The sequence below is a fragment of the Macrotis lagotis genome, chromosome 7 (assembly GCF_037893015.1).
Source record: "Macrotis lagotis isolate mMagLag1 chromosome 7, bilby.v1.9.chrom.fasta, whole genome shotgun sequence".
NCBI lineage: Eukaryota > Metazoa > Chordata > Mammalia > Peramelemorphia > Peramelidae > Macrotis > Macrotis lagotis.
In genome coordinates, this window is record NC_133664.1 from 221,681,973 (window position 1) to 221,890,107 (window position 208,135).

The 208,135-nt window shown below is 38.3% G+C and overlaps 2 protein-coding genes across 2 annotated transcripts; one reads left to right on the plus strand and one right to left on the minus strand.

The window, feature by feature from the left end:
• Positions 1–24,597: 24,597 nt before the first annotated feature.
• On the plus strand, positions 24,598–207,217 carry CACNA2D4 (calcium voltage-gated channel auxiliary subunit alpha2delta 4). Its single transcript, XM_074195336.1, has 39 exons — positions 24,598–24,666; positions 31,115–31,140; positions 37,156–37,237; positions 42,288–42,404; positions 47,614–47,673; positions 48,820–48,982; positions 60,751–60,882; positions 66,903–66,963; positions 67,832–67,982; positions 70,915–70,989; positions 73,430–73,519; positions 73,644–73,757; positions 74,185–74,263; positions 76,046–76,179; positions 79,248–79,325; positions 79,922–80,002; positions 80,171–80,245; positions 83,201–83,287; positions 85,031–85,102; positions 92,433–92,494; positions 93,451–93,518; positions 101,943–101,988; positions 102,080–102,177; positions 105,188–105,281; positions 106,885–106,980; positions 111,216–111,343; positions 116,209–116,271; positions 156,972–157,033; positions 160,008–160,052; positions 160,328–160,390; positions 174,412–174,482; positions 176,433–176,508; positions 186,837–186,889; positions 187,426–187,481; positions 189,957–189,977; positions 201,507–201,624; positions 202,349–202,461; positions 202,780–202,862; positions 206,559–207,217. The coding sequence occupies exons 1-39, from the start codon at positions 24,598–24,600 to the stop codon at positions 206,649–206,651; spliced, it is 3,255 nt and encodes a 1,084-aa protein (XP_074051437.1). The 3' UTR covers positions 206,652–207,217.
• LRTM2 (leucine rich repeats and transmembrane domains 2) lies at positions 122,748–133,221 on the minus strand. The gene is made up of 4 exons (XM_074195201.1): positions 133,140–133,221; positions 131,960–132,105; positions 126,472–127,062; positions 122,748–123,587 (listed from the first exon to the last, which is right to left on the minus strand). Exons 2-4 carry the CDS (start codon positions 132,024–132,026, stop codon positions 123,136–123,138), a joined length of 1,110 nt encoding a protein of 369 aa, XP_074051302.1. The 5' UTR covers positions 132,027–132,105; positions 133,140–133,221; the 3' UTR covers positions 122,748–123,135.
• Positions 207,218–208,135: the final 918 nt, after the last annotated feature.

Genomic DNA, 208,135 nt, shown 5'->3' on the forward strand with positions numbered 1-208,135 from the left:
ATTGGCATGGAGATAAGATGTGGGTAAGAAAACGTGGAAGGTCACACGTGGATAGTGAGTGGCAGAGCTGGGATTCAGATCCAGATCCTCTGCCTCTAAATGTAGTCTTCCTTCCACTCCATTCTGATCTCTTTGGCAGAGAAAACAGTAATAAGTTTCTTTTGTCTGTTGTCCATGATCACCCCCATTCATACAGAACTTTCTCTCCTTTGAAAATCCTCTTTTCTTTGATAGAAATATTTAGAACTTTTTTTCATAAATTTCCTTGCCAATCTCAGCTCTTTTCTGAGATTTAGCACTCTTGACCCTATACTCTAGGACTTTGCTACACTTTTTGTATTCATCCTTTTTTATATGTCCTTGTTTCTATCTTGTGTTTTTTATTATTGTTTTGACAGAATAGTCACTTCCAACTAAAGAACCCATCCTCACCCCTCACAATAGTACTTCCTTTAAAAACCAAGCAAAGCCTCTACTTTGTTTACCTTATCTTAACAGGAAGGAGGGAACACCAGTCATCTGGAACCAAACCTGTCCATTATATTTTACCTAAATTCTATTGTCTTTTCATTTTGTCTCCAATTATATTATTGTAGTTACTTTATTATATTTTTTAACTCTGCTTTCTTCATTGTATGTAAGTTTGTATAAAATTTCCCATATTTCTCTGAATTAATACTCATTATTGTTAGTACACTGAAATAATTATAAATTATATTTATACACCACTCTTGTTCAACCATTTCTCAGTTGTTTGGCATCTAATTTGTTTCCAATTTTTCATCATTACAAATTTTTTTGTAATTACATCATTTTCCAAATTTTTCATCATTACAAATAGTACTGTCATGAATTTTTTTGTTGTTTTTGCAAGGCAATGAATGGGGTTAAGTGACTTGTCCAAAGTCACACAGGTAATTATTAAGTGTCTGAGATCAGATTTGAACTCGGGTCCTTCCCACTCCAGGGCCAGTGCTGTATCCAGTGTACCACCTAGCTACCTTTTTTCATGAATATTTAGTACATATGGGACCTTTATTTCTGTCATCAATTTTCTTGAAGTATAAACTCAGGAGTAAGATCATTAAATGAAACTATATGAATGGATTAGTAATATTTCTTGCATTATTCTAAATTATTTTCCCAAATAGTCCAATTTTCAGTTCCACCAGTAGTATATTATTGTGCTTGTTTTTCCAAAGCATCTCTCCTCTTAACTATATACCCACCTCCTTGCCAGATTGATATTTGGATGATAGATATCTAAGTATCTTAATTTGCATTTCTCATTTTTCATATGATTATTGATAGTTTGCATTTCTTTTTAAAACTGTGTGGGACAAATGCCACTTAAATAAATTTTGGAGCTCTCTCAAGGTATGAAAAGAAAGCTTTATTCCTTTCTTGAGGAGTGGCCACAATCAATTAGAAAGATTGAGGCAAAATCGAAAGGTCCAACAGTCACATTTATCCTAACAGCATCCCCCCCCCCCCACTGACCCACACCCTCATTAATGAGGAATGTGGAACTCAAAAACTACCCTAGGGAAAAGAGCATAAAATTCAAACTGAAACCAGATTATCTCTTTAGCCCTAGGAATTGAATGATTCTCCAGACATCAACAGATAAGGTGAGGTCAGTTGACTCTTCACCAATATCCCAGAAGTTTGCTTTGTCAAGGGAGGAGGGACACATAGTTAACCAAATTCAATCTGTAATATTTTACTGAAGAAATCTCAGACTTTATCCCACTCAAAACTTAATTCATATCATCTTATTATTTATCTATTAAGCCTGCTCCTGACACTTGTAACCTTGGATCATCAATCAATCAATAATTAACAAGTATTTATTAAATATCTGTTATATGCCAGGTACAATGAGTACAATAATTTCGATTCACAAAAAGTATTTTAAAGGAGAAGAAAGCATAAATATGAAGTGAACTCCTGATCTCTTCCAGACTTCTCCATTTCTGTTGAAAGGTAGTCCCTGGTACATAGTAAATTACTTACTGGGTACTTGTTGAGTTTGTGTTGTCTCTAGAGTATCCACTTTGAAATGTTCAGGTGTTAATTTGTGATGCAATTTGTGAAGCTCAAGAGATACTGAAACTAGATATGTATGAGCCATGGTATAGAGATGATCATTAAACTTGTGGAATTTTATATGGTCACCAAGAGAATATAAAAAGAGGGATCTGGGGGAGAGCCTTGAGGAACACCTACAGTTAGGAGATGTGATGTGGATGATGAATCAACAAGAGACTAAGAAGAAATGGTTAGATAGGTAGAAGGAGAACTAGTAGAGAGCAGTAACATGAAAGACCAGAGAAGAGAACATCCAAAAGGAAAGATCAAGGAATGTCTCTAGAATATCTAGCCCAAGACATCCAAGAGGATTTTTGTAGTTCAGAAAATTAACTAGAGCTAGATATACAGATCTGGAAATCATCTGCATAGAGTTGATAATTAAACCCATAGGAGATAATCAAGTGAGATAATAAAAATATAAAAAGAGAAGGAAGATGCGTAGGACAGCACCTTGGCAAATACATTAGTGGACAGGATATGAAGAGTCAGTAAAGGGGTATGAGGAGAGGGCAGGAAAAAGGAGAAAGCAAATTAAGGAAAACCTGTAGAGGAGAAAGTAGCCAGAAGGAAATTAAGTGTCAGATGCTGAAGAAGGCAAGAGGGGTCCAGATTGAGAAAAGGTTGTAAGGGGCGGCTAGGTGGCACAGTGGATAGAACACTGGCCCTGGAGTCAGGAGTACCTAAGTTCAAATCTGGCCTCAGACACTTAATAATTACCTAACTGTGTAGCCTTGGGCAAGCCACTTAACTCCATTTGCCTTGCAAAAACCTAAAAAAGAAAAAGAAAAGGTTGTAAGATTTGACAAGATATCCTGGTGACTTTGAAGAGGTTACTTTAAATTGAATTACAAGGGTTTAGAAAAGATGAAGAAGAGGAGCCACCCATCAAGTTAGTTTTCTAGAAGAATTCAGTCTCTTAGAGAAGGAGAGAGGTTAAAACAATGATTGGGTCTAGTAAAGTTTTTTTAAGGGTGGGGGAAACCTAGTTATGTTTGTAGGTACCTTCCTCTGAGACTTGAGAGCAGAGGAAATAGCTGAGTGATATAAAAGGAGGAGCTCTCCAAGAATGGTCCTAAATTTTTGAATGAAGCTTGAGGTGATATCTTCATATGAGAGGGTAGGTTACTGTGGGAGGCTTGAGGAAAAATAAAAAGGAACAGCTGATAATTTCCCCCATTTTTTTTAGCAGCTGGTACAATAGTAGTAAAGGATGCAGGTGGAAGATTAATCCAAGGCTGGGACTTGGAAAAATGTTATTAGTGATTGGATGTGAGATGAAATCAAAGGTGAAGGACAATAAAACTGACTAGATTCACTAAAGGGAAGGAAGAATAATGGAGATAAGTGAAGGCATGATGGCCTGGGACACAAATGAGGGGTGGAAGAAATGGAGGTCACAATGAGGAGAAATAATGTTTTAAGGGTCCCTCCCAACTCTATAAATATGTCATTTCTCTATAGATTTTGGATGTCAGAATTTTGTCAGAGATGCAAAAATATTTTTCCTAATCCAACATTTTCTTTATATTCTAGAGAATTGATTTTGTTTGTATGAAAGCTTTCTAATTTTATGTAATTGAAATTTTCTACTTTTGTCTTTTATAATGTCCCTTCTTTCTTATTTTGGTTATGAATCTTCTCCCTAACCATAGTTGTAAAAGATATGATCTCCATTCTTTAATTTCTTTTATACTATGACCTTTTATACTTAAATCAATTATCTATTTGTAATTTATTAAGATGTTGATCTAAACCTATTTTTCATTTTTCCCAGCAGTTTTTGGTCAAATAAAAAGTCCATCTCTGATAGTTTGTCTGTTAGGGTTTCTCAAATGCTGGGTTGCCTTGCTGATTTGCTTCCACATATTGTTTATCTAGTCTGTTCAACTGATGTACTTCTCTATTTTTAAGCCAGTTCTAAATAATTTTTATTGTAACTACTTTGTAATATAATTTTAGGATCTGATAATGATAGACTCCCTAAATTCCTCCTTTTCCCATTATTTATGTTTAAAGTATTGATTTTTTGTCCCCCCCATTTAAATTTGATAATTTTATCAGATTCTGTAAATTATCCATTTCAGTAGTGTAAAATTGTGCCTCTGTAAATCAATTAGGTAATATCTTTATTTTTATTATACTAGTGCAGCTCAGATATGAACACTGTAAATGTCTCTCATTTCAATAAAAACTGTTTCACAGGACTATGCTAATCCCTTTCCCAATTAACCTTGAAAGATGTGTGTTGGAGATTTGTCAACTGACTTTGGTCAAAGTCCTTCAGACCCACCTCAAGACCATTTCCTCCTACAGCCAGACATCCTTCCATCTTCTTCCAGGGACTATTAGTCAACCTCTAGAAATTAATATTTTTTTATACAGCTGCTACTTCCCCCTGGAAAATAGCAAAGCGTTTTATATACATTAAACAATATAGTGGCTTGGGAAAATATGTTTAAGATAAAGGAGGAAAAGTTAATAAAGGACAGATTTCCCTGCTATGCTTCCCTTCTCAATTCTTTCACTTGCCTTTTCTTAATATACAGCTTCCCAAGGTCATGTCTAACTGTCCAGTGGTCTTCTTCGCAAGAGTCCTATCTTTGGGTTGTATGACCCTAATGTCCTGGTACTGTGGTACCCAGAAGCACTCAAAATCTCTTCAAAGCAAGTGTGGGCATGCACAATACATACACACATCACACACTACACACACCCTTCCATGCTCACTTTTTTAGCTGGGTCCCTACTTACACTCCCTCCAGAAGTAACTTCCTAATGTCTCACTATCTCATCTACCAAAGGCTAAATCTGCATTCTGGGCAAGCCTAGTTGACCTTGGAACCTCTGAAAGAGGAGATGGGAGTAGTCAAGTGGCTGCTCCTTATGGCTGTCTACAAAGGAGCATGGTCAAGTAGAAAGACTCCAGTAGAGTTGTCAGTCTGGTTACATGATTCTAAAAATGAATGCAAGACTACATTAAGTGTGTCACTCTTCCAGCAAGTAAACATTTAACAAATCTAGGAAGGAAGAGGGCACAATCCTATCCATGGACAAAAACTAACTCTGGCCCATATGGCTTACCTAGAGACCCTGGTATTAAATTAAGTGAATAGAAATTTGCCTCCCATCCCCCTTTCTCACTTGTCTGCTACAAACTTCAAAGTGAGGAAGGAGAGAGCCAGCAGCCTAGTTTCACTATCTGAATGGACATGAAGCCATGAGCACATGGGCTTGTTGTTACCTCTGTCCCTATTGTGTCTATTCTTTGCTATCTCGTATGAAGAAGGCAGCTAGGTAATGCAATGGTTAGTTCACCAGCCCTGGAGTCAGGAGGACCTGAGTTTGAATCTGGTCTCAGACACTTAATAATTACCTATCTGTGGGACCTTGGGCAAGTCACTTAACCCTGATTGCCTCACATATGGGGCCATATCCAGTTGTCCTGATTCATATCTGACCACTGGACCCAGATGACTCCAGGGGTTATCCTGGAGTGAGGCATTCACGTCATGGTCTTCAAGAATGAAGGACAAGGGACTTCTGGCCAAGATGGCGGAGAGAAGACAGGCACAGTTCTAAAGTCTCCTGATCTTTCCCCATCTATCATATGAAACAAACCTCTTAAAAGAAATCCGAAGCCAGGAGAAAGAACATCTACCTCAGCATTTGTCTCCCTCAGCAGCACTGGATGAATTCAGGTGGGTGGGTCTGGGCTCAGAGGGAATCAGCCCCAATCAACCAGATTAGCAGCTGAATTGGAGCCAAGAATCAGAGGACCCGAGAGCCGGACCTGCTGGATGAGCGGTGGGGCTAGACCATGGGGGCTTGACTCAGCTAGGGAGCAGAGGCAACACTGACCCTCTGGAGCTTACCAACAAGACTGGGGGGGAGAGTTCCGGTGCAGGATAGCCGGGGACACACCACCCCTGGGCTCCTCTGGTCTGAGGAATTCTGAATCCATGCCTCCATTGCAGCTGAGGCCACTTCCCAGGAACAATTGCAGGCTACTTCTGCCTCAGGCACAGGTGGATGAGCAGAAGAACCAGCCCAGCTGACAATGGGGGTGGGAGGGCATGACCTCAGGCCAGGGCAAAGCCCACCATTGAAGGCAAAAGGATTCATTAGCTCCAAATCCTCCCTTCAAGCTAAGGGAGGAGGCCTAAAAATCAAGGTCATAGACACTCCAGAGAAAGCAACCAGCACCTCATACTGGCCAGCCAGAGAAATTGCACTCAGTGAGTAAAGCCTTTAGCAATCCCAAGCCCCTGTGAACCAGCCCCTCCCCAACTCAAGGTCTCAGCAAAATGAAGAAGGGTAAGTGGAAAGGTGGATCCATAGAAAAATTCTTGGAAAGGAAAGACCGTAACTCAGAGAGACATAAAACCTCTGAGGAGAATATGGCCTGGTCTTCAACACAGAAAGACTTCCTTGAAGAAATAAGGAAGGAGTTTAAAAATCAACTGCAAAATTTGGGAGAGACAATATCTTGCAACAAAAAAAAATCCTTAAAAAATACAATTGGACAAATACAAAATGAGAATAAATCTCTCAGATTCTCAATTGGGCAAATGCAAAAAGAAAATAATTCTCTCAAAACCTCAATTGGTCGAATGGAAAGCTCTTTCAAAAGTACAATGGACCAATTGGAAAAAGGAGTTGCAAAAGGTTAATGAAGAAAACTCCTCTCTAAATAAAAGAATGGAGTCTGCAGAAACTAATGACTCCATGACACAGCAAGAGCCAGTTAAACAAAACCAAAAAATAGAAAAAAATAGAAGAAAATGTAAAATACCTTGTCAGCAAAACCACTGACCTTGAGAATAGATCGAGGAGGGGCAATTTGAAAATTATTGGACTTCCTGAAAACATTGAGAAAAAAAGCCTGGACTTAATAGTACAGGATCTAGTGATGGAAAACTGCCCTGATATCATGGAACCAGAGGGCAAAGTAATTCTTGAAAGAATACATCCATCCCCTCCAGAAAAAGATCCTAAAATGAAAACACCAAGGAATGTTGTGGCCAAATTCCAGAACTATCAAATAAAATAGAAAATCCTGCAAGCAGCCAGAAAGAAACAATTTAAATATCAAGGAGACACAGTAAGGATTATGCTGGACCTGGCTGCATCAACATTAAGGGGTCCAAGGGCCTGGAACAAGATATTTTAAAGAGCAAGGGAGCTTGGAACGCAGGCAAGAATCCACTATCCCACAAAGCTGAGCCTTTTCTTCCAGGGAAAAAGATGGACATTTAACGAAATGGAAGAATGCCAAAACTTCCTGATGAAAAGACCAGAGCTAAATAGAAAATTTGGACATCAAACAGGAGGTTCAAGAGACACATGAAAAGATTAAAAAAAAAAGGGAGGGTGGTAAAAGAAAAAAAACTTAAGCAGTAAGTTGAAACTGGCTATATTCTAGCATGGGGGAAAAGATTCTCATAAATCTTGAGAACTGTAACTCTAACAGAGAGAATATACCTAGCCAGAGGTGATGGACATTCATGACCTATACATGAGACTGCTATCCCATCGAGTGTAACTGGCTTTAACCCCACTTGGGAGAAAGACTAATAAGTCTCAAGAATGTAAACTCTATTAGACAGATTGTACTTAGCTAGAAGTGACAGATACTCAGAATTTTCTATGACTCGGAATGATAAAAAAAACACTACCTACTTAAAAAGAGGGTCAGGAAGGAGACATGAGGAGGGAGGGGATTGAATGGGGAAAATCTCATTACACTAAGAAGTACAAAATACCTATGGTAATAGAGGGGAAGAAGGGAGGAGATGAGAAACACCTGAATCTTCTCATCAGACTTGGCTTAAAGTCAACTTATACATACTTAGTTAACTTAAAAAACATCTAACATTTCAAGGGTTAAAAGGGGAAAAGGGGAGGGGGGGACAGAGAAAGGGAGGGGGGAGAAAAAGGGGGAGATAACAAAAGGAAGTAAAGGGAAAGGGGGAAAGAAAGGGGAGAGGGTGATATAGGAGGGCAAACACACTGAAGGGGGTGGTATTCAGAAACAAAATACTGGGGATTATGGATGGGGAATGGGGGAAATACAGAGGGAAGAAAATATGGAGGGCAATAAAGATTAGTAATCATAACCTTGAATGTGAATGGGATGAACGCTCCCTTAAAAATGTAAGCAAATAGCAGAGTGGATTAAAAACCAGAATCCGACAATATGCTGCTTACAAGAAACTAATTTGAAGCAGAGAGATACATATATAGTAAAGGTAAAAGGTTGGAGCAAAATATATTTTGCTTCTGCTGAAGTAAAAAAAAGCAAGAGGTAGCAATCCTTATCTCAGAAAAAGCAGCAGCAAAAATAGCATTAAAAGAGATAAGGAAGGAAACTTTATCCTCCTAAAAGGTATCATAGATAATAAAGCTATTTCAGTATTGAATATATGCACCCAATGGGACAGCATCCAAATTCTTGGAGGAGAAGCTGAAAGAACTGCAGGAAGACATAGACAGCAAAACTCTAGTAGGAGACCTCAGCCTCCTGCTCTCAGATCTAGATAAATCGAATCATAAACAATAAAGAAGTTAAGGAGGTAAATAAATTGTTAGAAAAACTAGATATGGTAGACTTATGGAGGAAATTGAATGGGGATAGAAAGGAATATACCTTTTTCTCTGCAGTACATGGAACTTATACAAAAATTGACCATGTACTAGGACTGCAGAAAGGCAGAAATAGTGAATACATCTTTCTCAGATCACAATGCAATAAAAGTCATATGCAATATTGGCCCAAGGAGATATAGACCCAGAACGAAATGGAAACTGAATAACCTCATTTTAAAGAATGAGTGGACCAAAAAACAAATTATAGAAAGAACCATTTTATCCTAAGATAATGATAATAATGAAACAACATACCAAAACCTATGGGATTCACTCAAAGCAGCTCTCAGGGGGCATATTGTAGCTTTAAATGCTTACATGAAGAAAATGGAGAAAGAGGAAATCAATGAACTAAACATACAACTAAAAAAATTAAAGAACAAATTAAAAATCCCCAATTAAATATCAAACTAGAAATTCTAAAAATTAAAGGAGAAATTAATAAAATTGAAAGCAAAAAATCTATTGAATTGATAAAGCCAAAAGTTGTTATTATGAAAAAACAAATAAAATTGATAAACCTCTGGTAAATTTGATTTTAAAAAAGAAAGAAGAAAATCAAATTGCTAGTATCATAAATTAAAAAGGTGAACTCACCAATGAGGAGGAAATTAAAGTAATCAAAATTATTTTGCCCAACTCTATGCCAATAAATTTGATAATCTAAGTAAAATGGATGAATATTTACAAAAATATAAGTTGCCCAGGTTAAATGAAGAGGAGATTAAATACCTAAACAACCCTATCTCAGAAAAAGAAATTCAACAAGCCATTAGTGAACTCCCCAAGAAAAAATCTCCAGGGCCTGATGGATTCACAAGTGAATTCTACCAAACATTTAAGGAACAATTGGTTCCAATTCTATATAAACTCTTTGGAAAAATAGGGAAAGATGGAACTCTGCCTAACTCTTTCTATGAAACCAATATGGTGCTGTTACCTAAACCAGGAAGAGTTAAAACAGAGAAAGACCATTATAGACCTAACTCCCTGATGAATATAGATGCAAAAATTGTAAATAAAATCTTAGCAAAATGATTACAAGTTATCACTAGGATAATATATTATGATCAAGTAGGATTTATCCCAGGAATGCAAGGTTAGTTCAATATTAGGAAAACTGTTAGTATACTCAATTATATCAACAACACACCTATCAGAAATCATATGATCATATCAATAGATGCTGAAAAAGCTTTTGACAAAATACAACATCCATTCCTACTAAAAACACTAGAGAGTGTAGGAATAAATGGACAGTTCCTTAGAATAATTAACAGTATCTATCTGAAACCATCAACAAGCATTATACTCAATGGGGAGAGGCTAGAGGCATTCCCAATAAGATCAGGGGTGAAACAAGCATGCCCATTATCACCACTACTATACAATATTATATTAGAAATGTTAGCTTCAGCAATTAGAGAAGAAAAAGAAATTGAAGGAATTAGAACTAGGAAGGAAGAGACAAAACTCTCTTTGCAAGTGACATGATGGTCTACCTAGGGAATCCCAAGAAATCATCCAAAAAACTACTGGAAACAATTAGCTATTTTAGCAAAGTTGCAGGTTATAAAATAAACCCTCATAAATCCTCAACTTTTCTATATATGTCTAGCAAGATACAGCAGGAAGAGCTGGAAAGAGAAATCCCTTTCAAAGTAACCTCAGACAATATAAAATAACCTGGGAGTCTATTTGCCAAGACAGACTCAGAAACTTATTGAAAACAATATAAAACACTTCTCACACAAATTAAATTAGATTTAAATATCTGGGCAAATATCAACTGCTCATGGATAGGTAGAGCTAATATAATAAAAATGACAATTCTACCAAAATGAAACTACCTGTTTAGTGCCCTACCAATCAAAATTCCAAAAAACTACTTTAATGAGTTAGAACAAATTGTAAATAAATTCATATGGAGAAATAAAAACTCAAGAATTTCCAGGAGCTTGATGAAAAAAAAAGTGCAAAAGAAGGTGGCTTAGCCCTACCTGATCTAAAATTATATTAAAGCATCAGTCATCAAAACTGTTTGGTACTGGTTAAGAAATAGAGTGGTGGACCAGTGGAATAGACTAGATGCAAAAGCAGGAGCCAATTATAGTAATCCGCTGTTTGATAAACCCAAAGAGTCCAGCTATTGGGATTAAAAACTCCCTCTTTGATAAAAACTGCTGGGATAATTGGAAGTTAGTATGGACCAACACCTCACACCCTTTACCACTATACGATCCAAATGGTTACAGGACATTGACATAAAAAAACAATACTATAAGGAAATTAGAAGATCAAGGACTAGTCTACCTGTCAGATCTATGGAAAGGGGAGCAGTTTATGGCTAAGGAAGAGTTGGAGAACATCACCAAAAACCAACTAGATGATTTCAATTACATTAAATTAAAAAGCTTTTGCACAGATAAAACCACTGTAACCCAGATCAAAAGAAATGTAGTAAATTGGGAAACAATCTTTACAACTAATGATTCTGACAAAGGACTCATTTCTAAAATATACAGACAACTGAATCATATTTTTAAAACAAAAAGCCATTCCCCAATGGACAAATGATCAAAGGATATGCAAAGGCAATTTACAGATGAGATCAAAGCAATCCATAGCCATATGAAAAATTGCTCTAAATCATTAATTATTGGAGAAATGCAAATTAAAACTTCTCTGAGGTACCACCTCACACCTCTCATATTGGCCAATATGGCCAGAAAAGATAATGATCATTGTTGGAAGGATTGTGGGAAATCTGGGACACTGTTACACTGTTGGAGCTGTGAACTCATTCAACCTTTCTGGAGAGCTATTTGGAACTATGCCCAAAGGGCAACAAAACTTGTGCATACCCTTTGACCCAGCAATACCACTACTGGGTCTGTACCCTGAAGAGATGATGAAAAAGGGTAAAAACATCACTTGTACAAAAATATTTATAGCAGCCCTGTTTGTGGTGGCAAAGAATTGGAAATCAAGTAAATGTCCTCCAATTGGGGAATGGCTTAGCAAACTGTGGTATATGTATGTCATGGAACACTATTGTTCTATTAGAAACCAGGAGGGATGGGGTTTCAGGGAAGTCTGGAGGGATTTGCATGCACTGATGCTGAGTGAGATGAGCAGAACCAGAAAAACACTGTACACCCTAACAGCAACATGGGGGTGATGTTCAACCTTGAAGGACTCACTCATTCCATCAGTGCAACAATTGGGAACAATTTTGGGTTGTCTGCAAAGGAGAGCGCCATCTGTATCCAGATTAAGAACTGTGAAGTTTGAACAAAGTTCAAGGACTGTTCCCTTTAATTTAGAAAAAAAAACAGATGTCTTATTGTCTGATCTTGTTACCTCTTAGACTTCTTGTCTCTTCCTTAAGGATATGATTTCTCTCTCATCACATTCATTTTGGATCAATGTACAACATGGGAACAAAATAAAGACTGACAGATTGCTTTCCATGGGTGAGTGGGGGGAGGGAAGTAAGATTGGGGGAAAATTGTAAAACTCAAATAATATCTTTAATAAAAAAAAATTAAAAAAATAACAATAGCCCAAGCTATTAAGCTATTAAAGTGTATGCCTCCAGTCAGACTTTTGGAATGCTCTGAATTTTTTGGACATGGCCAGAATGGAACATGGTTGCTTGAACATGCATGTTTGTTACCAAGGTCCTTTTTTTCATTGGGTTAATAAAATAGATTTTCTGTTCATTGATTTTAAAAATTTAATAAAATGTGCTTTCTAGTAGAAAAAAAAGAATGAAGGCCAAACATTATATCATTATCTGGTTTTGATCTAATCACTGCATCAGTTCATACCACCTCAGATTTTTTCTTATTAAAGATTTCTTAGGGTGTGATAATGTGCCATTCCGTTCATATATCACAGCTTTTTCAGCCAGTCAATTAATGGATGCCCCCTTTGCTTCCAGTTCTTTTCAATTTTAATACCCATCCCTTCAATATCAGTAAGATTTTTTTTATTATTGACCTTCAACACCTATTCCTTGAAGCCCGCCTGTTTCCCTGTTGAGGTTAAAGTATGTCTGCACCAAATTCTTTGTGTGTGTATGTGTGTGTGTGTGTGTGTGTGTGTGTGTGTGTGTGTGTGTGTGTTTGTGTTGTTCAGTCCTTCTTTGTCTGGTTCAGATAAATTCATTTGTTATCTGCTCCCCAAACTTTTTCCTTCCATTTTTATACTCTTCACATATGTTGTAAATGAATAAAAAGAAAAACCTGCTAGAGTGAGAGAAAATTGTACATTTTATTCATGAACCTTGAAAGATACACCTTACAAGGTACGGATACCTCACTACTAGGCATGAGGCACGAATTAGTCTTCAAAGTCAGGTAATTTTTGGTCTTCAGAGACTCTTTCCCCTCCCTCTTGGATGTTCATAGGCTCTCAGAGTTTGAGTTACAATCTAAAAGGTCCACCCATTCCATGATATACCCCTAATATGATTCCCCCCCACATCATATGATGCATGATATGCTAATGAACCCCAATCATCACAGGGGGTATGTGGGTTAATATTCAATTACCTCATTGAACAAACTCAGCATTAGTCCAACATCTCTAGGTCACTCTTGACAGGTTGAGAACAGGTTTGGGGTTTGGTATCCCTGGAATGGGATTAGGAAAACTCTTCCAGTCTTGTGATTGGCTGGTCCATTCCCCCTTTGTAATGGATTCCCTAAGGGCACCCCTCCACACCCTGTGAAGACCAACACCCTACATTTCTCACACATATATTCAAATTATGAGAAATGACAAGTTCCACTCTTTTTTCCTCCTGCATACTGCCCCTCCATTCTCCTTCACATTTTAATGTTCTCAAAATAACACTAATCCATCCCCAGATCCTCTTTTTTCTTAGGATACCTTTCAAAGTCATTAAGGTTCTGAAAAGACACTTGTTCCTTCTTTCTCTATTAAAATGTTAGTACTCCTTTAATTGTTCCATAAATTTACCTTTCAGGGTTTCTCTGGACTTGTGTGTATGTAATTCAAAGTTCCTCAGATCTGTTTTTTTCATCCAAAAAAATGCTTGAAAATCCTCTATTCCATTAAAAATAAACTCGGAAAGAATAATTCTACAGTAAGTACAAAGAGAATTTCCAATAAAAGAATGGATTAGCCACGAGAAACCATATGTGTGGATGAAAAAAAATGTAGCAAGAGAATTTTTCAGTAGTACTTTTGAGGGGAAAAAAATAGAAGAATAAAGATAGTTTAAAATAGAAGGCAGAAAAAAAGACTCAAATAGTACATACCTTGAAAAAATAGACTGAAGTAAAGAGAACTCAGTGATTCAATAAAACAACCAAAAATTTAGAATAAAACCAAAAATAACCCTGAAATAATATAGAAGAACATGACACCAGCTAGGTGGCTCAGTGGATAGACTGCTGGCTCTGTCTTCATGAAGATTTTAAGTTCAAATCCATCTTCAAGCATCAGCTTTTTGATCCTGGGCAAGTCATTTAACCTCTGTGCACCTTAATCTACTAAAAAAGGAAATGGCAAACCACTCACAAACCAAGAAAATATCATAATCAGGAGTGATTATATCACTGAACAACAAAAGTTTTATCAAAGACAAGTAAACCTAGAAAATAGGATGATAGATAACTTAGCAAATTCCATGAAAAACATAAATAAAAAGCCTAGATAACATGTTTGAAATAAATTTTAAAACTGCCCAGAACTAACAGAACCAGAAGGCAAAGGGAAAACAAAAAAGGATAGCTTCCTGAACAAAGTCCCGGTTTGAAGATATCCAGATATGCCATAGCCACATTCTAGGCTTGGAAGTCAAAGTAAAAAGTATGGTAAGCAGCTGTGGGGAAAGGACATAAACTACTAAGTAATGGCAATTAGTATCATGTGGGGCTCAATCACAGCTATTAAAAGGCATGAAATCTTGTAACATGAAATACCAGGAGGCAAAAGAAAAAAAGTTTACATCCAAGAATTCTTTATTCTGAAAATGTGAGTATATTCATGTAGGAAAAAGAATGAATTTTAAACAAAATGGACTTTCAAAATATATTTAATGTTTAAAAAAGCAGCACTGAGTAGAAGTTTTTAAATGCAAACAAAGGAGGCAAGAGAACCTAGAAATGTAATTATACTTGAGCATTTTTGTTTGTCCTTCATTTTTGAAGAGGGCCATGATGACATTAGGGAGCTGATGCCATGACCTGCCATTAGGAAAGAATTAAATAATGATCATGATCATTCTAAAAAGGGGAGGAGGGATACATGTCCACTATCATTTAGGGTCATGAAGGAAAAAAAGAAATTCAGAGCCTAGATGGGATTTTATAATGTTTTGTTGGTTTTTAGAAAGAAAAAGTAATACACTAGATAGGAAATTTAAAAGGGACATGAAATTAGTATTTCTCATAACTGCAGTATACCAGAAGAAAAATATATGAAACGGGCATATCATGAATATTACTCTTATCTGAACTAGGCAAAGGAGGGTTGAACACACACAAAGAATTTTGTATGGAAGTACATTCCATTCCACAGGGAAATAGATGGGGATATAGAAGATGTGCTTAAGCAGGAGAGTGCATTTAGAAAGGGATTTGTCATAAGTAAAATTAACTTTAACTCAAAATCATCAAGGGAAGGTTAAAAAGAGAAAAAGAGTAATCAATGCTCAAAATCTGAGGCAAAAAAGAGTAGGATCACACCACTTTAGTAGATTACTAATACTGATACAATGCCTTTTCCTTCACTACCCTCTTTTTCTTTGTAAAGAAAGAAATGGGACAAAGAAAAAGAGGATATGGCGGAGAAATATAATTTAGCAGTCATAACTGAATGTAAATGAAAAAAATTACCCAGAAAATGAAGGATAGCAGACTGGATTATAAAGTAATCCATCCAACTATATGATATTTAAAAGAAACACTTAAAATATTCACACAAATTCAAATAACAATTTATTATATCTTAGACAAAACACCCCAAAAAGCAGGAGTGGCAAATAAAAACTCAGACAAGACAAAAATAAAAATAAATGTGATTAAAATCCTTAGAGGGGGCAGCTAGGTGGCGCAGTGGATAAAGCACCAGCCCTGAAGTCAGGAGTACCTGGGTTCAAATCTGGTCTCAGACACTTAATAATTACCTAGCTGTGTGGCCTTGGGCAAGCCACTTAACCCCATTTACCCTGCAAAAGCCTAAAAAAAAAAGCATTAGAGAAAGACTTGTGCTTTGCTTTAAAGTGCTTAGAAAAATGAAATATTAATACTGTACCAAATACTGCACCTAATATGTAAAGTTAATCAAACTACAAGGAAAAAACCATAACAAAACTAATATTTGGGACCACAATATATCTCTTCTAGACCTAGATAAAAATCTAACAAAACAATGGAATTTTAGAAAATTTATATGTGACACGGGGCGACTAGGTGGCGCAGTGGATAGAGCATTGGCCTTAGAGTCAGGAATACCTGGGTTCAAATCCAACTTCAGACACTTAATGATTACTTAGCTGGGTGGCCTTGGGCATGCCACTTAACCCCATTGCCTTCAAAAATCTAAAAAAAAATTTATATGTGACAGAGTTGTCAACTACTGAATAGATAACAAAAAGCATTGATATATAAGAATTGCAAAAATTGTCCATGTGCTAAAGTATTAAAAATTCACAAACTAACACATAACAGAAGGAAGACTTCAGATTTAAATGGAGACTAAATCTTAAAGAATGTGTGAGCCAAAGAACAAATCATAGAAACAATAGATAATTTTATTCAAAAACAATGACAACAAGAAAACTTATAAAATCTTTGGGATACAACCAAAGCAATCCTTAAGGGGTATTTTAGCTCTAAACATTTTCATAAACAAAAAAGAGAAAACATCAATTAAAAAGAAATCCTTTAAAAAATCAAAGCCCATATTAAAAACAAAAAGTTACTTTGTAAATAAAAAAAATCTTTAAAAAAACTTTAAATGGGTCGGGGCCAAGATGGCGGAGAGAAGACAGGCACAGTTCTAAAGTCTCCTGATCTCTTCCCCATCTATCACATGAAACAAACCTCTTAAAAGAAATCCGAACCAGGAAACCCAGAAAGAAAAGCCAGGAGAGGAAAATCTACCTCAGGATTTGTCTCCCGCAGCAGCCTTGGCTGAGTACCGGCAGGTGAGTCTGAGCTCCCAGGGAAGATCAGCCACACCAACAGCTGAATCGGAACTGGGAGTCTGAGGGCCCGAGAGCCGGAGCTGCTGGATCAGTGGTGGGGCTGGACGAAGGGGGCTTGGGTCCACGGGGAAGCAGAGGCGCTGGTGTTGGGGCTGTCCCCCTGGAGCTTGGGGAAGGGGCTGCGAGGAGAGGTCTGGTGCAGGACAGCCGCGGACACCAAGAAACTCTGAGCCCATGCCTCCATTGCACTGAGGCCTCCTGCCAAACAAATGCAAATTATTTCTGCCTCAGGCCCAGGTGTGTGAGCAAAAGAACCAGCCCAGCTGAGGAATCACCTCAGGCCAGGGTAAAGCCCACCATTGATTGAAGGCAAAAGAATTCAATAGCTCCAATTCCCTCCCTCAAGCAAAGGGAGAAGGCCTGCAACCAAGGTCACAGACACCCCAGAGAGGGCAACCAGCTCCTCCTACTGGCCAGCCAGAGAAACTGGACTCAGTAAAGCCTTTAGAGATCCCAAGCCCAGGTGAACCAGCCCCACCCAACTCAAGGTCTTAGTGTAATGAAGAAGGGTCAGCGGAAAGGTGGATCCATAGAAAAATTCCTGGAAGGGAAAGGCCCCAACCCAGAGAGACCTGGAACTTCTGAGGAGAATACAATCTGGTCTCCAGCACAGAAAGACTTCCTTGAAGAAATAAGGAAGGAGTTTAAAAATCAACTGGAAAATTTGGGGAAGACAATACCTTGCAAAATGACAATAATTCTCTCAGATCCTCAAATGAGCAAATGCAAAAAGAAATTAATTCTCTCAAAACCTCAATTGGTCAAATGGAAAGCTCTTTCAAAAGTAGAATCAACCAATTGGAAAAGGTTAATGAAGAAAACTCCTTCCCCCAAAAAATAATGGAGTCTACAGAAACTAATGACTCCACGAGACAGCAAGAGTCAGTTAAACAAAATCAAAAAATAGAAAAAATAGAAGCAAATGTGAAATACCTCATCAACAAAACCACTGACCTCGAGAATAGATCGAGGAGGGGAAACCTGAAAATTATAGGACTTCCTGAAAACATTGAAGAGAAAAAAAGCCTGGACTTAATATTACAGGATCTAGTGGTGGTAAACTGCCCTGACATCATGGAATCAGAGGGCAAAGTAGTTATTGAAAGAGTACATCGATCCCCACCAGAAAAAGATCCTAAAAGGAAAACACCAAGGAATGTTGTGGCCAAACTCCAGAACTATCAGATAAAAGAGAAAATCCTGCAAGCAGCCAGAAAGAAACAATTTAAATATCAAGGAGCCACAGTAAGGATCACACAGGACCTGGCTGCATCAACTTTAAGGGATCGAAGGGCCTGGAATGATATATTTTGAAGAGCAAGGGAGCTTGGAATGCAGCCAAGAATCTACTTTCCTGCAAAGCTGAGACTTCTCTTCCAGGGAAAAAGATGGACATTTAACGAAATGGAAGAATTTCAAAAATTTCTGATGAAAAGACCAGAGCTAAACAGAAAATTTGGATATCAAACAGGAGGTTCAAGAGACACATGAAAAGGTAAAAAAAAAGGGGGGGGCAGTAAAAGGAAAAAAGTGCAATCCAGCAAGTTGAAACTGGCTATATCCCAGCATGGGGGGGGGGGGGGGTAGGGTAGAGACTCTCATAAATCCTGAGAATCCTGAGAAATGTAACTCTAACAGTGAGAATATACCTAGCCAGAAATGCTGGACATCCATGACCTATCCATGAGACTGATATCTAATGGGATGTAACTGGCTTTAACTCCACTGGGGAAAAAGACTAATAACTCTCAGGAATTTGGACTCTATTCAACAGAATATACTGAACTAGAAGGGACAGACACTCAGAATTTTCTATGACTTAGATAGAATGATCTAAAAAAAAATACACTACCTCCCTAAAAAGGGGGACAGGAAAGAGACGGGAGGAGGGAAGGGACTGAATGGGACAAATCTCATTACACTAAGAAGTACAAAAAACCTATGGTAATAGAGGGGAAGAAGGGAGTAGAGGAGAAACATCTGAATCTTCTCATCAGACTTGGCTTAAAGTCAACCTACACATACTCAGTTAACTTATAAAACATCTAACCTTTCAAGAAGTAAAAGGGGAAAAGGGGAGGGGGGACAGAGAAAGGGAAGGGGAGTGGAGGAAATAAGGGGAAATAACAAAAGGAAGGGAAGGGAACAGGGAAAGGGGAAAGAAAGGGGAGGGAGTGATATAGGAGGGCAAACACACTGGAGGGGGTGGTATTCAAAAACAAAATACTGGGGAATATGGATAAAAGGGGGGAAAGGGGGAAAAATACAAACAGAGGGAAGATAGCACAGAGGGCAATAAAGAATTAGTAATCATAACCGTAAATGAATGGGATGAACTCTGCCTTAAAACGTAAGCAAATAGCAGAGTGGATTAAAAACCAGAATCCTACAATATGCTGCTTGCAAGAAACTATTTGAAGCAGAGAGATACATATAGAGTAAAGGTAAAAGGTTGGAGCAAAATATATTTTGCTTCAGCTGAAGTAAAAAAAGCAGGGGTAGCAATCCTTATCTCAGACAAAGCAGCAGCAAAAATAGCATTAAAAGAGATAAGGAAGGAAACTTTATCCTCCTAAAAGGTACCATAGACAATAAAGTCATTTCAATATTGAATATATATGCACCCAGTGGGACAGCACCCAAATTCTTACAGGAGAAGCTGAAAGAATTACAGGAAGACATAGACAGCAAAACTCTACTAGTAGGAGACCTCAACCTCCTGCTATCAGATCTAGATAAATCAAATCATAAAACAAGAAAGAAATTAGGGAGGTAAATAGATTGTTAGAAAAATTAGATATGGTAGACTTATGGAGGAAACTGAATGGGGATAGGAAGGAATATACCTTTTTCTCTGCAGTACATGGAACTTATACAAAAATTGACCATGTACTAGGACATAAAAACCTAATGATCAACTGCAGAAAGGCAGAAATAGTGAATACATCTTTCTCAGATCACAATTCAATAGAAGTCATATGCAATACTGGGACAAGGAGATATAGACCCAGAGCAAATTGGGAACTGAATAACCTCATCATAAAAAATTAGTGGACCAAACAACAAATTATAGAAAAAATTAACCATTTTATCCTAGATAATGATAATAATGAAACAACATATGAAAACCTATGGGACTCATTCAAAGCAACTCTCAGGGGATATATTATAGTTCTAAATGCTTATTTGAATAAATTGGAGAAAGAGGAAATCAATGAACTAAACATGCAACTAAAAAAATTAGAGAAAGAACAAATCAAAAATCCCCAATCAAATACCAAATTAGAAATTTTAAAAATCAAAGGAGAAATTAATAAAATTGAAAGCAAAAAAACTATTGAATTAATAAATGAAACCAAAAGTTGGTATTATGAAAAAACCAATAAAATTGATAAACCTCTGGTCAATTTGATTTAAAAAAAGAAAGAAGAAAACCAAATCACTAGTATTATAAATGAAAAAGATGACCTCACCACCAATGAGGAGGAAATTAAAGTAATAATTTGAAATTATTTTGCCCAACTTTATGCCAATAAATTTGATAATATAAGTGAAATGGATGAATATTTACAAAAATATAAGTTGCCCAGGTTAGATGAAGAAAAGATTAAATACCTGAACAACCCTATCTCAGAAAAAGAAATTCAACAAGCCATTAGTGAACTCCCTAAAAAAAATCTCCAGGGCCTGATGGATTCACAAGTGAATTCTACCAAACATTTAAGAAACAATTGGTTCCAATCCTATATAAACTCTTTGGAAAAATAGGGAAAGATGGAACTCTGCCTAACTCTTTCTATGAAACCAATATGGTACTGCTACCTAAACCAAGAAGAGTTAAAACAGAGAAAAAATTGTAGAACTTTATCCCTGATGAATATAGATGCAAAAATCCTAAATAAAAATCTTAGAAAAATGACTACAACAAGTCATCACTAGGATAATACATTATGATCAAGTAGGATTTATTCCAGGAATGCAGGGTTGGTTCAATATTAGGAAAACTGTTAATATACTCAATTATATCAATAACAAACCTATCAGAAACCAAATGATCATGTCAATAGATGCCGAAAAAGCTTTTGACAAAATACAGCATCCATTCCTATTAAAAACACTAGAGAGTGTAGGAATAAATGGACTGTTCCTTAAAATAATGAGCAGTATCTATCTGAAACCATCAACAAGCATTATACTCAATGGGGAGAGGCTAGAGGCATTCCCAGTAAGATCAGGGGTTAAACAAGGGTGCCCATTATCACCACTACTATTCAATATTGTATTAGAAATGTTAGCATCCGCAATTAGAGAAGAAAAAGAAATTAAAGGAATTAGAATTGGGAAGGAAGAGACAAAAGTCTCACTATTTGCAGATGACATGATGGTCTACCTAGAGAATCCCAAGAAATCATCTAAAAAACTACTGGAAACAATTAGCAATTTTAGCAAAGTTGCAGGTTATAAAATAAACCCCCATAAATCCTCAACTTTCCTATATATGACTAGCAAGAAACAGCAGGAAGAGCTAGAAAAATTCCATTCAAAGTAACCTCAGACAGTGTAAAATACTTGGGAGTCTATTTGCCAAGACATACTCAGAATCTTTTTGAAAACAATTATAAAACACTTCTTACACAAATTAAATCAGATTTAAATAACTGAGCAAATATCAACTGCTCATGGATAGGTAGAGCTAATATAATAAAAATGACAATTCTACCAAAACTAAACTATCTGTTTAATGCCCTACCAATCAAAATTCCAAAAAATTACTTTAATGAGCTAGAAAAAATTGTAAGTAAATTCATATGGAGAAATAAAGTCAAGAATTGCCAGGAGCTTAATGAAAAAAATGAAAACGAAGGTGGCTTAGCACTGCCCGATCTAAAATTATATTATAAAGCATCAGTCATCAAAACTGTTTGGTATTGGATAAGAAATAGAGTGGTGGACCAGTGGAATAGACTAGGTGTAAAAGCAGAGGATTATAGTAATCTGCTGTTTGATAAACCCAAAGAGTCAGGCCACCCAGATTAAAACTCCCTCTTTGATAAAAACTGCTGGGATAATTGGAAGTTAGTATGGAAGAAACTTAGATTAGACCAACACCTCATACCCTTTACCAAGATAAGATCCAAATGGTTACAGGACATAGACATAAAAAACAATACTATAAGCAAATTAGAAGATCAAGGACTACTCTACCTGTCAGATCTATGGAAAGGGGAACAGTTTATGACTAAGGAAGAGTTGGAGAACATCACTAAAAACCAATTAGATGATTTCGATTACATTAAATTAAAAAGTTTTTGCACAGGTAAAACCAATGTAATCAAAATCAAAAGAAAAGTAGTAAATTGGGAAACAATCTTTACAACTAATGATTCTGACAAAGGACTCATTTCTAAAATACACAGAGAACTGAGTCATATTTTTAAAACAAAAAGCCATTCCCCAATTGACAAATGGTCAAAGGATATGCAAAGGTAATTTACAGATGAGGAGATCAAAGCAATCCATAGCCATATGAAAAAATGCTCTAAATCATTAATTATTAGAGAAATGCAAATTAAAGCTTCTCTGAGGTACCACCTCACACCTCTCAGATTGGCCAGTATGACCAGGAAGGATAATGATCATTGTTGGAGGGGATGTGGGAAATCTGGGACACTATTACACTGTTGGTGGAGCTGTGAGCTCATCTGACCCTTCTGGAGAGCTATTTGGAACTATGCCCCAGGGGCAACGGGAATGTGCATACCCTTTGACCCAGCAATACCACTACTGGGTCTATACCCTGAAGAGATGAGGAAAAAGGGTGAAAACATTACTTGTACAAAAATATTTATGGCAGCCATGTTTGTGGTGGCAAAGAATTGGAGGTCCAGTAAATGTCCTTCAATTGGGGAATGGTTTAGCAAACTGCAGTATATGTATGTCATGAAATACTATTGTTTTATTAGAAATCAGGGGGGACGGGATTTCAGGGAAACCTGGAGGGATTTGCATGAACTGATGCTGAGTGAGATGAACAGAACCAGCAAAACACTGTGCACTCTAACAGCAAGATGGGAGTGATGTTCAACCTTGAAGGACTTGCTCATTCCATCAGCGCAACAATTGGGAACAATTTTTGGCTGTCTGCAAAGGAGAGTACCATCTGTATCCAGATAAGGAGCTGTGGAGTTTGAACAAAGTACAAGGACTATTCCCTTTAATTCAGAAAAAAAACCCAGATGTCTTATGGTTTGATCTGGTTACCTCTGAGAATTCTGTTCTCTTTAAGGATATGATTTCTCTCTCATCACACCCAATTTGGATCGAGGTACAACATGGAAACAAAGTAAAGACTGATGGAGTGCTATCTGTGGGGTGGGGGTGGGGGGAGGGAAGCAAGATTGGGGGAAAACTGTAAAACTCAAATAATATCTTTAATAAAAATTTAAAAAACTTTAAATGATAAAGTAGATTTTTATAAACTGAAATAGACACTTTTAGTTAATTTGATTTTTTAAAGTTTTGTTGACTTTATATTACAAACATTGCCATATTACTCCCACTCTATAATAGCTTTCTTTTAACAAAGTTAATACAAACTAATCTTAACTGAAAGAGCAATAAACTAGCCATTTCTCTACATCCCTCTAAATCTCCATTTTGTCTTTTTAAAAAGAAATCTTACAAATTTCTTGAAACAAATATCCATTTTATATATACCTATACATAGAAGTTATTTATCAGTTTGTCTTCAAAATCATTCATTTTTCCATTAGTGTTCTTTTAGTTCTGCTTTCTTCACTCTGCATAAAATCATGTCTTTCCATAGCTCTTTGAACTCTTTTATTACTTCATTTCTTACAGCACATTCTATCACATTCATATTCAGATATTTTTGAGGCTACCAGGCCTATATTAACTTTTAACTGTGCCTTTGTGTCTGAAGTTCCTGCTCTTCTTCCATTTTCATTGAAACAGAGACTCCTGGTCATTATTCTGGGAACAGGGAATAGTATCACTGTGATGAGAATTATGCTTCTTACTCCTATCAAAACTTGATCAGTAGGACCAGAAAAGGAAGCACCCTTTTGGAGAGAGACAAAACCTTGTAGCAGGTGTAGATATTGGATCTTGAGGAAGAGAAATGGTCCTAAGAATCTGAAACCATCAGCTATGAATCTGATGTCCTGGTGAACTGGGGACAAGGAGGCCAATCTCTTTCCCCACCATTCCCCTACCTTCCTTTATTTGTACTCTAGGGCTAAAATTCCAGACACGAATTCTTTGCCCCTTCTTCCCTATCCCCCTTCTGTAGACAACTGGAATTGAGGAATCCCTCACCTGAACCTGAAGATCTGAGAGGAAAAGCAGAAGTTTGGGAAGATGACAGTGGCTCCATGTAAATGCCTAATATTTTTCCTTTCATTTTTGTTATATCCAATAAATAAAATGATCACAGTACATTGAGTGTCTGTTGCATGAATGTGGCATCCTATTTCTACTGAAAGAAGAGATTCCAGATGGGAAGAAAGCTCTAGAATAATAAGTTTCACATTTGAAATTTTCTTGAGCAATATTCTATATCACCCTTTAACTAAATTTTGAATCCGGTAGACATGGATTTCATCTGTCCAGCCCTTGCTCTACGGGTGATAACTAGGCATCTTCAGGCTGAGCATCCTCTGGTACCAATATCCTACTCATAAACCAGAGGGAACTTTGGAGAGACCACTTGGCTAGTGGCCCAAGCAAAGGCCAATGAGTACCAGGGCAGATCAAATACTTCTCTCCTAACTGGATTATTGGTATTTTTTTTTCTCCTATTATAGGCTTGAGAAAATCCACACATCAACCAATGTAGACTGCTTGCACCATTCTATATCCCAAGAATCACCTGCTGTAAACTCAGAGGTGTCAATAGTACATTAAAAAGATATAAGTACAATGGAATGTGAGAAGAAGAAAAAAAGTCAGTTCTTAGAGAAGGTAGGACAAAAAGTGGGCTTTAAAGGTTAGGTGAAGATGGTAGAAAATGAGAGGAAAAAAGATTAGGGAAAGAGGTAAAAGGTAGGGAATCAGAATGGTAAAGATGTGGAGAATGGGGGGTTTGGGGGGGCAAAGGAGAACACAAACAAAAACATAGCAAAATGTGGTATGTGACAGAAAATAGTGACTAATCCAGTTTGTCTGATCTCTAGGACAAGGCTTCCAAGGACAATCTCCTTGCTGAATTAGAATGGTATAATACCCAATTGTATAAATGTAAGATTTTGTCTAGAGAGAGAGATGAGAGGTATACCACAATGGGAATCTGACAGTTGCACAGTGAGCTTTGCATCTTTCTCCATCAGGTAGGGTACAATGGAAACAGTACCATAGCCTTCAAAAGATCAGTGTCCCAAAGAAGAAAGCTTTAAATGGTTTTGTGCAGCCGCAAAGTGATGGACAATGAGCCAAGGAGTTCTGGATCATGTGAACAACAAAAATGAGACCTAGACAGTTTATCTGATCCCCATGACCTGTCAAATCTCTCCCAAACAGAAATTATATATCAAAGATAAAACAACTTCTGCTGTCTCAGAGTACTGTGATTCCCTGTTCTAAAATTCTACAATAACATAGCTACTGAATGGTTCAAAAGAGAAATGAGAATTATGGGAGAAGAATTTTGTGTAGCAAAAATAATAGGTAGAAAGGAAAAACTGGAATCTGCAGCAGCAAGCTTCATCGAAGAAATAAAAAAAATAGATCGGGAATGCTGATCCATAGAAATGAAAGACAATCTAGAAGAGAAGCCAAAAAAGCAAACACAAAACCTAATATTAAAAGAAAATGTTTTATCTACAAGAAAAATGGATCTTGAAAACAAGATGGAGGTAACCTAAGGATTATAGCTCTCCCAAGAGAATATGACATGACAAAAATTCTTAACACCACAATATAGAAAATAATAAAAAAAGAACTGTTCAAAACTTCTGAACATAGAAAATGAAATTCCAATTAAAGGAATTCACAGATCGCCTCCAGAAAAAACTGAAAGCTGTACACTCCAAGATATATAGTGGCTAAATTTAACAATTCAATTCAGAGATGGTGAACCAAAAAGGGAGCAGATGGTACTAAGCATCAGTCTTTATCTTTAACCCTGGAAGGGTAAAGATTATCTGATAATAATCTAATCAAAATCTTTTATTTTACAGATGAGGAAACAGACCATTTAATAGCTAATGAAACTAAAAAAGTTGCAATTTGCCCATAATCACATGATTGTTATTCAATCATTCTAGTCATGTCTGACTCTTTGTGACCCCATTTGAGTTTTTTGACAAAGATGCTGAAGTGGTTTGCCATTTCCTTCTCCAGTTCATTTTGCAAATGAGGACCTGAGGCAAACAGGCTAAGTGACTTGTTCACAGTCACACAATCACATAAGTAATATATAAGAGTAAATAGCAGAGCCAGGATTTATATCCACATTTTCTATTCAGATCCAGAATTCTATATTCTTTTCAGTAAATATTAATTTAACTATTGGTATTGTAAAAATGGAGTTCTTATTCTAATGACAGAAGAATTAAAATGTTTCTGAAGCAGTTGAATATTTATGTCTTCTCTAGAAAAGAAGTCAGAAAAGAAAGAATCTTCATCTAAATGGAAAATGACTCACAAGTTCCCAGACAGACAAATAAAAGAAGTTATTGGAACCAGTTTCTACCCAATGGCAACCAAAAAAAAAAAATTTCATAGGGCATTTGGTCATTTCACCATATGCTTATAATCAACACAGGTAAAAAGACCGTAAAGAAACTGCAACATATACACCATCTGATGTGGAGATTGTAGAAGGGACATTTGAGAAAGAATCAAGTAACATGCAATTGGTGACTATAATAGTTATAACTTCAACCTGAAAACAGGGACAGGAAAGATGGTGAAGCATATTTTAGGAATTGGGATTAAGAAATAAAAGCTTCCTTGTATAGAAACTTCAGCTGGGGGAATCAGGTATGTTTGCTTGATGAAGAGAGAGAGAGTACTAGACACGGCAAACAACATCAAAAATTCAAATGTATCTTTGATGCTGTTCATTGTTTGCTTTGTTTAGTGCCTTCTAACTATCTTCAAACATATTATTTATGACACGGCAGCACAAAGCTTCTTGAGATATCTACAAACTTTATATCATTTAAATTTCTGATAGAGATGGTGGTAACCAAATCAATTTTTCTACCCATTTTCACATTTCCTAGAGTTGAAGGTGCTGTAATTATACACAGTGTCTTCCCTTTTTACCTTATCATCAAATTGTATTTGAATTTTTCTATTTGCTGTAATCAGTAAAGGATTAGTTGGATGACAGCACAGACAACTGATAAGGAAATGAGACTAAGAATCAGTTGCTTTCTATTTTGAACAGAAGTTCAACTGATATAAAGCAGTCACCACAAAAAGGAGGCAAGAAGAATACAGAAACAGCCTGAACCAGCAAATACTTAATTTTTACTACTTCTCTGCTAAAGTTAAAGATGCAGCATCTATGGGGAACTCTCATATAAAGTCCAAGGTTATTTGCAAAATATTATGAAGAAAGATGGCAGATTATACCTTACATTGAGTACAGGTTTAACAAACATTTGCCAGATGACTTCCTAAGGATTCTGCAATATTACATTCTATGATTTTCAAAATGGATATCCTGGATATATCTCAAACTCATCATATTCAAAACAGAACTATCTTTCCCCTAAAAAAAACTCTCTCTATGTCAAAGGCACCACTATTTTTTCAGTTTTCACGGGTTTATAACCAGAACATTGTTCTAGACTTTTTTCCTATCTCTTGTTTTTAGATTTTGCAAGGCAACGGGGTTAAGTGGCTTGCCCAAGACCACATGGCTAGGTAATTATTAAGTGTCTGAGGTTGGATTTGAACCCAGGTACTCCTGACTCCAAGGCCGGTGCTCTATCCACTACACCACCTAGCCACCCTTTTTTCCTATCTCTTAACCAACACTAATCAGTTCTCAAAACTTGCCATTTCCATCAATGCAGCATTTCTCACATCTAACCCTTCTCTCTAGTTACATAGCTAATACCCTATTACCTTCAAGCCCTTATCACTTCTTTCTGGGCTATTGCAAGGAGCTCCTAACTGATCTCTCTTACTCAAATTTTTCCCCACTCAAATCAATCCTTCACATAGCTGCCAAAGACTAAGAGCAGAATTTATGTTATCTCCCAGCTCCCCTACTTAGTAACTTCCTGTTTCCCTTAAAATCAAAAATAATCTGTTTTACTTTTAAAATCCTTCACAATGTGGTCTACCTATCTAGCTTCATTACATATAGTTCTCCTTCCTTTATCTTATAGTCTAGCTAAACTGAACTTCTCACTGTTTCATGAAACATTTTTTTACCTTTCCATGCTCATCTTCCATGCCTGCTATATATTCTCTCTTCATTTCCACTTCACACAATCTCTAACTTCCTTACTTTCTTCCTTCCTACCTTCTCTACCTTTTCCCACCCCTATCAATAAAAATATTTATAATGCATAAACCAGTACTACTGAACTAATTATTACATAGATTAAAAACTGATTAAAAAACAATTTTTGAAAGATGAGAAAAGGATGAAATATTTTATCCTAAAGTCAATAGGAAGTCATTCTAGTTTATTGAATAGAGAAACATGGTCAGATCTTCATTTTAAGAATATCACTTTGGCAGCTATGTGAAGGATAGAGTGAGAAGAAACTTGAACTACAAAGACTAATTAGGAAGCTATTGCAATAGCCCTGGTAAGAGGTGTTGAGTAGAGAAAAGACCCAAGAGATGTGGTAGAGGTAGAAATAACAGGATTTAACAACTGATTAGATCTGTGGGGTATAGAAAAGTATGGGCCTGAGGATCAAACTAAAGTCTCTAACCTAGATGATTGAAAAGATGGTTGCATTCTTAACAGAAATAAGAAAGTTTGAAAGAAGAGTGATTTTGGGAATGGAGATAATGTAATGAAATTTGCAACTCATCCATGTATGTTCATCCTGGGCAATCACCATGAACCATCAACAACAGAAATGGTTGGAGGATTTTTGTCACGGATTATATCTTACTCTTATTTCAAATCCCTATTATGTGTATTCTCACCAAATTAAATTCTTAGTGCCAGTTAATATCTCCCAGGATCATTTAAGCAGTTTACATCTCCCCATCATCAATTAACAGAAATTAGCTTTTGCTGATATATAGTTAAGACCCAAAGATAAAGTCAAATATAGTAAGTCCCCTAAAATGGGTACATTCTTTACTCTAACACCTCAGTCCTTGGGGAGAATTAGCTTAATGGCATTCATTCTACCTAGTTCACTTCCAAAGATAGTTTAGTTGATAAACAAAATCATTCTGTTGCATCAGAAAACAGCTAGCCTCTTGGCTAAGTCATTGATCTAGTACTGGATCAGAAGTTACTTTTAGGGCTATCTTGCTCATTAGAAGACTCTAATATGGTTTCCAGTTCCTAGGCCTGTGATTGTTCTTCCAACACTCATTCACTTAAGATAAATAATTCTACACAACAGGCAACCTCACCATGCACTCATGCTTTCTTGTTGGTCTAGGCAGGGTGAGTAGACTCCTGGCACTACCACCTAGCCCAACTAGAGGCTTGCTACCATCCTGGAGCCTTTGTATTCAGAGTTCAAGTTCCACAGACAATTGGAAGCCTTTTTTCATGATCATATAAGTGACCAGGCAAGAGACACAGAACTCCACCTGCTTAGGAAAACTAAGTTATCCATTGTGCCTATCTGAAAGTAAATTCTCCAAGCATGCAAGAGGATACAGAGTCTATACTTCTATTGTCCATACTTCCAAGTCTGGACCATCATTTCTTATTGACTAAGTCCTTTGTTACATACAGATAAGGGAACTGAATTTTAGAGAATTGAATCAACCAAAGACATACAATTAACCATATTCTCTTGCTAAAGTAAATAACTTCCCTGAATGAGTGAGGGAATCCACAATTTCATCCCTATTATCAACAAAAGTCAAAATAATTTCAAAGACAATAAATATTTCCCCCTCTATAGTGCTGATCATTTAGAGAGTGTTGACAATGTAGTATTTATCTATCTTTCAAAGAAAGATTTGTGATTTCTTTGATATAGGAAAATCCTGATGAAGAAACTTTTCCAAACAATACATAATGGCAACTCCTCTGCAAGTAAGAGTCTTAGAAAGTCAATTAAGCAGGATGTATTAGGAGACTGAACCTGAGCATGGGTTTTCATTACTACCAGGTCAACTCTCTATCTAACGTGCCTCAGGCCTTTCCAAGAATATAATATTACTTTTAATCCCCATATCAATAATTTTGTACAGGTAATTTTCTTTCCTCTATCCCTACTTCAGAGTTATCCTAAGGTATTAGGATCAGAGCCCTTCTTGTTTTAGATAAATAATCATGTTTATGGTTCTATAATACATTTTTGGACAGAGGGGAGATGGGTAGAAATTTCAATTTTAGTTGGAGGAGACTATTCTGAAGAAACAAAACTGACTTTTAAGCTAGGCAAAAGATAGACTGGCATTGACCCCCGACTGAAGGAAGAAATCCTTTCTCCTGAAATCAGGGTAATCCTGAGTGCTCTCCTCCTTCCCCCATCCCTGCTGTTTTCATGAGGATTAACAGATTGGAGTGGAGGATTAAGAGGGGTTCATCTTCACTGAGCTTCACTCAACTGACCCCTGCTATTTCCCTGTCCTCCTCAATACACTCTTCTTACTGGCTAGTGCCAAATGAAGACATTTCTCCAAACCATCCTAGCCTGTAGAATACTATGAAGTTTGCTGCTCTTAGTCATATCTGAGAAGCTCTGAGTCCTTTAGAAGCTGCCTGGTGGAGAAGGTGGGATTTAGGTACTTAGCATTCAAGAGTAGAAAGGGGATAATAGAAGGCCCACCTAGATGGGCCCCACTACTTTTCACTCCTGCCACCCCAGAAGGAATGGTATGCTTGGGCTCCTGAGTTTTTGTCCAGAAAATGATCCATCCAGAATTCGTTCCTCTCCAATGCAGAAGAGGGTGGTTTTTCTTTATTTGCTCATCAGTCTTTTTCTGCCTTTCACTCAGAGCCAAAAGAGGATACCTCTGGAAACGTAAGTGTTATCGCCCCATCTACCCTTTTTCCTCTGTGTAATCCCAACTTCAAGATTTATAACTTGCATAAACTAAGAACAAGCCACTTCTGTTTTCATTCTGTTAATCTATACCTCTTATTTAATGTATAGCCTTCTAAATCAATTCTGTTCACATTTACTCAAATCTCTTACACTCTCAGTCTTTACTTGTGAGAATTTGAATTAGAGTATTTCTGAGATATATATTCTTCCCTTCCAGCCTAATAATATATGCCATTTCCTCCAAGTCATTTTTGCTCCTCCTCCCTAATCTGTTTTTAAAACTCCCTATCCCTGTTCTAACATCCCCTTTTCTTTAAAATTTCATCAGTTTTGTGTGTCACAACTGCAAGCATTTGGAATCCTCCCCAACAAATGGTATTATGCATAACTAATCCCCAGAACTAATAATCCACATCTATCTCATCCTAAACTCATTTAAAGTGATGTTCAGGAAGAATGGTATCCTTATTAGATAATGAAGGAGAGGGTCCTTTGTAACTACATTCAGCTAGAGGTAGAGGACTAGACCTGAGATTTCACTAGCATAGGGCATTCCTATAAGATGAAACCCTCTCTACCTACACAGGATGGCACCTCTTCTGTAATTTATAGTCCCAGAGCATAGAGCCCTTAGACAGCCAGAGTCAAAAGTTGTATTAAGTCTAGATCTTTTGGTTCTGACCGTCTTTCTGTCTCTCAATATTGCTAATCTATTTAATCTCTATAATCATGGAGCACCCAGTTATTGGTTAGGCTGTTTTTAATAATTTGGTTAATGGTTAACAGTTCAAAATAAAGTTCTTTTCCTCTCTCTTTTGTGGACATTCTTTTTTTTTTAGGTTTTTTTTTTGCAAGGCAAATGGGGTTTAAATGGCTTGCCCAAGGCCACACAGCTAGGTCATTATTAAGTGTCTGAGATGGGATTTGAACCCAGGTACTCCTGACTCCAGGGCCAGTGCTTTATCCACTCTGCCACCTAGCTGCCCCTCTTTTGTGGACATTCTTGCTTAGGTTTCAGATGGTTCCTGAAGTCCCTTCCAGCCCTGAGATTTTTGTGACCCTGTGACTCTTTCTCTCTAGATCATGGTTTACTCACCTATAAAATAAGGATTGAACTAGATGATTTCTGAGGCTCCTTTCAATTCTAACATTCTATGATTCTACACTGTCCTCTTCTTATCCTTATTTCCCTCCTCCTCTCCTTCTTCCATTCTCATGTCTGAATCCAAAACCAAATAGAAGAATCAAGGCATAATGGAAAGAATTTTATAGACTGGAATCTTGACTTGGACACTTCCTAGATGTATAACTCTAGGCAAGTCACTTAAAATCTCAATGTTTAATATATCTAAGACTAAAGTTAATCAAAAAAATAGACAATCTCCAAGTCTCTATCATTGATAGAGTTTCATACTGGGAATACTCCACTGTTGTTATTGTTGTTCAGTTGTTGCCAATTCTTTGTGACCCCATTTGGGGTTTTCTTTTTTCCTTTGATTTATTTAGTATTTTATTTTTCCCAGGTACATGCAAAAACAATTTTTAACATTCATTTTTAACACTTTGAGTCCCAAATTCTCTCCCTTCCTACTTCTCCAGCTCCCTTCTTTGAGGAGGCAATTTGATAAAGGTTATATATGTGTATGCAAAATATTTCCATGATAATCATATTTAAAAAGAAAATGTAGATCCCAAAAAAATTCTCAAGAAAAATAAAGTAAAAAAAACAAAACTATGCTTCATTCTGTATTCAGACCCATCAGTTCTTTCTCTGTGGACGAATAGCATTTTCATCATTAAGTCCTTCAAAGTCCTTCTCGATTCAGTGTATTGCTGCGAATAGCTATATCATTCATGGCTGATCATTTTACAATATTGCTGTTACAAATAATAGCCCTTCAGTATTGTAGAGGACCACATCACCAATGATTGAAAAATCTGAGTTGCACAATTATGTTTATTATAGTGAGGGGTACAGTGTGCAAGGCATCCTCCTTACTTGCCAGAATCATCCCATCCAAGGGCAAGGAGATGGTCTGGCTACTGTGGGAGTCTCTTGGCCTTAAATGGTTTAGATTCTTCCCCTCTCAGCACATCATCAGTGCAAGGCAAGCACTAGCCTGTTTCTTTGTACACGCTACATTTCACTTTGCATCAAGGTCATGTAATTCAGGTTTTTCTGAGCCCATTCTGCTCATCATTTCTTATATCAGAATAGTATTCCATTATAATCATATAACACAAGTTGTTCAACCATTCCTCAATTGATGGGCATCTCTTCAATTTCCAATTATTTGCCACTGGAAAAAGAGCTACTAAAAATATTTTTTGTACATATAGTTCCTTTTCCTTTTTGCTTTTTGTCTCTTTTGGGATACAGACCTAATAGTGATGATATTTGTCCTTCATTCTCAAAAGAAACTATGACATCAAGGGGGGTGATGCTTATGAATTAGATTTGGTGAGGGGGGTGATGTGCTAAGTCACCAGCCTCACTTTCTCCTCCAGAGCTATCTGGGACCAGTGACCAGATATGACAACTGGTGATGGCTCTGGATGCAAGTCAATCAGGGTTAAGTGACTTGCCCAAAGTCACACACCTAATAATTGTCTGAGGGTGGATTTGAACTCAAGTCCTCCTGACCTCAGAGCTGGCACTTAAGCCACAGCACTATCTAGCTGCCCCCAAGTGGCAGTGCCCTTAGGGTATAGTTCCAAATAGAATGTTGAATCAGCCACAATTTCACCAGAAGAGCATTAATGTCTCATGTTCCCCACATCCCCTCCAACATTTGTCATTTTACTTTTCTTTTCTATTAGTTAATTTGCATTTCTCTAATCAACAGTGAATTAAAACATTTTTTCATATGCCTATAGATAACTTTGATACTTCGACTGAAAATTGTTCATATCTTTTATCAATTGGGTAATGGCTCTTATTTTTATAAATTTGATTTAGTTCTCTATATGTTTGAGAAATAAGACCTTTATAAGAGAAATTTGCTTCCAAATTTTTTCAGTTACTATTACTGACTGTATTTTCCTACACACCCTATCTCCTTCTATTTATTCTATTCTATCTCTCCTTTCACCCTTCCTCAAAAGTATTTTATTTCTGACTACCCCTCTCCCAATCTACCCTCCTTTCTATTACCCCCATTACCTTCCTTTCTCCCTCCTACCTGTAGAGTGAAATAAATTTCTATACCCAATTGAGTGTGTAATTTGCTCAATGAAATAGGGGACTTTCAAACTTTCCTGATGAAAAGACCAGAGCTGATTAGAAAATTTGATCTTCAGATATAAGACTTGAGAAGTATAAAAAGGTAAGCATTAAAGGGAAATCAGATAGGACTTAATAAGATTAAACTGTTTACATTCCTACAGGGGAAGATGATATTGCTAATTTGTAAGAGCTTTCTAATTAAGACAGGAGGAGTATACATACACACATGTCTATCTTTATCTCTATATCTATTCAGATTTGAGTTGAATGTGAAGGGATATCTAAAAAAATAAAATTAAAGGATGAGAGGAATATGCTGGGAGAAAGGGAAAGGGAGAGGTAGAATGGGGCAAATTATCTCACATAAAAGAGGTCAAAAAAACTTTTACAGTGGAAGGGTAGAGGGGGAGGTAAGGGGAGGGGTAAGTGAACCTTATTCTCATCAGAATTGATTCAAAGAGCAAATTACACACTCAATTGCTTCTTTTCCCCTGAAAGACTATGCTCAATTTTTCTGGATAGTTGATTCTTGGTTGTAATCCAAACTCTTTTGCCTTTTGGAATATAATATTCCAAGTCCATCAATCATTTAATGTAGAAGCTGCCAAATTTTGTGTTATACTGACTGTGACCACCATATTTAAATTGTTTCTTTCTGGCTGCTTGGCTTATTTTCTTCTTGACCTGGGAGTTCTGGAATTTGGTGTACTTTTTTTTAATTTTTATTTTACCTCTGGTTCTAGAATATTAGGACAATTTTCTTGATAATTTCTTTTTTTTAAGTAGCTATTTTATTATTTTTTTTCTTTTTGTAGGGCAATGGGGTTGAGTGACTTGCCCAAGGTCACACAGCTAGGTAATTAGTAAGTGTCTGAGGCCAGATTTGAACTCAGGTCCTCCTGACTCCAGGGCCAGTGCTCTATCTGATAATTTCTTGAAAGATGATATCTAGACTCTTTTTTTAACATGACTTCGAGGCAGTCCAATAATTTTAAAATTATCTCTTCTAGATCTATTTCCAGGTCAGTTTTTTTCCCAAGAAAAGATTTCACATTGTCTTCTACTTTTTCATTCTTTTACTTTGTTTTATTGTTTCTTGATTTTTTATAAGATCATTAACTTCAATTTGCTCAATTTTAATTCTTAAGGAATTATTTTCTTCGCTGAAATTTTGTACCTTCTTTTCCATTTGGTTGATTCTGCTTTATAAGACATTCTTCTCCTCAGTGTTTTTTTTTGTATATGTTTTATTATTTAGCCCAGTCAGTTTTTTAAGGTTTTATTTTCTTCAGTATTTCACCAACCTGTTTTTTCCCCATGATTTTCTTACATCAGTCTCATTTCTCTTCCCCTTCAAAAATCATTTTGAGCTCTTCCATGACTGAGTCCAACTCATTTTTTCTTGGAGGTTTTTGGATGTAGGAACTTTGACTTTATTATCTTCTTCTGAGTATGTGTTTTCAGCTTCCTTGTTAGCTTTAGTAACTTTCTATGGTCAGAATTTTTTCTGTTGTTTGTTCATTTTTCCAGCCTATTAGTTAACTTTTAATTCTTTATTAAAATAAGTCTTCCAGGGTGGAAGGCACAATATCCCAAGCTTCAGGGGTTTTGTGTAGCTGTTTTCAGAGAAACATTTAGAGACATCTAAGTCTTCAATTCTTCCAAGGTGGTATGATCTAAGGAAAGATGTATATACTCCTCTCCTGGCCTGTGCTCTGGTCTGTGAGTGACCACAAGCACTCTCTTCTGCCCTGTGAGGAGGGTCACTCTTCCACTGTGGTAACAAGCTCTGTTCTGCTCCTGCTCATCCTGAGACTGCCACCCAGGACTATGACAGATCTGAGTATGGGCAAAGCAACAGAGTCCTGACTCAATGAAAGCAAAGAGACCCCTGTAATCTCCTTCTGACCCCTTCCTATCTGTGGACTGAGAGCTCCAGAAGCAGCTGTTGCTATGTTGATTCATTGTCTCCCAAGGTGGGCTTCTGGTTTGTTGAGGCCTGCAGTGGACTGTGCTCCTCTCTTGCCCTAGTGTGCAATCCTTTCCCGCAGATCTTCTAAGTTGTCTTAGGCTGAAAAAGTGTTTCACTTCATCTTTTGGGGGGGTTCTACCATCCCAGAATTTGTTTAGAGTCATTATTTAAAGACCTTTGAAGTGGTTTGGGGGAGAGCTCAGGCCAGTCCCTGCCTTTGCTCAACCATCTTGATTCAGCCTCCCATTTGGGGTTTTCTTCACAAAGATCCTGAAGTGGCTTATCATTTCCTTCTCCAGTCCATTTTAAAGATGAGGAAACTGTGAAAAACAGGGTTTGTGATTTGCCCAGGATCACACATCCACTAGGCACCTGAGACCATATTTAAATTTAGGAAAATGAATCTTCCCAACTCCAGTTCCTATCCTATGTGCCACCTAGCTGCCCTGGGAATATTTCACACCCGTATAATCTCAGGTCTGGATAAAAAAAATACTATTTACCTCACATAACTGTAAGGAAAGTACTTTGTAAACCTCAGAGCAAATGGAAATATGAGATAATGTCATTACTATTATTGCTATTTGTATCAGGTAGATGCCACTTGCATTCTGAACTTTGTAATAAATTGTAATTACTTGCACCTTGGATACCATTCCCTTCTTGCATTATATAACCTTATCTGCAAATTATAGGTGAAGTTCTAACTCCCCCTTTCCTTGACAAGGATCATTCTTTCAGGGGAGATAAGGCACATTTATGCAAATGTGAGTATGTTGCTCTTCCCTGACAGGGTGAAGCTTTGGGCAGATACATTTGGTGGGGACCTCAATGCCTTGGTGACAAAATACTCTGGATCACTCCTGCTAAAGAAGGTAAGACCATCTCAGATCAATTCACAAGAGTGGGTATGGAGGTCTTTGGTGAAGGGTGCCAGAAATAAGCATGATAAGGATTAGGGAAAATTCATAGGGTAAAATTTTTGAGAAGCACCTTCTTGAGCTTTTGCCTAGCTTTTTCAAATCCAGAGGTATAGAGTAGCCAGTCAGAGCAAAAAGCTCACATTGAAAGAGAAGCACATGGCAGCTTAGGTAGTGGAGAAGTTTTGGAGTCAAGAAGAATTGAGTTCAAATTTGACCTCAAATCTTTTTTTTATTTTTTTAGGTTTTTGTAAGGCAAATGGGGTTAACTGGCTTGCCCAAGACCACACAGCTAGGTAATTATCAAGTGTCTGAGACCGGATTTGAACCCAGGTACTCCTGACTCCAGGGCCAGTGCTTTATCCACTGTGCCACCTAGCTGCCCCTTGACCTCAAATCTTGATGGAAAATGCTGACCACCTCCATGGTGAGAACTGATAAATTCCAAATACAGATTGAAGAAGATTTCTTAATTTTTTCTTGCTTTTTCTCTTCACGATATGACTAATATATATATAAAAAAAATCTGGCCTCAGACATTTATTACCTGTATGACTGTGGGTAAGTTATTTATCTTCTGTTTGCCTCAATTTCTTCAGCTTTAAAGTGGAAATGATAGCAGCATTGTTATAGGAAGGATCAAGTGAGATAATATTTGTAAAGTTCTTATCTCATTGCCTTGAATATGGTGGTCACTATATAGATGCTTGTTCCTTTCTCCTAAATCAGAATAATGAATTTCTAATTATGGAGTTTCCCACTTCAGTAGGGGATATCTTATTTTCATTTAATGGAAGGGAAGTTTCTATTACACTTCAAAACATAAATTATATAAAACATAATAAGCATACATTATACAAAACTATAAAACATACATTATATAAAAATTAGAATATTAACTAAATTAATATCCAGTTTTAGTACCATGCTAAGTTAAGGTCCCTTCCAGTTACAAAGAAAATAACTTAAATAATTGGATAGTCAGTGTCCATGATTGGGACTTTCCAGTATTATATAATGGCATATAATATGTTTTGAATATAATATATATATATTCAATAGCATTGTCTCTCTACACTATATACTATGCATAAGACCAGCCCTGTTCCCTGTCCTTGGTAGAATGCTTTGGTGAAGCATCCATCCTCTCCCCTAGAGGCAGGCCAGGAGCTGGCAGGTTCCTAAGATTTAGGGCTATAAGGGATCTTAGAAACCATCTAACTTTACCCCCATGGATAAGGAATGATGATGTTTAATAGAGATAGATGCAAAATTCTATACTTGAATTTTTAAAAAATCACCCTTTCAAGTACAAGATGGGAAAGGTTTGACTAAATAATGGTTGGGGGAAATGTAGAAGGACTCTTGGCTGGTTACATTAGACTTGATGGCTTCTGAAGTCTCGTCTAATTCTACTGTGCTGACATTTGGGGACTCAGAGTGGCTTGTCAATGGTTATGATGTAGGAAGTAGCAAAATTTAAATTCAAACCCAAGTCTTCTGGACTCCAAATCCAGAATTTATAGTACAATGCTGATATACTTTGGTTAATCTTAATACTAGTCTAGGTTTGGATATTAGTGCTTTAGGCTTGAATCTTTATTCCCTAAGTAGAACTATACCAAAAAAAGCCTGCATAGCGTAGCAGGAGAACTTCCTACCTGGGAACTCAGGGTCCTCCCTTGCACAAGTTTTGTTAGCAACAGCAAGACATGTGATTGGGGAGCCTATATTCATGACAGTCTGAGGAGGGAGAATTTTCCATAGAAAGGTTTTCAAGATCTTACAAGATACATCTTCTTGGAGGAAACATGTCACTGTGACAAATTATTCATGTCCTGACAATTCTGTGTCCAAAAGGTATCAGTGTACCTAGGGTACAGCAACTCCTGACTTCTGATGATTGCTGGACAGTGATTCAGAGAAGCAGGTTTGGAGCAAGAAGTCAATGGCTATGGGCCACTTGATATTAGAATATACAAAACTGGCTTTCCCCCAAATCATCTTCAAGATGCACTTTTGTAACTTTGGGAACAGTTGGGAATCACACAGTGTCCTTTGACCAAGTTGGCATTCTCTTATCATGGGCTACAGTAATGCTGGATTATCTGGGATTTTCTTAAACAGATATCTCTATTAAATAGTATTTCTACCCTTGGATAATCCAGTAAGAACTGATGTTGATTTAAAAAAATAGAAGTAGCAGAAAGTTTTGGAAAGTATATATTGAAAAATCTGTGTATTTGAATTAGAATTAGAAAATCTGGGCTTGAATCTTGGCTCAGTTATTCCCTATGTGACCTTGGATGTGCTATTAACTTCTCTAGGCTTCAGTTTCTTTATTCATAAAGGTGAAGGGATTAGACTAGATAATCTCTACAGCTCTGTCACTTCATTTTTTTTTTGAATGATCAAAAGAATATATCAAAAACCAAAATCTAATATTATTTTCAACAGAGAAATCCTAAATTTCTTAAGGTGGGCTCTGTGAACTTGTTTATTTGTTTCTTAAAATATTTTGACAATTGTATTTCAATATGATTGGTTTCCTTTGTAATTTTAATCTGAAAAAGGATCCCTAATTGTATCAGGCTACCAAAGGAGCCTATGACATAAAAAAGTGAAGGACCTTTGCATTAAAAGTTTTCTCAATAAAGAAAGCAATAAAGTAAAGATGCCTTCCTTTCTTGCTATTGTCTTTTTTTTTTTAGTTTTTTGTTGTTGTTGGGTTTTTTTTTTTGCAAGGCAAACGGGGTTAAGTGGCTTGCCCAAGGCCACACAGCTAGGTACCTGGGTTTCAAATCCAGCCTCAGACATTTAATAAATTACTTAGCTGTGTGGCCTTGGGCAAGCCACTTAACCCCGTTTGCCTTGCAAAAACTTAAAAAAAAAAAGAAAGAGCAACAAGCAAAAAAACTAAAGATATAAATGTAAGCAAAAAAAAGGGAGGAATGTCAATACGAAAATTTTAGTAAATCAGCAAAGAAACTACATAAAACCATTAATAGTTTCAGTAAAATGATAAGATTACAAAATAAATTCATAAAAATCAAAAGTTTTTCTATATAATTATAACAAAATCGAGGAGAAAATAATAAAGAGAAGTCCCATTCAAAATAACTACAAAATTCACAAAATATCTGGCAGTCAATCTACCAAGGAACTTGTTTAGAGATATTACAAAAGAAAATAATTTAAATAATTGAATAGCCAGTGCTGTTAGCTGGAACTTGCTAGTATTACATAAAATTTTTAATATTACCTAAATTAATTTCCATATTTATTGCCAGACTAGACTAGTGTCTTTTTTAGCTCCAAATTCTGAAGATTCTAGGATACTGCAATATTCTAAATAATCCTGAAATCATTAGAGAAAATAATCCTTATATAATAATAATAATAATAATAATAATAATAATGCTGTCATAATAGAAAATTTAATTATGTTTATTGATCTTTAATTATTAAATATACTTGCAATGTAAAAGAACAGCATAATATGGTGTATGGAGAGCTGATCACAGAGCCAGAAAAACCTTAGTTCAAGTGGGCCTCTGACATATCCTGACTGTGTAACCTTGGGCAATTACTTAACCGGGTTCCCTAGGCACCTCTCTAAGACCATGTTACCAAAAATGTGGCAGTCTACTTCATAGAGAGAGATTTCTCGTTAAGGACATTCCTGTACCAGTGCAAATCACCAGTCCAATCTCTTTCCCTATAATGTGGTGTATTGTGAAAGAGCTTAAAAAACTGAGAAGCCTTCTAGGAACTTAAAACTTCATATATGAAGCAATTAAAGAATGATACACAAAGCAGTATTACATGTTCTTTGCCCTAAGGATATTTGTCTCCAAAAGGATCTGCAATTCCATAAACAAAGAGAATTCCTAGTACATCAACTCCCTCCATTGGAGTAGTAGATAAATCCTAGAGCAGTCCTTGAAGCATAGAGGTTAAACTAAGGGTAACTGAGCAACTCAGAGTCACAATGCTAATAAATGTAGAATCAGTACTGGGATGCAAATCTTCCTGACTACAAGTTTCTCTGGAATGCCAACTCAAAGAACTAAAGTATGAAGATGAATAAATGTCCTTGATGTCCATTTGGTCTAATGGGGACTAATCAATACAAGTTGAAGAAAAATGGGTAATGATAAAAGATAGAATGTAATAAGATCAAAAGACAGCTTCTACCAAAGTACTTTTAAAAATTTGAGTCTGGAGAAATAATTTTTTTCTTTCCTTTTTAAATTCTGATTCAATCTTTTTAAACATATTTTTGCATTATAAAGTCATAATTGCAATTGAACATAGCCGTAGGAAATGGAATGATTAAATGCAGAGATAGGCAGGATTCATTGATCTCCAAGGTTTGTTACAGCTCTAAATTTATGATTCTATAATCATTAGGTTACATTCATCTCTGTTCTCAGTTTTTGTGAGGAGCTGTTCAAAGGATCAGACCAGAAAAATAGTCCAAACAATTTGGTCATGGAGGAAGTAGTGTGTGATTTAGGCCTAAAGGAAGAAGACTTTACAGAAAAAGAATGAAGAGAGCCTCCTCTAAGTATTAGGGATAGCATGTATGTAATTAATTTCTAAATTTAGGACTTTGTACTAATGGAGTCTGAGAAATAATTAGGGAGCACATTTAAATCTTAGTCACCAAGGTGGGTGATCCTAGTTGGAGCTTAGACATATACAATCAGGGCAGGATTCCAACAAACCATAGAGAGGTGATGAGAGGGAATAAGCATTTATCTGTTGTTTACTATTGTTCCAGTCACTATTCTGAGTACTTTTATTTTTACAAATATTTTATTTTATCCTGACAAACCTTGCAAGATGATTTATTTAACCCCATTTTACAGTTGAAGAAACTGAGGTAATGATTAAGTGATCAAGTCTTCCTGCCTTCAGGTTCAGTATTCTATCCATGGTATCACTGTCTGTCATAAGAATTCTTTTATCCCAACCATCTTCTTGACTTTCTTCTGGATAGAAGTACAAGGATGTAGAGTCTAATCTGAAGATTAAGGAGGTGGATGGTTTGGAGCTTGTGAAGAAGTTCTCTGAGGAGATGGAAAGCATGCTACAAAGGAAAGTGGAGGCTGTGAAGGTAATACTAAAATCTGGGTGGAAATCTCTGTCTCCTTTGCCTTCATTCTCCTCCACTTGTTATCCTTTATGTGGAACTAATTTTACTGTGTCAAATAATCAGAAGACTTCAGGACCTATTTGCATTTCCTTAATCTTCCCTAGCTTTTTTCTCTTCTCCATCCCTCCCAGAGAAAGAGCTACTTAAGGAGATATAGAAAACAAAGTTATGACTTCAGGTGCCTTGGTAGGTTACCCTAGGATAACAGCAAGGCTTCCAATGGCATAGGCTCACATTCAGTACCTAAAAGGTACACTAGATGCCTAAATGAATGACAAAATGAATGCAAAGTAACCAAAATATTGTAAAAAGCTCTCTTCCAACCAAAAATTCTTTTCATGGATTCCCAAGTGATTATTAAAGAATGGCAGAGGAGGGGCAGCTAGGTGGCACAGTGGATAAAGCACTGGCCCTGGAGTCAGGAGTACCTGGGTTCAAATCCGGTCTCAGACACTTAATAATTACCTAGCTGTGTGGCCTTGGGCAAGCCACTTAACCCCATTTGCCTTGCCAAAATCTAAAAAAAAAAAAAAAAAAAGAATGGCAGAGGGGCAGAGTGGGGAGGGCGCAAGAACTATTTATGTGATTTTGTGTTCAGACAACAATAGTTAAGATGCATAAGAATTATAAAACCCCTGTGGGTCTCAAAGCTTCCAAATAGGCAATATTCACTTGTGTGTCTTTTGTGGCTCTGTCTGAGGTACTGTACAAACTGAAATACATAGATATAGCCCTCCACCCTCATGGAGTAAGGCAGGGTAAGACAAATAAGACTGACATTGGTAGAAAACATATAGACAATACTTAAATATAGGAGAAATATAGATAACCCACAGGGCATGACTCAGATCCAAAATGGATATATTCAGAACATTGATAAGATCAGTGGTGAAACAAGCAGACTGATATTCCCTTAGTGTTTGATAATAAGGTAAGTTAGTAAAATCATAAAATTAGCAAAATTTGAAATTCCCTTCTCTATTTAAACTCCTATTCCAATGTTTTCAAAATCTTACCTAAAAATGAGTCTCCTAAACATTAGCCTAAAGTGGAGTCATTGTGTTATTTCTCTTACCCAGGCATTATGATATACAAGACAATATGGTGGAGACTGTAATAAGCCTAGGTTTAAATCCTTTCGTCTCACAAGTAGTATGTTACTATAAATTGATCATATTAAATGGGAATAACAAAAGTACTTACCTTCCAAATCATTGTGAAAATAAAATGAAAAAAAAATTTTTGCAAACCTTAAGGAACTATAAAATGTTCTCTATTGTCATTATTAATATTACTAAAACTCTCTAGATTTTAAGTAATTCTATAAGACTATTTTATTGGAGGGAGTTCCCACAAGGATTAAGTCATATCTTTGAGGAATTAATGTTAGCAATTTCAAGATTATATTTCTAAAAGTGAAATGAAGCTTCTATTAGTGAAATTTCAGGAATTAAACAGTAGATAACAAAAAATGGTATTATTCAACTCATAAATTCCTATGTTATTAGGCTATTAAGCAATGTACAGGAGCTCACTCAATACTGGTTCTTTCTCCTACTTCCAAAAGTGAGAGTGGGGGTGAAAATGGAAATTTCCCCCAAAGTTATAAGGTAAATTATTGATTATCTATTGGAATATCCAAGCATTACTCCTGATTCCTAACTGATTTTCTCTAAAGGCTGAGCTGTGCTTTCTGAGACATGATGTTCTAATAAAAATAAGTCATATTTGTCTTTATCTTTCATTTTATTTTATTTCTCAATGTCCTCCCTCTCTCTCCCTTCCCTCTCCCAAAGAAGAAGAAAATCAAAACCCTTGGATAAAAATATATACATAGTTAAGCCAAAGAAATCCCCACATTGACCATGTCCAAACATATCAGCTTCATTCTACATTTATTACATCTGTTTTAGAGTATAGGATCTATTTATATTCTTTTAGTCCTCCCTAGCTGCCTAATGGGGACCATAATTATCATCATTCTTCCATAGTTAGCCAATACATTGATGCAAGTCTTGCCAGGTTTCTCTTAAACTTTCTTTTGTCATTTCTTAAAACAATACATTACTATATGATAATTTTAAAATCACTAGCATTTATGTAGTGCTTTAAGATTTAAAAAAAAATCCCTCTGCATATGTTATTTCATTTGATCCTCACAACCTCTATAAGGCAGTGTTATTATCTCCATTTTGCAGATGGGAGAAATTGAGGCTGAAAAAAAGTTTAATGACTTATTCAATTTCCCACCAGTCAGTGTCTAAGGTGAGAGTTTAATTCAAATCTTCCTAACACCTAACACTCTCTCTATTGAACCAACAAACTGACAACCTCCATTTCCCAGGGAATAGGCATCTCCTTGGTTCTTTGCCACCACAAAAAGAGTTATTCTAAACATTTTTGTATATATGAATCCTTTTACTATTTCTTTGATCTCTTTTAAATATAGGCTTAGTAGTGATATTGCATAGTAAAAGGGTTTTGTAATTTGGAGAAAATAGTTTCAAATTGCTTTCCAGAATGACCAACCAATTCATAACTCCACCAATAAATTAGTGCATTAGAGAGTGTTTTCCCATAGCCCCTCCCACAATTGTCATTTTTCCTTTTAGTCATCTTTGCCATTCTGATAGATGTAAAGAGGATTGTCAGAGTTGCTTTAACTTGCATTTCTCTAATTAATGGTGATTTTGGAACTTTACATGACTGTGGATAGTTTGGATGTTCTCCTTTCAGAACTGGCTATTTATAATCTTTAACCATTTCTCTTATTCGAAAAATCTTGAAACACTTCTTTAGATGCCTTGGAAATGAAAATTTTATTAATGAAATTTTCTACAGAGATTTCCTCCCAGTGTTTCCACTCTAATTTTAATTTTATTGGGTTTGTTTGTGTAAAATTTTCTCCAGTTTTACATAACCAAAATTCTTCATTTTTTTTCTTGTGTGCTCCTCTCTTACTCATATTAGGTTATACTCTCTTCCCCTATTTCTAGATCTGAAAGTTAATTTCTATCTCATTCCTCTAATTTGCTTATCATGTGACTTAAATATCCAAATTATGCTTTCATTTGAAGATAGTGCACTTCCATCTGACTTTTTTCCATTTTTTTCATTGAGATACCTAACCTTCTATTCTTCCTCCTCTTTTTCTTTTCTTATTGATATAACCAGCATTTCTAGCACAATGAATAATAAGTAATACTATACATTCTTGCTTTACCTTTATTTAATCTTTATTAGAAAGGTCTCTGTTTACATATCATGCTGGCTTCCAATTTTAAATAGATGCTATGTATCTACGGAAAGATTTATTTATTCCTATGATTTCTATTTTTAAAAAATAAGAATCAATTTCATGTCTTTTCCAAAACTTGTTCAGCATCTATTGATAAAATCAAATAATTTTTGTCACTTATTACTAAAAGGATATATTATATTGATACTATTCCTAACATAGAACTAACCCTGTATTCCTGATAAAAATACAAACCAAAGGGGCGACTAGGTGGCGTAGTGCATAAAGCACTGGCCTTGGAGTCAGGAGTACCTGGGTTCAAATCTGGTCTCAGACACTTAATAATTACCTAGCTGTGTGGCCTTGGGCAAGCCACTTAACCCCATTTGCCTTGCAAAAACCTAAAAAAAAGAAATACAAACCAAGCAGGATATAATCTTTGTGATTTATTACTATAGTTTCTTTTGCTAATATTTTATTTTAAATGTTAGCATCAATATTCAATAAGGACATTGAATCATAGTTTTCCATCTCTGTTAAATTTCTTTCATTTTGGTATCAAGATCATACTTATATAAGGAATTTTTTCTACTTTTTTTCAAACAATTTGTGTAATATTGGAATTGTTATTTCAGTGTTTGATAGAATTCACCTATAAATCCTTCTGATCCAAGAGATTTTCTTTGGGAGATCAGTTATGGCATGTTCAATTTCTTCTTCTAAGGTTATTTAAATTATCTATTTCTTTTTTTTAATCTGAGCATTTTGTGTGTTTGTAAATATTCATCTATTTCAATTTAGTTGTTGGTATATAATTGGAGAATATAGTTTTTTAAACTTTTTCTTCTTTTTTTTATAAATCAAATTAGCTAATAATTTCTCTCTGTTATTTCTTGCTATTATTGGTTTCAAACTATTTCTAGTTTACTAATTCAGAGGGGTTTTGTTTTCAATTTTGTTAATTTCTTCCTCAAATTTCAGAATTGGGGGGGACTATTTAATTGAACTTTTTAAATTATTGGTTCTCCTGGGGACTTTTTAGTTGCACGCCAAACTTATTGATTTTTTCTTTTTTTCTTTTGTTGAATATAGTATCTTGAAATATAAATTTCCCTCAAAATGGTTTTACTGTATCCTCTAAATTTTGGTATATTGCCTCATTATTGCTATTCTCTTTAATGAAATTATCTACTGCTTCTATGGTTTGTTCTTTGATCTATCAGTTATTTAGGATGAAGTTAATTGGACTGCAATTATTTTTTTATTTCTATTTTTAATTTTTTTAAACATTTATTCTCTCTTCCTCCTTCCTCCTTCTCCCTTACCCCCAAAAAGCAAAACTGAACAATTACAAAGGGGGGGAAAAAGCCCTTATATAATGAAAGGTAGCTAGGTAATTACATAGATCAGTGGAGAGAACATTGGACCTGGAAAGATACTAACTGTGTGACCCTGGGCAAGTCACTTAACCTCTGTTTTTCTCAATATCATTTACCTCTCAGGAGTACTGTGAGAATAGAATGAGATTATATTTGTAGAGTACTTGGCACAGTTCCAGGAACATAAAAAGCATTCAATAATGCTTGTTTCCTTCCTTCCCTCCTTCCTTCCTTCCATTATCTATTACTCCTAGTTCTGCCCTCTAATTCTAAGCAGAGCAAAACAAAACATCAATCCTTCAAATACTTGAAGACAGCTATCATATTCCCACTATGTCTACAGGTTATACCAACCCTCATGTGGCATGTGTTGAGGTCCTTTACAAATATCCCGATCCCTGACCTCTGAACAATCTGCAGCATATCAATGTCCTTCTTAACTATTCCACCTGCAAGATCACATTAGAGGACAATGGGATCATAATCAATTATATAAGAGTTATCCATACACCAGTTCTTTATCATCCATGTATCATATCTTTGTGTGCCTTAGAGACTAGTCGAAGCAGCTGAGGAGGCTGACCTCAACCATGAATACAACGCTTCCCTGGTGGTAAGTCCCCCTGTTTCCAACCCTAGTTCTGTAAGAGGCAGATTAAGAGTGTCCAGAAAGTTGGGGGAAGAGTTAGAGGCCACATGCTGCTGTGGCCTTGTTATTTATCCCAAAGATCTACCAGAGTTATGATTAATGTGACCCATATGTCTGTGCAGTAGGTATAGACATAGGATGATTTCTAAATATATTTTTGTCAAAATTTTTTAAAGTGTTAATGAGATTTTTCTTGAACTCAAAATAGCTCAATTTAAATAATTTAAAAATGAATATCTCCACACTCTTTGGCTTTGGTGAAGGAGGAAGTGAGGGATAGGGGGCTATATCCCAGAAATACCAGGGCCAATTGCTCGAGGTGGTGGGGGAGAAAAGAAAAAGCCTCAGAAAGATCTAAACCCTGACTGAGGCTATAGCCTTCTTATTGGGAGTACTTTGACATTCCTCCAGTGACCTTGTCTAATGAGTAGAGGTAGGGGAATAAGGTGTTTGTCATTGGAGAGAGAAGTTTTCATCAATTAAGGGTTTATGGGCATTAGATATCTTGAGGCAGAAAATGGGTAGTACTGATTTACTTTGTCTTCTTATCTATTCCTGAAAAGGGTCTGTTTTTCTCTTTCTCTCTTTGTCTCTGTATGCATTAAGCAAAATGGAAAGTTGAGATCATCTGAGTAATTCAAGTCAAAATCCTTTCCTACTCACTCACCTTCCTTAATATGTCCCCCTTTAAATAATTGCATTTAGGGGAGGCTAGGTAGCCCAGTGGATAGAGCACTGGCCTTGGAGTCAGTAGCACCTGAGTTCAAATTCAGCCTCAGACACTTAATAATTACCTAGCCATGTGGCCTTGGGCAAGCCACTTAACCCCACTGCCTTGCAAAGACTAAAAAAAAAATTGCATTTTTTACAATCCTAGGTATTTTATAATAAATGAAAAGAAGATGTGATAAATAAATTTTCTTCATTAATCATTGCATTTGAATTGTCCACTTCATTTTGTGTATGTGAACATAGCCTCAGTTTGTCTGTTCATCTTTTCATCTTTGAATCCTCTGATCTGAGCCATTTCTCCCCCTTTATCTCCTTCATACTGTGTATACTGTCTACAACTGGTCCATATCTATCTCTCTCATTTCCCTTCATCTCTAGTTTAACTATTACAACTCAGTCCTCATCAATGAGAAAGATGAGAATGGTAATTATGTGGAACTTGGGGATGAATTTATTCTGGACCTCAATGAACACTTCAACAACCTGTGGGTGAATACATCCATCAGTAATGTGCAGCTGCCCACCAATGTTTACAACAAAGGTAATAAGAAGTAATTAATTAATAAGTAACTACCTAAATTAGTTAAGCAATGCAAAGTTTGCAAATATTTTGCAAAAAAAAACTCTCTTCTCTAGTTCTCTTCACTAGAAAACTCCTTTCATGGAACCCAGCTTATGTACCTTCTTTGTTTTATTTTTTAACAGACGGGTTCTCCCACTTTTTAAAAATAATAATAATAGTCACCAGAAATTATAGAATACAAGGAGCTTGAGTTTATTATTTGATATAAATTGTGTAGTGAAATGGAGGAAACCACAATAAATGACTGAAGGTCTAAAAATTCTAGCATCTACCAGATACCTGGAAAGACATATTTAGGTGGCTAGAATTATAAACTAGTAGACAATAAAACCCAACGCTACAAATACAAACCCCCAAATACTCTTGAACATCATTATAGATGGAGCTATTGCCCACTCAGACATAACATTGAGCTATAAAAATAGAAAATGTTTTAATAGATGTTGCCATAACAAATACAATTTCTAAACTATGCAGTATTTAAACCCTTCAAAATATAGAGACCTAGCAGCAAAATAAAAACCTTGTGAACATATGGCATTATGCATGTCATCACTTTTGCTATTGGAGTTGTGCTTTCAACAAACCTCCAGAATATGAATTAATATCATAATACTCTTATTTAATTACAAAAATAGTCATTTTATCTTCAGTGCAATGATCCACAAATCATTGAATATTGATTTAAAAAAAAATGAAAACATCCCATAGTCTCTAAGATAGATGTGGAAACTAAAAAGGTTTTGTCATATTTTAAGACTGGGTTCTGGGGGCGGAGCCAAAATGGCGACAAGAGCGGATCCTGTCTTAGGCACTCTCTCATTAATCTTCTAAACTAAGGACTCTAACTAAATTTTGGAGAGACAGAACCCACAGAGGGACCCAGTGAGGCAGTTCTCCTACTCAAGGTAACCTGGAAAACAGCAGAAAGGCTCTGCTACTCAGGATTGGAGGGGCGGCCCACCAGAGGGGTGGCCCACCAGAACAAAAGAATTTCAGTCTCCCGGAGGTAGCCCCAGGGAGCTGGGAGCCGTGGCTCACAGCAGTGGGGGCAGTTTCCTGAGCTACACCCTGGGGAGCAACAAGTACAAATTGGGGGAACAGTGGGGGGACATCTCCCAGAGCGAGCACATGAAGCCCAGCCCTCAGGGCACACAGCCAGCAGCCACCGCCCAGATCCAGAAAACAGAAGCAGGTGGAGCCAGTAAGCAGGAGCCCCCAGGGCATAAGCACATTGAACCTAGGGAGGGGAGTGAAGAGAGAGAGACTGCAGAGCTCTGCCCCTGGAACAGGACTCTGGGGCTCTGAACACTCAGATCCTGATTGTAGTCTAGGCCCCCCCATAGAACAGTAGGAGCTCCCCCCCACCTCAGCCCCATGGCAGAGTGGGGGCGCATATGGTCATTCACAGACCAGGAGGGAGGACAGAGCCTCACACACTGAGACCCTTGTGGGAGTGTCCCAAAAGCTCAGGAAGCACCCCAAAAACAGACTTAAGCTGGGAAAATGAGCAAGCAGAGGAAAAAAGAAGAACACCATTGAGAAATACATTATCTATGATCCCAAGAAGGATCAAAATATTCAGTCTGAAGACGAGGAAGCACAAGCTCCTGCATCTAAAGACTCCAAGAAAAACAGAAATTGGGCTCAGGCTATGACAGAGCTCAAAAAAGACTTTGAAAATCAAATGAGGGAGTTGGAAGAAAAACTGGGAAAAGAAAGGAGAGAGATGCAGGAAAAACATGAAAATGAAGTCAGCAGCTTAGTCAAGGAGATCCAAAAAAATGCTGAAGAAAATAGCATGCTAAAAACCAGCTTAGGTCAAATGGATAAAACAGTCCAAAAAATTATTGAGGAGAAGAATGCGTTAAAAAGCAAAATTGGCCAGATAGAAAAAGAGGTAAGAAAACTCTGAGGAAAACAAATCCTTCAGACAAAGAATAGAACTCAGGGAGATTGATCAATTTACAAGAAATCAGGACTTAATACTTCAAAATGAAAAGAATGAAAAATTACAAGAAAATTACAAGAAATTACAAGAAAACACTTCCGGCCAAGATGGCAGAGAGAAGACAGGCACAGTTCTAAAGTCTCCTGATCTCTTCCCCATGTGATCATGAAACAAACCTCTTAAAAGAAATCCGACCCACAAAACCCAGAAAGAAAAGTCAGGAGAAAGAACATCTACCTCAGGATTTGCCTCCAGCAGCAGCATTGGCCAAATTCGGGCGGGTGAGTCTGGGCTCAGAGGGAGGATCAGCCCTGATTAACCAGATTTAACAGCTGAATTGGAGCCGGGAGTCTGAGGGCCCGAGAGATGGACCTGCTGCTGGATCAGCAGTGGGGCTAGACAGCAGGGGTTTGAGTCAACTAGGGAGTAGAGGAACTGGTGTTTGTGCTGTCCCCCGGGGAGCTTGCGGACAGGGCTGGGGGGAAAGTTCCAGAGCAGGAGAGCTGGGGACACCATCCCTGGACTCCTCTGGTCTGAGGAATGCAGAGTCCCTTTACAGCTCAGACCTCTTGCCACCTAAACAAATGCAAACTACTTCTGCCTCAGGCCCAGGTGTGTGAGCAGAAGAACCAGCCCAGCTGAGTAATAACCTCAGGCCAGGGTAAAGAGCACCACACCATTGATTGAAGGCAAAAGAATTCAATAGCTCTAACTTCTCCCTTCAAGCAAAGGGAGAAGGCCACAATCAAGGTCACAGACACTCCAGAGAAAGGAACCAACACCTCATACTGGCCAGCCAGAGAAATTGCACTCAGTGAGTAAAGCCTTTAGCAATCCCAAGCCCCTGTGAACCAGCCCCTCCCCAGCTCAAAGTCTTAGCAAAATGAAGAAGGATCAGTGGAAAGGTGGATCCATAGAAAAATTCTTGGAAGGGACAGACCCTAACTCAAAAAGACCTGGAACCTCCGAGGAGAATACGATCTGGTCTTCAGCACAGAAAGACTTCCTTGAAGAAACAAGGAAGGACCTTAAAAATCAACTGGAAAATTTGGGAGAGACAATTAATACCTTGCAACAAGAAAACAAAACCTTAGAAAGTACAATTGGAAAAATACAAAAGGAGAATAAATCTCTCAGATCATCAGTTGGACAATTAGAAAATGAGAATAATTTTCTCAGATCCTCCATTGGGAAAATGCAAAAAGAAAATAATTCTCTCAAAACCTCAATTGGTCAAATGGAAAGCTCTGTCAAAAGTAGAATTGACCAGTTGGAAAAGGAGTTGCAAAAGGTTAATGAAGAAAACTCCCCCCTCAAAAAAAAGAATGGAGTATACAGAAACTAATGACTCCATGAGACAGCAAGAGTCAGTTAAACAAAATCAAAAACTAGAAAAAATAGAAGAAAATGTAAAATACCTCATCAACAAAACCACTGGCCTTGAGAATAGATCGAGGAGGGGCAACCTGAAAATTATAGGACTTCCTGAAAACATTGAAAAGAAAAAAAGCCTGGACTTAATAGTACAGGATCTAGTGATGGAAAACTGCCCTAACATCATGGAACCAGAGGGCAAAGTAGTTGTTGAAAGAGTACATCGATCCCCCACCAGAAAAAGATCCTAAAATGAAAAAACCAAGGAATGTTGTGGCCAAATTCCAGAACAATCAAATAAAGGAGAAAATCCTGCAAGCAGCCAGAAAGAAACAATTTAAGTATCAAGTAGCTACAGTAAGGATCACGCAGGACCTGGATGCATCAAAATTAAGGGATCGAAGGGCCTGGAACAAGATATTTCGAAGAGCAAGAGAGCTTGGAATGCAGACAAGAATCTACTTTCCCACAAAGCTGAGCTTTCACTTCCAGGGGAAAAGATGGATATTTAATGAACTGGAAGAATAACAAATATTCCTGATGAAAAGACCAGAGCTAAACAGAAAATTTGGACATCAAACAGGAGGTTCAAGAGATACATGAAAAGGTTAAAAAAAGGGGGGGCAGTAAAAGGGGGAAAAATGTGATCCAGTAAGTTGAAACTGGCTATATCCCAGCATGGGGGAAAAGATTCTCATAAATCTTGAGAATAGTAACTCTAACAGAGAGAATATACCTAGCCAGAAATGAAAGACACTCATGACCTATCCATGAGACTGCTATCTAAAGAGATGTAACTGGCTTTAAGCGCACTTGGGAGAAAGACTCTAATAACTCTCAGGAGTTTTGACTCTATTCAATAGAATATACTGAACTAGAAGGGACAGACACTCACAATTTTCTATGACTTAGATAGAATGATCTAAAAAACACTACCTCCTTAAAAAGGGGGACAGGAAAGAGACATGAGGAGGGAGGGGAATGAATGGGGTAAATCTCATTACACTAAGAGGTACAAAAAACCTATGGTAATAGAGGGGAAGAAGGGAGCAGATGAGAAACATCTGAATCTTCTTCTCATCAGACTTGGCTTAAAGTCAACCTACACATACTCAGTTAACTTATAAAACACCTAACCTTTCAAGTATTAAAAGGGGAAAAGAAGAGGGGGAATGGAGAAAGGGAAGGGGAGTAGGGAGAAAAAGGTAGAAATAACAAAAGGAAGGTAAGGGAAAAAGGGAAAGGGGAAAGAAAGAGGAAGGTGTGATATAGGAGGGGAAGCACACTGAAGGGGGTGGTATTCAGAAACAAAACACTCAGGAATATGGATAAGGGGGGGAAGGGAGAAAAATACAAACAGGGAAGAAAGTATGGAGGGCAATAAAGAATTAGTAATCATAACTTTGAATGTGAATGGGATGAACTCTCCCTTAAAACGTAAGCAAATAGCAGAATGGATTAAAAACCAGAACATGACAATATGCTGCTTACAAGAAACTCATTTGAAGCAGAGAGATAGATATAAAGTAATGGTAAAAGGGTGGAGGAAAATATATTTTGCTTCAGCTGAAGTAAAAAAAGCAGGGGTAGCAATCCTTATCTCAGACAAAGCAGCAGCAAAAATAGATAGTGTTAAAAGAGATAAGGAAGGAAACTTTATTCTCCTAAAAGGTACCATAGACAATAAAATCATTTCAATACTGAATATATATGCACCCAATGGGAGAGCATCCAAATTCTTAGAGGAGAAGCTGAAAGAACTACAGGAAGACATAGACCACAAAACTCTGCTAGTGGGAGACCTCAACCTCCTGCTCTCAGATCTAGATAAATCAAATCATAAAAATAAACAAGAAAGAATTTAAGGAGGTAGATAGATTGTTAGAAAAATTAGATATGGTAGACTTATGGAGGAAACTGAACAGGGTTAGAAAGGAATATACCTTTTTCTCTGCAGTACATGGAACTTATGCAAAAATTGACAATGTACTAAGACATAAAAACCTAATGATCAACTGCAGAAAGGCAGAAATAGTGAATACATCTTTCTCAGATCACAATCCAATTAAAGTCATATGCAATATTGAGCCAAGGAAATATAGACCCAGAACTAATTGGTAACTGAATAACCTCATTTTAAAGAATAAGTGGCCCAAAAAACAATACAAAGAATTAACCATTTTATCCTAGATAATGATAATAATGAAACAACATACCAAAAGTTATGGGATTCATTCAAAGCAACTCTCAGGGGATATATTATAGTTCTAAATGCTTACATGACTAAATTGGAGAAACAGGAAATCAATTAACTAAATATACAACTAAAAAAATTAGAGAAAGAACAAATCAAAAATCCCCAATTAAATACCAAATTAGAAATTATAAAAATTAAAGGAGAAATCAATAAAATCGAAAGCAAAAAAACTATTGAATTAATAAATAAAATCAAAAGTTGGTATTATAAAAAAACAATAAAATTGATAAACCTCTGGTCAATTTGATTTAAAAAAAAGAAAACCAAATTCCTAGTATCATAAATGAAAAAGGTGAACTCACCACCAATGAGGAGGAAATTAAAGTAATAACTTGAAATTATTTTGCCCAACTCTATGCCAGTAAATTTAATGATCTAAGTGAAATGGATGAATATTTACAAAAATATAAGTTGCCCAGGTTAGATGAAGAAAAGATTAAATACCTAAACAACCCTATCTCAGAAAAAGAAATTCAACAAGCAATCACTGAACTCCCTAAAAAGAAATCTCCAGGGCCTGATGGATTCACAAGTGAATTCTACCAAACATTTAAGGAACAATTGGTTCCAATTCTATATAAACTCTTTGGAAAAATAAGGAAAGACGGAACTCTGCCTAACTCTTTCTATGAAACCAATATGGTGCTGTTACCTTCATCAGGAAGAGTTAAAACAGAGAAAGAAAATTATAGACCTATCTCTCTGATGAATATAGATGCAAAAATCTTAAATAAAATCTTAGCAAAACAATTACAAGTCATCTCTAGGATAATACATTATGATCAAGTAGGATTTATTCCAGGAATGCAGGGTTGGTTCAATATTAGGAAAACTGTTAGTATACTCAATTATATCAACAACAAACCTATCAGAAATCATATGATCATATCAATAGATGCTGAAAAAGCTTTTGACAAAATACAGCATCCATTCCTATTAAACACACTAGAGAGTATAGGAACAAATGGACTGTTCCTTAAAATAATTAGCAGTATCTATCTGAAACCATCAACAAGCATTATATTCAATGGGGAGAGGCTAGAGGCATTCCCAATAAGATCAGGGGTGAAACAAGGGTGCCCATTATCACCACTACTATTCAATATTGTATTAGAAATGTTAGCTTCAGCAATTAGAGAAGAAAAAGAAATTGAAGGAATTAGAATTGGGAAGGAAGAGACAAAATTGTCACTCTTTGCAGATGACATGATGGTCTACCTAGAAAATCCCAAGAAACCATCCCAAAAAAGTACTGGAAACAATTAGCAATTTTAGCAAAGTTGCAGGTTATAAAATAAACCCTCATAAATACTCAACTTTTCTATATATGTCTAGCAAGATACAGCAGGAAGAGCTAGAAAGAGAAATCCCATTCAAAGTAACCTCAGACAATATAAAATACTTGGGAGTCTATTTCCTAAGACAGACTCAGAATCTTTTTGAAAATAATTATAAAACACTTCTCACACAAATTAAATCAGATTTAAATAACTTTGCAAATATCAACTGCTCATGGATAGATAGAGCTAATATAATAAAAATGACAATTCTACCAAAACTAAACTATCTGTTAAGTGCCCTACCAATCAAAATTTCAAAAAATTAATTTAATGAGTGAGAAAAAATTGTTAGTAAATTCATATGGAGAAATAAAAAGTCAAGAATTGCCAGGAGCTTAATGAAAAAAAAGTGCAAAAGATGGTAGCTCAGCCCTACCTGATCTAAAATTTTATTATAAAGCATCAATCATCAAAACTGTTTGGTATTGGCTAAGAAATAGAGTGGTAGACCAGTGGAATAGACTTGGTGCAAAAGCAGGAGATGATTATAGTAATCTGCTGTTTGATAAACCCAAAGAGTCCAGCCACTGGGATAAAAACTCCCTCTTTGATAAAAACTGCTGGGATAATTGGAAATTAGCATGGAAGAAACTTAGATTAGACCAACACCTAACACCCTTTACCAAGATAAGATCCAAATGGTTACAGGACATAGACATAAAAAACAATACTATAAGCAAATTAGAAGATCAAGGACTAGTTGACCTGTCAGATCTATGGAAAGGGGAGCAGTTTATGACTAAGGAAGAGTTGGAGAACATCACCAAAAACCAATTAGATTATTTTGATTACATTAAATTAAAAAGCTTCTGCACAGATAAAACCACTGTAACCAAGATCAAAAGAAATGTAGCAAATTGAGAAACAATCTTTACAACTAATGATTCTGACAAAGGACTCATTTCTAAAATAGAGAACTGAGATCATATTTTTTAAAACAAAAAGCCATTCCCCAATTAACAAATGGTCAAAGGATATGCAAAGGCAATTTACTGATGAGGAAATCAAAGCAATTCATAGCCATATGAAAAAATGCTTTAAATCATTACTTATTAGAGAAATGCAAATTAAAGCTTCTCTGAGGTACCACCTCACACCTTTCAGATTAGCCAGTATGACCAGAAAGGATAACGATCATTGTTGGAAGGGTTGTGGGAAATCTGGGACACTATTACACTGTTGGTGGAGCTGTGAACTCATCCAGCCCTTCCAGAGAGCTATTTGGAACTATGCCCAAAGGGCAACAAAAATGTGCATACCCTTTGACCCAGCAATACCACTAATGGGTCTATATCCTGAAGACATGATGAAAAAGGGTAAAAACATTACTTGTACAAAAATATTTATAGCAGCCCTGTTTGTGGTGGCAAAGAATTGGAAATCAAGTAAATGTCCTCCAATTGGGGAATGGCTTAGCAAACTGTGGTATATGTATGTCATGGAACACTATTGTTCTATGAGAAACCAGGAGGGATGGGATTTCAGGGAAGCCTGGAGGGATTTGCATGAACTGATGCTGAGTGAGATTAGCAGAACCAGAAAAACACTGTACACCCTAACAGCAACATGGGAGTGATGATCAACCTTGAAGGACTCGCTCATCCCATCAGTGAAACAGTGGGGAGCAATTTTGGGCTGTCTGCAAAGGAGAGTGCCATCTGTATCCAGATAAGGAGCTGTGGAATTTGAACAAAGTTCAAGGACTGTTGCCTTCAATTTAGAAAAACACAGATATCTTATTGTCTGATCTTGTTACCTCTTAGACTTCTTGTCTCTTCTCTAAGGATATGATTTCTCTCTCATCACACCCAATTTGCATCATGGTACAACATGGAAACAAAACAGATTATCTTCCATGGAGGGGTGGGGGGAGGGAAGTTAGATTGGTGGAAAAATTGTAAAACTCAAATAATATCTTTAATAAAAATTAATTTAAAAAAAAGAAAAATTAGAAGAAAATGTGTAACATCTCATTGAAAACAGGGAAACAGATTTAGGAAAGATAATTTTTTAAATTATTGGAATACCTGAAAGTCATGATTAGGAAAAGAGCCTTGACATCATTTTCAAAGAATTATTACAGGAAAATTGCCCTGATATCCTAGAAGCAGAGGGCAAAATAGAAATGGAGAGAATCCACCAATCCCCCCAAGAAAGAGATCCTAAAAAACCAACCCCTAGGAATATTATAGCCAAATTCCAGAACTCCCAAGTCAAAGAGAAAATATTACTAGCAGCCAGAAGGACACAATTCAAATATCGTGGAGCTGCAGTCAGGATCACACAGGACTTAGCAGCAACTATATTAAAAGCTCGTAGGACTTGGAATATAATATACTGGAAGGCAAAAGAGCTTAGAATGCCACCAAGAATCAACTACCCAGCAAAACTGAATGTCTTCTTCCAGAGGAAAAAGATGGACTTTCGATGAACCAGGGGAATTTCAAATATTCCTGTTGGAATGGACAGAGCTGAACAGAAGGTTTGATCTTCAAATACAGGACTCAGGTGAAGCATAGAGAGTGGAGGAAAAAGGGGGAAATATGAGGAACTTAATGATGATGAACTGCATGTATTCCTGCATAGAAAAATGACACTAATAATACTCATATAAACCTTCTCAGTTAATAGAGCAGGTAGAAGGAGCTTTTATAGTTGAAGCACAGGAGAAAGTTGAATTTGAAGATAAAATATGGTGTAAAAATAGAGTCAATAGAAAAAAGAGAAATGTAATGGGAGAAAGAAAAAGGAGAGGGGGGAATAGGCCAATATATTTCATGTAATAAGATTTTTCTTTATTCCAATGAGCTATTGCAATGATATGGAAGGGAGGAAGGCAAGGGGGAATGAGGGAATCTTCACTCTCATCAGAGGTGGCTAGGAGATGAAACAGCATATATACTCAATGGAGTATAGGCATCTGGAGTAAGAAGGAGAAGGGGAAGATGGGGGGAGGGGGGATGTGAGTGATAGAGGAGAGGATGGATGGGGGGCAGGGAGTGGTCAGATTTTCTTTTTTACCTTCTTGCAAGGGGCTGGGATTGGATAGCCTGTCCGGGACCATAGTGCTAGGTGGATGCTGGGCCTAAGGGTTGGTAGCGGGGCTTGGGGCCTCTTGGCCCCAGGGCCAGGGATCTGTCTGCTACACCACTGAGCTACCCTACAGCAGAGTCAGAGTGAAAGGAGGGAAAAAATATAGTACATCGTAGTGGAGAAATACAAAAGGAGGGAGTTGCAATTAGCAATGGCAATGGTTGAAAAATATGGAAGTAACTTTTGTGATGGACTTATCATAAAGAATGTGATCCATCCGTGACAGAGTTGTTGGTGTTAGAACAAAGACTGAAGCACATTTTTTATTATTATTATTTGGGGGGGGAGGTGCAGGGCAAATGGGGCTGGGTGGCCTGCCTGGGGCCGCATAGCAGGGTGATCTTTGGGTGTCTGAGGCCAGATTTGGACCCAGGTGCTCCTGGCTCAGGGGCTAATGCTCTGTCTGCCACCCAGCCACCCCTACTATTATTATTATTTTATTTTATTTTATTTTGGGTCTTTTTTTTTCTTTTTTTGGTTTTTTGCAGGGCAGTAGGGTTGGGGTGGCTTGCAGGTCACATGACTGGGTGATTGTTGGGTGTATGGGGCCAGATATGGGCTCAGGTGCTTCTGGCTCCAGGGAGGGTGCTCCATCCATTGTGCCACCTGGCCATACCTACAATTATTACTATTATTTTTTTTTAATTTGAATTTTTTTCTCTCCCCTTTATCACTCAAGTGAGTCTATGTTTTGGGGGGAGAGGGGGTATTTTATTTACTCTTAAACAAGAATATTTTATTAATGTATAAAAGCATTATTTTTACAAAATGAGAATAAATAAATATTAAATATTAAAAAAAAAGACTGGGTTCTTCTATTCTCCTTTCCTCTTTGGATTACTCAATGTTTGATCAGGCCCAGGTAATCCTCTTCATCTGAGACTTTTTGAGTTTGGCTGTTTCAAACAATCAACTTAGAGAGAGGGAACTAATTTTTTTCTTTTTTCACCTGTAAAATCCTTCCATTACAATGAAAGAGTAGCCATGGTAGAACCATAGAATCACAGTTATGAATCCCCTCTATCACTTACCAGAAAAGTGATCTGTTTGAAGACCTTCAAAGAGGGGAACCACTGTCTCTCAAGGAAGCCCATTGAGCTTGTGGACATCTGTAATTATCAGGAAGATTGTCCTGACAGCAAACCTAAATTTGGCTCTTTTCCATTTCAAACCATTGCTCTTGGTTCTGGGTCCAAAGAGAACAAATCTAATTCCTCCTCCCCCTGTCAGCCCTTCAGATACTATAAGATAACCATTAAGTCCTCCCCTCCTCTGAAGTTTTTGGTTCTTTAGGTTAAACAGCCCCAGTTCCTCCACCTGGTCTACCATGACATGGAGGCTGTTTTCAAGCTGGTTCCCACTTGTAGGCCCTCTTCAGCATTCTTTCCTAATATTTGATGTCCAGAAATATTACAGCCTTGAAGATATAACTAAAAGAAGACAGAGTGTAGTCAAGTGTTCTTCCAAGACTCTTAGCTAAATGTATTAGCAGAAATGGTTCTGTGTTCTCTTTCAAAGTACGGATTATTCCATTTTTTTGGTTTTCCATCTCTAAGACCTAACATAGTATTTAACAAAATAGGCATTAGGTACTTATTGATTGGTTTGTTGATTGATTGATTGATCATATGTGCTTAATTAACCTGATTCCAATCTGACACCTGAAGTGTATCCTGGGGTTACATTGCTCCCTTTCTAACTTACCCCTCAGATCCCAATATTTTGAATGGAGTCTACATGTCAGAAGCCTTAAACCCTGTTTTTGTGAAGAATTTCCAAAGAGATCCCACACTGACCTGGCAGTATTTTGGCAGCTCATCTGGATTCTTCAGACTCTATCCAGGTATGAAAATGGTGAGGCAGTGAGAGGGTGTGCAAATGTGCTTTCTAGATCTATGCTTCCCTGGGGAGATTCTCCTTGGAGGTCATGGAAGCTCAGGCATACCTAAGTCAGAACAAAACCTAAACAAAAAGTATTGTCCAGTGCTATACATGCTGAGGCGCACGCACACAACTATGACAATATTGACATTTATATAGCACTGTAAAGCTAACAAAGAATTTTGTTTGCGTTATCCCATGTGATCCTCACAAAAGCCCTGTGAAATAGGTACTATAAACACATACAGCTGAAATGGTTAAACCCCCTACATCTCAACTTTCCCCATTTCCACTTCAATGTAGTGTGGATTGGCAATAAAAAATTAAATGGGAATTGGGTGGGGGGAGTTTTGTGAAAAAAAAAATGATGCAACAAGGCCAGCAGATGACAGGAAAAAGTTTAGAAACTCTAAAATGTATGAAATATATTTATGGTATTGTATAATATCAACATGTTATCTTTTAATGCCATGATAATTCAGACTTCTCTTGAACAAAATGCAGAACAAAAAAATTTTACATGGACTTTTCACATCACAGGAGCACCACACACCTAACCCCCTCACTATGGAAGGGATGACTGAAGTAATAGAAATAAGTGTTGTTCACACTTTTGAGGAGAGACAGGATGAAAGGAGAGAGAATAGAATAAATGGGAGGGGGAATAGGATGCAATAGCAATTGTGGGGAAAAAAATATTGAAGCAATTTCTCTGATGGACTTATGATAAAGAATGCTATCCATCCCAAAGAAAGATCTACTTGTGTCTGAATACAGACTGAAGCACATTTTTTTTTCTCATTTTACTTTTCTTGAGGCTTCTCTTTCTTTGTGGGGGAGATTAAATTTACTTTTACAACATGACCTATAAAAAAGAAAAGAAATAAATGTTATTATCCCCATTTTACAGGGAAGACAATTGAGACTCAGGCAAATGATTTGTTCATAGTTCCACATCTCAAGAATGGCAGGGGCAGGATTCAAATCCAATTCTTTCTTATCCTATATCCTATATCTTTTTTTTTTAGGTTTTTGCAAGGCAAATGGGGTTAAGTGGCTTGCCCAATGCCTCACAGCTAGGTAATTATTAAGTGTCTGAGGCCAGATTTGAACTCAGGTACTCCTGACTTCAGGGCTGGTGCTCTATCCACTGCGCCACCTAGCCACCTAGCCACCCCCTATATCCTATATCTTTGACACCATCAAATATATTCATCTTAGGACAAAGTACAGCACTTGGACAACCGAATTTCCCAAGTATTTAGACTGATAGAATCACACAGATCTAGGTTCTTAATTAGTTGTGCAGACATAGTGGCAGCTAACTAGTTGTGTATTGCTCCTCATCACTGAGTCTCTTTCCTGATCTATAAAATGGTGGTAATAATATCTATAGGTGGTACAGTGGATAGAGTGGATAGACTCATCTTCCTAAGTTCAAATCTAGTCTCAGACACTTATTATTTGTATGACCCCGGGCAAGTCGCTAAACCCTTAGTTCCTCATCTGTAAAATGAACCAAAGAAGGAAATGGTAAACCACTCCAATATCTTTGTCAAGAAAATCCCAAATACTTTAAGAAGGTTTGCAAACAATTTAGCAACAACAATATCTGAAATCCTTACCTCATATAGGTGTTGATGGGGCTTAAGAGAGTTAATGTTCTTCAGGTATTTTATAAGTCTTAAAGAACTAGATAAATGTCAACTTTTTTTTTAAGACATATAACCCAATGGGAAATATAGGATAAAATGAAATATGATTCTCAAAGATTTTGGAATCTAGTTGGAGTGGAGACATAGGCACATGAAATGCTAAATAATGCAAGACAACAGCAATAAAAAGATAGCAAGCCTGATAGTCAGAAAGGCCTTAGTTCTTCAAACCCATGTTCTTAGCTGTGTGAATTTAAGCAAGTTATTTAACCTCTGCCTATCTCAGTTTCCCCTTCTGTAAAATAGAAATAATCATAGCATTTACTCCCTTGGATTGTTGTGATGGTAAAAACAGGACAATATTTGTAAAATTCTTTGCAACATTAGAGAGCTAAAGAGAAAGATAGAAAAAGGCATTACTGTATTTATTTAAAATCAATGAATGAATGAGCACCTCACCTAAAAATATTGCCATTTAGGAAGATGATGCTTTCTCTTTAAAGCATTTTCCCCTGTATCCTGTTAGGATATAGAAACATCCCTATTTTTTCAAGATAGAACCAGAAATGAGAATTGACCATGTCTTGGTTTGTTTTATGTTAACTATGAACAGAATAGTCAACATACTGTTAAGAGTTAAAAAGAACTTTAGAAATCTAAACCAACTTCCTAGTCAACTAAGGAATCCTACCTACAGCAGAATAGCAACCTTCAAGCGTCATCTTGGACATTTCTGTTGACTGGGAAATTCAATATTTTATAAGGCATCCCATTTCATTTTCCTTATAGAAAAATTTTCTCCTTTGGAACAGAAAGCTGAATCCTTATCATCCTGTCAGACAAAGATCATGTTTTCCCTAAGTCTTTATCTGAGTAACTTCAGGCAAGTCAGTCTTCCTGGACTGCAGTTTCCTCATCTAGAAGATGTAGGTTAGACTAGATAGCCTCTCAAGTCTCTTCTAGCTCTAAATCTATGATCCTATGTCCTTATCACCATAATTCACATGAAATGGCTTCCAGACCATTCATCATTCTTATGTCCTCAATCCAATTCATAAATGTTCCTTCTAAAAATGTAGTGCCAAAACTCAAAACAATTTTAAAAAGTTTGCTGTAGGAAATGTGTAATAGGTCTGTTTCCCCTTGATCAGGACACAGCATCTTTATTAATCCAGCCCAAGAAGGCATTAACTCTTTCAATAATCATAAAATGGATCAATCAATCAATAAGCATTTTCTTAGTACCTACTAAGTACTAGACACTTATGAAGTACTGGATAGAGAAAGACAAAAATACTCTTCCCTCAAGGATATTACATTTTATTGGCAGAGACAGTACATATTAATATCAAAAGGATATATATTCTTACACAAGTTAGTCAGGACTAGAAAACCTTTTGTAAAGCAGGCATTGCTTGACTTTAGTCTTAAAAGAAAACCGAGGGGTGGCTAGGTGGTACAGTGGATAGAACACCAGCCCTGGAGTCAGGAGTACTTGAATTCAAATCCAGCCTCAGACACTTAATAATTACCTAGTCGTGTGGCCTTGGGCAAGCCACTTAATCCCATTTGCCTTGTAAAAAAAACTTAAAAAAAAAAGAAAGAAAACCAAGGCTCCCATGGGGTAGAGGCATAGACAGACAGAATCCCAGGTATGAATAATAACAAGTCCAAAGGCATAAGGAACTGTGTGAGGAACAAAAATTAGGCTTGTAAGACTGGACTATAGAGAGTTTGAAGGAGAGTGGTGAGTACATCTGGTAAGGTAGGATAAGGAAGCCACTGGAATTTAGAGAAAGGTCTAAACTCTGGGTGTGGTTGTGAGAGAAGAGAAGGGGGTATTATGGAAATGGAAATGGAAAAAAAATAGGTAACTGATTGTATATGGAAAAGGGAGAAAGAAAGAAGGAGAATGACATTGAGGTTAAGAACCTCAGTGACTGGGAGGATGATGATATCCTTAACAGCACTAGGAAAATTTAGAAGAAGAGTGGATTTGGAGGGAAATATAATGAGTTCCAATAATAATGATGGAAGGTTTGAGATGCCCATAGAACATATAGTTTAAAATGTCCACTAGGCAGTTGGCAATGTGAGAATAAATTTTAGGAGACAGATGATTTGCATAGAAGTAATAACAATTCGCAGAAACTTATGAGGTCACTAAAGAGCAAAGAGTAAAAAGAGAAGACTCAAGATGGAGCCTTGAGGTCCAGCCACAGTTAAAAGGCAGGATTCTAAGAAAGGGCACTCAAGCATTTAAGAGAAGTTGAAAAAGAGGGTCACTAGCATGGCACAGGACTGAGTCCAGAGTCACAACTAGGAAGGAGGTGTCCTTTGGAGCTCCCTAAGGATCTATGCTTGCACCTGTGATATTTTATATTTCTATTATTGTCTTGGAAAATGTATAGAAGTTATATTTTCAGATTTTTAGAAGCTATAGAGGTAGAAAGGAGAGCTATTACATTGGGTAACACAGTCAAGACCCCAAAACATCTTGAAAGGCTAGAATATTGGGACAAATTTTAATAAGATAAAATTTAGTAGAAATAAATAGTCTTATAAATCAACTTCAAATTTCAAAACTATAGGGGCGGCTAGGTGGCGCAGTGGATAGAGCACCGGCCCTGGAGTCAGGAGTACCTGAGTTCAAATCCAGCCTCAGACACTTAATAATTACCTAGCTGTGTGGCCTTGGGCAAGCCATTTAACCCCATTGCCTTGCAAAAACCTAAGAAAAAAAAATTTCAAAACTATAAAATGGAAGAGGAATAGCTAGGAAAGAGTTAATCCAAAAAAGATAGTACTAAAGAACTACAAACTCATTACAAATCAACAATTTGATAGTGAAACCCCCTAAAATTGATTTAATCTTGGGTTAAAACAGTAATAGCCCCACAGTGCCCATATCTTTTCTGGAGTATTGTGATCAACTTTGAATATCACATTTTAAGAAGGAGAGCAACCAAGATGGTGAAGAATCTTGAGTTTGTGTCATACAAAAGAATTGAGAGTGTTTAGCTTGGGAAAGAGAAGACTTGGGAGACATGATAGTTGCCTTCAAGTATTAGAAGGGTGTCATGTAAAAGAAAAATTATACTTTTGCCTTGGAAGGAATAGGAGAAAAAGATGGAAGCTGCAAATAAGTAAATTGAGACAATGTAAAAAACACTTTCTAACAATTAGAGAGCTGATTGAGTTGCCCCTGAAGGTGATGGGTTCCCCGTCATTGAAGTTCTTCATGCAGAGGTTGGATGATCACTTATCAGGTATATAGGGTATATTCAAGGAAAACTAGTACTCTAAAATGAGGGCTGCTTTCCATCTTTGGTGTGCACCTGAGACACCTAACTTTCACCTGAGGCTCCAAGAAGTTATAGTACATACAGCAGCTACACCCCAGTAAACCCTTTTGCCACATGAGTTAAACCAGATTGAGGATAACCAAGGGGTCTCAAACCTGTTGGTGAGGGTATGCAAAAGCTTCCCCTTGTGGAATGATAACAATTTGTTTCAACGGTAACAAAAGCAGATGCTGTGGAATGCTTAGAGTTTGGTTAGACATTGAAGATACCAAGATCATCCCCTGCATCTCGAGCTAGCATCAGTTGTCTTGTCACTGAATTATGATCAGTCTGGAAAAGAGAGAGAGGCTTACAACTTTGTGCAATTTTGCCTCACTTAAATCCAATTTATGCACAAATCAAAAGACATCATACATACCATTTTACCATTTTTACCAATCTCCACCCCAGGTGTTCACACAGATGACTGATTTGTGCTCAACCTGTGGTAGAGCATTCTAAGTTCATAATGGTCTGATCAGACACATTCAGACACACTATAAAGACTCTAACATAGTAATTTCATTTTAGTCCTCTTTGAAAGCAAAGGACAACAACCAACTAAACAAATGGATAGGTATTGAAGTCCCTTCCACCATTTAAATCCTGTGATTATGTGAGTCTGTTCTAAGTTCAGATTTGTAATCTGCCTACAAGTTGAGTGGAAATAAGGGCCTTGGCTCCCAAATTTTGAGGGACCCTTCTTTTCTTGTTCTTTGCTTATCATGTTACAGACCATGCAGCTTTCTGTGTCTGGTGACTGGGAGAGGGAGAAGTCAGCAGTGAAAGAAGAAGTCTTTATTTTCTCTTCCCCAGCATCACACTTCACAGGGCTACTCCCTGTGGACCATTGTCATTCAAAGGCTCTTGCATGAGTTGATGATTGCTAAATAAAGATCTTGAATATGAATGTCATTATATAATCTATGGTGCTGAGTCTGCTTCCTTGAGCAAATGAAGCAGCCCCAGTCTCTTCTCTTCAGGTATAAAGTGGATCCCGGATGAAAGTGGAGTCATTACTTTCGATTGTCGGAACCGAGGATGGTAAAAGTTTATTTCATTAGAGAGGCTTCTAGCCCCCTTCTAGCTTTTCCCTAATTGTCTTGGGGTTTAGCTTCCTCCTTAAAAAGCCAATCAATTGGCATTTACTAAGCAACTACTGTCAACTGTGCTCTGGGGACTCAAGACAAAAGCAACATTCATGGTCCCTTCTTTTAAAGAGCTTATATTTGAAGGGTGATGGAGCTAGGAAAGAAGAGAGGGAGTCCCCTGTCCAACTGCCTCCTTTCACCAATGAGATTCTTCTTGCTGTAGCCTCCCCTCATTCTGTAGCCTCCCCTCACTCATGTTAGTTTGGTCTCAACCCACAATCTCCACCTACATTATCTCCCCTGGAATCTTCCCTAGCCAGACCCTGAATCATCCTATTGCATGGCTCACTTCTTTTCCCCTTTTTGTGTATCTTGTGGTGAGGCTAACAGATTCAGGCTCAAAGAAACAGACAGAATTCTTAGGACAGGACTCTTGGGACATGAGTAAACAGAGGCAAGAGTAGAATTAACAATTTTCATTCCAAAAAGATCCCCCTCCCACCATACTAGACATATGGGAACCCCACTGGAATCCTAACCAGTCTGGACCAGAACCAAGATTGTCACTTAGATTTATCTTTTCTACCATTCTCTAGACAAGACTTAGCACATTCCCATGTTCCCAATGACTCTAAGGTAGGATGCTCATGCTAGTGCTTCTAGAGTAGGACTTCTGGTACAGCTGTTCAGTGTCTGACCCTGATGTGCTCTGGACCAGGACAATTAATAGCCCTTTCCCAGATGATTTATATAACTGGTTTCCCCATTATGTCCTTTCCTACATTCTCCTCTCTCTTCTTCCCTTTGCCTTCTTTCCAAAGGTACATTCAAGCTGCTACTTCTCCCAAGGATATTGTGATTCTGGTGGATGTGAGTGGTAGCATGAAGGGGCTACAGATAGCCATTGCCAAGCATACCATCTCTACTATCTTGGACACTCTGGGAGAGAATGACTTTGTCAACATCATTGCGGTGATTATATTCTCCTATTCCAAAACAACCTACACCCAAAGATTCTAGAACAGTCCTATCTGCTCTATAATGATATCTGGAACCCATTTGTTCTAGCATGTTTCTTGACATCCTAGCTCACTTACAGTTTCCTGTCCCTTAGAATGATTGCTAACTCCCATCTTTAAAACAATTTCAACCCCTACCTCTATTTCCTTTACCATTTATCTGATCCAGTTATTCTGGAATAAGGAGCATGTGGGAGGCAAAACTCAAAATTTCCCATTGATCTCATGACTGAAGACCTTCATTCACAGAGAGAGAGAAAAGGAATCAATGAAGGAGGAGTTATAGAGCAGTTGTCAGAAGTGTGCAAAGAAATGAGGGAGAAGGACTTGGACCTAGGTAAGGCATGCATGAAGACCACTGTACTTCTAACTGAAGTCATTGGAAGACTATTTATAGCAGTCTCCGAAAGGTTTCTGATGAAACACAAATATATTTGTCCAGGAGAGACAAGACATTAATTCATTACCATTATTGTTCTTTTATTACTTTATAGAGAGGGAACAAGGAATAAATGGTGGAATAGCAATTGGAGTAGGAGTACAAATATTTGGGCGGGGGGGGGGGGGGTATTTGAGGAGAAGTCAGATCCAGATAGGACACAAGGAGGAAGCTCAGGAGCCTCATATCCTACCTCCCTCAAAGGGCAATAGCAAACAGGGCAGTTAGAAGACAGATTGAGGGTCACAGGGTCAGGAGGACCTGAGCTCAAATCTATCCTCATTAACTCAATAGTTGACTTTAGACAAGTCACAAGTCATTTAACCCCAAATGCCTCCAAAAAAGGGAGGGGGGCAATAGTGAATAAAGTACTTTTTAAATTGACTCATTAAATACCCTATTTCTATAATACTAATAATAGGTATTATTAGGGTTAACTAGATGCTAATGGCTAAGTACTAATTAGAAAGATGCTAATAATAGTTATTATTAGAATCATGGAAACATTAAGTATTTAGTGAAGGAATAGAGTGCCAAAATAAAATGTTGTTGACATCAAAATCGTTCTACTGGTCAACTCTATTTTAGCACGAATGACTGATAGTATAGAACATAAATCTCCAGTTCTATCATATTTTCCTCAGACTTCCAGTCTCCTGTCATTTCTTAAATTCTAACTCTTATGCCCATATTGTATCCCTTTTTCTCTAAAAGTAGTAGTTATGGAAAGGATACACTCAGCAGGCTTCTGACATTCACTAGAAATAAATGAACATATGCTTCCTATTACTGAGATTCAACTGGTCTCTTCTTACCCCATCCCTATTCTTTTTCTATTTGGAAGAGCAACGCATAAAGAAGTGTTCTTCATATTCTCCTTGCTGATGCCATTCAAAATCAGTGCCATCCCATTGTACTATATGTACTCTGACTCCGTCCAAGAGTGGATTAAAAATACTAAAGTAACTTCAAGAACTTAAATTCTTATTGTCTAAGAAGAGGTTTTAATTTACACTCTTTTCCCTAATTGATAAACAAAAGATACTCTCGAAACCTGTAGCAATGAGAAAAAGGACAGACTGGGGACCAAGGAAGTAAGAAAGAATGAGAAACCATCTCCCCTACTATTCCAGAGTCACTTTAGCCAACTGAAGCACCATCTCTAGTTTTTGAGGAATAACAGTTATGGGTAGCCAGGTGGTACAGTGGATGGAGTATCAAACCTAAAGCCAGAACTTGGATCCAGATCTGATCTTAGATACCTGTTATGTGACCTTGGGCAAGCCATTTGTCCCCTATTGATTTGCAAAAACAAGTAAATGAATAAATAAATAACAAGTGAGAGTGCTAAGGGGAACTTGTCTGAAAGTTCTAACCTCAAGGCTAGGCAGAAGCTGACTATACCTTAGCCCATATGGTTATAACTGGAATGTTACACATAAAATAGCTTGAGATTATGATGTGGTAGAAAGAGTTTTAAATTTGCAATCAAAGGACTGGATTTTGTATTGGCGAATTTTAAATCAGTGTGACTTCAGGCAAATTTCTGGCTCTGGTCTCCACATCTAAAAAATGAGGGGGTTGGACTAGATCAGCAATAACAAACCTGAAGGCAAGATAGATGCAGAACTGGATTAAAGTGTAATTGGGCTAAATTGAGATAGATAAAATAAGATAGATAAAATGCCTTTGAACATAGCTAAGTAAATATATGGTTTTCTAAGTAAAAAGTGCCTCAGGGCTCCTTATGTATGGTTTAGTGGCCCCTTTTCTATGTGAGTTTAATACCACTGAAACCAGATGACCCCATGGTCTCTTCTGGCTCTTATTTTCTGATGCTAAGTGATTGCTAATTGAAGGGCACTTTACCATTAATGTTAAATGCTACTTGAGCAAATTGCTTGGGGTTTTTTTTCCCCTTTCAGTACACCTAAGTGATTTCATTAGTGTAAAGAATTTTGCTGTTGATTAACAAGTCATCTACAATTTATAGTTTTAGACAATATCCAGAAACACTGAGAGAATAAATAACTTTCCCAAAGTTACCAAGTGAGGATTTGAACATAGGTTTTTCTGACTTCAAGGTTAGCTATCTCTTTGTTATATTGTACCCCCTCTCAAGTCATTGCAGTGAAAACTAAATAAATTTGCTCAGTAGGAGTTACTTTTCTTACATTTTTCAAGGTGGGTCAACATCCATATCAGGACAAATTTCCATATCAGAAAGGTAAAGATAGAATGTTCAGGGCTCACATGTGCTATCCTAGCAAAGTTTGATAATGCACAGTTGCTCCTCCTGACCATGGCCCAAGAGTCCACAGGCTGCTTGGATGAGTCTGACACTACAGACCTTCTGCTTGAGCTTCACTGGAGATTGACTATTTAAACTTACTCTGTTTCATTCTCTCCCTCTTCCCTACAATTTTCCCTTCTATCTACTACACAGTACAGTGATTATGTTCATTATTTGGAACCTTGTTTTAAAGGAATCCTTGTCCAAGCTGACAGAGACAATCGCGAGGTGAGTATTGTGGATAAAATTATCAGTGCCATCGCAAGCCAGAACTAGGAAAAAACCCAAAATTCCATATCCAAAACCATAAGTAAACCCAATATGAATTGAGAAAACAAAAAGGGGTTATTGGGGTCATCCTCTAGGAAGCCCTACTCACATAGGCAAAGGCTTTCTGAAGGAGCAAAAGAACAAAGTTTATATAGGGTTCCATTTAGGTGAGAGTAATTTAGTTTGGGGCTACTTTAGGATTGGACAAGGTTATTTCTGGGGCAGGAGGGATTGCAGGGTGGGAATGGTGTGGGGTGATGCACCTGTTGCTGGACCAGCAGCAGAAAAAGGTTCCTAATCAGGTTGGCTATTTCTTTCACCCCACCCTAAGAGATGGGGCTGACCTTGCTAGTTCAGCAGAAAAGAAGGTGACAAACAGGTAGGGGTTGCAATACAGCTAAGGTTGGGGATTGTGGAACTACACCAGGATAAATGGTTTCTCCTTGGTGCTAGATTAGTGAAGGATCTACTTCACTCTTAAATTTGCATTTATTTATTCTCCAGGATGAAAGTAAACACTGAGCTTTGGTCGACTATTTGCCCTTACCCAGAGCAAATAGCAAATGCTTCTTTAGGGGAGAAGAAAAGAAGACTAATTCCACTCAGTCAATTCTTAATTAGAATAATTAGTTAATTTGTAAGAATACTAGTTGACCCACTGAGTTGTAAACTCTGTGAAGGCAGGCATAGAGTCTTGCATCTCCTTCAGCTTGCATTCCACTGATGGTGAAACTGGAGTACAAGTTCTAGCAGGGTCCCTAAGCTTCTGGAAAGGCCCTGAGTAGGGACCCAGGGGCAGATTCCATTGTTCCAGGATCTTATCATCCTGGATGTTGAATTGTTTTTATCTCAGCAGCTCATGAAAACCATCTTGGAGTCTAGAGGGTCTGTGGCACTCTGTGTATGGCAGTGGGGTGGGGGGAGAAAGCACCCCCACACCATGAAATTATGGTTATTTTGAGGGTCTGTGCATAGAGAGCACTTCTACACCCCTATAAAATGAGACATTTGGAAATGTTCAGCAGAATATTCTGCAAATAGTAAGCACCTAGCCAATATTTGTTAAATACTTCAGTGAACTCAGGAGCTGATTATCCAATTTGTAGATTATCCAGGTAGTCCTTATCCCTACCCACCCTCCCCACCAACTCTTTACTCTGGGCTTTAATCCAATTTGGGGGCAGTGCTCAAAAAACAAAATCAAGCCTAAGTAGAATGCAAAGACAAGTACCACTTTAAATATAACTTTGGCCAACTCTCAGGCCTTCAGGTTCTTCATTTACAAAATGAAAAGGTTGGACTAGATGGAAATGTATGGTCTCTTCCAGCTCTCAAGATCCTATGAATACCTAAATAAGGGCATCTAAGGGCAGCTAGGTGGCACAGTGAAGTCAGGAGGGCCTGAATTCAAATCTAACCTCAGACACTTAGTTGCTTGGCTGTGTGGCCTTGGGCAAGTCACTTAACCCCATTGCCTTAAAATAAAATAAAATTTAAAAAAATTAAGAAATAAGATAACCTAAGGGAAAAAAGAGAGGAGGAGAAATTATAACCAATTAATTTGGGCCCTTGAGAGAAACTCTTTAAAATTGAGGGGAGAGAGATAGATTTTAAACTATTCTTCTTGGAAGAAAGGATTGTGAATGCTGCAAGTTGCATATGCTGTCAGACTCAGTCTTTGGGTCATTCTTACTTATTTGTTCTTTGTGGTAAGAGAGGGTTATAAAGATGAGGAAAAAGAAAATGTGATTAAAAATGCATAAAAAATTAAATGAAGTATAGTTTTGAAGGTCATATATCCTATTATCAGTGACATATAGGATTTAAACTTAACTTTATTTTGCTATTTCTGGGAGGCAGAATGAACTAGGCATGTATATGGGTCTATAGGTACAAACATTCATATTTCCATGTGCATATATACACATGGGTATATATGCAGATATATATTTAATATATATTGATGCTGTCCCCAAAATATTAGTGCCATTTTAAGTTTTAAAGACTTTTTTGAGATATGCTATTTGGGACTTTGAGTTGATTCCCAAATAGAAGTTTACATACAATAGTCCATAATTATAGAACGTGATCTTGAGACATCATAACTATCATTGACCTAAAAGACTTAAAGGTTAAGTAGATGCTAGCTCTGACTGGTCACTTCTTAGAGAAGTATTTGCATTGAGTCTTTCATACTCTTCTCCTTACTCTGTGTACTTAGGAAACAGATATTTGGATATGATTATAAATCAAGATGAACTAGTTATTGGTGAAATCTTAGCCTTGATCTAGACAAGCTCAAAGTAGGTGGCTGCTTCCTCCCAGACTAGCCCTGTGCTGTGTCCACGTGATTTTACTTTGTGGGTTTTTTCCTTCTCTCTCTCTCTTCCTTTGCTAGCATTTCAAGCAGCTTGTGGAAGAGTTGATGGTCAAGGGTGTGGGGATTGTGAGCAAGGCCTTGAGTGAAGCCTTCAGGATCCTGAAGCAGGTTAAGATGCTTTGTATTTTGTGTATGATTGGGGGTGGGGTACAAAGTGGGGCCAGGAAGAAGACCCAAGAGAACCTAGTATTGTTGGTCTTTTTTATTCCCTTCTCTCACCTTGCCCTTACAGTTCCGCGAGGATGGACAAGGAGGACTTTGTAACCAAGCCATCATGCTGATCACTGATGGGGCAGTGGAGGACTACGAGTCTGTATTTGAGAAATATAATTGGCCCGATCGAAAGGTTAATTCTTGAGTGGGGAAGGGCTAAGGGAAGGAGTTACCTTTGATCTGGAGGGCGTTAGTGTGGAAGAGAAAGCAAGGAAAGATTGCATGTTCAAAGACTCAAAAACCAAAGGACCAAAATATTTCCAACTCCTGCTAACTCACTCTGCCTTCCTGTCCTGAACCTCTTCTTTAATCAGATGAGAGATAGCAAATCTTTACTATGTCTCTCCAGAGCAGAGACACGAGGGAGGGGGTTGGGAGGAGAAAATAGGACAGAAGTGTTGAGGGTTTAGAAATTATAAAGTGCTTCATATGTAAGAGACAACTAGTGAAATCAAGTAAGCAACAATAATAATAAAGCCAGAAGTTATCTCTTCACTGATTCAATGCATGGGTTTTTTGAGTTAATCTAGGCCTTTATCTTTTCCTACTTTCTTGATCAGGTTCGAGTTTTTACTTACCTCATTGGGAGAGAGGTCACCTTTGCAGACCGGATGAAGTGGATTGCTTGCAACAACAAAGGTATGTAGCCTATTATTGAAGTTTCCCTAAATCAACACATGCAACAAAGGAAGATTAGTTTTAACCAGAGAGCAGATATGGTACCAGCCATGATAGTTTACCAGGCAGAAATTTGAAGAACAGACTTCATCACAAGGGGCTGGGGAGAGGTGAGTTTAGCATTGTTGTCTCTCTTCTGGAAAAGTCCTTTAAAAATCAGGGCAGTTCCATATTACTTCATGCCACCTTACTATCTGTCAAGCTTGAATTATCTTCTGGCCTGCAATGTCCTTGTTCACCAAATGTTCTCCAGTCAACATAGCATGCTGCAGAGGAAAGTGGCATGATACAATGAAAAAGGATATTCTGAATGCCTGACAAATAATATGACCTTGAGCAAGTCCCTTGGAATCATAGATCTAGAACTTAAAAGGACATTAGGGTCCTTCTAGTTCAACTCTCATTTTTCAACTGAGACCTAGGGAAGTTAAGTCTTACAAAATCATAAAAGTAGTGAATATCAGAGGTAAGGTCTAGGTCCTCTGACTCCAAAACTAGGGCTCTTTCCATTTTACCAATATAATTATCCCCATTTTGCTCAAACCAAGATATAGAGAGGTTAAAGGATTTGTCTAGTGTCTCTCAGAGTCAATAAATCTTAGCTATGGAAGGAAAATGAACAATTATCTGGTCTAATTTCTTTACTTTATAGATGTGAATATTATGAAAGGAGGAAATGGAAGCAAAGAGTGTTATGTGACACACAACTAATAAATGTCTGAGGCCAGATTTGAATCCAGGAAGATTAGTCTTGCTGGTTCTAACCTTATAGCTCTGCTTAGGTGTCACTTCATTAATTTCTAATTCCTTTCTTTTCCAGTACAGATAATGTACCTGGGGACCACAAGCAATAATAATACAGATGTCTCTTTCTTAAGGATTTATTGCTCCTGAGTTCATGTGCTAGTGTTGGTTTGTACAATTGTCTGTACCTAAGAATCCAGTGCTGCAAGCGACAAGCATCCCTTCCTTCAAACTCTTTTCTTTCATTCACTTCTCTACCCACTCACACTCCATGTCCTTCATGAAGACTTGGCCAAAAGACAACTGGAAATATTCCCAACAGGAGGGCTATGTCCTACTTTCTGAGTTGAGGAGACAGCCAGAGTTAACTATCTTCTTAAAAGTTGCAATATAAAAAACATCCCTTTAGCCTAATGTTAGTTTGTAAGCTCTTTGAGGGGAGGGATTATCTTTTGTCTCTTTTTGTATCCTTCGGTACTTAGTACAGTACCTAATACATAGAAGATGCCTGTTGCTGTTTTTCGATGATTTTTAGTTATGATGGACTCTGTGATTCTACTTTGTTTCTTGTCAAAGATATTAAAGTAGTTTGCCATTTTCTTCTCCATCTTATTTTACAGATGGAGAAACTGAAGCAAACAGGCAAATGGTGACTTGTCCAGAGTCACCCAGTTAGTGTTTGAGGCCATCAGAAAGATGAGTTTTCCTGACTCTAGCCCGGCATTCTATCCATTGTACCACCCAGCTGACTTGATTGATTAATAAAATTTATTCTACTTTCTCTGGTTCAGAACTCAATAGAAAGTGCAGTCAGTCACCATTCTTTTTATAATTACCTTTCCTACAAATTTTGCCTTTGTCATTTCTGGAGCAAGGGACCTAAGCTTCTCCCACTCCATCCTTTTCACAGACTAATCTCCAACCAGATATATAAAAAGATAATTTTCAGGGAGATAAGGAGACTAGAGAGTGATTCAAGTACTCCTTTCTTCTGTGTAGGCTACTACACACAGATCTCCACCCTGGCAGATGTCCAGGAGAATGTGATGGAGTACCTGCATGTTCTCAGTCGCCCCATGGTCATTAATCATGACCATGACATCATCTGGACTGAAGCATACATGGACAGCAAGGTAGGGGGACTTGGGTGACAGACATTCTGGGTTCAGAGCCTAGCTAAAAAGACTTGGGGAAAACCTAGGCTCATGATCATCCCTTCTTCTTTATCAGTGAATCTTAACTAGCTACGTACAGAAAGTTTGCATTCCCAGGACAGAAGGTGGGCAAGCAGGGTTTGCCCTGGACAGAGTTTTGAAGTTAGTCTTCATTGCTCTCCAACCCAGTGCCTCTCTTCTACCTCCCAATAACTCTTCCCACCCCGAGGTTCCAGGTAACCCAAAAGCTACTTAGAGTCTATAATCCTAGCTCATTATTCAAATCAATTATTTCTGGGCTATAACTTAATCTTTTTTCTCTACTTCATCCCCACATTAAAATTCATATACCACTCATAATTTGCCAGACTTAGATCAATTCATTGACAATGTTAGTGGCAGATATGTTTAAATGTATTTTTTTATTTTTATTTATTTATTTTTATTTAAGTGACTTGCCCAAGGTCACACAGTTAGACAATCATTAAGTATCTGAGGCTGGATTTGAACTCAGGTATCCCTAGTTCCAGGACTGGTGCTCTATCCATTGCATAACCTAGCTTGCCCCTAAATGTATTTTTAAAAAGTTCTTCCCTCTCATCCTAGAAGATTAAAAAAATATTTTTTAATTGTTGAAATTTCAGGTAATGTTGTGGAAAGACAAATTTGGGGGAAGGAAGGAGGTGCCTTCTTAACTCCCTCCAAATCTTATACTATATACAGAGAAAGAAGTTAACTTAATGTGTTGTATTGGCATGGTTATCAAAAGGCAGATCAGTGCCCAAGATTTTTTTGTAAAAGAAATGATCACAAGCCTTCCATCCAATTTTATTTATGACTTGTTACATGTAAGTTCCTTGCCAATAAGTTGTACTATATTTGTATTCCTAGCACAATATCTCTTACACAGAGGGTATTCAATAAATACTTGATTGGTTGACCAAAGCTTGCTTCTTATTTGTTAATGGGGAATAGCAAAGTTTGATCTTCCCATAGTGTTATTAACTGACCCACAAGAAATTCATTCAAAAGAGTACAGTCTTGTTCACCTGCTACTCCCATGATGAGGATGGGGAGACCCTTTATCTCATCTGAACCAATTTCTCCATAAATTGTTCATGTTCTTTTGATGTTTGATGCAAAGTCTTACTCAATAATAAGTGTTTCATAAATGCTTATTGAGTGAATGAATACATCTTCATTTGGCTTCGGTCTCCCTCTACCACCATGTTTCATGCTTTCCATTCTCTCATGTTATTGTTCCTCCCTTCATCCATGCTGTACCTAAGCTGTCACAGTCTGAGGAGGTAACAGCCTCTCTAGTGCACTAAGTGTGGATTTTCCTTCCTGTGTGAACGTCTATCTGTCTGTATGATGGGGGAGTTATCAAGGAGACAGTTGTTCCTGGGCTCATGAACAATGGAATCAGGTTGGAACTAGAGGACCTTTAGCAGACAGTGGCCAGTCCTTAGTAATCTGTTAACAAGAATTTGGGAAGAGGAGGGCTTATGACAGAGAGAAAAACTATTGCCTTATAACTTATAGAGATGGTGCCACACTTTTCCTATCGAGGCTTTTCTTTGGCATTTTTCAGATCCCTTAACAATGTTTCTCCTTTTCCTTCTGCTGCCATAACTGTTGTACCTTTACCTTTAACCTTGAAAATTTGATCCTTTAACTCTTTATAATTTAAAGAAATCTATAAGAAATCCCACATGCCCTGAAAACTCCACTCTCTCCTTTCTTTTCCTGGGTTGTGCCTTCTGGGAGCTACTTTGTGAACTTTGGAAATGTCCTTAGCCAATACAACTTTAGAACCTAGCTTCTGTACTGACAAATGTGAGGCATGCATGTTCACATAGTCTGCCTCAACCTACCTTGGCAGATGTTTATAGACAACAGGGAAGGGAGTTGATTAGAAATTTGAATGAGGTATCATGCCGGTGAACATGGATTCTCATATATAATCCTTTTAGAGAGGGACAGACAAGAGGAAGAGTAGTGTTTATATGTCGAACAAGGAGAGATTCATGATCTAATTCCTTGCCATTAAGCCTAGACATATGAAATACAGATGTGCCACCAATTAAAACAAAGCCAGTCATATAAAATATTAATTTAGAAAACAGACAAATTAGAGGGATGCTTCATAAAGAATTTCTTTACCTTCCAAAAGAGCTAACTCTACTTGTAAATTCAAAACGTGATTCAATTTGCAAAAGATCTACCAACATACAACTTTCTAGGAACCTTTCTTTTGCCAAAAATGAAAGGCAAATTCCTTTCTCTGAGTAGCAGAAGGGAGCTCAGTGAAGTGTTGGTCCAGAAAGTAAGGCATTTCATGACATGGTCTGGTTTATTGAGAAAGATCCCAGATTTTGGGTCATGAATTGAGGGAAGAGAGATGATCTATATGTACGCATGTCTCATGACTGAGTGATCAGTGGAACACTTGACTGTCTAGTAGTATATATTTGTGGTGTTGTAGGTATGTATAAAAAGTCAAATGTTGGTATTGTTTTTCCTTTGATTATGCCTATGCTGTGGTTTGTATCTGCAGAATGGCCATGTGTTTGATTTACACTTAAATATGAAATTTTCTTGGTGCTCACATGGTGGTATGTCTTTGTTATTTTCTAGATATACATGTTATATCTATATTTCATAGTCACAAGAATCAATTGTATATTGCCAGTACATCAGAAGGCTTTAAACATTTGAATGTGAGCTTGGCTGAGATTTGTGTCTGTGCTTTGACTACATCAGATTTAAGTGAACTACACTAGAATCTCATCCCTGTTGGCATTTCCTCACTAAGAACTTAGACTTTTCATTTGAGAAGCAGCAGAATTGGTTCTGCCATCCCCAAGCAGCAGGAAGATAACCATCTTCTTGAATTTGATTTACTTCCTATCTTCCTCATCCATAGTATACCTATGTAATTATCAGTGCCACATCCCCTGCCACCATATGAGTGTTCTAAATTTGGGCCCCTGTGAATTTTCTTAGTCCTAACCTTTTGCTTTTGATTCTCTCCTCCCTGGCAGCTCTTTGCATTGCAGCCCCAGAGCCTATTGCTTATGACCACAGTTGCTATGCCAGTCTTCAGCAAAAAGAATGAGACTGTGAGTAGCAGCCCAAGGTGGATCTTGTGGTGGGTGGATCTACTGAAATGACCACAGATTACTGATCAGATTTTTATAGTTAGTAACTTAATTCTTTGGACAGATTTAAATGTTCTTTTAGATATCTCCAAGTCCTCTTTTGGGCAGAGCTAACAACCAAGAAAACTCCCAGATGCTGTTTTTAAAACCCTCTAATTGATATTTCACATCCTCTCTCACTTTCTTTTCCACTAGCCAGGAAATCCTTCTTCACAAGTAACTATTTCCCCAGCTTCACAGGAGACAAACCCACCCTGCTAATTCTACTCACGACACCTAGATATAATTCTGGGAAAATAGAACTAGAAGGTGCACACAAAGAAAGGTCTCCAAAAGGGTTAATTCTAGAGCCTAGAAAAGGTTTTAATTTGGTTCTTGTCCATAAGGATGACATTAAGTTCTCTGAGGGCAAGAATTGTATCTGAACTAAACTGAACTGAACTAAATTTGATATTTCCCCCAGGCTCCATTTGCATAGTTGCTCCACATACCAATAGGGACTTAACAAGTGTTTATTGAACTGAATCAAAATTGAAATCTGGTGCTCAACTTTTCAGAGATCACATGGCATTCTCCTGGGTGTGGTAGGTTCTGATGTTCCTCTTAGAGAGCTCCTGAAGCTGGCTCCCCGATATAAGGTAATGTCCTGATGTGGGGTGAAGTGTACCCATAGGGGAGGTACCCAACTATTGGGCAAATTAACTCATTCTGACTTTGTAATGACTCTGAGACTCCCTCCACCTGTTTATCTAAAGAAGAGAATGAACAGAGCAAAAATATATATATTTCACTCCTTTCTTTTACAGCTTGGGGTGCATGGTTATGCCTTTCTGAACACTAACAATGGCTACATCCTTTCACATCCTGATCTCCGACCTTTGGTAGGTACATGTACCTTTACATGGGCAGTTGGGGTGGTTCATGAAATCAATTCATCAGTGTTTTTTGTCCTCTTGCACTAAGTATTGTAAAGAATGTAAGAAAATGTAAGGCATCATCCCTTTCTCTAGAAGCTTATAACCTTCTTGTAAAGATAACAGAATGAGAAACAAATAATAAGCCTTCCAAAAGAATATATACCAAAGTGCTAAATTATGAGATACAGAAATCCCATAGCATGTGGTCCCTAGGCTCTCCTTGCTTCTATTTCCCATAACCTACTTGCATCACTGAATTTCCCACTGGGAATGTAGCAATTATATAACCAGAACATGCCCTGGGAAGACCACCATTTTGTATGTAAAATGTAAGCATTTCATGAATATTCAACATACATGTATTTGTCTGGAAGCAGCACATGCCAGAAAGAAATAGAAGTTTGAATAAATTGATAATTCACAAAATTACCCAAGTTCAGAATTAGAAGGGACCTCCGAAGCCATTTACTACCTCCCATTCCTAAAATAGGATTCCCTCCACAGCCCACTGATAGAAGTCCTTTAAGACTTCAGATAAAGGACAAGGATGAGCTGGCTCATCCCACTTCCAGGTAGATTGAATTGTTAGGAAGTTTTTCCCGTATCAAACCTAATTTTTCTTCTTTCCAACTTTCACTCTTTGCTCCAAGCCCTGTCCTCTAGGGCCAAACGAGCAAATCTAAGCCCCTTTTCCACATAACAACCCATCTGATACAACTATCATGTCCCCTACCCACCAACACCCAGTATTCTTTTCTTCTTTTTCTTATATGGATTGCCAAATTGTTATATGGCATTTTCTCCATCACCCCCATTGCAGCTCTCCTTGTCAAAATATGTCTGTCTCCTACAACACTACAACAGAACATACTATGTTAGCTATAGTTTGACCAGGAAAGAGAACAGTGAAATTATTCACCCTGCAAGATGCTCTGCCTCTCATAATGCAGCCTGAAATTGCATTAGCCAGCCAACTACATAGTTGGGCAGTTAGGTGGAGTAGTGGGCAGAATGCCAGCCTAGAGTCAGGAAGATTCATCTTCCTGAGTTCAAATTCAACCTCTGACACAAACTAGCTGTGTGTGACCCTGGGCAAGTCACTTAACCCTGTTTGCCTCAGTTTCCTCATCTGTAAAAATGAGCTGGAGAAGGAAAAATGGCAAACCACTCCAATATGTTTGCTAAGAAAATCCCAAATGAGGTCACAAAGCATAAAATATGACTAAAAAATGACTGAACAAAAACTACATATTGAGTTTGCAGGTCACCAAACTCACTAGATCTTTCTCCCTGAATTCAATCCATGCATCCCCCATCTTGGATTTATAAAGATGAGGTTTTTAAACTCAAGATTTTGCAGTGATCCTTAGAAGGTTCCATCTTGCTAAAATTGAGAGACAGCATGCTAGATAGAGAGCTAGTCTCCAAGTCTAGAGCATCTGCATTCAATTCCTGCCTCTGACACATGCTGTGTGACCCTGGACATGTCATTTAATCTCTCAATGCTCTAAGCAACTCTCTAAGAAGAGAAGTTAAAGAGAAGGTGTTTACTAGAAATTTCTTCCTCTAGGACTTCCCTATATCAGTGAAATCACAGATCTAGCTCCGAATTCTAAATTGACCCAGTACTGCCACCTGCCCAGTTCTTTCTCAGCATGAATGAGTCAATGGTGTGGTGTAGCTCTCCCAAAAATTAACTCAATCTTAGGTGGAACTAGTGGCCACAGTCTCTTCTATCTTCTCTATTCTCACTGCCACTATTCTGATATAGTGTCCTGGAGGTTGGGGAATAATGGGAGAAAATGTTGAATTTACTTATCAAGTTTCCAATCCTGATTCTGATACTTATTAGTTGTATATCTAAGGGGGGAAATGGAATGAGCTCTGAATCTCAATTTTCTCATTAACAAAAGAGGCATAATAGTAATTCCATTAGCTGCTACAATGGAGCAGTTCAGTTCCTTGTGAGGAAACACTTTGTAACTTTAAATACTAATTATTATAACAGAAGCTACTTATCATCCAACTGATGGCATATTAACACTATAGTCAGATTAAACTTTCCTGTTTACAGAATCTCTTTTAATATCAATTAACAAATATTTTCCCCTGCCTCACACTACTGATACTGGACTGGAAAACAAACAAACAACAACAACAATGAAAACAACAAAACTCTCATAAGCAAAACAAATTCCCACCAATCTAAAATTTTGGATGAAATTAAAAAATTTGTGTCTAAAACCTTCATACAGAGTCTATATCCTCTCTGTCAGGAGGAAGGGACTCTGGAATCATGGTTGGTCATTACATTGATAAGAGTTCTTGATTCTTTCAAAGTTGTTTTTATTATAATGTTGCTATTATTGTGTAAATTATTCTCCTGGTTCTCTACTCACTTCACTGTATCAGTTCATATCAACTTCCCAAGATGGTTTGTTTTTGACCGAGCCCTTTTCATCATTTCTTATAGAATTCCATTACACAATTTGTTCAGTCATTCCCCAACTGATGGGCACCCTTTTTGCTTCCAGTCCTTTTTGCCACCATGAAAAGAACTTCATTTCACTTCTCTGAAACAAAAGTTTTTAATGGTTCTATATGCTTACCAAAAAAATGGAAAATTATTTAACCTTTGAGGGACCATCTTTATTTAAACATTTGAAGTCAGTAGTGCTTTTTACCTCCTTTTGTATTCTCAGCACTTAGCAGAGTGTCTGACAGAGGGACTTAATAAATGTTTGTTGACTGACTGAAAGACTATGATCCTTCACCAAGTGCCTTACACAGGTAGAAACAAAAGACATATTTGTGGAATTGTTGACCTCTGTGGAATCTCTGCTTTTATGAGCATCTAGGGAAGCTCCAGGAAGGAAGGTAGGATTGCATCCTACTCATATGTTTTCTTGCCCACTCCAGTACAAAGATGGAAAGAAATGGAAGCCCAAGCCCAATTACAACAGCGTGGATCTCTCTGAAGTAGAATGGGAAGACCAAGATGAAATTGTGAGTGAGGGGAAGGGGTGGAAAGGGTAGAGAGAGCAACTTAGACAATGACAACACTAATCCTGGCTCATATTTATGTAGCACTTTTTACAATTATTTAATCCTTGCAACAGCCTTGGTAGATATATGCTACCATTATCCCTATTTTACAGGTGAGGAAATTGAGGCAAACAGAGGTGAATTGACTTGCCCAGGTTCACAAGGCTAAATAAGTATCTAAGACCAAATTTGAACTCAGATCTTCCTGACTCCAGACCTAGTGCTCTACCTACTTGCTCCTCCTTGATGCTTCTAAATATCCACAAGCCCCTTTGTGCTCATGCATGCAAGTGTTACATTCAATTTCTTCTTTTTACAAGTACCTATACTAGAGAACAAGTGGGTAGTAGAGCCTTGTTTTGTTTGTTTGTTTCACTTTAAAGCAAACGAGGGCTCGATATTCTGAATAAAATCACAGCAAATAAAATGCTCTGAGTTTAGGAATAGATATGCTAAAGGAATAAATGTATGAATGGGAGCATTCAGGTATAGGCTAGAGTTCTGGATGTGGAGTCAAAAAATTCATATTCAAGTCCTACTTTCCTGTTTAAAGAATTTCTTTTAATTTCAATTAACATTTCCCCCAGCCTCACACTATTGATACTGGACTGGAAAACAAACAATAACAACAATGAAAACACAATAAAACCCTCATAAGCAAAACATATTCCCACCAAACTAAAATTCTGGACCAAATCTAAAAATTTGTATCTCTCTGAAGTAGAATGGGATCCTAGGCAAGACCCTCTATTTGCTCATGTTCAAATAGAATAGTTACACTTGCACTGCTTCCATTCCCAGGGTGCTGGGAAGAAGGAGTTTAGCAAACACTATATGAATGAACTGTGCACATTGATTCTAGACCTGATTCTGCTATGGACATTTACATGACTTGGAACCCTTCACTCCCTTCTTGGTTTTTCCTACTGTAAAATGGAAGCAGAATCATACTGTCCTCCCTCCACCCCTGGGTTGTTCAGAGAATGAATGATAGAATGTATGTAAGTCATATATGATATAGATTATAGAATTATAAAAACCTAAGGTCCACTGATTTTCATGATTACAATGAATAATTCAGCCTCTTTCCCTGATAAAAGGCTTTCCCCCAAAAGTAAAATAATTGACCTGAGGTTTGTGCCAATTACAATCACCTACACTTGGGCCCATTCTGCAGCCATTGTTGTAGGGATTGTTGGGTCTACTTACTGGAATTTTTCTTCATTTTTTAATGAAGCAGATTTTTTCTTACTCTTGCAATCCTTTTTGTTCATAACCTGGGTTGACTATAACCCACATCCCTCCAGTTTAAAGTAATTCCTCTCACCTTAGATTTTTCTAGAACCTTATCCAAATGTCTTTTTTTCTCTTAACTCTCTCTACCTTGTAGCATAATTATTTGTGTAGCCAACGTAATTGTACCATAACCTTTTCAAAGGTTTTCCATCTTTGTGTGATTTGTAACATTAAGCTAGTACTTCATAAATAATTAGTTGTATTGAATTAAATGATTGCAATGAACTCCCAAGAATTCCAAAATCAGTTCTGAATTCCATGAATATAATCTGTCCAGATTAAAGAAAACAGAGACTGACATTGTTTATCTTCACTTTCACTAAACTGGGATGTCTAGTATCCTTCATCCTCTCCGGTGCTACAGTATGAGCTTGGGGATAAATTACAATGTTTTTCTTCTCTTTGCAGCTCAGAACAGCCATGATAAATGGGGAAACCGGGTCTCTCACTATGGGTGTGAAAGTTCCTGTGGACAAGGGGGTAAGGTGGTATGAACAGAGACTTGAAGTCCCAGATGGGGTGAGGAATCTTTCCCTGTTGGACTGGGAAATGGAAGATCTTGGTTCTTCTCTGCTCAAGTCAGAACACCTTTGGAGTACTGTGTCCCAATCTGGACTCCCCATTTTAAACAGGATATTAATGAAATACTGATGAGTACATGCCAATCATGATGGTCAGAATTTTATAAGGAAATTAGAAATCATGCTCATGGAAGATTGGTAGGAGGAACTGAGATGTTTATTTTGGAAAAGAGATCAGGGGGCAGCTAGGTGGTGTAGTGGATAGAGCACCGGCCCTGGAGTCAGGAGTACCTGAGTTCAAATCTGGCCTCAGACACTTAATAATTACCTAGCTGTGTGGCCTTGGGCAAGCCACATAACCCCATTGCCTTGCAAAAACCTAAAAAAAAAGAGAGAGAAAGAGAGAGAGAGAGATCAAAAGTATGAGACTGTCAAGGAATGCTAAGAAGAAAAAATGAGCTATGTTAGGCATAAAAGGCAGATTAAAAGATGAGACAGGATGACTTATTGACACTGATAGAACTCTGATTAGAGAAAACAGAAGTAAAAACCACTTTATTTACCTTCTCTTCTCTCTGCCAAAGAAAATAATCTTTATACTGGTATAGACAAAATAAATGACTAATAGGGAGTTTAAAGCAAAGATAAGAAAAAAGCTAGTAAGAAATAATAGGAATAATGCAAGTCATTCCAGACTATCCTTCTTTCTTTTTTTTAAGCAGGCTGGAAGGACAGGGGAATGTTGTTGATATGATTTGCCTAAATTTGGCAAAGGCTCTCTGGCTGTTCTTGTGGTCAAGATAAAAAGGTGCAGGTCAGATATCCTTAATGAATGTTACCAAGTTTTCTAAGGTACTGAAAGAACTAGCTAATGTTATTGCTAAGCCATAGATTGTCAGAGATCTCTGAAAGATCATGGAGACTAGAAGGGATTTTGTAGGACTGGAAAAAGGTGTTATACTGATTTAAAAAACAGATGAAAACTATTGGCTAGTGAATTTTACTTAAATGTTTGGCAAAATGTTACAATGAATTATTATAGGTGTAGTTGCTGAACATCTTGAAAAGTAAGTAGTCATCAAATAAAGTCTCTTTAAGTTGGTTTTTCCTTTCTTTGCAAGGAAAGTCTTATAATGGGATAGACAGGGAAGAGGCTATCTTTCAAAAATGACTGTGTCATATCAACAAGTCTTTAAAAATTAAATGAAAGATTTCAAAAAAAGTTTGCCACTAGGGCCAGGGAAAGAAAAGGAAGTAGTATTCACACAAAAAAAATAACAAAAAAAAAAAACCCAGTAGCACAATTTCACCAAAACAGATCATTTAGGCTAACATAGAAATATGTTTAACTTAATTGTACATGTATCATCTATATCAGATCACTATCATAGGAGAGAAAAGTGGGAGGCAAAAAATGTGGAACTCAAAATCTTACAGAAAATGAATGTTGAAACTATCTTTACATATAACTAGAAAAAATAAAAATTTAATAAAAATAAATAAAAATAAAAACAGATCATTTAAAATAAAATGACCAAGGATGTCCATTTAAAAAAAAAGATACTAGACTGGTAGCATATGGCAATGTTGTAAAAATAATTTACTTAAATTTGGCATAGTCTCTCAAGCTGTTTTTGAGGTCAATATGAAATCATATAGGCTAGATGTTAGTATAACTAAATTGATTCAGAACAGATTGAATAGATTTGAAGTTTGGTATTAACTTGGGAGGAGCTGCTCTAGGTCTGTCTCCTTAGCTTTGATTTGTTTAACATTTTAAACAATGACTTGAATAAGATCACTGATTTTAATGACCCTCAAACTTATAGACAGAACAGAACTAGTAGGGAGAGGCAAGGTTTAATGAAAGTGAAGATCTAAAAAGATTTTGACAGGCTAGAATATTGAGTTGAATCTAATAAAATAAATCTTAATAGATTTAATGTAAGTCTTACTTAGTATCACTCAAAAAAATCAGTTTCTCAAATATAGGTGTGACTGGAGAACAATTCATCTGAAAAAGATCTTGGAATTCTGTTGAACTTTAAGTTCAGTCTAAGTCAGTGTTTGACAAAGGCTATGTATGATATGGACATGAGGACTAGGTAGGCAATATACTACATCTAGAATACTGTGTTGAGATCTGGGTATCACATTTTTTTTTTAGTTTTTGCAAGGCAAAGGGGGTTAAGTGGCTTGCCCAAGGTCACATAGCTAGGTAATTATTGTCTGAGGTCAGATTTGAACTCAGGTACTCCTGACTCCAGGGCTAGTGCTCTATCCGCTGTACCAACTAGCCACCCCTAGAGTGCCACAATTTTAAAAAGGATATGGTGACAAACCAAAACATGCCCAAAGTACCTCAACCATGAAGACCATGCTGTATGTTGATGAACTAATATAGTTAGGGAAAATTAACCTGGAAAAGATACAAATTAAGCAAAACATGATAATTGCTTTCAAATATTTGAAAAATTGTCATTCAGAAAAGAAATTAAATTTGTTCTACTTTGCCCCAGCAGGCAGAATTAGAAGCAGTGGGCAGAAGCTACAGGGAAGCACAAAAGTTTGATTTAAAGATAAATTAGTTATTGGCTAAGTTATTCATTATTGATTAAATAAATATTAGTATTGGTTAAGACTCTAAAGTTCATTCCAGTTATGAAATTATGTGATTATGTGGCATAACTTTCAGCCACTAAAATCACTAATATATCATGATAGAGGCATCAGAATGAAACTTTAGCTTTATGCTATTTATATAACTATAACCACAGAGAATTACGATTTAACCTCTTCATTAACACCCACCACATAGAATCATGGTGTGAAAGCACTTTTTGAATTTTAAGCATTATATAAATGTGAAGGATTGGTATATAATTTTGGTAGCATTGAACATCATTTAAAGAGATCATTAATCTCTGCTCTTACCTTTTCTTTATTTAAAAATCTACTCAGCCCACAGAATTTGCATTGGCCCATCCCAGTATCACCCCTCCCCCCCAGCTATTCTTATCTCCTCCTCCTCTTCCTCCTCCTCCTCCTCCTGCTTCCCATCTGACTAAGCTAAAAGAGCATCTGCCTGCAACAATTAGACTCAAAGTTCCTCCACAAACAGATTTTCATGAAAGGCAAACAAAAAATAATAATAATAGAGAGTAGATGCATCCTTTTTAGACCCATGCTTTGATTTTGACTTGGCCTCCCATCTGTATTCTGCAAACTCTTCCCTTTCCCCAAACCAGGTAGGCTGGAGAAATTCTGCAAGTAGAGTTCCTCCAATGTCTGATTTCTATAAGTCTCAAATCAGCTGATTTGAGTTCTCCAAAGCAATCTAGACTAGGCAAACTTACCTTTTGTTTCCCCCCCACCCCGTACCTATAAATTAATTTTCGGTTTACATAGCAAGTATACAAGGAATTAGGGGTCATACTTTACTCATATTCACATATCTATGAATAACTGTCAATAACATATGAGGAACTATTGAAAGAACAGTATGATCTCTTTATTTTATCAATCTCCAATACCTCATTTCTATTTTTTTTAAGTCAAGGTTATTTGTTTTGGGGAAATTATTCCTTTTTATTTTAAAATAGTTTGTTATTATATTTATTTTTTCTTTGGGCAAGCATCTAGTTTTATAATTTAATCTGTCAAGACAAGTTCAATTTCAGCCTCAGACACTGGGCAAATCATTTAACCTCTGCTTGTCTCAGTTTCTACAATTGCAAATTTGAATAATAATGGCATTTACCTCATAGGGTAAGTATGCAAATCAAATGAAACAATATTTGTAAAGCACTTAACAGTACCTGTTACATGGTAGGTGCTATATTAAATATTTATTCCCTTCACTGCTACCCTCATTAAGCAATTTTTTTAAAATAAAAAAATAAAGACCTAAAAGCATAGCTGCATAGTCCAGAAAAATAATAAATAACTTTGTCTATCTTGCTGTTTTTGGTTCAGCTGAAACATAATAGATTTTGCTCCAGCCTCTCATTTTAACTTTATACAACTTTGTGTTTCAAGTGTGTTTCTTATAAACAACATATTATTAAATTCTGCTTTTTGATTCATTCTTCTATTTTCTTTCAAATCCTTTTAATCTATTGTCTTCTATGTCATGAGTGAGTTCATTCCATTCACATTCATAGTTATGATATTTATTATTTCCTTCCATCTTGTCCCTTGTATTTCTCCCTTTCCTTGCTCTCATCTCCCTCTTTATAAATAAGGTAATAGAAGGGAGTTTACTTGATACTTGTGTTCCTATAAGTGAAACAGTTGGCTTCCTCTTTGTTGCAGCTCTTCTTTTCTCCTTACTCCAGCCCTGATCTCTTCCTTCCTTTCCTTTTAATTCTCCTTTCACATTCTTCCCTTCAACATTTGAGTTTGGTTTATTCCCTTACCCATTCTATCTTTCCTCCTAGAGCTTTCTCTGCTCCTTTCTTGTTCTTGTCCCCTTCTAGCTCCCTTAATGTATTTTTATAATGAAATCTATGTATATGTATGTATGGGTGTGTATAATCGTGTTCAATCTTTCTTTATCTGATTCAGATTAAAGTAAGGTTCATGGGATAATTGTTCCCCTCATTAATATGCATTCCTCCATTAATATGCACTTATTTTCCATCTAATGCATTTTCTTAATAATATAATATAATAATATAAATTCTTGTTATAGTACCTTGTATCTCCCATTTTTGTCTTCTCCCAAAACCATCTATACAGAATAAAACCATTCACATACTCTATAATTTTAACCTTTCTCAATGATCCTAAAAGATACCAGGGTTTTCTTATCTCTTTCTTAACATAGAAACAATTTATCCTTACATATTTCTATTTGATTAAACAAATATGTGTGCCTTTCTATATTTCTCTTGACACATACATTTCCATCTTCTATTAACCATCAGTTTTCCCCCTCTAGTATTATACTTAGTTTTACCAGATAGGTAGTCTATGATTGTAAATCTTATCTCTTGTCTTTTGCAATATCATATTCCAAGCTCTCCTCATCTGTTAAGTGGCAGCAGCTGAATCTTGTATAATCCTTATTGTGGCTTTTTCCTATTTGAACTGCTTTTTGACAGTTGATAGTATTTTTTTTCTTTGACTTAGATGCTCTGTATTTTGACTGTGATGTTTCTGGGTGTTTTCATTTAAGATTTTCTTTCTGAAGAAAACTGGTAGATTATTTCTATTTTCATTTTGCCTTCTGGTCTAAAAGTTCTGGGAAGTTTCCATTTATAATTTTCTAAAATGTAATATTCAGACTTTTTTTCTGATCATGATTTCCAGATAGTCTGATAATTCTTAGATTGTCTCTCTTTGACTTGTTTCTCAAGTCAGTTGTTTTTGGTAGTATATTCTTAGATTTTCTTTTATTTTTCAATCTTTCATTTTATTTTGATATTTCTTTTCTTATTGAATCTATTTCTATCTGGATGATTCTAATTTTTAGGGATTCAGTTCTTGAGTGAAACTTTCTGCCATCTGTTTTAAGATGTCAATTTTCTCTACTATTCTTTTCTCCCTCGTTTTCCATTCTGTATTTCTTGTTTCATTTTCTCCAGGTATTCCTGTAGTCCCAGTGACCAGGACTTTTTTTTTCTGATTCTTTACCTGAACTTGTTATGGAATTGCTATCCTCTTTAGGGTATTATCTCTATCTCTCAAATCAATGAGAGATTTCCTCATGGTGGTCAAATTTTCCTTGGTTTGGTTCCCAATAGTGGCGGAGTTTGTATCATCCATCCTGAGTCTAGGAGGCTGGCGGCTTCCTTCCCCTCATCACAGGGCTAGCAGCTCCCCAGCTAAATGTTCTGCCTTTCTTCCACAGCTGAGTAAGAGTCTACTCCCAGTGTTAAGCTCCTGCCACAGGCTTCAGGGACTAATGAGGTTATATTTTCTCTATGACCTTTCTAGGATTCAGGGCACTGCTGCAGTGATGGAGTCTTCCTGGAATACCCAAAGCTGCTCCCTTTGCTAGATTAGAAATGTTAGGTTGCTGTTGGGATTGAGCCAGCCCTCAAGTTCTATTTGGTTCTGACTGGAAATGGGCTCAGGCAGATAGTGCTATATCTCTAGATCCACCCAGTATTTCCTAAAGTTGTTCTCCTGCAGCCAGTGCTGGCTTGGGTACTGCCAATGATCAATGAGTTCTGGATGGTTCCAGGGGTTCCCTTGTTTTGCCATCTGGGTTTCACCCTCAGCCTGCTCCAGTTTCCCAATATCCCCTTTCTCTTAGTGATTCTTTTGCCTTCCTTTTACTATTTTCAAATAATATCTGAAACGAGACTCTAGAGTCTCTATGGCATATGATAGATCACCTCCTTCTCTGTTCCTCTCATTTCTCCCACTCTATTTGATAAGAAGAAATTCTGGAATAGATAAATCAAGAGGAGAAATACTGGAATAGATGAACCCCCCCCCCCAAAAAAAGGCAATTTTATACAAATCAAATATAAATCTTATACAGAAAGGTTTTCTCTGAAGCCAGTTTCCCTGAAATCTAAATTTAGCAATCTGAACCTGTCTTCCTTTCTCTCTGGGTCCTTTCTAGAACTTTGTTCCAGGAAGTGAATGAGAGAGAAGGAGAACCAGTGGAAAGTAACATCAAGCCAGGGTAGATTGTTGGAATTGTGGAGAGGAGAAAGACCATCTCCTGAATAAGCTTCAGAGTTTGGCTTTCTGCATCATTTTCCACTAAGCAAATCACCTTAAAGGGTTTTTTTTAATGGACAAGACTTTGTAGATACAAGGCATGGAGAATATAAGGAAAATCTGGTCAAATTGGTTATCAAAGACAGAAACTTTGAACAGAAAAAAAGCTCTGCAAGACAACCTGCACAAGATGGATAACTAGCAGTTGAAAGGAACCTTATAGAAGTGTATAACAGACTAATTATGTGAATATAAGCCCCAGGTATTTTTAGTATCAGATGGGAGCCACTTCATTTGCTTATTCTGACCCTTTGTTCCATCTCTGACTTGCTGCTGAGTCAGCTAGTCTCAAAAAATAAGCATAACACTTCCCTTTCCAATCAGAGATTGGGGTGATGGCTCCAATTTATTGGATCCTGAGATAGTTTCTAGCTATGCAGTTTTAAGATGATCGGTGCCAGTAAGGAATGGAAGCTGAAAAAAATGAGTAGAAGTGGAGAAAGAGAGGAAGATGAGAAAAGAGGATTTTTCAAACTCTTCAGTGGTCACAATCCTCTGGGAAACTTATATCAACACTGAAACAAACTCCATTTTCTTCTCTTTTGTTCCAGAGGCGGGTCCTGTTCCTCACCAATGATTACTTCTTTACAGACATCAGTGACACACCCTTCAGGTGAGCTGAGTGGCTCATGCTAGACAGGTAGCATGACTGCCAGCCCTCTCCTGGCCTGGACAACTGGCACTGTAATGGGTTGAAGTGGTGCTGACTTAGCAAGACAGAATAAGATAAGTGAAAGAACATTAAATAGGGAGCCAGTCCTGGTGTCTCATCCAGCTTTTCCATAAGCTGGTCCTCATATATCTCTGACCCCCAGTTTCTTCATCTGTACAATGAGAACATTTAGTTTGTGTCCGTTTCTTTTGTACCTCCAAAAACCTATAGTTATAAGGACCCACAAGGATGTTAGACTTCATAGTCTTACAAATGAAAAAAAATTTCCTCCCTGACTTGTTTTCTCTAGAACTCCTTTTTCTTTATAGGTAGGAAATGTTTCTGAAAAAGGAGACAGCTATCAGTAATGTTTTCAACTGGTAGAGATGTTAGGTATAACTACAATAGCTATCTAAATTAGAATGGCCTCCTATTTACACATTAGTGAGAACTTGAAATGAGATAAAATTAAGGAATACTGGAGGTGAAAAGAGCCTGTAAGGTCCCAGTTGAGGTTTCCTTTGCTCCAGAGAGGGCAAGGTCAATAGGGGAAGAAGGCAAGGAGGTTCAGTGACATTTTTTTTTTTGTAATATAGAACTTATTCAATTTTGGGATCTTTCTATAGGATCCCAGGTAGTTATTCTCTAGTATATTAGGGGAATAAAGACTCTTAATCAAGTGCCTTTTTCTAGAAAAGGAGGAAGTAGTCTAGAAATGGATGGGGGCAGGGAAGTGTTAAATATGTGGGGTTGACCACTTGTAGAAAAAGTTTTTAATGGTAGAGCCAATGGTATGAAAAAGGAGAGAGCTCTCATAACATGGCTGATACAAGGCCAGCCTAATGTCCATATATGGAACTCTAGGGGCTGACTATTCACTGCTGATGAATAATAATTTCCTTTTCTCTCTGATGTAGTCTGGGAATGGTACTGTCCAGAGGCCATGGGGAGTACATCCTCCTGGGAAATACTTCAGTGGAGGAAGGTGAGCCAAAGTCATGTTTCTTTCTTTCTTTTCTTCATTTCTGGAATAATGGACAGGACAGCCCTGGGGTAAACACATTTGGCAACCCTCTAGAAATCCCTGCTTTGGAACAGATTCTACAAACAGTGACTGTCTGGCGAGGAGGTGTCTGCAAGCTTCATGATATCTGGGTTACCAGGACATGAAGAAGCAGTCAGCCAGCCTGGCAACACAATTGATTAAGCACTCAGCTTGCCAACTGTCAATAGTCCAATTCCATGAGATTTGAGTAAGACAGAATGTTACATATAAGAAGCAAATTATTGAAGGACAGTACCTTCCTCTGAGTTCCATTCTTATTCCATTATTTAAACCCATTATCTCAAATTGGGGAGATTGAGATGAATGGGGAAAAGGAGGTATAAAAGAGAGAGGCAGAAAAGGGGAGAGAGAAAAATAGAAAGTGATGGAGGGAGAGAGAGACAGAGAGACATAAAGGCAAAGACACAGACAGAGACAGAGACAGAGAGAAACAGAGACAAAAAGACAGAGACACAGAAAAGAGACAGAGAAAGACAGACAGAAAGAGACAGAGACAGAGACAGAGAGAAACAGAGACAAAAAGACAGAGACACAGAGAGAGAGAGAGAGAGAGAGAGAGAGAGAGAGAGAGAGAGAGAGAGAGAGAATCAATTATAGTGCATAATCTAGGAGACAAGAAAGAGCCCTCTTCAGTCTGGTTTGCCACCCCTAGAACCCTACCTACCACCTGTGATTTGGCACTGTTCCTGCTAGGGTCAGGAGTCTTTCAGAATAATATTCTCCAAACTTTTTTTGATCTTGAATCTCATCAATAAAATGATTGCATTACTATATTTTATCATTACTATAATTAGCAATAACAATAGTAGTATTACTATATTAAAATATTTGAAGGTCATTCTATAACATAATCAAATTGTAAATTTTTAAAATGAGATAAAAAATAAATAGCATTTAAGAAGAACATTCAAATAGATCAATGATGTTATCAATCCAGGAATTTCCTCCAGTGATACAGAATGCAAGGTATTCATTTCTAACTATCCATTCATCACAGGGGATTTATTAATATGCTGGAGGTTTCCCTCACTTTCACCTTTGTTACTTAAAAATATAGCAGTAGAACAGTCTCTCTCTCTCTCTCTCTCTCTCTCTCTCACTTGTATGTGACTAGTCTGTCTTCTCTTCCTGTCATACAATAACTTGATAATTTATTTTACTCCTTTTCTTGGGAAAGGTGTTATCTGACCTGCTCTTGGTCTCAGTGGATATAAGACCTCACACCCACCACACTCTTTTCCATGGTTGTTGTAATGCTTATTCTTAATTATTTTGAGACCTTTGTGTACCATGCCTCATGTTATATAATACCAATAGAATGTTTGTCTTAGAAATGGGGACCATTATCATTTCCCAAAGACAATACAACCCAATCTTCTCTTTCTCTTGTTCAGCTTTGGACTGAAGCTGTGGTCCATCTGTATAAAGTTTCAGGTCAAATCCATGATGCAATCCAAGCAATAGATATTCTTCATCTACTTGGTCATGTGTGTGTGTGTGTCTGTGTTTTGTGTGTGTGTGTGTGTGTGTGTGTGGGTGTGTGGGTGTGTGGGTGTGTGTGTATGTAGGCAAGCCAAACTCCTTTGAAGAATTACAGAGCTTTTCTATTAAGCTCTAGTCTTTAATCTACAAATGGAAGCATCTGGAATACTTCACCATCCACAGGAAAGTCCTCTTCTACATGGACTCTGTGCTGAATATCTTCCATCAAAGTGGTAAATTCTTTGGAGAAAATAAATTTCCTATGTTAAGCTTCCTCTGATGTTTATTATCACCGATGGAGTTATTTTTACTGTTGTATCTTCTAGAGGAATCTTGAATGATTTCAGTGTATCATTAGAAGACACTTTGTGGTAAAATCACTTGTAATCAATCAAGAAGCATTAATTAAACACCTACTATTTGTTAAGTTCTGTGCTAGGTTATACAGGTGAATGAAAACATCCCTACAAGGAATTTATATATTAATGAGGAAGACAACAATCACATATAAAAGTATACACAAAATAAATATAAGGAAAATGAATGCAAAATAGTTATATACCAGGTTATTTGAGAAAGCAGTTGGGGAATCAAGAAAGGTTCTTGGAGAAGATGTTGCTCATGCCACATCTTGAAGGAAAGGTTGGATTTTGTGAAGTGGAGTAAGAAGGAGTACATTCTGGGCATAGGAGAGGGACCCTGTAAAAATTGAAAGATATAAATTGTCATATTAGAAACAGAAACTAGTTTCACTGGATCAGAGTATTGGATTGGGAATCCAATGAGGCTAGAAAGATTAGGGTGAAGTTTTAAAGGGGTTTAAAGGCTATGCAAGGAGGGTATATTTTATCCTAGAGGCAATAGGGAGTCAGTAGAGTTGATGAGAGAGAAGAATGACATGGTCAGATCTGTGCATAAGGAAAATCACAGGCAAGCATTGTGTAGGATAGACCTGAGTAGTGACAAGCTTGAGGCAAGGAAACCACACAGATAAGAAAAGAGGTGGGCCTACACTTAGATGGTAGCTGTAAAAGTGGAAAGAAGAGGTGAGATACAACAAATGCTACCATAGTAGAAATAGCAAGTTTTGGTAAGCAATTGAATATGTGAAGTGAGAAAGATTAAGGAGTCAAGGTCAAAGCCAAATTATAAATCTTAGAAAGTGGAAGGATGGTGATACCTTCAACAGAAACAAAGAACAAATTTGGAGGGAAAGAGTTTAAGATATGTTGAATTTGAGATGTGTGTGGGACATCCAGCGTGAAAATTAAAGTAGGGTTTGGTCCTACCAAATCAGTTTTTAAAAAATCATTAACCAATGAGCTTAATGGGATCTTAAAATGGCTACATTTGTGTTAACTGTGAAATAATATTTAATTCATTGTACTTATTTCTTATGAAAGTCTGCTTATTCTCTACTACCACCTTCATATACTACTTGATTTAGGTATCATAAACAAGATTCCATTAACTTGAGAAGTAGACCTAAAGGTGAGTAGATATTGATATTCTTTTCTTGATCACCTTTTTAAGTATTAAGAAATAAGATTTTGGGGCAGCTAGGTGGCACAGTGGATACAGCACCAGCCCTGGAGTCAGGAGTACCTGAGTTCAAATCCAGCTTCAGATACTTAATAATTACCTAGCTGTGTGGCCTTGGGCAAGCCACTTAACCCCACTGCCTTGCAAAAACTAAAAAAAAATAAATAAATCAGATTTTTTTCCACATTTTTAGTATATTTATTTCATATATTAGTTATTCAGTGCTAACACATTTATGTTACCTCTGTCATAGATTTCTTCAAAAATATAGTATCCAAATCTCCTCTACATACACTTGGTCCAATCCAACTGCTTTTCTCCATTTTTGTTCTCTTTTCTATCTTCTCTATAAGCAGATCTAAGAATATAATGTTAGAGTTAGTGATTCTACTGTTTTCAATAGAGAACAAAGTATGTTTTGATGATTTCCATTTTCTCTGATAAAAGGTAGCATTCTACTTGCCAGCACCAATCACTCTACATGTACAATCATTCTACATTAAATCCAATCTTTCCCTCAAACTATTATCCTATTTCCTTCCTCCATTTCTTAGTCAAGCTACTTGAACAAGCTACCTAAATCTTGGGTTTTCTCTCCTCTCATTCAATCCTCAATACTTTGCAGTCTGACATCCATCCTCATCAGTAAATTGAAACTTCTATTCCCAAGGTTACCAATAACATCAAAATTGTCAAATATGGTAATTTTTTTTAGTCCTTATCCACTTTGGCTTATCTCCTTCATTTGATGCTTTTAGTCAACCTCTCCTCTCAAATGCACTTCTTTCTGGGTTTTTGTGACACTCTTCTCTTCTGGTTTTCTTCTAGAACTGTATGATTTCTTTTCCTCTGTCTCCTTTAATGGCTCATCATTTGTACTGTATCTCTTAACTGTTGTTGTTCCCCAAGGTTCCATCCCAGGTCTTCACCTTTTCTCCTGCTATACTTTTTACTAGTAACTTCCCTAGCCTCCATAACCTTTATGCAGATGACTTAGAGATCAATATATCCAGTCCCATTTTATTCCTCCACCTAAATTTAGCCAGAAGGACTTCTTGTCCAAAACCGATGTTACTTCCTCCCTCAAACCCTCTTCTCTTCCAATCTTCCTTATTTCTGTTGAAGGCTCCATCATCTTTTCAGCCTCTAAGATTCATAACCTCAATATTATCCTCAGTTTCTCATTTTTCCTAACTTCACAATCAGTTGCAAACTCTTCTGTTTCTGCTGCAGTAGCATCTTTTGCATCTTACCCTTTCTTTCTCCTCACACAGCTATCACCTAAATTTAGACTTCCATCTCTGCTTGATTAAAAGCCTCCTGCTTGGTTTCCTTCTCTGAAGTTTCTCATTTCTCAAGTCAACAGTGCTAACAAAGTGATTTTCCTTAAGCTTAGATGTGACCATGTCACTCCCATCTTTTATCAACTGCAGTATTTCCCTATTGCCTCTGGGATAAAATAACCTCATTGTTTATCCTTTAAAGACCTTTAAAAGTCATTAAAAAAACTTCTCTTAACTTAGCTTTCCAGTCTCATTGAAGATTACTTTCTGCCCTCTTCTCCAATTCTCTGCAACTTAGCCTAACTGTCTTCTCTGCTTCTCTCAAATGATACTTCACCTCCCATCTGCATGCTTTTGCATTGACCCGGGCAATGTACTTCCTCCTTATCTCGATCTCATGCAGTCTCTGTCTTCCTTTAAGAAGCAGATCATCATCTTCTGCATCAGATTTTTCTTGATCCTCCCAACTGGTAGTATCCTTCCTCAATGTTTTGTACATATTGACATTTATTCACTTTATGCTGTGTGTATGTGTGTGTGTGTGTGTGTACTTTTTATCTCCTCTAATTGAATTTTAGTTTCTTATAAATAAGGGTTGTTTCATTTTTTGGATTACTATTCCAGGTCATAGCACAGTACCCAGCAAATGGTAGAAGCTTAATAAATGCTTATTGATTGACTGATTGATTCTTTTCTTTTGTTGGTTAGGCATTATTGAATGAACTAGACTGCCTGGTTTTACTTTCCATTACTTCTTACCTTTGTCAGATGCCATATGGTATTTTGTGTTTAGTAAATAGATACTGATAAACTAATTCAGGGAAGGGAAACCATGATGTTGAAGAGCCTTGATATTAGAGTGCATAGATGGTTGATGGAATTGTGTATGTTTGGTATAAAGACGTAAAAACTCTAGATATTTGACTTGGTGTCACAGAAAGATTACATAGAGCTGGACTTGGAGTCAGAAAGATCGGAGTTCAAGTCTAGCCTTAGATAGCTAATTGTGTGATCCTGAGCAGGTCATTTAATCCTTATTTCTTTAGTTTCCTCATCCATAAAATGGGAATAATAATAGTAGCTGCTTCCCAAGATTACTATGAGGATAAAATGAAATAATATCTGTAAAGCATCTGGCAATAGCTATATGAAGGCAATATAGTACATAGAGTGTTGGGCCTGGAACCAGGAAGAGCTGAGTTCAAATTTAGCCTCAGATATTTAGCAGCTGTGTGACTCTGGTCAAGTCACTTATCCCTGTTTATTGTCTCAGTTTTGTCATCTTTAAAATGAGTTGGAGAAGGAAATGGCCAACCCCTCCAGTATCTTTGCCAAGAAACCTCCAAATGGGGTCACAGAGAGTAGGACAGTACTAAAACAACTGAACAATATCAATAGCTATATAAATACTATCTATATTTATTTTATTATTAATGAAGGAACTAGATTTGGACCCAGCAAGTTGAACCAGGAGCAATCAATAAAAGATGCAAAAAAAATAGAGGTTTGACATCAGGAAAAATTTCATAAGAGTCAGCACCACACTAAAGTGAACAGGCTACCTGGAGAGACAGGGAGTTCCCCTTCTTGACTAACTTTCAGCAGAGACTTGGTTTGACACTTGTCAAGTATGTCATTTTTTAGATTCCTTTCATGTATGGGTTGGATTAGATAGCCACTGAAGGGGGCAGCTAGGTGGCACAGTGGATAGAGCACTGGCCTTGGAGTCAGGAGTATCTGGATTCAAATCCGACCTCAGACAATGAATAATTACCTAGCCATGTGGCCTTGGGCAAGCCACTTAACCCCATTGCCTTGAAAAAAAAAATCTAAAAAAAAAAAGATAGCCACCAAAGTCCCTTTGAACTCTCAGACTATGATTCCATGACTCCCTTTCAGTTATGGTTAGATTATCATTATTTTTACTTTATAATATGGCAGGTTAAGAGTAGGGAGAAGTGTCAATTCTTCCATTTTGTGTATGCATTATTGGTGAATGGTTTTTCTACTTTTTAAGCTATTTGTTCATTTTATGAGGTATAATTAAGTTAAAATTGCATGATAAACCCATAAATCCATTAAACTGAACATTTGTCAATTCTAATACATTATATACACTTGAAAGGAACCAATCTTACCTTTCCAACCTTATTTAACATTAATCTTTTTCACACACTCCATGCTCCAGGTAAACTAGTCTACTGATTGATCTTTAAAATCTGCCTCTCATGTCTGACATAGTCTTTTCATCTATGTCTAGTGGAATCTTTATCAGCTGAACAGTCAATAAATATTTACTGTGTCTACAGGTGTTGTACTAAGCTCTGGGGATACAAAGAAAAATAATCAATTAATACATATTTATTAAGCACCTACTATAAGACAGCACCATGTGAGGCACTGGGAATACAACAAAAATGAAACCACCCCCATCCTTAAGGATTTTACAAATATTGGGGGGAAAGAATTTTTTTACATTTATGAGAATATTCAAATTATATATAGAATGAATATAAAGTCATTTTGCAGGGGAGGCATCAGTATCCAGAGTGATAGCTCAGATCCCATCTCCTCTCTGAAGTTTGCCCACATAAGGTTAATGTGAGCCTTCAAAGAGATTTTATTATATTAAATTTATAAAATTTACAAAATTTTAATTATTTTATAAATGTCATTTGTTGTAGCTGTTGTCATTATTACCATTAGTCTCTAATTGCCCTCTTGCTTACAGAGCTCAGATGAAAATTGTCTGGTCCTCCCAAGGCTCTCAAGGTCAGGTTTAGGGCATGAACTTTATTCTAGGTAGGGATAGGCAGAGAAGTGGCAAGATTAGCCAGATACTATGGAACCCCTAATTTGCTGGATGGAAAATGAAAATAATCTGGGACCAGCTATATACAATAAATTAGATAACTTTTGCTCATTCACTCACCAATCAAGTGTTTGTGGTTATATATATGTACATACACACACACATACACACACACACACACACACACACACACACACACACACACATATATATATATATATAAATATAAATACATATGGACACCTACATGTACACATACTATACATACACATATACAAGTATTATTGTTTTTTGCTAATTTTGTATTAGCAAGTGAATATTACCCATAGAGGCCTTTTGATTTTACTCCTGGATCTTAGTCATTTCATAGGTTTCAGCCAGAGGTTAACCACTTTTGGTTATATTTCACAAATACAACAAAGGCTATTATGAGAAAATATAATTCTCAGTAAACTCTTTGCTTTTTTTACAAAAGTATTTTTATTGGGTTTTAACTTGGTATCATATATACTATTAAGAATACTCTTAAAAATCAATAATCTTTCTCCTTTTTGTCAATTAAATCTGCCTTCAGATGGTTAATATTGTTTTTGTTATTATACTTTTGAAATCCTTTCTGGCCCATTTTGCAGTTTCAAGGGCATACATTAAGACTATTGTTATACTCAGGATGCCTTGCTTAAATGAAATCAATTTATTTGTAGGTATTGCCTTTATCCACTGATTCAATGGAATCTTATATTAGGTGATGTTAGAATGTAAATTCCATGAGGGTAGAGACTACTTCACATCTGTCTTTTTAGGCCTGTTGCTTAGTGTTTATGAGATGCACTTAATAAAACCTAATTTATTCAATGTGACTTCCAGATTCAAGCTTGAAGCTATTTTCATCATCATTATCATTATTCTTTTACCAAAACCTGCTGAGAAAAAACTATTTTTTTCCTCTTTGGATTTTCCTGGAACACTTTGTCTAGATATCTCCTTTGCCCTCGTCACTCCCTACTCTGTATTCTACTTTACTGGGTTTCTGTTATTCAGTATCCTCTATCACATAGGATATCAGCCCCTAGAAGAAATACAGTCTTTTTTTTTAAACAGTTTAACAGATGTTTAATAAATGTTCCTTGAATCAGTAGAATTATTTTCAAAAAAAATTTCCCTTCCCTTCCTTCTTTTTCTTTTTCTTATACTAAGTGTGGATGATTCTCATTCTCATTTCAGGACTCCACGACTTATTACAGCCAGACCTAACTCTGGCCAATGAGTGGTAAGTGAGGCTACTGAACTCTTTGGGGACTGAAGAAGGAAAAGGTTGAAGATAGGATTTCTCTGGGCAATTCCATTTTACTTTATTTCAGGATTTACTGTATCACAGATATTGATCCAGCTCATCGAAAACTCAGTCAGATGGAGGCCATGGTCCAGTTTCTGACCAACAAAGAGCCTGACCTGGAATGTGAGTGTTAAGAATCATACTAAAATCAGAGATTAGTTGCCCCTCACTTTTCTGTAGCATTTCTTAATTTACGAGGTACTTTTCTCCCCCAGACTCTTGTTAGGTAGCAAAATAATAGTGTTATTTGAGCTGATTTTAAAGTTAAGGAAACTGAGGCTATAGAAGTTAATCAATCAGCATATTAGACACCTGACTAAAGCACTAACTAGGTGATGGAGGTACAAAGAAGGACAAAAAACCCCCAACAAAATAGGAGTCCCTGCCTTCAAGGAGCCTACATTCTACTTGAGGGATATATGTATACACAAACATGTATATCTATATATCTATAGATATACATACACACATGCATACACACACACACACACACACACACACTCACACATGCACACACACAGGAATAGAGAATGAACCTCTAATTTTGTGGTTATAGAGAACTTCCACATCCCAGAGGAAATTTCTTCTACCAATACATGTTGACACCTTCTCTGTAACAATCTTAGAGAGTTGCCTGAACACTAAGTGTTAGATTAGCGCCTTACCCAAGGTCACATTGCCAGGAAGTGTCAGAATAGTTCTAAATACAAAAATAAACACAAGGTAATTGGGGAGTGGTGGTGAGGAGCCAGGGAAGGCACGAGAAGCTGTGAGGACCAGGAAATGTTTCATACAAGTGGTGTTATATGTTCTGAATCTTGAAGGAGAAGGGAATGCATTCCAGATTCCAGATAGAGAGGAGAGTCATTTCTAAGGCAGAAATGAGAGATGGAATGTCATCTGCAAGAACTAGTTTAGCTGGACCCTGCAAGAAAGGGAATGTCTAATAAGGACAGAAAGGAAGGTTGGAACCACATTGTGAAGCATTTCAAATGCTAAAAAGAAGAGTTTATATTTAGTCCAGGTAGTCACTAGAGTTTAGGAACACATAGACAGAACCATTTCTGTTGAAAAATGAAATAATATCAGAATTATTGTTTGTCCCAAATAATTTGTACAACAATATGGACCTGGGAACGATTGACAGTGATGATTAATTAAGCCAATTAGAGGTAATGACTCCCCAAGGGATGGTATATAGAGAAAGAAGAAAATAGAGTCAAGAACAGATATTGAAGGGATACCCATACTTAGGGAATGAGAAATAAATGGTGATCCAGCAAAGAAGACTATTAAAAAGGAACAGCCAGGAAGATAAAAAGAGAAATAACTTAGAACAGTATTTAGAAAGACAAAGGATAGACAAATATCCAGGAGAAGTGGGTGGTCAACAATATTGAAAGCCACCGAGAGATCATGCAGGATGACAATTAAGAGGAAGTCTTTTTAGTTAGTTAACTAGATTGTATGGGATTAAGAAGTGGGAGATGAAGTGATAACTGAGTCCTCAAGAGAGGATAAGAAGGGATAGGATTAAAGGTACAAATAAAGAGTTTGTCATTGGCAAGGAAAAGAAATTCTTCCTCAGAGAGTGCAATGAAGGAGGAAAAAACATTTGAAGTTAGAGAGGGATTTGGGTAGGGCAGGGAAGATGGAAGACCTTATCATTCCCGGTCTCCATTTTCTCAGTAAAGTAAAAGACAAAGTCTTCTGCTAGGAAACAAAAGAAGAATGGGGTCTTTTATCTCACTTCTCAAAACATCAGCACCTCCCTAATTTTTTGAGCAGCTGTCTACTCTATACTCCAACTAGCACTTTCACTGAAGTCTCCTTTCCCATGGAGATAGTTTTAGGAAATCATACTTAGACCCATGGGACTCATATTCACACTTGTAAGTTATATTCTGGGGGGGGGGGGATTAACTTCTACCCCAGGTTCAAAGAACTCTGTGGGTCAGTACTCCTCAACTATAGCTTTTAAGCCTAAATGGACCAAATTGACTCCAAAGGGGAAAAAAAAGATTTTTACCAAGTTGACCCAATAAGAACAATAGCAATATTTCTCCTGTATGTGGTTTGTATATACTTGTTTGATTGTTTCCCATTAGAGTATGAGCTCTTTGTGAGCCAAGACTGTCTTTTGCCTTTCTTTATATTCTTAGCACAGTGCACACATACATAAATCTAGGGTGAATTTTCCAATAAATACACACAGCATCTTTGAGAAAAATGGTAACGTACATGGACTACCCTGATAACAAGGTTGACATACAGGGGACAAATGTTTCCCTAAAGGGGGTACAAAGGGAAAAAGAAAAATTAGTATTTTCTTCCTCCATAAGTAGCTCTCTTTAAACTGCCAGGGGTCACATCCCTTGCAGATGCTTTCTGTATTTGCTCTCTCTAGGGTTGGCAAGCTAAGTTTTTAAAAGCCATGTAGGACATGGCCAATCTTCAGGCAGTCAAGGGCCAGTTGTTTCAATTATATCATGGAAGAACTTAATATTTCATAAAGAAAAAATAATGGGGGGTGGCTAGGTGGAGAAGTGGATAGAGCAGGAGTCAGGAGTACCTGAGTTCAAATCCGGCCTCAGACACTTAATAATTACCTAGCTGTGTGGCCTTGGGCAAGTCACTTAACCCCATTTGCCTTGCAAAAACCTAAAAAAAAAATAATGCCTTTATTTGCCCATCCTTTAAGACATTAACTCTTTGCTGTCTGTGCTGGGGGGAAATTCATTGATTAGGGATGAAATGTCCTGATCAAACACACATACACATATATTATATGAAAAATCCTTTATTAATTGGACTCAGGCATTCTGTTTTTTTTCTGGTTTTTTGCCCTTTTCTGCCACCAGCTTACTGTATGATCTTGGGCAAGGCTCTTCACCTAGCCGAGTAAAATGTGTTGATTGACTAAATGATCTATAAGGTTCTTTATTTTGTTCTAATAAAGTGAAGCTGAGACCATTCTAAACTAACCTGGTCATTCTAGTCTTACTTCCTAAATTAAAGGAAGACCTCTGAAAGAGCAAACAGGCTCTGGGCAGGATAAATAGGATGGTGGATGAGAACAGAAAGTGATCTAATCTCTTTTGACTTTTTAAAGTGATGATTTTACTTACTATAGGTGATGAAGAACTAGTGCAAGAGGTTCTGTTTGATGCTGTGGTGACTGCTCCAATGGAAGCCTACTGGACAGCTTTGGCCCTTAACATATCTGAGTATGTCCTGGGAAGAGATGGGAAGACCCAAGCAAGATGTTGGGGATTTTTCAAGCTCCCAAGACCAAGCATGCCTTATATTGGGAACTCCTACCCAACCAGTTGCTCAGAAAATTACTCATATCCTCTTAACTTGCCCCCATCATGAATAAATGATAGGGGAAGTAGGGTGTGGAAAATTCTTCCACATAGCAGGTTGAGCAGTTTTCTAGAATTTCAGACTTCCTAAATAAGATTCTGAGAAGCAATCATCCATACCCTTTAACAGTGCAAAAAATGCACACCCCACAGACAACATGCCCAACTATCCTCTAGGTTGATTCTATCTGGAAGTAGATAGATGATAAGGGCTAGTATCTCTGGGTCATACTCCTGAACCAATTATAAGAGCTCCTTTGGCCATAGTCCCAGAAAGGTAAATCTAAGCAGTCTAAAGAACTGTTATATAAAAAATATGAAAAATTTGACAATTTTGACCAGAGGAATAAGATCTGAAGATAGAGGTAGCAGTAGTAGAGAAAAGGATGAAATAGTTGGGGTGTGTGTGTGTGTGTGTGTGTGTGTGATTAAAGCAGATAGACAGATGGTTGGAAATGGAGAGTAGGAGGGTAAAGAATCCCTACCCTGTATTACTTCTCCCAATTTTCAAGCTGATGGGTTTTAATTTAATTCCTGCCCCAGTATACCTCATTACCAACAGATGGTATTACTTGGTGCTTCCCCATATTAAGCAGCCTTCCCCATAGAATTGCTTGAGGAGGCTGCAGAAACAAACTCATCATTTTACCCTCGAGGGTAAGATTTGGGCTATGTCAGAGGTTATTAACATTATAAGAAGAACAATTACTAATGCCTTCATGATTCCATGCCATAGCAATGCCATCTTTGAAATAGCCCTAAATATCCTAAATGTGTAGGGTTCTAGTGACAACAGCTTTTTAAAGACAGTGTTTTGGTTGCTGGTTAATTTATATCCAACAGTCTAGACCCTGAAAGAAGTTGGCAAAGCCTAAACAATAATAGACCTAGTCTAGGAAGAATGTGGATTAAAATTAGAAGTGGCGGCTCTTAAACCTGGTATTATATTTCTTCCCCACTGGGATTATTTTGAAAATTTGCCTTATTGGAATGTTTTTACATCTTGATCACAAAAACTATAAAAAATTTCTCTTACATATGTCTCAAAGTCAGTGCCTCTCCATCTTTTTATTCCCCTAAGATCTAGAATAGAGAACCCTTTAATAAATTCTTTTGATCATTATCCTTCACATCCCAGCTCCCTGAAGCCAACTGAGCAGTTTGGGTAGGGTAAACTATGGAAGGAAGTACAAAGAATCAGTGCCCAATGAATTTCAAAGGGAAACCTGGATCTATTTGAAGTGGCATTTATAGGGGGGTGGTTTGCAATGGCAGCTCATTGGGAATGAAGCTTAAGGAGACTTCCCAAAGGTCAGATTTGGGGACTAGGAGAAAGCCCAGAAAAGTCTTCATGCCTGCACCATATTCTTTTCTGCCCACTTTCATAAATCTAGGAAACAACAGTAAAGACTTTGTCCCAATTTCAAGAATTAACCTTTTTTGCTTCCCTGGGTCTCTTCCACAGTAAATCTGAGGATGTGGTGGACATGGCCTTCCTGGGCACCCGGGCTGGTCTCATAAGAAGCAGCCTATTTGTGAGTCCTGAAAAAGTCTCCAACAGGTGAGATGGGTTGACCAACATCAGAGGTCAGAGATTTCCTGAGGACACCAAGACTTTGTTCCTAGGTTAAATAAGGGTGCTAACATAGAGTGTGCTGTAATTCAACTCAGGATGAGGAGAGTATGAACAAGAGAATGAGAGCCCAAGAACCTTGCCACAGACATAGCTGGGCTCCCAGCTCAACTCAATCAACACCTAACACAGAGAAAAAGGAATGAGGGAGTCATCTACTTCTGTGTGGAAACAGCAGAGTTTTTCCTTTTGGGTCTATGTGTGTTTACCTCAAAGTGACAAGCTATATTTTAAGAAGTTGAGAGCTATGTCTAAGGGACAAAAGCAACCATATGTCCTGTTGATGTCCTAAACCAAATGACCAAAAAGAAAAAGAAAAAAGACTTTAATATTAGACTATATGTCCCAATTTTCAGTTTGAAAAATATGGTCACCAAAGATGTAGGTCAAGGTCCTCTGTTTCATTATTATGAGCTATTCCTATGCTCTAAAAGGGGAAATTTCTGCCAAATCCTTTGATCTGAGCTTTCTCAGAGTTTTCCCTCAAGACCTGTGGCAATCACACCATCACCTTTCTCCTAAGATATATTTTGAGGTTGGGGAATTGCTTCTCTGGTCTTAATGGATCGTTGAAGGATCCCAGAGCCCATCACCAGGTGGAACATGTGGGTTTAAAGATCACAGTCCTCTGAATGCTTGAAGATTTAATAATGCCTCTCTCCCAGGGCCTTCCATGACTGTTGCCATGGCAATGGGAAGGACCAAGGCAAATGTGGACAGTGCTGTGGAAAACAGCACCACCTGGTGGCTCTGTATAAGAAACCTGAGACTCAAATTTCAGTGGAGAGAGAAGGCAAAAAGTGGGCTGTTAGATCAAGCTGTCATTTTTTTCCTCCCTTAACTTCTATGGTCACTTCTCCCACCCTGGTTTACCTTCTAAATCAACTATGATCAAATTAACTATGATATAAATTTAAATTAACTATGAAGCTCCATTACTATATTAGCAAAACTGAAGAGTCCTATATAACCAACCTCAGTGTAAGACACACTGACCTCCTCACTCCCTCCCTCCATCTTGGTGAAGGATGATAACCAATGGATGAGTACTCTACTCTATAATCCAATTGGAAAGAAAGGAAATGAATAATGGAGGAGTCTCCTGAGATTGGACTGATAACCCATTCTTCCATTTTTGAAAATGAGGTCAGATCAAGATCAGAAGAAATGTAGTAAATTGGGAAACAATTTTTACTGGTGTTTCTGACAAAGGACTCATTTCTAAAATATAGAGAACTGAGTCAAATTTATAAAAAAAAATCCATTCCCCAGTTGACAAATGGTCAAAAGATATACAAAGACAATTTGCACATGAGGAAATCAAAGCTATCTATAGTCCTATGAAAAATTGCTTAGAGAAATGCAGATTAAAGCATTTCTGAGGAATTACCTCATACCTCTCAGTTTAGCCAATATGACCAGAAAGGACAATGATCAATGTTCGAAAGTATGTGGGAAATCTGGGACACTAATGCATTGTTGGTGGAGCTATGAACTCATCCAACCTTTCTGGAGAGCAATTTGGAATTATGCCCAAATGGCAATAAAAATGTGCATACCTAGCAATACCACTACTGGGTCTATACCCTGAAGAGATCATGAAAAAAGGGTAAAAACATCACTTGTACAAAAATATTCATAGCAGCTCTGTTTATGAAAGCAAAGAAGTGTAAATTGAGGGGATGTCCATCAATTGGGGAATGGGGGAACAAATTGTGATATATGTACATTATGGAACACTATTGTTCTATTAGAAACCAGGAGGGATGGTATTTCAGAAAAGCCTGGAAAGACTTGCATGAACTGATGCTGAGTGAGATGAGCAGAACCAGAAGAACATTGTACACCCTAGTGGGGGGGGGTGATGATCAACCTTAAATGGACTTGATCGCTCTATCAATGCAATAATCAGGGACCATTTTAGAGTATCTGCAACAGAGAATACCATCTGTATCCAGAGAAAGAACTGTGGAATTTAAACAAAGACAAAAGATTATTACTTTTAATTTAAAAGAAAGTTGTCTTGTGTACTATATAATTTTTCTATCTCTAATATTTTATTTCTTCCTCAAGGATATGTTTTTTCTCTCAACACATTCAATTTTGATCAATGCATATCATGGAAACAATGAAAAGATAATTGTCTTCTGTTGAGGGGAGGGAAGGAAGGGGAAGGGAGGGGAAGGGGAAAATTGTAAAATTCAAAACCTTAAAAAATGATTGATATTGTATATAATTAAAAACAAATAAAATATTTATATAATTAACAAAAGAAAAGAAAAGAAAGTCAGAAAGCCAACAACTGTTTTCTCTGGACCAGGGCTCACCCTCAACTCAATCAACAAGAAATTGATAATTTGGTGGTGACTGCTCCAACCCTGATAGTCACTTTCTTGTCTCCAGTTCATCCTTCCACTAGACTCACAGTCATAGATCCTAGAATTTTGGAGCAGGAGGTGATCTTAGGAATCATTGAATCCAACCCCTTAATTTATGGATAAAAAAACTAAAGGGGTGAAGTACCTTGTCCAAGATTCCTTTCCACTTTTTTTTTCTTTTTAGTTTTTGCAAGGCAATGGGGTTAAGTGGTTTGCCCAAAGCCACACAGCTAGGTAATTATTAAGTGTCTGAGGCCAGATTTGAACTCAGGTACTCCTGGGCCAGTGTTCTATCCACTGTACCACCTAGCCGCCCCCTCCTTTCACTTCTAATCGAAGTAGGGAAGGCGCTGAGAGCTCACACAATAACAAAGGCTGGGCTGGCATTTGTAGGTGCTGTAAAGGCATGTGTAGAAATTCTTGTATTGACAATTTTGCAGCACTATTGCTATCCCGAGAAGGGACAATATCTCATTGCTAAACTAAAATAACTATTCAACTAAACCATTTCTGAGAAACCTGGGCCCTATTCACCAGCTGAGTTAAGCATAAGCTCTCATACCTAGTACACTATTCCCTAGACCTTTTTTACAATCCTATGATAGTCTACTAGGTCTCTACACAAGCAATAGACTACTATTCTTTCTTGCTCCCTGGTATAGAGGGAAAACCTGGTAGAGGATATTGCTAACATAATATCTGATGGGATAAGCAGAGATAGATAGATAAACAGACAAAACAGATGATACATGGGGAGAAGGAGGGAGGGAGGGAGAGAGAGAGAGAGAGAGAGAGAGAGAGAGAGAGAGAGAGAGAGAGAGAGAGAGAGAGAGAGAGAAAGAGAGAGAGAGAAGAGAGGAAAGAGAGAGATTAAAGTGATTTTTAAAAGATTAACCACTACTTGAATTTATCATTGCCAGTGTTCTCCTCTGTCAGTGTAAGCAATAACATTGAATATGTAATGTCCAAAATCAGCCAATTCTATCCCAAGTTTGACTGATCCTTATATGGAATGTGAGAAGTAGAAACCACATCATATGAGAAACAGTTTTTAAAGCGAACAATTGTTCAACCCAGGGAAGATGAGAAACATAATATCTTCAAGTATTTGAGGAGCTGTCATTTAAGATAGGAATTAATTTGTTCTGCTTCACCTTCCAGGGAAAAATGGGGGCTAGAATTCTGAAAAAAAGGAAGAATTAAAGGAGGAAATGTCACTGATTTTTTTCTGCTTAGGAGACAGTGAATTTTCCTTCACAGGAGGTCTTTAATTAGAGACCAGCTGACTATTTGTCAGGAATGTTTTAGAGTGAATTCTTATTTAGATAGTAATTGGAATCTACAATCTATTCTGTTTATAAGATTCTAGGTGTGTGAAGCTTTCTAATTTAAAAATTTTAGCCACGAAGAATCATAACTAAAATTCATCTAAAACTCTAAAAGACCCAACTAAGTAAATTCATTCCATGGGAATAATAAACCAGAAATGAAAAAGATCTGAAAAGATTTTTTATAATGAACTATTTCCTTCATCTTTCAGAAAAAGTTCCACTTTCCTCATCAAACCTTTCCTTACTCATGGTAACCTTCTCTTTGAGATTTTTTTATTCTGTTTTATCCTGTATATCATTTTTATGTTGTCTTCCCATTAGACTATGAATAACTCGAGAGCAGGGACTGGTTTTTGTCTTCTTTGTATTCTCAGACCTTGGCAGCATTCCTAGTTTGTTGACTGATGAGAGTCTCAAAAATTTCTGAAAAGATGCTAAGTCCCTCTTATTGCAGGAAGTTCCTGACCCTAGAAGACAAATCAAGCATCTTTACCATGGATCACTTCCCCCTTTGGTACCGGCAGGCTGCAGAGCAGCCAGAAGGGAGCTTTGTCTTCAGCATCCCTTCTGAAGGGGAAACAGGTAACTCAAATCCTAATATCACCTTGTGGCCAATTCTTCCTTCTTTGTAATTCTATGAAAAGCATAGGAAAGTTAACAAACTCTGAGTGAAAACCATCTAGAATCCTTGAGTCCTTTTCTCAACTCTACTTAGACACTGATTTAGCACAGATTATTCACTTATGTAGCATGCCTCTTTTGTTATGTCCTACTCTTTTTTAAAATTTTCATTTTTATTTATTTAAGGCAATGGGGTTAAGTGACATGCCCAAGATCACACAGCTAGGCAATTATTAAGTGTCTGAGGCCAGAATTGAACTCAGGTACTCCTGACTCCAGGGCTGGTGCTCTGTCCACTGCATCACCTAGCTGCCCCCTATGTCCTACTCTTCAGGTTTTCTTGGCAAGGATACTGGAGTGGTTTGTCATTTCCTTCTCCAGTTCATTTTACAGATGAAGAAACTGGGGTGAATAGGGTTAAGTGACTTGCCCAGGATCACACAAAGTGTGAAAGTATAAAAAGAGTCTGAGGTCAAACAGATATTCGAATCTTCCTGATTTCATAAAATGAGAACAGATAATCATGCTCCCTCAGATTATAGAACCAAAGATTGGGAAATGGAAGGAACCTTAGAGGTCATCTAGTTTAAGTCCTTCATTTTACAGAAGAAAAATTAAAATTCAATGAGTAAATTTCCCAGGATTACCTAGAGAATATAGGACAGAGCCAAGACTTAAATCCCGGTCTTCTTCAAATCAACATCAACATTCTGCTAATTCCTAAAGAGGTCATTTGGAAAGAACATGAGATTGCAAGTCAGGACACCTGGGCTTTGTCCCAGTTCTGCCTCTAATGAGTTTAGTAATCTTAGGTGCCTAGGTCACTGACATAGGCCCCAGTTTTCTCATCTGGAAAACAAGTGTGTAAAATTCAGTGATCTCAACCAACCCTGAAAATATGATCTGTGAGTAATTGTTAAGCCAGTTACCTAACCTAAGGAATATAAGGATTTCAGCAAACCCTACTGTCCAGAGGCAGAATTGGACAGTTTCCTATATGGCAAGCGCTAGGACAGTTGAAAATTTCTGGTGCCCCCTTAATCTGACAACAGAAATCAGGGTATCCCTGATGTTAAAGAATAGAAGGGACTTCAAAGATCAAGTCCAATCCCCTTCTATTACAGATAAGGAAACTGAGACTATAGAGGTGAACTCTCTTAAGATCACATAACTGGTTAGTAAGGCAGTGCTTTTTTCTTTTTTTTAGGTTTTTTTTTTTTGCAAGGTTTAAGTGGTTTGCCCAAGGCCACACAGCTAGGTAATTATTAAGCATCGGGTCGGATTTGAACTCAGGTACTCCTGATTCCAGGGCTGGTGCTCTATCCACTGCACCACCTAGCTGCCCCAGGGCAGTGCTTTTTCTAACTGAGAATTCCTTGAAAAATTACCAGCATCCAGAGTATTTCAACTGTAAGATAGTCTTCCTCTCCCTCTTCCTCCTCCTCCTCCTCCTCTTTTTTCTTTCTTCTTTTCCTTCCCTCTTTTCTTCCTTCCTTCCTTCCTTCCTTCCTTCCTTTCTTTCTTTCTTTTCTTTCTTTCTTTCTTTCTTTCTTTCTTTCTTTCTTTCTTTCTTTCTTTTCATTCTCTCTCTCTCTCTCTCTCTCTCTCTCTCTCTCTCTCTCTCTATTTCTGTATTTCTTTCCTGTCTCCTCTCTTTCTTTAGTTCTTCACTAATCACAGATAATCAAGAAGTGATTGGAATGAGGAAAGAAGTAATTAGGAATCAGGAATGATGTGGAGGTAAGAGTGAGGCAGGAGAGATGAAATTAGCCAAAAGAGGGAAAAGCTTTTACAACCAATTTTATAACAGTTATAAATGAAAGAAATCCTACATTCAATGGCCTATCAGAATCAGGGGCAAACAGATGAAAACTATGATGCACCTAATTAGGGTCTTTCTTACTATCCATCATTATCACCAAGTATCTCTTCAAGTTATGAAAGGGGAAGTCAAATGCAAAATGCTTGAGAAAACAATACATTGAAGAGGCCCGGTCTCTAGGAGGCTCCAGGTGGCCAACTGGGCTAACTCAGAAATCTGAGAGAACAAGAAATTACTCAATCTTGCTAAAAAAATTTTTTTCTAAATAAAATTATCGGCTGGTGGAGGTGGTTAGGATTATGTATCAAATAAATGTATGGAAAGGTTAGGAAAAATAAATCTAAGACTACTTTGAATTAGTCTCCACATGAGCCTCCCTTTTTCTCTTCTCCAAATTCCTTCTTCCTCCAGATGTTCTGTGCCTAAGTCTCACTCCTCCCTCCCTTTGCCCTGCATCATCCATAAAAATTAAGGATAGGAACTGAGGACTCAGAGAATTCTTGGTGATATGACTTCATTCCCTGTGAATTCCTCTTACTCCTGTGGCTGACAAACAGGGGGTACTGATGAAGATCCACTTTTCTTCTCCTGAATCAGAAGAACAACTGTAACCACCCCCTAGGGCAGTCTCCTATAGCATTTGGAGGCATTATTAGGAAAAGGCTGTTCAAAGTAGAACCCAGGGGTTCTCCTAGTCACAGAACTCAACTCCCCCACCCCACCTAGATGCTGTCCCTGAAACCAGTCTCCACCTGCGCTTTGTCACCAGGACTCTGCCTGCTGACTGCCTGGGAAGCTTTTTGTGGCTTTGAGGTAGGAGGGCAGGTGGGTGGGGAGCTGAGCAGCAAGGCAAAGTGAGTGAGGCAGGCAACCCAAAAGTGGGCCAGTGGGGAATGGCAGCTCTCTCTTCACCTAGGGATCTGCACATCTACATCCAGACACCCACATGATCTCTGTGGGACAATGGAAAGAGTATTGGGCTTAAGGCACAGGATGTATTCCTTATTCATTCCCTACCCCTGTAATCCTGGGCAAATTACTCTTCAGTTTCTTCAACTGTAAAATGAGAGAGTTTGACAAGATGGTCCCTAGAATCTCTTTCAGCTCTAAATCTGGTGACTACTTAATCAGATAATAAATGTTCAGTGAACTGAATTGGAATCCAGAAGCTAGAAATATGGTCACATTTGAAAGAAAAACTGCAAGGGGGAACATGGTGCCAGGGTTGGAAGAAACATCCTTGGAGCCCTCTCCACATCTAAACCATTGCACTTTGCTGGGAGTGGAAGAAGAGAAAGGGATTTTACCCTTATTGCACCATCTTTTGATGCCATGCTAGACCCACAGAAGGGTCATTCATCTTTTGTCTGTCTTACTCAGGAAGCATCAGCTCTAGGACAGCATGAAGTACACCAGGGTCTCAGTGGTCACTTACATGCCTTAAGTTCCTGAAAAAAAAATGTGGGTCTAACAGGGGGATTTGAAAGCCCTAAGGTCCTCAGATAGCATTTGCCTAGACATTTTTTATCTTTTTTTTTAACGTTTCCTAAATAGCATGTCATGCAAAACAAGTATATGTAGTTTGTTGTGTAGGGTAGTCTGTGGAACAACAGACTAATTCCACCAGATTTCAAAGGCACCACTTCCAAGAAACTGATTTTGGCAGTTACCATGGAATTCTATGAATGAGCTTTCCATCAATGCCTAGGAAGAGACCTTCTGGACCAATTTTGTGGACTGCAAGCTCTTAGAATAACAGCATTTTAAATTACAAAGCAATCTTTAATTATAATATATTATTAATATTAAATAATAATTTGACATTTTTATGCCACATTAAAGTTTTAAGAGATTCCTTTTTGAGCCCTATAACTCTACAAGGGAGATAACTATAGTTATCATTATCCTCATTTTATAGATGAGGAAATTTTGTCTCAAAGAGATTAAATGACTTGACTTACTGTTTTACACAGCAAGTAAACATTGAGAGCAGTATTTGAATCTAGGTCTTCCTGATCCCACCTTCAGAACTCTATATACAACATTGTTCCACCTCCTCATAAGGAAGTATAGTGGGCAGTAGTCTAGCTATATAGTGGATATAGCAAAATTGTGTTCCAACCTTCCAGTGTGCCACACCATAAAAACCATATTCAGCATATGACAATAAAGATATCTTGGATCTGTTTGTTTCAGACAATAATTGGATGCAATAAAATTTCCCTACAACAAAGAATCATCATATTGAGATTTGACCTACAGGCAAGAGATTATGAACTGCCTGATGAAGGCCATGGACAACAAGAGACAACACACACACACACACACACACACACACACACACACACACACACACACACACACAGACAGTTTTCTGTGGCAATGGAGAGCTCTAAGTTATCACTTAAATTCTGTTCCCTTAGTAACTCACAGCTTAATGAAAAACAAAAAAAGCAAGAAAAGTCCCTATTCTTATCCCCTAGGCTAGCAGAGAGGCCATAGAAAAGAGTTTCAAGTTAAGCTACAAGGCATCATTATTAGTCCTGCCCATCATTTCCAGTAAATGTTCATTGAGTAATAATAATTAATGTAGAATTCTCCCTAGCCTTCTTAATGGTTGTTATGAATCTGTCAAGAAGATCATATCTGATTTCTTCCTACAGTTTGGATAGCATTACATAACATTTGCACTTGATTTTAAAGGACAAGACAGGCCAACCACCAAGCCCTGGAATGTAAGCCAGTAATTAAGGGAAACAGAGTCCTCTGGACAGGACATATGCTGAAGGTGGATGACATCAGAAAACCCAAGTTGTTGCTCTTTTGAACTACAATGGGTTGGAGGGAGGAACTGAAGGACAATTTTAAAAATTCAATGCTCCCCAAATACTCATCATTGAACCCTGAAGGAGAATGGGGAAAGATTGCAAAAAAATCTCAGACTGATTTCAATCTTTCTCAGTTGCTGCAAACTTGACTAAGTGATGGTTTTCTGTTTCCCCAGGATCTGTGACAGTGAGCACGGCCGTGGCAGTGACTGTGGACAAGAAGACAGCCATAGCTGCAGGTAGGAGCTGCCTTCCTGAGGCTTAGGACAAGAGCTAAGGGGGAGGGAAGAAGGGCATGGCATACAAGGGAGCTATAAGGTGTGTATTTTCTGGTTGCAGTTTCTAAAGTGGGAAAGGTCTCTCAGCAAGAGATCTAGATTTCCTTGGAGTCCTTGGTGATATTTCCTGGAAATTATTGTCCTATTCCCCTACTCCACTATAGCTCCTCTCCTTCGCTAAGACTTAAGCTGAAGTATACTATGGTAATCTCTGCAGAATTCTGGGGTAGAGCATGGTACTGGGAATCAAGATCCTGGAATTACATTCCTAACTCTTTACTCCCTGGGTGCAAATCATTTCCCAAGTATCTTTGCCAAACACACTCCAAATGGGGTCACAAAAAGTTGGACATGATTAAAACAAATGAACAACAATAATATTCATTGTATTCTGCTAAGTGTTAGGAATGCAAAGTTTTTTTTTGAAAACCCAACAACAATCCTTGTCTCGAGAAGCTCTAAAATAGAGAAAGAGGAACTGGGAAGGAAAAGTCAACACATATAAGTTTTAGCTGCAAATCAAATGGAAAGGCCCCCAAATTACTTATGGTATGCCCACTAATTAAAAACTGGCTTAATATTAAGTCACTCGACAATGCCAAGGATTTTGGTGATACCTACTTTCTTTTCTGGGTCTTCAGTAACCATGACTACTGAGGGTTTTAGCCCCTGCCAATTTATGTGGTTTCATCTCTACAAGAGTTGGCTGCAGGGGCTAGGCTGGAAGAAGTAATGATGGTGGGCAATTCCCAGGAAGCCCCCTTGAGGAGTTTTCATCTGGGTCTGAGTAGGAGTGACTAATCCTTTCAGCTACCAGAGAATCTTGGAGTCTGAAGGGTCTTGGAATATCATTAAAGGCAGTCCACTTGTTTCTCAGGGAGAGGAAACTAAGGTTCAAGGGAATCCAGTAATGACCTTGAGGTCATTAGTTACACAACACAACTGGCTGGTAATAGAATCAGAAAAATCCATTGTCTTGACTCCCAGATTACTGCCCTGCCTACACCACACCTGGGTTACTTCTAAACTGCTTTGAACTCTTGAGTTTGGACTTGCTGCTTCACATTAAACCAAGTATCTAAGGAAATATTTTAAGTCTTAAGATAGCTCAATGATGATCTTAGTACTTGAAGCTGAACCTGCTCAGTGGCTTAGATCCTGGGAGGGAAAGTAAAAATACTCTCTTCAATTCCCCAGCATTTGTGGTTTTCTTTTTTGCTGTTCTTTACCAACTTCTGAAGTGATGCGCTAAGGCAAGAAGAGCAGCTTAACCATCTTTGATTTCCTAGAGTGCCCTAGACTCCAGAACCTTGTGGACACCAACCAGATACTGGCAAAGTAGGGTAGCTCTAACTTCCATGGTCTGGCAAGTGAGAAAGATTTGGTTATCACCCTGCCAGATGATAGGGTCAGAAAAGGGTAAGGATCAACTAGTCTTCATAGTGGACACTCGCTGAATTGGAAAGGATCAACCCAAAGGGAACTTGAGAGTTGCTCCATCTAAACTCTTTCAGAGTTGTGTTAAGGGGACAGAGAAAGATGAAATCATCTGAGCCTAAAACAAGAGGTGCCTGAAGCACTAGATGACCACCTCTTTTCATGAGTCACCACTTTGAGCTGCTCTCCAACCTGGGATATAAAGGATGGTATAGCCCAGCAACACAGAAGGAAGGTTGATTCAATGTCTCTGAACTGCCCCTACCCATCTTTTTTCCCCAAGCCATCTCACAGAGGCCCCGCCAATTCCATTCAAGGCATTGACTGACCCCCCCCCCTCCTTTGAATTATTCCTTTTTTGGCTCCCCTTTGTTTTCTGTGGTACCTGAGGAGGAAAGGATATAGGGTAGCCAGAGTCCTCTAGGGTCAGGCTCTTTGGCTCTTTAAGTATTTGGTGATGCTTTAAAACTCAGAACTGAAGAAGAGCCATGGGAGGTTGCCATGGAAACAGTGTCACTGGTCCCTCTGGTCTGACTCACTGCAGACAATCGCTCTTGACTCTAGAGTTTCTGAATGTGACAGGAGAAGGATCTTGTGCTGGACACTTTCAACTTTTCCTCCTGCTTCTTAAATTCTGTCTCCCAGCCTATCTCTGCCTTCTTAATTTCTTTGTTCACTTAGCAGTGGCCCAAGGATAGGAAGGAGTGCAGATCTGTGTGAGGTGGAAGAGACTCCAAAGTCTGGGTTGGGGGGTGGGGGGGCTGCTTTCTGTGGAATTTCCAGGCTCGTGCAAATCTATTTTCAAACTGCTTTGTGTTCTTTCCTGGGCTCCAGACCTCTAATTATGAAAAGCAGAACAGGATGGGAAGATCTGACCTCTCAGGCCACTAGTTCCTATGATCCCTAGTTCCACCAACTGGCCCATCCCCAGGCAACAGCAGTATTCCTCCAAAGTACAGAATGTGTTTGCTGTTATATCTACAGACATATGTATGTTTTCACACGCACTCTTAACACTATGGCTCTATGACAATGTTGTTCAAGGGAAAGAACACTGGTCTTGGCAACTAAGACCTAAGTTTGAGTTCCCACTCTGGCACTCACTAGCTTTGTGACCTTGAGCAAGGCCCTTATTTTCTATACCAAAGTTTCCTTAATTGTAAAATGAAGTGATAGTCTCTGAGATGCCTTCCATCACTAGATTTATAATCTTAATATTCACATTACCTACTTCATAGGGTTGTTATGAGATGAGAGTGGGGTCAGGAAATTGTGAATTTGAAAATGCTATAGAAATGTGAGTCAGTCTCTACAGGTAAATAAGCTGCATTCACCTTGGGAATTATCCACATTTGACCCCTGATTCTTGCCAAGATGGAGAAATGCTCCTCCTTCCTCAACATAGCAGTCCTCTGCTAGGTTTGAGGTTGCCTTTATGCTTGTCTGTTCTGCACAACTTACATGGGTTTGTGGAATTTATAGGAAAGAATTATTTTGCTTCTTCAGTGGGGCTCAAAGCAAGCTGCCCTTTAGAATCTTCTGATGCCATCTGGAATGATCATTAAGCCATAGGAGCAGGAAAGGCAAAGAACCCAATAATCAACCTAGCTTTAAAAAATGGGAACAATTGCATTCGACTGTGAAAAGCATTGGTTCCTCTAGGAATAGGGCACTGGTGATGCAGTCCCTTCCTTACTTTCCCTGGGGTCTGCCTCTGACTCTCTGGACTTTCAGGTGAAAGTTGCTCTTCTGGAAATAGAAACAAACAAAATAAAAAGAGAAAGATATGAGACAACAAAGGCAACATAGACAGGATCAGTCAGAGACTAATCCCAGCCACTTAAACTGAAGTCACTATTTAATCAGATAGCCAGATAGTCTGCTATCTTTAATTAGGCGTGTGAAGGGCTTCTCATCTTTCTTCATCTTACATTCTGGTTCTTTCCACTCTGCTGAACCCAGAACACAGCAAGTCAATCCCTAATGTAAATCTTTATAATCTTAGATGTTTATATGTTCCTCAATTATCTTTTCTTGCTGGTTTCCCCTTGGGTCCTTCAGGATCATCAGATGCCACCCATATTTTGTTTTCTCTAGAAGGGACTCTGACCTGAGATTTCCCCTTCCTATAATGAGGACATTTGGACCTGTTTTAAAAGTAACCCAATCTCACAATAGAGAAGGAACTTCCTAAGTAAATGAATACCTTCTTGTACTATGGATCTATTAGATTTTGACTGTAAGGGTAAATTCAATTAAATTTCAGTATTCAGAGTTCTGTCTAAGCCCCCAGCTCTATTTTTGTCAGTCCCTAAACTAGCATCTGCACAGGAAACCCATGCCATAGCTCAGGAAAACCATTTGTGCTTGCAGGAAGGAGGAGTGAACTATTTCAAGACTATCACCCCAAGTTCTACCAAGCCTGGGAACTGTTCCCATCAACTTGCCTCTGCTACCTGGTCTAAATCCAAAACTCCTCACTAAGTGTCCCAGTAGAATATAAGCTGCTTAAAGACAGGAACTGTTTTGTTTCTGGTCTTTGGATTTTTTCTGTTGAATACAGTTTCTATGTATTGCTCAACAAATGTTTATTGAATACTTTAGATTTGCTTCAGGTTAAGGAACCTTAAAGTTCCAGTCTTCCATTTTTTTTATATTTCGATATGATATACTTTAGTTACTATATCTAAACAACCTAGCAAAAGAAAGAGAGTAAGGGGCAGCTAAGTGGCGCAGTGGATAGAGCACCAGCCCTGGAGTCAGGAGGACCTGAGTTCAAATGCAGCCTCAGACACTTAATTACCTAGCTGTGTGACCTTAGTCAAGACACAATCCCATTGCCTTGCAAAAAAGAAAGGAAGGAAGGAAGGAAGGAAGGAAGGAAGGAAGGAAGGAAGGAAGGAAGGAAGGAAGGAAGGAAGGAAGGAAGGAAGGAAGGAAGGAAGGAAGGAAGGAAGGAAGGAAGGAAAGAAAGAAAGAAAGAAAGAAAGAAAGAAAGAGAAAGAAAAAGAAAGAAAAGGAGCAGAAAATAAAGTCAAGAGAGGAAAGATGAGGGAGGTCATGCTATATGTTCCTCAATCCTTCCACATGTCACATTCCCTCCCTTGTCAATGAAACTAGGAAAACTATAGGAAAATACAGTCTTTATTGTTCTTCTGAAACAACAAACGAGAAATATAATTTTGCCTTTAAAAATCTCCTGCCTTGTGCTGAAGACACCACTGTTTTGAATCCCCTCCCCCACCCCTCCAACCCTATTAAAAACAATAATAACAACAATCAGGTCTACTGCCAACCCATAAAGAAGAGGGAAGGCCCATTCATCCAAGAGAAGGATGGCCCTGTTGAGCTTATGCCAATGGTAACTACAAGCATCTTCTCAAAGATACCTTCCCAACCATGCCCATCTTACATCTGATTCCCCCTTTTTTCCCAATGGTCTCCGTATTCTGGGAAAGTGGGTGAGAGCCAACCAGGACCAGCCCAGTCATACCGACCATCTTACCCCATCTTCTTGCCTGTGTTTTAGCTGTACTTCTACCTTTTACTGTCCTCCTAAGACACCCCATTAGAAGCTGAAACCAGTTGGGTGCCTTCCAGCCCCTCAGATGTTCCTTGGGAAACCATTGACCTGAAAAGAGCAGACCAAGGTATTCCCAGGGCATGATGAAAAACATTACCTGCTATCAAACTCATAATGAGAAGGAAGAAGAAAGGAGGAAGAGGAGGAAAACCAGGGAGAAATACTAGAGTTCCCACAATTCCTCCATGACCTTCCTCCTCCATTCCCACTCTACTCATAACCCCTTAGTGTATTATATATCACATTACTATTGGCTACATTTAGAATCCAAATCTGCAGGTTCCTGGCTCAGATTCTGGTCCTCAGTTTAGTAGACAGATTCTCCAATGGACTCATGCTTACCTATTCGTGGAAGAGAAATGTACCTTTCTCCAAGCACCAGAAGGAATTGTAAGGGGAATATCCCCCTGCGGCACTCTGGTTGGCAGTGAGCTTCAGTGAGGAACGTTATTCTCTCTGCCTGATACTCACTTTCCCAGTTCCATAACACTGCCCCCACCTCCCAAAAAAGGGTGTCACCAGATCATACAGCTTTGTCCAAAGATGATCTAGCTCTGTTCCTTTGCCCAAAATCACCCATCAGAGCAAAGATGAAGTAAGAGACATGCTAGTTCCCTTCCTCAGAACCCAGACTCTAGAGGGGAAACTAAGTTGCAGTATTCAAAGGTGACTGTCCTATTTGAGCCAAGCAGTGCTACTTTGTGTAGGCTGTGAACTGAATAAGTATTCTGTGATATGAGTCTGAGTTGCACAGCCACAAGCTCTATAGCTTTGAGGCCTCTGGGGCAAGTGTCCCTAGAATATCCAACATGCTAGGTTTGAGCTGGTTACCATGGTGATTGGCTGTCTGGTCCAGAAACAATACTTTATCCCACTTTAGCAGATAGCAAAAGAATCCTTGTGCTGTTGGATTTGGGCTTCTCTCCCCCATCTGCAGTAAGCAGAAAATTCTAACAGCTGACTATCTGTTGTGGGGAAGTGACATCTCAGCTACACTAAGATTCTGGGTGTCTGTATCTTCGTGTGAATGTGTATGCATGTATCCGGTCTGCGTATAGATTCCTAAATCAATATAGTTTTGTTGATATTGCTATGAACATGTGAGTTTATCTTTGTGAGTTCAGGGACACTGAGGGCAGGGAGTGTTTGAAGATTATGCCAGATTTAAGGGTCCTAACTATATTTGCAGTGTAAGAAATCTGTATAATACTGATATAGTAGGGTAGGTTTATTCCTGTGGCTGTACCAGAGCCTAAAAGAGGAAACCAGTTTTTGCCCTAAAAGGAGGTTAAATGAGTCTTCTCAACCCTAAAAGAATTAACAGAAATTTTCCTCTAACCGCCCCCCCCCCCAGTTCTATGACTCCCTTCCTCCAGAGTCTTGAAGCAAAATGCTAGAAGAATCACAGTCATGAGAGTGAGAGGAAGGTAAAAATATAATTCTAAGGGTCTCCCTTCTTCACCAGAAGCTTCCCCTCTTCCCTCATCTGTTCTTCGTATTAGCCAGAACCTTTGGAAAATACCCACAAATGTCTGATGAGGGAACAAGCTGGGAGAGTTTCCAGAGAAATTCCAAGGACTCTTGTTCTTTGAGGCAGCTGGGCTGTGGTTTCTTTGCCTGGAAGGGCATGGGAGGAAGGTGGGATTGAGGCAAGCAGTATTCTGTGATCAGGCTGAGACAGGAACTGAACAACAGAAACTCAGGATCGAGAGGAAGGGTTGCTGGAGAGTTGCCTAAGAGAGAGGCTTGCTCAAAGTCCCTGGCTTGCTTTCCCAGCCCTTCCTACTGAAGGGGATGGGGAGGTCTCATGCCACAGAGGAAATCTGCTTCTGATCTTCAGGCTCACCCTCTGGGTCACCCATCAGGGGCTGGCGTTTCTTTAGCTCCCGGTGATACTTGGCCATGAGGGAGGCATAAATGCATCCATAGGCAGCAGCCACAACCATCATGATACAGACAATACCACAGACCACACCAGCAATAATGACAGTACCAATGGCCCGACGGACACTGACCGGCCGATATCGCTGTTTCTGAGGGCAGGCTGTGCTGGATTCGGGTTCTGGCTCAGACCCAGGCTTAGGTTTAATAGGCTCTAGGCTGGCCTTGGTACAGGGAGACCCAGATACTTCCAACCCAGCTGAGCTGCTCTCCCCCAATTGAGAGCAATAGTTGAACATCTCCATGGGAACCATTCGCATGTCTTTCCCTCTTAGTTCTTTGGGCATCGTACAGGCCAGCTGGTCTAGGCGTCCCCCTGTGCCAAAAGGAGAGAAAAGAATGGGATGCTCAGCTTTCCAGCCCAAAGAACCCCTCTCCCTGTTCCAAAGTTCCCAGAATGATAGATCCAAAGCTAGAAATATCGGCTTGAGAAGAGAAAATTGGTTAATCCAGACATATTAAGAAAGCCATTTTTATAGTCAGTTTGAGCCAGAGGACATAACAAAGCACCAACCACTGTGCTACGCTTAACTGAATAAGTCTCCCACCCTAACCTTCCCAAGTAGAAAAAGCTGGTGGGGACCTTCTCCTTTGTCACCTCTTTCTCCAAGACAACTACCTTCCTGTTGTTGCTGCTATTGTTGTTTGCCTCCTGCCCATGTACATTTAATTCCTGCCTTTAGGTTGCTGGGCATTATTCTCATTGCAGTTAACAACCTCTTCCAAGGAACTAACTCCTGAAGTAAAAGTAAAAGTAAAAGGTCAACATATTTGCAGAATTTTTTGCATACTAGTTCTTCCTAAGGGTTTTAGACTAGGACAGGAATTTTCTAGCCTTAGTTTTCTTTCCCTTCCCAAGTTTATTCCTATGGCCCCACCAAATATTTCTGATTTGACTCAAAGGCACTTTGAGAAAATGTCCTAGATATGAATGGATGCTTCCAAATGGGAGGAGTGCTGTTTTATTAGATAGATGGATCAATTTGCCGATAGATGTTCTATGATGGTGAAGTTTGCTTGTTTTGGAGAGGGAGAGAACAATGGCTCAGATTTCACTGATACAAGGAATTTCCACTGAAGAAATTCCCTCTACCAATATAAAGTCTCACATTTTGTACAATTTGTGCAACTTAAGAGGTTAAGTGAATTGCCCAAGGTAACTCAGTCTGTCTGTGTCAGAGGCAGGATGATAATTATGAAGACATGGAAAGATGGTTAGAGGTCAGTGGAGGTTCTGAGAATGTCTGCCTACATACTCCATGAGAGATGATATAAAGCTGGATGGAAGGGTAATTACAGAGTCAAACTACAAAAGGATCTTGACAGGTTAAAGCATTAGGTAAATCTAATTCAATATAAAATATAATTCAATAAAGATAATGTAAAGTCCTGCTCTTGGGTACAAAAAATAAATTTTACATATCTAAGATAAAGGAGTTATGTAAAGGTAATAATAGCACTGAAAAGATCTGGGGGTTTTAATGGACTTAAATTTTGGTATGAGTCAGCAGTGGTATGTCACAGTCAAAAAAGGTAAATTTAATCTTGGACTGCATTAAGAGGGATATCACAGGTGGTGCATAGAGCACCAGCCCTGGAGTCAGGAGTACCTGAGTTCAAATCCGGCCTCAGACACTTAATAATTACCTAGCTGTGTGGCCTTGGGCAAGTCACTGAACCCCATTTGCCTTGTAAAATCCTTTAAAAAAAGAGGGATATAATTTTAAAACTAGGAAGGTGATAGTTCCACTATATGCTGCCCTTAACAAACCTTATCTAGAGCAGTTTAGTTCTGGACACAAAGTTTAAGGAAAACATTGATAAATGGAGTGTCCAGAGGAAATAACCTATGATTATCAAGGGTCTTAAATTCACTTTATACAAGGATCAGTTGAAGGAATTTGACATGTTTAGCTTAGGGAAAAAAGCTTGGGTTGGAAGGTGGGGAATGTGAAGGAGGAATCAGATTTGTTCTATTTGATCCCAGAAGGCAGAATCAGGATCAATCAGGAAGTTGCAAAGGGCAAATTGTGTTTGGTATTATGGAAAACATCCTAATATTTAGAACTGGCTAAATGTGGAAAAGGCCCTCTTTGGAGGTCTTCAAACATTGTTTGGGCTAGATGGCTACAGGGTTCTTTTGACTTCTAAAATCTGTGATATGTCCATTTATCCTCTTCTTACTTCCAAGCAAGTCCTAGACCAAGCCCAGACAGCATTTTTCTCCAAATTGGTGGTGTGAACTCCACTCTATATTTTGTGAGGGAATATGGTCTCCAAGATTCTAATCCAAGGAATAGGTCTGAATAATTTTCCTAATTATTAGATTTTGAGTAGAGGTTAGATCTGTGATTTCATTGATTTTAGGAACTTCTTTACCATCTCACTCCTTTCCTTTAGATCATTTTGAAACATGCCAGAACTTTTCCTAGGAAGTGTTAGTTTTTTCTTCCATTTCCTTCCTTTAAATTCAAAATATGGGAAAGGGATGAAGAAAGAAATAAAATTGAAACCATTTGATTCCTTATTATGGATCTGATATAAAGTAATGTTGGGAGAGAAGTTGCAGCTATTGGCTATGGCATTTAAATCTCTTTTTTTCCTGTTGTTTTGAGTAACTGAGAATGGATGAGATTGCTTTTAAAGTAGAGACAAATTATCCTTCATCTTTGCCTCTCCTTTGCAATCCACCATAACTCTGTCCCTTTCACTTGTATTACCTACCAAGGAAAAAAATATTTCAGTTGAATTCCTTCATTTTAGAGATAAGGAAATGGAGACCCAGAAAGATGAATTATCTACCTTGAATTATCTACCTGTGATCACCTGTTCTTTCTATCACACAAAGTTGTCTCTATACTCACAGCTTCTTACCACTTCCAGGTAAAATCAGGTTAAAATGAGCTTCAAGGGAAACCTTCAAGAGGGATAAAAGTAATGAAATAGCAGCCTGAAATGGGTAGGGGAAAAAGGCAGAAGGGCAGTCCCACTCCTTTGTCTCACTGATGTATGGCTGGGGAGGCGGACAAGGGGGTGGGGAGGTAAGAGAGGCTGATTGTATAGAGATGAGCCTCAGATTTTTTTAGCACCAGCTGGCAAAACCACCTCCTCCCTGATGGCTGCTTCCCTGAGTAACTGAACCTAGTTCAGGAGAGGAGAGTTGGAGATGTGTGGAGTTAAGCCTAATTTGCTCTGCTTACCACGAAAAGAGAACCATTCCATCCAATGCTTGAACTCTCGCAAGTTACAGTCACATTCCCAGGGGTTATCCCCAACCTGAAGCAGCTGCAGGCTCACTAGGGGTTCAAATGTCACCCGGTCAAGGTGTTGCAAGCGGTTGGAGCGGAGTGAGAGAGAACGCAGGGCCAGGAGTCCATCAAAGAGGCCAGGGGGCAGCTGCGCCAGGCCATTGATGGACAAGTCCAGGTGTCGGAGCAGGGGTGCATGCTGCAGGAGATCCCTGTCCAGGGTCCTTATGCTGTTATTGCGAAGTTGAAGCTCAGTTAGGTTCACCAGGTCCCCAAATACAGAATGAGGCAGCTGATCCAGGAAGTTGTTGGACAGATCCAGCCTCTGAAGGCTTGACAGATTGGAGAAAACCCAACTAGGCAGAATGTTCAACTTGTTGTTCAAGAGTAAAAGGGTACGGGTAGCAGCAGGCACGTCTGGAGGCACTGTGGAGAGCCCCAAGCCACTGCAATCTACTTCCAGACTTCGGCTGTCACATTTACAGGAGAAAGGGCAGGTGGGGAGAGTCTCTGCAGCATACAGGGAAATCCAGCAGGCAATCCCTAAGGAAAGGAGAGAAAGGAAGAATAAAATTGAAAGTTCTAGAGAGAAAGTGATAGAAAAAAAAAACAGAGAAACAGAGTCAGAAACCGAAACAGGCAAAAACCTGAGAACTACCCCCTAGATATTTAATAGGATCATTGCCCTTGTGGTTTACTCTTGGTAATTCTATTTCATGACTTTTCAATATTTCTTTTCAATTTACAAAGTACTTTACTTTCATCATTTTATTTGATCCTCCTGACAATGGGTGAGGTAGAGAATAATAGTATTATTGCACCCATTTTATAGACAAGAAAACTGAGTTCTCTATGTAGTTAAGTAACTTGCAGAAGATAGTAGTTAAGTGGCATTGTTGGGATTCAAAAGCAGCTATTCTAACTCCAAATTAGAGTTCATTTGCTGCACCATTTCTATCTCCCAGTGGCATCAACCTCAATCAATGAGTAAATATTTATTGATTATATACCATGTACCCTGCAGTGGATTAGAGAGGAGGAGGAAGTAGACATTTCCAAGGAAAGTGACTGGTGTGAATAAAGGCACAACATGAGAATATGGGCAGTGAACACATTAGTCTGACTAGAGCAAAGGTTTTATTTAGGGACTAGTAGGAGATAACAAGTGAGCCAAGTTAGGGACAAGGTTGTGAAGGGTCTTGAATGTTAGACAAAAGAAAAAATATGAACTTTATCCTATAGACAAAGACATTGAGAGTTTCTGAGCTAAGGAGTGACATTGTTTTAGCATGGGTCTAATTGTGTCGGATTTATTCAAGTGAGAAACCTATTAGATAACTGTGCTAATCCAAGAATAGGATGATAAGGACCAGGACTTATATAGAAACCTCAGGAAATGAAAAGAAGGGAAAGTAACTACAGATCATCTAAGGATCATACAAAGCTAGGAGGGACATTAAGGATCATCCAGTTTAACCTCATTTTACAATTGAGGAAACTGAGGTCCAGAGAGATTAAAAGATTTATAAGAAATCTTTTAAAGATTACAGAAATAGTAAGCAGCAGAAGTAGGATCCTCTGACTGTTCACCATGGATGAAGGAAATATCAAAAGGAAGTATCAATTTATTTTAATTTCCCCATGACTTGCATCAAGTAACCCAACCATGCCTTACATTGTCTCTAGTGCCCAAGATCTAATAGGAAATGGACCTTTAAAATCTAAGCAGTACCACCGCACATACAGCATTGGAGAATTACAAGCTAGGTAAACTATCTCAAAAAGGCAAAAGAGAAATTTGAAGCAAGCAGTGATGAACACAGTATCTTAGGATGCCATGGAAGAAAGGTTTAAACTGTCCCATAGGATATGGGGCAGCCTCTTGAAAACTCATCTAAATTGAACTCAGGGAACTACAGTAGTCTGCACAGTAAAGCACTTGAAGGTATCAAAAAAATCACTTCTTACTTATTTCCCCAGAACCATTCAGAAATTACTGCCAAGAGGACAGTCGCTTAAAAGAAAATTGGTGTCTCCTTGCCATTTTGCCCGTTTTCCCCATAAACTAACTAAAGAGGAAAACTATGCAAAGAATGGAAAACTAATTTAGGAAACTTGCAACATTAGGATTACATATTATTCACCCTATCACTGACAAACTTGCCAAAGACCCAAGAGGAAGACGAGTTGTCTCCCTCATATATACTCATATTTACTTATATACTCATTAATACATAAAGCCCAACCTCTAACAGAAGGTCCCACTCTTCAGAGGTGTCATGAGAATGACAGATATAGGATGCATAGTGCTTCAACAAGCAAATAATGCTTGGGGGATGAGACTCTTGTATGCTATAGTTCTGGGAAGAGACTTAGGGATCATATAGTCCAACACCTGTAAGTCATAGATCTGTGAAGAGACCCTAGGGATTATATAATTCAACACCTTCATTTTGGAAACCTAGGTCAGAAATAAAATAACTTGCCCAAGATTATACACTTAGTCTGTAACTAGTGGATTTGTGATTTAAATATAAGTCTTCTAACTCCAATCCCAGGGCTTTTTCCCAACATCCTACAATGCAAATAGACCAAGAAATTGGAAAGAATTTCTCAATCAGTGTGCCATAATGGACTTTCAATCATTTCCACTCTATTTATCTCACTCAATTGTTACAAGATCACAATACTGACCAGCTATAGAAGAGCCTGGAAAGAGTGCAAGGATTGAAAGTCAGTGATCAAAACTTGATGCAACAATTACTAGTTGTGGCACCTTATTAGTAAGTAACTGAACATTTCTGAGTCTCAATTCCCTTATCTGTAAATTGGGAGTGATAATATTTGCACTAACTACCTCACAGTCTTGTCCAGAAAACACTCTTCGAGGGCTATATAAGTGAGTTATAAGGAGAGAACTTGGGCTAGGAAATAGTACAAACTCATGAAACATTGATTTGCAGACTCAAAATGGATTTAACACCCATCCCTGACATATAGTCATCTAGGTTCTGCTTAAATACTTTCAGTAAGCAGGGAAGTTCATTACTTCATAAAGTCGATCATAATTGGTTAGCTCTCATGAGCTAGAGTAGAGTCAAAGTCTGCATTCATTTAACCATAACCCAGTGATCCTAATTCTGGAACCTCTGGAATAACTTACAATACCAAGGGATGATAAATATGCACAAGAATCATTCTCTCTCTCTCTCTCTCTCTCTCTCTCTCTCTCTCTCTCTCTCTCTCTCTCTCTCCTGAAATGAAAACTTTCTCTCTTCATCACTTCCTATGTTTCTTTCCCAGCACTGAACATGAACATAGTCTATAGATATCCACAACCTGCTGGTCCCCATGTTCCTCCTCACAAGCTATGTTGACTGGTAATTGCAAGTCAAAACCATATAACCCAGATTAAAAAAGGCCAGAAAGGAACAGGATGGGTAGATACAAAGGAGAAAGTGAGCCTTCATTCCTCCCTACTTTACTGACCCATCTTTTAGCCTGAGTATGTAGATGGGAATGATATGGCAAGCCCTTACCAGGAGGAGACTGGCTGTCTTGACGTCCTGCAGAGGGTGGAGCAGGGCTTAGAAGGAGAAGGATGGGACCTGCTCCCTCTCCTGCCTGTGTAACAGGGAGGATTGATGACAGCCTGGATGCCACAGTGGGAGGCTGACACCTGAGCCTCTTTGTCCTGAGCAGGAAGTAAGAGTGGGCAGGGGTAATGTTAGCCATTTAGAGGCCTTCATTAGGCTATCTGGGGTCACTTGTTTCCCACCCCCACCTTATAATACCCCTATGGACATATTAAGCATCTCAAGAAATCACCTCATCTCTGTTGTTGCTGGATCAATTTACCTTCATGTCCTTGACTCCATCAACTCCTCTGATATTGTTACTGTAACTCTTGGAAAAATCAGCTCTTAACTTCCCAAACTCAGGAAAAAATTGAGTCCCCAGAAAAGTGAGCACAGGCTGAAGCTTGAATGTTCATCCCACAGGTCACTTTCCTAGGCAAGGGGCTAAATGTACTTTGAACCTTCCCTGGAAGGAAAGGGAAGCAGAACTGGTGGCTCATGCTCTGGTGTCAGGAAAACATAATGCAGTTAGGCAGTAGCTTTAGTGATCCTAAAATGAGGCTGAAAGAGGATCTGGGTAGCTCAGAGATCAACAACCATTCCCTCAGTGAATAATTCAGGCTGTTTATGGGTCAGTGAAGATGGACTGCAGAAGCCAATCCCATAGAGAAAGGCAAAAACAAAAACAAAAACAAAACAAAACCCTCCCCTAGCCATCTGTAACCCAGGAAATGGAAAAAACCCCATAGTGGAATCAGAAGACTTGAGTTTGAGAGAACTTACAGATTCTCTGCTGTAGGACAGATATGGGTAAGTCTTTGAACCAACTAAACCTCATCTGTAAAATGGAGGAAATAGTCTTGGCAGGCCCTGCCACAGAGGGTTGATGTGAGGGGGAAGCACTTTATAAACTCTTAAGTTTTGTATAAATGTAGACTGTTGTTTTTTTAACCTCAACAAAATATCTTACCATGCTCACATCCTGCTCTTAAGCCTTGGACATCTAGAAAAATAATATACCCCTTAAGATTTCTTTCTCCTCCAAAGAATTCACAGGTCTATACTCCAACAGGTCTTTGTCTTTACTGTAGTTTGTGAGGTAGTGATTGTGGGGGAGGGGAGATACATGGGTCCATAGATAAGTCATTTATTTTCTCTAGATTTCAGGTTGCTTAACTATAAAATGGGGCATATTATATTACTTCCATGAATCAATAATACAAGATCTCTTATATCCTATCCTAAAATCCCATTACCATTTTTTCCCACTTTACAGTTGGAACAAGTGAGGACAAGTGAGGAACAACTGAGAGAAGTTAAAATTTCTCTGATTGATAGTTAAACCAGAATTATTTTAGTTCTGGAAGTCTCTGAACTCCCAATAAAACAAGTATTTTTGAACCCTAAAATTATGAGGATTTAGCATAGTTGGGTTGTAGACCAGGGTGAGGAGGGAAACTTGATAATCCCACTTAATTGTATCTATGTTCTGTGAATTCTGAAGTCCCCCCTCCCCCAGGAGAGGACCTATGATTGTGGGGCAGAGTATAGTCTTTTATGAAGGAGAGACTGACAAAGTTATTCTCCCTATTATGCATATGTAGAAAGCTGAGATGGCTTTATTTAGACTATTCTAGTAAGGCAGAGACACTATACCTCTAGATTTGAGGTATCTTAGTCAGAGTGGGTTCTAACAGACAAGGGAGATTGGCTGGACCCTGATTCCCAGACCAATGCATGGTATACTCAAAGTAGGTCTCTCTTAGATTTCACTTTCAGCCTTATGTCCAGAATGTCACACCATGCCACCTGCATCCCTTCTCCCCCACTGCCTCCCCACACTAGATAAGGACTATACTTACAAGAGAGCTGTCTCCACCTCAGGGAAAGCTTGCTTCTCCACCACTGACCAATGCCTATTGCCAGCATGATGCTCAGCCCTACAGGTTCTCTTGGCCCTTGATCTCTTGGGAGACAGGAGAGCCCAGGTTTGTCTTGCCTGTCAGTCCTGAAAGAAAACAGAACAGAGAAGGGTATTTGAGTAGTCTTTCTAGCACTGATGCTTGAGGGGTTAAGGAGAGGACCCTGGTGTCTTTTTACACTCCTCACTAATTCCTTATTTATTTGCCAGGTGGTGGGGACTAGGAGGATCATACGAGAGAAATAAATACCTAACCTCTCTCAGGTATCACAGAGGAGATTGAGCAAAGTTCAATTTTTTTAGACCAGCCAAGTGGGATCTTCCACTTATCAAGCTCTATTCAAAGAACCATTTATTAGAGAACTATATCCAAGAGATAAAGTGGGGGTAGGGGGAGGGAAGGAACAGAGAGTTGAGAGATTGTTGCCAGAAAGTGTAGCACTGGGAACAGTATGAAGAATGATGACTGAAGGTAGAAATTGCTATGAAAACAAGAAGGGGAGTGGCTAGGTGGCATAGTGGATAAAGCACCGGCCTTGGAGTCAGGAGTACCTAGGTTCAAATCCGGTCTCAGACACTTAATAATCCTAGCTGTGTTAGCTTAGCAAGCCACTTAACCCCATTTGCCTTGCAAAAACCTAAAACAAAAAACAAAACAAAAAAAAAAAAAACAAGAAAGACCAAGTTTAATGCCATCAGACTCTGGAAGTCACTGCAGGACAATGGGGCAGTGGGAGGCTCTTCACTTACTGTCCATGTCATTGAAGAAGTGCTATGACTTTGTGTCAATGCTTTCTGAGAAGCTTACAATCACAAAGTCAGAGAACAAACAGGGAATGTGATATTGTGCTACAAAGCAGGTCAGACGACACAGAAACTAAGTCAGAGACCCTTCAGAAACTCCCTACCCACTCTGTATCCCCTAAACCTTGTCTTTGCTAACTAGTTGTCAATATGAGGCATGGTTCACCAAAAGAAGGATTGTACAGATGCTCCAGGGTTTGGAGCACTCCCATTTTAAAGGAAAAATACTAAAACCTTCGAGGTATCTAAGCACAACCCTCCTCCACTTCCTCACTCCCACCCCTCACATTTTTTCACCACTGGAATGTCCCTCTTACCATGTGCACTGAGGTGGCAGTGATTCAGCCCTTCCCAGGGCTTCAGCTGGAAAAGAGGGAGCAGAGGCGTGCCCCAGGGACAGCCCCTAGCTCCCCTTGTCTCTTTGGAGGTGAACTGGAATGTGCTGTCTTCCACAAACAAGTCTATAATAAGGCTCATCAGCTTAGGGGGATCATGCTGCAGCAGCTGCACACTCTAGAGAGACACACACACACACAAACATACAATAAAAGAATAAGTCTCAGGTCAAAGAGAGGAATAGGAAATGGGGGAAGGGTAGCAAGGCAATATTTCCATTTCAGATAGGGAAAAGGGGGGGAGGGAGTATTTTTCTAATTTTTTTAGAGAGTCAAAGATATTACCTGCCATTAGCCCCAAGACAAGAGGGATAACAGGCGCCCCATTACTGTTGACCTCCCTTCCCTCCCAGTTGTGGCCAAGAATCATTGACCTGCAAGAAGATATGGCAAGTATAAAGAACTGTAACTGACATGGAGTACATGTGTGTATGTATGTGCATGTGTGTGTGCATGAGAGAGAGAAGAGCATGTATGTCAACTACAGGGAAGGAAGAAGAGAAAATACCAAAATTTTCCCACATCTTTTATTATTCTCCCAAAATGAAAGTCCAGCCTAAAGTAAAATAACTTCATAATACTACATGAACATAGCTCTACTATTCTTTCAGTTCTCCCATCTCCCCTCCAAATCTCAGTAAAAAAAAAAAAAACTACATCAGAAAAGGAGGCACTTACCAAAGGGGTCCTATCTTCCCTGATTGCCAGGTATTTACATCCCTGGGTGATGCCTGGCTGCTGCTTCCCCTCCTTAGTTCCAGCTCCTATTCTTTTAACTCCTCCTTCTAGCCCTATTTAATTCTCTACCCCTGAAGAGCCAACAACAGAGTTAAGCTGACAGCCAAGGAGGTGGGTCTAGTAGCCAGGAAGCTTAAGGCCTCATCTTAGAAATCCCAGCATCTAGCAAGCCTGTCTCTCCCTCAGGCATTAGGATCTTCCTACAATTCTCTCCCTCCCTCAATTCTCCTCCCCCCTCTTCCTCTGCCAAGTAGATAGCTCTGCTCCTTGAACCTTATAGTGTAGCTGACTTTATTGTAAATATTGCTGCCTTGCCTGGCACCAGTGGTTTGACTGAAAACAATCTTACCTGGATAGCTTGATTTTGCTCTAAAGGGGGAGCCCTCTCCTAAGGCTGGAAAAGAGGGACCTCCAGTAACCCACTATTGCCCCTTCTCTTATTTTTCCCTTTTCTTTCTTTTTTTCTTTCCCTCTCTTATTTTTTGCCCTCTCACCTCAAGGAGAGGGGTGGAAGCAGTTTTCCAACATCTATTCTCCCTAGAGAAGGAGCCTCATGGGTACCAACAACAATAAGATATGTTCCTCAAATCTATGACCCTTGCTGTCCATGAGGTATGGGGTTCAGATGAGCTCCATCTGGCACAGCCAGCATTCCAGCACCCACAGAATAGAAGATTTAGGAAGGCATTTGAGCTTATCAACCTTTTTTCTCTCACAACCCAAGACCATGGTTCATCTTTCTTTTAGGATTCTTTGTTCAAGAGTCGCAGGAAAGCTTTAACCCTCAATCCCAAGGTGCAGCAGGTTCTTAGGACATGTCTTTCTAGCCAGATAAATTAAAAATCAATGACATGTACATAAAATATGGCTCACCTTCTCCCCATACCTGGACTACTGACACAACTTGCACACGACTGGAAATTGTGAAAGATATATGCTTTGGTGATGTGCCAAGAACATTTATATGAGTACAAGAAACTGGGTCCTTCAATATGTATCCTTCATAGAGAAAAATCTCCGTGCTTATATCAACCTTAAGACACTGGTATCAATCATATGAATCTATAGTTTTTGCTGAGACTTTTGTCCCAAGGACTCAAGGCACCTTGAAAACATGAATTTGAATCACTAAGTTTAAATTATCCATAGTCATAGAGGAAGTCAAATTGTATCATAAATTTTTTTAGCCAGAAGTTCAACTCCCCCATTTTACAGATAAAGAAATTGAGACCCAGAGAGACAAAGAGGCAAACAAGATCACACAGCTCATTAGTGGAAGAGGGGAACAGAAATAAGATATATAACTTACAATTCATTGTTCTTTCCATTTCAAGAGAATGGAACTTGAAATAAGTTCCAGAATATAGAGTCAGAGAGCCGCTCTACAACTGCATAGCTCATCTAGCATATCCCCCCTGTGCCTATCACCATTTACTGGCATCTGTAAAACCTGTGCAGAGTGGGATGCACACATGGGCCTCCCCAGACACGTGCTTGCAGTTCTGTACAAAAGCATGTGACACAAACACACACCCACACAAAGCTACAGATACTCTCTCTGTCTCCGTCTGTCCGTCTGTCTGTCTGTCTGTCTGTCTGTCTCTCTCTCTCTCTCTCCCTCCCCACCCCAAAGCTTTTTAGCTAGTTTCTAACACCCACCTTAGGGACAGCATTCAAATAGCAAAGAAAGGAGCTTCCCAGTTTTCTAAATCTTCTCAGCAAATAGCTGTCAAGGGTCAGTTCCAGGTCAGAGTTCAGTAAGGAGGGAATCAGCAGGCTACCAGGTCAGAAAACCTCACAGATTATCCCAAACTGAGAAAATCTCTGAGCTCAGACTGGAGCTAATAATCAGATTCTTCTCTCTCATTCCCACTCTTCTGGCTTCAATCTCAGGTCCAGGTAATGCAATAATTGCTGAGGTGGGAATGTAATCCCCTACAAGTAGATTGGGAACCATTCCCTCTTCCTGTTCTGTTCTATCCATCTGAGGAATCCCAAACCTTCAACTAGTCTCCCCCCCCCACCATGATCCTGGTGGATGTACCATGGTGGGAGAAACTGAGATAGCCAAAGAAGAGGTCCAACAGAGGTCCAGTCATTAGAAGACATGCCACTAGAGTGTAATTCCTATTTACATTCTTCCCTCTCCCCTCCATACACACATTGAGATATGAAAACATTTATATAGTGAACTAGGTAAATTCCATGATGTCAAATCATTAGGCATTGTTTTAAGAAGTGGCAGGTGGACTTTAACCTTTCCTTCCTTTGGAAAGATACAAAAAATACAAAATACCTCCACAATCCCCTAGGAAAATATCCAGTTAACTTCTGATGTAGTACTGATATTACCTTGGGTGAACTAATATTAGATATCTAGGCTTATCTGGTAAGGGGAAATGGTAAATGAATTAATTTAACACTCATCTCCAACTGAGAAAATGCCAGAGGACGATGCTATGTATGTATCTGTCCTTTGGGAAGATATAGGAATAGAACTCAGAAATTCATAGCATTCTAGTTTACTGCCCACCCATTGCCTCCTGCCAGAGGACCCTCCCTGCTTCAATATTATACAGCCTCATTAGTAAAAGGGGTGACCTACATTGGGGAGGCTTGGAGAGCAGCTGCTGCAGCAGGCGCTGACCAGCTGCTGAAATAAATTAACAGTCTGAAGGGGAACTCTACAGCCAGGGTGGGGATTAGGGCACAGGATCAGAGGGCTACAGATAGAAGTGTCTCTCCTCTCCATTCCTTTCAATTCCTTTGACTCCAAGAAGTTTTAACTATTTCCAGTCCTCAGGCATGTCAAAATATCTAACACCTTGTACCTGGGTTCCAGGAACTATGAGAGAAGGAGGAGGACTTTGACCCCAGAAGTCTATGCCTACTTCAGTTGGACTTTAAAGTCCAAGGACAGACTGGTTCAATTCAATTAAGCATTTAATTAATTACTATTATGTAAAAGGCACTGTGTATTCACTGGGGATATAAAGACAAAAACAACATAATCTGTGTCCCCTCAAAGAGTTTAATATTCTATTGGGGGTGGGTGGGTTCTTGTTGCTTTTTGCAAAGCAATGGGGTAAAGTGACTCCAAGGCCAGGACTCTATCCACTACAACACTTAGCTGCCCAGAGCTTACATTCTATGGAAGAAATTCCACATACATATATCTAGACAGAAAAAAAAACACAAAGTAATTTGAGGATAGGAAAAACACTAATAACCAGTGGGAGAGAAGAGAATTGGGAAAAGTTTCCTTAGAAAGCCATGAATGACAATAAAAATTCCGAGTAAGGAGGGAGAGTATTCCAGGCATGAGTAATAGCCAGGCACAAAGTTAGAAAGCTTAAGTAGATTTAAGCAAGTTAGGTATCTTCTTCCAGCTATGGAACCTGGTACTACTTCAAAAATCCCTTAATGATGTATTGTAGACTTGACCTAGTCCCAGGGATGGAGCCCACCCAGCCAGATGAGGTGCCTGAATGTACCATAGTCTTCTAAGGAGTTCCCTAGGGAGAGAAGCAGGCTCCTAATTTCACTGCTTCTAAATTGACCTCCCTTGGGGGGTCCCAGTGTTATGGAAGGAGGAAGGTTGAGGACTACTAAGACAATAAAATTGGCCCCCACCCCCATACTACCTCCCCCCTTTAATCTCCCAGCATTAGTCATGGCAATGCCACTAATGTTTTTTTAGAAAACATCCTTCTGTTTGGGAATTGAGAGTGGGAGAGATCAAAAGAAGGAAAAAGAAGAGATGGATAGGGAAGGCCATCAATACTGGAGAGGGAAGCAATGATGGAAGAGCTTTAGAATCACTGTGATTAGAGGAGAGAAAATATAGAGAAGAAAGATGTTGGAAGATGGTACCTGGAAAGAAGATAGATCATAGTATTTAGACCTAGAAAGGACCTTCAGGATCACAGGGACTGCCTAAGGTGCACCAAAGAGAAATGGGAACTGAAACAGTAAAGTGGAGGAGAGGAGGGGAAAGAGCAAGAGGAAGAGGAAACCTGAAGTAGAGGGCTCTGATGTCCCTGAGATTGAGTAGACTATTCAGTTCTAGAATTAAATACAGACCCAGAGAGTGTTCAGGGAGGGAAGGAAAGAGGACCAGGAGACAGATTTTTCTATCAAAACTTCTTTCCCCTAGCTCAAGGTAAGGATGGGATACAGTTTCTCATTCATATATAGAAAGCAAAGATAGCAAAGATGCTTTGTTCTTGGACTTTTCATTGCCACAATTTATTTCCTAACCTCTTTCCCCTCTGATTTAATTTCTTTCAGCCAGATTAATCCTGGAGTCAGGATTGGCTCATAGCCTTTCAGACTCAACAATCTGAAGGAGGACAATTAAGACTCTTTTCCTCTCCCCCAAAATACAGGCAGTAGAAATAGGATCATAGAATTTAGAATCTCATACAATTCTCAGTTTACAGATGAGGAAAATAAGCCCCAGAGAAGTGAAATGCCCTATCTGCTGACTCCCACCCCAGTGCATCTGTCTTTCCCTTGATTCATTGACACATTGCCCTTCCTGTGTTTACATTGATCAGATATTTCTGAATCAGATAAAGGTCTCTATGCCAAGACTGGGGGTTGGGGAGAGAGCTGGGCTGATTAAGCAACAGGAAGTTTTTTAGCTCCAGGAGAAATAAGGTCCCACATCACCCTTGGGGTGACCTGAAGCTCAAAGATGAGATAGATTTGACTTTCCTGGAGTTGAACCCTGTCATTCATCAAGGACTATTCAAGATGTATTTCATAGACCTCTTACCAGGTACCTCCAAAATCTCCTCACCCTCACCTCTCAGTTCTTTAGGAGTGGGAAAACTTTTTTTTTAAAGCATCTCTATGACTTGGAAAGATCACTTACCGCCCCACCCTAGCTCCCTCCCTCAAATTTTCTTGTCCCACACATGCCAGTCCCAGCAAGAAGGAAGGGGAAAGTCCCCCTGAGTCACTCACTGGTGATGGGGAGCTGCTCTGTTATGAATGAACTCCATGTATTCATTAAGGCAACTCAGACACTACTCCCACTCACTCACTACCTGAGTCCTATGTTCAGGAGGGAGGGACTAATTAAAATTGGAATTGGAAAGATCCTTATCTAGGTGGATAAGAGGCCATCAAGAAGGGAAGATCTCCAGAGATTCCCTTCCTTACTCCTGAAATGTCACTCCATTAATGTCAGGTGAAAAGACAACTGCCTTTATCCTTCCTTCCTGACCACACACAACTAGTACCCATATCCTCCATGATCCCAATTCCCACTATGTGGCTTACTTCCCTAGAACCAGAGCTGAGAAAATTGAATAAGGGGTTTCCTCATCCTGGGCCCCAGAGACAGTTCTCAGCCAAATCTCAGGAGAAGCCAGCTCTGCTGCTCGAGAAAACCCTATCTTTCCACCCCCATCCCCAGCTTTCTTGGCTTCTCTCGTTTGGCAGCTCTAAAGAGTTCCCTGCCAAATGGAGGACCCAGGCCCTCTGTGGTGTAGTAGAATTTGAGGCAGAAGCTGCTATGGAGTTTCTCTGCCAGTTAGATTTCTCCCACCTTATCATTATTTCTCCATACCTAGACACCCTCACCCTCCCACTCTCTACCTTTTCTCTTTGCTCCCCAAAGAAGTATACAGGATCAGAGACACACAGGCATTGCCCAATGATCTGTGCCAGATGGATGCTACCACTGACACAAAATTTCTCCAGGAAGAGTGAGGCCTCACTGACCAAATGGAGAAAAAGCCTTGACCTAAAGTCAAAAGGGAAATGAGGGATTTGAACCAGAGAAATCAATTTTGGCCCATTCTTTTTTCAGGAAAGTGCCAAAAGAGACAAATAACCCTAGCAGAGAGCATCTCCTGGCACTAATTTTCCAATCCTTCTTGGTCTTCTGGGACATCAAAATGGACTTAGCTCAACTTCACATAAAAGATGAGCCCACTAAGCCTATTTGGGATAGAGTTAGTTATATGCCCCTTTAAACATATTCCTATCTACATCACTCATATCTCCCTCTCCTGGTGGGCTGAGTTGACAGCAAAGAGCCTTGATACTGTTTCCTGGATCCCTTTATAGCCATGCACTATCTATTTGAGGCTTTTCCAATGGCATGGTCATATGGGTCATGTCTTACCAGGGGAGAGGATTCCTCCTGTTCCCAAAACTCAAATCCAGACCACTTAGAAACCAAAGACCCATATCCAGTGCAGCCTTCAGGGACCCTAAGAGGGCTGTGGTCTTGTCTTCCTACCTTGAACATAGTTCTATTCCTCACCTGTCTTCCCACTACCATCCTGACTCCAAGTCTTTCTCTGTTCCCTCAGCATTCTCATTACCAGTCTTTTACCCCATGGTCCTCCACCTCCACACCCATATCAATAGCTCAAGAGTCCTTGGGGCTCATCTGTGCTAGAACCTGGTGTGCGGTCTGTGACAGCTCTTGGCTGTTTTTCTGTGCTGCAGAGACTAGTTTCTATGCCACCCAGGGCAGGCAGGGATTACTGCCATCTCCCCTGCTCTTCTCCCTCCTCACCTCCCAGAGCTGCCACTGCCACAATGAACATCCATTCTCCTATCTCTGGTGCCCCTTCCCCTTTCCCCTCCCTGAAGTATCCCTCTGCCCTCTGGAGATCCAGTGGCCTCGGGCTCCACCGTTCTCAGCAGGTGTCCAAGGGCAGAAAGAAGTCGCAAGAGAAAGAAGCATCAGAGTCTGGATAAACAGGAGAGGAGGTCATCCCCACCCCTCACCCCCCATCCAGCCTCCCCAACACTTACAGTCCTCCAACTGCTCTGCAGTCTCCTCAGATCAGACAGCTAAACCTTCGAATGAAACCTTACTGGAATCCCTGGAAAAATCCGAACAGCACAGCCAGACAGAGCCCAGTCAGAGCGAATGGCAGGGTCTTCTCCGACCCACCAGTCTTTCTTACCACTGGTACCACAGGACCAGTTCACGCAGCACAGGGAAGATGGAATGACGGTCTTTCAGTGTGCAAGGGGGATGGGGTTCCTGGGTCAATAACAAACCGAGAGAGGGGGAGAGTAACAGAACGGGTGTGCTCGAGAGAAAGAGACCAGGCAACAGAGTGACAGCTGGGGGTACATCTGTGATGACAGCAACAACAGCACACACAGGCACACACAGACACATAGACGCGCATGCACACACACACACACACACACACACACACACACACTCACACATACACACGCACACCCCCCAAAGTATCCAAGTCTCACCCTTAAAATGTTCACATTTTGGCTAAAAGCAAGCACTGATGGATCCGAATTATTTCCAAGCCCAAAGAAGAAAGGAGCAGTTTTACCTTTCATCTTGTTTCCCCTCCCCTCTCCATGCTCCTCCACCCCCTTCATCTCTCTCTTCTTTCCTCCTGCTCTCCTTTTATTCCCCTCCACCCTGCTTATTTGGAAGAAAGGTGACCAAGTCACAAAGAACAGAACCAAGGGGCTGACTTTAGCCTATATTAATAGTCTGTATTGGGGTGGAGCTGTTTCAGAGACATGCAGGAGGGAAGAAAAGCATTTATTTTCCTCTCTTGAACAAAGCAAGATCATCTTCCTACAGCGTCTAATTAGGGTAAGCCACAGAGAGGTAAGGGGAGAAGATAAGGGAAGTAGCCAGTTGTCTGTTGGGTTCTGAACCCAACAGACAACTGGCTACTGCAAAATATAGCCACTTTAGTGGATCATGGATTGAGAACTAGGGAGGCACAATAGAAATCATCCAGCCCAATCCATTCATTTCACAATTGAGGAAACTGAGACCCAGAGGGATTAAGATATTATCCAAGGTCACAGATAAATAGTGGATGACAGAGACAAGATACAAACTCAAACCTTTTGACATCAGATCCAAGGTTTTTCAACTGCACCACTCTGCCAGTCTGGGCTCCATGGCAGAGAACACTGTGGTTAAAGATGACAAAGTTAGAATCATGAGCTTTGGGCAGAAGGATAGGTAGGTTACAATTTGCTTATCATAGTGAGTCCAGGCCAGTCACACAGAGTTTTGGGTCACTAGAAAATTCCAGGAATTCCCTCATATAGTTTAATTCCATTTTGCCTCCATCTATAAACAGGTTCTATGAAGGATAAAGGGGGGGAGGAGGAAATTCTTTGATCCAAGAATCCTATCATGGTATAGGTGTGGGAAATTTTGAAAAGAATATAATGAAATATATTCCTGCAAGGTGAATAAACCAGAAATGTGACCCCAGAGTTCAGCCTCCCAGTCTAGGGTGTTGATCCTAAAGGGTTGACTTTGTTCTCCTTTTTAATATAAGCAGTTCCCTTTATTAATGTCACTAAATCTCTCTCTCCTTTTCCAGTTCTCCATTTCTCCTGATTTTTGTCTCCTGGGTCTTGTAGTCAGGAAGATCTGAGTTCAATTCTTGCCTCAGACATTTACTGGTCTATGGTCTCTCTTTTCCTTATTTATAAGACAGGGATAAAAATAGTATCTACTTCACATGGTTGTTGTGAGGATCAAATGAAAGGATAAATTAAAATGTTTAGATAAATGTTAGCTATTATTATCTGGAGATGTCAGTCAATATTAAGTACCTACTCTTTCTCAAGGTGCAGTTGGGTAGCACGGTAGATATAGTATTGAGCCTGGAGTCAGGAAGACAACTTCCTGAGTTCAAATGTAACCTCAAACATTTATTAGTTGTGTGATCTTAGGCAAGTCACTTAACCCCATTTGTCTCAGTTTCCTCATCTGTAAAATGAGCTGGAGAAGGAAATGGCAAATCATTCCATTACTTCTGCCAAGAAAACCCCGAATGGGGACTTAGAGAGTCAATTACAATTGAAAAATGACTGAAATGTACCAGGCATTGTGCTAATATTAGGGATACAAGGAAAGACAAAGACTGACCCTTCTCTCAAGAAGTTCACAGTCTAAAGGGTGAGACAATAGGCAAATAAATATGTTCCAATAAGCAATATGCAGGATAAATTGGAAATATCCACAGAGGGAAGACACTAACATTTTAAAGAATCAAGAAAAGCTGTTTGAAGAAGATAGGATTTTAACTAAGTCTTGAAGGAAGTCAGGGAAGCCAGGGGGGGGGGCAAAGGGGAGGAGGGAGAGAATGCCAGGCTTGCAGACAGTCAGAGAAAATGCCCCAAGTCAGGAATGGAGCACTATGTTTGAGGTCAGTGTCTCTGGATCAGAAAATTTTGAGCTGGGGGGGGGGGTGAGAATTAGGGTAGGGGGAAGATGGAGAATGAGGTATAAGAAGACTGGAAGGGCAAGAAACTAAACAAAAGATTTTGTATTTGGTCCTGGAGGTAATAGGAAGCCACTAGAGTTTACTGAATAGGGCAGGTGACATTGTTAGAACTTCAATTAGGAAGATTAATTTGACAGTTGAGTGGAGGATGGAGTAAGGAGAGGTTTATGGCAGGGAAATCAAGCAACAGACTATTACAACAGTCCAGATGTGAAGAAATGAGGGCCTAGACCAGATGGTGGTAATGTCAAAAAGGAGGAGGGGGCATATATAGAAGATGCTTTGAGGGAAGAATCAACAGGACTTGGCAGAGATTGGATGAAGGTGGAGGAGTGAGAGATAGGGAGGAGTCAAAGATGACATTTAGTTTGTCAGTCTGGCAATTTAAGATGTTGGTGCCCTCAATAGTAATAAGGAAGTTCTAAAGAAGAAAGAGTCTTTAGGGAAAGATAATGCATTCAGTTCTGGACATGATGAGTTCAAGATGGTGGATCCAATTTGAGATGTCAAATAAGTGGAGAAGTGAGAGTAGAAGAGAAGTTTCAGGAAGAGAAGTTTGTAGATCTGAGAATCAAAAGTGAAGAGATGATAAGTGAATCTGGAAACTGTTGAGATCATCCAGGCAAATAGTCTAGATGGAGAGGAGAAGGTCCAGAACAGAGCCCTGGGAAATGATATCAGCAGATGTGACCTAGATAAAGATCCAGCAAAGGAGAATGAAAAGAAGCAATCAGACAGATAAAAGGAGAACCAGGATGGATCAGTGTCACAAAAACTTAGAGAAGAGAGTATCAAGGTGAACTCAAGAAGGAAGAAGATTGAGAAAAAGTCATTAGATATGGCAATTAAGAGATAATTGCTAACTGTAGGGAGAGCAATTTTGTTGAATGAAATTGGAAGCCAGACTGAGAGGAAAGAAAGTGGGTTTCTCAAAGAAGAGATAATTAGTGGGGATGAATGGATCAAGTAAAGATTTTTTGAGGATGAGGGAGACATGAAAGTGTTTGTAGATAATAGGGAAGTAGCCAGCACACAAAGATTGAAAACCAGTGAGAGAGTGGGGAAAAGTGAAAGGAAAACTAGTAAGAGAAGGAGAAATCTGCTGATGAAAATGAAAATTAACCTTGGCAAGAAGAAAGGCCACCTCCTCTTCATGAGAGACAGGGATGAATAAGGAGATTGTGGAGAAATGGCATCTGAGTAAAGTGAGATACAGAGGAGGGGAGAAGAGAAAGCTCTCAGTGAATGGCCCTAACTTTTTCAGTGAAATGTGAGGCAAAGATCTCATCTGAGTGGGTAGCGGAAGGAAGATGGGAACTGACTGCTCCCCTTAAAGTAGAATATTGTACCCCCATACTCTCTATTGAATTGTATAATTTGATGGAGAAAAGGAAATATAGATAATGGAGGAATACAAGGTATTTTTTCTCAATTTTATCTGCTTCTTGGCATGTTTATCAATCCTTTCTGAATCATTTATGCACCCTATATTTCTACTCTACTATATCCCTGAAAAAGACTTGGTTTCCTACACAGTGTCTTTGTTCATGCCCTTCACAGAATCTCAGAATTTGAAGGGCACCTTTAAAATGCTTGAACACAACTCATTATTCCTCCTAAATATTCTCTTCTCTGAGTTAAATATTCCCTCACACTTCTGTAAATCCCTGTATAGCCAGATCTTAAAGCCCTTCACAATCCTAGTTGTCCATGGCTAGACATGGTCCAACTTATCAATATCTTTTCTAAAAAGCTTCTACTCTCTCCATCAATCATTACTTTCTCAGGTTATCATTCAAATCTACACTCTACCTTTTCAATCTTGATTGCTTGGTGAATTGGTTCAGTGTAAACTATCCTTTACTATTTTCTGTTCTATCAATGCTCATGCCTTGCCACACCCCAATTCTAGCTTATTTCTGCCATCTGCTACCTTTGCTTCTATTCATGTACTTTTGGGATTTTTTAAAGCATTTTTTCCCAATTATATGTAAAGATAATTTTCAACATTCATTCTTGTAAAATTTTCTCCCTTCTTCTCTCTTCCCTCTTCCCTCCCGAGGATAGCAAGTAATTTGATATAGGCTATACATGTAAGATCGTGTTACACATATTTCCCTATTAGTCACACTGTGAAAAAAGAATCCAAACAGATAAAAACCACAAGAAGGTAAAACAAAAAACAAATTTTTAAAGTGAAAATAGCATGCTTTGTTCTGCAGACTCCATAGTTCTTTCTTTAGATTTGGATGGCATTTTTCATCACAAGTCTTTTAGAATTAATTGTCTTTGTTGAGGGCTAAGTCTATAATAGTTGATCATCACACAGTGATGCTGTTAAAGTGTATATGTTCTGGTTCTGCTCATTTCACTCAACATCATTTATATAAATCTTTCCAGGTTTTTCTGAAAACAACCTGCTTATCATTTCTTACAGAAAAATAATATTCTGTCACATTCATATATCACAACTTGTTCAGTCATTTCCCAATTGATAGGCATCCTCTCAATTTCTAATTCTTTGCCAACACAAAAAGAGTTGCTATGAATATTTTTCTACATATGAATTTTTCCACTACTTTATGATTTTTTTGAAATACAGACCTAATAGTGGTATTGATGGACCAAGGGGTGCAACACTCTGTTTTATTGCCCTTTGGGTATAGTTACAAATTTGCTTTCCAGAATATAAAGGATGATTACAATTAGAGGAAATCATGCAACCCTGCCCATTAGGTCCACTACAAAATTTGTTTTTTAATCTCAAATGCCCCTCACTGTCACGAGGCAATTTTATTTTTCCTAACTGATCATCTATACCATTCAATATAACAGCTACTCCAAACTTTCTCTTCTTTCCTTAAGCCTCCCACTTTACTACCTGCCTTCTTACCTTCTCACCTGGGATTTCGCCTCATACTTCACCAAAAAAGAGGCCATTTACCAAAAAAAACTGTCTCTGCTTCCTCTCATTCATCTCACTCCCTCCAGATATCATTTCCCCCCCCCCCACACACACACACACACTATTTCTTCCTTTATTCCTGTCTAGGAGAAGTTTGCCAAGGGAAAACTTTCTAAAAGTATCACTGTTCTTATCCCTTCCTGTCTTCTTCAGTTATTCTCTTTCTCTGAGTCCAAGCTTTAATCTTTCCCTTTCTACAGGTCTCATCCCTATTGTATACAAATATACACAATTCTCACTCATCCTTAGGAAAGGGGTAAAAAACCCTCATCATTCTCAGCTTATAGCCTATAGATCTCTCCTTTCCCTTCTCAAAGTAAACTAGAAAAAAAATACCATCTAATTCAGTATTTCTGCTTCTTTTTCTATCCTCTTATAAACCCTCTGAAATCTGACTTTTGACCTCATCATTCAACTGAAATAGCTCTGTACTGTTACAAACTATTAAATGACAAATTGAATGACCTTTTCTTAGTCTTTGTCCTTCTTGACTTCGATGCTGCAATTTGACCCTGTTGATGACCTACTCTTTTTAGATATTTTCATTTCTCTGCAGGTTCATAACAATGCTCAATCTTGATTCTCTTCCTATCACTCTTCAACCTTCCTTGCTGGATTTTCATTCATGTCACATAGCAACTGTTGGTGTAACCCAAAGCTCAGCCTTGGACTCTCTCTCAGTGATCTCATAGTTCCCATGAGTTCAATTCTAAATTCTAGAGAGATGTGTGTAGACATGGGCATATGAATGTGTATGTATTAAGTATATTATATATGTATATGTGTGTCTATTATGTATACACACATATCCAGTTTCTCTACTGAGCTCCAGCTGCTTGAATATCCCATAGTGTTTACTTAGCACACTGGTTTGGTACATTATAAGCATTTAATAAATTCTTATTGGTGGATTGTTTGTCATTTCCATAAGCTGTAGACACTCTGTTTCTCTTAAGTCAACCTAAGATTGATTACATTAATTATTTTGGCTGCCCTAAAACATTGGTAGCACATAGTGATCTGGCAATTTCTGCAAACTCTCAGATCTAGTTCAGATGAACTCTTATTTAATCAAGTCCTTCACCTTATGCATGAAGATGAGTTTTTAAATACATGTGTAAGATTTTATATTTATCACCATTAAATTTATTCTCACAAGATTCATCCTAACATATTAATGTTGAGATTATTTTAGATCCAACATGATAGTCATCCTTCCTACCTTTGTATCATCTGAAAATATGAAAAGTATTCTTTATATGCTTTTTACCAAATCATTGATTTAAAAAAATCTTCTCTACACATGGACAAAGAAGATCCTGACTTGATCCACTGGAGATCTTCTCCTAAATTGGTATTGAACCATTAGCATTAAAACATCTCCAGAGGGGCAGCTAGGTAATGCAGTGGATAGAGCACTAGCCCTGGAGTCAGGAGAACCTGAATTCAAAACCAGCCTCAGACACTTAATAATTGCCTAGCTGTGTGACCTTAGGCAAGTCACTTAACCCCATTGCCATAAAAATAAAAAAATAAAAACTTCTCCAGACCTGATTGCAGATTTTCCTAAACAAAAATCAAGTAACATCAGGAACAAGCCTAGAAGGCCAGTCAAGTTTGAGCTAAGATTTTATCTAATTGTGCTTTATCTAACCCTCCTCTCTCTGTCTTGTCTACCTCAAACAAACCTTCTATTTCCCTATTTTTCATTTGACTTTGAAAAATGCTTTTCTAAATTAATGAGTTTATAAGTTCACTTCCTTCTTTTCTTTCTCCTTTGTTTCCCCCTTAAGATCTTCCAAATTTCAATCTTTGGCCTTCTTCATATTTCCAAAATCCTCTTAAATGTCTTTTTTTCATACTTCTCCTTCTTAAGGTCCTTATATCTTCCAAAGAGAATAATCCTCCTCATCTATCTCATTTTAAAAGACCTGATTCAAATGTAATTTCTCAATAGTCTTTCCTAATCATTCCAATCCAAAAGTGACCCACCATCCTCTGTGCTCCCAGAAAACTTTGTTGAGTATGTTTTATTTGGTATTTCAATGGTATAAATACATATAGATATAGATATATAGATATAGTTATATAATTTATTCCCTTGTTAATTTATAAGATCCTTGAGAGGGACATCTTCATATTCCTCACAGCACCTAACAGTGCTTTGAACATAGTAGGCACTCAAAAACTATTTATTAAGGAAATGAATGAATAAGTGTTCATTAGGTATGTTTTTTGTGCTCAGCACACAGGTTAGGTACTTGTGAGGTTATAAAAAGACAATCTCTGCTACTAAGTGGTTAATTAGATTATAATCTTATTAAACTCCAAATTGGTGAACTGGTTTGTCCACAAACAATGACTCGGAGGGCAGAGGTAGATGAAAGGAGAAAAGGGAGAGAAATTGAGTTGACTCCTTCTTGTGATCATCTCTAACAGAAGTAATTTCTCCAGGTGCAAGCCCAACTGTGTTGTTTTGCTATCTGCAATGACAACGGAGCAGAAAGGTGACAGCCAGGACAGAGAGCAAAGAAGCACATCTTGATAAGCAGTCTGCCGCCTCTGGTCTTATTGAGGCTTTTGTTATGCTGACAGGGAGCAGGATGACATCTTAAGGAAAAGCTGCTTCAAATGAAGGAATGAAAACCATCAAAGACAGACCAAAGAGGAGAGGAGAGGAGAGGAGAGGAGAGGAGAGGAGAGGAGAGGAGAGGAGAGGAGAGGAGAGGAGAGGAGAGGAGAGGAGAGGAGAGGAGAGGAGAGGAGAGGAGAGGAGAGGAGAGGGGAGGGGAGGGGAGGGGAGGGGAGGGGAGGGGAGGGGAGGGGAGGGGAGGGGAGGGGAGGGGAGGGGAGGGGAGGGGAGGATGGGGAGAAAGAATCTTGTGTCCTACTGCATCATCACACTACAGACTGGGAACTGCTGCTGGAGCTCTAAAAACAATCTCTTAATAACCCACTGGGGATGGGGGTTTGGAGAAGAGCCAGAAAGATAAAGTGCCTCATTTTCCCCAAAGTTCTTTTGTCAAAGAAATTCAATTTCTCTTGCACCAAGAGTTATTAGCCTGTCTCTGAAGATAATAGAAATATTCCATCTTTAAAATGCACAGCAAGTAAACAAGAGGTAACAGGAGGAAAGGCTACATACAACCTTGGATTCTACCAAGGTGGTTGACTCTATCAGAAGTCTGAAAATGAATTGGGGCAAATTCCTAAATTGACTCTTGACCTTGGCATTAGGGAAGACATCTGTGACTTGTCCTGAAATTAAGATTTGGAATGTGAAATTAGAGGTCTATTGGTAAAGTGCAAGCTTTGAGATGCTAAGGGAATAGAGGAATCCTTAAGATAGGAAATTTTCTTCCAGGATTTATAGAATCTCAGAGCTGGGAAAGGCTTTAGAGATCATCTAGTTCAAAACCACAGCTAGATTTACAAATTAGGAAATTGATGGCTAGAGTGACTTCCTCAAGGTCAATTAGTTAATAATAGAGTGATAAAGGTGGAACTAGAATTCAAGTTTCTTGATTTCAAATCTAAGTGGTAGTCCAATTTTTCATAAACTCAAAAACATAAATTACCGGGGGTTAGACTTCTTTTCTGACAACAACTTCTGGAAAAACTGTAAAGAAGTTTGGCAACAATTCAGTTTAGATCAATAGCTTCTACCATATAACACAATGATCAAAATTGATATGACACAAATATTAAAAGTCATATCATAAACAAAATAAAAATTTATAAGAGAATGAGAACTGATACCTTTTACAACTATGGCAAGATGAAGAGTTATTAGCCAAACAAGAATCTTTTGAATAAATAATATCAGTAAATAGAACTAAAAGGATAAAGTGGGGAAAACATAAAAGTCTGATATCCAAAATATACAAATATATGACACTAAGAACCATATATAGTTTTCAAAAGTGGAATTAAAGACTTTTAAGTATTGACATAAAAACATCAATCATTCACTGAGTTTAAGTGTTTAATGTGTACCAAGCATGGAGGTACTAGAGATACAGAAAAAGAAATGAAACCATTCTATCAAAGTACAAAATGTGTATTTCTATAAGTAAATACAAAATATATACAAAACAAGAAGACTAATTAGGTTATTTCATTAGGCCAAGCAAGAACTGATGAGAACCTAAACTAAGATTTTTGACTGTAGAGGTAGAGACATGGGACAGATGCAAAAGAGGTTGAACAGATTTTTTTAAAAAAATAATAATAATAGTAGGAACAGTTGATTCCAGAGGAGCTATGGGAAAGCTGATGGTTGAGTTGTAAAATGGTGCCACCATCAGTACTAAAACATATATATATCAAAAGGAAGTTTTTAAAAAAATACAGTGAGGGGGGGGAGTCCAATAGATGCCAAAATATTCATAGCAATACTCTTTGTGGTAGTAAAACAAATGGAAAACTTTGGCAGCAAAGAAATGGATGGCCCATTCCCTGGAGAATAGCTAAAATATAAAAACAACAATGGGATCAAAGGCACATTATTATATAGTTAGAAATTATTAATATAAGGCATTTAGAATAAATTAGAAGATTTGTTAGGACTAATTCTGGGTGAAATATGCAGAAGCAATAGAACAACATACACAGTAACTACGAAGTTGTAAATTTTTACATCACTAAAAGGAAATTTAATACTATCAGTGAAGGTCCTACAGAATGAATAATAAAACATATCTAATCACTTGTAGTAGGAAGGTAAGGGACAGTTTCTTATACAGCCAGTATATTAAATGTTTTCATTTTTGTCAAATAAAGAGTTGAGTCTGCAGTAGAGCACTGCAGAAGTGGCAGTGATATAAAGATAAGGGAATAAATAAAACGTAGTTTGGTTGAGTCATTTACATTCTAATCAGAAAAGTGAAAGGGGGTATGGTAGTGAAGTATGAAGTATGGTTGTCCTTAGCACTTCCTCAAAATGAAAAGAACTCACCAATAGAAGAAGGGGACTTTGCAGAAGCAAAGGAAAAAGAGAACTGAGTCATGGTGAAAGCTGGAAGAAAAAAATAAATTAATGAAAAAGCATTTATTAAGTACCTACTAGGTACCAAAAGAGCAAGTACTCCTTGAGGAGAAGAGGGGGAAAATGGACAATGGACAATAGTGACCAGGGAGAGGCGTTTTGATTTAGAAAGGTTTTATGAGTGGGGCCATAAGTTAATTGAAACATTTGAACCTGAGTGATTGCAAAATGGTAGTATCCTCAATAGAAATAGAAATGTTTTATTGATGAATGATTTTGGCAGAGATTTAACGAGTTCTGTTGTACAGGAATTCAGGTGACTAAATGTACCTGGGGTTCAAGGGAAAGTTTAGGCTGTCTATATAAATTTAAATTTAGAACTCATCTGCATTGATATGATAACAGACACTATGGGAACTGATGATATCAACCCGGGAAATAAGGTAGAGAGAAGAGAGAAGCATCTAGGAAGAAGGTTGAACTTGACTCCCAATGAGTGGAAAGAAATAAGAGGATGATCCAAAAAAATGGATGTTTGGAAGGAAGGATCAGACAGAAGAATGCTAACAGAGAACAGTGCCATGGGAGCTAAGGGCAAATGGAGCATCTTGAAGACAGTAGTTAACAGATGGTCGGAGAAATCTCTAGCAAAAATTCTGACTTGAAACAAATCAAATTTTGTGGCATACATAATGGCACACACATACATACATACATACCACACACAGTCATATGAACACATATATACACACATATACACAAACATATACATACATACACATAAACACAAACACATTCCACTCTAAAATATAAAAAGAAAAAAAGTTGTTTAAAATGAACATAAAAAAACAGTCTTGGAAGGAGTGAAAGGTCATAAAAGGTCCTGCAGCCTGAGGGTTAAAAGGGAAAGGTTAGAGGAAGAGTTGTTGCCAAGGATTCATTTCTAATCCTTCCCTACTTTCTATATATTTTTTGTATTTGTTTTTTGCCTGTTCAATGTGTCAGTATTTTTTTATTTAATTTTTTTTTGTTACATTTAAGCTGTCCACCCCCTTCCCTCCCAATCCTGCGATAGAAAAGGCTACCATTTGACAGAGAGAGAGAGAGAGACATACTACTATGTATACTTCTATTTATCAGTTCTTTCTCTGGAAGTGGAAAGCATCTTCCTTTATAGGCCCTTTGTAGTTAGAGTATTTATAATACTCAGAATCTTGGTTGTTCACAATTATTCTTCAAACAATATTGCTATTACTGTATACAACATTTAGTTCTGTTCATTTCATTCTGCATTATTTCATGTAAGTCTTAACATATTTTTCTAAAATGAACTGTCTTCATTTCTTTTTTTCTTCTCATTTTAATTATTTTTTTCAATTGATATTTTATTTTTCCAAATACATGTTAGGAAAGTTTTTCAACATTCATCCACATACATACTTTTAAGTTATATAATTTCCTTCCACCCTCATTCTAATCCCCCTCCCCTCAACAGTGAACAGTTAAGTTCACATTTGTGTTTAGCATGTTTACAGATTAATCATTTTCTGTATGAAGAATTAGAATTTAGGGAAAAGAAAGAAAATCATAAGATAGGAAAGAAATACATAAGAGAAAATTTTAAAAAGTAGATGTCGTGTTCATTCAGACTCTGAAAGGGTGTTTTGTTTTGTTTTGTTTTTCTTCCACCTGTATGGGGATAGCATTGTCCAAAGCCCATCTCCTAGGGTTGTCCTGGCTCTCTGAACTGCTGAGAGGACTGCATCCATCAAAGTTGATCAACTCACATTGTTGTTAATGTGTATATTGTCCTCTTGGTTCTGCACCTTTCGCTCAGCATCAGTTTCTGTAATTCATTCCATGCTTCTCTAGAATCCATAGGTCTTCATTTCTTAGAGCACAGCAGTATTCCATCACAACCATAATCTTCAAATATAAGTGCTATATAATCTTTAGAACATATGGGTTATTTTCCTTTTTCCCTGACCATTGTGGAAAACAAATGTAATTATGTTATTGCTGGGTTAAAGGGTATACACAGTCTTATAACTCTTTGGGCATAATTCTAGATTACTCTCCAAAATGTTTGGCTCAATTCACAATTCACCATCAGTGTATTAATGTTCCAATTTTTCCATATCCCTTCCAACATTTGTCATCTTCTCCTATTATTTTAGCCAATCTGATTGGTAAGAGATGATATCTCAAAGTTGTTTTAATTTACATTAATTAATAATGACTGTGCATTTGTATATGACTATATATAGTCAGTGATATTTTCAAAATCTCATAGGAAAATAAGAAAGGTACCTAATTTTCAAAAACTGGGGTGAGAATATATTCTACAAACTAAACTATAGTCCAGTGAATTTGATTTTGATTCACAAGAAAACTCAAGAAAGAATCATTAAAGAGGTGGTCGATAAGTACCTAGAAAGGGAAGTCATAATTACAAAGAGGCAGTGTGACTTTATAAAGAACAAGTCATACTGAAGATTGGAAAAGACTTCTGAGAGGTTTTTAACTGAAACTTGAAGGAAGTCAGAAGCAAGAGATGGAAGGGAGACTAGGAGAAGTAAAAATGGTCAAAACTGGAACAATGGTCAAAATCAAGGAACAAGAAGGTTGACTATGATAATGGTTACTATCTGTCCTCTAAGGAATCCCCTACAGGTTACTAGGTCTGACATCTCTCTTGGATCAACTAATCCTGGGCTAGAGGAGGTGAAGCAAAAGAAATAACACCCTCCAAGGAGAACATGCCCCAAGGACAAAATTCCCTAATTCTGGAAATTCTCTTCCCTTTTTTGATGGAATGACTATTAAAGGACCTTCCCACAGCTTCCTATTATTACAAGGCTATTGTGTTTTAGCAGAAAGTGGTGGATTTCAAGTCAAGATGGATTCAAATCTCATCTCTGAAACCAGCTAGTTATATGTAGATTGACAGACACATGCCAAATGCTTCCTAAGCCTCATTTTCCTCATTTGTAAAATGGGGGTATTTGTGCTTTTTATCTTATAGGACTGTTACAAAGAAAATGATTTGTAACCCTTAAAGCCTTCTAAGAACATAAGTATGGATCCATCTGACTAGCAGCTAAAGAGAATTCTAGAATTTTAGAGCTGAAAGAGGCCCAAGAGGCACAAACTTGTTCTGGTAGATAGGTCATCAGACTAGCTATTTGACTCTGGGCAAATAATGTTTTAAGGCTTCAGTTTTCTCAAATTTAAAAAGATGGGGTGGGTCTCCATAGCCTCTAAGGTCCCTTCTAGCTCTAAATCTTCAATCATCTCCAATTTGCAAATACGGAAACTAAAGCCCAGAGGGTTAAAGTGTTTTCCCACAAAGACTCTGAAGAACTGGGACTGGACCTCTGGTCCCCTGACTCCTAAGGAAGTGATTTGTCCCCATTTGTGGGAAAAAGCAAAATACTCTACTTGGTTTTTCTATTCTAGTCTATTCATATTTTCCTGGGGCTTCTTGTCAGCACTTGTCTTCGTGTGTCTGCATCAGGCAGATGTGTGGGGACTAGTGGAAGAGGGCTAGGAAGCTCTGGTAAGTGGGGTCAGGTAAATGTAATTTGAATAGTGCTGTATTGATTGTCATTCAGTGAGAAAAGGACCCTTCTAAATTCATTGAGGCAGATCCTGTGAATGACCAAGTCAGAAAAGTTATACAGGTTGGAATATATCAGTATCCCCCTGACTGCTGTGGACTCCCCTGCCCAGAAGGGAGGTTACATTTTTCCCTCCTTCCAGGGTTCTCTAGTGCCCTTGAGGGGTATTGGGGTATGTCTAAGCTGTGTGCAAAAAGCTTCAGGTGCCAGATGATGTAGTTCCCTCAATTATAGGGTACTCCTCTGAATTCTACTTCCATTAATAACTAACAGTTGGATTTGCTTTTATCCAGAAATATTTATTTTCAAAAGTCTAATCACAAATATACAAACTTACTCCCCCAAAAGACCGGAGGCATAATCTCCACCCCCCACACCCGGCCTTGCATCATTTCAGGAGGGAAAGGAAAAGAGACTGGGTTTATAATTTAGTTCATTTCCTAAAGAGTGCAGTCTCAGTTTCAGGTCCCAGACCCTGACTTCTCAGGACTTCCATGCAGGGCTGGATAGCTACACCATCCCAAATGGAATCCTGGCTTCAAAATCAGGATGGCTTAAATTCCCAGGTCCCACAGAGATCATTTCTGGCACCTGAAAACAAGACCAAACAGAAACAGTGACTACACCCCAGTAAGATGGTCTTGGCAATCTTGGGCTAAACCAGGTTGGAGGTAACTAACTGACAGGCCTCAAACCTGTTAGAGGGATGTCTGTCTCAAGCATTTGAAGTCTTCCTTGGGTAGAATGAGCGGATGAGAACAAATTGATCTAAGGCAGCCGAGGGTGGTTGGAACAGGTACTGTGGAATGCTTAGAGTTGGGTCAGACATTGAAGATGCCATCACCAAATCATCTGGACTTTTTCCTGTCACAGTATTTCAATGACTCTGGAAGAGAAAGAGAGGCCAATGATTTTGTACAACTCTACCTCCCTTAAATCCAGTTCATGTGCAAAGCATGACATCACTCTCTTGATGTCACCAATCCTCTGAAAACAAAGGAGAAACAACAACAGTATAAATAAATATATTTTCCTTTGGATACATTGAACACAAGCTACACTCATTTTGCTCATGTCTGCAACCATTTTAGACCAGTAAAATTGGTTTCTCAATAATTCAAGGGCTTTCTCATCCCAAATGTCCAAAGTAAGGCCTTCATGATCAGAGCAAAATGGATGGGATAGCAGTTCTTGCTTCCTGGCCTTATGTAGAGGATCAGTAAAAGTCTGGCTCTCCAGTGTGCAGGTCAAGTTTCTGCTATTATAACAGTAATATTCCATCCAAGGAATGAAATTAAGTGCTGAGAGTCAAACCTTCACTTCATTTTTGAATTATTTCTTGGATTCCTTCATCATACATCTAGTCTTGCCACCAATGTCACTTGTCATCAAATGACAATTGAGACAATGAAGATTGGATTGCTGCATTAAGATTCAGGTCCACTGGTCATATGCCTCCAAATACCCATTTGCTCTTATTGAGTCATGGGTACCAATTAATAGGCTATTTTAATAGTCTAGGTGAGAGGTGATGAGGAAAATATGGGATTGGCAATTGATTATATAGGGCATCCTAAAATTCTTAATGATGTTTTAAACTATTGAAGCCATGGAATTTGAGAAAAAATAAGGAAGTGAAGATGGCTCCAAGGTTGTGAACCCAAGTGGCTAAGAGGATGGTAGCATCTTCAATAGAAGAAATAAGTAAGTTATAATATCACATAATTTATAGGGACCTCAGTTCTTTAAAGATACAATTCAGGAGAACAGGACATATTAGATAATGCATAATAACACTAAAGTTCTATGATTCTAACTTTTGCTTAGGTGCTACCAGAATGATGAAAAGATTCACACCATGCTAATTAAAATTTTGTCAACTGTCTTCTTGAAGAAAATTTTCTGCTCATCCCTTTTTTGAGGGAAAAGACTGAAACTAGAGGTTTTTTCCCTATTTTTCCCTATCCATAATTGACTTTTTTACTCAGCAGTCTGACTCAGCCTTTCTTGTAAATTTTCTTCTAGGAATATGAACTTTCCTAGCATTCTCTTGTGTGACTCAGAAGTCACTTCCCTTTCTTACCTTATATTTCTTTTTTCTCTCTCATCCTCCCTTCCCTTATCCTGTCTTCCCTAATATATACATCTTGTCCTCCCTCCCTCTTCCTGATGCCCTTGTAGCGGTAGGTGTGCAAATGAAGTTAGAATTGCTGCAACAAAAATTCTGGGCAGTAGTGAACCAGGTAAGTATGGTGGTTCCAGGGGATGAACTAAGGTTTAGCAATAGCTAGAAACATAACCTTTCTCAAATTTTAGAGGTAGGGTTGAGAGCAGAAGGAAGAAGGCTTAGAGATAGAGTGAATTTAAGGGGAAAGATCTCTTTGGACATGTGAGCTTAAGGTGCTTACAGGACATCTATGTAGAGGTGTATAACAGAGTTAGGAGTATAGAACTGGAGATCAGGAAAAAGATTAGGGTTCCATACACAGATTTGGGAGTCATCTGCATAAATATGATAATTAAATTCATGGGAGATCATATGAGTACCAAGGAAGTGAGTATATAGAAAAGAGAGAAAGCCTAAGATAAGGCTTTAGGGGATACTCATACCTATGGGACAAAATTCTGATAATATTTAGCATAGAAATCTGAGAAACCGTCAGAGAGATAAGAGGAAATCCCACAAGTAAGTATCATGAAAGCTGAGAGAAATAAAAAGTAGGGCAAAGTGCGGAACAATGTCAATATCTAGAAAAAGGCCTAGAAGAATGGAAACTAAGAAGATGTCATAATTCAGCCATTTAAATGAAATATTAGTAACCATAAAGAGAATAGTTTTTATGGAATGGTTATGGTCAAAAACTGAATTGCAAGGGGTTAAGGAGTGGGAAGTGAAGGGAAAAGAAGCTAGGAGAGTAAGGTTCCGACTGAAAGGGAGATCAAAGGAAGATAGCTTGAGGGGATGGATCTGGGTTTGTTTGTAGGCTACCAGGGAGGAGTCAGTATATAAAAAGAGGGTGAGGAGGGGGCAATGGGGGAGTAATTAAAGAAGTATGCTCCCAGAGATGTGGGGGAGGAAAATAGGATCAATGTTATAAATCAAAAATTTAATTTTTCCAGCATCGAGACACAACTTTCTCAGAAACTAGAGCAAATGAGGAGAAAATGGTGGGTGATGCTAAAAGGATTTTAAGAATAGAATTGTGGAGAAGAGGGAGCTCATGAGGGACAGCTAGGTGATGCAGTAGATAAAGTACCAGCCCTGGAGTCAGGAGTACCTGGGTTCAAATCTGGTCTCAGACACTTAATAATTACCTAGCCATGTGGCCTTGGGCAACCCACTTAACCTCATTTGCCTTGCAAAAACCTAAAAAAAAAACCCAAGAAGAGGGAGCTCTTGAAGGATAATCTCTATTTTCTAAAGAAGGAGGAGGCAAAGGCCAAGGACTGGTATGCCCATTTGTTTAGATGTTGGAGAGGAGGTTTCTACTCAAATATGAATTGAACTAGATGGCTTATAAGATCACTTTCTACTATGAGATTCTTCATTTCTATGTCTCTATTAAAAGTCTCAGAGAGGGGCAGCTAGGTGGCACAGTGGATAGAGCACTGGCCTTGGAGTCAGGAGTACCTGGTTTCAAATCTGGTCTCAGACACTTAATAATTACCTAGCCATGTGGCCTTGGGCAAGCCACTTAACCCCATTGCCTTGAAAAAAAAATCTACCAAAAAAAAAGTCTCAGAGAACTTTGCTGCTATTTCATTGAGTCAAGAAGCTCTGAGTAATAATGAAAGACATTCCTAAGTACAGATGACACAGCTGGGTGGTGAAGTGGATAGAAGTCTAGGCCTGGAGTCAGGTAGACTTATCCCTGGAGTTCAAATCTGGCCTCAAACATTGACTAGCTGTGTGACTCTGGGCAAGTCATTTAATCCATTTGCCTCAGTTTCATCAATTTTCTCATCTGTAAAATGCACTGGAGAGGGAAATGGCAATTTTCTGTGAAGAAAATCCCAAATGGGGTCATGAGGAGTTGAACACAATTGAACAAGAGCAAAAAGTACAGATACTCATGTGACATGTTAGAAGGAAATATAGATACCTAATAGGAATAAGCTCTAAGTCTGATGACAACACAGGCTATACATAGATAGCCTAGTCTAGGACACACTCTGAGCTACCCTGGAGAGACAGAAAGACTTGTGACTCTGGCTACTGATCTCATGCCTACCCCAAGGTTAACTGATCAGGGAGTCCAGGGAGTCAGAGTAAAGAGAAATGTGGGTGTCCACTGAGTCAGTGTCAAAAGTGGTAAGGGAAGGGGTCTTCCCTTCATTTGGAACCCCACCATCATGATCATCTCCAAAAGTACTAAAATGAGAAGAGCATAGTATGTACAGTCTACTTGGGGATTTGATTCTATGTTATTCCCTCTCCTAGCTCAGCTCTTCTCTTGTCATAGTTTAGTGCTAGAGTGACCTTTAGTCTCTACCAATGCTTTTCAGACAGAAGTTCCCTGGAGGGTGACTAATGAATGTTCTTTCTCTGCCTCTCTGTGGTCTTGACATCTGTCTTGATGCCTTCCTTGAATCCAGTCAAGTAACTTGGATGTGAGTAGACGGTACTAAAGACTTGGAATTCTGACACTCTTTTCTGCCTGATTTCCTATTTTTATTTCCCCTCAACCTTCATAAGTTTCTTTCTCCAACAAAACAATTCTTCCTCCTCCTTCTCTCTCCAGTTTCCTCCTAACCCTTGTGTTTTTTTCCCATCAGTTTTCCCCCCCTGTCCTCTCCTATTCTATTTGCTCCAAAGATTCTCTAGGTGTTTGCTTCTAGCCCTCACTTTGAAAAGGTTTGAGAGACTCTGGTACTTCAGGGAAATGGTGGAGAGTGGGAAGAATGTGTGTGGGGAAGAAAGATGAAACAGTCTAATTCAACTAAGATATATTCACCCCATCAGTCTTGAATATCAGGAGGAAAGTATCTTAATCCTACAAGTTTCATGTCAAGGATTGTCACCTTGATGCTGGTAGATACCATTGTTCATCTTTCAGATGGGCCAGAAAGTTTAAGATGTAAGAAAAGGCTGACCTCTAGAGTTGGACTGACTTTAATGGGAAAGATCCTTTCCCTCATTTTACCACTTCTCCCCAATATGTCGTGAAGGACTTGAAGCAACACAAACATACATTTTTCATTTTTTTTTCCTCCTAGTGCAGCCAAGTGGATGGGATCTGCTCACTGAGCTGTCAAGACAGTGTGAGTTCTTCCCATGAATTTTCCATAAAAGGGTAGGAGGAAAACTCATCACAGAATTGCTATGAGTTACATAGACCCAAGTATTCACAAGAGAACATGTTCTCTCTATGAATACCCCTGTTTCCACCCAATGCTATAGAACTGATTGGGGGAATGAAATGAAAGGGATGTAGCTCATTTCTAGAACTCCAAATTCAAGCCTAGAAAAAAGGAATTGGGAAATCAGGATTCTCCTAACCAAATTTAACCACTGGGTATCTCTTCCCCTTCCCTAGGACCTGGACTGCTTTGTCATAGACAATAATGGATTCATTCTTATCTCCAAGAGATCCCAAGAGGTAAGCAAGAGGAAGAAGCAGAAAACTAGAAGGAGGAGGGAAGAGGGGAGTGGGTTAGGGGAAGAGGAGATTTATATATCAACTTCAAAGTAAGCACTAAAATTACCTTTTGGTTTACTCTAGACCCAAGGAACTATTAAAAATGTAGTCCCTTCTTGGGGCTACAGGGATGAAGTAGGGACTTGATGTAAACTAGGAACTATTTATTCCCCCACAAGAAAAAAATAGACCCCCCTGTACCTAATCAACCACACTGAAAAGTCTCTGCAATCTCTAAAACCACTGAATTTGATAAAATCAGACCATTGTAATATCTTCTAGACACAAACCAAATTGGGCTGAGGTTTGGGGTAAGGAGTTTTGCTGGGCGCATTCAATTGGTGGCCTACCATGGAAAGAGCTACAGAGAAGTACCCACTTAAGTGTTTCAAAGTCTTGACCATGTATCAACTTGGTCTGACCAAGCCAAAAAAGGCCTATAAAGCTTGGGTCTCTTTAACAAATCATGACCCAGTATAGTCATAAAAATAAAGAACATCCCAGGGAAGCCAACCCAGCTGATTGTCCAGCTGATTTCTTATTATTCCTGAACCTAGTTTAGACAATTCTTCCCTTTCAGAAATTCTTATACTCCTCCTTCCCAACATCCACTTAGTAAGCCATCCCCCCCAAGCCTTTGCAAACAAACAAACAAACAAAAGATATTTCTCTAGCCCCATCTACCAGCCAACAATGGTGAGAGTAAAGAAAATAATAATCACTCTTGTTCAAACTGCACTCTAGAATTTACAAAGCCTTTTTCCCACAATAATCCTGGGAGATAGACTAGACAAGTATTGTTATCTCCTTTTTATATTTGACTAACTCAATACATTTGGGATTTCATTAATATGGTACTCCCTCCAATGACACAGGTCTGTAGCCTTTATCTCTTCATCTACTTGACTTTTTCTGTATAGATATTTGGAACAAACTCTCATGGATCTCTAGGAGATCCATTTTAGGTCATGCTTGATAGTAGAAAATGCTACTGAAGGATACTGAGTCTGGTGGATACTTTGAATCATCTGGAATTCTGAGCTACAGTAAGGTAAACCCAATTGAGAGTCTACAAGTGAGTCTTCCCTTGAATTTGAAATGGAGGGCTATTAGATTGCCTTTGGAGAGGTGAACCAGGACAGGTTCAAAGGAGGCAGAGAGGAGAGAGAGAGAGAGAGAGAGAGAGAAGAGAGAGACAGAGGCAAATATAGAGAGGAGACAAAGATAGAAAGTCAGACAGACAGACAGAGACAGAGACAAAGACATTTTCATAGATGTAGAAATTAAAGTTCAAGGAAGTTTAAGTGAGGTATACAAAATCACACCATTGAGAAGTGGCAGAGCCAAGTTTAAAGATAGATATCCTGGCTCTGGTTCTGAATGTTGTTTGACACTTTTAGTCAATGGTTTAAAGATATTGTATTCTTTCCAAAACACTATGCTGCTCACACTGTGCCTGATATCCACTGATACACATCTGAACAAAAGAAAATCACCAATGTGATATATGATCCTTTCTGCTATCTGAATAGTAAAGGGAAAGCTCATTTATTATTTTTACTCACTAGCCAGGTGCCAGTTGTGGCACTGCTGATAGACTTTGCTGCTGATCACTGCTTCTGTAGGCCATCCAAATTCTTTGCCTTCTCTCTTCATTGTCTTCCCTAGGTGCCTCTTCTGCCTACTTCCTGCCCCTTTAGAGGGTATGGGGAATGTAAAGTCATCAATTCATCTTGATGCTTGTTAATAGCTCTGGCAGAAAGGTACCATTGAAGTAGTCTGTACCCTGGGACAAGCTCATTGTCTTGCTGCTCTCTTCATATGCAATTGAGCTGGTCAAACCTCCAACTTTCTTGTGTGAAAACTTTTCTTTGCATCTGAAACATTCCTTAGCCTTTTATGTTTCTGCTCCCTTAAGATCTTCAATTTTAATGAAGTCTAAACCTGGCATACCCTATACAACAATACTCTTATCTAGTGATTTTAGTAATTAATAATATTTAATATCTGTCTCTTTTTTTTTTTGGTGGGGCAATGAGGGTTAAGTGGCTTGCTCAGGGTCACATAGTTATCTGAGGCTACATTTGAACTCAGGTCCTCCTGACTCCAGGGTGGCTATTCTATCTACTGCACTACCCCACTGTCTCAATTAATACTCTTTTGATCCCATCTGAGGTCCTTCAGCTTCCTCACTCACTATCCCATAGGAAAGTGTGGCTTACTTTAAGTCAAAAAGACCTGGGTTCAGATCCCTCCTCAGAGACTAGCTTTGTTTGAACCTGGGCAAGTCACTTTAATATCTCTTGACCTTGGTCCCCCATTGGCAAAATGAAGAGATGGACCAAATGGTCCTCAAGGTCCCTTCTTGCTCTGAATCCATTATCCCAAGCTAAAGCATCATTTCCTCATCAGTCAAATGAGGGGGATAATAATCTTCTGTTTGCCTCACTAGGCTATTTTAAGGATCAAACCAGATTATTATCGTTATTATTATTATTATTATTAAAATTGGCTAAATTTAGACTATTATGGGATTATACAGAAATAGACAAATTACAGGTCTCAAAATCAGAGATCCTGAGTTCAAATTCAGACACTGCTACATACAAGTTGTGAGACCTTGGATGAGCCACTTTGCTCCTCTGAGCCCCAGTTTCCTCATCTATAAAACAAGAGGTTTAGATTAGAGAATCAAAAGTCATTTCTAGCTTAAAATCCTAAGCTTCTATGATTTAGGCTTCTTACAGGAGTGTGATATAGAAGAAGCCTACCTCAAGTGATGCCTGGCTGGGTGAATTTGAACAACATACTTAACCTTTCAGAACCTCAGTTTTTTCATGTGTGAAATGGGATTAATAAATGCCTGTAGTAGGCATCTATTTCACAAGATGACTGTGAGGATCAAATGAAATGATGTATTTAAACACTCTGCACACCATAAAGCACAATGTATTATGTAGCTATTATCATCATTATTATACTAGGTCTCAAAGGACATTAAGCTCCTTGTGTAGAGGAACCTTGTTGGATAGCTGTGGTTTGAATTCAGTCTGGGAAAGAGAGAAGTAAAGCCAGTTTGATTTGTCAGAATCAAAATTCACTGTAGTATCGGGGACTCTACCCTAGTAAAGCCCTTTGCATATGATGAGAGACAGATTTCAGATTTTGGCTCATGGTAAGGAAAGACCCTCTTATCAATGAGAGCTATCCAAAAGTGAAATGACATTTCTTAAGGGTAGTGAGTTCTGTGTCACTGGAAGAGTTTTAAGCAGATGGATAATAGTTGTCAAGGATGGGGGCCATGGTTTTGAGTGGGGATTGAAGTAAATGATCATTTAAGTGCCTTCTGGATCTACTTCATGATTCTAAGATTTTTTCCTAGGCACCCTATATTTATTGGTATAGTAATCACTCTTACATCATTGTCCTGGTCTTATTTGAGAGTTGGTGGAAAACACAGCAACAACAACCAAGAACAGACTGAGTGTGTTTATTAAGCAAGGAAATGTTTCTTTTCCACATTCACTTATCTTTTACCTCTTGTCATTTTTATCTTCAATATCTCCATCTCCCATCACATTCTCTGTTCTCTTCCTTTCTGGCTGTCTCCTTGCCCTGCCTGATGCCAGATGTTCCCTGATTCCTAAAACACATCTCATTGACCATTGAAAGTTTATCACAGGGGACAGCTAGGTGGCGTGATGGATAAAGCACGGGCCCTGGAGTCAGGAGTACCTGGGTTCAAATGTGGTCTCAGACACTTAATAATTACCTAGCTGTGTGGCCTTGGGCAAGCCACTTAACCCAGTTTGCCTTACAAAATACCTAAAAAAAAAAAGTTTATCATGGGGGGGGCGGGGCAGCTAGGTGGCTAGAGTACAAGCCCTGGAGTCAGAAGTACCTGAGTTCAAATCCGACCTCAGACACTCAATAATTACCTAGTTGTGTCCCATTGCCTTGCAAAAAAAAAAAAAAAGTTTATCACAATTACAGCCATTTCCCTTATTTAACTGCTAGAAAACCAGTTCAAAAAATGTGGTTTTTATGCAAGTAGATATGGCATCCTTACATGTTCCCTTTTGTCACCTGGTCTACTCTGTCTCTTAACAATTAAATCTGCTCCCTCCTCATCCTCCTCCAAATTGAGTCTGCTCTGTCTTCATCCTCCTCCAAAATGATCATGAAAGCTATTTTTAGATAGCTAACCTCTTGTGGTTCAGTTACTTCTTTCTTGTCCTTAGCCAAATCACCTTGCTTTTCTGAACCTGTGTCCTCTTATATGAGATGGGGATAATACTGCCAGCAACATCTACCCCCAAAGGGTTGCAGTGAGGAAAGAGAGAGGGATGCATAGGTGGTGATGAGAAAGAATGCAATTATAACATCTGATAAAATATCTGTGACTAACCCTGTAAGTAACAGCTATGATCTACTTGAAAGAGACAGCTATCTACATCACCAAATGCAAAAAAGTGATTAACCTTTGTGAAATGCTAGGAGAGAGATACTGCCCATGGATTGGAAGATAGCTGATGGAGAGAACCAGAAGCAAAGAATAATAGCTGACATTTATATTATTTTTACCATTACAAGATCTCGAGAGGAGTTAAATGAAAGGCAGGTTCAAATCTTTCCTCAAACACTTACTAATTGTGTGACAACCCTAGGCATGTCACTTAACCCTGCTTGCCTCAGTTTTCCCAACTATAAAATGGGGGTGATAACATACTGCCTCCTGGGATACTGTGAGGATCAAGTGTTTGGCACAAATAGGCATTCTAGAAATACTTTTTTTCCTTCCTTTGAACATACTGGTTGATTCAGAATCATGAATTTAGAGATAAAAAGAAATGTAGAAGCCAAGCCTGGAATCTATGTGCTCCAACTCTAAACCAACTACTCTTTTCTTTTCCTATAGTCTTTTAGAGACATTTCAACATCACCAAGTCCAACTACCTAATTGCTCAGGTTCAGTTCAATTCAACAAACATCTATTAAGCATCTATATCAAAGAGGCACAGAGGGAAGATAAAATGGTTAGGTAAGACATCTTTTATATTGCAAGATAATATGCACCAATAATAGCCATACATGAAGGGCAAACAAAATATTGTGGAAGGTACAAAGGGAGACAGACAATTACTTCATGGAGGAAGAAGCATAAGGACAAAGAGTGTGAGCATAGGCCTGTACAAGAGGGAGCCTTCTAACTTTATCAGAGGATAGTTTACATGGGGAGGAACAGTGACAAAATGTGAGAAAGTAAAAGGTGATATCAAATTGTACATGACCTTGAATGCCATGCTACAGAATTTAAACTGTGTTTCTTAGACAACAAGAAACTATTGGAGAGAGCTGAGCAGAGAAGTAACATGATGAGAAAAATCAGTCTGGATACAGACACACATGCATACATACATCTCCATGGGGAGAGTGGAAAGAGTGCTGGGTCAGGAGTCAGGAGGACCAGAGTTCAAATTTGGCCTCTGACACTTACTCTAGGCAAGTCATTTAATCCTGTTTACTTTGATTACAAAAGGAACTAGAGAAGCTCCAAGTAACTCTGCTAAGAAGACCCCAAAAGGAGTCATGAAGAATTAGATATGACTGAAATAAATGAACAACAGAAGTTGTGATCACTATTTCCTGGGGTCTCAGGAAATCCTGTGACTTGGATTCCACCTTAACAATTTAATTCAACCCAGACCTGAAAGGAGTCCCCACTATGATATATCCAACATATCAATCCTCTGACAATGGAGGAAGGACATAGCACCCTCTGGAGGTACTAGTGATCAGGAAATATTCCCTAAATTTGCTTCTTAGCCACTTCAACATTGCTCTAAGTTCTACTTTCTTGAATTAAAACAAAATAATGCTAATCTTTCTTCCAAGTGACAACTTTTCAAATACTTGAAGAGAGTTATCAATATCCCTGAAGTCTTCTCCAAATTAATCCTCTCCGCTCCTTCCCCAGGAAATTGGATCTCCTTCCTGTTCTGCCACCTTGTAGCTACTGTACTTGACAGAAGCTACCACTCCACCAGACAGGGATGAGAAGAACCTAGTGTAGTATCAACCTTGAATCCTGTCTCCTTCCCCATCCTTAAACTCCTTTTAAACTCCAGTAAAGTGCTTGCCTTCAACTCTCTTGCTTTGTTTTTTTGTTACTTGACTTCTCCTGTTTTCATCTTCCTTTCTTATTTATGTCCCATGATGTTCCCCAATGTCCAATACATGCAAGGTGTCTTGCCTTTGGTTTGCCATTTGGATTGCCTTGACCTTTAATTCACATGTTCTTGTGGGCTTATGAGTCTGCCTAGTTACCAACAGACCACTGAGCCCAAACCAAAAACTGTGGTGCCTTCCTGACTGACCTGACCTGGATTTGTCATTCTGTCTTTAGGTTCTGCCATCTCAGCACTGCCACCTATTGTCCCAAGAGGTACACAGGTTCAAACAGTGCTGGGATGGCAGGTATAATATCACCAACATAACAAGGTGGCTTAGCATACATAGCCAATATAGGATAACAGAGAAGACTGACACATAAGTGACCTGTGCTACTCTGAGCCTCAGCTCTCCCACTAGTGGCCAGAGTGGAGTCAGGCCTCTTTGGCTATTTTTTCTGCCTTCCTGCTTTTCAAAGTAAATGCTGATGCTGACAGCCACGAAGGAGCCAGGTTGTAGGTGGGCAGAACCTACCAAAGGCTAATTAACAAAAACTCTAGTTCCAGCTCAACTTGCAGGACTTCATCCTGGTTCTTTCATCTATTTTCCTCCATAACTTTTCCACCAAATTTACAACCAACATTCCTGAAGACCATTGGTTGGTGCTCAGCCTGGGGAGGGCTGAAAGTGCCATGAATCTTCCTAATTGCTTCCAGCCAGCTCTCTTCCTTTAGAGTAAGAAGTGATGTAAAAGTTTCATCCAAGAAATGAATGAGCAGAAAAGGAGATGGGCTGGTACAGTAGTAGTAAGAATGAATATGATTCATGAAATGCTAAATCTCTAGAGGATAGTCTCGTCATGCTAGAGAAATCCTCTCTGGAGGAATGCAGGTGAGAACGTGGACATGAATTGCAATCTGTACCATGGGAGGAATTCTACCTTCTTTCTATCTTATGTGGTTGTTGAGAAAAATTAAATAACTACAAAAAATTTGAAGTAACTCTATGTATATTATTTTTTCCTCAAACCAATCTTGCAAAGTAAGTCTTACCTGTTTTATAGAGGAGGGAACTGGGGGAAAAGACAAAAATGAGGTTTTTCTCCAATCCATTCAAGTAATAACTCTAAAAGGAGAAAACAATATGGCTAACTCCATTTTAAAGATGAAGAAACTGATACTTAGGGAGGTTGTGATGACTGCAGTTAATTAATATTCTATAGAAAACTGGACCTAGGGGAGGTTAGGTGGCACAGTGGATAGAGCACTGACCCTGGAGTCAGGAGTACCTGAGTTCAAATCCGGCCTCAGACACTTAATAATTACCTAGCTGTGTGGCCTTGGGCAAGCCACTTAACCCCATTGCCTTGCAAAAAAAAAAAAAACCTAAAGAAAAAAGAAAAAAGAAAAAAAACTGAACCTTGAAGTCTATCCTCTGATTCCCAATCCAGGGCTCTTTTCCATTCTTAGACCAGAACTTTCCACAGGCTTCCTAACTTTGTGACTGTTCCAGTTTTTGTTGTTCTACCCCCATCCTTCCCCTTACTTCACCTTTCCCCCAGTTCTCTTTGTCTTCCACTCCTACTCATCATTTCATGCTGTCATTCATATCACTCCAGGTGCCTGAGAAAGACCTTCTTCTACCCCTCACTATATTGCATCATATGCTCCCTGTCCACCTCCTCCTCATAGTCTTATGAAGACCTGATGTCTTTCCAAGGTCCTCCCCCAAAGTCACCTACGCTTTTAACAATTATTTTCTTTTTCTATTATCATATTAATAATTATCAATAAAATCTCCATTTGCAAAAGGAAAGAAAGAGAATTGTATAAGAAATTGTGAACTTGTTTGTTTTTTAAGAAGTCTATATATACACCTGATACAAACAGTTCCATATTCCTCCCTTTTGTATTTTTCCTCTGTGCATTAAAAAAAAACAAGCTTTATTGATGCTCTATTTTCTATGTTTATCTCTACCCACAAACTACCACCATCATTCCCCCAAGTGGATGCTTATAACAAATGTGTAGTCAAATCAAAACAAATGAACACACTGGTAGCATTTGAATATGCATATATCATTTTGCATTTCTTGTCCACTGCGTCTTATATTTTTTTCTTAACTTTGCTAAATACATTAACCACATCTGCTAACTAAGTTCTTAGAGTTAGGAATAGTTTAGTATGTGGCTTTAGCCTGGGCTCAGTTTTTTTTTCTATAAAATGGAGTTAATAAAATATGTACTGTCTACATAACAGGTTTATTTTGGGAAAAGCATATTGTATGCTTTAAAGTGTTACGGAAATGTAATCTATTATTATTTAATGTAAAAGAGCAGCTTGGGATGATTGAGAGTCCTGAAAAATATCCCAAACATAATCCAACCTATTCTCTTTATTTAGGAATAAGATACCTGTGCCAAAGTAAAACAGATGTCTGTTCAAGGATTTGTCTTAATCTGGACAATAATTATTCTGCATTTACTTTATTTTTCCTATGTGGAGTGCTAGGCTAATCTCTTTGGAGTCCTTGTAGGTGTATTTAAGGTCTGTCTTTTTAACTCCAGTATTTTCCTACAAATCATGTTATATCACTATTATAAAAGAAGTAAAATTGTGAATGACAAAAAAAATGGAGGGGGCAGCTAGGTGGTACAATGTATAGAGTACTGGTCCTGGAGTCAGGAGGACCTGAGTTCAAATCCAGCCTCAGACACTTAATAATTACCTAGCTGTGTGACCTTGGGCAAGTCACTTAAGCCCATTGCCTTGCAAAAACCAAAAAAAAAAAAAACAAAAGCAATAGACACATGGATGCAAGCAGGCTGTAACATATAAAATGATCATTGGAGCAAGAACTAGCAAAAGAAATCATCAAAGATATATATTATTGGAAAAGGAGGCAGGCCAATTAAGAGATGAAAGTAAAGGTTAACTGATTAGCACACAACTGGTACTCATAAAATGTTAAGGGACTTAGAGAAAAGCTTCCAGTATGTTGAAGAGAAATGACTACTAAAATTTTTATAACATAAGAAGTCTGAATGGGCTGCACTCAACCACAGAGTGCACACTTTGATGAAATCATGGTTTCACTGGTTTGAGTATTGTTATCATAAATAATGACAACCATAACACTAAACTATCACTGGTCCCTCACAAAAAAAAAATAAATAAATAAAACCATCTGCTAGTAGAACATGTGCTTTGAGTAATCTTTCCAAGAGTAATGATGGGTTTGCTCTAAGCTGTCATTCACATCCCCTCTCACCCTATTCCTTCCTTGTAACCAAAGGATACTTATTTTCAGGCAGTTGACCAGGATAAGGGAATTTAGTTTGCAAATGGAGAGTGAAGTAAAGTTAAGATATCTGACCTAAATCTATCCCTGGATCAAGGAATAATGAGATACTGGCTTCTCTAACCCACATCAAGATTCCCTTCTTCCCTATAAGACAGATGTGGGCTTCATCACAACTTATTAAAGAGAAGCAACCTAGCATATGAATGCAAATTAGCCCTTCCCCAGGGCCTAAAGGGAATTAGGCAGTGGGACAGCAAAAATGCTAATCGGTTTTGACTTCTTTTTTCTAATCCATCTGTTCCCAGCCTCTGGTTGTTTGTGTTGAGCTTCTGTCAGACAACCTCATATAACCCCCTTTTCTTGTCCCACAGTCATCCCAAATTCTGGCTACTTTTAGACTAAATATATGCCATATGTAAATATACACTAGGGTCCTTTTTATCCAGTTCACTTAAAATTCATTTACTTAGTTGGTCATCTCCAACTGAGTAGAGGATTGTGGGCAGTATGATTAGGTCCCTTCCCCTGGGTTTTTCTGGCATAGACCTATTGGAAAGCTCCCAATAACATGAAATCTGTTAGATGGTCTTTTGGATCCCTTTTGATAAGAAAAACATGCCATCTCTTTTTTGTATATTATTTTAGTGCCTTCTTGATAAAGGATAATGAAAAGGTGTGTCATGATGGTTCTAAGCAGGACAAAGACTACTGCTAATGATGACCTATATGCAGAAATGACATAAGATCATTGGTTCTGGAGTTGAAAAAGATCTTAGATCTCTAATTTCATAAATGAGAAAAGTGACTCATCAATGACATATCCATAATTTGAAATAGGCTAGTCATCTAGTAATAGTAAGGATAGATGGACAGCCCAAAATATTAAAAGAATCAAAGGAAAGCAAACATTCAGTGCTTGAAGCAGATCCTCCATGGATGATCATGAATCCATGAATAAAAATCACCCAGATGAGAACTGTTTGACTTCATCTAGAAAGGCAGAATCACTAGAAACTGGGAGTAAAAGTTATAAAGAAGTAGATTTTTTAGTCAATATAAGGAAAAATTCCCTAATATTACATGTCCAAATATAAAATAGGTTGTCTCAAGAAAAAGTAAGAAAACTACTTGTTGTGCTATACTTAGAAGTGATTCTTGTTCAAGTATTAGACTAGATTAGACTAGACAGTCCCTGCGATTCCATTAAATTGAGATTTTGTTATTCTTTGTAGACAAAGAAGGGTTGCTATATGCACCAGTGCAGTAGGTCCCCACATTAGTGAAATAATAGATGCACTATTGTCAGATTCAGCATAAGGTCATGGCAAATGAATTGGCTTTAGAATCAGGAAGTCCTGGATTCAAGTTCTTTGTTTCATTCATAACTGTATGACTCTGGATGAAGGATTTATCATTTTAGTGCCTCAAGTATCTTTTTTATAGACTAACGTTATAAATTGCAGAATAGTTACCAATATGTTTTTGTAGGAAGTTCTACATATCAGTGAAATCACAAAATAAAAAAAAAACCCTATTGTCAACAGATGTATTATACTGATACATGTTTAATGTGAGGTTTGGCCTGCTAGTCAGTCTGGGCTTCTCACACCCAAGGGCATCAGTTTTGCAGGTTGAAAAATTCTACTTTATCTACTTTAGAGGTTATACTTTGGGGAAAGTGATGCCCCCCAATCAAGAGCTTAAGAAATGAATAAACTACAAAGAGAATGTATTCTTTACAACAACAAATAAATGCTTTCTGGTAACCAGGATATACATATCTGCTACTCAAGTCTTTTTTTATAGAATTAGCTGTTAGAAGGTTAAATGATAACCATGAAGTCAAAAAACAAAAGGAGTTAGATGGTCTTGCAAGATATCTCATACAGATTGTAGTAGAGGTACTTTGACTGTCATGGGATCTATCTTTCTTAGTGACTGAAATACATCACAAAGACAGAGTATCTTTATTGGACAGTGCTAAAGAAACAGTTTTCCTTTTCTTTCTTGACATAATAAAACCAATTTGCTTTTATCTTTCATGTATCCCAAATTTCAAAGTTGTAGTTCTTGAAGCAGAGAAGTATGTCCCTTCTTTGAAGAGGTGCCTATGAGTATGGAGTATTACATGTTGTCAAACTTGGTTTCTGTGTTTGTTGGTTTCACTGAACTGGTTTTTTCCTTTTTCTTCTTCCCTTGTTATGAGATATAACTAGGGATCTAGATGGGTTGGGAAAATACATTTTGAAATGAAATCAACGTTGTTTGTAAAAACAAAAGACATAAGTTAAAATTAAACATAAAATATCCTATAAATGAAGACTTTTAAACAATTTTATTTCTTATTTTTACATTTTGAGTTCTGAGTTGTACTCTCTCTCTCCCAACACTGCATTAGAGAGGCCAACATTTGATAGATAGATAGATAGATAGATAGATAGATAGATAGATAGATAGATAGAGATAGAGAAACAGATGTAGATGTAGATATAGATTATATATATATATATATATATATATATATATATATATATATATATATATATATATGGAACTATACAATACATACCTTCATATATCAGTTCTTTCTTTGGAGGTGCATAATATTTTCCTTCGTAGTTGATTGGAATGACTTTGTCATTCACAGTTGCTCTTCAAAAAATGTTATTCTTACTATATACAATGTCCTCTTGATTCTGTTTATTTCATTCTGCATTACTTCATACAAGTCTTTCCATTTTTTTCCTAAAATAAATCTGCTTGTCATTACTTAAAGCATAATGATATTTCCTCACAATCTTATACCACAACTTATTTCCCAATTGATGGGCATCCCCTCAATTTCCAATTCTTTGCTACCACAGAGAGCTGTTGCAAATAAAATATAAATATATAAAATATTTTACATAAATTTCATAAGTATTTTAATAGGAAAATGCAGTAGAATTTAATTTGGAGTTAAAAAATACCATTTGCCACTGTTTGATTTTGGACAAACCACGTCATCTTTCCTAGCCTTTTTCCCTCATTTGTAAAATAGATTACCAATTTCTTTGGAGTTATAACACTCAAATGAGATAATGTACTATGAAATATAAAATATTCATATGATAACTATCATCTTATTTTAGTTACATTTTGAGATGGATACTTCCTAGCATCTTAATATCAAATTAATAATCAATCTTGAAATCACAACTACTTCATTCTTTGATTCATGTTAGTTTCACTTCAGAGAGGGACATTTCCTGACCTTGTTTGCAGGTTTTGGGATACTACAGTCTTTAACTATAAAATATATTATAGAAAAGGAAACGTGATCTAGTGGAAAGAACACCAGTCTAGATCAAATAACTTGGATCTTCATTTTGGCTCCAGTATTTACTAGTTATGTAATTCCAGGCCTCTACTAAAGTTCTGTTCTGATGGTAAGATGGTAACCATGGGTTGTGCCAACAGAACAAAATTTTCAGCAGGTTCTATCAAGTGCAGGGTTGGAGGATGGATGGTGGCTCTGGTTTTCAGGACTCAATCTATTTAAGTCATCTGTGCAAAGAATTCCTGTGTATTAGTGACGATGATGATGTTTGCACTTTGTTTTCAAAAAAGACCATGACATCAGGGAGGTGATGCCATGACAAGCACATGAATTGGATTTGAATGACAGGGGCCTATGCTGAGTTTCTAGCTTCACTTTCTCCTCCAGAGCCATCTGGGTTCAGTGGCCAGATAGGAATCAGGATGGCAAGAGATAGCCCTGGATGTGAGGCAATCAGGGTTAAGTGATTTGCCCAAAGTCATACAGCTAATAAGTGCCAAGTGTCTGAGGCTGAATTTGAATTCCCATCCTCTTGACTCCAAAGCCAGTGCATCACCTAGTTGCCCAAGTAGTGATGGTAGTAACAGTCACAATAAAAATAATACCTATTATAAATAAATAATTTCAAAAGAGCCTGGATTTTATCTCTCCAGTAAACCACCACTAGCTTGAGTTACAGCAATCAAGTGAATTAATAGAGTTAGTTTCCATAGCCCAAATAAGCCCACAAATACCTGATTGTCATCTAGTAACCAACTTTCTAGTGATGAGTCTCTCTGAACTTAGATTGTTTCCATACTCCAAGGTTTTTTTTTATGATAATAATTCACATTTATATTCATGTTTCTGATCTATTAGAGGCTTTGCTCATGAGCATTTGTAGTAGATAGTACCAGTATCATTATTGTCCTTTTAAAGCAGAGATTCAGAGAGTTTGTGAAGGAAAATTAATAAATATGCCTCATGCTTCGTTGTTGTTTGATTTCCTCATTTAAGACATCTCCCTTCAGAACCTAGTCCATCCCTATGGGGAAATGGGGCTCTCCTATTCAGAAATTAATTTTAGGAAAGAACCTGAGGCCCCTAGAGAATAATTCTGCTGAGAAAATCAATAAACTTTTATTTATGCTTCCAAAAACATTCTCCCCTCCCACTTAACTGGCACTTTCTCTCTCCTTTTTTTTGTAGACTGGAAGATTCCTGGGAGAAATAGATGGCTCAGTTATGACCTACCTACTCAACATGGGGGTATTCATCCAGTAAGTAGGGAATTCCCCTTAACCCTGAGGGACTTATCTCTCATTCCTTCATCCTGGGTTACAAATATGGGTTAAGAACTCAGATGGTTCTCAAAAAACATGGAATGGGGAGTAAATGTTGAAAGTCACAAAAATTCTTTTTCAGATATCAGAGAAAAGTGAAGGAGTTGGGGAGGGAGGAAAAGAGTTGTAGGGTGAGGAGGCAATCATTGAGCTGGTATAGAATTCTCCAGATCTTTCAAGTTTTTACTAAACTCACATTTATATAAGCACTTTAAAGTGTACAGAAGCACTTTAACCTAATTTACTCTGGATGTCTGCCAAGATCTTTATTTACTTATTCATTTTTTCCAAAATTATTCATATTCAAATAATTTTCTTTAACTTAACTTCTCCTGTCTGGGGTTTACAGAAATGCCACTTTAAACATGTGTTTTCTTCTTGTTTGTCTTAAACGGATGTGCTGCCTCTGGTCAATTCAATTTAGCAAACATTCAAACTACTATGGGACACTCCTAGGGGCTGGGAAGACAGACAAAAATAAGTCATTTCCTTAAGAAGCCTCCATTCTACTAGAGAAGGGTGAATTGCATTAAAAGGAACTGACTGACAAGTTCCTCTAGGGTAGAGTTCAGGAGGTGAGGTGCTTTCCTCTCAAAGTAGCAGGGTAAATTCAACCAGAATTAGTATTAAAAAAAAAAAGTAGGTCAGGTATCAGTCAGTCAACAAGTATTTACTATGTGCCAGTGGCTGTGTTAAAAGCTGGAGATATATAAAAAAAAAAAAAAGAAAAAACCGTGATCCCTATTAGATTCAAGCTCACATGATGCAGATACATATAAGTAACTATAGGCCGTATATCGTCTTCTCTCGGGGCCCTTCTCAGAGTCATGCCTGTAGCATAACCTCTCCTCTGCCAGGATTCCAAGGTCCCAGGAGTATAAGGAGTATCTCTCTACTATCATCAGCTCAAGCATGCAACAATTGTGTTCCTATCCTTCATTAGAGGGCCAGGAACCATCACTCCCAAACCTAACATTGGATAGCTTTCAAGTGGTGCATTTACCTCATATATAGAACAAGAACAAATGTACAAATATTTCCCCCATTAATTTGATGATGTGTTCCCCTCTATACCATCTCAGTCTTTGGGGTAAACACAAAACTTAGCTTAGTTCCTACATACTACTGGTCCCATTAAGTTCAAAGCCATGGATGGCATTGTAGCTGGATGAATCATTATTTCAACCTTCATGGATGGACATGGTCTAAGATCTAAAGTCTTTCCTGAAGATCACTCTATGAGGCATTGATGCTGGGCTGGCCCCAATATGGGTTCTGAGATCTGCCTTTCTATGGCTGGCCCTCCTGATCAAGTTCAAAATTCCACTCTCTGAACCTAGAATAAAAAAGAATGCAGGAGAAAGTCAAGGAGGTCCCATTTTGCTAGGAAGCCAGGTGAAGTGGGGAAGAAGGCCCTGAGACCCTTCCCCCAAGGCAAGCATTTCCCTTACACATCATCATATTTCTCTAGGAAGCAATTCCCTAACATCACTCTGAGCAAGCTGATCAGTTCTGTGCATATGCCAAAGCGCTATTATACATACAAGATATACTCAATTTATATACAGAAAGTAATCTCAGAGGGAAGGCAATAGCAATGTGAAGAATCTGGAAAAGTCTGTTGCAGAAGCTAGCATTTGAAGCAATTTTAAAGGAGGCAAGGAAGCCAAAAGGTTACAGGGAGGAGGGAGAACATTCCAGGTGAGGGGGGGAACCAATAAAAAGGTATAAAATGAGAAGATTTAAATGTCATATTCAAGGAACAACAGTAGGCCAGTGGAATTGGAAAGCCTGGTTACAAAGGGCTTTCCTGGAGGTAACAGGGAGCCACAGGAGTTTACTGAGCAGGGTTATTTATTTCTTTCTTCAAATATTCTTGTTTTACAGAGTGACCATGTATGACTACCAGGCCATGTGTAAAATGTCTCACCATCACCACAGTGGGGGAAGGCACCTTCTCAGTGTGAGTATCACATCATCCCATAGCCCTTTGCAGGCACTATCTCCAAATGAAGGTAATGGTTTTGGGAAAATTTTATCCAGGAGGGTCTGGATCCATAGAATATACAAGTTTTTATAGAAAAAAAGTATTAAAGGAACCTTAGAGATAATATAGACCAGTAGTGTCAAAGTCAAACAGAAACAGTCTAAAACAAACCAAAAAACAGAATCAGTTATCTGCAAGCTGCCTATTGACTTAGAAAACCACAAATTCATAATATCTATGCTGTGTTGTATTTTTATTTATTTTTTTAAACCTTTCCTAATTATATTTTAATATTTTGGGGGGCTGAATTGAGAAGTTTTGCCCAGGCCATGAGTTTGAAAATGCCTCATTTTACAAATGAAAAAACCAAAGTTCAGACAGACGAAGTAGTTAGCACGATGTTACTCTAGGAAAAGTGCTCTTTGCATTATAACATACTTATAGACGAATTAGACTGGCTCCAGTTTTATTTCACTAACGCCTCCAATACATGGTCGAAGAACCAAGCCAACAGAGTCTCTCAACAACTGCTAAATGGAACATTAAAAAGTAAATTAGAAGAGATCTCAGAAACCATCAAGTCCAATTTGCACCTGAACATGAATCCCCTTTGCAGTTTCCCTGAAAAATGGCCATTTAGCTATGGCTCGAAGATCTGCACTGAGGAAGGACATGCCATCTACCCAAGGCAGTACATTCCACTTTTGGCCAGTTCTCAATGTTATCAATTTTTTCCTTATATTAATCTTAAAGTCATCTCTCTGAAATTTGCACCCACAGGGACTAACAGATATTGAAAATTACACATGACTGCTTTTCAACTATTTGAAGTTTTCCCCCAAATCTCTCTGCCCTTCTTGTACTTCCCAAACCTCAGCCCAGATTTTCTTTTTAAGCTAATGATCTTTCAGGTGACTCTCATAGGCCATGAACTTCAGTCTGACTCTCACCTTCCTGGCCATTTTCTTCCATATGAATTTCCTAATGTCCCTTCCAAATGGCTGTGTTCAGAACTAAACATAATACTCCAGATGTAATGTGACCAGCAAGAAATGCTTCATGTAATATTAGTGCCTCCCTTGTCCTGGACACCACATTTCCTCTCCCGTTGGGGTTTTTGGTTCCAGGCCACACTGTTCTTTCATTCATTCTCTGCCTGTGGGGCTCTAAATCTTCCAGGTTACTTTCACAAGAAAACTGTCTAGTTTTCTAGAAAGGTATAACATGATATTTATTTCTATCAAATTTCACCTTGGTCATTCCACTGTTCTAACTTGTATACAATTTGCTCTCATATCATGTCAGCTGTCTCTTCAGTGACAGATATTTACAAATATGGGCAGATTTACCAAGAATTCAACTAACATTTGTCCACAAGACAAAATGAAAGTCGTCTAGTCAACAGACATTTGTTAAACAGCTACTTTGTGCCAGGCAATAAAAGGTAAAAGGCAGGTTGTCCTCCAGGAGCTCAGGATCTATGGAGCAGAAAAGCAGGCAAAAAGCCAAGAACAAACAAGCAGGACAAATGGGAAATAAACTCCATCAGGAGATGGAATGTTGGAAGTGAGGAACAGACAGAAGGTTAGTGGTAGCAGAATTGAGAGAGAGTGGGGAGAGAGTAAGGTGTGAAAAGACTGGAAAGGTAGGAGGGTCGAGATTATGTAGGACTTTGAAAGCCAAACAGAAGATTTTATACTTGACTTGAACTTTAGGAAGATCAATTTGACAACAGAGTTGAGGTTGGACAGGAGTGGGGAGAGATTTGAGGCAAGGAGATATCAGGTGTGAGGTGAGAAGGGCTTGCACTAGGGTGGTGGTAGTGTCAAAAAGGAAGGGCACATATATGAAATGTTCATTGTACTTCATTCTTGAAAAGGACCAATGACATCATGAGAGTAAAGTTTTGACTTGCTTCTGAATTGGATTAAAGTGAGGCAAAGTTATGAGTCTAAGTCTAACTTGAAATGTTACCAAGGTAGAAATGACAGGACAGGGATAGGATTGAATATAAGGGGAGAAGGGAAGAATGAGGAGTTGAGGATAATAACTAGGAAGATGATGTTGCCCGCCACAGTAATGGGGAAATTGAGATGGGGAAAGAAAAGGAGTCTGGTTCTGGGCATACTGTGTTTTAAGATATTTGGCTGGAAATGCAGTTGGGACTTATTTTCTATTGAGGTACTCCTTCAGGACAATCTACCAGGGATCTTAGTTATGAGATGATGTCTTCCATTTCTGTCATCCAACCAATTAATTCTAAATTCATCTAACAGTACTATATCTAGGCTACAGCACACTATCTCATCCACATAGAGAACACAAGAAACTTTTTCAAATGTTTTACTGAAATCAAAGTTTACTCTGTCTGAGGTATTTTCCTAACATTGTCAGAAAATGAAGTGAGGTTAGTCTGACACAAAACTTTTCTTGATGAAGCTACTATTAGCAATCAATACCTTTCCTAAATGCTCCTATGTTCTAAGCTTACTGAAGCACTAATAGTAGTTTTATCAGAACAGGAAACCAGATCTCCCTGTCTCCAAAGTTTCTCTCTACTATGTCATATCACTTTCCATTCTCTAATGTTTTAATCTTTTTAATATGTCTGCTGGAGAAATTAAGTGGTTCACTGGATAGAGTGCTGGGATCATTTTTCTGAGTTCAAAAGTGACCTCAGAAATTTACTAGATGTCTGACCTGGAACAAATCACACAATATTCTTTGCCTTAGTTCCCTTATCTGTAAAATAAGCTGGAGAAGGAAATGCCAAACCATTCCAGTATCTTTGCCAAGAAAACTCCAGATGGGGTCGGGGAGAGTCAGACATAACTGAACAAACAACAAATGTGGAGTTTCCTGTTTTAATGTTGATCCCTTTAGATAATGCTCCCCTTTTCTTTATTTATATTATTTTCGGGTTCTTCCTTCAGAATTTCATTTTTGAAAGCTTTCACTGTCTTGGGCAGGTTTCTACCCTAAATTTAGGGCAATAGGAACTACTTTTTCTCCCCTTTGAACCTCAACCAGACTCTTCCCAAAGTTCTCTATCATGACAACTATTTAATAGGATGATAATTTTAGGGCTAGAAGGTATCTTTAAAGCCACTGAGTCCACTGTCAACATCTAAAAACTGTCCCTTTACAGATGAGGAAACTGAGGCTGCGATAAACTGACTGAATTGCCTATGTGGCAGAGTTGGTTCCTGCTAAGGCAAGAATTGAACTCTAGGGGCGGCTAGGTGGCACAGAGGATGGAGCACCAGCCCTGGAGTCAGGAGGACCTGAGTTCAAATCCGGTCTCAGACATTTGATAATCACCTAGCTGTGTGGCCTTGGGCAAGCCACTTAACCCCATTGCCTTGTAAATAAAAAACCAACCCTATAGAACTGAGCTCTGGTCTCCAATGCCCTCTGCGCCACTTAGCTGCATTCCAAGCGCCAAGTTAGATGCAGAAAGACAAGAATGAGATCGCCCCTGACCTTAGCGAGGTCACGGGTCATGGGGGGTGAGGTCACGTCCATGGGGGCAAGGTCCCAAACTTCCCGCTGCGGCGGGGCGCTGACGCTCGAGGCTGGGCCGCAGCTCCGTGCGGGCCGGCCACCAGGGGGCGCCGCCGCCCCCACAGCTGTGGTCCGGCGCGGCCGTAGAGTCGCCGGAGGACCGGGCCGCTAGAGGGGCCCGGGCGCGCTCCCGGCGACTTCCGCTCGCGCGTGGGAGATGCCGCCAGGAAGCCGGAAGGCCGAGCCTGGGGCCGCCGCGCCCCCTCGCGGCTTGCGTGGCGGCCGCCGGGACCGAGGCCCCCTGGCGCCCTCCGGCCTCCAGTCCGCTCCACTTCCCCCACGGAGCTTCCCCGCCGCGCCGGCGCCCCTCGCCCCTCGCCCCTCCCGTTGCCGCTGCAGAGCCCCTTCCCCAGTCACCCAGCCCCGCGGGGCCAGGGAGGCTTCGCGCCGGGTCGTGGGGGAGGGGCCCTGCGGGCGCCCATCCGGGGCCTGGCGCTTCCCGTAGCCCCCTCTCGCTCCCTCTTTAATGCATCAGATCTAAGATACTCCACCTGGGGGGGAATGTATTTTTCTTTTTCTTTCTTTGTTTCTTTTTTTTTAAAGTTTTTGCAAGGCAAATGGGGTTCAGTGGCTTGCCCAAGGCCACACAGCTAGGGAATTATCAAGTGTCTGAGACCGGATTTGAACCCAGGTCCTCCTGACTCCAGGCCCGTGCTCTATCCACTGCGCCACCTGGCTGCCCAACAACTTTTTTTTTTAATAAAAAAGATTTTATTCATTTTGAATTTTACAGTTTTTCCCCTAATCTCGCTTCCCTCCCCCCAAGGCAGGCTGTCAGTCTTTACATCATTCCCATAGTGAGCACTGATCTAAGCTGAATGTGATGAGAGAGAAATAATATCCTTAAAGGAAAAATAAAGTATAAGTGATAGCAGAATTACATAATAAGATAATGTTTATTTTTTAATTAAAGGTAATAGTCTTTGGTCTTTGTTTAAACTCCACAATTCTTTCTCTGGATACAGATGATATTCTCCATAGCAGACGGCCCAAAATTGTGCCTGCTTGTTGCACTGATGGAATGAGCGAGTCCATCAAGGTTGAACATCACCCCCATGTTGCTGTTAGAGTGTACAGTGTTTTTCTGGTTCTGCTCATCTCACTCAGCATCAGTTCATGCAAATCCCTCCAGGCTTCCCTGAAATCCCGTCCCTCCTGGTTTCTAATAGAACAATAGTGTTCATGACATACATACACCACAGTTTGCTGAGCCATTCCCCAAAATAAGGACATTTACTTAATTCCCAATTCTTTGCCTCCACAAACAGGGCTGCTATGAATATTTTTACCCTCTTTCATCATCTCTTCAGGGTATAGACCCAGTAGCAGTATTGCTGGATCAAAGGGTATGCACATTTTTGTTGCTCTTTGGGCATAATTCCAAATTGCTCTCCAGAAAGGCTGGATGAGTTCACAACTCCTATAATGTATTAGTTTCCCACATCCCTTTCAATAATGATCATTATCCTTTCTGGTCATATTGGCCAGTCTGAGAGGTGTGAGGTGGTACCTCAGAGATGTTTCAATTTGCATTTCTCTAATTAATAATGATTTCAAGCAATTTTTCATATGACTATGGATCACTTTGATTTCCTCATCTGTAAATTGCCTCTGCATATCCTTTGACCATTTGTCAGTTGGGGAATGGCAACAACTTTAAGACAGAAAATGTAAATAGAACTTAAAATGAATGTAAAACAAACTGAAATCTTCAGTCTCTTGGCCAAAGATTCCTTAATGCAACAGTCCTTCCTGGGATCCTTCTGGTTCCTCCCCCAAAGAGGGCAGGGGTCCTCAAGTTTGCTATTGCTGCCCACCCCAGCTCCTCTTCCCAACTCTGGGGTCTCATCTGTATTGGTAGCACTCCAGAAGCTACTTCCTCCAAGACCAAGGGCCATCCCAGAGAGCTGCCTCTAGCACTCTGAGGTCCTTCTTTACTTGCTCCTCTGGATCATCTTTTCTAACATTAGCTTTCCTGCCACTCAGATTCACTTTCTCTCTCTCTCTCTCTCTCTCTCTCTCTCTCTCTCTCTCTCTCTCTCTCTCTCTCTCTCTCACACACACACACACACACACACACACACACACACACACAAAGACACTTTTTTTCCTGCTCTAAACAAGACCCCATTATTTCCTAATACCCTAGAAAGGCTTTCTTCATATCAGCCTCGAAGAAAGATCACATCAAGGCAGATGTGTCAGGCAGGCATACTCACAAGAAAACTACCTACCTCGAGGTCCCTCATTCTATGAGAAAAACAGCAGAAGAGTTGGTGCAGAGGCTAAAAGTTAGGAAAACTTACATTCAAGTCCAACCTCTAATCTGGGAAAGTCACTTCACTTTCTCAGGCTTTAGGCATGTCTCTAAATTAGGACCATAAGGTGCCATAGAGTTGTGGATTTCCCTAGAAAGTAGTTGTTGAACTGAGTCTTCAAAGAAATTTCAAGTTTTTAAAAGGCAGAGATGAGAGAGAACATTCCAGATTTGGGAAACAACTAGTACAAAGGCACCAAGAGGGAGATGATGTGTTATGTGTGAAGAACTGCAACAAAGCCAGTTTGACTGAAGCAGTGTTTGTGGGAACCTAAGTATAAGGAGAAGTTAGAGCATTTATTAAAAGCTTGCTATGGGTTGAATACTGTGCTAAGGGCTGCTGTTGTTTAGTCATTTAGTCATGTCCAAGTCTTTGCAAAGGGTAGCACACCAGGTCTTTCTCTCCTCCACTATAACCCAAAGTCTGTCCAAGATTGTTTGTGCTTCTATAGTATCTATCCATTTGTTATCCTCTGCTATTCCCTTCCTCTCTGGCCTTCAATCTTTCCCAACATCTTGGTCTTTTCCAATGAGTCCTGTCTTCTCATTATATGGTCATTTTTATACTTTAGCTTCAGTATTTGACCTTCCAATGACTAGTATGAATTAAATTCTTTAAGTATTGACTGATTTAATCTCTGTGCTGTCCAAGGACTCTCTAAAATCTTCTCTAGCAGCACAATTCAAAAGTATCACTTCTGCAGCACTCAGCTTTCCTTACAATTCAACTCTCACAGTCATACATTGCTACTGGAAAAACCATTTAGCTATACAGACCTTTGACAGCAAGGTAATATCTCTACTTTCTTAGTAAGCAGCCAAGATTTGCAGGTGTTCAAGGACGTCTAGAACCTCTGGTGTGAGTGATTGCTTGCCAAGCCCTTTTCAGTGCTGCTCCTCACTTTTGGTGTCCACTTGGCACTCAACTCTCACTGGTGGCTCCAAGAAGCTGTGCATGCACATTGGTCACACCATAGTAAACTGTCTTGGCAGATATGCTAAACCAGGTTTTGGGTAAACTGACAAGTCTCAAACCCACCAGGAAGTTGGGGGGTTGTCTACCCCCATGTGAAGACTTTCCCTGGAGGGCAATGGGCAGATGAGAACAATTTACTCCAATGGTCATAAAGGCAGCTATAGCAGACATTAAGGATGCTAAGGTCATCCACTGTATCACAGACCATCATTGCCAGTCATCCTGATTTTTGTCTTGCCACTGGACTTCGGTGACTCTCGAAGAGAATGAAGTTAACAACTTTAACTTACTTAAATACAGTTTACACATAAGTCAAGATATCACTTAATGATATCATTGGTCCTTTTCAAAAACAAAAGACAAAACGAAAACAGTTTTCCTTCCAAGGAGCAAGTATCTTTTAATTTCATGACTGCAATCTCCATCTACAGTAATCTTTGAGTTCCAGATTATAAAAATTAATACTGCTTCAATTTCTTCTCCCTTTATTATCCAGGGAGTGATGAGAATAATTTTCATGATCATAGTTTTTTGTTTTGTTTTTGATGTTAAGCTTCAAGCCAGCTTTTAAACTCTTTCACCCTCATCAAGAGGTTTCTTAATTCTTCATTTTCTACCATCAGATAAATATCTGCATATTTAAGATTGTTGATATTTCTCCTGGCAACCTAAATTCCAGCTTTTGATTTATCCAATCTGACATTTCTCATGATGCACTCTGCATATAAGTTAAATAAATAAGCTGACAATATAAAGCCTTGTCATGCTCCTTTTGCAATCTTAAACCAGTCAGTTATTCTGTGTTTGGTTCTAATAGTTGCTTCTTGACCCACATACAGGTTTCTCAGGAGACTAGTAAGATGATCTGGAATTCCCATATTTTCAAGGACTTGCCATATTTTGCTGTGATTCATACAAAGGCTTTAGATTATTCAGTGAAACAGATGTTTTTCTTGAGCTCCATCATCCAGTAAATGTTGGCAATTTGAGACATAAACATAAGCAAGAAAGACAATCCTTGCTCTTGAGGTGCTTACTTTATAATAATAAGAAGACAACAATAAAAGAGGAGTTGGAATTGGAGTGGCCGGGGAGAAAGGATGAACCTAGTTTGTGGAAAGATAAGATGAAAGAAAGTAAGGTAAATGAACTCGGATTGTGAAAGGCTTTAAAAGCCAAAAGAATTTATGTTTTATCCTAGAGGCACCAGGGAAGTTTATATGGTCAGATCTACATTTTAAGAAAATCATTCTGACGGCACAGAACATGGATTAGGAGGTAATCACTTGAAGGAAAATCAGTTAGGAGGTTACTGCAGTAATTCAGGTGAGATGTGATGGAGGCCTAGTCAAAAGTATGAGTAGAACACAAGTCAAATGTGAGAGATGTTGTGGAGGTAGAATGATGCTATTTGGTAACTGAATGGATTTGTCTTGAGAGGAGTAAAGAATAACAGAGGTTTCATACCTGGGAAACTGGAATAATAGTGGTATCTGTGTCAGAAATGGAGAATTTGAGAAAAGAAGTTGGTTTGCAGAAAAATACAATGAATTCTGTTTTGGATCTGTTGAGTTTGAGATATTTATGGGACATCCAGTTTGAAAACTTCAATAAGCAGTTGGTTAAAAAAAAAAAAGACTGGTGCTCAGGAGAAAAGACTGAAAAGAGTTAGAAGTCATCTATAGGGGCGGCTAGGTGGCACAGTGGATAAAGCACTGGCCCTGGAGTCAGGAGTACCTGGGTTCAAATCCAGTCTCAGACACTTAATAATTACCTACCTGTGTGGCCTTGGGCAAGCCACTTAACCCCATTTGCCTTGCAAAAAAAAAAAAAAACCTAAAAAAAAAAAGAAGTCATCTATATAGAAATAAGTATCAAATTAAAAACAGATGTGGGCATGTCTATAATCTCTGCTATTAGAGGAAAACTAAGGCTTATGGATCTCTTGAGCTCTGAGCTAGAATGGGTGAATTGGTGCCCATACTAAGTCTAACACCAAATGGAATCCCCTGGAAGGGGAAAACTGGCCCACATTTGAAATGGAACAGGTCAGACATCTGGCCTGTGAGCTGCATTTCCAGCCTGAAAAAGATAGGGAGATCTACTCTCAAAAAAGAGAAAGGCAGAAAAAGACAGAGACAGAGAAAATTAAATCTATGAGAGCTGATAGTGTCCCCAAGAGAGAGTGTTGCTCTAACAAAAAGATCAAAATGGTACATCCCTTACATCACTCCATACTTGCTGGAAACAAGAACCTCTCCAGTTTTTGTCATTTTGGTAGCTCTTATACCTAAGTCAATTGCTATTGGCCAATCCTCTTCATTGTTCTGAGAGGCAACAGAGTCAAGATGTAACTGATTAACTAATTTATTTATCTTGGGTTTCCAACCTTTTTTGTGATGGAATAATAGCTCATGATGAGCTGTTGGATTAGCCATTTCCAGATTCCTGCCAAGTCTTAATGCAAACAGTTGCTCTTTGAAGGCCTTAAGCAGGAAAACAATTACTCAGCAAGGTTTTTAAATCTAATTAAAGTCATTTATCCAACTCTTCTCTTACTACTTAATACTTTAGATACTATCTTGAGCTTCTCTGACCACATTGCTCCATAAAAGACTCATTGATTCTAATTAATATTGCAATATGTATATCTTATATCTTATAGTATATCTTATATCAGATTACTCACTGCAAAGAGAGGGGGAAGGGAAGAGAGGAAGGGAAAAAGATGTGGAACTCAATATCTTACCAAAAATGAGTGTTGAAAAATTATCTTTACATGTAATTGGAGAAAAAATAAAGAATAAAGATACCATGATTTTAAAAAAAAGTTCAATGATTCAGATCAGAGATGTCTCCTAAGCCCTTGGTTCTTTTCTCTTGAATCAGTATTCTCCAGTCCATTTATCTCTTCCTTGCTCTAAACTCTGCTTCCCAACCCTTTTCTGGTAATGTAAAACCAACCAAAAGTCCCCAGTCTTCAGTAGCAATAACTGGAATCCCTAGAACTTCCAATTAATGGTCAATAAGGAAAGTTGCCTAACTTCCTACAAGTATCTAACCTATTATAGGAATTACTCAGAAGACTCAATAATGTTGAAAAAGACCTTAAAAGGCCATCTAATCCATTCTCTTTTATTCTGCACTCTACCACAACCAGCATTTTATCTATGAGATTTTAGTTCAAGTCCAAACAACTAGAGAGTAGTAATGCAGGAACTTAAATCCAGGTTTCTTGTCTCCCCACCCAGCGCTCCTTTTATTACATCATTCTGCCTCCTCAAATGTAGTGGAGTGATGTTGAGTAAAGCAGAAACTGAAATGGTGGGGTTTTAGGTAATTTTCTTATTACTTAAGACACATTCTTTGGGGTACTTTGACTGTTAAGGTCTAGAGGCTAAGGGGGAATCTGGCCTTGGATCTTAATGATGCACTCTACTGTTCTAGCCCATCTATTCGATTGTGACTGCTGCCAAATGGCTGATGAATGAACTCTTCATGTGAGTGTGGGTGTCTGAAGGAATTATTTGGGGGCAAGGGAGGGGGGTTTTATACTAGGTTGGGATCACAATGGGGACCCTTTCCTGGGAATTCTATCTCTATAGAGGGCACTCTCATTAATAACACAGAGAGGGGAGGAGAAAGCCCAGTTATATGGGAATCAGATATATAGATAACATCCCTCAATATGCTCAGTGTCCAAAATAGCTGCTTTGCTGAAGTCCTAAATAGGTAACCAAGCAACACTATACATTGCTGTAACTTAGATTTTAGTCAACATAGGGGCAGACCTTTGAGTGATCAAGGAAACAAGGAGACAAAGACAGGCTACTGGCCTTTGAGTATTTGTTATACAGTTGTCTACTTCCTTGTCCCTGGAGCAGGTGAGACTCCCCCCACCCCAATATCTCCTGGCAAGTTGCAGAAAGAAACTGTTCCATTTAAAGAGGGTGAGAGAAAAGAGCTAAAACTTCTACCCATTACCACCTCCATTTCCATCACACACATACACATTACTCCTCTATTTCTTTTTCAGGTTCTTCTTAGAGTGGGGTACATGGGGCTGCTGGCAGAGGGAGAGCAGGGCAGAGGGTGAGTACACAGCACTTACAAGGGTTGGGGAAGACCAAGCCAGGATAAGATAATTGCAGGCATTTTTCAGAAACAGCATCAAATGCCTAAATTTCAGTTAAAGTCCACAAACATTTATTAATTATCTACATAGAAGAGGGCAATGCTGGATACTGGAGTTATAATGGTTAGAAAAAACCAACTCAACAAATAAACATCTACTCTGGACAGAATATTGTTTTAGGAAACAGTGAAGATCTTAAGTTTTCATAAGATCTTGCCTTCAAAAAGGTCACAGTAAGGGGATATGACACATGCATAAATTTATGATAAAAAAAGCACATATGCTAAGTCTTTTTAAAAAGCTTTGAACAATGCTATATGAGGTCAAAAAAGTGTCAGGAAAGGTTTCCTAGAAGAGATAACACTTGAGTTAGATTTTCTGTGAAATAGAGCTATAAAATAGGGTAATGCCAAATTTAAAAAAAAAAGGCTTTAAATGTCAGGCTAAGGAATATGATTTTTCCTCAAGAGGCTAAGATTTTTTTCACTGAAGATTTTTCAGCAGACTACTGATATGACTAAATCTGTACATAAAGATTAAACTGGCAGTGGTATTAAAAATAAAAAGGGGAAGAGAATGAAGACCTAAAGAATACTTAGGGAAGTATGGCAATGGCTCAAGTAGATAGTAATGAAAGCCTGTACATAAGTAGATAGTAATGAAAGCCTGTACATAAATTCCTTATAATCAAAGAAAGATTCTAAGTTTGGTTTTGGACACGTTGCCAATGGTACATACAAACAGACAGGGATGCCCTGTAGGTAGATGGAGATGCAAGTCTGAAATACAGAAGAAAAGATTGGAAATATATTATGTATTTGGAAATAATCTGTATAAAGGTGATCATTGAAGTCATGGGAGTAATGAGATTGCCAAGGAAGTAAGTATATAGAGAAAAAGAAGGGAAAAAGACACAGAACAGAACCTTTGAGAACATCCAGTTGCTGACAGAGGAGAAAGAGAAGAAACAATTAGAAAAGAAGGAAGAGAGCCAAGAGAACAAAGCAACTCAAAAGTCATGAGAGATAAAAGGCAATAAATGCTAAAAAAAAAAAAGGTCAAAGAAGTAAGAAATGAGAAAAAAAACATAGAACACTGAGAAACAGTTTTTTCTAATAGGGTTGAAATATAATGGCAAGGAATGGAATGACATGAATAATGATTTGGTCTTGGGGAAGTAGAGTCACTTTTTTTTTAGGTTTTTTTTTTTGCAAGGTAAATGGGGTTAAGTGGCTTGCCCAAGGCCACACAGCTAGGTAATTATTAAGTGTCTGAGGCCGGATTTGAACCCAGGTATTCCTGACTCCAGGGCCAGTGCTTTATCCACTGTGCCACCTAGCTGCCCTAGAGTCATTTTTTCAAAGAGTTTGAGCTTACTTCTCCCTTCTTGACAGAAGTGGGGAATATGGATGTATTAATGTATGTATGTATAGAGATATACTCAATACACATATATTTCTATGTCTACATACACACATGTGTATATGCACATATATGCACATAGATACCTGTGTATGTGTATATGGAGCATCAGACTCTTTTGATGTGTTAGTATCTACTGAATTGTTATGTTACATTTTATCATGTCATGCCATAATATTCATATAGATATATGCATGTATGTATATATGCATATTGCATAGCTCCAGTATAAATTATACCTCCCCCCAGGGTGATGACACTGGTAGTAGAAAGAAAGAAAAGAAAGGGGAAAGATTCTAAATTTACTTTTTTTAGAAATTTAATTCAAGGCAATGGAGTTAAGTGACTTGCCCAAGGTTACACAGCTAGGCAATTATTAAGTAGCTGAGGCCACATTTGAACTCAGGTACTCATGACTCCAGGGTCAGTGTTCTATCCACTGTGCCACCTAGCCACCTCCTAGATTTACTTTAAAGGTAAAATTAACAGAATTTGATAACTGAATGAATTTCAAGTATCTAAGGAAGTAGAAATTAATGCTTTGGGCTCAGGTAAGTGGGATGATGGTAGAAATAAGGAAGTTGGGAGGATTATGAATTTTGGAGGGACCTTATGGGTCATAGGGATTGATAAGTTCAGTTTGGAACATATTGAGCCTAAAGTGTTGGAATTCAGGGGAGAAATCAATATTGGAAAAATGGAAGTAGAAGCTTTCTGCTTTGATGTTAATGGAATGTTTGTTGATAACTTACTGAGGTGGAATTCCATGAGTTACAGAGACCACCAAACCATGTTTTATATCATATCCCTCACAGACTTCTCCCATACCTTCCTCCCAACCCCTAAACCTGTCACCTTTCTATATTACATCATCCCTCTGCTACTTCGGGACTTCACTGCAATCTGTCATCACTACATCCCATGATACCCTCATTCTTCCTGACTTTGCTCTCCTTCCTGTTCATCATCTTGTGAAATGTGCCTCCATGATTCCATCTCCACCTGAGCAGCCAAAGCCATCTTCCATCACTGTAAGTAAAACCAACTAATGAGATGCTAAAGGCATATCTCATATCGGGCAAGAAAAGATGAATTCTTTTTAGGATATTACTTATTCAGAGAGCCTACCCATCTCCCCTCCAGGACATCATGTCAGGAAATGAAAATGCCCTTAGCTCAAACTGTAGAGAGGCATTCAGTAAAAAACATTTATTAAGTACCACCATGTACCTGGCAAGCACTGGGAATGCAAAAAGAAGGAAAAGGCAGTTCCTGCTCTCAAAGAGCTCACTGTCTAATGGAAAAAACAATAGGTACAAAGAAGGTGCAAATAAACAATCCAGAATAAATAGGAAAAAGTTAATAAGGAAGGCATTAGAATTCAAAGAAGTTCTAAGTGGTATCATACAAATGCACCACAACCCTAAGCAGATTGGAAGGTGTGGGGGTCCAGCCTCCACAGGGTTCTTGGAACCTGAGATAGGAGGGATAGAGTCGGCGAAATGAGTTGAGTCAACAAGTGGGTAAAGGCAGGAGCAGGTTGACTGACTGTGAGCTGCTTGAATTTATTTTTATAGTTTCAGAATCATGTATGTTTCAAGCAAGCAAGCAAGCAAGCTGAGGTCATTTCCTTGGTTACGAGAGTGTACGATTTTCATCATCAATCATATCGTTCATATGGTTACAAGTTTTAATCATGTGATTACAAGTTTAAGTTAATAATCATATAGTTAATTTCTTATCCCTACTCGGACCACGATGACCTTAACCTGTCTGTTACCATATATATTACTACATTGTATAATTGTTAATTCATTTAGGGTTATTAATTAAGCAATTCTTTTAATGGAAAGTTTTTTATATTTTTTGTGTAGGTAATGTTTTTTAATACACTTCCTTAACAGTCTGTAGTGAAGGTCTTTATGCTTGTCCACCCATCCATTAACTCTTACAATAACCAATTTTTCTTTCTGGCCTTGTTGGTAGAAACCACAGTTTCTGTGACTTTTTTATTCTTTCCCATGAAACTAAGGCTGCTGGAGTTCACATATCAGTCACCTGTACTAACTATTTTCTCACCATCTTTTTCATATATTCCTGTGTATGGTAAGGGGGGCAAAACTATAAATTTCCCTGGAATTCTATCTGACCCATCTTGTATCTGTTTTCCCTGTATATATTCTGGTATCTCCTTGGAATTCCCAGTGCTGGGTTTTCCAGAGATTTCATAATGTTGAAGCCTTTGTATGCCTCAGGGAGAGGCAGTCCTGTTAAATTTAGACAGAGTTTACAATCTGTTTTATTCAAGGAATTTTTCTGAAATCCTTCCTTTATAGTCATTCCAGTATTAGGGTGAGTAAATATTGTAATCAATAATAAACCTATAAATACTGGTATGCATGAAATCCCTATATATATATTGAAGAAGGAAATGTTGTTCCATCAGGCACTGTGACTGCCTTGAGTCTTCTTGCTGCGACTGTGTCAAACAGCTTAGAGACCCTGGCTCCCAACAGGAAGGTACCCTATGGCTATTGTAGCAATTCCCTGGGTTGATACAGTATTATTATCCCCATTTTTTAACATATAGGAAAACTGACTCTCAGGAAAAATAAAATGATTTGCACATGGATACACAGTTAAGAAGAGGCAGAGCTCAAGAGGTAAAAATCTAGTTCTTTAGTCTCCAAATTCACTATTCTTTCCATTGTATCACAGTAAAAGACCAGATCACTCCATTTTTTCCCTCTGCAATCATCACCATCTTCACCACTACTATCAAGACAGGCAGAAGGAGCACTGGACTAGAAATAAGACTTAGCTTCTGATCTTCCTCTGACACATATTAGCTGTGTAATCATGGATATCACCATTTCTCTGAGCTTCAATTTCTTCCTCTTTAAAATAAGGATAATAATACATAATACCTCCCTTACAGGGTTTATGATCAGAAATACAATCATAGTTATAAAGTAATTTGCAGTATACTTTAAAGCACTGGGTAAATGTCAGATATCATCACCACCAGCACACCAAAAATGACAATGAACTTGTTCAGACTTTGATTTCCTCATCAAAGCTTCCCCTAATAACTCCTTCCTGGAAGGTCATCCTTGCTTTATACTATATGGAGAATATGTATTAGTAATAATACTTTACATTTGTATTATGCTTTCTAGTCTTTAAAACATTGACATAACCATTATCTAATTTAATTCTCAAAATATTGTTTGAGTGAATGAAGCAGAATAGATATAATTCCTTATCCTCATTTTATAGAAGAAACGGAAGCCCAGAGAGTTTCAGTTTGCCTACAGAGCTAGCTAGTAGGTGGCAGTATCATAGATCATGGATTTAGAACTGAAAGGAATGTAAGAAGCTTACCTACTCTAAGTCCTTTGTTTAATACATGAGGAAACAACTCAGAAAGGATGTGACTCTCCCAAAGTCATATAGATAGCAATGTACAGGTTTTTTGTCTCCAAATCCAGTCCTTTTCCTACTATGCTGTTACTAGGCTCTGTTGAAGAATAAAAAAAAAAAAAAAAAACCCAGGTCTAAGAAACATATGTAACCTGATGCTTCCCAAGTCTACTGAAACAATTGTTTATGAATTATCAAGTGCTGGGTGGGTACAGGAGAGAATCTAGGATTATCTCTAGATATTACTATTTTCTCTGGGCCTCTGATTTTATCTATATAGAGAACACTCATTTATATTTCTACACTTGTCCATCAGACTATTATCCTACTGCTGATAGAAGTATTTTGCACTTTTATAACTGCTCCTTGATATCATCTCTTGAGTTCATGGTTTTATTGGAAAGAGCCTGGCCTGGTTATTAGGAGATCTAACACTGTCAGCTAACCTTAAAGATATAGTTTAACCTCTAAAAAAGGAAGCTCATGCTTCCCTTTCAGTAAAATGTTTATCTTAGATATGCAATGAAGATAAATTGAGATTAAAGATAAAAAGGATACTGAAGAAAGTAAGGGGTTGTACAAATGCAAAAGGGTATCACCATTATTCCAATAACCATAATAATAACAACCCTGTCAAAATCCAATCCAATATCTATGTTAAGAATGGCAAATTAAGAAAATATCATGAGCCAGGGTGATGTGCCCTAAGGTCAACTACCACAACTGGGAAGGCTTTGCAAAAATTCTTAAATGTTCATCTGGGCACTGGTAATATTATTGATTAGATTACCATCTCTGATGGGGTCATATTCCTATGAATATAAGAGAAAGATAGATTGCATAGTTTTTGATAATTAGCTTGATATTGGAGTGAGTGGCGATCACAAAGAAGCAAGAAAAATCATAACAAAACAGAAATACTAATATTCCAATTGTTAGAAGTACCTCAGGACAGCATGACTGAAGTCCACTAATATGGGCAAATCACTAGTATGAAGGAAATTAATTGAAGGTATGAATAGTTTTTTTTTCTTAAAATTCTGATACTATATCAAAAAAGACAAGCAAACCCTGATCTTACCAATTAGAGGCAAAGAATTCATACTAATTTTTGTCAATAATATACTAAGCTACAAATTACATAATAATGTATTGTGAGATAATTGCAAGAAATATTTTCATTCCTAAAATCAGATTAGATGAAATAAATAGAAATTGAAGAATTGATTAAAGAAGGAAAAATCTAAACAAATGCCTTTGAAAATCTATACTTCTGTTCCAGAAAATCTAATAATAAATGAAAATAATTGTTAGACTTAAATTATTTTTAAAGAAGGTGGACGTATTTGGACTAGAATTTCAAAAAAAAATCCTTTTTGAGTTTAATGGCACAAATTCAGTTACTAGATTAACTATAGCAAAAGAGAGTAATTTTTTTAAAAAATAGCTAACTACAATAATCATCATGAGCAAAATCATATTCCAACCATATTTGACAGCAAGTATAAAACAAATTTCATCACTTACACATAATAGTATATGCTGTTGACATGGGAAGAATCATGAGAAAAAAGTTAGCTCTCTAGGAATAGCCTTAAAGACAGGTGTCAAATAATATCATGGCAGAAGTATTTTTAGAAAACTCTTAAAAGCTACAGAAAGACATTGGAAAATGAAATTAATATCAAGCTGGTATGTGTAATAGAAAACCTGAACACCATATCACCCAAATAAAGGCAACAAAGAAGAAATATGCAGAATAGAATTCAGAATACAAAAGTATACCAGAAATTCTTGAAATCTTTATAAATCATTAAAAGTTAAAGCCAAAAGGTTAAAGTGATATATGTAGTCAAACAGCCCAAAGAGCAACACATAGTTAAGTGGTAATCAAAAACTATACTATAGAAACTTGGGAAGCAAATAAATTAGAAGGGAGAGAGAACCTATGGGGGCAGCTAGGTGGCACAGTGGATAGAGCACCGGCCCTGGAGTCAAGAAAACCTGAGTTCAAAACCGATCTCAGACGCTTAATTATCTAGCTGTGTGGACCTTGGGCAAGTCACTTAACCCCATTGTTTTGCAAAAACAAAACAAAACAAAAAATATGAAAAAAAAGGAGGATATGGAAATTTTCTAGTCATATATATATAAATCAAGACAAGTACAAAACAATACAAGCTCAATCTTAATAAAATGTGAAACAAAAAGTTTGCATAAAGTTACATAATGAATGATAGATTATTTAAATCAATGCTAGCTTTTCTGAAGAACTAAAAATTGGAGGGTCCAGTAAGATTGTAATCATTGATTGCTTCAGATAGTTCACAGTTGTATGTGAACTATTAGCAAAGCATTTTACTAATTTTATCTCTGGTGTAAATTTGTTCTCACCTTTATAACAGGCATCATATATGAAAACATTATATATTTATTACTGAAAGATGAGAACATCAGAGACATATTAAAATTTAGGCAATTAAATGTTTATGTGAGGGCAGCTAAGTGACACAGATGATAGAGCATCATGCCTGAAGTCAGGAAGATAAGTCCTCTTGAGTTAAAATCTATGTGTCCCTGGACAAGTCACTTAATCCTGTTTGTCTCAGTTTTCTTAACAGTAAAATTAACTGGAGAAGGAAATGACAAACTATTGCATTATCCATGTCAAGACAATTTTAAATGGGGTCATGAAGAGTGGTACATTCCCAAAACAACTTAACAAAATAGTCATATACTTTATACAAAGCATTCACAGTTTAAATCACTCAAATCTATAAACACTTTAGTAATGGTTGAGGGGCCAAAGGGTATGCCAAAAAAAAGTTCTAGGGGAAGCAACTGGATTTTTTTTCGTTTTTTCAAGGCAGTGGAGTTAAGTGACTTGCCCAAGGTCACACATCTAGGTAATTATTAAGTGCCTGAGGCCAGATTTCGGGCTGGTGCTCTATCCACTGTGCCATCTAGCTGCCTCAGGAAGCAAATATTTTTTTTTGTACTTAAAGATTTTATTTATTGTGAGTTTTACAAATTTTCCCCTAATCTTACTTCCCTCCCCCCACTCCCCACAGAAGGCAATTTGCCAGTCTTTACATTGTTTCCATGATATACATTGATCCAAATTGAATGTGATGAGAGAGAAATCATATCCTTAAGGAAGAAACATAAAGTATAAGAGTTAGCAAGATCAGATAATAATATATCAGTTTTTTTTTTTCTAAATTAAAGTTAATAGTCCTTGGTCTTTGTTCAAACTCCACAATTCTTGTCACGGTTGATCATTGCTCCCATGTTGCCCAGGAAGCAAATCTTTATCAATTTGCTGATTTGCTATTTAATAGGCCAGCCAAAAAGCACTCAGTTATATTATCCTTGTTAATCATCAAAGCCTTTGACTAAATTTCAAATGAATGGTTTGCAAATACATAAAATAAACCCAAGCAAAGTTAGAAATTAAAACTATACTAAAGGGGTGGCTAGGTGGCGCGGTAGATAAAGCGCCAGCCCTGGAGTCAGGAGTACCTGGGTTCAAATCCGGTCTCAGACACTTAATAATTACCTAGCTGTGTGGCCTTGGGAAAGCCACTTAACCCCATTTGCCTTGCAAAAAAAAAAACAAAAACCTAAAAAAAACTATACTAAAGTACTTGATATCTACATGGAAAACTAGTCTCTATTTAAAATATGCCATCAGTGAACTGATGCTGAGTGAGATGAGCAGAACCAGAAGACACTATACATCCTAACAGCAACAATGGGCTTGATGGACTTGCTCATTCCATCAGTGCAACAATCAGGGACAATTTTGGGCTGTCTGCAATGGAGAATACCATCTGTATCCAGAGAAAGAACCATGGAGTTTGTACAAAGTCCAAGGACTATTTCCTTTAATTTTTTTTTAAAAAAAAGCTGATATCTTATTGTCTGATCTTGTTACCTCTTATACATTATGTTTCTTCCTTAAGGATATGATTTCTCTCTCATCACACTCAATTTGGATCAATGTACAACATGGAAACAATGTAAAGACTGACAAATTGCTTTCTGTGGGGGGTGGGGGGAGGGAAGTAGGATTAGGGGGAAAATTGTAAAACTCAAAAATAAATAAAATCTTTAATAAAAAATTAAATAAAATATGCCATCAGCAGGATACTGTTACAAACAAAATATATAAAATGTTGCATCTTCCAGGGAAACAACTTTAGCCCACTATGATCCATAGTGTATTCAACCCAGTCTATTATTTATTGGCTCCTGAATTACAACTGAATCTTTTGAGTCAAAGAGGGGAATCTTGCCAAAATCTCATACTAAGTAATTGATATGCATAGAAAGATCAAGTTAATGTCATCACTGAAAAAGCACATTAAAGAGCTGCTTCATCTCAACCTTCAATGCATTAAGATATTACTTGGACTTAATAAGTGCACTGTTCTTAATAAAAGTATAACTAGTAGATGTTGCTGTGAAGTAGATGACTAGCAGGCCAAGCACTTGACCTTTTTCATTTTTAAACATCCCTTCCCTCAAAGAGAGAGGATGTGCTGATTTCTCTCCAAAAAGGTCTCTTTCTTTCTATTGGGTTGGTTCAGGGATGTGACCTTTCCTTTGGTCATCAATCTCTCCACTTCTTTTCTCTTTACATCAGAGGCTGAAGGTATTCTCTAGAGTTCCTCTATTCATATCAACCAAACCTCACAATTATAAACCATTTATCCTAGGGCAAAAGAAAACTTGAATCTATATGAAATCCTTTTCTGTAATTTTAGAGTTTTTCTAAATATGTGTTATTAATGAATCAATCTCATCTTGTCAGGCTACCAGAACAGATTCTGAAGTCTAATCACTCGAATGGGCCTAGAACCTTGACTTATTTAACATCTGGTATATTCAAGTCAGTAACTAGTATATACAGCTCCCCTCCCCTCAATCCCCATTGGCATTCTCTGTACATAATTAAAAACAATCAAGATCCCAAAGTAGTAAGATTGCCTTAATCTTTATTCAGAGATACCCAACTTTAAAATACTTTGACAATAACAATTATCTAGTTTTAAGGAAAGTTAAAATTGAAACATCTCTCCTTTTGGACAGAATTGAGAGGGAGAAGGGGAGAAAGTACAACCTTCCCACAATTTTCTCAGTTCTTCTTCAAGGAATTATTTTCCTCATTTAGCTTTTACATCTCCTTTTCCATTTAATCCACTTTATTTTTCATTTGCCCAATTGTAGTTTTACAAGATTTGTTATTTTCTATCAATTTATGTGCTTCCTTTTTCAAAATGTTGAATTTCTCTTGCATTTCTTTTCCCAATTCTTCTATTTGATTTTTAGAATACTTTTAGAGCTCTTCCAGGAAGTCCTGGGGCTGAAGAATAATTCTCATTCTCTTCTGTATTTTCACATGTAGTGCTTTTTCTGCCATCCTCTTTTTAGATGGCATTTTGCCCATCCTTATCTACAAGGTAATTTTCTATAGACCCAGTTTTTCTCTGAGCTTTATTACTCATTTTGAGTTTTGTTACTGGGCACTTTCTCAAGGTTCTTGTGTTGGGGGAGGTTGCAGAATTGTTGAGAGCCCTGCTCATTGACTTGGGCCCATTGGCATTGGGAACCTCAGGGAGTTTGCTCTCTAGACTGCCTGTGGTGGACTACTGGAATGCTAGTAGTTTGTCCTCTGGACTGTTCTCTTTGGGAATGCCAGCTGATCACATCACTCCTTGGTCTATCTATGTTGGAAATGCCTAGGGCTTGCTCTCTGGGCTGTCTGTACCAGAACTCTAGTGGCTTGTTCACTGGGCTAGGCCTTCCAGATTGGGAATACTAGGCCATCTAGTCCAGTTGCGTAGGCTGAATGGGGGTCTGGGGCACCTGCTCTGGAGTTCTCCCAGTTGACCTGCTATGCCATTGACCTGCAGAGCCAGGACTCCAAAGGCCTCCATTGGAGCTTTCTCCCATAACTGAGAACCTCCTGTTGATCCCCACTCACCCCATTCCCTTCCCTGGATACACTCTCGCTCCCAGATGAACCTTGCTCTTCTCTGCTCTTTTGTGGGTTCCATCACTCTAAAATTCAATTAGAGGTTTGATTAATGTTGCTTCTAAGGGAAACCCAGAAAATTCCTGGCTTCTCTCTGCTTGGCTCTGTCAAGATGAACTTTTAAAATTCAGCTTTCTCAATTTTTAAAGGCTAGGTTTAGAAGCTTAAGTCTAAGTTCTTTGCCTCATTGGCAAAGGCTAGGTTCTGAAATCAAAATCTGCTTCTTCTCTAGTCCTAGGACTCATACTGCAAGATTCCTGTAAGAGTTCGAATTGGCGCTACCATCCCTCCCATCTCCAGTTCTCCTTACCCACAGTTCCTTGTCAGGGGATTGTTGCCACTGCCAATGTTGCTTCGGTCTCTTACAAAATATTCAAAAGCACCCATTGCATCAAGAAATTCCACCAGGCAACTTAAGATCCATGACAACTCCCTTGTCTACTTGAATTGAGAAGATTAGATCTACCAGAAATACATTCTTAAATCTCTCCCTGACCCTTCAGGAATTAGTTCCAATATGGGGGTAGAGAAGTAAGAATAGAAAATAAAGGCTTTCAACTTGAATCTGGAGGGAAACTGATCTAATATAGATGAAGATGATACTTAAAAATACCTTGCATAAGACCATCAAAGAGAAAACTGACCCCATGTCATTTGGCTCTGATTGCCAACTTGAAATAAAAGTTTAATGGAAGAAACAAAGAACAATTAATACCTCTCCAAAACTTAATCTTTTTGTACAAATGTTCAGAATTAATAAAGATGTATAAAAATGAAGAACAATGCTTTTAGTAGATGTCATCATGTTGAAAATTAAATCCAAATGAATAGCAGCCAGCTAGTGCTCTGAGGTTTGCAACGTGATGCAGATGTGAACTTATTTGATTTTTACAATAGCCTTATATGAGATAGATGCTATTATACTCCTCAATTTACAAATGAAGAAACTGAGACAGACAACATGCCCAGAATCACAGATAATGTCTGTCTGAGGCAGGATTTTAACTCAGTTCTTTATAACTCCAAGCCCCATGCTACCTTTACATTTAATTTTCTTTATGTGATTCTATAGATGGCTAAAATATATAAAAATAATAGTAATTCATATTTGTACTATTTCTATATGAACTCAATTTTTAAAAATAACATACTTGCTATTTCTATCTGAACTCAATTTTTTAAAAAAGAATAAGATAACAGTGGTAATGATAAATTTGAGAATTCACAATTTCTCTGAAATAAGCACTTTAAAAACAAGCTGGTCCCTGAAAAGACACATATTTAAAAAAAGCCTTTCTAGCATGGTAAGTTAAATGGTGCAATGGATAAAGCGACAGGTCTGAAATCAGGAAAACAAATCTTCCTGAGTTCAAATCTGACCTCAAATACTTAATTTCACTAGAGTTCTGGCAGAGACAGCCCAGAGAGCAAATCATCTAACCCCATTTGCCTCAGTTTCCTCATCTATAAAAATGTGCTGGAGAAGGAAATGGCAAAACCACTCCAGCATCTCAGGCAAGAAAACCCCACATATATGAAGTCACCAAGAGTTGAACAGGTCTGAAAAATAGCTCAACAACAAGTTCTGAGAGCATTCAAGCTCAGGCCTGAACTATGATAAGGCACAAAAGAGAAGTTAAGAGAATATCAACATTTTCATTTTTTTTTTCTGCGTGTGGGCAAGTGTTGATTTACAGGGTTGCTTGAGGAAGATGATCACTGTATGTATGTCGCTGTCTGTCTGTCCCTAATTCAAGGGAACCCTGTGGAATAGAATGTGATGGGTTGTTCCTGAAAAGCAGCCTGAGCATCATGGTGGGGATATACCTCCTCTGATAATTCTCCCCTGCCACCTACTGGTCCAGTTCTCAGCCCACTCCATTCTGCTTTCACCTCTTTTCATAAAACCAAAGAATCACCATCGCAGAATTAGGAGTCAAAGGGGTGTTAATGCTTACCTAAACCAACCCATAACTGAAAAAAATCCCCTTGGCCACTACCTTATAGTTAACTGGAAGGAACTTTAAAGATTATTTACTCCAACTCCTTCAATTTATATATACAGCCCACTTTTTATCCTATTCTGGAATACTCGTAAGATTACTGGATTCAATAGTCGATTTTTCAGCAAATTGTGTTTCTCAATCAGCTCAGGCTCTAGAGTCATCTGATTTTCCATTTGTTCCAAGACAGCAGATCGTATATTTAAAAAATCAAATTCTGGATTACAATGAAAACAATTAGCAAAGGAATAGTGTTAACATTATCTCTCAGACAAGAGGAAGGGAAACCCTAAAAATAGAATCCTCAGGAAGATTCACACTACAGATAGAAGAGCTATTCCTTATTGATAGAAACAAAATGAACTGAAACTGCACTTGAGACAGATTTGTTGGGGAGAGGGGTGCACTGCAGCCCAGAAGTCAGGGTGGGGAAGGGTCAAACTGCCCACCTCTGAAAGACTTTGGATTGGCAATTGTTTTAAGGAGGAAGCAGACTATTCCTTCAAAGATATCATTACTTTGGGGCAAAGACCCATTTTCCCCCCTGCTTTGCATGCAGTGCTGGTACAGGAAAAGAAAACTTAGCCATTCAGAATTTCTTACTATACTTCAGCCTGGAATCAGACACAGAAGGAGATGCTTTCTATTTTTCTTCTCTATTTTATTTCTGGCAGAGAGCAAGAAGACTTCACAAGCAACTGCTCCCATTCTATATATTGGGTGCTACCATGAATGGTTCCTCTCTAGGGTGCTCCTTCTTCCTCAAATCTTTTCCCTCCATAACAAGATTCCTTTACTTCCAGACACAGAATCACCCCCCCCCAAGCCTTCCTCAATACCTTTTACACATAATCGGAAACTGAGCCCCAAAGAAGTGAAATGACTTGCCCAAGGTCACACAGCTAATTAGTGATTTTACCTAGGAATGATGAGAACCCAGATCTAACTCCCTCATTTTGTTATATTTTTATTGTACTTTTTCCAATTCTCCCAGTTCCCTCCTCTAATTCCTCACCTCCCTTTTTGCCTCAGTTCCTACCTTGTCATTTTCCTTGAATTTGTCTGAGTATCTATCTCTCTATGTCTCTCCACAGCCCACAAGCACAAGAAGCAGGATATATTGCAACCCTGTGACACAGAGTATCCTGTGTTCGTGCACCAGGCTGCTGTCCAGGAGACCAATGGGATCATGGAGTGTGGAGGTTGTAGAAAGTAAGATCACAGAAGGGAGGTGGGAATGCAGAATTCTCCCAGTGAAATTTGTCTGCCAGGCAAGTGGGTGGGAGGAAGTACCCTCAGATTCCTCCTCTGAAAAATCTAAGCAATAAGTAAAAGTATCAGCAAGACAAGATTTTTCACCCCTCAGAACTTCCTGTCGAGGTATTTGAGATTTCTAGTGGCCTCACTTTTCCTTTTTACCTTCATTACGTGAGCCCTTTAAGAAGGAGATACAAATGAGCCCTTTAAGGAGGAGGTACAAGAGAAACTAAATTCTCTAAAGTCTAGTTTCATTAACTTTCTATTCTGGAGATTTCGCTCCTTTGAGGTTTCCCCCAGATGATAATGGTGTTTTCTGCCCCTTAATATCTCTTCTCCTCAACCCTGACCCAGGATGCTTTTAAGATTTAGCCACTTAGATACTATGGACAAACCTTATTCACCTATTCTAGGATACAAAGTTTATTCTTAACCAATCAGGAAGGTTCCTGATGGCATGATAGGCTTAGAATGCTCTACTCTCATTCCTTAACTCATCGTTGAGCTAACTTGCCCTCCTCCTTTCCCCAACCAAGGGAAAACAAAGAATAAAAACAGGCTCCCAAAATTAGAATTCCAAGCCAACATACAAAAGACTACTCATTTCTTATATCCTGCAATTCTAATCCAGTGTCCTGGCAATTTGTGCATTTTAACTATATTGTCATTCTTTCTACAGGATGTTTGTGATTCAGTGGATTCCCAATAGTAACCTCCTTCTCATAGTGACTGACTCTACCTGTGATTGCAGCATGTTCCCACCTGTCCTTCAAGAGGCCACAGAAGTCAAATATATCCTTCCATTCTATCTGTGCTGGTTTGAGGTATAAAAGCATGGGCAGGCATACATAATCAAGATTATTCTGTATTCTAGGTGCAGAATAACCCAGCCCTTCCCTCTCTCCTTTCCCTTCATTGTCTCATTGAATTCTAACCTCTTGCACTTTCTCTTTGGTACCCCTTCCTCTTGCTACCTTCTGCTGCCTCAGAAAGAAGGACTGTCACCTAGGGGTCAGGGCTCTTGTGGGCCTTTATCTTCAATACTAAATTTATACGCCATGTCAATCCCCAACCCCTGGACTCCTATTATTGACCTTAACATTGGTATACATAATGCATCTGTCAAATGTGAGAGGATGCGCTCCCAGAAGCTCCGAAGACGACCAGACACCTGCCATGCATTTCATCCAGAGGTGTGTATCCTGAGAGGGATAGAAGGCTTGATCAGTTAGTCCATGAGCATTTATTTAGAACTTATTTTAGGCCAAACATTACGCTAGACCCTGATGATGCAAAGAGAGGCAAAAACAATCCTTAACCTCAAGAAACTCGACAGTCTAATTGGGGATAGAACCTAGAAAGGACCAGATACACCCAAGATGTATATATGTGTATATATATATATATATATATATATAGAGAGAGAGAGAGAGAGAGAGAGAGAGAGAGAGAGAGAGAGAGAGAGAGAGTGTGTGTGTAAATGGGAAGTGATTGAGAGGATCTGAGGAAGACACTAGCAACTGAGGAGATTGGAAAAGGCCTCCGGAAGGAACTGGGGTTTGACCTGAGCCTGCCATGACAACCAAAGAGTAGAAAGTTTTCTAGAAGTTGAACAATAGTGTCAAATGCTATGGAGAAGTCAAGGAGGATGAGAATTGAGGCTGCTATTAAAACTGACAATTAAGAGATCACTGGCAACTTTGAAAAGAATAGTTTAAGGGGAATGATGAATTTGGAAGTCACATTATAGAAGATGAAAAGGAAAAGTGAAAATAGAAATGGAGCCCTCTAATATAGATGGCTTTCTCAAGACATTTAATTGACAAGGGAAGGACAGATTCAGGATGACCACTCACAGACAAGATAGGATCAAGAGTGGATTTTTTTAAGAATGGAAGAGATATGGATGTGTGGGATGAGAGAGGAGAAATCAAATATGAATCCAAGGTCATCCAACAGTAATAAGGAATTTGGGGAAAGGACCATCTGATGACAAATACCAAGCTCCCAGGGGTAGGGTTTGATAAGGCATAGTTGGTGATAAAAAGGTGGGGATGAGCAAGAGATTCCTGACCAGAAGATATTTTAATAATGTATTATAGGGTTGAACATTGTAAGGGAGGAGAGTGCAGTGGGGATGCCTGGGAAAGACCTGAGAAGAGGAAGAAATGGAAGTCACAGTGAGGATGAAGAATGTGGTTAAGGGAAAGCGAGCATGGCTTAGGGAAATATGTAACATTAAAAGATTATGAACAAAGAAAGAAATTTTGAAGTTCATGAACATGAAGAGGAATACAAGATTTGTAGGAAGTAATCACATTGAGGAACTGGAAAATTAGAGTACTTGAGGGAGCATCAAAATGTATGGTAAAAAAAAAGAAAAAAAAGTATGGTGAAGGAGGAAGTTAGGTGGCACACTGGTCCTGGAGTCAGGAAGACCTGAGTTCAAATTTGACCTCAGACACTTAATTACCAGCTAGGTAAATCACTTAACCCCATTGCTTTGCAAAAAAGGGAAATATATATATATATTGATGCTAGATCACCAGATCTGGAGTTAGGAGAACCTGAAGGCAAATGTGGCCTCAGGCACTTGACCCTAAGCAAGCCATAATCCCAAAAGCCTTGGGGGGGGGGGGGGATATGCTAAAATTTATTAGTGTGAGGGTAGAAATTGTGGCAGAAAGAAATACTTAGCAATATTCAATGAAGAATTACATAGAATATTTTAGGTACTGGCAGACCATAGCTACCAGGTTTCTGCTTTAGGTGATTTGTATAACATGAAAGTCAAAAGAAGTTCTTGAATGATAGTCATGAGAGAATTTGTAAATGGGAATAAGGAGTAAAGTGTATTCCAAGTCTTTCACTTCAATCACTAAATCAGAGTGTATTGAATTGGAAAAGGTAGCAAGGGAAAGCATTCTCTGGAGGATGCCAAGTGTTGGAAGGAGTAAGAAAGGAAGAAGAACAAGAACAAGAAAAACAAGAACAAGAAGAACAAGAAGAAAGAATGGGGTACATTAAGAGTGGCACATTGGTCAGGTAGGATTGAGGGACTAGGGGACAAGAATACAATATTAGCAGTCAGAAGTCCAGAATCACTGAGATGGTCAGAATGAAGAAGGAAGATAGGCTTGTGCTGTCAAGGAGTGAGTTCAAGAAGAGTATAAGCAACTGGAGAGAACTACTGAGAGTGAGAGGTAATTAGATGGTTCAAGGTCTTCCCTCAAGACAGGTGGTGATGCTATATCCTTACAAAAAAACAGGAGCCAGAGCAAGAGGAAGGAAGGGAGCTCAATTAACAGGTAGCTGTGCCAAGTGGGCCTAGGGCTAGAGAAGGCCCTGGGGAAGGGCCAATGGAAGCTAGGAGATAGATGGTGGAATCTTATAATTCTTTTTCACCAAATTCCCTTTTGGCTGAGAGAATTCTCCACTAGAGATGTGACAGAAATGTAGTCATGCACATGCATTCATGTATATGTATGAACTTGTGAAGCACAGGCATACTCTAATATGTACATATATTCATCCATGTATGTTTGTGCATGGAAGTATACCTGTATTCCCAAAGAGCTGCATGAAAAAGGGCCAGAAGGTGCTGGGACATAACACACTGGGTCTCCCTCAGTCTGATCCTGAAGTTAGCAAGAAATCAGTGGCTTACCGGCTGGGCCTCCTGAGCCCAGCTACTCAGAAGGGTCAGGAATAGCAGTAACTGAAAGCTATTGATAATCCAAATAGAATTTCTATTTAGTCAATCCTGATGATGATGATGATGATGATGATGATGATGATGTTTGTCCTTCATTCTCAAAGACCATCAAAGAGGTGATACCATGACAAGCAGATGAATTGGATTTGAGTGAGAGGGTGCCTCACTTTCTCCTCCAGGGCCATCTGGGTCCAGTGGCCAGATGTGAACCAGGACGACTGGAGATGGCCTTGGAAGCAATCAGGGTTAAGTGATTTCCCCAGGGTCACAGTTGGCAAGTGTCAAGTATCTGAGGCTGCATTTGAACTCCTGTCCTTTTGACTCCCAGGCCAGTGATCTATCCACTGTGCCATCTAACTGTCCCTAGCCAATCCTATCATTATTCTCAGAGTTAGAAGGAATTACAAGGCTATCTAGTTTAATCAATACTTGAACAGGAGCCCCCCAACATCAATTACAAGCAGCCACCTAAATTCCACTTGAAGATAACAAAATTCACTTCACAAGATTCACTTCACTATGAAAATGAACATGAAAGACAAAGTTTTGAGAGACCTAGTAATCAAGAAGAGTTATGTTCAAGTAATTAACAAATATTCTCTAACTTTTAGACCAAGAGCCGATATCACTTAATCTCTCAGTGAAGAACAATTGTTGATTTGCAGCTAAGTTCCTCATACAGAATACCCTCTGCTAGAGAAATCTGATTTGGACAAAAAAAAAAAAGTAAAGTTTTTCCATGTATTGAGTCAAATCTGTTTTTCAGTGATTTCTATTCATTTCTCCCAATTTTGTCCTCTAAGAGATAAACAGAGATATACTTGAAGACAGGTATAAGTTTCTGTTGTGTTCTCCTATTTGGCATTGGAATACATTACTGGATGCTTTGTTTAAGGAGATAATATCATATAGGTGGTGAATTACTTAGGGACCAGGGGTAAGAAAGGCAGGCAAGCACAAAGACATAAGGCAAATGAGGGTTAGCATAATACTTTAAATATATATATATATAAAGTGGCATGAAGAGATTTATTATCATATATTTCCTTGGGTTAAAGGTTCTTCTAGCTCTATTGAAGTTCAAAGTCTTCTATTAAAATATAAATTACACACTTTTCTATTATGAGGGTCTTCTAGTTGGGGTATCACTGACCATTTCTCGCTATTTGTACAGGAAAATGCCCAGGACTGTGGAGGCACTGCCGAGAACTCAGCCTCAATAGCTCTGCTCTTGCTGCCCCTGGGAACCTGGGAGCTACTTCATTGACAGCTCACACCGCAACTTTAATTACAACGGGGTAGGCGAGGTTGGCGCTTCCCTAAGCTGTTGTTCATAAAACTGTTTCAAGATCCAGCCCTTTCCACACGGGCCATTGCAGTCTCTCTCTTTCAGTTTTGGGGAATTACTTTTTGCAGATTGTTTGGCTGGGAGAAAAGAATAGTACAATGTTCCAGATATCTGCAATCCTAGAAGCCTCTTAAAGAAACTCCTCAATGTTCAGAGTGGTACTCTGATAGCTCCCAATCACCCTTTCTTTAGCTGTATAGCTGTATATGAATAGATCCTGATTGAAGATTTTATTCCCATCAATTCCCAAAAATGCCAGGATCCTGGAAGATTGTTCAGAGTGGAAAATCACAAGTTTACAGGTCTTGGGAATGGCAAAAAGGCACAGAAACTTCAAGGGAGGTAAAGATTATAGTGGAATACACCTCATTCCCCATGTTTTGATCAAGTTCTGATGGATATGGATGTAGGAAAGTATATATATATATATTTGTGTAGATTGTGAAGGGGAAGTGAAGAAGACTTAAGGAGGCCAAAAACAAATTCCTTTGGGTAATGGCTACACACTACAAATGACTGAGAATAATTAGTTGGAGATGAAGGGTTCTTTGGCCTTAGACTAGTGGCTAGCATAGAGAGAGACAGGACGTCAAGTACATTATGAGTCCTGGGTCCTGAGTGGTTTTATAAGAACACTAATCCAGACAACTCATATTTGCACTAATATGTCACAATCTCTAGGATTGTCTTTTCACATGTGTATGGAGATATTTATCATCTATACTGCAGAATTGCTGTGAGGAAAACATTTGCACTATATAAATAAGGTTTTAGAAAATTATCTTAAAGATAACTTTATATTGAATCTATTAATATATTGGAAGGGCAACTAGGTGGCACAGTGGATAGAGCACTGGCCTTGGAGTCAGGAGTTCAGCCTCAGACACCTGATACTAGTGACCTTGGACAAGTGCCTGCCATCCAGAGCCATCACCAGTTATCCTGATTCATATTTGGCCACTGGACCCAGAAGACTCTGAAGGAGAAAGTGAGTCTGGTGACTTAGCACAGCACCCCCTTACTGGAATCCAATTCATCTACTTGTCATGGCATCACTTCCATCTCTTTCCATAAATCCTACCCAGTTAGGTGGTATAATATATAAGGCTGGGAAAAATTGAATTTTGATCCTTCCTTAATTCTTCAGATTAGTTGTATGACTCTGGAAAAAAACAGCTAACCTCTGCTTGCCTCAGTTTCCTCAACTGCAAAAATAGGGATAATAATAGCATCTACTTCCCAGGCTCATTGGATCAAACAAATAAAAAACTAAACCTTAAAAGTGCTATGTAAATGCTGGCTATAATTATTATTGTTGTTGTTGTTGCTATTATTATTATTGAATAACCATGGGGATTCAGATCTCAGTCCCCCAGCACCAAAATTACATAAGCACCAGGGCA

What these genes read in the sequence shown, in the direction of transcription:
- CACNA2D4 (XM_074195336.1), top strand. Translation starts at nt 24,598, where the DNA reads ATGGATTTCATCTGTCCAGCCCTTGCTCTACGGGTGATAACTAGGCAT. An exon ending in ATAATTGGCCCGATCGAAAG is followed by an intron (nt 73,758 to 74,184) that starts GTTAATTCTTGA and finishes TTTCTTGATCAG; the next exon opens with GTTCGAGTTTTTACTTACCT. An exon ending in GGGAAGACCAAGATGAAATT is followed by an intron (nt 83,288 to 85,030) that starts GTGAGTGAGGGG and finishes TTCTCTTTGCAG; the next exon opens with CTCAGAACAGCCATGATAAA.
- LRTM2 (XM_074195201.1), bottom strand. Translation starts at nt 132,026, where the DNA reads ATGCTGGCAATAGGCATTGGTCAGTGGTGGAGAAGCAAGCTTTCCCTG. An exon ending in GAGGTGGAGACAGCTCTCTT is followed by an intron (nt 127,063 to 131,959) that starts GTAAGTATAGTC and finishes TCCTTTCCTTAG; the next exon opens with GGATTGCCTGCTGGATTTCC. An exon ending in GGAATGGTTCTCTTTTCGTG is followed by an intron (nt 123,588 to 126,471) that starts GTAAGCAGAGCA and finishes CTTTTGGCACAG; the next exon opens with GGGGACGCCTAGACCAGCTG.